This window comes from Rhinolophus sinicus, chromosome X (assembly GCF_036562045.2).
Source record: "Rhinolophus sinicus isolate RSC01 chromosome X, ASM3656204v1, whole genome shotgun sequence".
NCBI classification, from domain to species: Eukaryota; Metazoa; Chordata; class Mammalia; order Chiroptera; family Rhinolophidae; genus Rhinolophus; species Rhinolophus sinicus.
The window spans coordinates 43,180,852-43,469,209 of NC_133768.1; the positions used below are offsets into that span (position 1 = coordinate 43,180,852).

The 288,358-nt window shown below is 41.7% G+C and overlaps 6 protein-coding genes, 2 non-coding genes and 1 pseudogene across 26 annotated transcripts; 6 read left to right on the forward strand and 3 right to left on the reverse strand.

The window, feature by feature from the left end:
* Window positions 1–385: 385 nt before the first annotated feature.
* On the reverse strand, window positions 386–29,695 carry ITIH6 (inter-alpha-trypsin inhibitor heavy chain family member 6). Its single transcript, XM_074323792.1, has 13 exons — window positions 29,594–29,695; window positions 28,255–28,409; window positions 23,520–23,630; window positions 22,454–22,701; window positions 20,135–20,304; window positions 15,281–15,397; window positions 9,445–9,616; window positions 6,649–8,718; window positions 5,172–5,264; window positions 3,791–3,826; window positions 3,493–3,606; window positions 2,155–2,532; window positions 386–1,260 (listed from the first exon to the last, which is right to left on the reverse strand). The coding sequence occupies exons 1-13, from the start codon at window positions 29,693–29,695 to the stop codon at window positions 1,049–1,051; spliced, it is 3,978 nt and encodes a 1,325-aa protein (XP_074179893.1). The 3' UTR covers window positions 386–1,048.
* A 15,258-nt stretch (window positions 29,696–44,953) lies between these two features.
* On the forward strand, window positions 44,954–53,193 carry LOC109434125 (melanoma-associated antigen D2). Of its 5 annotated transcripts, none has more exons than XM_019710848.2 (13): window positions 44,954–45,109; window positions 46,606–46,679; window positions 47,053–47,553; window positions 48,159–48,467; window positions 48,588–48,651; window positions 48,909–48,988; window positions 49,513–49,607; window positions 50,282–50,361; window positions 50,451–50,493; window positions 50,819–50,881; window positions 51,972–52,086; window positions 52,476–52,876; window positions 53,064–53,193. In XM_019710848.2, exons 2-12 carry the CDS (start codon window positions 46,635–46,637, stop codon window positions 52,866–52,868), a joined length of 1,788 nt encoding a protein of 595 aa, XP_019566407.2. In that variant the 5' UTR covers window positions 44,954–45,109; window positions 46,606–46,634; the 3' UTR covers window positions 52,869–52,876; window positions 53,064–53,193. The 5 variants fall into 5 exon arrangements, with proteins under 5 accessions (XP_019566407.2, XP_019566410.2, XP_019566408.2 ...); XM_019710851.2 differs by having other exon boundaries at window positions 44,995–45,184; XM_019710849.2 differs by lacking the exon at window positions 44,954–45,109 and adding an exon at window positions 45,632–45,735.
* On the forward strand, window positions 51,669–51,798 carry LOC141569793 (small nucleolar RNA SNORA11). Its single transcript, XR_012493588.1, has one exon. It is a non-coding gene; the product is annotated as a small nucleolar RNA SNORA11 (small nucleolar RNA).
* A 25,746-nt stretch (window positions 53,194–78,939) lies between the features above and the next one.
* Window positions 78,940–79,373, forward strand: LOC109439967 (guided entry of tail-anchored proteins factor 1; annotated as a pseudogene).
* Window positions 79,374–97,855: 18,482 nt separating this feature from the next.
* Window positions 97,856–120,169, forward strand: LOC109438836 (trophinin). Its single transcript, XM_074323297.1, is given in 18 exon segments — window positions 97,856–97,889; window positions 105,358–105,473; window positions 106,892–106,967; window positions 106,970–107,002; window positions 107,005–107,263; window positions 107,265–108,075; window positions 108,742–108,846; window positions 108,953–109,016; window positions 109,277–109,356; window positions 109,885–109,976; window positions 110,230–110,345; window positions 110,579–110,642; window positions 111,204–111,315; window positions 112,112–112,632; window positions 112,688–113,759; window positions 113,761–114,026; window positions 114,200–114,259; window positions 120,062–120,169. Coding segments are annotated over 16 exon segments (3,810 nt in total). The 3' UTR covers window positions 114,016–114,026; window positions 114,200–114,259; window positions 120,062–120,169.
* LOC141569796 (small nucleolar RNA SNORA11) lies at window positions 110,844–110,972 on the forward strand. Its single transcript, XR_012493591.1, has one exon. It is a non-coding gene; the product is annotated as a small nucleolar RNA SNORA11 (small nucleolar RNA).
* On the reverse strand, window positions 115,674–181,405 carry PFKFB1 (6-phosphofructo-2-kinase/fructose-2,6-biphosphatase 1). Of its 11 annotated transcripts, XM_074324143.1 has the most exons (15): window positions 176,821–177,179; window positions 153,965–154,090; window positions 150,532–150,625; window positions 149,630–149,696; window positions 148,632–148,706; window positions 146,279–146,335; window positions 144,133–144,254; window positions 139,433–139,640; window positions 136,551–136,697; window positions 132,807–132,911; window positions 120,096–120,225; window positions 117,785–117,903; window positions 117,435–117,497; window positions 116,340–116,404; window positions 115,674–115,990 (listed from the first exon to the last, which is right to left on the reverse strand). In XM_074324143.1, exons 1-14 carry the CDS (start codon window positions 176,915–176,917, stop codon window positions 116,378–116,380), a joined length of 1,437 nt encoding a protein of 478 aa, XP_074180244.1. In that variant the 5' UTR covers window positions 176,918–177,179; the 3' UTR covers window positions 115,674–115,990; window positions 116,340–116,377. The 11 variants fall into 11 exon arrangements, with proteins under 11 accessions (XP_074180244.1, XP_074180249.1, XP_074180248.1 ...); XM_074324148.1 differs by lacking the exons at window positions 117,785–117,903; window positions 176,821–177,179 and adding an exon at window positions 181,251–181,405 and having other exon boundaries at window positions 116,340–116,438; XM_074324147.1 differs by lacking the exons at window positions 117,785–117,903; window positions 176,821–177,179 and adding an exon at window positions 181,251–181,404.
* A 158-nt stretch (window positions 181,406–181,563) lies between these two features.
* Window positions 181,564–190,602, forward strand: APEX2 (apurinic/apyrimidinic endodeoxyribonuclease 2). 3 transcript variants are annotated; one of them, XM_019718952.2, is made up of 7 exons: window positions 181,564–181,582; window positions 183,275–183,471; window positions 184,468–184,551; window positions 185,192–185,372; window positions 185,896–186,042; window positions 186,785–186,854; window positions 189,342–190,602. In XM_019718952.2, the coding sequence occupies exons 2-7, from the start codon at window positions 183,315–183,317 to the stop codon at window positions 190,236–190,238; spliced, it is 1,536 nt and encodes a 511-aa protein (XP_019574511.2). In that variant the 5' UTR covers window positions 181,564–181,582; window positions 183,275–183,314; the 3' UTR covers window positions 190,239–190,602. The 3 variants fall into 3 exon arrangements, with proteins under 3 accessions (XP_019574511.2, XP_019574510.2, XP_074180253.1); XM_019718951.2 differs by lacking the exon at window positions 181,564–181,582 and adding an exon at window positions 182,859–182,953; XM_074324152.1 differs by lacking the exons at window positions 181,564–181,582; window positions 184,468–184,551; window positions 185,192–185,372 and having other exon boundaries at window positions 183,057–183,471.
* Window positions 190,603–191,526: 924 nt separating this feature from the next.
* ALAS2 (5'-aminolevulinate synthase 2) lies at window positions 191,527–215,729 on the reverse strand. 3 transcript variants are annotated; one of them, XM_019718955.2, is made up of 12 exons: window positions 215,614–215,664; window positions 213,922–213,982; window positions 210,303–210,498; window positions 209,510–209,632; window positions 208,554–208,664; window positions 205,742–205,964; window positions 205,033–205,217; window positions 202,355–202,534; window positions 199,564–199,728; window positions 198,732–199,000; window positions 197,484–197,646; window positions 191,527–191,811 (listed from the first exon to the last, which is right to left on the reverse strand). In XM_019718955.2, exons 3-12 carry the CDS (start codon window positions 210,481–210,483, stop codon window positions 191,648–191,650), a joined length of 1,764 nt encoding a protein of 587 aa, XP_019574514.2. In that variant the 5' UTR covers window positions 210,484–210,498; window positions 213,922–213,982; window positions 215,614–215,664; the 3' UTR covers window positions 191,527–191,647. The 3 variants fall into 3 exon arrangements, with proteins under 3 accessions (XP_019574514.2, XP_019574513.2, XP_019574515.2); XM_019718954.2 differs by lacking the exon at window positions 213,922–213,982 and having other exon boundaries at window positions 215,614–215,729; XM_019718956.2 differs by lacking the exon at window positions 215,614–215,664 and having other exon boundaries at window positions 213,932–213,957.
* Between the last annotated feature and the right edge of the window lie 72,629 nt (window positions 215,730–288,358).

The window sequence follows — 288,358 nt, forward strand, 5'->3', positions numbered from 1 at the left end:
CCCTGCCTTTTTGTCTGTGACAGGGACAGATTTCAAAATGTACCTCAAAATTGGAATACAGAAGCCCAGCAAGTGAACATCTGTTTCTCTGGGTTTATGTCCCAAATGCTATCCTCGCCACCCTCTTTGTATGCCTATGTGTCCCTACATGCATTCTCTTTGTTTTCAGATGCCTGTGCCTCGTGTTTCTGAATGTCTCTATCACACTATTTCCTCATCCACGTCTGTGTCCTTGTTGCTGTCTTTCTGTGTGTGATCCTGTGTCTTTGGTTGTATGTATATGTGTATGTCTACTGCTGTGTTATAGGTTCCTTTTTTATTCATTCATTTAGCAAATATTTACTAAGCACCTATTAAGTGCCAAGCACTGGGGATACATAGATAGTTCAGAAAAGTTCCTTGCCCTCAAAGAGCTCACAGTCTGTCAGGGATCCAGACAAGTAAACAGATAATCACTAGTATGATAAATGCTGTGAGCTTGGATGGGGTGGGGTGGGCTACGAGGACACAGAAGGGAACTGAACTCAATCTAGGGAGAAGGATCAGGGAAGGCCTTCTAGAGGAGATGACAACTAAGACTTGAAGGATGGGTAAAATTTACCTACATGAAGCTAAAGAAGGGAGTCATGCAGAAGGAAAAGCACATGCAAAGGCCCAGCAGTGGGAGACAGTATAGCTTGTTAGGGGAACTCCAAGAGCCTTAAATACGCTCTGGGAGCCAGAGAAGGTTGTGAGCAGGACTGGTGACTCAGGTTTTGGTTTTAAGAAAGTCACCTCTAAAGCTGGTGTGGAATATGGATTGAAGAGAGTAGAGACTGGAGATAGGAAGGACTGTGAGGAGGTAGGAGTCCCTAAGTCTCTAGGTCTCTAGGTCTGCATGTCTATGTATGTTTGTGTGTCCTTATATATGTGTCACTTCATGCATGTGGGAGTGTGTTTTTCCCTGTGTGTGTCTTCATGTCGCTAGGTCTTTGTTCCTGGCTCACCCCATGCCCTGGCTTCTGAGTCTCCTAAACTCAGGTCTCCAGGCTCTGGGGTTCAGGTGCCATCACAGGACATAGGCAAGGTAGGGGTGGCCCAGCAGCTGCTGTACATGAGAACGTTTCACTAGCCAGCAGGAAGCCCAGCGGGGCAGCAGCCTTGGCGAGTACTTCAGCAGCTTCTTGCCTAGAACCACAGGCACATCTGGGCCTTTTTGCCTCCGTAAGCATGGCCCCGTAGACCCTGCCACCAGTCGGATGTCTGCGTACTGGAACTGTCCTGAGGGAGAAAGATGCAGCACCAGTCAGGGCAATGAGAGCTCTGAGAGGAGCCTAAGTTGGGAAATCTAGAAGTAGAAGTGAGAGGGATGAGGGGCAGCAAAGGCCTGGAGAAGGGAAGAGGCTGGGCACTGTGGGAAATGTGGAAGAGCCAGATGGCACAGAAGTGTAGCAAGGAAGTAGGGAACCAAGGTGGATGAGATGGCAAGAGGAGGGGGAAAGTCAGGCTTGGAGGCAATGACAGGGAACATTGGTGGGAAGGGCAGGAGAGGAGTGAGGAGGCCCAGAGAAAGTACAAATATCTGTCCAACCCACCATCACTGCCATCACTTGTGTAGGCCTCTGTCTCAGGCTTTGCCAGTGTCTCCTGAGGTACCGTCTGACTTTCTGTAATGCCCATTCACGGAAGCCTCCAAAAGGATCTTTGTTATACCCAGATCTAACTGTGTCTTTCCCCTGCTTATCACCTTTCATGGCTCCCCAGTGTCTTCAAGATAATGCCAAATTCTTCGTCCTGGCATTCGACTTTGACCACTCCAGCTCCATCTCCTCTCACCTCTATTCCTTTATCACTTTTGCTCAGACTTTCAGACTGTGAATTTCTCTCCTCCAGGAGATCTTTCTTGAGCTCCAAGGCTGGGCGACGTTCCCCACCCAGGGTACCTCCAGTGCCCTGGTCTGCTTTCTATCCAGCATTAATAACTCCTGTGATCACTATCCATTTCTGAGTCTGTCTTCTCCCTAGACTAGGAGCTTCCCAAGGGCAGAGCTTGGCTGTGATTCCTCTTTGTGGTTTGGGGTGACAGGGTGCTGGGGGCTCACTGGCCTCTCACCCTGGCAGGGTGTCTCTTGGGACTGGTGCTCCCTGGCCCCTCTTAGCCTCAGCAGAACTTACCCAGCAGGCCACGGGCCATGGGGCTGAGGCCTGAGCCATTGACCACATAGAATCCCAGGTGGGGTAGTTGCAGGGTGCTGGGGTGCCTGTAGCAGTGCCGGAGGACTAGGAACTCGAGGTGGGGCCCAAGGTGGAGGGTGAGGCGGGCTGTAGGAGCCATATGGAGCTCCAGCTGAGGCCTCCTCAGCAGAGCAGGCTGGTCCCAGGACAGAAGCAAGGTACCCTCGCCTCGTACAGATATGGAAGTGCGGGTGATGTTGATCGTGTAGGCCTGGGGTTTGTCTATGGTGACTGTGATGAACTGGAAGTAGGTGCGGATCTGGTCCTCATGGCCTGGCCTTGGTGGTGCACCAAGCAGCTGTCCACGCACATGCAGCCCTGGAGGGAGGAGAGTGTGTGCCTGGAGCATAGGCTTCACATGGTCATTTACATAGTCACTCACAACACAGAAAGGGGTGAGGGCTCAGGGCCCAGGGTGCAGATTTGTGGTTAGAGAGCGAGTTCCTGGGGAAAGTACTTCTGCCACAGCCCATCTAGCTGCCCCTTCTTATGCAGTGTGTAGGCATATATGTATGTGTGTGCATACTCACTCCAGTGGGGCTGTTTGCATGTGTTTGCCTCTGAGTGTGTAAATGTGTGTGTTGGTTATGTTCACATGAGCATCTCTGAGCCTATCAGTGTAGCTGCATATATACAGAAGGTGCTGTGTTGGAGTGTGTATTTTTTTGGTTGTGTTTCTGTGTATTTCTGGATATGTTGTGTTATATGTCTTGGTTGAATAGTTTATGTCGTGTGTGTCTGGTGGTATGTTGGCAGATACTGATGTGTATCTGGGGGTGACATGGTGAGTATTGTGTGCACTGGTGTGTTTCGTATGTTTAGAGTAGCAGAATATATGTGCCTGTGTGTGTGTTGAATTCCTGGGTATTGGGATGAATCTGGAGTATTAGTGCATGTATGTCTGAGTGTGTTGATGTATGTGCCATTGTGTATATCTGGGCATGTATTGTGTGTCACTGTGTGTCTGGATGCATATTTGTACGTCACTTTGTGTGGGTGTGGATAGTGTCAAAATGTGTGTGTCTAGGTATATATTTGTGTGAGTTTACTGTATGCCCGGGTGTGTGTGTGTGTGTGTGTGTGTGTGTGTGTGTGTGTATCTGTGAGTGTCTTGGTGTTTGAGTATATTCATGTGTGTTTTCATTTGTCTAGGTGTTTACTTGTATATTAGTGATGTGCACTGTTGTGTGTTTGTATTAGTCCACAAATGTCTGGGGGTGTTGACATGAGTATATCTGGCTGTGGTGCTATATGACGTGGAGTTCTTGGGGCTCTCACCTGCCTTTGGGTCATCTATGAGCTGTAGCAGGTCCCCTGGGCGCCCATCCAGTGTGAAGCAGATTCTCTCTTCTGAGCGTGGGATGCGGACCACAAAGTGGGGGTCCCCATCTACTGCAAGGCAGGAGATGAAATTCTGAAGTTATGGCCCTAGAATGAATGGGAGGAGAGGAGAGGGCAGGCGAGAGGAGAGGAAGGTAGGAAGCCATGTCTGTTTCTCCCCAGAGAGAGCACAGCCCTAGTCCCAGTGCACAAGCTGTCCTATACTCAAACAGTACAGTGAGAGTGGCTGGCTTACCTGAGGATGAGAAGGTGAAGATGCTTGGCAACATGCCTGCGAAGGAAAGGGGACTGTGTTGGTCAGGAGACTGATCTATCACATTCCCAGGACTGTGGGACACCCTGGCTTTTAAGTCACCTCCTCCCAGATAAGGGCCAAATTTCTGAGCTCAGCATTTAAGTCTTTTTTGGAATTTAGCCCCTGCCTAGCTCTCCAGTCTTCTCTTTATGCTTCAGCACAACTGAACTGACTTTGAGTGCCCTGCCTTCTCTTGCTAGTGGCCCTTTGCTTCTGCTTCCCCGCTACCTGGAATGTTTTCCTTTTCCTTATCTACCAAGGATCAATTTCTAGTTACCCTTCAAGGCCAACTCAAATTCTATTTTCTCATACTCTCTGCCTGATGTAAGTAGAATTCTAAGATGGCCCCCAAGATCCCCTGGTGTACACACCCTGTAAAATCCCCAAGACTGTGATAGGATGAGACATCACTCCCATAAATAGGTTATGTTATGTGGTGCAGTTGACCTTAAAATAGGAATATTATCCAGTTGGGCCTGAGCTAATCACACAAGTCCATTAAATCTGGGTCAGAGTAGTCAGAGAAATTTGAAGTGTGAGAAAAGATTTGACATGAGGGAGATTCTCCATGGCTGTCCTTGAACATGGAAGGGGTCATGTGGCAAGGAATGCTGAAGACCTCTGGGGCCTGAAAGTGCCCCAGGAGGTCTCCAGAAGTGGAAAGTGACTGCCAGTCAACAGCCAGCAAGCAGAAAGGGATCTCAGTCCTATAAACTCAAAGAACTGAAATTTGCCAATAACCTGAAAGAGCATGGAAGAGGACGAGAACTCAGTCTGACAGACACCTTGATTCCAGTCTTGCGTGACCCTAAGCAGAGAATCCAACTAACATGTGTCCAGACTTCTGACCTACAGAACCATGAGATAGATAATTAATAGGTGTTGCTTTAAGCTACTAAGTTTTGTGGTAATTTCCTTGTTTCCCCGAAAATAAGACCTAGCTAGACAATCAGCTCTAATGCATCTTTTGGAGCAAAAAGCAATATAAGACCTGGTAGTTATATTATATTATATTATATTATATTATATTATATTATATTATATTATATTATATTATATTATTATATTATACTATGTTAAAGACCCAGTCTTATATTATAGTAAAATAAGACTGGGCCTTGTATTAATTTTTGCTCCCAAAGATGCATTAGAGCTGATTATCTGGCTTGATATTATTTTTTGGGAAACACGGTTGTTATTCAGTAATAGAAAATTAACACATTGCCTGGTCTCTCCTTTAGGCTCACACAACACCTGTGAGAATTCTAATCAACTAGAAATGAAACCTTAGGGGTCTTAGTCAGGGGAGCTCCTTGTTCACCTTTTACTATCTCCACAGAACTTCCCTGAGAGTCCATGCTGCCTCCAGCTCTTCCCAAGGTCTCTTCAGAATTGCCTTTCCAATGTGGATTTCCTGCCAAGCACAAAAAAAATTAGAGAAATCTTTCATACTCCCAGGAAAAAGATGCCCTGGGCCAACCAAAGGGCGTACCTTCCTTATGACCAGGAGAGTCCCCATTAGAGACCCAATCTGACCTGCATATTGCCAAGACTGGGACCTTATGCTCTCCACAGCATCTTAGTATTTCAAGCTTAGTTATATTAAAAATTCTTCCTCATCCTTATAGCATTTATTCATTCATTCATCCATCCATCAATTCATTCATTCAGGCACTGTTTAGGCATCAGGGATATAGTGGTGAAAAAGGCAATCATGACTGTTGACCTGATGGAGCTCATATTTTACTCTGAGAGGCAGACATGAATGAAATCTTAACTACCAAAGATGATAAATGCTATAAGAAAAAATAACAGAGTGATTGGGGGAGTTACAGATACTTGACGTAATCTGGGGTGGTGGGGGTGGATGGGAAGGATATCTGGACTGAGATCTAAGTCATGAGCTAGAGTATGAATGGTAATGGAAGAGCTGAGGGTAACGGGAAAGTGACAGGGCAAGGCAGGTCAGATAGGCTACCAAGCAGGGGAACAGCTTGAAAGCAGTCCCTGGGTGGAGGCAGGAGTGGGGGCAGGGCCCACTGGTGGATCAGAGAGACCAGTGAGGCTAGAGTTCAGAGAGTGAGTGGGAGATGGTGAGATCAGAGAGGTATGAGATAGAGGGCAGATCATGAAGGGCCTTGTAGACCATAAAGAGGACTTTGAACTTCATTCTAAGTGTGAAGGAAGGGAAACCCTTAGGGGGTTAAGTAGGGAAGGGACATGAAGTAATCTGTGTTTTTAAAAGATCCCTTTAGTTCCTGGAGGAGAATGGCCAAGAGATTCTCTCAAGAGAGGAAACAGGGGCAGGAACAATTTTCTAGGTGAGACACAAAGGTAGTTTGACCTGTGATAGTGACAGTTGGGGTGGTGAGAGTGGGTGCATTTGGCAAATATATTAGAGGCAACATTGTCAGGAGTTGAACATGGAAGGGATATCGGGGTGGTGGTGAGGGAGAGGGGCATGTTGAGGATATCATACCCAAATTTGTATCCCTGTGATTTACCGCCACGCTCAACTGGTTCTAATCCTGCCCTATAATGTCACTCAGGAAATGTCACTCCTCTCAGGAAAGCAGAATAGTGGAATGGTGAAGCACATTAAGTCTGGGACTGGATTATACAGGTTAAACTTTCTCACTAGCTGTGTGACATGGAGCAAATTACTTCACTTCTCTTTGTGCTTCAGTTTCCCCATGTGTAAAATGCACATATTGCATAAGCCTTGTACACTCCCAGTTTCTGATGCTCTCAATTTATACCTCCCCCTCGTGTCTTTACCTCTTGTCCATGGTACTCACCATCTTCATCAGGAGTGAGGAAGGTATAGAAAGCCGGTGGGTTCAAGGACTCCACAAACTTGGACTCCACCATTGACTCAGACAGAAGCTCTAGCTCCTCAGGGAGAAGGAGCAGGCTGACTGTCTCAGGGAGGGTGCTAGAAGGCAGCAAGACTGGCAGGTTCGGGGGGCTTCCTTCTGGCATAGGCTTAGAGCTATTGGGTAGACCCATTCTTGGGACTGCTGACACGGATGGTCCCAGAATTTGCCTGGTTCTTTGGGGCCCTGGCAGCAGGTCATGCTGATGCTGGAGCTTTCCAGGGGACAGCAGAGAGGGCAGGGTGGGATGAAAGGGAGTAGGGGGTGGTTCTCCAAGGACAGAGGTGGTCATGTTACTTCTGGGAGTTATGGGATTTGAGATTGTGCTTGGGAATGTGCTTAGGCTCTGAGGAGGTGGGGGCCTGGGTTTGGCAGGTCTGGAGAGTAATGGAGTATTGCGTTTATTGGGGGTTGGAGTCCTAGGTTTGGAAAGTGATAAACTTGAGGAAGTTTGGTGAGGTGGAACACTAGATTTAAGAGGTGATGGGACTTTAAGGGTCTTGGGTAAGAGGATCCCAGGTCTAGGAGGTGACAGGTTGTTTGGGTACTTTGGAATAGGAACTTTTGGTCTGTTCTGTGGTGGGTATTTGGGGATCTGAAGTGTGGAGACTCCAGGCCTGGGCCATGGCAGATTTTTGGGTGACTGTGATGTGAATACCCCAGGTTGGGGGTATGATGGGGCACCCAGTTTTGGTTGTGATGATGGAGCACCAGATTTGGAATGCAGTGGAGTGACATGTTTCATAGTGCCAGCTTTGGGCTGGGATGGGGTGTCAAGATTCAGAGGTGGGACTTGTAACTTGGAATTCATGGGTAATAGGGTACCACGATTCTGGTGTGATAGAGTGCTGGACTTCAGAAGTAATAGGGTACTGGAATTTGAGGGCACAAGGGCAGCAGATTTTGTCCTGAGAGTTGGCTGAGCCAAGGTGCCAGAATCATGTTGTGCTGGAATTTTGGGCCTTGGGTATACTAAGGTGGGTAGGGTACTAGGGCTCTGACCCAGTGGTTCCAATTCCTTGGAACTGGTCATCTTCTTTGTAGCAGGAGAAGTTGAGGATAAGTAGAACTTTGGTTTCACAAGCCTTGATTTGGGAGAGACCTTGGACACAAAGGCTGGCTGGGCTGTGCCTGCCCCTGGGCCGTGCCTGCTGGTGGCTGAGGGCATGATGGTGCCTGGTACAGTTGTGGAAGAAGTCTGTCTCCTAGCCTCTTCACTGGCCTCCTTGGGCTGCACCATGACCAGTGAAGTCAGAGGTGTAACAAAGTTGTATTCAAGAGACAGGTTGAGGATTTTGGCAGCTAACAGGTGGCGAGTGGTGGTGTCACGGGCTCGGAAGCGTGACTCCAGCAGTTCTCCAATGGTGACATAGGCCCAGAGGCGGCGTATGAAGTGGGCTACACTGGGGGCTGGTTCACCTGGGCAACCAAAGGCCTTCTGGCTGCTGTTGGTGGCCACCTCACTGTGGTGGGTCACAAGAAGCTGATCTTTGGGGCCACGGGCTGCCAGGTGGATGCCCAGTTCCTGTTCACCTGGCTGCACCAGGCCTGCCACCACCAGCTCTGAGCCACCAAAGTAGTTGGGGAAAAGGGCCCAAGGGGAGGCACCAACCAAACCACCCAGGTAGTCCAGACGCACGTCTGCCAGCACAGGCATGGAAATCTCTTCATAGAGGCCCTCTAGCTGTAGGGCTGCATCGGTGTCCTCGTATATGCGCCGGGCTGCTCCCCGGTTCTCCAGGGACAGGCAACGTAGCAGTGGGAAGTCAGCATCATCCCCAAAGGCCAAACTGAAAAGGGACACCCTGTTGCTCAGCGCCTGACGGACGTTGGATAGGATCACACTGGGGGTTGTCACGCCGGCCGTGGGCTCCCCATCTGTCAGGAAGATGATGAGAGGAATCCTCCACACACTGGAGCCCTTCTCAGGCTCCTGGTTGCTATGGTTCAGCACTGAAGCAGCTGCCAGCAGAGCTGCATTGATGTCAGTCCCTAATTGGGGAGCAGACTGTGAGACCATCTTTTCTAGTTACTTCTACCCCCGTTGCAGACACACTGGATGCCTCACCAACCTCCCAGGATCAGTCATATCTCCTCATCTTTGCTTAGACTGTCTCTGCTGCTTATCCTTCCCAAGCCCCGCACCCCCACACAGGCTCTCTGAGATCTGAGAGTGGGGCCCATATGTCCTTGGCTTTTATAACTCCCTAGATCAGACTGTGCTTTGCCTGTTTCCTTGGGGGATGTCTCATTCACTAGTCAAATTGGCAGCGCCCCAGTGATAGCACCCCCACCTCCACGCTACAGGGAAAGAAAAAGCTGCGTTGATAGGAGGTGGTGGTGGTGATGGTGGGAAGACTTCAGTAATTGAGAGGAGATTGATCAAAAGCCAGAATCAGGGCAGCAACTTGTTCAAATGCTTGGAAATAAATATCTAGATTATTGATTTTAAAAAGCCTTACCAAATTCTTCTACATATGTACTTTAAAGAGGAGGAAACTCTGGTCCAAAGAGGAATGTGTCATAAAATACATGGAGAATCAGCTGTGCTCTTTCCACCAGGAAAAGGGACATGGAAGACACGTATTTGTGTAAAATATAATGGTGATATTCCAGGCATTGTGAGAGGTGAAGTGGATGGGGGAATGAAGGGAGCCTTTCAAGAATTTCCCATATCACCTCAGCCTGCCCATCTGTGTAGGTAGCTCTAACACTTACAACCATCAGCTTCCAGGTGTCCCAGGTAGTCCTTGGCACTGTGGATGTTCTGGATGGTGGCCTGGATGGAGCCTCCAGCTTTCCAGACACTAACTGTGTCAGAAAAGGAAATGATGTTGAAGTAGTCATTGGCCTGCAGGTCACCAAGGATCACATCCATGGCTTTTTTAGTCTGTGGGATATGGATAAAGTGAAGGAGATGGATCAAGACTTGAGGTCTTGCTCAAGACTGAAACACTCTTTCTATACAAGGTATTAAGGTCTAAGTGTTGTATAGTTTTAAGACTCTCTGACTCCAGCACTCTGTCAGTCTAGGATTCTCATGTCAAAATGCTCTGTAAGCTCTATGGCCCAAAACCCAGACCTGCACTGCCCAATGGTAGCTTCTAGCTGCATGGAGCTGTTTAAATATAAATGTAAGTTAGTTAAAATCAAAGGATTTTTTTTCTTTATTTGTAGTAGCCACATTTCAAGTGTTCAATAACCATATGTGGCCAGTGGCTGCTGTATTGGAAACCTCAGAATTTTAGAGCATTTCCATTATCAAGTTATGTTGGACAGTGGTGATCTGGAAGATTCAAGCTCTATGCTTTCAGAGTGCTAGGATTCATATGTTCTATGGTTCTTGGAACCATACCCAGTATTCCATAACAATGACCCAGGATTCAATGATTCCAGGACCCTAAAATTTAAGAGCTTTATGATTCCAGGTCTTTATGTCTATCTTTCAATGACTTTGCATGCTTTAGTTCTGTTCCATCTATTCTGTTCCTCTACCTCACCATCTGTTTCTTCCAGGCTGGTCTTTTCACCAGCCCCCAGATAACCCAGATTCCATTTTGTCTCCACGACTGTACTCTTGTTTTGTCCTTTAGATAGCAGATCTTCTCACTTCTCCTTTACTAATTCATATCTTCACTGCTCCTTCAGTTGCTCCTTCTCTGGGAAGTCCTTCTTTTATTGCCTATTCTGACCCATGCCATTCTCACCCAGACATTCCCTGTCTCAGACTTTTCACCGACTGTCTTATGTATAGTATTTTCATTCTCCATCCAGATATTTAGCCCTCTTTGAACAGGGTTTAGAACGCTTCTTCTTGGCTCCCTTCTCTATGATAGTATTTAGCATAGGGCTAGGCACATAGGAGTTTCAGGTATGTAGGTTCTAGTATTAGGGACCATTTATAGGACACTTGCTATGTTACAGGCACTGTACTACTTTAGATGCATCAACTCATTGAATCCTCACAGCAAAACAATGAGGAAGATGCTAATATTATCCCCCATTTACAGGTGATGACACTGAGGCCGAGAGGGGTGGAGTGACTTGCTCAAGGTCACACAGCTAATCATTGATGGACCAGGAACTCAAATCTATATTTTGGAGGTATTAAATCCAGTGACTTTAAGCATAATATTATACCTTCCACTCTTTATATCGTTATGGGTTCCAGGAACCCCAGGTAGGACACTTGTGGCCCACCTTTTTCTACATCTTGAACTGATAGAAGATGACTTGAATGCTTCTAAGTGGACCAGAGTCCTTCCTGCCATAGAATGAACTCAGGGGAGAGGTCACACAGTCTGGGATAGGGAGTGAACACCATATTCTTGTTTCTATTGAGAGGGCTAAGACATAGAGGATGGCCTTTTCTGAGACCCTTGTTAACCAGGGACAGATTGTGTTTTTAGAAGTATGTTGTTTAATCTCCTATTATTTTGAGATTTTTTTCCACTATCTTTCTGTTATTTATTTCTAGTTTAATTTCATTTGGTTTGCGAGCATACTTTGTATGATTTATATTCTTTTAAATTTTTTAAGGTGTGTTTTATGGCTCACAATATACATAGTCTGTTTTGGCAAATGTTCCATGTAAACTTGAGAGGAATGTGCATTATGCTATCATTGGATGAAGTATTGTGTAAATGCCAATTAGATCCAGTTAACTGATGGTGCTGTTCAGTTCAACTATGTCCTTAATGATTTTCTGCCTGCTGGATCTGTCCATTTCTGATAGAGGGGAGTTCGTCTCCATTACAGTGGATTCATCTATTTCTCCTTGATGTTCGATCAGTTTTTGCCTCATGTATTTTGACGCTCTATTATTAGGTGCATACACATTAAGGATTGCTATGTTTGCTTGGAGAATTGACTCTTTCATTATTACACAATGCACCTCTTTATCCCTGATAATTCATTTGCTCTGAAGTCTATTTTGTTTGAAATTAAAGAAAGCTGCTCCAGCTTTCTTTTGATTATTGCTAGCATGGTACATCTTTTATCCATTCTATTACTTAAAAAAAATTTGTTTTTGTATTAGTTTCAGGTGTACAAAGCTATGTAATGGTTAGACATTTACACCCCTCACAAAGTAATAATCCCCCCCAGTCTACTACCCCTCTGACATCGTATATAGCTGTTACAATACTATTGACTATATTCCCTATGCTGTATTATACATCCCATGACTATATTACTTTTAATTTATCTGTGTTTCTATATTTAAAAATGGGTTTCTTGTATATAATATATAGTTGGGTCTTTTTTGTTTATTTGTTTGTTTTTAAATCAACACTGACAGTCTCTGTCTTTTAATTTGTGTATTTAGGCCATTTATGGTTAAAGTGATTACTGATATAGATTAATATTTGCCATATTTGAATTGTTTTGTATTCATTGCCCTTGTTCTCTTTTTTTGTCTTCCACTCTTTTTCTGCCTTCACTGCTTTCAATTGAGTGTTTTACATGATCCTGTTTTCTCTTATCTCTTAGCATATCTATTATATTAAAAAAAAAGTTTCTTAGTTGTTGTCCTACAGTTTACAATATGCCTTTACAACTAACACAAGTTCACTTTCAAATCACAGTATGCAACTTCATGTGTAGTGCAACTACAGCCAGTCCCTGACTTACGATGGTTGACTTAAGATTTTTTGACTTTATGATGGTGCAAAAACAATATTCATTCAGGTGAAACCATACTTTGAAGTTTGAATTTTGATCTTTTCCTGGATTAGTGATATGAGGACCAATAGTTTCTCACGATGCTAGGCAGTGGCAGTGAGCTGCAGCTCCCACTCAGCTACGCAACCATGATGGTAAATAACAGATATTCCACAGTGTACTGTATCGCCAGCGTTTTTTGGATATTGTGTTTTGTAATTTCACATCCCATCATGTCACAAGACATCCATCTATGTCTCCTGTTTCTGATGAGAAGAAGATGAGGAAGGCAATTACTCTTGAGATGAAACTCAAGATAATTGCCCAACTGTAGGCTAATGTAAGTGTTCTGAGCATGTTTAAGGTAGGCTAGGTTAAGCTATAATGTTTGGTACATTAGGTATATTAAATGCATTTTTGACTTACAATATTTTAAATTATGTTGGGTTTACCAGGTACATAACTCCATCATAAGTCAAGGAACATCTGCACCTTCTAACAGTATTCCCAATTCTTCTCTTCTGTCCCTTATGCCATTGCTGTCATTAATTTCACTTATCAATAAGCTGATTCACTGAATACATTGTTGCTATTATTATTTTGAACTAACTGTTATCTGTTAGATCAATTAATTTAAAAATATTTTATTTTACCTTCATTTATTCCTTCTCCAACACACTTCCTTTCTTTATGTAGATTCAAGTATCTGAGCTATACCATTTTCCTTCTCTCTGAAGAACTTCTAACATTTACCTGTGAGAGACACGTCTACTGGAGATAATTCCCTCAATTTTTCTTTGGCTAATAGGTCTTTATTTCTCTTTCACTTTGTTGAAAGAGACAATGTTGCTGTATACAGAATTATAGGCTAGTGCTTTTTTCTTTCAACACTTTAAATATTTCATTCCACTCTTTTTGCTTGCATCGTTTCTCAAGAGCAGTCGGATGTAATTCTTATCCCTGTTCCTCTATAAGTAAAGTGTTATTTTCTTTTTTTTATAATTTATTTTTTAAATTTATTGGGGTGACAATTGTTAGTAAAATTACATAGATTTCAGGTGTACAATTCTATATTACATCATCTATAAATCCCATTGTGTGTTCACCACCCAGAGTCAGTTCTCCTTCCATCACCATATATTCGATCCCCCTTACCCTCATCTCCCACCCCCCGCCCCCCGCCCCCCTTACCCTCTGGTAACCACTAAACTATTGTCTGTGTCTAGGAGTTTTTGTTTCTCATTTGTTTGTCTTGTTTTTTTTTTTTTTTTTTTGGTTTATATACCACATATCAGTGAAATCACATGGTTCTCTGCTTTTTCTGTCTGACAAAGACCCCGAATAGCCAAAGCAATCTTAAGAAAAAAGAACAATACTGGAGGTATCACACTTCCTGACTTTGCTTGTACTACAGGGCTACAATAATCAAAACAGCATGGTATTGGCAGAAAAACAGACAAGACACATACACCAATGGAATAGAATTGAGAACCCAGAAATAAAACCACATAAATATGGACAGACAATTTTTGACAAAGAAGCTAAAAACATACAATGGAGGAAAGACAGCCTCTTCAATAAATGGTGTTGGGAGAATTGGATAGCCACGTGCAAAAGAATGAAACTGGACTGCTATTTGTCACCATGTACCAAAATTAATTCAAAATGGATCAAAGACTTAAGCATAAGACCTGACACAATAAACTGCATAGAAGAAAACATAGGTACTAAACTTATGGACTTTGGGTTCAAAGAGCATTTTATGAATTTGACTCCAAAGGCAATGGAAGTAAAAGCTAAAATAATCGAATGGGACTATATGAAACTTAAAAGATTCTTTCTTAATAGAGTGTAGGTTTCCAGTTCTTTCAGCTGAAACCTTTCCTTGTTATATAGGAGCATAGTTGATGTGGTAGTAATGTGTGGAGGAGGGGAAGCATTCCATAGTTCTATCATTAGGTCTCATCTTTTAGGGTATCTGTGCCCCTGGAATATGACCTTCACAATTGCTCCTCAGTTTTTTGCCATTTTAGATGAGATGGGAAGGCTAAAAAGGTTTGGAGTTGGGTATATAGCTTCTTCTACACCAAAGGCTAGAGGGAGATAGTTTTAAATTCTTCCCTTCTTCAGATTTAATTGCACTGTGGTAAAACACAAGTCAGTTAGCCTTAGGTCCAATGGCTTTGTAGTTCATAATTACAAGGTACAAAGGCTATACTGCCCCAGGACACTTGAACCTTACAATTCTAGAACCCCAGAGAACTATGGTTTGATATACTGCTACAAAACATTAAGGATTCAAGCTCAAAGTCAAAATCTCTTTGGTCTATAACTCCAATATCCTGTTTCAAGGGTGCTCTGATAGAAGAGCTATAACATTTAAATCTAGATGGACTCAGGATTCTATGCTTTCTAAGCACCATGGTGCCAGTAAGTTGTATTTTTCTGGCTTTCAAGTAAAAACAAACAACCAACCAAACAAAAACCAAAAACCAAAAACCTGTGGCAAGAGAAATGTTCAGAGTCTAAAATACCTGAGGTTTTTTCCTTTCTTCTTTTTTTCTTTAACTCATATTTAATGATACCAGAGTACTCTATCTCAAAAGCTCTACCATTCTGGGAACTTGTGAGCCCAGGAGTTTTGTGGTTGAAGGTCTCAAAGCTTTGAGGCCCCATAGTCCAATGTTTCAATGTTCCTCAAATTCTGAGGCGCCAGGTCTACACGGCTCCTGATAGATAAGGTACCTGGACCCTAAGGTAGGCCCCGGCCTATACGATTCAAGGGTGACGCGATGGTACGGTCTCTGGCCCCAGGGAACCAATGTTCCAGAACTCTCTGTTTGCTGAGCCTTATAAAAGAAGAGCTATGAAAGGTCCCCAAGGTCCTTGTTACCTGCTTCATCTTGGTACCAAACATGGAGCCGCTCACGTCAATCACGAACACCACGTTTTTCTCAACAGGTGGGAGGCCTCTGGGGGCAAAGTAATGAATAAAATAGCCGTCGTAAATCTGGACAAAAAAAAGTGAAACCAACACAAACTGTAAAAGCCAGTCTAAATCGGGCCCCTCTTATTCTCCTACATAACAAACAGCTCTTTTCCTTCCTAGGCCTTATCACTGTTTCTAGTTAAATAGGCATTTGTGTGCTTGTTTGTTCAATGTCCATCTCCTCCCCCAGAACTGTGTCTCTGCCGTTCAGATTGTCAATCCAGGACGTGCCCCAGAGCTGTGGAGTGATCTAGACTGGCTTGTGGCCCAAGGCTCCAAGAAGCAGGATCTCTGTAATATATGAGTTCCTGTCCATGAGAGCTGGGCTTGCACAGTCTTGAGAGCCCCTAGGGACATTTTGCCTGGGCTCCAGGAACTGTAAGTATTGTTTTAACCTCCCTCTATAGAGTGAGCCTGGGGCCCAGCTCCGTTGCTGCCAGGGGCTGGGAGTTTGCAGGGCCTCCCTCTCCTCCTTAAACCTCCTTTCTGCTGTTGCTGGGCAGAGCAGGGAGGGGAGGAGAGAGCAGAGGCTGAGCGAGTTGTTTGTTCAGAGGGGATTGGTTAGACCAGGTGCAGATGCCTAAGGCTGTAGGGGATGTGATTGGCTGCTGACCCCTTCCCCCACTCCATCTCTCCCTCCGCAGAGCCTGTGGGCTGGGACAGCTGAAGGAACGGGCGGGAGAGCAGGAAGGGCCCCCAGGACCAGTGTCAGCTCAGCCTAGGGAAGTATGAGCTTGCTGAGGGTCTGTGCTGCTCAGTATCCTGAAGCAAGCCCTGCCCTAGGATAACCAGTTTATTCTCCTCTCTGCCATTCAGGCACTCTCTGATCACAAGGCTGGACACTCTATCTCCTCCTCCGTCAGGGGATCTCGGAGGACATGGGAAGACATCTTGCTCTTCCCCTCCACCTCAGCCTTTGAATTAATTCACAAGTGCATGTCTCCACTTTCTCCTGGCACTCTACAGCAGTTCCCAAAGGCCTGGGTCAACCAGCCTGCAGCTGCCCAACCTAAAAGCAGAGGCCAGCTGTCACCTCTATTGCTCGCAGACATGGGTAGTTGAGAGCTTCTGGGGAAATCACATGCCCACCTCTCCACCGTCCCAGGCTCACCGGTGGCCCCACACCTCACACATCCTATAAGCCAGAGGCATGCATGAGCCAGCTCACCAACCACTCACTCTCCTATGGGTGGTTGTCATGCCCTTCTACTCTCAAGACATGTCTCCCTTCCTTCCTCATGAACAAAATTAATGACACCAGGCCATGTCCCTTGGACTACCTACCCACTCCACCCTGACACAGGGTCCACATCCCCATGCACCTCTTCTCTCTACTGAAGGACAAAACAATCCTGCCTTGCACCTAACGTACTACTAGCCGCTAGCACCTCCTCCACCCGTCAGGACCCTGCTTTCCTACCCACCCCATACACCCTACAGGATCTTCCTGAGAATATAAAGTTTTTGCGTCTTTTTCCATCCACTAAGACAACCCCCATTGATCCCAATCCCACCTAAACTTCAAACCAGCTTCTCTCCTCCCTGCAACACGCCACGGTCATGAAATCGGCACCTGCGAGGGTCTGGTCTTCTCCATGTCACTCCTCCACCCAGCACAGACTGGCTCCCACCTCCACCACACACTGACCCTTCTCTCACTAATGGCAACAATGTCCAAACTCAGTGGGTGTATTTCAGTTCTCATCGGACTGCACCTCCCCAGTGAGTTTCACAATTGATGGTTATTTCTGCTTTCTTCGAGAATCTTTTCCCCCGAGATTCTGAGATGGCGAACTCTCCTTGTTTGACCACTAGCTCTCTGGCCCATCTCATTCAGTCTCATTCTTGGGCTGCATGTTCTCCCCTGGTCCCTTAAGAAGCGTGTCCCAATAATTTTCAGTCATGGCATGCAAGAAAATGATTCTGTTTAGGTAGCACAATGGAGGGAAGTGGTGGGAATTTACAGCTCTGAACAGGCTGTTGGCAGTTGGTGTGGCCGGACACCCTGAGGGACGAAGAGAGCAACAGCTCCTTGAATGGGAATCTCTGCCTTAGCAACTGCCATCGTGGATCTGCTCTTGTGCTCCACACATTCTCCCTGGGGCATCTGGCTAGCTCTCTTGGATTCAATGGCTGAATGTCCACTGATGACCCCACGTCTCTTTCTCCAGTCCAGTGCTCTGCGCTCTTCCCCCTCCACAACCGCATACCCACTCACCGTCAGACATGTGCCCTTAGATGTCTGAAGATGCCTCCGATGCATCCTGCCAAACAATAAACTCATTATTCCCCAGCCCCCATCCTGCCCTTGTGTGCCTTTGTCATTTAGAGGTGCCATCATCTACATGGTCACTCCAGATACAAACCCGAGTGTCACCCCTGAGTCCTCCTGTGCCCCTCCCTCGCTCGCACATTCAACCAGCCACCAACTCCTGCTGGTTTCACCTGCTGGATCTCTCAGGTCCACGCTTCCCTTCAATGCCAAAACTACAAAGTCCAAATTCAGGACTTCTTTCTCAGGTTTCCCTGCTTCTCTTATGGCCCCTCCCATCCATACATCTTTATGACACCTGCTCGATCAAGTCTTTCTAAACACAAAGCTCGTAATGTCATGCCTCTCGTGGCTCCCTGGTCGCCTGAAGACAAATTGCATGTTCCTTATCATGCCCCCGCATCACTCGCGGCCTTCAGGCTCACCTCCTACCATTTCTTGTGCCTAAAACCACTGCTCCAGGAACTCCAACCCACTTGTCATTCCCTATACACCCTTGGATATTTCCAGCCTCCCTTCTTTGTACCATGCGGCCCTCAGTTTGCGAGAATACCTTTGCTCTCTCACAGCTCTCCTCCAAACTTGGCTCTCTTCTCACATTCTTTAAGACCCAGCTCATTCTTCACTTCCTCCAGGGAGCCTTCCCTGAGCACTTTCTCCCTGATGTGACTTCCATCATACCTTGGGTTATCATTGAAAGGGCCCTTCTCGTCTTATGACAGTATTGCCTCTCTCTGTTTCACCCAGAGACAGTGAACAGGTGTGATTCACCTCAGGTTCCCAACATCAGCCAGCAGTGGGTGTGACACATATTAGGGAGTCCGGACTGACTGAATAAAGGGGTGAATGTGCTGGGCTTGGGAAGATGGGCATACTCGAGTAGGAAAGGGAGGTAAACTGAGGGTTCTTGTTGGGGGGGCACAGGAGTCAGGACACACGACAGATGGGAGTATGGGTCACATTATGTATTGCCTTACTCCACCTATTCTACCTGTGTTTCTACTCCAGACAATGGTGGAAACAGTAAAGAATAAACACGCAGATAAATACCTTAATTCTCTCCCTCCCCCAATATCAGATTAAGAGCCTGCTGCCACCTACTGGCAGGGTGCCCTCAGCTCCTAATCTGAGAAGGCGAATTACTTTTATTCTCCTCACACAGCAGGCTGTGCCATATCCCTGTGCCTCTGCACATGCTGTTCCACCTCTCTCTGCATGCCATTCCCATCACCCTATCGGCCCAGGGAAAGATGGACGCTATTCATTCTTCCCATGTTAATTAGAAGCCAATTCTTTTAGGAAGGTTTTCTTAAAAACCTCTTCAGCGATACATATCTGCACATCGCCTATTATAGATTTATACACATGCTTAGCACATTTTATGATTGTCATGGTTCTATGTATCTGGCTCCTTCAAGACCGGGACATTCCGGAGGGAGATTAGGGGCTGTGTCCACCTCATTTCTGAGTTCTCAGAGTCAATGAGTACAGGACTGGGCTAGAGTAGCTCTGCTCAATGGAGATGTGCCCACATATGGATGGATGGATGGATGGATGGGTGGATGGATGGATGGATGGATGGATGAATGAATGAATGAGTGCACAAAGACAAGTGTAACCAAAGCACTATATTAGCCCAGAGCAGAGAGAGGACTTGCGAGTGGGGTGTGGTCATCAGGGAGGCGGCATTTGAGCAAGGTCTTTAAGGACAAGGAGGACACTGACCAGTGGGGAACAGAGGGAGAAGATATTCCCAGCACAAGAGATCGTATGAGCAAATGCTCAGACATAGACGAATGGCAGGTTCAGGTGCTTTGGGGGAACAGGGGTGTGGTGTGGTGTGTGGGGGGGACAGCTGGAGGGTGGTTGTGTGCTGGAGGCAGTGAGAGGTGTGGTGGGGAAGGCAGGCTGGGACCATACATCTCAGGCTGCTGTGCAATCGTTGGCGTAAAGCCACAGGGCTAGGATCAGTGCTCTACCCCTCTGGTAAGGCAGGAGAACTCTGCTTGTTCTTCATGAGTGTGGGAGCTCAGAATTTAAGTGGTCCCCGTTTAGGCAGATGGCTCTAGTGAGGCAAAGAGAATTTTTAAAAGTTAGAGAGCGCAAGAAGGTCCAAGAGAACATCAGAGTATCAGAGCTGCAGAGAAAAACGTGACAGCCCATGAGTGTGAGACACCAATTACTGGCCAATAATTCACTTTCCAAAAGGACTGGATAAGAGTGGACTATGACTGGATTCAATTAGGGACAGATTCATTTGGAATTCGACTCAATGTATACGGTTCCAGGTCTCCCACCCTTTGGGGGGAGCACATGTGCCCCCCAAGGTGTGAAGTCATGTGTCACTGCACATCTTCTTGTTCATGTTCACTAGTCTTCCCTGATCCCTGGGGAGAACCAAATGAGCAACTTGTGGAGGCCAGACTGTTGCCCAGGCCTGTGTGACTCCAGAGCCCATGCTCTTCCCATTCCCCTGGCCCCCTCACCTGCACATCGCCAATGATGTCCTCCATGACTACATCGTACTGGACCACGAAGTCGGCCATGATGCCTGAGCTGGAGAAGGCAGACTGGTCTTGCAGTGTGGGACAGAAGGTGATTCGGACACAGGTCTCTCCCCTCTCAATTCTGGTAGATGGAGGCAAGTCAGCCTCACCTGCATAGGTGGGAGGCTGGGTTGGGATGGCATGTAGGGCTCACTAGGCTGAAAGCCAGGCAAAGGGGCATCAAAAGCAGCAATACCTGGGGAGGGTGGCAAGTAACCCCTGCACCTCCTGCTGCTCCTTCTGCCTAAAACACTTTCCTCCTGCCCAAATGCCACACTCCTTCCTCCCCAAATCCTGCAAGGAGCTCCCCCTGCTTTGCCTCTTCCAGCAAGCCCAGCCTGAAAGACCCAGGCCTCCTCTCAGCTCCCGGGCTCTGGCAGTCTGATCCTCACACACAACTTTGCCCTGGCTCACTTGCCATCCATCCCGGGGTCCAGAGTCAGAAAGCGTGTCATGCCCCCAGGTAGTCCAGGGGCCCGGGTCTTCTCCCAGAGAAGCCATGTACTCAGTGTTGTGGAGAGAGGCAGACACACAGACAGGGCTTCGCTTTCCTCCTAGGCCCCTTAACTGCTGTAGGGAATTGCAGTGTACCAAGGGTCTCCTCTCGGATAGAATTTCATGTATTTTCTTCTCCCTCTGCCTTCTGACTCTCAGAATCACGTGTGTGAATAACCCTTTTAGCGCCTCATGAAGTCACAGATGGATTTCTGGTCCCGGATGTTTGCTGAGCTGGCCACAAGATCAACTGCTCTGGAATTTCAGTCCAAGACAAATGTCCATTTAGACATGTCTCTGTGCCTCCCTTTTCCCCCAGAAAATGGAAACTTGGGAATTCTGTGCCCCCTCCCACAGCCCCCATTCCCCCGCCTTCTTGCTACAGCTGTCAGGAAGCTTAGGGGCAAACTGAGCCCCTATACTCTCTGAGGCGCCTGCTTACATACATTCCCTTGGCTTCCTTCCTTTCAGAGGCCTTTGTTCTGTTTTATCCCCACAGGATTGGCTCTACCCTGTGTTTTAACCTTTAAGGAGCAGTGGGAGGGAGCTGCCATTTTTAGCTTAGGGTTAAGAATGCAGGAGGACTCAGATGCCGCCTGTGGGGCCCTGGAAAGTTATTCACACTCCCTAAGCCTCAGTCTCCCCATCTGTAGCACGGGAATGACAATGGCTCCAATTTCATAGACAGTGTCGGCGGGGATTAAATGAGACCCTTTATATAAAGCATTTAACACCACGCTTGGATCTAATAAGTGCTCAATAATGCAGCAGTTACTGTTATCATCAAATCTTCATTACTCTGCAACAGTGATTTGCAGGGAAGAATTTTCTCAAATTCTCGTCATGGTCCTGGGCCACAGATGGCATCTCCTCATTGTACAGATGGAAAAAGTGAAGCAGAGCATTTCAGTGATGTGCCGTCCGTCCCACCTTAGGTGAAAGCCAAAGCTGGGACTAGAACCCAGGTCTGTGTGTCTGTCTCTCTCCTTTGCATGCACCATACTGTGTCTCTGGGTTTGCGTGGTCAAATGAGCCAGGACCTCCCAGCTAAACAGCTTGGTGAGGGTGGCCACACGACATGGGCGATTTCTCTCTGCCTGTGCACTCATCCCAGAGGAGGTTGGTAGGCCTGCTTGGTGGTTCTCTGATCTGGCCGGATACCAAGTTCACCTGCAAACTGGTTACAAACAGATTCTTGGGCCCCTCCGTAACCTACTGAAGTGGACTCCAGAAAGTGGCGTCCAGGAATCTGTGTTTCTAACGTAGTGATTCTGATGCTGCCAGTCTGGCCTTCAAACACCTCTCAATGAAATTTGAAGCAAGGCTGGCAGCCAGGACATCTCTCTGACCTACAGGCTTCAGACGGTATCATCAAGGACAGCCTGCACTTTATATTAGCCTCACACTGTCCTTCCTTTCTGAGTGGTGATTCCAGAGGGAAGCAAGATTTGGCCAGTGTGGCTTCCACAACACTTAGCATTGTCAACACATGACTTCATGGAGCCCACCCAGCAACCCCTCCCCAATCTGTATTTTTTCTTGAGGGAAATTATGACTCTGTGAGGTTATTGAACTTGCTATTTCACACAGCTTGGAAAGATCAGACCAAGTTTGTAACCCAAATATCTTTAACTCCAAATATGATCTCTCCTCATTTTTTTGAATGTGGAGGTATGTTGGCAGTGAACACAGAGCAGAAGTGGTACTAGAAGAAAGCTCGGTGTAAAGAGCAGTTTCCCATTCAGGGTAGTTTTGCCGACATACTTGTATGGATGTTTGTGCGCAGGCGGCTGGTCCTCAAAGGTGGTACTTGAACATATTCAATGCCCGTTCTTTCTGACACTGTGACCTCTACACTCAGCCTTGTCACCAGCTGGCCAGGCCTCAGGCTCACCACCAGCTGATACTGGCCCTGGTGACGCTGTAACAGCTCCTCGTAGGCCAGGGAAAAAGTCACCTCAGTGCCTGCTGCCAGGGTGGTGGAGATGCGGAACTTCTCTGATTCCCGGTCCCTGGGCATGAAAAGGAGGAGGGTGGGAAGGGGATGGGATCTCATAAGGGGGAGGGAAGCTGTTAGTGACCTAGTTCTGCCCACCCCCACGCTTTGCCCAGTAGACTTGATCAGGCTTCTAGTTCAACTAAGTCTCTTGTCCACAGTTAGTCATCCACTCATCCACTCATTAATCTGTCCTTCTCCCTCATTCATCCTCCTAAATATTCTGCCTGAGAGATTCTACTACAGGCCGTTTAGTCATAAGGAAATTGTCGGTGAAAATCTGAATCTGGAATAGCACAATAAGGGGCTAATGATTTCTTTTACAAAAAGAGTTTTCAATTAACGCAGTATGCCTCTTCCCCTTTAAATAGCCCCTCATACCCCCCCCCCATGCTTTAGACTAAGCTTGTCTCAGTATGCAGTAGTAAAACCTAACATTTACGTGCTTGTCGAAACTCTTCTGGAAGCTGGGAGGAAACACTGAAGGAAGACAATACATTCCTGCCAGCAGAATGGAACTCAGGAAACAGGATTCAATTTGGAAAAATCTCATTTGAACATAACCTTACCGGAAGATGCCAATTCTTAAGCAAGCCACATCCTGCTGGCAGGAGGAAAGTAGAAATGGGGAAGTAAACTCCCGTTTGTTGAACACCTGCTCCTTACAGGCTTTGATATTCATTAAATCACATCATCTTCTTGTAATTCTATGAAGTAGAGATTATTGTCCCCACTTTGCAGAAGTAGAGACTGAGGCCTAGAGAGAACATGTATAAGCCCCTGATCACACAGCTAAAATGAACTTGTCACGCTTCAGATTGGATGGAGCCTTACCTGATGCCTACATGAGCAGCTGTCTTTCCCTGCTGATGGGCTTCCTCATAGATTTTCTTTGCCTGGTGCTTCTCTTTGACTTCTGCTACGTAGACTTTATTGTTGATGGTCCTGATGGAGCAGGAAAGAAGGACAAACAGAGAAAAAGACAGGATAAAATGAAATGGTGAGAGCCAGAGAGGGAAAGAGATATATAAAGAAGATGAAGGAGGAGAATGGGAGATGGAGAGAGAAAAAGAGCAAAATAGTACCATAAAACCAGAGTGAGAGCAGGAACAGGAAGAGAGAGGAGAGGAGACAGAAATAAAACCAGGTGAAACAGTTATCATTATTTCCTTTTGTCATGTGGGGAAATAGAGACCCCACAGTTGGTATGTGATCTGCTGTTAGAACTTTCTGTTTCCCAAAGTGTTGAATGAATTCCATGTTTTGGCACACAAAATGATTTGAGGTGGAACACAACTGAATATTTTAATTATAATTGTTATGTATTTACTGTAATGTGCATTAAACATATAAGTATCACATTGAACCCATGAGCTCACATATTATTTCTTAGGATAAGACTAACTTAGGTAATCTTAAAAAGTGTATTTAAAGAAAATGTATTAAGTAAATAATATGGTAGGTGGTACAGGCAGTAAAAATTATGAAAGCAGAATGCAAATTTCTGTAAAGGCATCTGACCCTGAGTAGGGAGGGCACTTTGACTTCAGGGAGCTCAGAGACTGATGGGATGCTAACTCAGACTTGCTTACCCCTGTTTTTCCCATTGCTCTAAGGAAGGTAATAAAGCATAAAGGAGTTCAAAGAAAGGAGAGAGCACTTTTGCCCATGTCTTCAAGAAAGGCTCCTAGAGGATGTGGCCTTGATTCTGGGCCTGAAAGACAGGGCAGATTTGGATAAATGGTCTTCACAGGCCATGCCTTCTCAATCTCCTTTGTTGGCTCCTTCTCTTCCTTGGTCTTGATCTTCCCTTCCCCTCCCGTCCTATTCCTTTCCCCTCCTCTGTTTTTTCTATAGTCACTTTCTAGGTAAGGTCATCTAGCCCCATGGCTTTAAATATCATTTATACACAGATTAATCCTAAATCTGTGTATCTCAAGAGTGGACTTGTCCCGTGAACTCCAAATCTATATATCCAATTGCTTACTTGATATCTCCAGTAGAATGTCCAATAGGCACCTAAAGCTTAACATATCCAAAACCGAGTTCCTGGCACCTCCCTCCCCCACCTCCCCAATCTGTCCTCCCTTGGACTCCCTTATCTCAGGAAATAGTTGTTCAGCTGAAATCTTAGAGTCATGCTTGACTCCCCTTTTTCTCTCACACGCTACATCTAATCCATCAGGGAATTTTGGCTCTATCTTTAGATACATTCAAAATCTGACTATTTCTCAGCACTCCCACAATTGCTACCCTGGTCCAAACTACCACCATCTTTTACTTAGATAAATGCAATATCTAACTGGGCCCACTCTTTAAAGCATTGCCTCCTTATTATCTGTTCTTTTCACAGCAGTCAGAGTGATCCTGTTAAATCCTAAGGCAGTGTCCCATCTTTGCTCAGAACTCTCTGTGGCTCCCATCTCAACTCAGAGTAAAAGTCAAAGTCCCTGGCCCTACACAGTCTGGCTCACTGTCACCTATTTAAGCCCTTCTCCTCCTACTCTTCCCCCATTCATTCTGCTCCAGCCACACTGGCCTCCCTAACTGTTTCTTGATTTGTTTATCACACACCTGTGTCAGAGTTTTTGCAATTACTGTTCCTTTTGCCCGGAACACTCTTCCTCCAGATCTTTGCAAGTCTTATACCCTCTCTTCCTTCAGGTATTTGTTCAAATGTCATTTCCTCAAGAGAGACATCCTTGATCACTCTAAAATAACACGTTCCCACTCACTCTCTAGCTCTTTTGCTCTACTTCCTATTTCTTTGTAGCACTTCTCATCTACAAACTGACATATACTTCCTTGTTTATTTTTTCCTTGTCTGTCTTCTCCATTGGACTGTGAGCTCCTTGAGGGCGGGGATTTTGTCTGTCTTGCTGGCTGCTGTATCCTCAGTGCTTGGAATATGGCTTAGCACACAGCAGGCACGCAACAATTATTTGTGGAATGGACATTTTGGACAGAAAGCAGGAAAACACAGAATGTGTTTCAGGGAACAACAAGTAGTTAGTCAGGTTTGGCTGTAGCAGAGGAGCAGGGAAAGGAGGTATGGAGGAAAGTTTGGAGTGGTTGGGTAGGCCTAGATAACAAAGGGCATTGAACACCAGACTCAATGAACTCATATGGCAGTGAAGACTTTTGCTATGGAGAATGGGAGTCATGGATAAATCTTGAAAAGTGGAGGGATGTTTCAGGGCTGGCCTTTGAGGAATAATAGATAGTGCGCTGTCCTAGAGAATATTAGTGCAACTCTGTAAGAGGCGGGAACAACAGTCTGTATTTTGCAAATGGAGAAACTGAGGTACGGATATTGGGGTAGTGGTGGTGGGGAGAAAATTACTTGACCAAAGCAGCAGCTTCCAGGAACACTTGAGGAGGATATGCAGACTGCAGAAGAGACCACTCAGGCGGTAAGAGTTTCTAGGCAGCTGAAACAGAATAGTGGCTGGGCTAGTGTGGGGGTAGCCTGAACTGGCATCACCCCAAGGTCTCCTGGAGGGTGTGGGGGTGTAGGGTGGAGCTGGTCTGGCAGTAACACACTGGGGCCTCTGTGTGTGCTGCCTCTAGCCAACATACTTTCCACAGAGTCTGCCCAAGAACATTTCCTCCAGCCTGCTTTGCTTAATGTTTTCTAAAAATTTCTTTTGGTTTTTTTTCTATTGAAGCAAAAATCCAAATTCTGTCTGACTGCTTGGCCCTTGCATCATTTGACCAACAACCTCTCTAGTTAGCACCCTGTACTCCAAACCTATGTCTGCTTGTTTGCCTTTGGTCCCCCTGAGTCCCTCACTTGCAGTGATCCTGGTCCCTTTAGATCCTACCCATATGGAAATCCCACTCCCAGGAAGTCCTCCTTGACTACCTCACACCTCTCCCCTGAACTCCCTGGCCAGCAGCACACCTCTCACCTCCTCCAAACTTTCCTCTCTCCAGGAGAGTGCCAACTGCTCATCAAGGCCAGGAGGTTCCTGATGAGAAAGCGCAGACTCCAGGCCTGCTGTTGAGGCTTACAGGCTGTTTATAGTACAAGGCCCCCCTCCAGTAAGGGAGTCTGAGCAAGGGCTGAAAGTCTGCTTGTGCCAGCCTCACTCATCTGCCAAATCTGAGTCCCTCTCCCCAAAGGCTTTTTCTAACTCACAGTAAGGTGCTATATGGGCTAATGAGGCCCCATTAAGCTTCCTTTATCTGCTCCTCCTCCCACATTCACTCTCTCAAGGAAGGCACTGTCATTTACCAGGTCAGAAAAACTGAAATCAGTTACTTGCTCCCATATACATCAGGTTGTTTCTTCCCTGTTATGATCTCTCAAATCCCACCCCCACCACACTGCTTCTGCCCTCGGCATCCCTTGTGGTCATCGCCACAGGTTCCTTACTGAGCTTCCTGCTTCCCAGCTGGCCCCTTCAGCCCACCCTCACTTCATTATTGGCACTCCTTGCTTAAGACCTTGCCAAGTCTCCTCATTATGAGCCATAGTTATTTCTAAAATGGGGTGCTCATGCTCCAGGGGGTGCTGGGGACAAATCATGAGGGAGTAGGAAAAGAATAACACTCTACTTATAGGTTTTTTGCCCTCATTCCTTACATTTTTGCATTTGCTTTATAATGTACCTAATATATTTGCTCAATAGTATATTGATATAATTTATAAATTAATAAGTATACATATCTGGAGAGTACATGATCAATTTTTCCTGATGGGTGTGCAAACACAAGATGGTTTGGAGACCATCAAGTAAAGGCTAGGTACTTTGTCTGGCATTGGCAGCCCTCTACCACCTCATCTCTCCTTACCTCTCCAGTTTCATTTCTGACCCCTCTCTATCCCTGCTTGTGCCCTACACTCCAGTGACACTGAAGTACCTGCAGTTCCCTTGATGAGGGGATATTTCCTCCTGTCCTCCTTTTGCCCATATTCCGCAGCCCTGTCCTCACCCTGCTTGCCTAGTGAACATCTCATATTTCAAGCCTCAGTTTAGGTGTCATCTTTGTGAGGCTTTCTATGATTGCCTGGGGTTGGGGAACTGGCCACTATCTCCTGGTAGGCCTCAACATTCCCACTATCCCACATTCACACTTCTCTTTCCCCCCAGCATACTTCATTAAAATTATCTGCTTCCTTTTTCATGTCTCCCATTTGACTATGTACTCTTTGGGAGTAGGGACCATGTGCAATTCATCTTCCTCTTCCCATAGTATCCAGTACAGTGTAAGTCACACAGTCAGCATAAGTAAATGTTTGTTAAAAAAGTATCAGCTAATATTATCAAGGACTTACTATGTGCTCAGAGCTGATGTTAATATATATTTTCACATATATTAACTCATTTAATCCTTGAGGATGGGCTCTAATTTTGTCCCTATTTTACAGATATGTAAAATGGGACTCTGAGAAGTGAAGTAACTTGTCCTCAGTCCCATAGCTGGCAAAACCAGGATTCAAACCCAAGAAGCCTGATCTCAGAGCGCATGCTCTTCATCACTATGCTCTGCTAAAAGAACAAACAAAAGAATGAGTGAATATATGCACGAATGAATGAAACAGTGAGTTTGGAAGCAGACTTACATAGTGAAATTGGAGATAAAGGCGAGGTGAGGCAGATCCAAATCAAAGATGGCTTCATGGGCCTCAGCATGTGGATTGAACAGGACAGAGGTGACCAAGGTGTGGGCATAGCGGGAGACCACAGTAGCACGCATGGAATAACTCGTCATCAACAACTGGGAGAGAAGGCAGGCAGGTAAGTTAGGTAGACTCTATCCTTGGTCTAGATGGGCTAGTACTTGGGAACCCAGGACTCTTGAACAGGCTTTTGGGTACAGGTGGAGAAACTGAGGTCTAGAGAGGAGAAAGTGTCACTGTTTTCCATTTCGTGGATCTGTCTAACATTTCAGTGAGCTTTACCAAGTCTAAGAACCAAAGACTCACAGAAGATTATAAATCAAGGGACCTCTGGACAAGGGCTTCTCCAACTTTAATGTGCACATGAATCTCCGAGAGATCTGGTTAATATGCAGATTCTGATTCAGCAAGTCTGGGGTGGGGCCTGAGATCCTGCCTTTCTAACAAGCTCCCAGGTGAGGCTAATGCTGCTAGTCCATGGATTTTATTTGAGCAGCAAGTCTTTAGCATATGACAAAGCAACTGTCATTCATTGAGCCATACTCTGTGCAAGGCACTGAATATATATATATATATATATATATATATATATATATATATATCTATATCTCTATCTCTATCTCTATCTCTATCTCTATCTCTATATCTATATCTATATCTATATCTATATCCACTTTAGGGTCTCAGGTGTGAAGAATTGCACCTGATAAGTGCAATCATACACTAAAGGCACGATAAGCATTTGGCATCCATGATCTTATTTCATCCTCACATTGGCTCTAAGAGCTAGATGCTATTATTGTCCACATTTTATGAATGTGTTAAGTAGGCCCAAAGACTGAGGTGACACAGCAAGATATTGATCTTCTTCCTCACCTTTCCTGAAGCCAAGATCCCTCCATTTACCTACACATAATGTACATCTAGCTCATTCTCAGTGTGGGGAGTGGGAAATGAGGGCTTTTGGGATCAGATGGACCTAGGTTCAAATTTGGGTTCTGCCACCTCCTGTGCCTTAACCTATGAGCCTCTGTTTCCTCCTCTGTGGTGGGGATAATTGAGCCTACCTCACAGGGATTATGTGAGGATTAAATGAAATCATAACTCTAAAATTCCTGGTGCAGCACCTGACATGTGCTCAGCAAATAGTAATTCTTTTCTCTGGCCCAAGCTTATCAGTCGTGGGACTGAGGAAACAGGCTGAATAACCTTCCCCTATTCTCCCCAAGGAGCTAATTTTCTCACAAATCCCAGAGCTTTGTTCCCTCATCCCACAACTGACCTTTGTGCTTGATGATGTGGGGGCAGGAGGTCCCTGGTATGTCAGTTCAAGGAGAATGGTCAGCAAAAAGCTGACACAGTTGAGGCACCTCCACCCAGACATGATGCCACTTCTGGCCCAGGTCTGCTGTTCACGTCCAGAAGATCTGAGCCTGATCTCCAAACTCTTGCTCTTTTAAACCTCCAGGTATCCCTTCTCTTGAGAGGGAGGGACTATTCTGAAGGGTGGAGAAGGCTCTGAATGTAGCATTGAGGCCCACACAAGCCAGGATTGTCCAAGAGCTGGGGCTGGCATCTTGCCTGGAGAGGGGCCAGTTTCACGCCTCCCTTTTTCCCCCCATCCAGCTGTAAGATGAATGGAAACTAAACATACTAGAGTGCTGGGTTTGTCTGTTTGCTATGTTGGCTTAGGGTGGAGTTTTTCTTTCCTATAAACATCCACAGGAGCCCAGTAACTGAGGCCAGAGAAAGGTCACTTAGCACTGGTCATCTTAAAAAGGTAGCAGATATGAGAGAGGAGTGGGGCAAAGCCCCAGTCCTGTTCTTTCTGGCACTGACTTTAACCTTGAGACAGGAGGGACTTACACAGGGTTCCATAAAAAATAGGGTTCCCACAGGCATGAGACTTACAATCTCTAGAATAATCAGAGGCCAACACAGGCTAGGGTAGGACTGAGAATATAACAGTGGTTCTCAGTTCTGTCACTTACTGACAGTGTGATATTGAGCAAGACCATTAACTGCTCTGTAGCCTCAGTTTCCTCATCTATAAAATGAGGATAACAATAGCACATACTTCGTGAAGTTGTTATGAAGATTGAGGCTGTAATTTTGGAATGCTTGGCTCATTGTACGTGTTCAGTAAATATCAGCTGCTAGGTCTAGAGTGGGATGACGCCCGCTTGAGATCAAAAGTATGGGAAACTCTATGTTCCTCCAGAGTCCTGGATGGGGGAGGGATGGGGGGATGCCAAGTTGATGGACATCAGTCTGTCTGTGGGAACCCGGAGATGCTCTGGACTGTGTCTGCAGGTACTGTGGAGGGAAAGAGTTAGGAGTGGGGCCGAGAAAAAGTAAATTACTTAGGAGACGTCATCAAATCGCAGCGTGAGGCAAGCCTCTGTAAATCTACCCTGGAATTTACAACAAATCGAACAACTATAACTCCACAAAGGACTCCATGCACAACAGACCGGCAAGACGAAAAGGCCCACTACTGAATTCACCTAAAGATGGGCGAATCGTGCGAGCGGGGAAGGAGGGAAGGGAGAAGTGCAGAGATGGAGCCACGCGGGCACAGGACGCAGACCTAGCTTAGTGCTCCGAGCTCACTGCATCCCGGAACTACCGCAGCTGCGGGAGAGGGAAGAGCTTGGACTGCTAGGGCTCCGCTTATGGCCCACAGAGCTGAGGGGGTAGCATATAACACAGATGAAACCAACGCTCACAGCAGAGACCTCGGAGAAAAGACTGAGGGAAGAGGGCTGAAAATGGTGGTTTAAGCCCTCATTGCTGAGCAGAGAATGGAAGCCTTAGGCACTGAGACTAGCCGCCCCCTCCCTACCCTCACAGAGCTCGCCCCGCCCCCACCTGCCTAGTGCTAGAAGCAGAACACTAGCGGTGTCAGATCAAAAGAACAGAATATTTGCTGTTCTGAGAACTGTGGTCCGCAGACACAGATTCGCAGAAAACTAGTTCCGGCAAAGGGGAAGGAGCTGTGGAAGCAGGACTGGCTGTGGCGGTGGTCGCCGCCATTGCTCTGGGCCATCTCTCGCAACTCACCCCGCCTCCGTCCCCACCTGTCTGGGGGGATCCCTGCAGGAGTAAACTGAGCTGCTGAAACAGACGGACTCTGAATCTGGTGCAGGAAGAGCTTTGGAACTTCAAAAGCTCTCCGCATACCTACATGGACACTGCGCCCTGTGACCCAGGCTAAATGTCAACAGAGGAGAAGCCCGTCTCCCAAGGAATCCCCCCATTGTGTGAGAAGCTGGAATAGTGCAGAGAAAACATAGCACTACTGTGTGAGAGAGAGAAAAAAGGCTGCAGTCGGAGAGAAAATAAAACATTCTACCAACAAGTACTGGAAAACAAAAGAAAGACCTCTTCCTACCAACCTGTTGCAGAAGCCACTCCTGTAGCAGTCTAGGAAGAGAAATAATAAATCAGTAATTGCCATGAATAACCAAGGCAACAAGACAGCTCAGAAAGAAAGTGAAAAGTCTCCAGAAAAGGAACTTAAAGATATGGAAATATGTGACTTAAATGACAGAGAATTCAAGATTGCAGTTCTGAAAAACACTCAACGAGATGCAAGAAAACACAGAAAGGCAGTTTAATGAACTCAGAAACACAATCAAAGAACAACATGAGCATTTTACAAAAGAGATTGAAATTTTAAAAAGAACCAAATAGAATTTCTGGAGATTAAGAACTCAATAGAAGAAATTAAGAATGAAATAACCAGCTTAGGTAGTAGAGTTGACCAGATGGAGGAAAGAATCAGTGACATCGAAGATAGAAACCTGGAAATGACACAGATGGAAGAAGAAAGAGACTTGAGACTTAAAAGAAATGAAAGAACTCTACAAGAACTTTCTGACTCCATCAGAAAGAGCAATATAAGAATAATGGGCATACAAGAAGGAGAAGAAAGAGAGAAGGGAACAGAGAATATATTCAAACAAATTGTCGATGAGAACTTCCCAAACTTGTGGACAGAACTGGATCCTCGAATCCAAGAAGCAAATAGAACACCTAATTACCTCAATCCCAACAGGCCTTCTCCAAGGCACATTGTATTGAAGCTGTCTAAAATCAACGACAAAGAAAGAATCCTCAAGGAAGCCAGAGAAAAGAAGATGGTAACCTACAAAGGAAAGCCCATTAGATTATCATCAGATTTTTCAGCAGAAACTCTACAAACCAGGAGGGAGTGGAACCAAATATTCAAACTATTGAAAGAGAAATTATGAGCCAAGAATAATATATCCAGCAAAGATATCCTTTAGATATGAAGGAGGAATAAAGACCTTTCCAGACATACAGAAGCTGAGGGAACTTTCTAATACACGACCTGCACTACAAGAAATACTAAAGGAGGCAATTCGACCACCATCAACAGGGACAATTTATGGCAACCAAAACATAAAAATGGGAAGAGTAAATGCCTGAACCGGAATATGGGAATGGAGAAATTAAGCATGCTGAAGAAAAAGGAATACTCTAAATATCAAACTTTCTTTTACATAAACTTAAGGGTAACCACTCAAAAAAAAATCCAGAACTGAAATATATACTGTAATAAAAGAAGAAACAGAGGGAAACATCATAGAATACCACCACACAGAAATAATAGACAACAACAAAAAGGCAAAGAAACAATGGAGACACAGCCTTACCAGAAAACTAAAGATAGAATGACAGGAAATCCTCACATATCAATAATCACCCTAAATGTAAATGGACTGAACTCACCAATAAAAAGGCACAGAGTAGCAGATTGGATCAAAAAACTAAACCCAACCATATGCTGTCTCCAAGAGACACATCTCAGCTACAAGGACAAGCATAGACTCAAAGTGAAAGGGTGGAAATTGACACTCCAAGCAAATGGTACCCAGAGAAAATCAGGTGTAGCCATAATGATATCAGATGAAACAGACTTCAGGGTGAAAAAGATAACAAGAGACAAAGATGGACATTTCATAATGGTAAAGGGGACTATACAACAAGAAGACATAACAGTCATCAATATTTATGCCCCCAATCAGGGAGCACCAAAATATACCAAGAAATTACTAACAGAACTAAAGGGAGAAATTGACCAAAATACAATTATACGAGGGTAGTTAAATACATCATTGACAGCTGTGGATAGATCATCCAAACAAAAATAAATAACGAAATAGCAGCCCTAAATGACACATTAGATGAAATGGACATAATTGACATATATAGATCATTTCATCCTAAAACATCAGACTATACATTTTTTTCTAGTGTACATGGAACGTTCTCAAGGATAGACCATATATTGGGACATAAAATCAGCCTCAGCAAATTTAAGAAGATTGAAATCATACCAACCATATTTTCTGATCACAAGACTTTGAAATTGGATATCAACTGCAAAAAGAAAGCAGGAAAACACACAAATACATGGAAATTAAGCAACATAGTTTTAAACAACGACCGGTTCAAAGAAGAAATTGGAGGAGAGGTCAAAAGATACATAGAAACGAATGGCAATGAAAATACATCCTACCAAAATTTTTGGGATGCAGCGAAAGCAGTTTTAATAGGGAAATTTATGTCATTACAGGCCTATCTCAAGAAACAAGAACAATCCCAAATAAATAACCTCATGTTACACCTTAAAGAACTAGAAAAAGAAGAACAAATGAAACCCAGGACAGCAGAAGAAAGGAAATAACAAAAATCAGAGCAGAACTAAATGAAATAGAGAACAAAAGGACAATAGAAAAACTTTATGTGACAAAATTCTGGTTCTTTGAAAAGATTAACAAAATTGACAAACCCTTGGCTAGACTCACTAAGATAAAAAGAGAGAAGACACTAATTAACAAAATCAGAAATGAAAAGGGGAAGTAATCACAGACACCACAGAAATACAAAGGATCATCCAAGAATACTATGAAGGACTATATGCCACCAAATTCAATAACCTAGAAGAAATGGACAAGTTCTTAGAAACATATAGCCTTCCAAGGCTGAACCATGAAGAACTGGAAAATCTAAACAGACCGATCACCAGTAACGAAATTGAATCAGTCATCCAAAACCTTCCCAAAAGCAAAAGTCCGGGACCAGATGGCTTCACTAGTGAATTCTACCAAACCTTCAAAGAGGATCTAATGCCAATCCTGCTCAAACTCTTCCAAAAGTTGAAGAGACAGTACTCCCTAACTCATTTTATGAGGCCAACATTACCCTGATACCAAAACCTGGTAAGGACAACACAAAAAAAAATAAAACTACAGACCAATATCTCTGATGAATACAGATGCAAAAATCATAAACAAAATTCTAGCAAATCGAATACAACAATGCATTAAAAAGATTATTCATCACGACCAAGTGGGGTTCATCCCCAGGGCACAAGGATGGTTCAACATCCGCAAATCCATCAATGTGATACATCACATAAACAAAATAAAGGACAAAATCATATGATTATATCAATTGATGCAGAAAAAGCATTTGACAAGATACAACATCCATTTATGATTAAAACACTTAATAAAATAGGTATAGAAGGAAAATACCTTAACATAATAAAGGCCATATATGACAAGCCCTCAGCTAATCTCATAATTAATGGTGAAAAACTGAAGCCCTTTGCTCTACGTTCAGGAACACGACAGGGCTGTCCCCTATCACCTCTGCTTTTCAACATAGTGTTGGAAGTCCTTGCCAGAGCAATCAGGCAAGAGAAAGAAATAAAAGGCATCAAATTGGGAATGAAGAAGTTAAATTGTCACTCTTTGCAGATGACATGATGCTATATATAGAAAACCCTAAAGACTCCACCAAAAAGCTATTAGAAACAATCAACGAATACAGTAAAGTTGCTGGCTACAAAATCAACGTACAAAAGTCCATTGCATTCCTATATACTAACAATGAAATCTCAGAAAAAGAAATACAAAAACAATTCCTTTTGCAATTGCAGCAAAAAGAATAAAATACCTAGGAATAAACTTAACCAAGGATGTGAAAGACCTATATGCTGAAAACTATAAGACATTTTTAAAGAAATTGAAGAAGACACAAAGAAATGGAAAGACATTCCGTGCTCATGGATTGGAAGAATCAACATAGTTAAAATGGCCATATTACCCAAAGCAATATACAGATTTAATGCAATCCCCATCAAAATCCCAATGGCATTTTTTAAAGAAATAGAACAAAAAATCATCAGATTTGTTTGGAACCACAAAAGACCCCGAATAGCCAAAGCAATCTTAAGAAAAAAGAACAATAATGGAGGTATCACACTCCCTGACTTTAGCTTGTACTACAGGGCTACAATAATCAAAACAGCATGGTATTGGCAGAAAAACAGACACATAGACCAATGGAATAGAATTGAGAACCCAGAAATAAAACCACATAAATATGGACAGATAATTTTTGACAAAGAAGCTAAAAACATACAATGGAGAAAGACAGCCTCTTCAATAAATGGTGCTGACAGAATTGGATAGCCACGTGCAAAAGAATGAAACTGGATAGCTATCTGTCACCATGTACCAAAATTAATTCAAAATGGATCAAAGACTTAAGCATAAGACCTGACACAATAAACTGTATAGAAGAAAACATAGGTACTAAACTTATGGACCTTGGGTTCAAAGAGCATTTTATGATTTTGACTTCAAAGGCAGGGGAAGTAAAAGCTAAAATAAATGAATGGAACTATATGAAACTTTAAAGCTTCTGCACAGCAAAAGAAACCATCAACAAAATAAAGAGGCAACCAACTGAATGGGAGAAGATTTTTGCAAACAGTGCCTCTGATAAGGGGCTAATATCCAAAATATACAAGGAACTCATGCAACTCAACAATAAAAAAACAAACAACCCAATTGAAAAATGGGCAGAGGACCTGAAGAGACATTTCTCCAAAGAGGACATACAAATGGCAAATAGACATATGAAAAAATGCTCAACATCACTAATCATCAGAGAAATGCAAATCAAAACCACAATGAGATATCACCTCACCCCAGTCAGAATGGCTATCATCAACAAGACAAATAGTAACAAGTGTTGGAGAGGCTGTGGAGAAAAAGGAACCCTCATACACTGTTGGTGGGAATGCAGACTGGTGCAGCCGTTATGGAAGGCAGTGTGGAGGTTCCTCAAAAAATTACGAATAGAATTGCCATATGACCCAGCAATCCCTCTCCTGGGTATCTACCCAAAAAATCTGAAAACATTTATAGATAAAGACACGTGTGCTCCAATGTTCATTGCAGCTTTGTTTACAGTGGCCAAGACATGGAAACAACCAAAATGTCCTTCGATAGATGAATGGATAAAGAAGTTGTGGTATATATACACAATGGAATACTATTCGGCGGTAAGAAAAGATGATATAGGACCATTTGTGACAACATGGATGGATCTTGAGAGTATAATGCTAAGTGAAATAAGTCAGACAGAAAAAGCAGAGAACCATATGATTTCACTGATATGTGGTATATAAACCAAAAACAACAAAAGAACAAGACAAACAAATGAGAAACAAAAACTCATAGACACAGACAATAGTTTAGTGGTTACCAGAGGGTAAGGGGGGAGGGGGGTGGGAGACGAGGGTAAGGGGGATCAAATATATGGTGTTGGAAGGAGAACTGACTCTGGGTGGTGAACGCACAATGGAATTTATAGATGATGTAATACAGAATTGTACACCAGAAATCTATGTAATTTTTCTAACAATTGTCACCCCAATAAACTTAAAAAAAATCTAATAAAAGATTAAAACCTTAATAAAAAATGTAAATTACTTGAAGGTCCACACAAAGGACACCAGCATCCATTGGGACCCCTAATTCTTTGCCTTTTCCACCTGCAAAGAACACATGCAGCTCAGGCACTTACCTTCAGGCAAAATCTCTAAGGACATTTTACAAACTGCAGGGAACAATCACACTTGTCATATGGCATTTGGCACCGCGGAACAAAGCCTTCTCATTCTGGTAATTGCGTATCCCATAGCCTGTCAGTTGCCACCTCCCCCAATTCCACATGAAGTTTCCTGTCAGAATTTTCTCATGGGAGAGAGCCCTAGCTAGAAAGCAGCCCTGTCTTGACAACAGAGAAATCCACATCAGCTACCAGTCCTTTTCGTTTAACTGGGAATGGGTAACCAAGGGTCCCCAGGCAAATTAAGAGAACCTGCAGCATGACTAAAATAAACAAATAGAACAACTAACCCCAGAGCAATTTGGGAATTTTGGAAACAAAAGAGAATTCAGGAAAAAAACGATAATATTCTCAACAAAATCAAGAAGATGAAACATGAATAAAACAAGAACTAGATGCCACAAAATAGGAAAAATCAGAGTAAAGAAAGACTCTTTAGAAATGGGAAAGAAGTTGCTGAAATTTTAAAAACCAACAGAATGTCTGGGAAATGAAATTGAGAAAATTTCCCAGAATGTAGGGTAAACAACGAAAGAAATGCAAAGAATGAGAGAAAATTCAAGAGATAGAGATTAATCTAGCCGGTTCAACATCTGTATAACAGGAGTCCTAGACAGAGAGAAGAGAAAGAAAATTTGTCAAAAACATATTAGAAGTTAATTTTCCGAAGCCGAAGAAGGATCTCCAGAACAGGGGCCCAGAACAGCAAACCCAGGAAATAGTGTTTCCAACCGAAGCAAATACTACTGCAGCAGCCTCCTTGCTGGTCCACTTGTTTCTCCCTTTCTCATTCCCCCCCACCCCTCACCAATATATTTTCACAATGGCCAGAGGGATCCTTTTAAAACCCAAGTCAGAGCCTCTCCTACCTTTACTCAAAATCCTCCTGTGGATCCCACTGTGGATTACAGGGCCCTATAAGATTAGGCCCCCATTACCTATCTGACCTCATTTCCTATTACTTCCTTCCCTGCCTTCCTCCACCACTCTAGCAATGGTGACCTTTATGTTCCTCAAAAACAGCAGGCATGAGAGAGAGAAAACAAACAAACAAACAAAACAAACAAAACAAAACAAAAAACATGCCAGGCACAGTCCTGATCCAGGGCCTTTGCACTGACAATTCTTTCTGTTTGGAATGTTATTTCCCCAGGATAGCTCTCCCACCTTTTCAGAGAGTCTTTCTCTGACTGACCTATTTAAAACTGGCATAACTTCCCACCTTTTCTGGCATTCCCCATTCTTTTTACACTGATTTATTTTTCGCCATAACACTTATCACATTTTAACTTGTTATATACTTTACATATTTACCTGATTATTTTTTCTCTCTCCACTAAAATATCAGCTCCATGGGGGCAAGGATGTCTGTATGCTTCACTGCTGTATCCTCAGCTTCTAGAACACTGCTTGGCCACTTGCAGATGTTCAATAAATATTTGTTAAATGAATAAATACAATACAGGCAAATAATTCAAGAAAAAACAGACTATTAGAATCTCTCTCTACCTCTATCTCTATGTCTCTGTAACTGCTCAAGAAAATAACTGTCCAAATATAATGAAAAATAAAATATAACATGATTATAAGCAGCTGATGAAATATAATTGAGATTCCCTTTGACCTTGATGATGGAAACATTCTCCTTTGAGAGGATCAAAGATTGTGATGTTGGACTTGAGGAGAAGGAAGTGTATTCCTGGCTTACAAATTGGCTGGGCTTTGAAAAATATTTACATAGTCATGATAATGTATATGCTGTTTATTGATTTTCAGGTTTTAGAGTCAACCCGAGGACAAAGCAAGGAGGACCTGATTGTGGCTACAGAACAGAAAGTAAATGTTAATCATCTGGACAATATAAAGAAAAGATGAAACTGACAATGTTGGTCATTGAATGAGCAGGGGGAGGGTAGTGGCCTGATATCCTTGTCCTAAAAAGTGAGCAGTCGAAGTTATCTGTCAAAAATGGATGGAATAAAGAATGGAGGTCTGAATATATTTTTTTTCAAGTTACAAAATGAACCAGGAACAAAAAAGAAATATCAATGTTAAACATAGCAGGGGAGTAAAGGAAAAAGTAAGGTGGTGTACATAAACAAAACTCTCATTGACATACTGGGGAGTCAATAGGATATAGTCTAAATTTTATAAACCAAGAAACAGAGCATATACATGTTATTTAGAGTTGTGAAGAGAACAACCAGCACAGCTAAAACAAAAAACTGTTAAAAGGTTGCTTTGAGCGAGTGGGAGGGAGAAGCAGAGGGTCAAGGCAGGGGACTACTGGTTTTTATCATAGGCTTTTCTACCCTGTTTGATTTGTTGCCATGTACATGCATTACTTTAATAAAGATAAAATTCTAAAAAATTATGTTTATCTCACAACAAAATAATTATATATCTTATGACACTTTATGACAGTATCAAAATGGGTGTCTGGGTATCCAGTTAGACTTGCCTCCACAGAATAAATTCATACTGTAATGCATCTTATATATGTTTATGAAGAGGGTTGGAAAGGATATTCTGGGACTGAAAACATTAGAGGTAGTAAAGCATAGTGGTGAAGGCTCTGTTATACGGCATCACACTGACCAGGGTTCAAGTCTTCTCTCTGCCATTCACTAGTAGCTTTGCTATGGGCAAGTTACCTCCCTCACCCCCAATTCTGTCCTCTGTAAAGTGAGGCTAATGTTCATACAGTAGGAATGTAAGCCCCTCAAGAGCAAGGACCACCTTTGTAGAGGTTCCCGATACATAGTTGGTGTTCAATGTCCATTGAGTGGCCTGAACCTGCCTCATATGTGTGTGCTGAAGAAGAACTCAATGTCCAAAGAACAGGGTAGAAGGAGTATTAGTCCAAAAGTGGGTAGCCAGTCTCCTGATCTATGGGAAACTGGCCTTTGGTTTAACAAAATGTAGTCATTTTTGTTGTGGAAAGATAGCGCTCAGGGCTTAGAGTGATACAAAATGAATTAAGTTGTCCTGCACACAAAAGGAAGAAAAAAAAATGAGATTCTACCAGCAGCTCAAAGAGAGGACAGAGGATCCTGGAAATGGATGGAAAGGAAGGGGGATTGGACCCTCTGTATGTTGGGGAGTAGAAAGGACCCAACAGTGATGGAGAATGGGGCCCAGGAGAAGGGATGGTTAGTAGGCCTTTCCCAATGGTAGGAATGGCTGAGGAAATGTGAGCCACAGGAACGTCTGATGTCCCACTTTAAGTTGATTGCTATGTGGTACTGTATGATTTAGATGATGAAAGAAGTGGTAGGTAACCTTGGAAGGAAACCTTTGCCATCTGTTCCCAGCCTTACCTCTTTTCCAAAATTCAGAGATATTGATTTTGTATAATTTAGGGATGGTGAGGATATTCTGGGCTTCCCATTTAAGCGTCAGGGGTCTGAAATCTTGAGTGCACCAGTATTAGGCAGTTTCACCCCCTGACACCCTGCACTCAGCAATCTTCAGCCTGTCTCTCCTTATCTGTTGAACAGAACTTCCTGGTGATAATTCAGCTTTTCATCTCTTCCCTTAGTGGATATGTAGGATCTACATGACCTCAGATATTTGCCTGCTGATCCATGGACACTGAAAACCAGTCTGGGACTCAGTGACTTAGGTTCTTCAGAGTTTATGAGTAGATGCTGAAGATCAAAGGATTCTTCCCACCCAGGAGAAGGTGGGAAGAAATTTCTCTGGTCAAAGGGTGAAGATTGTGAACGAAGTTGTCTTTTCTCTCCTGATAAGGTTTCTTCCTGTCCTGTGATCCCCAGGTCATACGATAAGCATGGTTATCCTCTTGTGTTATGAAGGTAGTGGCATTGAGAGGGAACTAGGGAAGACAGGCTTTGAAAATCTTTGGGAATGTCTCTCTAATGGACTTGGACTGAGATTTTGCCCGAGTCCCTTGAATCCAGTATTTCCTAATGTTCTGACTCTGTATTCCTTTAAAGTTACCCCAGGGTCCCAAAGGCCACAACCAGGACTTAAATGGTTGTGGAATTAAAAATGTTGGAGGTTGAAACAGAGGTTAGATGTAACAGAGGATGTTCCATGTGGAAGAAATCATATGAGCAAAGGCTCCTAAGCAAGAGAAGGCAGGGCACATCTGATAATAGTGAAGTTTTTTTGATTGATTAGAATATAGGCAGTGGTCAGAAAAATAGCAAGTGGTCAGAGGTAGATTTTGGGAGAGCCTTGAAATCAGGCTCAGGCATTTCTTAAAAGAGTAGTCTATACACATTGTCATGATACCTCACCTCACATCTGAACCCGCTGCAACCAGGAAACTATTGCGTAGCATAGACTCCAAAATAACAGTGGCTTAAATAAGACATACATGTATTTACCTCATCTAAAAGAAATCCAGACGTAGGCAGTCCAAAGGTGGTAAGGCGGCACTATGAAATTGTTAGATATCCAGTTTCTTTTTAGTTTACTGCTCCACTATTCTTAGGGTGTTACCCTTGTCCTTATGGCCTTTATTCCAGGAGGCTATGTGTCCCCCTAAAAATCAGATGTTCTATTACTAAGGAAGAAGAGGAGAATGGATATTGGGGTAAGCAATGAGCAATCTGCTACAAATCTCTGTACTGAAATTATTCCCTCCTAGGTCACCAGAGACCAGACTACCATTTGATTGTTAAAATGCCTAGACATTTTTTCCAGACCTTTTCTTGACCTATTGGTAGCATTCAACACTATTCACCCCTCCCTCCTTTTGAAACATTCTCTTCCCTTAGTTTTGTGACACTACGTTCTCCTGCTTTTCTCCCTTCCTCTCCGGTCACTATTTATCCATTTCTTTCATGGGCTCCTTTTCCTTCACCTATGCTGTAGTTGCTGCTGGTCACCAGGGCTCTTCCCTGGGTGCCATCTCTTCTTTTTTTATTTATTTATTGGGGTGACAATTGTTAGTAAAGTTACATAGATTTCAGGTGTACAATTCTGTATTACATCATCTATAAATCCCATTGTGTGTTCACCACCCAGAGTCAGTTCTCCTTCCATCACCATATATTTGATCCCCTTTACCCTCATCTCCCATCCCCCTTCCCCCTTACCTTCTGGTAACCATTAAATTGTTGTCTGTGTCTATGAGTTTTTGTTTCTCATTTGTTTGTCTTGTTCTTTTGTTGTTTTTGGTTTATATACCACATATTAGTGAAATCATATGGTTCTCTGCTTTTTCTGATTTATTTCCCTTAGCATTGTACTCTCAAGATCCATCCATGTTGAACATATCACCTTTTCTTACCGCCGAATAGTATTCCATTGTGTATATATACCACAACTTCTTTATCCATTCATCTATCGAAGGACATTTTGGTTGTTTCCATGTCTTGGCCACCGTAAACAAAGCTGCATTGAACATTGGAGCACACGTGTCTTTATGGATAAATGTTTTCAGATTTTTTGGGTAGATACCCAGGAGAGGGATTGCTGGGTTATATGGCAATTCTATTCGTAATTTTTTGAGGATCCTCCACACTGCCTTCCACAACGGCTGGGGTGCCATCTCTTCTAAGGCTACACATTCTTCCCAGGTACCCTTGCCCTTTCATATAGACTAAAACCATTCATATACTGATGACTCCTAGATGTATAACCTCAACCCAGACCTCTTTACTGAACTTCAGGCATATATAGTCAACTGCCTGTGAGACATTTCCACTTGAATTTCCCACAGATACCTCAAAATCAATGGCCAGTTCCCCAACATTAGTATTCCATATATCAGTAAAAGGGGTTACCATACACACATTTGATCTCTCAAATCAGATCCCCCAGAGTTTCCTTTGACACTTTCCTCACCCGTTTCTCCACATTCAATTATTCATTAAGTCTTGTTGCTTTTTTTTTCTACAATATCTTCTGAATTCCATCACTTGTCACCACCCCCACTGCTACCACTCTAGGCCAAACCACAATTATTGCTTATCTGGATGACAACTCTCCATCTTTCCAGTGAGACATCTAATCCATACTACTTATGGATTAGGCAGCTAGGGTGCTCTTTCTAAAATATAATTTATGTCGTATTCAAGCCTAGAACCCTTCAATACCTCTCAGTGTTCTCAGGATCAAGATCAAAGTCCTTATCTTGGCATTCAAGGCTTGCCATGATTTGGAAGGAATGGAAAATTTGGGGCACTAGAACTGGAAGAAAAGGAGGGACTGTGTCTACTGTGAAATAAAGCCATGCAGATTGGGAGAGAACCTAAAAGGTAAGAAAGTGGTGAGCCGGTATCACAAACTTGGAGGAAGCAACAATTCAGAGAAAGAGAGGAGTCAGGAGAATAGAAGCCCATTTTGAATATCTGGGAAGAGTTGTATGTATGTTGAATTATCCACAGAACATAGGGATTCACGATATTTTATTTGCTTTGTAAAGGAAAAGGTGACCACATAAAGCAGACTTATGACCATTTGGGTTACTTTTGGATGTAGGAAAAGTATTGAATATTATTTCTGTAACTGACCACTGTGCTAAATTTTATTATGGTTTCAAATAACTTTTTAGTTGATGCTCTTGGGTTGCATTCATATGTTCTGTAATTAATGATAATTTTGTCTACTTTTCATTATTTATGCATCGTATTTTGTTCTCTTGAATAGACACAATTACTTATGTGGATTTATTATATGGTGAAGGTGCCATTTCAAATCAGTGGGGGGAAGATGGATTAATTTGCACATGGTGTAGGGATAAGAGACTATGATTTTGGAAAATAATTATGCTGAGTCCTTATGCAAAACAAATTTTGGAATGATCAAACATTTAAATGTAAATAATAAAGCCATAAAAGTGCTTGGAAAAAAACTGGAATTGTTATAATATAGGATTGTGGAAAGCATCTCTAAGCATGAAGCAGAATCCAGTTGTGATAAAGCAAAACATGATACATTTCACTACATAATAATTAAAACCTTTTGTACAGCAAAAGTTATCTTAATTAACATAAAAAAAGTTTGTCACATATGTGACACAAACATATGAGAACCGTTGTTAGTGGGAATGTTATTCCATGTACCTTCTGACAGTAAGCTGACAAATTTTGTATCAAAATGGAAGACTTTTTTGTAGCATTTGAGTCAGCAAAGAATACCATCAATAACAACAACAACCCAATAGAGATACTGCAAGGATGTTCCTTGTAACATTGTTTGTAATAGTAAAAAAAAAAAAGGAAATAATCTAAATGTCCATGTATCCTGGACTGGTGAAATAAATTATGGGAAATCTATACAGGAAAAGATTATGCAGATATCAAGAAAAATGTGCACTATGGAAAGCTGCTTAGAATATATGACTGGAAAAAAAAACAGGTTACAGAACAGTAAGTATAGTGTACCATTTGTGGGCAGAAAACTCAAATAATAGGTATATGAATATAAAAAAAATCTGGAGGAATGTATATCAAAATGTTAATAGTGGTTATATCTGGGGGATGAGATAAGGGTGGCCTTTCATTGGTATGTTACATATTTCTGCATTATTTGAATTTCCACAACTACAACACATTATCTTTGTAATAAGAATAAAGATATGAAAATAAATAAATTGAATGAATGAATAGCTTTGAGGGTCTAGTTTTGGTTGGAAGGGCTTCAGACCGAGCCTGGTACAGTGGCATAAACATGGGCTTTGGCGTCAGACAGCCCGGAGCGGGGCCTCATTGCCCCACCCCCGAGGAAGGAGAAGGGGGGGTGGCAGGGGGCTGCGGAAAGGGGCTGGGCTGGGCTGGGCTGGCTGCAGCTTTAGTGCTGGAAGCTTTGACTTCGAGAGGGACTGAGAGGGGAGAGACGCATCCCAGAGTCGCTCGCGGACAAGGTGAGGAACGCTGAGATTGGGGTTTCCTGGCAGTCAGACAGTGGTTCCAGCTCCCTCGAACCTGCAGCCAGGCAGGTGGGCAATTCTTACTGCACCACTGCATCTGGGGGTGGGGTGACCTGGCGTGGGATGTAGGCAATCAGGAGGACAGAGAGTAGTAGGCTGTACGGACTGGGAAGCAGAGACTAGTGGAAGAGAAGGGGGAGAAAAACGGGAAACCGGGGATGTTGGGTGGTGGATGGGGAATATAAGGGGGAAGGGGAATACTGAGGAGAAGTGAAAATCCAGAGAAGAAAATATGGGATGCAGAGAAGGGTTAAGGAATACTGGGGGAAGGGTGCATAGGTAACACGGAGGAGGATGCAAGGAGGGGGAACAGGGAATTCTTTGGGGTAAATAGGAAATGCGATGGGGAAATAGGAGCAGGAAGCAAGGCAGAGAGAATACGGAGGGGGGTATAAGGAATGAAGAAAAGGGAGCGGGGGGAAGGGCAGACTGGCTGAGACGGAGGCCCCCTAGGGAGGCGGAAAGGGGCGGGACCACTTCCGGCCTGGAGAGGGGAGGGCAGTCTCCGAGTTTCGGAGGGGCTCGGAGAGAGTGGTCGCACTCGGGAATTGTAGGACGAGGTGAGCAGCAGCTGGGCCCAGCTCTGGATTAGAGCCCGGTAGGGGTCGGCCCCACCCTCTGGGATCTAGAGAAAACCTGCCCTAAGGACCGGATCTTACCGGATCCATCCGGCTGGGAAGGGTGGGGATTGGACCCAGTTTGGCTGGACCCAAGATGGAATCACTAACTCAGTACTGATTTGAGGAGGGGGTGTATTAGGGATGGGGCAGAACCAAGATGCGCTTTGCCCCTGTTTGGAGGGGGGCGTGTTATGAAAAAGGGCGGGATCGGGTGGTACTGTGGACTTGGGGTGGGTGTGAGAAGGGGAGGGGCCGCGACCACCGGACACTAACAATTTGAAAGGGAGGCTTGCTGGGGAGGGGGCGGGACCTAATGCTACTGCGGACCTGAAGAGGGGCGTGTGCTGGCTAGAGGGTGCAGGACTAAGCCCGTGACTATTGCGCATGCGTACTATGGATCGCTAGAAAAGCGTGTAGTGAAGGGCCCGCTCTGAGACGGGCCAGCTGCCGAATGCGCATGTGCACGGTGGACATCAAAGAAAAGGCTTGTGCTGGGAAAGCGGGCGGGGTTGAGATGGGGCCTGCAGCGAACGCGCATGCGCACTGTCGATCTGTGGCCGGGTGGGGGGGTGCACTGGGAAAAGGGGCGGGGTCCTCAGAGCTGCCGCGCTGGCACATCTTCCTGGAGAAGGGGAGGGTGGGGCTGCAGAGAATTGAGACCTGGACGTTGTGGATTTCTACTGAATCTGAGAACGGAGTCTCTGGGGTGGGGATTACAGCCCTAGGAAAGGTGAGGATCAGCCTCCAGGCAGAACAGGAGATAGGACGTTTAGTGGGCTCTCCCCTTGACCCAGGACTTCTCTCCTTCAGACTCAGCTCTTGCCAGGCCAACTTGAGACATGTCTGACACAAGTGAGAGTGGTACAGGTCCAACCCACTTTCAGGTAAGGCCTCCTTCTGCCCTCTCCCTACCTGCTTTTCCTCTCCAGCCCCTGTTGTCCTAAGCCCTTTGGCAACACCCTCCTGTCCTTGTCCTTCTCCACCCACTTCCTTGCCTGGGTGCCTTCCACCCCAGTAGAGGGAGGGAGGAAGGAACTAAAGAGGGAGGGAGGAGGAGGGAGGGCGGGCAGGCCCACCCCTCTTCTGCCATCAGTTCCTGCTCAGAGGAAGGGAAAGCCTTGTTGGGCTGAGGTGGTCAGAGCACGCTGCAAGTAGGAGTTAGTATAGATCAGAGAAGTGAAGGCCTGGAATTTTGGAGCCATTTGCCTAGTTGGGGATGGGGAGAAGTTCCACAAGCTTCCCTGCTTTGTCTTTCAGACTGAAGCTTCAGAAAAAGACAGTGACTTGAAGATGCAAACCCTATTGACAGTGACCCAGAACTTGGAGGTCTCAGAGACACCAAAGGCTTCAAAGACACCAGAGGTCTCAGAGGCTGTGAAGGTCTCCAATGCTGCAGGGGTCTCAAAGGCCACAGAGGTCTCAAAGTCCCCAGAGGCTCAGGAGGCAGCTGCCACTCAGGTCTCATCTACTACTAAGCTGACAGATACCCAGGTTCTGGCAGCTGAAAAGAAGAGTCCAGCAGCTGACACCAAGATGCAGAATGCTGACCCTCAGGCTGTGACAATGCCTGCCACCAAGACCAAAAAGGTCAGCTGTGTGGCTGATACAAAGGTCAATACAAAGGCCCTGGAGACTGAGGCTGCTGCCTCTCAGGCTCCAGAAGATGAACCGGAGCCTGAGGGTGCAACTGCGCAGGCTCAGGAGGCTCAGGAGAATCAGGATACTCGGCCCAAGGTCAAGGCCAAGAAAGCCCGAAAGGTAAGACTGTTGCAGTCACTGCCCTAGTCTTTCCATTCTTCTTTCAGTTGGTTTATTTGTTCTGCAAACATTTAGAAAGTTCCCCAAGGCTATGGGGGACACTAAAAGGAGTGTGATGCAATTCCTGTCTTCAGAGAGTTCTCGGATTGGTGGGGAGATGAGACAGGAATACACATAGCTGCAATCTGAATGTAACACAATTTATTTTTACATAGTAGCTACCTTGTGTTGGGCTTTGAGCTAAGCACATTCACACAGGTTTATCTCTTAAATCCTGAAAGTAATCCAGTTTTATAGAGAAGGAAGCTGAGTCCCAGAGAGGTAGAATGACTTATCCATGGTGGTTCAAACAGAGCAAGTAGTGGACATAGGAAGAGGAGATGCCTCAGACCCCACCTTTGGCCTGGTTGCTCCTGGCCTGGTTCACAGATGAAACTCCTGATTGGGTGCCAGTGAAAGACAAACCCAAGATTCAGCATGGCCAATGTCTAGTGAGTCAGGTTACTACAGGAGTGGGATTAGAGGGGGCTTTTGGAAGATACAGGATGAGGAAAAAGGACCATCTACTTTGTCTGACAATGTTGTAATCCTCTCTTTCGATGTAGGTGAAGCATCTGAATGGGGAAGAGGATGGCAGCAGTGATCAGAGTCAGGCTTCTGGAACAACAGGTGGCCGAAGGGTCTCAAAGGCCTTAATGGCCTCAATGGCCCGCAGGGCTTCAAGGGGCCCCATAGCCTTTTGGGCCCGCAGGGCATCAAGGACTCGGTTGGCTGCTTGGGCCCGTAGAGCTTTGCTCTCCCTGAGGTCACCTAAGGCCCGTAGGGGCAAGGCTCGCCGCAGAGCTGCCAAGCTCCAGTCATCCCAAGAGCCCGAAGCATCACCACCTCGAGATGTGGCTCTTTTGCAAGGGAGGGTAAGAACCCTGTCCTCTACACTATGCCTTATCCACTGCCTTGTTTGCCCTCTTCTCCACCATCCTTTCAAATCTTCTGCAAACATATTTTGATCTTTCCATCTTTTCCTCCGGTTTCAGGCAAATGATTTGGTGAAGTACTTGTTGGTTAAAGACCAGACGAAGATTCCCATCAAGCGCTCAGGTAGTCTCCTGTTAACCCTCCCTCCCCCCAGCTCTGCCCTCCAGCACCCTCTTCCCCGCATGCTGGGGGCATTCGTTGCTCTCGTGCTCCTACCTCTGTTTTCCCAAAGTTCTAATTTGGCAGTGCTAGCATCTCTTCATTAGGTTAGAACCTGTTTATGTCACCCACAACAGGGTTGGCAAAGGGCCTATAGTTTGGGTATGGGGGTCACCTGGCTTCATTTCAGCCCAGGTGCTCGCAATACTCTCCCCTTGCAGACATGCTGAAGGACATCATCAAAGAATACACTGATGTGTACCCTGAAATCATTGAACGAGCAGGCTACTCCTTGGAGAAGGTGAAGGGGCAGCCCTGGGGGATGGACAAAATGGGGAAGCCTTGAATCACACAAAGGTGCACATGGCCCTTCTCGGGGAGGGGGATCACAGAGACTCGCTAACCCAGACCCATCACTGTGCTGATGGGCAGACAGTGGCCTAGGGAGGTATATACACTAGCCTGGGGTCACACAGCAAGTCAGTGGTAACAGCACAGCTAGGACTCAAGCCACCCAACTTAGTCCCAGCTTCTGTTTGCTGCTGGATATGTCCTATAATGTATTTCAGATGCTCACCTGTCCCTTCCATTCCCCATTCTGTCTCCGTAGATTCCGACTAATCAGAAGGATGATGTTGATAATAATAGCACATTTGTTGCCTGTTTGCTGTGTGTTGGTCACTTAGCTAAGTGCTTTATTTGCATTATCTCACTGATTTCACACACACGCACACACACAAACACACACACTAGGTACACAGGAAGCTGTGGGATACTCAGTGGGCTGAATTTTGTGATCTTGCAAGCTTTTTTTCCTATCCACAGGTATTTGGGATCCAACTGAAGGAAATTGATAAGAATGACCACTTGTACATTCTTCTCAGCACCTTGGAACCCACTGATGCAGGCATACTGGGAACGTAAGCTGGTAAAGGGCTGGGGTGGGAGGGAGGCTTCTGCTTTTGTTCCCACATCTCCTTAGAGAGTCAGGAAAGGTGGCCTAAAAAGACCCTGTTTCAGCTCCCGCATGTTGTTGGAGCTCTGCACACAATAGTGGTGCCTGATTATGATTGAAGGGTGTGGAAGCCTGGGGCAGGGCATTCCTACTGTCAGGTCGTCTGTTTCTCTGGAAGCTTCACAGGAAAGCAGACCTGTCATTGCTTGTCTCTTCCTACTGGCCTTGGTAGAGTGGTTCTCACAGGAGGGCTTCCTGGTGTGGCTGGATCATGATACTTGAAGGGCAGGAGCATCCATGGGGCTGTACCTAAGATTCTCTTAGGGTTGAGGGGCCCGGGAGAGAAAGAAGGGACTCACATTGACTGAGTGCTTGGGTCCTACCAGGTTGACAGGATTTCTTCCATCCTCTCAGTAACCTGGGGAGGGGAGGATGTGGTTTTCCCATTTTATTGAATATGAAAGGAGGCTCAAGAGTCTATAAGTGCCTTGCCCAGGGTCACATAGAGGTTGAAGCATAGACTGGGCAGAACTCTCCCATATCTGAGGAATCTGGGAGAGGCTAGCCTGGTGAGCTGGATGGTGTGATTTTTGCAGATGGCTGCTGGACATGAACCTCTCTGTCCTATTATTCCCCTAGGACCAAGGACTCTCCAAAGTTGGGTCTCCTCATGGTGCTTCTCAGCATCATCTTCATGAATGGAAATCGGTCCAGTGAGGGTGAGTGGCTGTGCGTGCAGCTGAATGGGTGGCCACAGTCGGAATTCCATGTGTTCATTTTCTGCCCTGTCTCTTGCCTCCCCTTGCAGCTGTCATCTGGGAGGTGCTGCGCAAGTTGGGTTTGCGCCCTGGGTATGATTGGTCTATCTCAGCACTTGCTGTCCATGTTGTCCTTTGGCAAGAGAGGATGGTCCCAGGATTGTATCAGCCTGGTGGTCTGGTGGAGTGGGCGGGGATGCTGGACTGGGTAGAGGGCCTAGGGCTCTGACCTGGGTGGATGGGGAAATGGTCCTCAACTCTCTCTGCTCCCTGTTTCACTGTCTCTTGGGCTTCTATGGAGCTTCCCTTTTGTACCTCTTTTCCATGTTGGAAATGCCTCTGTACACATCTGGGAAGTGTCACAACCCTGATTGCCTGTACGTATGTATGTATGTATTTCTTTTTTCTCTGCTATCAGGATCCATCACTCACTTTTTGGGGATGTGAAGAAGCTCATTACTGATGAGTTTGTGAAGCAGAAGTAAGTATCTGTGTGGTGTTAGTATGATCCATGCATTTTGCGTTTTAGAACTGAGTGATAAAGTTATACGCATGCATGTGTGCTTATGTGTGTATATGCAGGTGGTAGCTTATTTTTGAGATGGTGACAGGGAACAAGAGCACACATTTCCTGACCTATTACATGTACTCTTAGATATACCTTCAGTACAATTCTACAGGGGAGGGATTATCATCACCAGCATTGTACATGTGAGGAAAACTGAGGCTCATAGCCATTTGCTTATGGTTATACAGGAAACAAATAGAAGATTTGTTTTTAGATTCAGGCCCAGTGCCTTGCTGCTTTTTACTATGCCAACCAGGGCTTCGTAGAAATTAATTTCAAATAAAAAATGCCATCGAATGGTAGCTTTAGGCAGTCAGGTACCATGCTAGGGACTTGACATGTACATCTCATTTCATTTTCATAAGTACCCTGAAGTATAGGTGCTGTCATTCCATCTCCATTTTCAGTCGCTAGACCTGGGGCTCAGAGAGTGGAAGTCTGAGCATGGCCCCGGCTACTAAGGGGCGCATTTGGGCCTGAAGCCCAGCCCTCCTGACTTTCTGGCCAGGGCGCACCCTGTTCTCGGTCCTCGGAGAACATGTGCGCACTCAAGCAGGTGCACTAGCACCTGTGAGCACACACACGGTCAGGAGTGTACACGGAGCACGCTGCTGCTCTTGGGCTGTTTCTTCCCTTCACAGTCGTTTTCTATGGTGGACTGTCCCAGGGCTCAGCCTGACCACGGACGAGACCCTGTGGTGGGGTGTGCTCAGAGCAGGGGGCCTGAAGAAATGGCTCCTCTGTTTACAACACACCCGACAGGAATCCGGGGTCATTGTGACAAGGGGCACAAAACTTGTGGCCTTCCTATGAACAAACACCCTACATGTGTCCCCCCTGCACATCTACATGACTGCTGGCAGGACCAATGGGACAGGGCTCAATATTAGAAGACAAGCTGCAGTATTTGTTGGGGAAGGTTGCCACCAAGAGCCTATGCAGTCCATGCATGAGTGGGCCATGGGTGGTCTTAGACGTAAAGTCTTTTAACTCTCTTTTCAAGGTACCTGGACTATGCCAGAGTCCCTAATAGCAATCCCCCGGAGTATGAGTTCTTCTGGGGTCTGCGCTCCTACTATGAGACCAGCAAGATGAAAGTCCTCAAGTTTGCCTGCAAGGTAATTGGAGATCTGTCCAAGCTTGGCATATCAAGAGCATGGGGTGACCCTGGCTGGGGCAGGCTGTGTGCAGAGCTGCCTGCAACTCATATATGAACATTCTGAAGTCTCTATTAATGTGCCAAACACTTCAGCTGAATCATTTAATCCTTACAACCAACATGTTGCCCTACTGAAAATAAGAAAACCCGGGCTCAAAGGTTGTTAGGTGACATGTCTAAGGTAATGGAGCTAGTAAATGTCAGCTCAGGGATGGAATATTGGTGCATAATTACTAGAAGTATTTATTGTATTCCTGTTGTATACAGCATGTAGCATGTCACCTAGAATATATGAGGTGCTCAATTCTCAGATTCTGATCCTTCTGATGGTTGTTACTTCTGCTTCAGGTACAAAAGAAGGATCCCAAGGAATGGGCAGCTCAGTACCGAGAGGCGATGGAAGCAGATATGAAGGCTGCAGCTGAGGCTGCAGCTGAAGCCAAGGCGAGGGCTGAGATTAGAGCTCGAATGGGCATTGGGCTTGGCTCTGAGAATGCTGCTGGGCCCTGTAACTGGGACGAAGCTGATATTGGACCCTGGGCCAAAGCCCGGATCCAGGCAGGAGCTGAAGCCAAAGCCAAAGCCCAAGAGAGTGGCGGTGCCAGTACTGGTGCCAGTGCTGGCTTCGGTGCCAGTGCCAGCCTGACCGCTTCTCTCACATTTGGGCTCTTCGCTGGCCTCAGTGGAGCTGGTGCCAGCAACAGTGGCAACTCTGGTGCCTGTGGTTTCTCCTACAAGTGAGATTTCAGGTATCTACTTAGATTTGGTGGGGCAGGTGGGACTCCTTGGGATGGGATGAGAAGCTGGGTAATTATAGGAAGGCCAAGATTGGAGGACCATACAGAGAGCGTGGGAAAACACAGCTTTTGACAATTTATTCCTTCCTGTTTGGTGGATGTCAATTGACTTTTTAATTTCCATTACTTGTGTTTTCAGATACTGCTAATCTCAGCAGTCTTTCTCTTCAAGCCAGGGTGCATCCTCAGAAACCTACTCAACACATCACTCTAGGCAGCCACTATCAATCAATTGAAGTTGACACCCTACATTAAATCTATTTGCCATTTCTGAGTTTATTACTTTGTGTGTGTGTGTGTGTGTGTGTGTGTGTGTGTGTGTGCTGTCACATTTTGGTATTACAATTAAAAATGAATTGGGAAAGTTTCCATCTTTATCTCTGCTTAGTTTGAGGTGACATTTGTTGGAAGGAGATTAACATGCCTCTCTGGGATAGGTTGGGCCTCATCTTTAGCCTACAGGTCAGGCAGGATTGTAGTGAGGTGGGGAGTCATTGGGTTTGTACGCACAGAAGACACTTTGAAGAAGAGACCTGAGGTGGGCAAGTCTGGAGCAGAAAGCAGAGGTAGAAGAGACTGGACATCAAATATAGACTCTTGAGAAACTTGGATGACACGTGAAGGAGACACAGGTAGGTAGCTGAAAGGAGATAGAGGAACAAGTGAGGATTTTCTTGGGAAAGGGGAGAGAGACTTGAGCAGGCAGGAGCCAATAGAGAGGGACATGTTGAAGATGAACTCAACATAGCTTAGTCCTTGAGGAGGTGGGAGGGGAAGGCCCGGAAGAAAGAACTGCCCAGAAAGGACTTGGAGAGGGGACTGGAAGGATGTCGGGCAGTGAGAAGGCTGCTAGAGAATGGAACCCATGATTGTTGGGAGACCCCCTCCCCCATGGCAAGGTGCTCACTGGTCTTGTAGGAATTGAGATAAGTATTAGTTTATTCCAAGGTTTTGCTTCTGGAATAAAGACAAGACCGAGGGCAATGAGTGTGAGAGAGGTATAACTTCATTACTGTGTCCACAGTACTTGATACATAGCAGGTATACAGAGTAGTGGAATACATCGAACATGGGACCCAGGCAGGCTTGGGGAGGAAGATGAGATTGTATGACAGACTGCGATACAGTACAGGGGTCTCAGTGAAGGGCGTGAATAGGGTAAAATGTTAAGTGAACATACCAAGTGCCTGATACATGTCTGGCAGTGTTCTAGGTGTCTGGCAAGGGGTAATGAGAATGAAAAGGATGAACTGGGGGACTAGTCAGTGGAATGATTGTATTTAAGAAGACAGCAGAGTGGGCTCTCAGTGATGGTAACCTGTAAAGAGTGGACAGAGAAGGTGATGGTTCCTGGAGATGGGTCAGTGGCCTGGGAAGCCAGGATGTTGGTTGGGTTAGCCACATGGACTGCAAAATCACCTGGGTTGGTGGCAGGAGTTGGGGTAGAGGAGTGCTATGAGCAAGGCTATGAGTCATTCATATGTGGTTGAAGGTGTCCCCCCAGCTACATGGTCTACTGAGGCACAGGGCCCTCAGGCAATCAGATCCACCTTTGCCCTGTTTGGGGACTATTTCTCTTGACTTTTCAGACAGCCCTTACCAACTAATTCCTGCATTACCAGACCCCTAATCATAGAGACTGTTCTGTGGACAATGAGACCCTAGTAATGGCTGCCTCTTCCCTCCTGTAGACTACAAGAGATAATGGAACAATGTTTATTGCTAAGGGAACAGGCTTTAAAACAACAAAACCCGGCTCCACCCAGAGCAAAGCAGCTCCTTGGTTGTAGCCATGAATTGAGACCTGCTTTTGCTGTTGAGGTGTTCTTCACTGGATGCAGAGGCTCTTGCATTGATTCTATAGGCCATGATTTCAGGCTGGGTGGTACCTGGGAGAGGTAGACAAGGTAAGAGGCAGCTTAGGCCTAGGAAGGACTCTAGTGGGTGGATACCATGTCCAGGGCCCTTTCAGATTCCGAAGTGATGCCCATCTGAAAATGGAACAGATGGAGGATGATGCGGAGTGTGGCAAGGAACTTAGGGACTGTGATTCCAATAAAAATTGCATTCAAAGTGAATGGTAGAGATAAGGGTGAGTCATAGTCACAGACTACTGTGTGTGCAGGGCTCCTCACCTTTTCTCCCTTCTTATAAGGCCTAGAATTTGACAGGACAAGGGATTTGCTTTTCCTTACTTCCCAAGTGTAAGGACTGAGGGAGGGTGTGTGAGGTAGGGAGTAAGAGATCAAGTCTGGTTCCAGGCAAGTTGGGAGTGGCCAGAGCCAGGGAGAGGAAGTGGCAGGGGAAATGGGAACTGATTCCAGTTCATGATTTGCTGCCTTTATCACCTTGTAGGACCATTACTGAAATGAATGAACCCCACAATTTTCAGTATTTCCTTCAATGTATCATTAATTAAATTCCAAGTAATTCTAGAAGGTATTATGTATCTTCCTCTTGGCTAGGAGTGGGAAGAGCCCCTAGAGCAGTTTCTCCACATATTTTTCCTTAGCACCCACTAAGCCTTTTCAGAGATTTTTTTTTCCTAATTGCTGACTCCCCATGAAATTTCAATACCACAGATATACTGTACAGTATATCTATTTAATAACTACATTTGTGCTTTACACATAAAAACATTTTAAAATTCAATAAGGGTTAATAATGAATAAATAAAATGTTTAAGTTAAAAATTAGAAAATTAAAAACGCTGCTGGCAGTTAACTTTATAACTATTTGCTGAGCAACATTTAATTTATTTACATTGTAATGTATCAAATTACATGATTTTTATATAACTGACAATTTATATAACTGGATAATAATAGCAGTGTAATCAATTTTAAAAAATCGAAAACTTATTTTTCCAGAAAAAGTGAGATAATTGAAAATTTAAATTACTTTCATAAAAATTATTTTAGTGAACTGAACTTTTAAGTGTTGCGTGATATGAGAAAATAACTTTTAACTAGCTGCTAGATATTTATTTGTGTACTGTCAACATTTTTTCTTCTCAGTACTTGACATAACTAATGATGGAATGAATAACTTCTGTAGAATTAAATAGAAGCCATTTTTATTTACTTCAAAAGCCCAAATAACACGCAAAGGCACTGAGGATCAAACATAAACGCAGTCAATGGCAACCAACAGGCACATGCAGACCACTTCTGAATGACCGTGACAATGAGTGATGGATTGAAAGTCCTTCAATCACAGCCACCTATTCACCATGGTTTTGTAGCTCTGATCTTGCTTACGTTTTCTGTATATTCCATGACCTCAGCATCATTATTGTTCATGTGATACCCAAGAAAACCCAGAAGACAAATTAGGTACAAAGAAATAAGATTTTGTCAGGTAGAAGTTAGATTTAGAGGTCCACAAACTATCATAATAGCTGATATTTTTTTGCCTCTCTGAGGACAAATCTTCACCTCCTTGGTGGTGATTACTCATCACCTTATCTGCCCCTCACCTCCATGTTGAGAATGTAAGCATTATAGTAACGTTTCACTTGGACTGAATAAAGCAAGGTAGAATGAATGCGAGAGAGAGAGAGAGAGAGGGAGAGAGGGAGAGAGGGAGAGGGGAGAGTAATGGAAGGGAAAAAGAAAGAAAAATATCTACTAAAGACCAACCATTTGTAAGAACAAAATGGATAACAAACTTTTGCCCAAACTTACACTTTCAAAAATGCCTTGGTCCAACATAATTCTATGAATCCATATATAATCATCATCACCCCTCTCCAAAAGATCACCACAAATCATCACCTGGTATCTCCAGCTCCAAAACCAGGAATTTTTTGGTGATATCTTTTCCTCTTCCAGTTACCTCGCCGTCCCTTCCAGATATGCTACAAGCTATAAACTAAATTGTACATTGAACCACCACTCACACACTATATTCTCCAGTGGGGTGAAGGTGAAGAAAGAGAATGGAAATAGAGAGAGAGAGAGAGAGAGCGAGAGAGAGAGAGAGAGAGAGAGAGGAAATAAGGAGAATGGTTACAGTTCTTTTAATTGAAACTAGTCCAGAGGCCATAGCTGATGTTTCTGACTCCCCTTTCTCTCTTCTGAATTCATGTGTGCCCCTTGCCTTAACAAGCACCTTAGCTGCTCATGGTTATTTGCTTGGAAGTGTGAGGCGAGGCCCTTGGTGGTCCTGAGTATGTATGGCTACTGTATTCTTTGGCTAATCTGGACATGATGTGGATGAAAGCACCAAGGGGATTTTCTGGGACCCATATATAGGAGGTACATGTAGAATAAGACATGTTCCAGTGGGTCCAGCAATCCTGAATGTGCCTTGGAGGAGCAAATTGTGCATTATGCTCCTAAGGGACTTTAGAAGTTGTTTCTACAGCAATGGTGTGGAATCTGAGCTCTTGGAGGTCCCTCCTTTACTGGATTACTATAATCTGCCTTGAACTTTTGCCACTGGACATGGCAGTGCTAGAGTCACGCAGTGAATCTCCTGAGTTCCAGACATGATCTTCCCTACCCCATTGTGTAGCAGACTCCCTATTTCCACTTAAAAATTAGGATCACTCATCCTAGCCACATAGTAAACACCCCCTTTTTGCCTATTGGTTCAATGTCATGAGAAGTTTGAAATGGACAGACGAAAGTCATAACTTCCTGTGAATCAAATTTTTGCAAGAGTTTTACTAAGAGAAGTGATGAGAGATGTCACCCCCATTTCCACCCTTTGTTTCCTAGACTTACGTATTCTGTTTATGGGAGAAAGAACATCACATATTGGTTGTTGAGTCGAAGAATACACTGAATTCTTTAGGAGGGCCCTCAGACCTCACAAAGCTTCTTCCTATCGCCATAACGAAATCTTCTATAGGTCATACCCACCCAGGGAGGGGATACTGAGGGGCTCTTAGGAAGGCCTGGTTTTGGTTCCGGCTCTGGCTGTGTGACCTGGGGCTGCTCTCTGCTGTAACGGCAGATGGTTATGGGTGAAGTTGTATGTGATATGAAAAGGGAAGCCCATGGTCATTAGACCATTGTCTTACCTCTTTGACTGCAAAATGTATTCCTTGACCAGAAAAAATATTGTAGGGGATATTTCAATAATGTATGAACTGTATTGTAGGGGATATTTAAATGGTGTATAAAAGGTATAAAGTAATCAGAAAATCCAAGGATGATGGTACTGGTAAAAGCACTGCAGGCAGGGAAGGCAAATCCATTGCAGAATATGTGATTATTTTGGTAAGGACAAATTGACATCCACTCCGTGACAGAAAGGGTCCAGTGCAATCCCTCTGTCATCCAAGAACTTGCTGGTCTCTCCAGGGAATGGAGACATATTGGGGTTTCTGCTGTTGAGAAACTGGGCACTCAACAGTGTTGGTAGCCAAGTCAACCTAAGTGAAGGTAAACCCATGTTGAACCCTTGCATAACACCCATCCCTTCTACAGCAATTTTGTTCACTGGCTCTTCAAACAAGCACTGGGATATCTGGAGAAAGGTTGACATATTTCCACAGGGTGGGCCATCATGCTCCTTTTGGTAAGCATTCACATAGGACACAAATATTCTGACACTCAGCCCATTCTGAGAGATCCGTTCATTTACTCCTCATATGTATGTAGGCAAAGCAATTAGATGGTGCCTTGCTCGTAGTTAGTGCTCTTTAAGCATTTTGTTGCATTATTGTTATTGCTATCAGTTCTCTAATCTTGAGCCTTCCCAGGCTCTGACGATCTGACCAGACTGTTGACTGGTATTGATCAGTGCCCCTGGCCAGCTCACTTTCTGGATAAAAGATCAACCAGATGCACGGTTCCGAGTTTTGCCTCCCAGGAAGATTTTCCTTCCTGACGTCCCATCAGAGTCACACCTGAGTGGGGCTGTAACACCACAGCTGTGAACTTCCAGCTAGTTCCTGCATACCTCACAGCATCACCTGCAAAGCATGCTCCTGAGGTTCTTTTCTTCTTTAGTGAGCTGGTTATTGGGAACTCGGCACAAGGACCTAAGTGTGCGCTGAGGGAGAACAAGCAATGCGGCAGGACTAGGTGCTAGGGGAGTGTGAGTCTCCTGTAACTCACTTGTGCTTTCAGGACCTGCTCCAGACTGATCTTTTTTTATACCACCGCACTTTGGTGATGGGGTGTTGTTATTGTCTGCGCAACTTTATGGTTTGGTGGATCAGTGGCACCAAGGCCCAGGATGGGCAGATCAGGTTGCACAGTCACTTGTGGGGGGGGGGGGCACATGGTTAGGCATTCAAACTCTACTAGGGCCAGTAATTTAACTTTATTAATCATCAGGTGCCAAGAGCTCTTTCTCAAAAGGAGAGTAGTTATTTGACAAAGGGCATGGCTTTTGCTGCAAAACTCTAGAGGCTGTGCTTTGATTCTCCAGTTGGCTCCGTACAGCACTCCAATCTGTCACAGACACTCACTCAACTCATTAAGACATTTACTGGTTCAGTCAACAAACATGTATTAGTGAGTACAGTTTTCATGGTCCTGTTCTTAGCACTGGCGTGTCTTGTTCTCAAGACACGGCCAGTCCACTGGGGGCAACAATGACAGCACTAAGAGGAACCACAAAGGGCTGTGGGAGCCCACATGAGCAAGTGATTCGCTCTTCTTCTGCATATGGGCATGTTAATAGTCACAGATGGTGTGTGAGGAACATCTGCACAGATGCACAGATACAGGCACACATTTATATGTATAGATATGGGCATTGTGTACACACAATCTAATTAAGGATTGTGAGTCAGCAGTCAGCGTGCTCTGGTGGAAGGAGCCCTTCCTAGAAGGTAGGTGACAGGAAGTAAACTGCTCTGTGTGCCCTGGGACGCGTCCCGGCCCCACTCGGGCCTTGTAGCTCCTGCCTGTAAGATGTGAACAGCATTAGCTCACCCAGCCTGGTCACTGAGTGGCAGGTTACACAGTGGATGGGCAGCACCTGGAGCACTCCTGGCACACAGTAGGTGAGAGCTACTGTGACTGATGTGGTGACAGTCAATGGAAAGCGCTTTGTAAACCCTTCACAGTGCACTGTGCCCATGAGCTTGAAGGTTGGGGCCAGGTGGACGCGAGTCCATGCTCACGTTTGTGTGGAGGGAGGCACACCGTGTGGAGATGGCCACCTGTCCTAACTGGGTGCTGAGCTGTGTGGGCAGGGCCGTGGCCATCCCCAACCAAGACAGCCCTGGCTGCAGGTGGTGCCATGGTGCAGGGATGATGCCTCTGGTGGCCTCTGACTGCTCTGAGGAGTGGGGGAGGTGGGAGTCAGAGGTCAGAGTCCACCTCAGCGGGAGGCTGCCTGTCTGAAGGCAACAGAAAACAGGCATGAGGAAGGGCTTTCCGGTGAAGTATCTTGCCTGGGACACACCGCCTCTACAAGGAGGGGAAGCTGAGGGGCTGGTAGGAAGGCCTGGTTTTCAGTCCTGGCTCTGGCTGTGTGACCTGGGGCCGCTCTGTGCTCCTGTCTGGGCCTCAGCTTCCTCATCCATAAACTGGTGGTGGTGATGCCCACCCCACAGAGCTGCTGTGAAGGTTAAATGAGGACAAGCGGAAGCAGATGGCACCATGCCTGCGTACAGGTGTCCAAAAAATGAGCACGCTCCCTCCCTCCTGCGTCACACTTCCCACTTGTCCCATCCTCAAGCGATTCCCCAGCAAGAACCTGTGCTAACAAGCCCAGGCACAGGGCCGAACCCTGGGTAAAATGTGTCTGTTTATAGAGCCAACACCCATACTGTGCAGGTCACTATGCTCGGCTGGAGAGAAGGGACTCATGCCATAGAGTCAGAGATGGGCCACAACTGGGAGAAACGGAGGCCAGGGCACGTGACCTGCCCGGGGAGGAGAGGACAGGGAGGGCTTCCTGGATCAGATCACTGAGCAGCAGCTGGACCCTGGATGAGGGTGGGGAAGGAGGGCAGGAAAGAAGCAGTAACCAGTGGGGGACAAGTGCTGACACTGTGATGACCTGCACGATGGTGGTGGCGGAATGTAGCATCAGCCCTGAGTAAAGGAGGAGTCAATGGATTCAAGGGTGGGTCACTTCAGGGCACCTGTCTGTGCAAGTGATGGTCACCAGCTGACAGAGGATGGCAGCCTAGGTGGGGACACTGCACAAGCGAAGGTACAGAGTTGTGAGAAAGATGAGGGGACCAGGAAGGCAGGAGTGTAGGGTGCTCATTATAATGAGGCTGAAGAAGCAGCCAGATCCGAGCAGGCGTGGAACACCAGGACCAAGCTCTCAGACTTGCAGATGCTGTGGGCACATGGGAGCCATTCAAGGACGGGTCAAGACTGAGTAGCTGACAGGGTGAAAGTATGGGAGTGACCAGAACCTGCTTCTACCTTGTCACTGAGCCCCTTCCCCCCATTCTCAAGGCCCAGGTAGTAGTCGACCCACCCATCCGTGGCCCAGATGGCTCAGCTTGGCCAATGCTTCTGGGTATATGGGGCCCTCCCTACCTGCTTGCCCCGAGCTGAGAGGCCGGAGTCACCTCCGATGTGGCCTCTGAGGTTGAGTTCACTCTCACCGTGCCGGCATAGGTAGATAGAGCGGGGCGTGACATGGATGTTCATGAGATAGTAGACTGTGCAGCTCTGGATGTGGTCCTGCACTCGGTTCACCGTGTAACGCGTGCCCACGTCGAAGATCTTGATGTAGGACAGGTGGCTGGGCCAGCCCAAGCAAGAGCAAGGGCAGCTCAGAGACTGAAGGTGCGGTCTCTCTGTGTTATCCCACATTTCTTCCTCTAAACCCACTCTCCATCTGTGCCCCAAGAGATTGATTTGTGTTGATTGCATCCTCTAGGCTCCCTTGTTCTGCCAACCAGAGACATTGGCACGGGATGGAGGGTGGTCAGCACAAGAGTTTGTGTATTTAATCCCATGCCTCCCTATCTACTGTGTGGTGCTTTCACTGTGTCTAAGTTCCCCTGACCATGGCCATAGGCTCCTGTGGGCAGCCCCTCTTCCATGGTTATAAGTCTTGCCACTTTCTTGTAACTGCTCCCTCTCCCGACCCTTCCATCCTTGGGGTGGAAATAGCTTTCAGTTCATGCAGTCCTTACGTATCTAACCATCCGTTGTGGATCCCCTTAACCCTGTTCACACCTCTGAAAATTATGTCTTACTAATTTATCTTCACATCACCCACTGAGTATGCCATTTATTTTTTAGAGCATTCTGATTGACACAGAGAGTCAATGTGAGTGATAAAGGAAATGAATGAGTAAAGAAAAGAGTGGGTTAGGGGACAGCCAGTTAGCTCAGTTGGTTGAAGTGTGGTGCTCCTAACAATAAGGTTGCCAGTTCGATACCCACATAGGCCACTGTGAGCTGTGCCCTCCACAACTAGATTGAAACAGATACTTGACTTGGAGCTGATGGGTCCTGGAAAAACACACTTAAAATAAAGAAAAGTTTAAAAAAGGAAAGAAAGAAAAAAGAGTGGGTGAATGTAATGTGAGTAAATGCAAGGATGAATAAGTGTGAATAAAGTGTGAATGAGGGAATGATGGAATGGGTTGATCTGTGAAACTTTCCCTATTTATTCTGCTAAGTGTAGTGGAAGCCACACTGGCCAAATCTTGCTTCCCTCTGGAATCACCACTCAGAAAGGAAGGACAGTGTGAGGCTAATATAAAGTGCAGGCTGTCCTTGATGATACCGTCTGAAGCCTGTAGGTCAGAGAGATGTCCTGGCTGCCAGCCTTGCTTCAAATTTCATTGAGAGGTGTTTGAAGGCCAGACTGGCAGCATCAGAATCACTACGTTAGAAACACAGATTCCTGGACGCCACTTTCTGGAGTCCACTTCAGTAGGTTACGGAGGGGCCCAAGAATCTGTTTGTAACCAGTTTGCAGGTGAACTTGGTATCCGGCCAGATCAGAGAACCACCAAGCAGGCCTACCAACCTCCTCTGGGATGAGTGCACAGGCAGAGAGAAATCGCCCATGTCGTGTGGCCACCCTCACCAAGCTGTTTAGCTGGGAGGTCCTGGCTCATTTGACCACGCAAACCCAGAGACACAGTATGGTGCATGCAAAGGAGAGAGACAGACACACAGACCTGGGTTCTAGTCCCAGCTTTGGCTTTCACCTAAGGTGGGACGGACGGCACATCACTGAAATGCTCTGCTTCACTTTTTCCATCTGTACAATGAGGAGATGCCATCTGTGGCCCAGGACCATGACGAGAATTTGAGAAAATTCTTCCCTGCAAATCACTGTTGCAGAGTAATGAAGATTTGATGATAACAGTAACTGCTGCATTATTGAGCACTTATTAGATCCAAGCGTGGTGTTAAATGCTTTATATAAAGGGTCTCATTTAATCCCCGCCGTCACTGTCTATGAAATTGGAGCCATTGTCATTCCCGTGCTACAGATGGGGAGACTGAGGCTTAGGGAGTGTGAATAACTTTCCAGGTCCCCACAGGCGGCATCTGAGTCCTCCTGCATTCTTAACCCTAAGCTAAAAATGGCAGCTCCCTCCCACTGCTCCTTAAAGGTTAAAACACAGGGTAGAGCCAATCCTGTGGGGATAAAACAGAACAAAGGCCTCTGAAAGGAAGGAAGCCAAGGGAATGTATGTAAGCAGGCGCCTCAGAGAGTATAGGGGCTCAGTTTGCCCCTAAGCTTCCTGACAGCTGTAGCAAGAAGGCGGGGGAATGGGGGCTGTGGGAGGGGGCACAGAATTCCCAAGTTTCCATTTTCTGGGGGAAAAGGGAGGCACAGAGACATGTCTAAATGGACATTTGTCTTGGACTGAAATTCCAGAGCAGTTGATCTTGTGGCCAGCTCAGCAAACATCCGGGACCAGAAATCCATCTGTGACTTCATGAGGCGCTAAAAGGGTTATTCACACACGTGATTCTGAGAGTCAGAAGGCAGAGGGAGAAGAAAATACATGAAATTCTATCCGAGAGGAGACCCTTGGTACACTGCAATTCCCTACAGCAGTTAAGGGGCCTAGGAGGAAAGCGAAGCCCTGTCTGTGTGTCTGCCTCTCTCCACAACACTGAGTACATGGCTTCTCTGGGAGAAGACCCGGGCCCCTGGACTACCTGGGGGCATGACACGCTTTCTGACTCTGGGCCCCGGGATGGATGGCAAGTGAGCCAGGGCAAAGTTGTGTGTGAGGATCAGACTGCCAGAGCCCGGGAGCTGAGAGGAGGCCTGGGTCTTTCAGGCTGGGCTTGCTGGAAGAGGCAAAGCAGGGGGAGCTCCTTGCAGGATTTGGGGAGGAAGGAGTGTGGCATTTGGGCAGGAGGAAAGTGTTTTAGGCAGAAGGAGCAGCAGGAGGTGCAGGGGTTACTTGCCACCCTCCCCAGGTATTGCTGCTTTTGATGCCCCTTTGCCTGGCTTTCAGCCTAGTGAGCCCTACATGCCATCCCAACCCAGCCTCCCACCTATGCAGGTGAGGCTGACTTGCCTCCATCTACCAGAATTGAGAGGGGAGAGACCTGTGTCCGAATCACCTTCTGCCCCACACTGCAAGACCAGTCTGCCTTCTCCAGCTCAGGCATCATGGCCGACTTCGTGGTCCAGTACGATGTAGTCATGGAGGACATCATTGGCGATGTGCAGGTGAGGGGGCCAGGGGAATGGGAAGAGCATGGGCTCTGGAGTCACACAGGCCTGGGCAACAGTCTGGCCTCCACAAGTTGCTCATTTGGTTCTCCCCAGGGATCAGGGAAGACTAGTGAACACGAACAAGAAGATGTGCAGTGACACATGACTTCACACCTTGGGGGGCACATGTGCTCCCCCCAAAGGGTGGGAGACCTGGAACCGTATACATTGAGTCGAATTCCAAATGAATCTGTCCCTAATTGAATCCAGTCATAGTCCACTCTTATCCAGTCCTTTTGGAAAGTGAATTATTGGCCAGTAATTGGTGTCTCACACTCATGGGCTGTCACGTTTTCTCTGCAGCTCTGATACTCTGATGTTCTCTTGGACCTTCTTGCGCTCTCTAACTTTTAAAATTCTCTTTGCCTCACTAGAGCCATCTGCCTAAACGGGGACCACTTAAATTCTGAGCTCCCACACTCATGAAGAACAAGCAGAGTTCTCCTGCCTTACCAGAGGGGTAGAGCACTGATCCTAGCCCTGTGGCTTTACGCCAACGATTGCACAGCAGCCTGAGATGTATGGTCCCAGCCTGCCTTCCCCACCACACCTCTCACTGCCTCCAGCACACAACCACCCTCCAGCTGTCCCCCACACACCACACCACACCCCTGTTCCCCCAAAGCACCTGAACCTGCCATTCGTCTATGTCTGAGCATTTGCTCATACGATCTCTTGTGCTGGGAATATCTTCTCCCTCTGTTCCCCACTGGTCAGTGTCCTCCTTGTCCTTAAAGACCTTGCTCAAATGCCGCCTCCCTGATGACCACACCCCACTCGCAAGTCCTCTCTCTGCTCTGGGCTAATATAGTGCTTTGGTTACACTTGTCTTTGTGCACTCATTCATTCATTCATTCATTCATCCATCCATCCATCCATCCATCCATCCATCCATCCATCCATCCATCCATCCATATGTGGGCACATCTCCATTGAGCAGAGCTACTCTAGCCCAGTCCTGTACTCATTGACTCTGAGAACTCAGAAATGAGGTGGACACAGCCCCTAATCTCCCTCCGGAATGTCCCGGTCTTGAAGGAGCCAGATACATAGAACCATGACAATCATAAAATGTGCTAAGCATGTGTATAAATCTATAATAGGCGATGTGCAGATATGTATCGCTGAAGAGGTTTTTAAGAAAACCTTCCTAAAAGAATTGGCTTCTAATTAACATGGGAAGAATGAATAGCGTCCATCTTTCCCTGGGCCGATAGGGTGATGGGAATGGCATGCAGAGAGAGGTGGAACAGCATGTGCAGAGGCACAGGGATATGGCACAGCCTGCTGTGTGAGGAGAATAAAAGTAATTCGCCTTCTCAGATTAGGAGCTGAGGGCACCCTGCCAGTAGGTGGCAGCAGGCTCTTAATCTGATATTGGGGGAGGGAGAGAATTAAGGTATTTATCTGCTTGTTTATTCTTTACTGTTTCCACCATTGTCTGGAGTAGAAACACAGGTAGAATAGGTGGAGTAAGGCAATACATAATGTGACCCATACTCCCATCTGTCGTGTGTCCTGACTCCTGTGCCCCCCCAACAAGAACCCTCAGTTTACCTCCCTTTCCTACTCGAGTATGCCCATCTTCCCAAGCCCAGCACATTCACCCCTTTATTCAGTCAGTCCGGACTCCCTAATATGTGTCACACCCACTGCTGGCTGATGTTGGGAACCTGAGGTGAATCACACCTGTTCACTGTCTCTGGGTGAAACAGAGAGAGGCAATACTGTCATAAGACGAGAAGGGCCCTTTCAATGATAACCCAAGGTATGATGGAAGCCATCATGAGGGGAGAAAGTGCTCAGGGAAGGCTCCCTGGAGGAAGTGAAGAATGAGCTGGGTCTTAAAGAATGTGAGAAGAGAGCCAAGTTTGGAGGAGAGCTGTGAGAGAGCAAAGGTATTCTCGCAAACTGAGGGCCGCATGGTACAAAGAAGGGAGGCTGGAAATATCCAAGGGTGTATAGAGAATGACAAGTGGGTTGGAGTTCCTGGAGCATTGGTTTTAGGCACAAGAAATGGTAGGAGGTGAGCCTGAAGGCCGCGAGTGATGCGGGGGCATGATAAGGAACATGCAATTTGTCTTCAGGCGACCAGGGAGCCACGAGAGGCATGACATTATGAGCTGTGTGTTTAGAAAGACTTGATCGAGCAGGTGTCATAAAGATGTATGGATGGGAGGGGCCATAAGAGAAGCAGGGAAACCTGAGAAAGAAGTCCTGAATTTGGACTTTGTAGTTTTGGCATTGAAGGGAAGCGTGGACCTGAGAGATCCAGCAGGTGAAACCAGCAGGAGTTGGTGGCTGGTTGAATGTGCGAGCGAGGGAGGGGCACAGGAGGACTCAGGGGTGACACTCGGGTTTGTATCTGGAGTGACCATGTAGATGATGGCACCTCTAAATGACAAAGGCACACAAGGGCAGGATGGGGGCTGGGGAATAATGAGTTTATTGTTTGGCAGGATGCATCGGAGGCATCTTCAGACATCTAAGGGCACATGTCTGACGGTGAGTGGGTATCGGTTGTGGAGGGGGAAGAGCGCAGAGCACTGGACTGGAGAAAGAGACGTGGGGTCATCAGTGGACATTCAGCCATTGAATCCAAGAGAGCTAGCCAGATGCCCCAGGGAGAATGTGTGGAGCACAAGAGCAGATCCACGATGGCAGTTGCTAAGGCAGAGATTCCCATTCAAGGAGCTGTTGCTCTCTTCGTCCCTCAGGGTGTCCGGCCACACCAACTGCCAACAGCCTGTTCAGAGCTGTAAATTCCCACCACTTCCCTCCATTGTGCTACCTAAACAGAATCATTTTCTTGCATGCCATGACTGAAAATTATTGGGACACGCTTCTTAAGGGACCAGGGGAGAACATGCAGCCCAAGAATGAGACTGAATGAGATGGGCCAGAGAGCTAGTGGTCAAACAAGGAGAGTTCGCCATCTCAGAATCTCGGGGGAAAAGATTCTCGAAGAAAGCAGAAATAACCATCAATTGTGAAACTCACTGGGGAGGTGCAGTCCGATGAGAACTGAAATACACCCACTGAGTTTGGACATTGTTGCCATTAGTGAGAGAAGGGTCAGTGTGTGGTGGAGGTGGGAGCCAGTCTGTGCTGGGTGGAGGAGTGACATGGAGAAGACCAGACCCTCGCAGGTGCCGATTTCATGACCGTGGCGTGTTGCAGGGAGGAGAGAAGCTGGTTTGAAGTTTAGGTGGGATTGGGATCAATGGGGGTTGTCTTAGTGGATGGAAAAAGACGCAAAACTTTATATTCTCAGGAAGATCCTGTAGGGTGTATGGGGTGGGTAGGAAAGCAGGGTCCTGACGGGTGGAGGAGGTGCTAGCGGCTAGTAGTACGTTAGGTGCAAGGCAGGATTGTTTTGTCCTTCAGTAGAGAGAAGAGGTGCATGGGGATGTGGACCCTGTGTCAGGGTGGAGTGGGTAGGTAGTCCAAGGGACATGGCCTGGTGTCATTAATTTTGTTCATGAGGAAGGAAGGGAGACATGTCTTGAGAGTAGAAGGGCATGACAACCACCCATAGGAGAGTGAGTGGTTGGTGAGCTGGCTCATGCATGCCTCTGGCTTATAGGATGTGTGAGGTGTGGGGCCACCGGTGAGCCTGGGACGGTGGAGAGGTGGGCATGTGATTTCCCCAGAAGCTCTCAACTACCCATGTCTGCGAGCAATAGAGGTGACAGCTGGCCTCTGCTTTTAGGTTGGGCAGCTGCAGGCTGGTTGACCCAGGCCTTTGGGAACTGCTGTAGAGTGCCAGGAGAAAGTGGAGACATGCACTTGTGAATTAATTCAAAGGCTGAGGTGGAGGGGAAGAGCAAGATGTCTTCCCATGTCCTCCGAGATCCCCTGACGGAGGAGGAGATAGAGTGTCCAGCCTTGTGATCAGAGAGTGCCTGAATGGCAGAGAGGAGAATAAACTGGTTATCCTAGGGCAGGGCTTGCTTCAGGATACTGAGCAGCACAGACCCTCAGCAAGCTCATACTTCCCTAGGCTGAGCTGACACTGGTCCTGGGGGCCCTTCCTGCTCTCCCGCCCGTTCCTTCAGCTGTCCCAGCCCACAGGCTCTGCGGAGGGAGAGATGGAGTGGGGGAAGGGGTCAGCAGCCAATCACATCCCCTACAGCCTTAGGCATCTGCACCTGGTCTAACCAATCCCCTCTGAACAAACAACTCGCTCAGCCTCTGCTCTCTCCTCCCCTCCCTGCTCTGCCCAGCAACAGCAGAAAGGAGGTTTAAGGAGGAGAGGGAGGCCCTGCAAACTCCCAGCCCCTGGCAGCAACGGAGCTGGGCCCCAGGCTCACTCTATAGAGGGAGGTTAAAACAATACTTACAGTTCCTGGAGCCCAGGCAAAATGTCCCTAGGGGCTCTCAAGACTGTGCAAGCCCAGCTCTCATGGACAGGAACTCATATATTACAGAGATCCTGCTTCTTGGAGCCTTGGGCCACAAGCCAGTCTAGATCACTCCACAGCTCTGGGGCACGTCCTGGATTGACAATCTGAACGGCAGAGACACAGTTCTGGGGGAGGAGATGGACATTGAACAAACAAGCACACAAATGCCTATTTAACTAGAAACAGTGATAAGGCCTAGGAAGGAAAAGAGCTGTTTGTTATGTAGGAGAATAAGAGGGGCCCGATTTAGACTGGCTTTTACAGTTTGTGTTGGTTTCACTTTTTTTTGTCCAGATTTACGACGGCTATTTTATTCATTACTTTGCCCCCAGAGGCCTCCCACCTGTTGAGAAAAACGTGGTGTTCGTGATTGACGTGAGCGGCTCCATGTTTGGTACCAAGATGAAGCAGGTAACAAGGACCTTGGGGACCTTTCATAGCTCTTCTTTTATAAGGCTCAGCAAACAGAGAGTTCTGGAACATTGGTTCCCTGGGGCCAGAGACCGTACCATCGCGTCACCCTTGAATCGTATAGGCCGGGGCCTACCTTAGGGTCCAGGTACCTTATCTATCAGGAGCCGTGTAGACCTGGCACCTCAGAATTTGAGGAACATTGAAACATTGGACTATGGGGCCTCAAAGCTTTGAGACCTTCAACCACAAAACTCCTGGGCTCACAAGTTCCCAGAATGGTAGAGCTTTTGAGATAGAGTACTCTGGTATCATTAAATATGAGTAAAAAAAACAAAAAGAAAAAGCTCACATAGTGTTAAGATGGCAAAGTAGGTAAACACTGTGCTTATTTCCTCTTACCATCATATTGAAATTATAACTAAACTAAACAACAACAGTCTTTAAAAAATCACCTGAAGTCTAGCTGAACTGAATCCCTACAACTAAGGACAAACAGAAGAAGCCACCATGACACTGGTGGGAGGGGCAGAGACATGGAACAGGCTGATCCTACACTGGGGTGTGAACAATAAAATTCTTGATGATTAACTTAGCTGCTGAGATCCCCACCCCCGAAAGAGTGAGGGGTCCCAGTGCCATGTTAGGATCCCCAACCCAGTGTCTCAGTGGTGGCGAGAAAAGTCCCCATAAATTCTGGCTGTGAAAATCAGCAGAGATTGTGGCTGAGTGACCCAAGGGCAGTTGCAGTCCTTAGTGCTTCTCTTAAAGGGCCCACGGATGGACTTACTCAGTGATGGACTTACTCAGTGATGGACTCACTCGTTCTGAGCGTCAATGCTGGAGCAGCAGTTTAAAAGGTGCCAGGGACATATGGAGAAGAACTGAATTGTCTGGATTCAGGGCAAGGCCTGGAGGCACAGCTTTCTCCTGTCACTAGTGCCCGGCTGGCAGAATCCATTGTTTCTTTTGGGGCCCTACCTGCTCCCGGGGTGCAGACACAGGCAAGCACCATATGTGAGTCTCCATTAACCTACAAAACCATTCATTCACCTTGATTCCCTGAGAGCCCCCCCCCAACTTTTGGGCCCACCCAAGCCTCTTTGAGTGGCTTTTCCATATAAACAGCTTGTCTTGCCTCATGCCGAGGACTTTCCTAAAATATCTCAAAGTTTCACAAAACCCAAATCAGTGGCATCTGGCTTTGGCATGTCCTGTACCTCTCGCTGAGCACACTTAAGTCTGGCACTAGCAACAGCTGGCTTCAATTCATGGCTTGTCCTCTTGAGGCACCTCCAAGCCCATTGCAGTCAGCAGCCATCTGCAGATTGCTTTATGGCTCATGCTGGGTCACCCTAGACAGGGTACAGGCTGTGGTTGAACTTGGCCTTTGGTGGGGCCCCTCCTATGAGGCCCCAGGGCTAATGCACCCACTAGCCAGGCTTGCAAAAATCTTCTCCCATTCAGTTGTTTGCCTCTTTATTTTGGTGATGGTTTATTTTGCTGTGCAGAAGCTTTGAAGTTTGATATAGTCCCATTCATTTATTTTAGCTTTTGCTTCCCTTGCCTTTGGAGTCAAATTCATAAATGCTCTTTGAACGCAAGGTCCATAAGTTTAGTACCTATGTTTTCTTCTATGCAGTTTATTGTGTCAGGTCTTATGTTTTAGTGTTTGATCCATTTTGAATTAATTTTGGTCTTATGTTTAGTGTTTGATCCATTTTGAATTAATTTTGGCAGATAGTAGTCCAGTTTCATTCTTTTGCACATGGCTTTCCAATTCTGCCAGCACCATTTATTGAAGAGGCTTAGACTTAAATCTTGTAACCCTTCTATCAAACCACCCTTGAAACAGAATATTCGAGCCATAGGCCAAATAATTTTTCACCTTAGAGCTTGAATCCTTAATGCTCTGGAAGCAGTATTTCAAACCATGGTTCTCTGGGGCTCTAGAATTGTAAGGTTCAAGTGTCCTGGGCAGTATCGCCTTTGTACCTTAAAGCTTTGAACTACAGTGCTTTGCGAGGTCAGGTGTAGGATGCAGGATCTAATGAATTTTAACATCATGGGTGCCTGGATGCTTAAGACCTCAGGAAGTCTTTGGACATTAAAGCTCTGTAAAGTTAGCATTCCTTGACCTCATAAAGACCCATATCTTTAAGCCTAGGTAACTTAGTCTCAGTGTGATTTTTCAGTCCCTGAACCATTTTATCATCAAATAACTCTGTCTTCTGCTGTGTCCAATTTACTGTTAAATTTATACAGTGAGTACTTAATTTAAGATATTATATTTTTTTAATTTTAGAAAGCAGTATGAGTGATTTCAAAGACATGTCACTAGAAAGTATCCTGAGGCAAAGAGACCCAAAATAATGAAAATATTCTAGTGGAGTGTTAGAAACATGTTGAAAAAAGACAAATGATGAAATATGTTAACCTATACATTGTTATAGCTGTGAGAATACCAATTAGCGAAAACCACATTTAAGTACACCACAGTTAAACTGTTGAAAAATAATGGAAATGAAATATATATCAAGAGCATCAAGAGAGAAATATTATCTTTGAGGGATCAACAATACATCTTATAAATGAAGTTTGAACTGAAGCTATGGAAGCTAGTAGGCAGTGGAATGATTTTTTAAGGTGTTAGAAAAAAAAAATAACCCAAGGTAGTTTTGTGTACTCAGACAAAAATTTCTTCAAAAATGAAGGTAAAACAATGACGTTTTCAGATAAGTGTTGATAGAATTTATTTTCAGCAAGCTCAAACTACATGAAGTAATAAAGGATGTTGTTTAAGCTAAGGTAAAACGAATTTATATGTATGAAAAGAATTGTAGGAGGAGTGAAGATTTCTTGGAAAAGATAAATATAAAAGAATACTGACTCTGGAAATAATATTTTTATAGCATATAAAAACAAACGATATTAAAACAATAGTGTAAAGTGCATAAAGGAGGTAAATGCAATTAAGTGGTATTATGGTGCCTTTCATTCTTTGGAAAGTGGTTAAACTATTAAGTTAAGGTGGACCATAATAAGGCAGGAATGCATACTGTGACATTTAGGGTAAACCCAACCACAATAATACAAAATTACATTACTAAAAATTCTATTAAGTGAGATAAAATGGAACAATACAATATTAAATAATCTAAAATAAGTCAGGGAAGGAGGATTTAAAGTAAACCATGTCTTTATTACATTAAATATAAATAGACTTCAGACTTAAGTGAAAATATTTAAAAAGATAGAATTTAATTATATGGTTTTATAAAAAAAAATATCTTAAATATAAGGACATAGGCTGAAACTATAATGATAACTGGTGTGCTTATATTAATGTCAGACAAAATAGAAATATTACCAAATATAAAGAAGTATATCTTATACTAGTGAAGGGATCCATTCAATCTGAAATATTAACAAATTTGTGTGCACCCATTTTCATAGATTTGAAATGTGTAAACAAAAATTGATAGAGATAAATTTATAATCATAAGTAGAGATTTTAACTTACTTCTCTCAGTAACTAATAACACAATCAGTTAAATATGTAAGGATATGGGAGATTTGAACAACAATATTAAGCAGTTTGACATAAACTACATCTACAGAACATTACCCCAAATGATAGAAGAATATACATTGTTTTTAAGTGTACATAGAACAATTACCAAAAGAGACCACATTCTGGGATCCATAATTTTTTATTTTAGAAATGCACACACATTAAAACCACAATATAGTACACACATAGTAGAGAATCCTAAAAGCAGCAAGAGAAAGACAGAGGGTTACATACAAGGGAACTCCCATAAGACTATCAAATGACTTTTCTACACAAACATTGAAGGCCAGGAGGGAGTGGCAGGAGATACTCAAAGTGATGGAAAACAAAGGCCTACAACCTAGATTGCTTTATCCAGCAAAGCTATCATTTAAAGTTGATTGAGAGATAAAGAGCTTCCTAGAAAAGAATAAGCTAAAGGAATTTATTACCACCAAGCCAGCATTGCAAGAAATACTAAAAGGACTTCTGTAAATAGAAGAAAGATGAAAACAATCTAACTACAAATTTAAAAATGGCAATAACTATGTACCTATCAATAATCACTTTAAATGTAAATGGATTAAATGCTCCAATTAAGAGACATAGGGTGGCTGAGTGGATAAGAAAGCAAGACCCTTGTATATGCTGTATACAAGAGACTCACCTCAGATCAAAAGACACACACAGGCTGAAAGTGAAGGGTTGGAGTAAGACATTTCATGCAAGTGGAAATGAGAAAAAAGCTGGAGTTCCAAATACTTATTTCTGACAAAATAGACTTTAAAATGAAGCGAATATTAAAAGACAAAGATGGGCACTATATAATAATAAAGAGATTGATCTGACAAGAGGACATAACCCTAGTAAACATCTATGCACCCAACAGAGGAGCACCTAAATATATAAAACAGATATTGACTGACATAAAGACAGAGATCAACAGTAACACTATCATAGTAGGGGACTTCAACACACCTCTGACAACAAGGGACAGGTCTTCCAGACAGAAAATCAATATGGAAACAACAGCCTTAAATGACACATTGGACCACTTGGATTTAATCGATATTTTCAGAGCATTTCACCCCAATGCTGGAGAATACAAGTTCTTCTCAAGCGCACATGGAACATTTTCCAAGATAGACCATATGTTAGGCCACAAAACAAGTCTTGATAAATTTTAGAAAATTGAAATCATACCAGTTGTCTTCTCTGACCACAGTGCTATGAAATTAGAAATGAACTACAGGAAAAAAACTGGAAGGCACACAAATTCATGGAGGCTGAATAACATGTTACTAAATAATGAATGGGTCAAGCAGGAGATCAAGGAAGAAATCAAAAGATATCTCAAGACAAACGAAAATGAAAACACGACGACCCAAAATCTATGGGATGCCACGAAAGCAGTCCTAAGAAGTTCATAGCATTGCAGGCCTACCTAAAGAAACAAGAAGCATCACTAATCAACAGTTTATCTTCACACTTAAGTGATCTGGAAAAAGAACAACAAAATAAGCCCAAAAGGAGTACAAGGAAGGAGATAATAAAGATCAGAGCAGAAATAAATGAAATAGAAACCAGAAAAACAATACAAAAGATCAATGAATCCAAGAGTTGGTTCTTAGAGAAGATAAACAAAATTGACAAACCTTTAGCCAGACTCATTAAAAAAGAGAGAGAGAGGACCCAAATTAATAAAATCAGAAATGAAAGAGGAGAAGTGACAACAGAAATACAAAAAATTTTAAGAAATTACTATGAGCAACTATATGCCAACAAATTTGACAATCTGGAAGAAATGGACAATTTTCTAGAGGCGTACAACCTTCCAAGGCTAACTCAAGAAGAAACAGAAAACCTGAATAGACTGATTACCACCAGGGAAATTGAATCAGTAATCAACAATCTCCCAACAAACAAAAGCCCTGGACCAGATGGCTTTACAGGTGAATTTTACAAAACGTTCAAAAAAGAATTATCACCTATTCTCCTCAAGCTCTTCCAAAAAATCCAGAAGGAGGGAAGACTCCCAAACACTTTTTACAAAGCCACTATCACCCAGATCCCAAAATCAGACAAAGACACCACAAAAAAGAAAAAACTACAGGCCGACATCTCTAATGAACATAGATGCAAAAATCCTTAACAAAATATTAGCGAACAGAATTCAGCAATACATTAAAAAGATCATACACCATGATCAAGTGGGATTCATCCCTGGTATGCAAGGGTGGTTCAACACCCGCAAATCAATTAATGTGATACACCATATTAATAAAATGAAAAACAAAAATCACATGATCATATCAATAGATGCAGAAAAAGCATTTGATAAAATCCAGCAGCCATTTATGATAAAAACCCTTAAGAAAGTGGGAATAGAGGGATCATATCTCAACATAATAAAGGCCATATATGATAAACCCACAGCTAACATCATACTCAATGGGGAAAAGCTAAAACCATTCCCCTTAAGATCAGGAACAAGGCAAGGTTGCCCACTTTCTCCACTTCTATTCAACATAGTGCTGGAAGTTCTAGCCACAGCAATCAGACAAGAAAAAGAAATAAAAGGCATCCAAATCGGTAAGGAGGAAGTAAAATTGTCATTATATGCAGATGATATGATACTATATAGAGAACCCTAAAGACTCCACCAAGAAACTATCAGAGCTGATAGATGAATTTAGTAAAGTAGCAGGATACAAAATTAATATTCAGGAATCAGTTGCATTTGTATATACAAATAATAAAACATCAGAAGGAGAAATTTAAAAAGCAATCCCATTTGCCATTGTTTCAAAGACTATAAGATACCTGGGAATAAATTTAACCAAACATGTAAAAGATCTGTACTCAGAAAATTAGAAGACACTGAAGAAAGAAATCAAAGAAGATACAAATAGATGGAAACACATACCATGTTCATGGATAGAAAGAATTAATATAGTTAAAATGTCCATATTGCCTAAGGCAATGTACATATTTAACGCAATTCCTATCAAACTACCAACGAAGTTTTTCACAGAAATAGAACATATAATCCTAAAATTTATATGGGACCATAAAAGACCCCACATAGCCTCAGCAATCTTGAGAAATAAGAACAAAGTGGGAGGTATAGCAATACCTGACATCAAATTATACTACAAGGCTACCGTAATGAAACAGCATGGTACTGGCATATAAACAGACACATAGATCAATGGAACAGAATAGAGAGTCCAGAAATAAATCCATGCCTATATGGCCATTTAATCTATGAGAATGGAAGGAATAATGTACGGTGAGGTAAAGACAGTCTTTTCAATAAATGGTGCTGGGAAACCTGGACAGATACATGCAAAAAAATGAAGCTGGACCACCTCTTTGCACCATATACAAAAATAAATTCAAAATGGCTTAAAGACTTAATGTAAGACCTGCAACCATAAAATTCCTAGAAGAAAATATAGGAAGAAACTTCACAGACATTACCCGGAGTAAGATTTTTACTGATATGTCCCCTCGCGGGAGGGATGTAAGAGAAAAAATAAACATGGGGATTACATCAAACTAAAAAGTTTTTTCACAGCAAAGAAAACCATCAATAAAACAAAAAGGGATCCTACTGAATGGGAAAAGATATTTGCCAATGATATATCGGATAAGGGGTTAATATAAAAAATTTATAAAAAACTCACTCAACTCCAAAAAAACAAACAACCCAATTGAAAAATGGGCAGAGGACATGAAGAGACATTTTTTAAAAAAGGACATACAGATGGCAAACAGACATATGAAGAAATGCTCAACCTCACTAGCCATCAGAGAAATGCAAATAAAAACCACAATGAGATACCACCTCACCCCAGTCAAAATGGCTGTCATCAATAAATCAACAAACAACAAGTGCTGGCACGGATGTGGAGAAAAGGGAACGCTTTTGCACTGTTGGTGGGAATGCAGATTGGTGCAGCCACTATGGAAAACAGTATGGAGTTATCTCAAAAATCTGAAAATGGAACTACCTTATGATCCAGCAATCCCACTCCTAGGTATCTATCCGGAGAAATCCAAAACTCCAATTCAAAAATCTTTATGCACTCCTATGTTTATTGCAGCACTACACACAACAGCAAGACATGGAAACAACCGAAATGCCCATCGGTAGATGACTGGATTAAGAAACTGTGGTACATTTATACAATGGAGTATTACACAGCCATAAAGAAGAAAAGAAATCTTACCATTTGCAACAACATGGATGGACCTAGAGAACATTACGTTAAGTGAAATAAGTCAGACAGAGAAAGACAAATACCATATGATCTCACTTATATGCGGAATCTAAAGAAAAGAATAAGTTAATGAACTAATCAGAAACAGTTTTGGAGACATAGAGGAAAAACTGAGGGTTGCTAGATGGGCGGGGGGGTGGGGATACGGGGGAAGGTGAGGGGTTTTTTTAGTTGGTAACCACAAGATGGCCACGGGGTTTTGAAAATTAATTTGGGGAATGTAATCAATAATGTAAAGATTTTGTAGTGTATCTGATTGACATGTGTCCCATTTGGGAGACCACCTCAGGGTGATGTAGATGCCTGATCTCTGCACTGTACACCTGAAGCTGAACAATAATGAATGCAAACTGTAATTTTATATATATGTGTATATATATATATATATATATATATATATATATATATATGTATGTATATATATTTACAAGAAGCAGAGTACAGCATTAGGAATAGAGACAGTGGAAATGCAATGGCTGTGTGCGATGTCAGAGGGATAGTGGATGGGGGGCGGGGGGATCACACAGTGTGCGGGATATAAATGATAAACGTCTAAATGTTGCTTTGTCTTGTGAACCTGAAACTAATAAAAAAAAAAAAAGGAAATAACTCAAATGTCCTTCAACTGGTGAATGCTAAACAGTAGTACATCCCTAAAATGGAATGTCAGGTATTTACTCTAGAGAAATAAAAACTCATGTTCACATGAAAACCTATATACAGATATATCAGGCTTATTTACAATTGCCAAAAACTGGATACATCACTCATGTCCTTCAATTTCAAATAAACAAGTTGTGATGCATCCATACAATAGAATACTACCCAGCAACAAAAAGAAACAAACCACTGATACATGCAGCAACATGGATGAATCTCCAATGTGTCATGCTAAAAGAAAAAAATTTACATATTCAAAGGATACATACTGTGTTATTCCAAGCATATGACTGTGGAAAAGGCAGTGTTTTTGAAAAACAGATCTGTGGTTGTTAGGACCTGGGAAGAATAGAATAGTTGACTACAAAGGGACAATACAAGAGAGTTTTCTGAGGTGATAGAATTCTTCTGTAACTTTGTTTTTGGTTACATGAGTATAGGTATTTACCAAAGTCATAAAATTGTAGACCCAAAATAGTAACTTTTACCCAATTCAGATAAAGTAAGTGAATAAAAAGTATTTATTATGAGTAACTTTATGCTCATAGAACTGGCAACTTTAATGAAATCATCAAATTTCTTTAAAAAATACAACTTACCAAAAAACAGACACAAGATTAAATTAAAAGTGTGAATAATTCTTTATATATTAAACAAATTGAATGTGTAACTGAATCCTTTTCTACTAAGAAAACTCTGATGTAGGTGGATGCACTGGTATATTCTCTGAAACATTTAAGAAAGAATTATTTACCTGTGTTGCATACACTCTTTCAGAGAATACAATAAAGATGAAATATTTTGCAAATTGTTTTATGAGACCCGATTTACCCTGATACCAAAACATGACAAAGACGCTACAGGTAAAGAAAAATATGTTATTAACTTTCTTGAACATTCAAAAATTGTAAATAGAACGCCAGCATGGTCCTTATGGAGCTGCCTTAGCAGAGCTTGCGCTGTCGGGAGCTGCAGGGACGAGCGTGGCGGGAGGCCGACCACCGGGCATGGCTGCTGGTATTCAGCTTTGTGTTTGGGTGCAATGTCCTCAGGATTCTTCTTCCGTCCTTCTCCTAATTTATGACCAGGATGCTGCAGAAAGATGCAGAGCAGGAGTATCAGATGAGAGCCGAGATTCAGGATATGAAACAAGAGCTCTCCACTGTCAATGTGATGGACGAGTTCGCCAGATACGCCAGGCTGGAAAGATAAACAAGCTCAAAACGCATGTGAAAGTACGGACAGCTCAGTTGGTCAAGATAAAATGGGTTATAAGTGTTGCTTTCTACGTTTTGCTAGCTGCCTTGATGGTCTCGTTCATTTGGAAGTCCCTGTGGCTGTCATGCCAAGTAAATGGATAACTCCACTAGACCGCCTGGTAGCATTTCCTACTAAAGTAGCAGGTGGTGTTGGAATTACCTGTTGGATTTTAGTCTGTAACAAAGTTGTGGCTATTATGCTTCACCCTTTCAGCTGAAAAAGAAGATGAATACAGCTATGACCCTTTTTAAAATGGATTTTCACTTAGGTAACAAATCTGATTTATACTCTCATTTTTTTCAGAGGCAAAAGCGCACAGGTTAGTTCTTTGTTGAACCTGTTTGTTCTTGGACTCTATGTGACATTCTTTTTTTTATTTATTTTATTTTATTTTATTAAATTTATTGGGGTGACAATTGTTAGTAAAATTACATAGATTTCAGGTGTACAATCTGTATTACATCATCTATAAATCCCATTGTGTGTTCATCACCCAGAGTCAGTTCTCCTTCCATCACCATATATTCCATCTCCCTTACCCTCATCTCCCACCCCCCACCCCCCACCCCCCTTACCCTCTGGCAACCACTAAACTATTATCTGTGTCTATAAGTTTCTGTTTCTTATTTGTTTGTCTTGTTCTTTTGTTGTTTTTGGTTTATATACCACATATCAGTGAAATCACATGGTTCTCTGCTTTTTCTGTCTGACTTATTTCGCTTAGCATTACTCTGTCAAGATCCATCCATGTTGTCACAAATGTTCCTATATCATCTTTTCTTACCGCCAAATAGTATTCCATTGTGTATATATACCACAACTTCTTTATCCATTCATCTATTGAAGGACATTTTGGTTGTTTCCATGTCTTGGCCACCGTAAACAAAGCTGCAATGAACATTGGAGCACACGTGTCTTTATCTCTAAATGTTTTCAGATTTTTTGGGTAGATACCCAGAAGAGGGATTGCTGGGTCATATGGCAATTCTATTCGTAATTTTTTGAGGAACCTCCACACTGCCTTCCATAACGGCTGCACCAGTCTGCATTCCCACCAACAGTGTATGAAGGTTCCTTTTTCTCCACAGCCTCTCCAACACTTGTTACTATTTGTCTTGTTGATGATAGCCATTCTGACTGGGGTGAGGTGATATCTCATTGTGGTTTTGATTTGCATTTCTCTGATGATTAGTGATGTTGAGCATTTTTTCATATGTCTATTTGCCATTTGTATGTCCTCTTTGGAGAAATGTCTCTTCAAGTCCTCTGCCCATTTTTCAATTGGGTTGTTTGTTTTTTCGTTGCTGAGTTGCATGAGTTCCTTTTATATTCTGGATACTGGCCCCTTATCGGACGCACTGTTTGCAAAAATCTTCTCCCATTCAGTTGGTGGCCTCTTTATTTTGTCAATGGTTTCTTTTGCTGTGCAGAAGCTTTTAAGTTTCATATAGTCCCATTCGTTTATTTTAGCTTTTACTTCCATTGCCTTTGGAGTCAAGTTCATAAAATGCTCTTTGAACCCAAGGTCCATAAGTTTAGTACCTATGTTTTCTTCTATGCAGTTTATTGTGTCAGGTCTTATGCTTAAGTCTTTGATCCATTTTGAATTAACTTTGGTACATGGTGACAAATAGCAGTCCAGTTTCATTCTTTTGCACGTGGCTATCCAATTCTCCCAGCACCATTTATTGAAGAGGCTGTCTTTGCTCCATTGTATGTTTTTAGCTTCTTTGTCAAAAATTATCTGTCCATATTTATGTGGTTTTATTTCTGGGTTCTCAATTCTATTCCATTGGTCTATGTGTCTGTTTTTCTGCCAATACCATGCTGTTTTGATTATTGTAGCCCTGTAGTACAAGCCAAAGTCAGGAAGTGTGATACCTCCATTATTGTTCTTTTTCTTAAGATTGCTTTGGCTATTCGGGGTCTTTTGTGGTTCCAAACAAATCTGATGATTTTTGTTCTATTTCTTTAAAATATGCCATTGGGATTTTGATGGGGATTGCATTGAATCTGTATATTGCTTTGGGTAATATGGCCATTTTAACTATGTTGATTCTTCCAATCCATGAGCACGGAATGTCTTTCCATTTCTTTGTGTCTTCTTCAATTTCTTTCAAAAATGTCTTATAGTTTTCAGCATATAGGTCTTTCACATCCTTGGTTAAGTTTATTCCTAGGTATTTTATTCTTTTGCTGCAATTGCAAAAGGAATTGTTTTTGTATTTCTTTTCTGAGATTTCATTGTTAGTATATAGGAAGGCAATGGACTTTTGTGCGTTGATTTTGTAGCCGCAACTTTACTGTATTCGTTGATTGTTTCTAATAGCTTTTTGGTGGAGTCTTTAGGGTTTTCTATATATAGCATCATGTCATCTGCAAAGAGTGATAATTTAACTTCTTCATTCCCAATTTGGATGCCTTTTATTTCTTTCTCTTGCCTGATTGCTCTGGCAAGGACTTCCAACACTATGTTGAAAAGCAGAGGTGATAGGGGACATCCCTGTCGTGTTCCTGAACGTAGAGCAAAGGGCTTCAGTTTTTCTCCATTAATTATGAGATTAGCAGAGGGCTTGTCATATATGGCCTTTATTATGTTAAGGTATTTTCCTTCTATACCCATTTTATTAAGTGTTTTAATCATAAATGGATGTTGTATCTTGTCAAATGCTTTTTCTGCATCAATTGATATAATCATATGATTTTTGTCCTTTATTTTGTTTATGTGATGTATCACATTGATGGATTTATGATGTTGAACCATCCTTGTGCCCCGGGATGAACCCCACTTGGTCGTGATGAATAATCTTTTTAATGCATTGTTGTATTCGATTTGCTAGAATTTTATTTAGGATTTTTGCATCGGTATTCATTAGAGATATTGGTCTGTAGTTTTCTTTTTTGTGCTGTCCTTACCAGGTTTTGGTATCAGGGTAATGTTGGCCTCATAAAATGAGTTAGGGAGTACTGTCTCTTCTTCAATTTTTGGAAGAGTTTGTGCAGAATTGGTATTAGATCCTCTTTGAAGGTTTGGTAGAATTCACTAGTGAAGCCATCTGGTCCCGGACTTTTGCTTTTGGGAAGGTTTTGGATGACTGATTCAATTTAGTTACTGGTGATCGGTCTGTTTAGATTTTCCAGTTCTTCATGGTTCAGCCTTGAAGGCTATATGTTTCTAAGAACTTGTCCATTTCTTCTAGGTTGTTGAATTTGGTGGCATATAGTCCTTCATAGTATTCTTGGATGATCCTTTGTATTTCTGTGGTGTCCGTGATAACTTCCCTTTTCGTTTCTGATTTTGTTAATCAGTGTCTTCTCTCTTTTTATCTTAGTAAGTCTAGCCAAGGGTTTGTCAATTTTGTTAATCTTTTCAAAGAACCAGCTCTTTGTCACATTAATTTTTTCTATTGTCTTTTTGTTCTCTATTTCATTTAGTTCTGCTCTAATTTTTGTTATTTCCTTTCTTCTGCTGACCTTGGGTTTACTTGTTCTTCTTTTTCTAGTTCTTTAAGGTGTAACATGAGGTTATTTATTTGGGAGTTTTCTTGTTTCTTGAGATAGGCCTGTAATGAGATAAATTTCCTCTTAAAACTGCTTTCACTGCATCCCAAAATTTTGGTAGGATGTATTTTCATTGTCATTTGTTTCTATGTATCTTTTGATCTCTCCTCTAATTTCTTCTTTGACCCAGTCCTTCTTTAAAAGTATGTTGTTTAATCTCCATGTATTTGTGTTTTTCCTGCTTTCTTTTTGCAGTTGATATCCAATTTCAAAGCCTTGTGATCAGAGAATATGCTTGGTATGATTTCAATCTTCTTAAATTTGTTGAGACTGATTTTATGTCCCAATATATGGTCTATCCTTGAGAATGTTCCATGTACACTAGAAAAGAATGTATAGTCTGATGTTTTAGGATGAAGTGCTCTATAAATGTCAATTATGTCCATTTCATCTAATGTGTCATTTAGGGCTACTATTTCGTTATTTATTTTCTGTTTGGATGATCTATCCATAGCTGTCAATGATGTATTTAAGTCCCCTAGTATAATTGTGTTTTGGTCAATTTCTCCCTTTAGCTCTGTTAGTAGTTGCTTGGTATATTTTGGTGCTCCCTGATTGGGGGATAAATATTGATGACTGTTATGTCTTCTTGTTGTACAGAGCCCTTCAACATTATGAAATGCCTATCTTTGTCTCTTGTTATCTTTTCACCTTGAAGTCTGTTTCATCTGATATCATTATGGCTACACCTGATTTCTCTGGGTACCATTTGCTTGGAGTGTCAATTTCCACCCTTTCACTTTGAGTCTATGCTTGTCCTTGTAGCTGAGATGTGTCTCTTGGAGACAGCATATGGTTGGGTTTAGTTTTTTGATCCAATCTGCTACTCTGTGCCTTTTTATTGGTGAGTTCAGTCCATTTACATTTAGGGTGATTATTGATATGTGAGGATTTCCTGTCATTCTATCTTTAGTTTTCTGGTAAGGCTGTGTCTCCATTGTTTCTTTGCCTTTTTGTTGTTGTCTATTATTTCTGTGTGGTGGTATTCTATGATGTTTCCCTCTGTTTCTTCTTTTATTTCAGTATATATTTCAGTTCTGGATTTTTTTGAGTGGTTACCCTTAAGTTTATGTAAAAGAAAGTTTGATATTTAGAGTATTCCATTTTCTTCAGCACGCTTACTTTCTCCATTCCCATATTCTGGTTCAGGCCTTTGCTGTTCCCCTTTTTATGTTTTGGTTGCCACAAATTGTCCCTGTTGATGGTGGTCGAATAGCCTCCTTTAGTATTTCTTGTAGTGCAGGTCGTGTATTAGAAAATTCCCTCAGCTTCTGTATGTCTGGAAAGGTCTTTATTCCTCCTTCATATCTAAAGGATATCTTTGCTGGATATATTATTCTTGGCTCATGATTTCTCTCTTTCAATAGTTTGAATATTTGGTTCCACTCCCTCCTGGCTTGTAGAGTTTCTGCTGAAAAATCTGATGATAATCTAATGGGCTTTCCTTTGTAAGTTACCGTCTTCTTTTCCCTGGCTGCCTTGAGGATTCTTTCTTTGTCGTTGATTTTAGACAGCTTCAATACAATGTGCCTTGGAGAAGGCCTGTTGGGATTGAGGTAACTAGGTGTTCTATTTGCTTCTTGGATTTGAGGATCCAGTTCTGTCCACAAGTTTGGGAAGTTCTCATCGACAATTTGTTTGAATATATTCTCTGTTCCCTTCTCTCTTTCTTCTCCTTCTGGTATGCCCATTATTCTTATATTGCTCTTTCTGATGGAGTCAGAAAGTTCTTGTAGAGTTCTTTCATTTCTTTCAAGTCTCAAGTCTCTTTCTTCTTCCATCTGTGTTATTTCCAGATTTCTATCTTTGATGTCACTGATTCTTTCCTCCATCTGGTCAACTCTACTACCTAAGCTGGTTATTTTGTTCTTATTTTCTTCTATTGAGTTCTTCATCTCCAGAAATTCTATTTGGTTCTTTTTTAAAATTTCAATCTCTTTCGTAAAATGCTCATTTTGTTCTTTGACTGTGTTTCTGAGTTCATGAAACTGGTTTTCTGTGTTTTCTTGCATCTCATTGAGTTTTTTCAGAACTGCTATCTTGAATTCTCTGTCATTTAAGTCACATATTTCCATATCTTTAAGTTCCTTTTCTGGAGACTTTTCACTTTCTTTCTGAGCTGTCTTGTTGCCTTGGTTATTCATGGCAATTACTGATTTACTGTTTCTCTCCCTAGACATCTACAGGAGTGGTTTCTGCAACAGGTTGATAGGAAGAGGTCTTTCTTTTGTTTTCCAGTACTTGTTGGTAGAATGTTTTATCTTTTCTCTGACTGCAGCCTTTTTATCTTTTCTCTCACACGGTAGGACTATGTTTTCTCTGCCCTATTCCAGCTCTCACACAATGGGGGGATTCCCTGGGAGATGGGCTTCTCCTCTGTTAATAGTTCGTCTAGGTCACAGGGCGCAGTGTCTGTGTGGGTATGCGGGGAGCTTTTGAAGTTCCAAAGCTCTTCCTACACCAGATTCAGAGCCTGTGTGTTTCAGCAGTTCTGTTTACTCCTGCAGGTATCCGCCCAGATAGGTGGGGCCCGGGGCGGGGTAAGTTGTGAGAGGTGGCCCAGAGCAATGGCAGCCACCTCCACCACAGCGGGTCCTGCTTCCACAGCTCCCTCCCCTTTGCCAGAATTAGCTGAGCTGCGAATTTGTGTCTGCAGTCCACAATTCTCAGAACAGCAAATATTCTGTTCTTTTGATCTGACGCTGTTACTGTTCAATTTCTAGCACAGGGAAGGCGTGGGCGGGGCGATCTCTGGGAGGGAAGGGAGGTGGCGGCTAGTCTCAGTGCCTAAGGCTTCCATTCTCTTCTCATCAGTGAGGGCTTAAACCACCAGCACCGTTTTCAGCCTTCTTCCCTCAGTCCTTTCTCCGACTACTCTGCTGTGAATGATGGGTTCAGCCGTGTTATATGCTGCCCCCTCAGCCCTGTGGGCCATAAGTGGAGCCCTAGCAGTCCGAGTTCTTCCCTCTTCTGCAGCTGTGGAAGTTCCGGGTTGCAGCGAGCTCGGAGCACTCAGCTAGGTCTGCGCCCTGCGTCCGCGCGGCTCTGTCTCCGCACTTCTCCCTTCCCTTCTCCCTTGCTCGCATGATTTGTAGGTGAATTCAGTAGTGCGCCTCTTTGTCTTGCCTGTCTGCTGTGCAGGGAGTGCTTTGTGGAATTATTGTTTTTCGATTAGTTGTAAATTCCAGGGGAGCTTTACAGAGGCTCACCTCACGCTGATTTTTTGATGACGTCTCAGGCTTAATATTTGAATAAATCCTTCACAAAGTAATGTGTACCAATGTTCAGCAAGCATGTAAAAATGTTTAACATCCCCACTTATCAGGTAAATGCAGATTAAAACAACACTAATAGACCACTACACAACCACTGGATGAATAAAATTAAAAGATTGAAAATTCCAAGTGCTGGTGAGGATGTAGTGAAACTCTCATACATTGATTGTGGGCATGCAAAATGTTATAACTACATTGACAAAGAGTTTGGAAATATCCTGAAGTTAAACATACACTTACCATGTGAACCAACCTCATTCTTAGGTATTCATTTACGAGAAATAAACACATATCCAAAAATGACATGCACATGAATGCTTATAGAAGCTTTATTCATAGTAGCCCCCAAATTAGAAACAAGCCTAATACTGGACAGATGAATGGATAAAAATGTTAATGTATATTTATATAATGTACTACTACTAGGCAATAAGCAGAATAAACTTATGTGTGCAAAATCATGGAGAAATTTCAAATACATTATGATGAGTTAAAAAAAACTCTCAAAGGAATATATAGTGTATGATTGTATTTATATGAAATTCTAGGAAAGACAAAATTTTTTTTGAAAGAAAACTGATAAGTTGTTGCCTAGGGCTTGGAGCTGGGGGATTGCCTGCACAGATGCACAAGGAAACTTTTTTGGTTGTTGGAAATATTATATATCTTGATGGTGAGGGCAGTTTCATGAGTACATACATTGTCAAAACTTATTTTTTGAAATATTTTTATTAAAATATAGCTAATGTACAGAATTACATTAGTTTTGGGTGTACACCATAGTTATGAAACATTTATGTACCTAAAGAAGTGATCATAATGATACGTCCAGCAACCATCTGACACCATACCACACTATCACAATATTATTGACTATCAGTATATTCCCTATGCTGTGCATTGCATCCTCATAACTTATTTGTTTTATACTTGGAAATTTGAACCTCTTATTCCTCTTCACCTTCCCCCCTTTTTAAATTTTTCAATTACAGTTGACATTTAATACTATTTTATATTAATTTGAGGTGTACAGAATAGTGGTTAGACATTTATATAATTTAAAAATTGATCTCCCTGACTAGTCTAGTACCTACCTGGCACTATACATAGTTAATGCTGTATTACTGACTATATTCCCTATGCTTTACTTTACACCCCCATTTTTTTTTTGAAATTACCAATTTGTACTTCCTCTTTTTTTTTTTTTTTAATTGGGGAAGAGGAACAGGACTTTACTGGGAACAGTGTGTTTTTCCCAGGACCCATCAGCTCCAAATCAAGTTGTTTTCCTTTCAATCTTAGTTGTGGAGTGTGCAACTCAGCTCCAAGTCCGGTCACCATTGTTCAGTCTTAGTTGCAAGGGGCGCAGCCCACCATCCCTTGCAGGAGTTGAACAGGCAACTTTGTGGTTGAGAGCCCGTGCTCCAACCAACTGAGCCATCCGGCCGCCTAGGAGGTCAGTGGCAGCTCATTGTCTTCATTTTAGTTGTGGAGGGCACAGCTCTCCCCAGCAATTTGTACTTCTTAATCCCTTCACTATTTTTACCCTACCCCTAACCCCCTCCTATCTATCACCCCAATAATTCTAGTACCCATCTGGCACCATATATAGTTATTACAATATTGTTGACTATATTCCTTATGCTATACCCTCCATCCCCATGTCTAATTTGTAACAACCATTTTACACTTCTTAATCCCTTCTCCTGTTTCGCCGACACCTCCAATGTCCCCTCCTATCTGCTAAGCTGCCCCAGGCCTGATGGTAGCGGCAGCCAGCCTTGGTTCACAGGGAGGCCACTCTCACATGACTCCAAGTCCAACACAGGCAGCAATCAATTGCATATAGCTTTATATCTATTACCAGGTAGACCCAAGATGGTCACAGGCAAGGCTGAAATTGGCCTCACAGGAGCCCCTCCCATGAGGCACCAGAAACAACAAACCCAGAGGCTGGGCTCAGAACACACAAAGCACTACATGATTAATCCCACAAGTGGCACACTTAAAGGGTGGTCTCAATAAGCACAAGAGGGGTGAATACCCCTATGAGTGGTTAACCCCCACACAGCAACTAATATACTGTGGGCATAGGCAGTCTTCACATCTAGTCAGCCTGAGAGTCAATCCCACCCACTGATGTGCCAAAATCAATTATGGTTCAACTACAACAGAGAATACACAGAACACACACAAGGGACACTCCTGGAACACACACACACACACACACACACAGAGACACACACACAGGTGATCAGGGAGACTGTGCCACTGGACCACACAGGGCACATACAACATAAGGCAATCTGGCAAAGACTGAGAGACATAGGAGATCTACTTAATGCATAGAAGCAAACACTGAGAGGCAACCAGAATGAGGACAAAAAGAAACATGTTCCAAAAAAAAAAAATAACAAGAGAAAACTCCACAAAAGGTACTAAATGAAGTGGTAGCAACCAACCTACCAGAGACAGACTTTAAAACACTGGTTATAAGAATGCTTAAGTAACTTAGTGAGAACTTCAACAAAGAGATAGGAAACATAAAAATGGAGATAGAAAACAATAAAAAAAACCCAGTCAGAAATGAAGAATGCAATAACTGAAATGAAGAATACAATACACTAGAAGAAATCAACAGTAGATTAGATGAAGCAGTGAATCAAAACAGTGAATTGGAAGGAAAGGCATCAGAAAACACCCACTCAGAAAAGCAAAAAGAAAAAAATGTAATTAAAAAAATGAGCATATTCTAAGGGACCTCTGTGACAATATTCATATCATATAGGTACTGAAAGGAAAAGAGTGAGAGCAAAGGATTGATAATCTGTTTGAAAAAATAATGACTGAAAATTTCCCTAACCTGATGAAGGAAACAGACATACAAATCCAGGAGGCTCAGCGAATCCCAATCAAGGTGAACACAAAGAGGCTCACACCAACACACATTATAATTAAAATGGCAAAGGTTAAAGACAAAGAGAGAATCCTAAAAGCAGCAAGAGAAAAGCAGTTACCTCTGAGGGAGCTCCCTTAAGACTGTTGTCTGATTTATCAACAGAAACTTTGCAGGCCAGAAGGGTTTGAGGGTTGGGAATGAAATATTCAAAGTGATGAAAAGCAAGAACCTAACACCAAGATTACTCTACACAGCAATGTTATCATCATATAGAATTGAAGGGCTGATAAAGAGCTTTCCAGACAAGAAAAAGCTAAGGGTGTTAATAACCAAACCAGTATTACAAGAAATGTTAAGGAAACTTCTTTAAGTAGAAGAAAAAAAGGATAAAAAATGTGAATAATAAAATGGCAGTAAGTATAATGTTGTAAGTGGATTAAATGCTCCAAAGAAAATACATAGAGTGGCTGAATGGATAAGAAAACAAAACCCTTACATATGTTGCCTACAAGAGACTCAGTTCATTTCAGATTAAAAGACACACACAGACTGAAAATAAAGGGATGGAAAAATGCTATTTTATGAAAATGGAAACAAACAAAACAAAAATCTGGGGTAGCAATACTTATATTAGACAAAATAGACTTCAAAACAAAGGCTATAACAAGAGACAAAAAAAGATGAAGTAATCCCACTTCTGGGTATTTATCTGAAGAAACCTAAAACACTACTTTGAAGCAACACATGCATCCATATGTTCATTGCAACATTATTTACAATAGCCAAGGTATGGATGCAACCTGGCTGTCCATCAATTGGATGAATGGATAAAGAAGAGGTGGTACACATGTACAATGGAATATTAGCCAGCCATAAAAAGATGAAATTGTGCCATCTGTAACAACATGGATGGACCTAGGGTATTGTGGTGAGTGGAGTAAGTCAGACAGAGAAAGACAAATGACATATGAATTCACTTATATGTGGAATCTAAAGAACAAAATAAACAAACAAAACAGAAACAGACTCATAGGTACAGAGAAAAATTTGATAGTTGCCAGATGGGAAGGTGGTGAGGGGATGGTTGAAAAAGATGACGGGATTAAGAAGTGCAAATTGGTAGTTACAAAATTGTAATGGAGACGTAATATGTATAAGGAACATAGTCAATAACATTGTAATAACTGTGCATGCTATCAGACGGGTACTAGATTTATCAGGGTAATCACTTCATAAGTTATATAAATGTCTAATCACTATGTTGTACACCTGAAACTAATTTAATATTGTATATCAACTTTAATTGAAAAATAAAAAAATATTAAAAACTAAACAATTATTACTTCTTATGATACTAACCATCTTGTTGCAAATATACCAACTATATCTTTCTATAACGTTCATTGCATTGGTTAAATAAAAGCTTTGTGTTCTAAAAAAAATAGTGTTGTTTAATCTTCAAATATTTTGGTATTTTACTGCTGACTTTCTGTCATTTATTTGTAGTTTTAGTCCACTGTGGCTTGAGAACAGACATTGTATTTATTATTCCTCTTCTTTTAAATATATTTAGGTATGTTTTTGGCACTAGGACTATGGCCCAGAATATGACCAGAAATACATCTGTGGTTTAATGAGGCACTAAAAGGCTCATTCAAACATGTGATTCTGAGAATCAAAAGGCAAAGGGGAGAAAAAACAAAACAAAACACATGACATTCTATCCCAGAGGAGAACTTTGATAGACTGCAATGTCCCCCAGCAGTAAGGGGCCTAGGAAGAAACCTAGGCCTTCTTTGTGTCTGCCTCTCGCCACAACACATAGCACGTGGCCTCTCTGGGAGGAGATTCAGGCTCCTAGACTACCTAGGGACATGACACTCCTTCAGAGACAGGACCACAGGAAAGATGGAAAGTGAGGCAAGGCAAAGTTTTGTGGGAAGGTCAGACTGACAGTGCCTGGGAGCTGAGGGAAGGCCTGGTTCTGTCAGGCTGGGCTTTCTGGAAGAGGCAGAGCAGAAGAAACTGGCTGTAGGATTTGGATGAGTGTATCACTGGGGCAGGTGGAACAGCAGGTGGTGCTTCTCACCCTCCCCACATATTGCCCATTTTGATGTCATTTTACCTGGCTTACTGTCTGGTAAGTCCTGTCTTAGTCCATTGGGGCTTCTGTAATAAAATAAGACAGACTGTATAGCTTATAAACAATAGAGATTTATTTATCACAATTGTGCATGTTGGAAGCCCAAGATCAAGGCACCAACATGGTCACCGTCTGTTGAGGGCTCTCTTCCTTGTTTGTAGCCTGTACCTTCTCATTGTGTCCTCACATTATGGAACAGGCTAGTGAGCTCTGTGAGGTCTTTTTTATAAGTTACTATTCCCATTATCTGGGTTCTTCCCTCATGACTTAAGCACCTGCCACAATCCTCATTTCTTGGTACCATCATCTTTGGGGGTTAAGAGTTCAATACATGAATTTTGGAGAGACACAAACATTCAGACTATAGTACTCTCCATGCTTCCCCACCCCACCCCTACAGGTAAGGCTCTATCCCCATTCACCAGGATAGAGAATGGAGAAGCCTATATCTGTATCATCTTCTACACGTCACTGTAAGGCCAATTTGCCTTCTCCAGCTTAGGCATAGTAGTCCAGTATAATGTAGCTATGGAGGACATCATTAGACATGTGTAGATGAGGGGGCCCAAGGAAATAGAAAGAACACAGGCTTTGGAATTGATGATTGTTCTGCTTCTTAGCAGTGTAAGAGTAGCTAAGTTCCCTTATCCCTTTAAGGTTCAACTTATTCTGACACTTGACATCTTATTAAGTTTTTGAGGGAGCTGATGTGGGAAACCCTCTCTTGTCTCCCCTCACTTACTTCTTTGAGAAACTCTGGGTATTTTTCTGCTTTTAATCTCACAAAAGAGTGGAGCACATAATATAAAAAGAAATAGCTATATTAGTATCCAACAAAGTGAAATTTAACCTTAAATTTACTAAGTAGGATAAAGAGGGTCATCAGTAATAACACAAGTCATATTTTTTGATGGAGTCATAGCAACAGAGGATTTAAATACCCATCACCAAAACTAGTAGAGTGGGAAGTGGAAACATACATTTATAACAGAGATTTCAATTCTCTTATTCCAAAAAAAGGAACATGTCTAGTAGGAAAAAAACTTGAAAGATGTCATAGAAATGGTGGTGTGAGGTGAACCTTTTGAAATATCCCCTGGAATTTACAACAAATTGAACAGCTGTAATTCCACAAGGGACTCTCTGCCCAGCAGACAGGCAAGACTAAGAAATGCACAATTAAAATCATCTAAAGGTGGGCAAATTGGGCTAGTGGGGGAGGAGGGATGAGGGAAGTGCAGAGGGGAGGGCTGAGAGGGCTGCAGAACACAGACCAAAGCTCAGAGTTCTGAGCTCCCTGCATTCCAGAGCTACAGCAGTGGTGGGAGAGGGAACAACACGGACTGCTAGTGCTCCCCTTGTGGCCCACAGTGCCACCTGAGGAATCAGCATATAACACGGCAGAACCCAACACTCATGGCAGAGACCTCGGAACAAAGACTGAGGGAAGAAGGGCAAGAACAGTGGTTTAAGCCCTCACTGCCAAGCTGAGGACAGAAGACATAGGCACAGAGCCTAGCTGACCTCTTCCCACCCTCCCAGAGCTCGCCCAATCCCCACATTCCCAGTGCTAGGAGCAGAACAATAGCAGTGTCAGATCAAAAGAACAGAATGTTTGCAGTTCTGATAACTGCAGCCCCGCAGACATGGGCTGGTGGCCAAACTAGTTCCAGCGAAGGGAAGGGAGCCTTGGGTGCAGGAGTGGCTGTGCTGGTGGTCACTGCCATTGTTCAGAGCCACCTGTCACAACCCACCCCACCCCTGCTCACAGTTATCTGGGCAGATCCCTGCAGCCACTGAAACATACAGGCTCTGAAACTGGTGCGGGAAGAGCTTGAGAACTTCAGAAGCTCTCTGCATCCCCCCATGAAGGCAGTGCCCTAAGACCCAGGTGACCTGCCCACAGAGGAGAAGGCCACCTTCTAGGGAAGCTCCCATTGAGTGAGAAGCCAGAACAGTTCAGAGAAAATATAACACTACAGCCTGAGCGAGAATAAAAGGCTGCAGTAAGAGAGAAAATAAAACACTCACTCAACACCCACTGGAAAGCAAAAGTATTTTCCTAACAACCTGCTGCAGAAGCCACTCCTGTAGATACCTAGGAAGAGAAATAATAATTCATTAATTGCCATGAATAACCAAGGTAACAAGGAAGCTCAATAAGAAAATGAAAAGTCTCCAGAAAATGAACTTAAAGAAATGGAAATATGTGACTTAAATAAAAGAGAATTCAAGATTGCAGTTCTGAAAAAAACTCAACGAGATGCAAGAAAACACAGACAGGCAGTTTAGTGAACTCAGAAACACAATAAATAAACAAAATGAACATTTTACCAAAGAGAGTGAAATTTTAAAAAAGAAATTTTAAAAAAGTAGAATTTCTGGAGATGAAGAACTCAATAAAAGAAATGAAGACTGAAATAATACATCTGGCCAGGTAGCAGAAAGACTCAGTGATATCGAAGACAGAAATCTGGAAGTGCACAGATCAAAGAAGAGAGAGACTTGAGACTTAAAAGAAATGAAAGAACTCTGCAAGAACTTTCTTACTCCATCAGAAAGGGCAATATAAGAATAATGTGCATACCAGGAGAAGAAAGGGAGAAGGGAATAGAGACTATATTCAAACAAATAGTTGATAAGAACTTCCCAAACATGTGGAAAGAGCTGGATCCTTGAATATAAGAAGCAAATAGAATACCTAATTACCTCAATCCCAACAGGCCTTCTCCAAGGCACATTGTACTGAAGTTGTCAAAAATTAACGACAAGGAAAGAATCCTCAAGGCAGCCAGGGAAAAGAAGACGGTAATCTACAAAGGAAAGTCCATTAGATTATTATCACATTTTTCAGCAGAAACTCTACAAGCCAGGAGGGAGTGGAATCAAATATTCAAACTATTAAAAGAGAGAAATTATGAGCCAAGAATATATCCAGCAAAGATATCCTTTAGATATGAAGGAGGAATAAAGACCTTTCCAGACACAGAGAAGCTGAGGGAATTTTCTAACACAAGACCTGCGCAACAAGAAATACTGCAGGATTAGATCAAATATATGGTGGTGGAAAGAGAACTGACTCTGGGTGGTGAACACACAATGTGCTCTATATGGATGATCTATTACAGAATTCTACACATGAAATCTGTGTAACTTTACTAACAATTGCTACCCAAATAAACTTTAATTAAAAAAAAGAAAAGACATACTGAAGAAAGATATTTGACCTGAAACAAAAGAGCAAAAAGATACAAAACCATGAGTAGTATTATAAACAGACAGACAGAAGCAGGAAATGGCAACCCCTACACCAAATAGGACACTATACACCTAAAAATAACATACAGGGTAAGGAAGAGAAAAAAAACACTTAAAAAAAGAGGAAAATGACAACTTGCTACTACAGAGTAAAAATCAACTCACAACATAAGTAGGGATAATTGTGAGAACAAAAACATAAAACATGAGAAAATAAAGGTCTGAACTGGTAAAAGGAAATGGAGAAAGAAAGCATGTTAAAGAAAATGGAATACTCTATGAAACTTTGTTTTATATAAACTTAATGGTAACCACTAAAAAAAAACACAGAACTCAAATATATAACACAAAAAAGAAAGAAACAGAGGGAAAAATTATAGAATACCACCACACTGAAATAATAGACAGCAACAAAAAGGAAAAAAAACAGTGGAGAAAACGTCCTACCAGAAATCCAAAGATAGAATGATAGGAGATCCTCATATATCAATCATCATCACACTAAATGTAAAAGGACTGAACTCACCAATAAAAAGACACAGAGTAGCAGATTGGATCAAAACACTAAAACCAACCATAGGTTGCCTCCAAGAGATACATCTCAGGTACAAGGACACATTTATAGACAAAAAGTGAAAGGGTGGAAATTGACACTCCAAGCAAATGATATTCAGACAAAAGCAGGTGTAGTTATGCTGATATGAGATGAAACAGACTACAGGAAAAAACAGGTAACAAGAGACAAATGTGGACATTTCATAATGATAAAGAGGACTATACAACAAGAAGACAAAACAATCATCAATATTTATGCCACCAATCAGGGAGCACCAAAATATACCAAGCAACTACTACCAACTAAAGGGAGAAATTGACTGAAACACAATTATAGTAGGGGACGTAACTACATCATTGACAGCTATGGATAGATCATCCAAACAGAAAATAAATAACGAAATAGCAGCCCTAAATGACACATTAGATGAAGTGGACATAATTGACATATATAGAGCACTTCATCCTAAAACATCAGAACATACATTCTTTTCTAGTGTACATGGAACATTCTTAAGATAGACCACATATTGGGACATAAAACTAGCCTCAGCGAATTTAAGAAGATTGAAATCATACCAAGCATTTTCTCTGATCACAAGGCTTTGAAATTGGATATCAACTGAAAAAAGAAAGTGGGAAAAAACACAAATACATGGAGATTAAACAACATACTTTTAAAGAACGACTGGGTCAAAGAAGAAGTTAGAGGAGAGATCAAAAGATACATAGAAACAAATGACAGTGAAAATACATCTTACCAAAATTTTTGGGATGCAGCAAAAGCAGTTTTAAGAGGAAAATTTATCTCATTACAGGCCTATCTCAAGAAACAAGAAAACTCCCAAATAAGTAACCTCATGTTACAACTTAAAGAACTAGAAAAAGAAGAACAAGTAAAACCCAAGGTTAGCAGAAGAAAGGAAATAACAAAAACTAGAGCAGAACTAAATGAAATAGAAAACAAAAAGACAATAGAAAAAATTAATGTGACAAAGAACTGGTTCTTTGAAAAGATTAACAAAATTGACAAACCCTTGGCTAGACTCACTAAGATAAAAAGAGAGAAGACACTAATTAACAAAATCAGAAACGCAAAAGGGGAAGTTATCACGGACACCACAGAAATACAAAGGATCATCCAAGAATACTATGAAGGACTATATGCCACCAAATTCAATAACCTAGAAGAAATGGACAAGTTCTTAGAAACATATAGCCTTCCAAGGCTGAACCATGAAGAACTGGAAAATCTAAACAGACTGATTACCAGTAACGGATCTTCAATAAATGGTGCTGGGAGAATTGGATAGCCACATGCAAAAGAATGAAACTGGACTGCTATCTGTCACCATGTACCAAAGTTAATTCAAAATGGATCAAAGACTTAAGCATAAGACCTTACACAATAAACTGCATAGAAGAAAACATAGGTACTAAACTTATGGACCTTGGGTTCAAAGAGCATTTTATGAATTTGACTCCAAAGGCAATGGAAGTAAAAGCTAAAATAAACGAATGAGAGTATATGAAACTTAAAAGCTTCTGCACAGCAAAAGAAACCATCGACAAAATAAAGAGGCCACCAACTGAATGGGAGAAGATTTTTGCAAACAGTGCCTCCGATAAGGGGCTAATATCCAGAATATACAAGGAACTCATGCAACTCAACAACAGAAAAACATACAACCCAATTAAGAAATGGGCAGAGGACTTGAAGAGACATTTCTCCAAAGAGGACATACAAATGGCAAAAAAGACATATGAAAAAATGCTCAACATCACTGATCATTAGAGAAATGAAAATCAAAACCACAATGAGATATCACCTCACCCCAGTCAGAATGGCTATCGTCAACAAGACAAATAGTGACAAGTGTTGGAGAGGCTGTGGAGTAAAAGGAACCCTCAGACACTGTTGGTGGCAATGCAGACTGGTGCAGCCGTTATGGAAGGCAGTGTGGAGGTTCCTCAAAAAATTACACATAGAATTACCATATGACCCAGCAATCCCTGTCCTGGGTATCTACCCAAAAAGTGTGAAAACATTTAGAGATAAAGACACGTGTGCTCCAATGTTCATTGCAGCTTTGTTTACGGTGGCCAAGATATGGAAACAACCAAAATGTTATTCGATAGATGAATGGATAAAGAAGTTGTGGTATATATACACAATGGAATAATATTCGGCGGTAAGAAAAGATGATATAGGAACATTTGTGACAACATGGATGGATCTTGAGAGTATAATGCTGAGCGAAATAAGTCAGACAGAAAAAGCAGAGAACCATGTGATTTAACTGATATGTGGTATATAAACCAAAAACAACAAAAGAACAAGAGAACCAAATGAGAAACAAAAACTCATACACACAGACAATAGTTTAGTGGTTACCAGAGGGTAAGGGGGGTGGGGGGTGGGAGATGAGGGTAAGGGGGATCGAATATATGGTGATGGAAGGAGAACTGACTCTGGGTGGTGAACACACAATGGGATTTATAGATGATGTAATACAGAATTGTACACCTGAAATCTATGTAATTTTACTAACAATTGTCACCCCAATAAATTTAAAAAATAAATGAAAAAAAGACATAAGGGAATATTCAAGAACTGTGGGACAGTTACAAGAGGTGTAACATATGTTAATGGGAATACAAGAAGGAGAAGAAAGAGAGGAACGAACAGGAAATATTTGAAGTAATAGTGACTGAGAATTTTTCAAAATTAATGACAGACACTAAATAATCCAGGAAGTCCAGAGAACACTAAGCGGGATAAATACCCCCCAAATCTGCACCTAGGCATATCATTTTCAAACTGCAGGAAACCAAAGACAGAGAAAAATCTTAAATCAGGTAGGTAAAGACTTCAACTTTGTTTACCTTAAAATAATAGTTTTAGGTGACATCATAAAAATGGCACCAGTGAGGTGGGCTTCTTGAGTTCTTCCCTGGAAGTTACCACAAATTGAACGTCTGTAGCTCATCAAAGGATTCTCTGCTCATTACACAGAACAGCTAAGAGACATGCACGAGGATTACCTGAAGGTGGGCAAACCTGGTGAGCGGGGGAAGAGGGAAGGGAGAGGTGTGGATAGGGGGTCCTAGGATGCAGACCGGAAATTTCAGCAGCCAGGGTGTGGCCTCCTTCCCTGCACCCCACAGTCCTGTCAAAGGATCAGCACATAGGACAGTGGTGCCCAGTGTCCCAGGCAGAGTCCTCAGCTGAGAACTGCAGCTGGGCTCTCTAAGTCAGACAGAAAGCAAAGAAAACAACATACGTGGATCCCTCTCCTCATTGTCCCACAGTTCTCCCTACCCCTACCCTTCCAGAGTTTTAAACTAGTCCCAGAATGGGAAGGAGTAGTGTCAGATTACAGAGAAGGTGTAACCCTCAAGAACTGGAAAGAGCTGGTTTGCAGCTGTGACCTAGGGAAGAGGCTGTGACTAGTGTGACACTGGTGGGCTTGCCAGGGAGACAAAGGTGACTGCCTACCCTGGGTAGCTCCCAGCAGGGCAATTACATCTGCTGAGACACACGCAGGAGTCTGCAGGGGGTGACAGAGGCAGCCCTGGGCTTTCAGAAACTCAGAAATCTCACACCCTCCCCTCCACACCCCCTGGTGGAAAAAGTGCCCTAAGACCCAGGAGACCTCCACACAGGAAAGAAGCTCACCTCCCAGTGGCTGGATGTGGTGCTCTCAGCCTGCGTTTGTGCAGGCAAGAGCAGAAACTACACTGACTTTGTAAAAACTACCAACCACATACCATAGCACCACCCATCTAGAACTGCGTTGCCAAGGTCACTCTGGGTGCCAGGTGGACGGCTCTGCCTCCATAAGATGCAGAGGAGTTTTTGTACAGCAGAGGACAACGTGGAGATAGCTTGGTGGACTTAAGCCAAGACTGGTGCTGTTTTTTAATATATATATAATTTTATCCCCTTTCTCTCTCTCTTCTTTTTTCTTTTCCTTGCTCTACTTTTCCTCCTTCTTTCCATTTTTCTGTTTTGATTTTTTTTTGGTGTTGCTATTTTTTGTTTTGTGTTTTTGTATGTTGCTTTTGTATTTTTGATATTTTGGTGTGTGTTGAGTGTTGGTTGTTGGTTGTTTTCATATGTGACTGTATTTATTATTTGTTATCATTGTTGTTGTTGTTGTGCTTGTTGGTTTGTTTTGTTGTGAAATTGCCCTACCAGGGCCCAGCCCAAGAGTCACAAGAATCAACACACCCAGAAGCCAACTCCAGACCAAACCAGAGTACTACCAGGTTTGACCTACAAGTGACACACCCAGAGGGAATTCTCTACAGGCACAAGAGCGCATAGAGGCCAAGCCTCATCTGAAGGGTCAACTCTCACATAGCAGCACATACACTGTGAGCATAGACAACTCTCACAGCCAGTCAGCCTGGGAGTCAATACCACCCACTGACAAGCCAAAAGCAATTAAAGCTCAACTTCAACCGCAGAATACACACAACACAAGGGACACCTCTGGAACACATGCACAGGAGAATAGGGAGACTGTGTACTCCCAATATAAAGGACACATACTACAATAGTCCACCCACCTCTAGAGATCTAGGGGATCTACCTAGTACATTGAAGCAAACACAGTCAGGCAGAATGAGGAAACAAAGAAACATGTCCCAAATAAAAGAACAGAAGAAACCTCCAGAACTGGAATTAAATTAAATAGAGGTAACCAACCTATCAGAGACAAGAGTTTAGAAAACTGATTATAAGAATGTTTAAGGAACTTAGTGAGAACATAAAGAAGGATAAAGAAATCATAAAAAACAACCAGTTAGAAATAAAAAATACAATAACTGAAATAAAAAACACACTTGAAGGAGTTACCAGCAGGTTAGATGAAGCAGAGGATCGAATCAGCGATTTAGAAGACAAGTTAGTAGAGATCACCCAATCAGAACAACAAAAAGAAAAAAGAATAGACAACAATGAAAATAGTTTAAGAGGGGGATAACATCAAGCGCAACAACATGTGCATCATAGAAATACCAGAAGGAGCAGAGAGGGAGCAAGAGCTGGAGAATGTATTTGAAGTAATGATGACTGAAAACTTCCCTAACCTGGTGAAAGAAATCGACATACAAGCCCAGGAGGTGCAGAGTTCCAACCAAGATGAACCCAAACAGGCCCACACCAAGACACATTATAGTTAAAATGACAAAGGTTAAAGACAAAGAGAGAATCTTAAAAGCAGCAAGAGATGGACAGTGGGTTACTTATGAGGATGCTCCCCTTAGACTATCAGCTGACTTTTTATTACAGAAACATTGGAGGCCAGGAGAGAGTGGCAGGAGATACTCAAAGTGACGAAAAACAAAGGCCTACAACCTAGGTTGTTTATCCAGCAAGGCTATCATTTAAAATTGAAGGAGAGATAAAGAGCTTCCTAGAAAAGAATAAGCTAAAGGATTTCATTACCACCAAGGCAGCATTGCAGGAAATGTTAAAAGGGTTTCTTTAAGCAGAAGAAAGACAAGAACAATCTCACTAATGAAGAGCGGAAATACAAACACCAAAATGGCAATAACTGTTGACCTATCAATAATAATTTAAAATGTAAATGGATTAAATGCTCTAATCAAAAGACATAGGGGTGCTGAGTGGATAAGAAAACAAGACCCTTGCATATGCTGTATGCAAGAGACTCACCTCAGATCAAAAGACACACACAGGCTGAAAGTAAAGAGATGGAATAAGATATTTCATGCAAACAGAAATGAGAAAAAATCTGGAGTAGCAATACTTATATCTGACAAAATAGACTTTAAAATGAAGAATATAATAAAAGACAAAGAAGGGCACTACATAATAATAAAGGGATCGATCCAACAAGAAGACACAACCCTAGTAACCATCTATGTACCCAATGTAGGAGCACAAAAATATATAAAACAGATATTGACTGACATAAAGACAGAGATCAACAGCAACACTATCATAGTAGGGGACTTCAACACACCACTGACAACAAGGGACAGATCCTCCAGAGAGAAAATCAATACGGAAACTGCGGCCTTAAATAATAGATTAGACCAGTTGGATTTAATCGATATTTTTGGAGCATTTCACCCCAAAGTTGCAGAATATACACTCTTCTTGTGTATACATGGAACTTTTCCCAAGAAGAACCACATGTTAGACCACAAAAGAAGTCTCGATAAATCTAAGAAAACTGAAATCATTTTGAGCATCTTATTTGACCCTAGTGCTATGAAATTAGAAATCAATTACAGGGGAAAAAAAACACTGGAAAACACACAAATACATGGAGGCTGAATAACATGTTACTAAATAATGAATAGGTCAACAAAGGAAGAAATCAAAAGATACCTCGAGACAAATGAAAATGAGAACACAATGACACAAAATCTATGGGATGCAGAGAAAGCAGTTTTAAGAGGGAAATTCATAGCAAAGGAGGCCTACCTAAAGAAACAAGAAAAATCTCAAATCAACAGTGTATCCTTACCGCTAAGGGAACTGGAAAAAGAACAGCAAAATAAGCCCAAAGGGAGTACAAGGAAGGAAATAACAAAGATCAGAGAGGAAATAAATGAAATAGAGACCAAAAAACAATACGAAGATCAATGAAACCAAGAGCTGTTTTTTTGAGAAGATAAACAAAATTGAAAAACCCTTAGCCAGACTCATGAAAAAAAAAAAAAAAAAAAAAAAAAAAGAGAGACAGAGCGAGAGAGAGGACCCAACTTAATAAAAATCATAAATGAAAGAGGAGAAGTGACAACAGACACTGCAGAAACACCCACACACAAAAAAAATAAGAAAATTCTATGAGCAACTACATGCCAAAAATTAGACAATGTGGAAGAAATGGATAATTTTCGAGAAGTATATAACCTTACAAGGCTAACTCAAGAAGAAATGGAAAATCTGAATAGACTAATTACTACTTAGGAAATTGAATTGGTAGTCAACAAGCTTCCAAAAAACAAAAGCCCTGGACAAGATGGCTTCACAGCTGAATTTTACCAAATATTCAAAAAAGAATTATCACCTATTCTCCTCAAACTGTTGCAAAAAATCCAGAAGGAAGGATGGATTTCAAACTCTTTTTATGAGGCCACTATCACCCTGAACCCCAAATCAGACAAAGACATTACATGAAAAGAAAAACTACAGGTCAATACTATATATGTATGTATACATAAGTAATGTGTAGTGTGGTATGTTTTCAAACTTCACATAAATAGTATCATATTAAAAGATCAGTAGGTAAATATCCATTTTGATATATATTTTAACTGTTGCAAAGTAGCCCACTGAACTAACAAGCCACAGTTTACTTATAAAATTGCCTGTTTCTTTTTAATTTGTGGCAGCCTTCTAATTCTGTTGTATTACAAATGATTCTGCAATAAACGTTCATGTTCATGGATCCTTAGAAACATGTTTCTCTTGGATACTACCTAGTAGTGGAATTTCGGGTTATAGGTCATACTTATCTTTAATTTTACCAGATAATGTAGTTGGACAAATGTATACCTGTACAAATACTGAATGAGATACTCCTATTCTCCTTAACACTGTGTATTATCAATCTTTCTCTTTTTTTTAGATTTTTAGTTTTTACTAATTAGTAGACAAAAGTGGTGTCTTACTTTATGGTAATTTGCATTTCTATAATTACATGCTTAATTGGTTTTCATTCTGGCCAGTCTCAGATGCAGCTTATTTTATTTATTTATTTGTTTGTTTGTTTATTAATTTTGGTATTAGGTTGGTGCAAAAATAATTGCGGTTTTTGCAATTTTTAACCATTTAAACCACAATTATTTTTGCACCAACCTAATAGTAACTTTTATGAGGATCACTAGATTTAGCCAACATACTCTCATACTCTGTACTTCTGCTGAAGTCTCTACTGGTAACAATTTGATGACAGTTTCTGTGTAAGTATGATTTTGGCTGCCAGTAAGATAAAATCCAACCCCAAACTGACTTAAAATGAGTGGTGGTTGTATCATTTATTAGGGAAGTTGAGGGATAGCACTGGCTTTTGGAGTGGCTTAATGAAAAATTCAAAAATAACAATGGGAGGAAGGAGGAAGTAAAGGGAGGAGAGGGGATAAATAGCACAGGAAGAAGTAAAGATGAAGAGGTAACATAATATACTCTGATGTCCATTGTGCGAAGCAGGACATGAGTTCTGAGGTCTCAGAGATGAACCAAACCTATGTGATGGGGCCATAAAAGAGCTCAGAATCCAGCAGGTAGGACAGAGAATAAACCGGTAAACAGAGAGCACTCACCCAGTTTAAGTGTTCTGACGGAGCCATGCAAAAGACTAAGGGGGAAATTATCTTCGGGTGATCTGAGAAGGTTTCTTGGAGAAAGCAGCCTTCAAACCAGTCCTTTCAGGAGGGCAGGCCTTTTATAGGCAGGCATGGGGGTGGGGTTGGAGTGGGGAACAAAGACATTCCAGGAGGAGGACCAGCTTGAGCAAAGGTATGGCACTGGTAGAAAGCAGAAGTGTTTGGGGGATGGAGAGTCATTCACTGTGACTGAGGCCTGAGAGCTGGCAGGGGCCTATCGTGGAGGGCCTTGAATGACAGGCTAAGGAGCTTGGATTTAAGCCTGCAGGCCAAGAGGACCCTTGGAGGCTGTAGGTATGGCTAGCTTTGTGCTTTGAAATATGGTTGTGAGGGCCTCCGTGAGAATGGAGTGGAGTGAAGCAGATGGGAAGCAGGCACATTAGGGCACAGACCCATCCGCCAATGGGCCATGTGCCCCTACTCTCAAGAGGAGCCCCTCAGAGCCCAAAGTCCTCCAGGAGAACTCTTTCTTTTCCCCTTCTTTTCTGCAAATGTCCTCCTCCTCCCACAGGACCCAGATCAAATATACCCTTTCTGGAAGTTTCCAGTGCCTTCCTGTTGGTGGTTTCCTCTGTGAGCTCCCTCAGTACCCTGCTCTGGGATTCCTAGGTGACATGAAGTATTCTTATGCATGCCAGTTAAATGAAGACCTCTTCAAGCACAGGGTTTGAATCTCATCCATTTTTGCATCTCCAATGCTTAGCATGGGTTTGGGCACATTTGAAACCATTGGGAAACTTTTCACCAGTGCATTAGAGAAAGACAAAGTACATGAATGGAAAGAAGAAATAGAGAGAGAGAGAAGACTTGGACAGAGGGAGGCAAGGGGGCAGATAGATAAGGGTGTTAGGACGGGCAAGAGAAAGGAGAGGAAGAGAGAGGAGAAAAGAAAAGTACAGGGCCAATATGGGATTCTTTTCTCTTCCCTTCAGTAGACCAAATAGCAGCCCTAGCACAGTGAGTGTCAGGCTTTGGAATCAACCAGACGTGGGTTCATATCCTGCTTCTGTCACTTACTGGCCATGTGCCTTTAGACAAGGCACTTCAACTTCCCGGACATTAATTTCATCAACGGTGAAATGATGATAGTATTAGTTCTTCCTTCACGATTGTTTTAGAACTTAAGAATAAATATGAGTTCTTTGAGGACAGGCATCCTCTCTTACTTGTCTTTGCCCAGCGTCCAACAAGAGCCTTGGCACAGCTGTGTGCTCACAAATATTTAATGATTGAGTGAATAAATGAGCGCCCAAAGAGACCTGTTTTCTGTACTGGGGAGCAGTGCTCCATTGAGAGAGAGGGAGGAAGAGAGAGAAAGAGAGAGACAGAGACACAGAGAGAGAGAGGCTAAGTACTTGCTTAGTGCACAACTAAAGGAGGAACACGTCAGCAATAAAAATTTTCAGCTATGTTGATGTTCTTTAAAAGCATCAATATAATCATCAGGGAATAAACAAAAACCTTTGGTAGACTTTCTTACATTTACTGTTTTTATTCTGACTTGCATATGATGTGGGGGCACCCTATCTTTTAGTGCTTAGCTTTCATCTTGTCATACTTGTGAGACAGAAATCAATATGACCTAGGTCCCTGCCTCCCTGAGCCACTCCTGGGGAGACAGACACCCCCACACGCTACAGCAACTCACTATGTAATTAGTGTTGGTATAGAGGGGGATGTAGCAAGCGTTAGTGCGGGGGCTCAGAGCAGCGTTTCTCTGAGCGGGAACAGAGGAATCAAATAGGAATGGGGATACAGGGCAAGGGATAGAGAAATCAGCTGAGAATAGGAGAGAGTGATTGCTGAATAAGGGGTAGTAAACAGAAAGGAGACCACGTTGAGGAGCATGGAAAGATGGAAGTGGGGGTGGGGAGGTTGACAGGCAGGGAAGGAGACCTCTCCAGAGGTGGAAAGGGGCAGGACCACTTCCAGCTGGGGAGGGGTTAGCTGACAGGCGCAGACCTAAGGAGAGGCTTGGAGAGAGCTGACGCCTTCTGGACTCAAAAGGACAAGGTGAGCTAAGGTGTCCAGGTTTAGTGAAGACTCTTTGGGGGCCTCTGGGCTGCAGCTTCAACAGGCTTGATTTCACATGCTCCAAAGGTTTGAAGAAAACCTGCTAGGCGTTCAGGAGCTAACTGCATCAAAGTGTTTGGGTTTTATAGGTGCCTGGACCCGAATCGTACGGGAGGAAAGAGGGGACAGAATCTCCTTTGGGCCACAGAAAGGAGAGATGTGGACCCTGTTTGGGCCACAGAAACGAGGGATGCAGACTCGTTTGGTAATGCAGAAAGGAGAGATCAATAAATCATTCAGAAGACAGGAAGACATGAGCAGAACCCAGTTTGGGAGGGCGATAGGTGATTTCAGGACTCCCTTAGGCTGGAGAAAGGGGTCAGTATCTGGTTTGGTGCACAGAAAGTAAGGATCGGGACCTAGGGAAAGGATGGGGCAGAATCCCATTTGAACAGCTGTAATGACCTGGCTCAGACGGGAGAAGAGAGGGGTGGTACCCAGTTGATTCTGGTTTGAAAAAGGAAGGGACAGAACCCGGTAGGTTCCGGGAACAAGGAATACACAAAAGCATAGTACCGTTGGATTTGTGGGTGGGGTATCCATGCTGCAGAAAAGGCGGGATCTGTCACTTGCAGACATGGATGTGGGGGAGTGGTGTTGGGGTAGGGGCGGTGCAGGGACTTACTGCAGATAGATAGGAGGGGGCGTATTAAAGGAAGGGGAGGTAACGGAGAAATACTGCAGAGTGGAGGGAGGGGGCTTATCTGGAAGGGGCGGTGAGTGGCTGTACAGCTAAGGAAAGGTAGGCGGTGTTGGGGAAGTGGCGGTGCAAAGAGGAGCTGCAGAGTGGAGGACGGGGTCCGTATTGGGGGAAGGGTTGGACTGAGATGTGATACAGTTTAGAAAGAGTGTGTCACGGGTGGGCCGAGGTGTTCTTTTGCTCTGAGAGCAGGGAGTGTACGTCAGATTGAGGTGGTCAGATTGTTCGGTCCACCAAAGCTGAGCGCTGAGGGCCTTAGATCGGGGTGCCGCTACTCCACCCCTCCCCACCCCGCATCTGATCGGTGCGCACGCGCACTATTAAGTTGCGGTAGGGGACGTGTATAGGGTGAAGGGGAGAGATGGTAGAACTGACTTATGGTTTCTTGTAGGCAAAAGGATCTAGGGTTTGGAAACCCGGTCTAGGTTTGTAGGTCTGAGAACCCAGTAGTTGAGGGTTTGGGGCCCAAGGTTAGATGAAATTCTCCACTCTTTCAGGATAGGCAGGAGGTCTGATGAATTTCCACCTCCCTCTTATTCTTCCCTAACTCAGACCCCTTCCCATCAGGCTCAACTGTTACCTGGCATTCCAGAAAAATGGATAGGAAAAATGACTACAGTTATAGGATATCCCCATTGCAGGTGAGGCCTCTCTGCATTCTCACCAGCCCATCTGCCCCATCCTATATTCACTTCCTGCTCTTGAGCCCCCTACCACTCTTTAGTTACATAATTTCCTGCCTGGCCTGTCTTAGTCATCCCCTGCATGGTGGAGGAGGACAAAAACACCTGCCTGTCTCTTTCTTTTGCCCCCTTCCTCTTCCCTTACCCTCCCCTTCTCACTGATCAGAGGGAGGTCTTCATGAAAATGGTGGGCTGTAGGGAGGTCAGATGGATAAGCTGATCATAATTCTAAGTGTGTAGGGCCCTCTGCTTCCCCCTGGGAGTTTGGAGCTTCACTTCCCTCCAGATGTACAGGTTGAGACCACTGAAGAGGACAGTGTTTGATGCACACTCTCTTGGCGGCAACAAAGGACCCCTGGCCATGGATGCACCAGTTGCCAACCGGCCTAAGAAAAGCAAAACCTACATGGCTGCTATTAAGACTACTATTAATACCATACCTGCTGCCCCTCCAGTCCCATCTGCCAGTGTGATTACCACCACCAAGCCTACAATACCTTTACAGGCTTTAAAACTGCCAATCATCCCCCAGATCAACTAGGCTTCAGCTACCATCGAGGCAGCCAGTACTCAGGCTTCTTCAGTTACCACTCAGCCTAAGAAAGCCAGCAAGACAAAGAGTCATTGCTAAGGCAGCCCAAGGCTCCCAATCTCCAGCTGGCAGTGAGAATTTCACTACACAGATCAAGTCACCTTTGCAGGCCCTAAACCTACCAGTCACCCCACAGAGTACCCAGGCTCCACTTGCCGGTAAGTCAGCCAATTTCCAGTCCTTGATAGCCTCCACCAAGCCTAAGAAAGCTCCCAAGGCTAAGAAGGCTGCCAATAAGGCCATAGTTAGTGCCACTGAGCTCTCACGGGCTTTAGCTACCACCTACACAACTACCACTCAAGGTCAAATTACCAATGAGACAACCAATACCAAGGCCACAGCAGCCTCCATTCAAACTAAAAAAGCCTCCAAAGACAAGAAGGCAACTGTTAAAGGAACAAATACTGACACAGAGCTCCCAGAGGCCCCAAATGCCACTGAAAGAGGTATCAGGCAGTTTGAGGCCTCAGCAGCAGCTCTCCGGCCCCAAAAATCCAAAGGCAGAAAAGCTACCAATAAGGGTGAAAATTCTGCCTATGAGATCTCTGAGGCCCTACTTGTTACTCAAATGGTTACAAACCAAGCCCTAACAGCCAACTTCCAGGTTAAGAGAGGGTCCAGGGCCCGGAAGACTGCTACTAAGTCCAGGGCAGCTGACAACCAAATTCAAATTGTTGACCAAGGATCCCAGGCCAAGATGCCCAGCTCTCAGACCAACATACATGCCCTTGAGACTCAGGTTGCTGCTACTGTCCAGGCCCTGGCAGATGACTACCTGGCTCAGTTGAGTCTGGAGCCCACAACCAAGACCCTGGGCAAGAGGAACCGAAAGGTGAGATCTCTGATACACCATCCTTAACTTTGCCTTTTGTTTCCATTCTTATCCTCGTAGTTTATTCATTTATTCTACAAAATTTTACTGAGCCTTTTTACTCTGAGCTAGTCCCTGTGCTCACATAGGCTGTGAGAGGTGCTGAGAAGAATGTGATGTAGTTCCTGCTCCCTGGCAGCTCAGATTGGTGGGGAAATAAGACATTCATACACTTAGCTACAACCTGTATATAATTCAACTTGTATTTACATAGTAGTTACCATGTGGCAGGCTTTGTGTTGGGTATAGTCACACAGGTTATGTTCTTATGTTTTGAAAGTAACTCTTACCAGCTAGGGATCATAGGTCCCAGTTTTACAGATAAGAAAACTGAGTCCCAGAGAGGTGAAGTGACTTGTCCAAGGGGTAGAGATAGCAGAATCAGTGGTGGCCAAAAGAAGTGGAACCCCAGGCTCGGCCCTTTGGTTGCTCCTGTCCTGGCAGGAAAATGAAATGCCTTCCTGGAAGAAAGGTGAAAGACAAGTCTAGGATGCAGGGTGGCCAATGGTTAGGTCAGGTTCCACTACAGGGAGGATTTAGGGGACTTTCAGGAGGAGGCAGCGTAAGGAGACAGAGCCGTCTCTTTCACCTGGTGACTCTGGACTTTCCTTCTTTCTGGTGATGCAGTCCAAGTATCTGAATGGGGAAGAGAGAGGTGGCAGTAATTACAAGTGGATCCCATGGGGCTGGAGGCCTCTGCCACCCCGAGATGTGGCCATTTTGCAAGAAAGGGTAAGAATCCTATGTTGCCCAGTCTCTTCTTCACCCTCTTCTCTGTTGTCCTTCCGAGTTTTATGAAAACATACTGAGATTTCCCAATGTATTCCTCTTCCTCCAGGAAAATAAGTTGGTGAAATACCTGTTGGTTAAGGACCAGACAAAGATCCCCATCAAACGCTCAGGTAGAGTCATACCAACCCTCCTCCCTGAGCTCTCCTCTTCACTCCCCTCTCTCCCATGCCATGGATCTAACCATTTACCCTTATGGCCTCCTCATTCTCTCATATGTCCTCCCCTACCCTCCTCACATTCTGCCATGGCTGGTATCTTGCTTTAACACAGTTTAGGACTCAGATTGCACTGACCCCACAGGGCTGGCAAAAGGGCTGCAGCTTTGTGGCCCCTGCTCAGCTCAGTTCCTCCCACCTCTCCATTCCTGCAGATATGCTGAAGGATGTCATCCAAGAATATGGTGAATATTTCCCAGACATTATTGAACGAGCAAGCTACGCTTTGGAGAAAGCGAAGGGGCAGCCTTGGGGGATGGACGCAATGGGGAAGCCTTGAATTGAACAAAGGCATACATGTCCTTTCTGGGGGTACCACAGAGACTCGCTAACCCAGCCCATCACTGTGCTGATGGGCAGACAGTGGCCTAGGGAGGTATATACACTAGCCTGGGGTCACACAGCAAGTCAGTAGTAACAGCACAGCTAGGACTCAAGCCACCCAACTTAGTCCCAGCTTCTGTTTGCTGCTGGATATGTCCTATAATGTATTTCAGATGCTCACCTATCCCTTCCATTCCCCATTCTGTCTCCGTAGATTCCCACTAATCAGAAAGATGATGTTGATAACAATGGCACATTTGTTGCCTGTTTGCTGTGTTCTGGCCACTTAGCTAAGTGCTTTATTTACATTATCTCACTGATCTCTCTCTCTCTCTCTCTCTCTCTCTCTCTCTCTCTCTCTCTCTCTCTCTCTCTCTCAGGTCACTGATGCCTAGGCTGAAAATTTTGTGATCTGACAGGTTATTCTTTTACTTGGCAGATGTTTCGAGTCAATCTGAAGGAAATTGATAAGGAGAGTAGCTTGTATATTCTCATCAGCACTCAGGAATCCTCTGCAGGCATACTGGGAATGTAAGCTGGTAAAGGGCTGGGGTGGGAGGGAGGCTTCTGCTTTTGTTGCCACATCTCCTTAGAGAGTCAGGAAAGGTGGCCTAAAAAGCCCCTGTTTCAGCTCCCGCATGTTGTTGGAGCTCTGCACACAATAGTGGTGCCTGATTATGATTGAAGGGTGTGGAAGCCTGGGGCAGGGCATTCCTACTGTCAGGTCGTCTGTTTCTCTGGTCGTCTGCTGGACATAAACCTTCTCTCTGTCCTATTCCTCTAGGACCAAGGATACACCCAAACTAGGTCTTCTCATGGTGCTTCTCAGCATCATCTTCATGAATGGAAATCGGTCCAGTGAGTGTGAGTGGCTGTGCGTGCAGCTGAATGGGCGGCCAGTCGGAATTCCATGTATTCATTTTCTGTCCCTGTCTCTTGCCTCCCCTTGCAGCTGTCATCTAGGACAAAGAACCATTTGGCCTTCTTCTAGTGACCATGTATGTGTTCACTACTTTCCTCGCTTCATTGAAATGGCCTCATGTGCTGGAGAGTTCTCTTCCATTTTGGGAAATGCCTCTACTCTCATCTGGGAAGTTCTGACCTCTGTTCATGGATTATTTTTCCTATTGTCAGGGTGAGGCACTCGCTTTTTGGGAAAGTGAGGAAACTCATCACAGACGAGTTCGTGAAGCAGAAGTAAGTGGTGTTTTAGCACTTTGTCAGGCCCTGAAGTGTTCTGGGTGTGCTGGTCTGGTTCAGGAAGTACTTGTGCAGTCCTTTTCTTACACTAGCTTTAAAGGTATGGGCATCCTGTGTCCTAAAACTGAGTGCTGTCCACAGTTCCCATCAGTGGACCATTCGAAGGCTGGGCCAGATCAAACACAAGTCCCATGTTATGGGGTGTGCTCAGAGCAGGGTGCCTGAAGAATGGCTCCTCTGTTTACAACACACCCAACAGGAACTTGGGTTTACTCCTCACAGGTGGAAGGATACTTTAGCTTTCCTGTGACATCATGCTCTATACACGCTTCCCCTGCAGCACCAAGTGACTACTTTGCACAGAGCCAAAGAGAAATGGCTCAATACTGGAGGCCAAGACCATGAACTGTTTGGGAGTGAGTCTGGGGAAGGAAGGTCTTGGAAATCCTTCTCTAGGAACTGAGTTTATATTTGTTTAATGGAAATTGCCAACTGGTGTCCAGTGGTTAGTTGACAGATTTGCTTGGTTAGAAGACAGTTTCATTTCCTTTCTCCAAGGTACCTGGAATACCAGAGGGTTCCCAACAGCAAACCACCTGAATATGAATTCTGGGGCTTGCGCTTCTACCATGAGACTAGCAAGATGAAAGTCCTCAAGTTTGCATGCAAGGTAATGGGAATCCTGCCCTGACTTGGCATATTGAAGGTATGGGTTGCCCCTCATTGGGGCAGGCTATGGGCAGAGTTGGGCAGGTACAAGGAAGCCCGCAGTTCATATACAAACATATAGAATTTCATTAATGTGGCAGAGTGCTGCTCAACATAATTTACATTGTTTCATTCATTCTTCATACTTTGTATTAGTCTGCTCAGGCTGCCATAACAAAATACCATAGCATGGGTGGCTTAAATGACAAATTTATTTTCTCATGGTCCTAGAGGCTAGAAGTCTCACATTAAGGTTCAGCAGAGTCAGTCCCTGTTGAAGCCTCTCTTCCTGGCTTGCAGACAGATGCGTTCTTCACATGGTGGGGAGAGAGCCTCTTCTTATAAGGACAGTAATTCTATTGGATCAGTGCCCCACTGTTCTGACTTCATTTAACATTACCTCCATAAAGGTCCTATCTCTATACAATCACATTGGGGCCTGGTGCTTTATCATATGAAATTTAGTGGGGGGGAGGACGCAAACATTCAATCCATAATATATTTACTCTTTTATCATTTCCCATATTACAGATGAAGACACTTATGCTCAGCAAGGTTAAGTAACTTATCCAAGGTCACACAACACCTAAGTTTTCAGAGCTAAAATTTGATCTCAAGACTGACCCATGCTAGAGCCCCAGTAACTAAGAACTTAAAAAAAATACTGCTATTAGTTTTATATAAAGCCCATTAAGTAGGTACATAATATGTAATTATAAATGTTATTTTACTTATAATGATTATTATTCCCATTTCAGGTACAGAAGAAAGACCCCAAGGACTGGGCTGCTCAGTACCGGGAGGCAGTGGAGATGGAAGTTCAGGCTGCAGCTGTAGCTGTGGTTGAGGCTGAGGCCAGGGCTGAGGCAAGAGCCCAAATGGGAATTGGAGAGGAAGCTGTGGCTGGGCCTTAGAATTGGGATGACATGGATATCGACTGCCTAACAAGGTAGCAATTAGGCAATGATTGTCAGGCCTGGAGCAGAATTTCACTTGAAATTGAGGCTCAATCCCAAGAAAATGCAGATGCCAGCACCAACATCAACTTCAGCAGAGGAACTAGTGCAGGAGCTAGCTTCCGTGATGCTGCTAGTATTAGCATCAGTGGTGCAACCAGTGGTGGCTTTGGTGGCAGAGCTGGCATTAGCTTCAGTGGCACACTCAGCACCAGTGCCAGCTTCAGCAGCACAGCCAGCCTTAGTTTTGGTGGCACACCAAGCACCAGCTCTAGTTTCAACAGTGAAGCCAGGATTAGCTTTGGTGGCACTCCCTTGTACCAGTGCCAGCTTCAGTGGTGGGGTCAGCTCCAGTCTCAGTGGTCCACTCATCACCAGTATCAGTTTCAGCAGTGAAACCAGCGTTAGCTTTGATGGCACCCCTTGTACCAGCATCAGTGGTGAGGTCAGCTATAGTCCCAGTGGTCCACTCATCACCAGTACCAGTTTAAGTAGTGGAGCCAGCTCTGGCTTTGGAGGCACACTCAACACCACTGCTGGCTTCAGTAGTGCACTCGTTACCAGTACCAGCTTTGGCAGTGCACCTAGCACCAGTGTGGTATTTAGTGGTGCACTTAGCACAACCTCTGGCTTTGGTGGCACACTCAGCACTAGTGTCTGCTTTGGTAGCTCTCCTAGCTCTGGTGCCAGCTGTGGTGGCACACTCAATACTAGTATCTGCTTCGGTAGCTCTCCTACCACCAGGGCTGGTTTTGACAGCATACTCAGCACCAGTGTCTCCTTTGTTGGCTCTTTCAGCACCATTGCTGATTTTGGTGGTATGCTAAGCACCAATGTCTGCTTCGGTGGCTCTCCTGGCACTAGTGCCAACATTAGTGGTGCACTCAACACCAGTGCTAGTTTTAGCAGTGCTGTCAGCACGAGTACCGGTTTCAGTGGTGCACCTACCACCAACTCTGTCTTTGGCGGTGTGTTCAGCACCAGTGCTGACTTCAGTGGGGCACTTAGCACTGCTACTGACTTTGGCAGTGCTCCCAGCACCAGCATTGGGTTTGGTGGCACTCCCAGTACCAGCCTCTGCTTTGTCAGTGTGTCTAGCACCAACCTATGCTTTAGTGGCCCTCTTAGCACCAGCACCTGCTTTAGTGGAACTACCAGTGCCAGTTTTGGTGATGGACCCAGCACCAGTGTGGGTTTTAGCTTTGGCAATGGGTTAAGTACCAGTACTGGATTTGGTGGTGGACTCAGCACCAGTGCTGGCTTCAGTGGTGGACTGAGCACCAGTGCTGGCTTTGGTGGCAGACTGATCTCCAGCGATGGCTTTGGTGGTGGACTGGTCACCAATGCTGGTTTTCGCAGCACATTTGGCACCAGTGCTGGCTTTAGTGGTAGCCTCAGCATCAGTGATGGCTTTGGCAGTGGGCCTAATTCCAACTTCGACGGAAGACTGAGTACCAATGAGTACCATCATTGGCTTTGGCAGTGGTTCCAACACCAGCATTGGCTTTATTGGCGAACTCAGCACCAGCACTGGCTTCAATAGTGGACCCAGTTCTATTGTTGGCTTCAGCGGTGGACTGTGCACCAGTGCTGGCTTCAGCGGTGGACCGAGCCGTGGTGCTGGCTTTGGCGGTGGACTGAGCAACAGTGCTGGCTTTGGTGGTGGAGCCACCAGTCTTGGTGCCTGTAGCTTCTCCTATGGCTAGTGAGGTTACAGGTAATTACAGCATTTCCACAGCCAAGGCCCACGGGGATGGATATAAGAGCTGGGAGATGTTATAAGAAACCCCAAAGTGGGAGGGCAGCGTGGGGAAATGAGGACAATGAAGGAAGCATGAGAAAACAGTATATTTGGTGCTAAAATATGTTCCTGTTTGGTTTTGTTTTCAGGTTATTTCCCATGTTTACAGATACCGCTAGAATTGCAGCAGTCCTTCCCATGGAGCCAAGGTACCTCCTTGGAATGTTTGTCCACACAGCAGTCTAAGCAGATACTACCAATCAGCTGCAGGGGGCATGCTATGAAAAATCTGGTTGCTAATCCTGCGTTATTGTTTGCTTTTTTTTAATGTGCTGTCATATTTTAGTATCAAAGTTACATTACATTTACAAAATTAATCGGGGTATTTTTCTTTTATTGTGTGTAGGTTGTTGTGAGTGACGGTTTGGGTTCATGGAAGAGCTAGAGATCAGCATAGCTCTTTCGGGAATGTGGGCTCCAGCTTTAGGCTACAAGGCAAGTGTGACTTCAGTAGGATAGAGACCTGGGGAAGCATGGCAGTCAAGCAGATAATAGCGTGAACAAAGATAAGGAAAGGGAAAGCCTGGAACAGAAGGCAGAAAGAGGGTTCTGGACAGTATGTATAGAATCATTTTGAGATGTTTGTGTAAGAATGGAAGGATAAGGAGGTAAGTAGAGGTGGACACAGGAACAAGGGAGGGTTTTATTGGGATAGGAGAGAGGCCTGAGCATGTTGCATAGACTGGGGGCAAAAGCCAATAGAAAAGGACAGAACATAGATAAGGAATAGTCAGGAATTGACTGAAGTAGCTCATCGCTGAGAAAGTGGGATGGGATAGAGTAACAGAAAAAAGAGCGTGCGCCTGACTTTGAACAGGATTTAAGGGTGGCTATGGAAGCAGATAAATGTAGATTTCCTTCAAGCAGTGGTCAGAAACCCTGTAGTAGATTCCAACAAAAAAAGGCAATGTGGATTATTCAAGGTTTGGGTCTTGCTGGTGGTTGTGATAGAAGGACAAAGGAACAAAGGCAGAGAGTGTATGAGTCTGTCTTTTCAGCACTGGGTTGCTGGTAACTGCCCAGAAATACTACATGCATGCATACTGTGTGGGAGGCACACTGCTAGGGCTCCTGTGGACGACACAGAAAGTTGTAAGGAGAACGTGTCAGCGGTAAGATAGTGGGATGCTTGTATTTAAGAAGTCACAGTAGGGAGAAGTCTAAATGATGCCAACATCCATGGAGCGGGTGATCAGTGAAATTGATGGGGCCAGGAGACTTGGAGGCCAAGGTATTATTTGGATTATTTATATGGACAGTGATATCACTCAGGATGGCAGCAAGAGATGGTGAAGAAAGGAGCGCTGTGGTCCAAGTACAGCTTCTTCTCGGAGTATAGGGATGATGGTGTCATGCCCCCAGCCACACTGCCCACTAAAGAACAAGGCCCATAGGCAGTCACAGAGAACTATCTCCTCCCTCACTTTTTGAGGTACTACCCCAAAACCCTCCCTTTCAGAAAACGCTCACCCAAGCCACACCCCACAGCAACAGAGCCACTTCACAGGGTCGGGATCTTGATCCTGTGGGAGAAGCCTCACAATGACCTACTCTCCCCCTTGATAGGCAATAAAATAAGTTTTTATTGATAAGTGAATAAAAATTAAGAAAAATAGTTTCATCCAGAGCTAGACAGCTCCTTAGTTGTAGCTAGAAGTCAAGACCTGCTTTGGAGCTGCTGAGGACTTCTTCACTGGAAGCAGAGCTTTCCCAGTGAGGCCAAGTCCAAAGTTTTCTTAGGGTAGGAGAAGAGCAAGGATAGCTGTTCTTAAAGGTGGAAGACAGTGAGGAAACAGGCAGTTTGACCTTCTGGGAAGGACTCAGTAGTGGGCAGGGACGGTGTCCAGGGCTTCCTCAGGTTCTCGGGTGATGTCCACATTCTGAGAGGAGATAGCCCAGGATTAATATAAAGAAGACAGCAGTGTGGAGCCCCAGCCCCTCCCCTGTCTGTTGTCCTCACTGCCAGGCTCCCCTCCTTCAGCCAGGCCTGGATCCTGACCTTTTCTCAGACAAGCCTGGGGGAATCTCAGCCAGAGGCCTTTTGGCAGGGGTTGCTCTAGCCCCACATCTCTTGTGGTGCCTCCAACACTGTGGTTCCAGTATTCCTGGGTGCTGGTTATTCTACGTGATGGTGTGAAACACCCAAGGTCTGAGACACTGGTGTGGCTTTTCTGTGGAAACAGGTGCTTTCGCCATGTGCCTGCTTAGGCCATGGAGTCCCTCACCTACCTCAGGCTTCTCCCGGTGTGTGTTCACGGCCTCCACGTTCAGGTAGATGGACTCCACTTTGCAGCCTCAAAAAGAACAACCCGTCCATCCATAAACCCCCTAGGAAAGCACAGGTCTTCCCTAAGATGTCATTCCCTTCCCCACCCATCACCACCCACATCCCCAGCGCCACGCTGTGTGCAGTTGTGACTGCCCTGTACTGAGGGGAATTTACACCAGCTCTGATATGTGTGGAGGAAAACAGGCCTAAGAAGCAGCCAATGGGATGACCTCCCAGCTCTTCCTCTAATAGTCTCAGCATTCTCTGAGCCTCAGTTGTTCAACTGTCAATGGGAAGGAGATAAAAGGAGCTGATCTCTGTGTCCTCCCTCAACTCTTGTGGACAGCAATCTAATCTATATAATAATGATGGAGCTCTGCAGATCCTCAGAGCTGTGTCAGATGGTGAAATGCTGGAAGAGTCCTGGGCCACTGCCTTGGGGCCATCAGTCCCAGGTAAAGTTTATTTAGAGGACAATGGTTATGGGTGTGGAAGGTCACAAGGGAGTTCTGGGGAGCCTGAAGAAGGAGGGGGATGGTATCACTGGGGCCTGGGGCTGGCAGAGGAAGCCCAATGCCTGTGAAAACTCCCTTAGTTCCATCCCTGTGGATGGCACTCGACTCCGTGCTTCAGTACACCATCCGCCATGTTCACACCCCAGAAGAGATTTGAGTCTGTCTCTTCCCTGCTCATAAACCTTTCACAGCTGACTAATGCCGCAAGAGTCTAAACTGCCCAGGCTGGTCTTTGACATTTTTCTTTAATCTGGCCCCTACGTATACTTATTCTGGTCCCCTTTGTGGACCCTCCCCTCCTTCTATAGCTTGGTGCTCTACGCACAGTGCTTTGGTAGAGACAGAGAAAGTTGGGGCCAGGCCCTAGTTTAGAGTCCATCCTAGTCCTTGCCCTTCTCATCACCAGTCCTGCTTCCACCACTACATCTAACTACCTATCCAAGGAACCTCTCCCAGGACTCTGCTGGGCAAATGGTAGACACTAGAGGCATGCTCATGGCCTTTGTGTGCCTTTCCCCAGATGAAGGTGGGGGCTCTCACCGTAAGCCACAGGTGTGAGTTTGAGCACAGTGTGCAAAGGGCACTTGAGATATGGCAGCTCATCTGGAAAGGAGGAAAAAACAGCCATCAGAGACAGGGTGCTGGGGAGGTCACCAAGTCCCCAGGCCTGCAGGTTTAGAGCACTCTCCCCTGTCCACACCCCTTCCCCAGGGAGGGCCTCCCCAGGATCCCACTCCCCCGACCCTGCAGGGTGCAGTGCTGAGAGCAGGGTGGTCAGAGAGGAAGGGGGCAGAGAGGAGGCAGGAGGGCCCTAGGGAATGCAGACAGACTGTGGGTCCCCCAGGAGGGTCGGGCTGACCACCTTGGAGGTGGCCTAGCTCCTCACTCACAGTGCAACCATGACGCCAAGGCAGGCCTTCCTCCCGCCGCAGCCTCGGTCGGGCCTTCCACAGGCTCCCCCACCACACAGGCCCACGGTACACCTGAGCAAGTGTTTTCTGACACCCTGCTGAGCGCCAGGGCCCTTGGTTGAGGTGTGCACGCACCCGGGCAGCCCCCACAGCTTTCTCCCCACCCGGGCCTGCACCTTCTGACTCCTCTCAGTCTTGTTGATGGATGAGCGTTCCTCGATTCACTTGTTTCCAGTTATTGACTACTACGCATTACGTTTTCTGAATATTCACTTACCATGTTTTGTATGGGCCTAGGTTTTATTTACCAGACAGCCCTGAGGGGCGGGGATGATCAGGTACATTCCAGGGATGAGGAAAGTGAGGCTCTGAGAGGGAAGACACTCGCCCTAAGGCACACAGCTAGGAAGTGACAGCACTGGGCTTTGAACCCAGAACCCTCTGAGTTCGAATGTGTGCTCTGCCCACTGCAGTCTGCTGCCACCGCCTTCAAGGGGCTCGCAGGGTCCTGGGGGCAACACCCCCACTTCTCACCACTCTTTGATGACACCCACCCAGGCTGCCCTTACTGCTCCCAGAACCCCACCCCTCATCGCTTCCCACCCCTGAGGTTCATCCTGGGCTTTAAGGTGCCTGCCAGCGCCCTCCCATCCCCCTGAGACATCCGGTTTGGCGATTTCCTGTTTGCCCATCCCCTTCGTCCTTGTATCTTTGTCACCATCACAACCAACCAGGCCCCGGCCCGGCCCCAGCACTTTGGTGCACTATCTCCTTCCAACCTCACTGATACTCTGCAGGGGTTACTGTTCCTCATGGAACACACAACAGCTCAGACTCAGAGACGGGAAGCTACCTGCCTGAGGTCTCTGACCCAGCTCTGCCACCGCCTCCACAAATGATCTTGGCCCCACTTTTCCTCTCTCTGGCCCTCAGAGTTCCCATCTCTCAGGCACAGGATTGGACTAGGTTGTACTCTGAGGGTGCCCCAGCTCTGAGATCTGCATTCTTAGTCGCATCATCTCTCTGGGCCTCAGTTTCCTCACCTGAGTAATGGGGGTAGGAGCCTGTCCCCAGCCCTGCCTGCCATAGCTCCCAGCTGTGAGCAGCTGGTGTGGTCTGTGCACGAAAGCAGGTAGGAAGTAGGAAAAGCAGGGTGCAAACAGGACGTGCACGTGCTGCCCACACACTCCATGTGTGTCTGAGAGGGCAGGGCACCTGGAATGCATCTGGGATCGACATCCCTCCCTGACCCCCTGAGCCCCGTGACCTTGGGCCAGTCAGTTCACCTCTCAGAGCCTCCATTTCCTCACCTGCACAGTTGGGTCACAGTGCCCGCCTTACAGCACTGAGCAGCGGAGATGTGGACGGTGTCAGAAATCTAGCAACACAAGGACCCCCATTCCAACCCTTGTCACCTTTTTCCAGAGAGGCGATTGAGGACCCGGCAGAGGAAATGACTTGTCCAATGTCAAGTTCTCAAGTGCCCCGGGTTTCAATTCTGCATGACTCCATCTTACAAGTGCATTTGATTTTGAAACTAGCAAGGTAGAAATGATACAAATCCGCAGGACATTGCACACTTCAAATACAACTTTGCACTCACTGTCCTCACACACCCTCACAGTATTCCGGAGATGCCAGCACTTCAGCATCCACATCAGAAATGGACTCTCACACCTGAAGGTGACACAACTGTCCCTTGCCAGGCCACCTGCCCTAGTTTGCAATTAAGTATATGAAGTCAGTGTATAAATATAATTACAATGTCTGGATATTTTTAAAAGAAATAATCATTTAAAACATTTAAAATGAAAACATCACTATCTTGAGGAAATCATCTCTACAGCAAAGACAGAAACCTGTAATAAGGACCATAAGGCCACAAAAGGTCCATTACCACCTGATGATAGCATGCTTCAGAGAAATACTGGCTCAGCATTTCCAGGTTGAGGCAGACTGTTAAGGTTGGCTTTGAAAATGTTAGCTCAGAATGATAGTAATACTAATAACAGAAGCTAACACATATATAGCCCATGTTATGTGAAATATGTTGATTTCTTTAAACTTCATTATTCTCCCCACATTACAGATGAGGAAACTAAAACCAAAGAGGTTAAAGTAATTTGCCAAAGCTAGCACATGACAGAGCAAGAACCTGAGATCAGGCTCTTTGTTCTAGATACTGTACTCTTAACTACTAAGATGTAAACCACCAATTGCTGGTGTCAGGTTCTCAAACATGTGATTTTTTTCCAGCTGCCCTTGCCAGGAACAGAGAGGAGAGTGGTACCTGAGCTCTTATCCAGGAAGTAGGCCAGGAGGCACCGCATGACAGCCTGGTGGCAGATCACCAGTACATTTTCCTGCCGTTCTAGCTCCATTATAACTGGCTCCAGACGCTGAACCAGATCCTCATAGGACTGAAAATAAGAGAAATACTTCAGTAAGAAAGGGAGATGAGGTACATTTGCCCAGAGCAGAGGAACTCTAGACTAGGAATCAGGAAAACTTGGTTGTGGTGTCAGTTAATTGTTGACCCAGCATCATGACCTTAGGCAACTCACTTTCTTCTTAGGGTCTTAGTTTCTCATCTATGAAATGGGAAGGCAATCAATATATTTGATTAGATATTAATAATAAAAAAACTTCCCACTACAAAAATTCCTAGAAACGTGAGATAAAAGGAATGCCTGCACTGCTGATCTTTCAAGAAAATAAAGGACACATTTTTAATACAGGGATCCAAAATGAAGAAAACCTTGGAAAAAAGAGTGATAAGTGAATGTAGAAGCCACAACTACCCTGGGGGAATTTGCCTTTCATGTTATCCAAGAGGCTTGAGTTTTTAAAACCTTGTAGATACAGGAGACAAAGGCTTAGGTGTGCACAAGGTAGGGAGTTGGGACTGAAATTCTCAAATAAACCTGAGACCCTCAAAGGGCTACATCCTCAGTAAAGTGTATACTAGAAAAAAATGTGTATATAGGCAAAGGGAAACAATAAGAACATGTATCTATCTTTGCTTGACTCTTAGTAGAGAAAAATTAGGAAATGCCTCCTATAAGAATGTATAAACACAAGTCTACACTCAGGTGGGTTAATTGTTCAGAATTACACTATCCATGTGTTTCAGAAAATGCTAAGCTGAGAGTTTAATAAAAAGTGATTTTAAATTGTTAACTCCTAGGAGTATCTGGAAGAAGCAAATGGAAGTTTTCTCTGGATTCCCTCAACTCAGACTGCATGGGATTCCCACAGATAAATTTTTGCTAAACTAAAGCTCATATAACACATGAGGGAAATAAGGTATCATGGGTGAAAATAAGCAGAAACAACAAAAGGAGAGACTTAAAAACTATGATAAAGTATCCAAAATATAAAACAAATATACTTGACATTTTAAAAGAAATAAACGATGGAATAAAAAAAGCAAAGAAGAAACAAGATGCTAACAAATATATGATGTAGATTTGAAAAATATCTAAATAGAATTTCTAGAAACAAAACGTATATTCATTACAGCTGTTACAATTCCATCGACTTTATTCCCTATGCTGTACTCCACATCCTGTGACTATATATATATCAAATTATAGTTGACATTCAATATTATTCAGCTTCAGCTTCAGGTGTACAGCACAGTGGTCAGGTAGAGGGGTAGTAGATTCGGGGAGGGTGAAGGGTGTAAATGTCTAACTATTAGATTATGTTGTATACCTGAAACTAATAAAATAAGTATATTCATTAAAATTGAAAACTCAATGGCTGAAGTAAACAGCAGTTTAGATAAAACTTAAGAAATAGGGATTTGGAATATAGAACTGAAGAAATTACTCAAAATGCAGCAAAGAAATTCAAAACAAGAAGGATAAGTTAGGAGACATAAAGGCTAGAGACAAAATTAACACAAATCTAATTGTATTTACGTAAGAAGATAATAGAGAGAATGTGAGAAAGGAATAGTTAAAGATATAATGTCTAACAGTTTTCTAAAATTGATGAAGAATACCAATCCTCAAATTCAGGAGTCCAACTAACCCCAAGCAAGATAAAAGAAAAGAAATTAATATTTAGACATATCATAGGGGAACTTAAAAGCAATAATATACAAAGATCTTAAAAACAGCCAGCAAGAAAAGAAATCTCAATTAGACTTATGGGAGATTTCTTAGCCACACTAGAACTCAGAAGACAGTGGGGGGTAATCTCTTCAAAACGCTGACAGAAAACAACCATCAACTTAGAGTTTTATACCCAAAGTATCATCTAGGACTGAGTCCCCCCACCCCAAGATATTTTTAAACAAAAAAAAAGGTGAGCTTACTATCAACAGATCCTCCCTAAAGAAATTTCTAAAGGAAGATGGAAATTGAACCCAGAAGGAAAACATGACATGCGAGGAGAAAAATTGATCAAAGGAATTGGTAAACATGTGGTTACATCTAAATAAACACTGACTAAACAATAAGTTTAATAATAACAATAAGAATTAATTTAGGGATTAAGACACAAGGTTGGACTAAAATACGAAGCAATAATAAACATGTAAGATGGAGAGGCAGTGGCCAAAATTTTTAAAGTTCTTATTTTGATTTACAAGGAAGGTGGAAATGTAGGTTTTAGATTTTGTTAATCATGCATATTAAAATGTTAAGAAAAACCTAAAAGAATAGAAACAGATTATATAACTCAAATATAGATGTAAAAACTACCAATTCTGAAGAAGGGAGGAAAAAGAGGAAAACATAAACTAAACATAGAGAGCTCAAAACAAGAGAATAGAAATAAGCTGAAACAAATCAGTAATTACAATAAAAGTTAATGTACCAAACCCATTTGAAAAACATATTTTCAGTTTGTATTAAAAATAACAAAAGCCAACTATATACTGTTTATAATAGACACAAAATAAAAATACAAAGAAAAGTTGAAAGTAAATGAGTATATAAATATGAACTGGGCAAATACTAACCAGTAGAAATCTTTTTTTTTTTTTTTTTTTTTTTTTTTTTTGAGAAGAGAATTCCTTTTTAATTACTTTTGGCTTTGAAAACATGATTCCTGAACAAGATGTGGCTTCCACACTGAGCCATATGGGACACTGGTTTTTTCTTTTTTTAAAAATTAGTTTCAGGTGCACAAGACAAAGTAATACTTAGACGTTTATCATTTATGTTCCTCACACTGTGTGAACCCCCTCCCCCCATCCACTATCCCTCTGACATCGCACAGAGCCATTACATTTCCACTGTCTCCCAAATGGGACACGTGTCCATCGGATACCCTACAAAATCTTTACAACATTATTGATTACATTCCCCAAATTAATTTTCAAAACCCCATAGCCATCTTGTGGTTACCGAATGTTTTCTAATCCCCTCACCTTCTCCCTTATCCCCAACACCCCACCCATCTATCAATCCTCAGTTTTTCCTCTATGTCTCCAAAACTGTTTCTGATTAGTTTGTTCAATTATTCTTTTCTTTAGATTCTGCATATAAGTGAGCTCATATGGTATTTGTCTTTCTCTGTCTGACTTATTTCACTTAACATAATGACAGATGAGCTGTGGGACGCCGGGAAAGAGCCCACCTCCTGGCTTTTGTGTTCTCTGTTCCGTCCTGGGATCCCCTGCATCTCTGCAGCTGCGGATGCTGGCCGCATTTCCACCGCCACAGATGTGGGCCGTGTCCCCACAGGTGCAGATGCGTACCCCGTTTCCACAGCCACAGATGTGGGCTGCGTTTCCACTGCCCCAGATGCGGGCTGCATCTCCACTCCACGCCCTTCCCTCTTCCCCTGCTCGCCCGATTTGCCCACCTTCAAGTAATCCTTGCGCGAGTCTCTTAGCTGTTCTGCGTGATGAGCAGAACAGTCCTTTGATGGCTTATATGTCCCGTTTGTGATAAGATCCAGAGGAGAACTCAAAAAGTGCGCCCTGCTGCCGCCATTCCTATGACATCACTACCAGAAGAAATCTTATATAGCTATATTAATATTAAATAAAATACACTTTGGGGCAAAATGCATTATTAAGGAAAAAAGGCTTTGCTCACTATGTAATAATAAAATGTACAATTCACTAAGAAGAAATAATTGCTTTAAATTTCTATGCCTCTAATAACATAGACTCAAAATATATAAAGGAAAATGAGGGCAAACTCAGACTGACTTTATAACATCATTTCTGAGGATGAAGATAAAAATGTGAAAATGCTTTGTAACACAGGATATCTGTTGTTTTATCTTCCTTGATGTCCAGCTTTTTTTATAACTGTTTCCAGGAATTTGTATCAGAAGTGTAGTATCACTAATAAATACTCTAAAATGTAGAACTAGCTAAATGGAGGCTGGCTTGAAAGCAATGAGGATTCACCTCCCATGGGAATAGGGAACTGATGATCTGATTCATATGGTTCAAAGGAAGTTGGTTAAACTATTAGCCACTGTCCTTCAGACTCCAACCCCTTGACCAGACAGGCTGGCGCTATAGACAATTTGAAAATGAAACGTCATAAAATTAGAGTATGGAGATAAAAATCAAAATGGTGGCGTGACGGGAGCCTCGGTAAAGCTCCCCTGGAATTTACAATTAATTGAACAAAAATAACTCCACAAAGGACTCCCTGAACAGCAGACAGGCAAGAAGAAGAGGCCCACTACTGAATTCACCTACAGGTGGGTGAATCGCGCGAGCGGGGGAGGATGGAAGGGACAAGTGTGGAGACGGAGCCATGCGGGCACAGGACGCAGACATAGCTCAGTGCTCTGAGTTCACTGCATCCCTGAACTACCACAGCTGCAGGAGAGGGAAGAACTCAGACTGCTAGGGCACCGCTTATGGCCCACAGGGCTGAGGGGGCAGCACATAACACGGCTGAACCCAATGCTCACAACAAAGACCTCAGAAAAAAGACTGACGGAAGAAGGCTGAAAATGGTGGTTTAAGCCGTCACTGCTGAGCAGAGAACGGAAGCCTTAGGCACTGAGACTAGCCGCACCCTCCCTACCCTCCCAGAGTTCACCCTGCCCCCACCTGCCTGGTGCTAGAAACAGAAGAGTAGCAGTGTCAGATCAAAAGAACAGAATATTTGCTGTTCTGAGAACTGTGGAGCACAGACACAGATTTGCAGCCCAACTAGTTCCGGCAAAGGGGAGGGAACTGTGGAAGCAGGACCCGCTGTGGTGGTGGTCACCGCCATTGCTCTGGGCCACCTCTCACAACTCACCGCGCCCCTGGACCCACCTATCTGGGTGGATCCCTGCAGGAGTAAACAGAACTGCTGAAATATACGGGCTCTGAATCTGGTACAGGAAGAGCTTTGGAACTTCAAAAGCTCTCCGCATACCCACCAGGACACTGCGCCCTATGACCTAGGTGAACTATTAACAGAGGAGAAGCCCGTCTCCCAGGGAATGCCCCCATTGTGTGAGAAGCTGGAATAGTGCAGAGAAAACATAGCACTACCGTGTGAGAGAGAAAAAAAGGCTGCAGTCGGAGAAAAAATAAAACATTCTACCAACAAGTACTGGAAAACAAAAGAAAGACCTCTTCCTATCAACCTGTGCAGAAGCCACTCCTGTAGATGTCTAGGAAGAGAAATAGTAAACCAGTAATCGCCATGAATAACCAAGGCAACAAGATAGCTAAGAAAGAAAGTGAAAAGTCTCCAGAAAAGGCACTAAAAGATACAGAAATATGTGACTTAAATGACAGAGAATTCAAGATTGCAGTTCTGAAAAAACTCAACGAGATGCAAGAAAACACAGATAGGCAGCTTAATGAACTCAGAAACACAATCAAAGAACAACATGAGCATTTTACGAAAGAGATTGAAATTTTGAAAAAGAACCAAATAGAATTTCTGGAGATTAAGAACTCAATAGAAGAAATTAAGAATGAAATAACCAGCTTAGGTAGTAGAGTTGACCAGATGGAGGAAAGAATCAGTGACATCGAAGATAGAAACCTGGAAATGACACAGATGGAAGAAGAAAGAGACTTGAGACTTAAAAGAAATGAAAGAACTCTACAAGAACTTTCTGACTCCATCAGAAAGAGCAATATAAGAATAATGGGCATAGCAGAAGGAGAAGAAAGAGAAAGGAACAGAGAATATATTCAAACAAATTGTCAATGAGAACTTCCCAAACTTGTGGACAGAACTGGACCCTCGAATCCAAGAAGCAAATAGAACACCTAATTACCTCAATCCCAACAGGCCTTCTCCAAGGCACATTGTATTGAAGCTGTCTAAAATCAACGACAAAGAAAGAATCCTCCAAGCAGCCAGGGAAAAGAAGACGGTTACAAAGGAAAGCCCATTAGATTATCATCAGATTTTTCAGCAGAAACTCTACAAGCCAGGAGGGAGTGGAACCAAATATTCAAACTATTGAAAGAGAGAAATCATGTGCCAAGAATAATATATCCAGCAAAGATATCCTTTAGATATGAAGGAGGAATAAAGACCTTTCGCGACATACAGAAGCTGAGGGAATTTTCTAATACACGACCTGCACTACAAGAAATGCTAAAGGAGGCTATTCGACCGCCATCAACAAGGACAATTTGTGGCAACCAAAACATAAAACGGGGGAGAGTAAAAGCCTGAACCAGAATATGGGAATGGAGAAAGTAAGCATACTGACGGAAATGGAATACTCTAAATATCAAACTTTCTTTTACATAAACTTAAGGGTAACCACTCAAAAAAAATCCAGACCTGAAATATATACTGTAATAAAAGAAGAAACAGAGGGATACATCATAGAATACCACCACACAGAAATAGCAGACAACAACAAAAAGGCAAAGGAACAATGGACAACTAGCCTTACCAGAAAACTAAAGATAGAATGACAGGTAATCCTCACATATCAATAATCACCCTAAATGCAAATGGACTGAACTCACCAATAAAAAGGCACAGAGTAGCAGATTGCATCAAAAAACTAAACCCAACCATATGCTGTCTCCAAGAGACACATCTCAGCTACAAGGACAAGCATAGACTCAAAGTGACAGGGTGGAAATTGACACTCCAAGCAAATGGAACCCAGAGAAAATCAGGTGTAGCCATAAAGATATCAGATGAAACAGACTTCAGGGTGAAAAACATAACAGGAGACAAAGATGGACATTTCGTAAAGATAAAGGGGACTATAAAACAAGAAGACATAATAGTCATCAATATTTATGCCCCCAATCAAGGAGCACCAAGCAACTACTAACAGAACTAAAGGGAGAAATTGACCAAAACACAATTATACTAGGGGACTTAAATACATCATTGACAGCTATGGATAGATCATCCAAACAGAAAATAAATAACGAAATAGCAGCCCTAAATGACACATTAGATGAAATGGACATAATTGACATTTATAGAGCACTTCATCCTAAAACATCAGACTATACATTCTTTTCTAGTGTACATGGAACATTCTCAAGGATAGACCATATATTGGGACATAAAATCAGTCTCAGCAAATTTAAGAAGATTGAAATCATACCAAGCATATTCTCTGATCACAAGGCTTTGAAATTGGATATCAACTGAGAAAAGAAAGCAGGAACAAACACAAATACTTGGAGATTAAGCAACATACTTTTAAATAACAATTGTGTCAAAGAAGAAATTAGAGGAGAGATCAAAAGATACATAGAAACAAATGACAATGAAAATACATCCTACCAAAATTTTTGCGATGCAGCGAAAGCAGTTTGAAGAGGGAAATTTATCTCATTACAGGCCTATCTCTAGAAACAAGAACAATCCCAAATAAACAACCTCATGTTACACCTTAAAGAACTAGAAAAAGAAGAACAAGTGAAACCCAAGGTCAGCAGAAGGAAAGAAATAACAAAAATTAGAGCAGAACTAAATGAAATAGAGAACAAAAAGACACTAGAAAAAATTAATGTGACAAAGAACTGGTTCTTTGAAAAGATTAACAAAATTGACAAACCCTTGGCTAGACTCACTAAGATAAAAAGAGAGAAGACACTAATTAACAAAATCAGAAACGAAAAAGGGAAGTTATCACGGACAGCACAGAAATACAAAGGATCATCCAAGAATACTATGAAGGACTATATGCCAAAAAATTCAATAACCTAGAAGAAATGGACAAGTTCTTAGAAACATAGAGCCTTCAAAGCCTGAACCATGAAGAACTGGAAAATCTAAACAGACCGATCACCAGTAACGAAATTGAATCAGTCATCCAAAACCTTCCCAAAAGCAAAAGTCCGGGACCAGATGGCTTCACTAGTGAATTCTACTAAACCTTCAAAGAGGATCTAATACCAATCCTGCTCAAACCTTCCCAAAAATTGAAGAAGAGACAGTACTCCCTAACTCATTTTATGAGGCCAACATTACCCTGATACCAAAACCTGGTAAGGACAGCACAAAGGAAGAAAACTACAGACCAATATCTCTGATGAATAGCAATGCAAAAATCCTAAATAAAATTCTAGCAAATCGAATACAACAATGCATTAAAAGATTATTCATCACGACCAAGTGGGGTTCATCCCGGGGCACAAGGATGGTTCAACATCCAAATCCATCAATGTGATACATCACATAAACAAAATAAAGGACAAAAATCATATGATTATATCAATTGATGCAGAAAAGCATTTGACAAGATACAACATCCATTTATGATTAAAACACTTAATAAAATAGGTATAGAAGGAAAATACCTTAACATAATAAAGGCCATATATGACAAGCCCTCAGCTAATCTCATAATTAATGGTGAAAAACTGAAGCCCTTTGCTCTACATTCAGGAACACGACAGGGCTGTCCCCTATCACCTCTGCTTTTCAACATAGTGTTGGAAGTCCTTGCCAGAGCAATCAGGCAAGAGAAAGAAATAAAAGGCATCCAAATTGGGAATGAAGAAGTTAAATTATCACTCTTTGCAGATGACATGATGCTATATATAGAAAACCCTAAAGACTCCACCAAAAAGCTATTAGAAACAATCAACGAATACAGTAAAGTTGCTGGCTACAAAATCAACATACAAAAGTCCATTGCTTTCCTATATATTAACAATGAAATCTCAGAAAAAGAAATACAAAAAACAATTCCTTTTGCAATTGCAGCAAAAAGAATAAAATACCTAGGAATAAACTTAACCAAGGATGTGAAAGACCTATATGCTGAAAACTATAAGACATTTTTGAAAGAAATTGAAGAAGACACAAAGAAATGGAAAGACATTCCATGCTCATGGATTGGAAGAATCAACATAGTTAAAATGGCCATATTACCCAAAGCAATATACAGATTCAATGCAATCCCCATCAAAATCCCAATGGCATATTTTAAAGAAATAGAACAAAAAATCATCAGATTTGTTTGGAACCACAAAAGACCCCGAATAGCCAAAGCAATCTTATAGAAAAAGAACAATAATGGAGGTATCACAATCCCTGACTTTAGCTTGTACTACAGGGCTACAATAATCAAAACAGCATGGTATTGGCAGAAAAACAGACACATAGAACAATGGAATAGAATTGAGAACCCAGAAATAAAACCACATAAATATGGACAGATAATTTTTGACAAAGAAGCTAAAAACATACAATGGAGGAAAGACAGCCTCTTCAATAAATGGTGCTGGGAGAATTGGATAGCCACGTGCAAAAGAATGAAACTGGACTATTTGTCACCATGTACCAAAGTTAATATAAAATGGATCAAAGACTTAAGCATAAGACCTGACACAATAAACTGCATAGAAGAAAACATAGGTACTAAACTTATGGACCTTGGGTTCAAAGACCATTTTATGAATTTGACTCCAAAGGCAATGGAAGTAAAAGCTAAAATAAACAAATGGGACTATATGAAACTTAAAAGCTTCTGCACAGCAAAAGAAACCATCGACAAAATAAAGAGGCCACCAACTGAATGGGAGAAGATTTTTGCAAACAGTGCCTCCGATAAGGGCCTAATATCCAGAATATACAAGGAACTCATGCAACTCAACAACAAAAAAACAAACAACCCAATTGGAAAAGGGCAGACGACCTGAAGAGACATTTCTCCAAAGAGGACATACAAATGGCAAATAGACATATGAAAAAATGCTCAACATCACTAATCATCAGAGAAATGCAAATCAAAACCACAATGAGATATCACCTCACCCCAGTCAGAATGGCTATCATCAACAAGACAAATAGTAACAAGTGTTGGAGAGGCTGTGGAGAAAAAGGAACCCTCATACACTGTTGGTGGGAATGCAGACTGGTGCAGCCGTTATGGAAGGCAGTGTGGAGGTTCCTCAAAAATTTACGAACAGAATTGCCATATGACCCAGCAATCCCTCTCCTGGGTATCTACCCAAAAAATCTGAAAACATTTATACATAAAGACACATGTGCTCCAATGTTCATTGCAGCTTTGTTTACGGTGGCCAAGACATGGAAACAACCAAAATGTCCTTCGATAGATGAATGGATAAAGAAGTTGTGGTATATATACACAATGGAATACTATTCGGTAAGAAAAGATGATATAGGAACATTTGTGACAACATGGATGGATCTTGAGAGTGTAATGCTGAGCGAAATAAGTCAGACAGAAAAAGCAGAGAACCATGTGATTTCACTGATATGTGGTATATAAACCAAAAACAACAAAAGAACAAGACAAACAAATGAGAAACAGAAACTCATAGACACAGACAATAGTTTAGTGGTTACCAGAGGGTAAGGGGGTGGGGGTGGGAGATGAGGGTAAGGGGGATCAAATATGGTGATTGAAGGAGAACTGACTCTGGGTGGTGAACACACAATGGGATTTTTAGATGATGTAATACAGAATTGTACACCTGAAATCTATGTAATTTTACTAACAATTGTCACCCCAATAAATTATTTAAAGAAAAAGAAAAAGAAAAAAAAAGAATTACCATATGACCCAGCAATCCCTCTCCTGGCTATCTACCCAAAAAATCTGAAAACATTTATCCGTAAAGCTATACTATGTGCTCCAATGTTCAGTGCAGCATTATTTATGGTGGCCAAGACGTGGAAACAACCAAAGTCTCCTTCAATAAACGACTGGATAAAGAAGACGTGGTACATATATACTATGCAACACTACTCAGCCATAAGAAAAAATGAAATAGTACCATTTGTGACAACATGAATGGATCTTGACATTATCATGCTAAGCAAAATAAGTCAGACAGAAGAAGCCAAGAACCATATGACTTCATTCATATGTGGGATATAAAACTGAAAGCAACAAAGGAACAAGACAAACAAAGAAACAAAAACTCATAGACAACAGTTTAGTGTGTACCAGAAAGTAAGGAGAAAGGGGGTAATAGAAAAGAAAAAAGGGGCTCAAATATATGGTGATGAAAAGAGAACAGATTCTGGGTGGTGAACACATAATGCAATATATAGATGATGTATTACAGAAATGTACACTTGAAACATATAATTTTACTAACCAATGTCATCCTAATCAATTTAATAAAAATTAAAAAAATAAATAACAAAATTGCAATAACTACATATGTATCAATAAATACTTTTAATGTAAATGGATTAAATGCTCCAATCAAAACTTTAACCCATTTTCATTTAAAGTAATTGTTGATAGACTAATTGGGGAGATCACTGCATAAATTATACAAATGTCTAACCAGTATGCTGTATACCTGAATCTAATATAACATAATATTGAATGTCACCTGTAATTGAAAAAATATATATAAAAAGATAAATAAAGTAAGGATCCATTTGGCCTATAGAAAAAAAAAAGATAAGGTGTCTGAATGTATAAGAAAACAAGACCCTTACATATGCTTCTTATAAAAGACTCACTTCAGATCGAAAGACACACACATACTAAAAGTAAAGGGATGGAAAAGATCTTTCTTGAAAATGGAAACGAAAACAAAAAGCTGGCGTAGCAATACTTATACGTGACAAATAGACTTTAAATCAAAGGCTATAACAACAGACAAAGAAGGATCCAGTAATACCACTTCTGGATGTTTATTGGAAGAAACGCAAAACACTACTTTAAAGGGACATGTGCATCCATATGTTCATTGGAGAATTTTTTACAATGGCCAAGATACGGAGACAATCTGGGTGTCCATCAATGGGTGAATGGATAAAGAAGAGGTGGTGCATATATAATAGAATATTAGTCAGCCATAAAAAATGAAATATTGCCATCTGCAACAACATAGATAGACCCAGAGAGTATTTTGCTGAGTGGAGTATGTTAGACCAAGAAAGACAGATGCAATATTGTTTTGCTTGTATGTGGAATCTAAAGAACAATATAAACAAACAAAGAAAATGGAAACAAACTCATAGATACAGAGAACATTTTGATGGTTGCCATCTGGGGGTGGGTTGGGGAGGTTGAAAAAGGGGAAAGTTTTTTTTTGTTTTTTTTTAATTAAATTTATTGGGGTGACAATTGTTAGTAAACTTACATAGATTTCAGGTGTACAATTCTGTATTACATCATCTATAAATCCCATTGTGTGTTCTAAGAAGTATAAATTGATTGTTACAAAATAGTCATGGGGGTGTAAAGTATAGCATAAGGAATATAGTCAATAATATTGTAATAACTATGTATGGTGTCCGGGGGGTACTAGATTTATCAGGGTGATCACTTCATAATTATATAAATTTATAATCACTATGTGGTACACCTAAAACTAATATAATATTGTATTGAAACTAATACAATATGTATTGAAAAATATAATACTGTAATTTAAAAATAAAACAATTATTTTAAAAAAGAAATCTGTTGCCTATAGCCAAAAATCTGGGACAGCCAAGTTAATCATGTGCCTTGTGGGATAGCAGTTGCTGCAAAATGTGCTTTATCCTGTTTCTAAAGCTATCTAGGAAACTATGGGATCCTGGCAGTTTGAATGGAGATACTGGAAAGGAGTTCTAGGAATCAGTCCGCACTTCAAACCTACCTCTCCCTTGGGATATCGGTAGCGATATTTATCTTGGTCACGTAGTGCAAATTCTTCAGGGTAGTGCTCCTGGATTTCTTCATAGGTCATCTCCTCACAGACACCCTGAGGAAAGTTTTTTGGTGACAAAAGTATGCACAAGGGAAATCCACACAGCCTTTACCATAGTTTTGAGACCAATTGTAGAACAGTAGCATCTGCATTTCTGTGAACACAGCTCTAGGTTTGTGCCTGTTGTCTGAGTGTGTGTGTGTGTGTTTGTGTACAAGGTGTGTGGCTGTACAGATGTGAGAGTGAGTGCATGCGTATAAGTGTGTTCAGGATGAGTGCATAATGGATATCTGTGGTGTCTCTATGATTATCCCGAGAGGTTTGTAGGTATACATTGTATTAATACTTATATATGTATTTTTATAAATATATGGGCTGAAGGATTTTGTGATTGTGTTTGCGTGTGTGTGCAGCATGTTTACGATGTGTATCTGTGGTACGTTTAGGGATTTATGTTTTGTGTTTGTGTGTTTGTCTTATAATATGTAGCGTGCTTGTGTGGGTATGTGTGTGTACAGGGTGTCTCAGCATCTGAGAATGTGCCTCTGTGGGTGTTTCTGTGGTCTGTCTTTCCACGTGTGTCTCAGTGTGTCTGTGGCATGTGTGTCTGTGAGTGTTTATGTCCCTGATTATGTCTCTGGTGTATGTGTGTGAATATCTGTGTGCCTGTTTTGGGTCTGTATGAATTTGTGGTAATCTGCTTGAGGCTATGTGTCTGTAATGTGTATGTGTCCATGGTATGCCTCTGTGTCCATGTGATATAGGTATATGCAAAGACTGCTTGTGTGTCTATGGTGATTGTGATTGTGTCCATATGTAGTTTTAGGTGTATCTGTAAGTGTGTATGTATATGTGTGTATAGTGTGGATGTGATCGGTAGATGTGTCTGAGAGGGAGCCTGTATCTGACTAGTGGTTCCACGTGTCTATGAACTGCATAGATTGTGGTGGGTGTCTGTGACTGTGTATATAAGTGCACATGTGTGTGCACATCCACAGCAGGGTTATCTCGTTTCTCATCCCTCCTGCCTCTACCTCAGCTCCAGGACCTCTGGTAGATAAAGAAACAGGCATCCACCGACATTTCAGAAGACAAGAATTAGTGAATTCTAATGGTTTCAGAGTGGGTCTGGGGGAGATACACTCTTGTCACCCAAAGAAGGAATTGGGAGCTCAGAGACTGTTCCTCAGGAGTACACGAGAGCTCCAAATCCACTGAGAAATCCGCAGAAGTGAAGTGGCTGCTGGTGAGGGAAGGAAGTGAAGTTAGGTTTATAAGGTTTCCTTCTGGTTGTGTGGATTCCAATTAGATCTTCCTGTAGGGGAAGCAGCTGGCTCTGGTTCTTGTTTTTGAGCCATCTACCAGGCTTGCCTTACAGGTGAGGTTCACCTCTGCCCCAGCCCACAAATAGCTCTGCATTGTCAAACTTCTCTAACTGACTCTGCCCATGGGAGAAAGTGCACAGTACTGGATACACAAGGTCCTTCCAGACTGGCTTCGACTTTCCATTCTGAGGCATGCTGGGAACCTGTCCCCTGTGGAAATGGTCACTGACTCCTTATTGATTTAAGGAAAATTGCCTAATCTCTCTGAATTTTATTTTCCTCATCTGCAAAATGAGGAGAATTACAACTACCCCACAAATGTGTTTTGAATATTAGAGATAATACCTTGTTTCTCGGAAAATAAGACCTAGACGGGCAAACAGCTGTAATGTGTCTTTTGGAGCAAAAATTAATATTATATTATATTATATAAGACCTGGTCTTATAGTAAAACAAGACTGGGTCTTATATTAATTTTTGCTCCAAAAGATGCATTAGAGCTGATTGTCCAGCTAGGTCTTATTTTTGAGGAAACATGGTATATGTCAAAAAAAGTCTAGTACAGGATGCACAAGTCACATTTTAAAGACTCAGTCAATGGAACTAATTATTAATATATTATTGACCATGGAAAACAAACCAAAAACAGGCACCATTTTAAATTCTTGTTTCTTTCTCACCTATCCTCTCATAATCGATTGCTGAGATTTTACCTCCTAAATTTCTCTCAACTTCATTCCTTTTTCCTCCCTTAGTCCCCACTGCTACAACCTTAGCAGTTCCTCATATGCAATACCCTCTTTACTTATGCTGCACTCTTTGCCTGACATAGTACCATTCCTGATCTTCTCTACCTTGCTCACTAACACTCCAGGTTAACACTGGCATCCCTTTCTTCCTCCAGGCAGATCCAGGCTGGGTCAGATACCCTGCCCTGACATCTGTGCACCCACAGTCTAGCCTATCACACATGCTGTTTTGTATTCCTTGTTTATTCCTTTGTCTACCCTGTTTAGCCTGAAAACTCAGTGAAGACAGGAACCAATTTCCATCTCCAGCACCATCCCAGTGGTGAAACTAAGTAAGTATCCAATAAATGTTTATATCATGTATGTGCCAGATATAAACCATAACTGAACTCTGATGATGAAGAGTTTGCATATTTACTTGGATGTATTTTATAGCAAATATATATGATGTGTGGAACAATGCTGTATGTCCCTTTTCTAAGTATGTGTGTCTCTGTACATCTATAGTTAAGTACATATATATGTATGTATACACACACATACTTGTCTGTATTTATAGACGTATATCTAGTAGGCAAGCACATTAACTTACCTGCATGTAAGTTATCTACACCTGTGATGAAGCTTTTATTTTGAGATCTAACAATCATAACCTGTGTGCTGCTACCTGATGTCAGTGTATCTGTAGTGCAGGTGAGACAATGGAGAGGAAACAATGTCTCCTCAAATAGCTCATGGGAAAACTTGACCCTGAAGAGAGATTGCCATGTCACGAGTGTCAGAGGAAATATTCCCCAAGTCCTTCTTCATTCCATTTCCAATGCCACTATTGTGGTCTATCATATCCTCATCTCTTGCCTGGACTAATGCAGCCATCTCCATACTGGTCTATATGCTCATTCTGACCCTCCTCTTACCTAGTCTTCAAACATGGCCAGAGTGGTCTTTTGTTAAAAAAAAAAAGTGAATCACATTCAAGCCACTCCTCCTTGACTTAGACCACATCAATGGCTTCCCATTTTTAGGGCAGAATCCAAATTCCTCAACATGATATAAAGTCCTATGAGCTGCCTTCCTTTCCAACCTAATCTCCAGACCTCACAATCACTGTTCCAGCCTCTCTGCTATTCTTTCCGTAGTTCTCTGAACACGCCATTCCCCTTTTTCACCTCTAGGCCTTCACATAAGCTGCTCCCTGTACCTGAAATTAAATTTACTCCCTCACTCCCAGTCCATCTTGCCTGCTTCTTGTCTCATCTCTAGCTTTGTCTAGGAAGCTTTTCTTGCAAATCTCCCACCACCAAGTCTTGTCAGAAGCACCTTCACCTTCTGAGCCTCCATTGGCCCCTGTACTTCCCCTCTCACAATCCTTTGTCATATAAGATGCAGTGTCTTATTTAATGTCTGCTTTTGGGCTCCATGAGGGCAGAGAACTTATCTGTTCTGGCCTTCACTGTGTCCCCAACACACAGAATAGTATGTGGCACATGGCTGGTTGTTGAGAAATATTTGTTGAATTAATTAGATTACAGGCAGGAGCCAGAGCAGAGGCAATCCAGGGTTTAAGCCCAGAGTCAAGTCCCACCACCCATCAGGAACTCCACCCCCTTACATCTCACCGCATCAATCTCGTTCAGGGCCTTCCACTGCTCATAGGGGACACCCAGGGCCTCAGCTGTCTGGATAGTCCTCTTCATGTGGCTGGTCCACACCTTCAGGGAGCTGATGCCCTGGGACTGAATGAAGTTGGCCAGGGCATAAGCATACTGGAAAGTGTGTGGGGGTGTGCAGAAGAGGAGAGCAGGGGAGAAAGAGAGACATGAAAGAAGACAGGGTAGCCATGAGAACAAGCTCAGATCTGTCACAAACAGTGGAATGATGATGAACAAGCAAGAGTACAGAGTTCAAATATTTCCAATTTATAAAAAAAGGCATACTCTGGCCCATGTGTCTAAGGATCAAGGGAATAGCAAAGAGTACACTTGTTTATGGGTGCATATGTATGCATGTTCGTTCATTGATGTTTGCTCACTGAACTCCCTACTTGGTTATTCATTCATTCAAACAGCCATTTGTGGAGACTGGGACAAGAGTACATATGGAGGCACTCCACCCACAGTCTATCTCCCTTCTATTCCTGCCTCCATCTTGTACTTGTAGATGCTTTGAATACATACTTGTGGTAATTCAGTCACATGTCCAGGTTCTGTCCACACCATAGCTTCACTGATCCCCATGATCCACAAAAAGTGAACCTTTGGCCACCCCTTCATCCAGGTGTGAACACTCCTGTGATGTGGCCCACTCTCAGGCAGACAGACTCTGAGATAAGGTCATGCAGGCACTGCAAACAGACTCTGTACCACAAAGGCAGGCATTTCTAGGGTTCTGGGTACTCAGAGTGTGGTCTAGAGGTGATGCGTAGGATTTTGGGGACATTTCTCTTTGACCCTTTGAAATGTCATTGCTTGAGCAGAGGTCCTAGTACCCAGGTTCTAAGGTCATTCAAACATGTACGTGTGTGTGGTCCTGGGTAATGGGGTGTCCTGCTCTCAAGACACGGCCAGTCCACTGGGGGCAACAATGACAGCACTAAGAGGAACCACAAAGGGCTGTGGGAGCCCACATGAGCAAGTGATTCGCTCTTCTTCTGCATATGGGCATGTTAATAGTCACAGCTGGTGTGTGAGGAACATCTGCACAGATGCACAGATACAGGCACACATTTATATGTATAGATATGGGCATTGTGTACACACAATCTAATTAAGGATTGTGAGTCAGCAGTCAGCGTGCTCTGGTGGAAGGAGCCCTTCCTAGAAGGTAGGTGACAGGAAGTAAACTGCTCTGTGTGCCCTGGGACGCGTCCCGGCCCCACTCGGGCCTTGTAGCTCCTGCCTGTAAGATGTGAACAGCATTAGCTCACCCAGCCTGGTCACTGAGTGGCAGGTTACACAGTGGATGGGCAGCACCTGGAGCACTCCTGGCACACAGTAGGTGAGAGCTACTGTGACTGATGTGGTGACAGTCAATGGAAAGCGCTTTGTAAACCCTTCACAGTGCACTGTGCCCATGAGCTTGAAGGTTGGGGCCAGGTGGACGCGAGTCCATGCTCACGTTTGTGTGGAGGGAGGCACACCGTGTGGAGATGGCCACCTGTCCTAACTGGGTGCTGAGCTGTGTGGGCAGGGCCGTGGCCATCCCCAACCAAGACAGCCCTGGCTGCAGGTGGTGCCATGGTGCAGGGATGATGCCTCTGGTGGCCTCTGACTGCTCTGAGGAGTGGGGGAGGTGGGAGTCAGAGGTCAGAGTCCACCTCAGCGGGAGGCTGCCTGTCTGAAGGCAACAGAAAACAGGCATGAGGAAGGGCTTTCCGGTGAAGTATCTTGCCTGGGACACACCGCCTCTACAAGGAGGGGAAGCTGAGGGGCTGGTAGGAAGGCCTGGTTTTCAGTCCTGGCTCTGGCTGTGTGACCTGGGGCCGCTCTGTGCTCCTGTCTGGGCCTCAGCTTCCTCATCCATAAACTGGTGGTGGTGATGCCCACCCCACAGAGCTGCTGTGAAGGTTAAATGAGGACACGCGGAAGCAGATGGCACCATGCCTGCGTACAGGTGTCCAAAAAATGAGCACGCTCCCTCCCTCCTGCGTCACACTTCCCACTTGTCCCATCCTCAAGCGATTCCCCCCAGCAAGAACCTGTGCTAACAAGCCCAGGCACAGGGCCGAACCCTGGGTAAAATGTGTCTGTTTATAGAGCCAACACCCATACTGTGCAGGTCACTATGCTCAGCTGGAGAGAAGGGACTCATGCCATAGAGTCAGAGATGGGCCACAACTGGGAGAAACAGAGGCCAGGGCACGGTGACCTGCCCGGGGGAGGAGAGGACAGGGGAGGGCTTCCTGGATCAGATCACTGAGCAGCAGCTGGACCCTGGATGAGGGTGGGGGAAGGAGGGCAGGAAAGAAGCAGTAACTGGTGGGGGACAAGTGCTGACACTGTGATGACCTGCACGATGGTGGTGGCGGAATGTAGCATCAGCCCTGAGTAAAGGAGGAGTCAATGGATTCAAGGGTGGGTCACTTCAGGGCACCTGTCTGTGCAAGTGATGGTCACCAGCTGACAGAGGATGGCAGCCTAGGTGGGGACACTGCACAGGCGAAGGTACAGAGTTGTGAGAACGATGAGGGGACCAGGAAGGCAGGAGTGTAGGGTGCTCATTATAATGAGGCTGAAGAAGCAGCCAGATCCGAGCAGGCGTGGAACACCAGGACCAAGCTCTCAGACTTGCAGATGCTGTGGGCACATGGGAGCCATTCAAGGACGGGTCAAGACTGAGTAGCTGACAGGGTGAAAGTATGGGAGTGACCAGAACCTGCTTCTACCTTGTCACTGAGCCCCTTCCCCCCATTCTCAAGGCCCAGGCAGTAGTCGACCCACCCATCCGTGGCCCAGCTGGCTCAGCTTGGCCAGTGCTTCTGGGTATATGGGGCCCTCCCTACCTGCTTGCCCCGAGCTGAGAGGCCGGAGTCACCTCCGATGCGGCCTCTGAGGTTGAGTTCACTCTCACCGTGCCGGCATAGGTAGATAGAGCGGGGTGTGACATGGATGTTCATGAGATAGTAGACTGTGCGGCTCTGGATGTGGTCCTGCACTCGGTTCACCATGTAACGCGTGCCCACGTCGAAGATCTTGATGTAGGACAGGTGGCTGGGCCAGCCCAAGCAAGAGCAAGGGCAGCTTAGGGTCTGATGGTAGAAAGGCTAATCCCAAGAGAAAGCCCCAACCATACCCTGCCATCAAGCCCTCCTCCAGAACACAGTTCTCACATACCTTTTCTCTAACAAGATGCCATGCCCTACCCTGTATTGGGTACCTGTTCTAGAGACTTGGTTCCTGGTCATCTTCAGGAGCTCACTAACCACTACCCTCTCCTTCTGTTAATCCATCTCAGCTTGAGCCAAGTTGTCTTTTCACCTTCACTTATCACATTCCAGGCATCTTGGATTCTCTCGTCTGTGGTTCACACTCCTGACATACTCAGAGAGAAGCAATAATCCTCTGTGGCCCTGGATGACTCCAACATGTCACTGGCAGCTCCTGACTTGTCCATTCCCTCACCCTTTAAGTCATGAGCTGAGCTCTGCCTCTCTGTTCTTTGAACCTCTGCTATGATATATTGTACTTGACACTCTACAGGCTGCTGCCAGACTGTGTCTGTGTGTACTTGTATCTCTCTGTGTGTACATGCGTTTTCCTTTCCTCACTCAGAAAGGGGAATGGTTTGGGTTCCTTCCCTATCTTCTATGCAGTAAAAAAACATACCCTTGTCTGTTCTAAGCATTATGCTTGGGGTGGAACTCAGCATTTGCCCTTTGAGAGCTATTAGGCCAGTCAGTAATATATACTTAGAAATGCCTGATCTATGCTCAATACCTACTCCACAAATAGTAACTCACTCTAAGATGTGCCAAGTACTGGGCTGGGGGGATACAGATGTTGTTCATAACATCAGTGGAGAACTTCTGGTCCTTGCTTCAAGGCCCTTTTTCATTCTCTCAATTCTGTGCTCTGTCATGAACTAATAACTATACACAGAGTGATAATCAAATTATTCAACAACCTGTCTGCAGAGGAGCTCAAAATGGGGGACACAGACGTATCAGAAGACTAGAACCATGGAGCAAGACTGCTGAGGCACCTGCTGTGCCAAGCATTCATTCTTTAATTGTTTGATTGTCGGGAGTTTAGGATGATCACTGGAAAGAGGTGGGGGAGGCTGGGGCAATGGGGTGACACATCAGCAACCCTATGTGCACAGTAACAAAACCAAGTGAATGGACATAGCTGCACTAACCTAAGGCAGGTAAGGCAGTGGCTATTCTATCTGCATCATGTTTATCATGCCCATCCCTATCACTCATGTCCAATGGTTCTCATAGGGCACTCATTTGCTGAACATTTTGGGGGTTTCTGGCAGACAGTAGGGACTTAAAAGTGCATAAATTGTCATAACCTGTTGTCATGCAGCAGCCTAACCATCTGCCCCCTCGTACCTACCCCTAAAGAAAGGAGAGTCTGTGAGACTGCTCCTTTCAGGGACTTTGCTTCACCTTTGTGCTTACACCTTATGTCTCCCTGTTTGGCCCCAAAGGATGGCTGGTTAGTCAATGACGGGTAAGATTCTTCAAGGAAGGAACAACCTAAGACAGGCACAGTCACATAGGGGCCATTAGGAGAACTCACAGGGTTGATAGAGGTGGGCATAGACCCCCAACTTCCCCCGGCTAAGGAGAGCTTCTGCCTCTGTGGCTACATTCCTTCCCACATCCTGCTTGGGAAGAGATTCAATGATGTGGTAACATCAGTTCTCCATCTATTCATATCAGTAAGTTTCAGCATAAAGGTTTTGATCCCTTGGGGAGGTACATACATCCTGAGACTTTCGGTTCCAGATGCTTGCAGGCAAGGATAATTGGTTTGAATCAGTTTCCTAGTATAATGTATGAAATTCACAGACCATGGAGAAAACAATGCTACTTCCTTGTGTGTACATCAATAAAATCCACAAGGTGGCCCAATTTGAGGGTCTCAGTCCTTTGAGGCTGTGAGACCCTTCGCCCCTACTGCATAAATCTCTTGACTTCTGTTTCTTTCTTAACGCTTCACCGCCCTTTCTTGTTCTCTCACTGCCCGTGTTGCTTGATGCGACAATAACCATTCTAGGAAGCAGACATTATATTTCTGTTTTATAGGCGAGGAAACTGAAACAGAGAGAGGAAGTGATTTGTCTAAGGTCAACCTGTCCAAGGACTCTCAGAGCTTAGGGGTAGAAAATATCTGATGTAGCTTTGTTGCCTGGTTACTATCTGTTTTTGACACTAGGTTCTTGGTGTCTCTACGAGAACTTCCAAATTCCTCAGCTTAGTCTGACAGTCTAGGTGCCTTCTTACACTGGCCCCACTTGGCCTCACGTCACTGTCCCATGCCCATGCTCGTAACTTCTGTTTCACTTTAGCCTTCATGCTTTTGCTGGAATATTCTTTGCACTCTTCTACTCTTATTCAAATTTAACTGGTCCATTACAGAATATTGTTCTCGTTGCTTGAAAAGGTGTTCCTTGCCTGATTTCCAAAGTCGAGCTTCTATGCATCCATTCTTCAACAGTGAGTACATTCACTCTCTCTAGGAAGACTTCTTTGAGTCCAGGATCATGTGAAGGCATTTAGAAGTGCTTTACACTAAAAGTATTATAGTAGCTAATGCCCTCTCCCACCATGTATAGTTAAAAATAAAAAATTCCAAACTATATTATAGTAATAGGAGGAGGTTCTAACAAGTTCCGGTTTTATTATTTTTTTTTCTATTTTGACTAACTTGATGCTGGAAATGTAAAATATTAAAAGCTTTCAAGATTATTTTCTTCTTGTTTTTGGTAGCTTCTGCTTTGCTGTTGCCCTAAACACATGCCTAGTCTACCTACTTGGTAAACCTGCTTTTCTAGACCTTTTCCTCCAAGCTGGGCTGGGTCCCCTCCTCTGTGTTCCTCCAGCCCACTCGTTTTCCCATCCCTTCAATTATGATCAACTGGTCATTGTCTTCCCCAACCAAGTGGTCATTCTATCAGAGTAGGGACAGCCCTTCCCTCTATGGGTTCCTAGGGTACAGCTTAGGGCTGGGCCCTGATGCATGGACTGTAAATATCTGCTGATGGAAAAATGATTTAATAAACCCAACCTTCAGAATCAGTCATTGTCAGGCCCAAACTGATTCATAGAACACTAGCTGAACACCTGCAGGTGTCAAGGTCAAAGGCTAGGGGCTTTCTAAATGCCATTATTTCACCTCAGCTCCCCTCCTTCAAATTTCTTTCATCATATGCTGCTAGTCCCTACGGTGCTTTTGTGGAAATTTGAAAAAAGTTACACTTTCCTCAGGGAAGAAACAGTCCCACTCCAGCACACATGCCTTGGCGAGAAAAGCAAGTGTACTCTTGACCTGAATGTCCTTATATAGTGAACAATCTTCACAATTGTACATGAGGTCCTGCCCCTTGCACTGTCTAAGCCTCATGTGACACTTTTTATGATATAGAGCTGTGGGAGGGGAAGAACCAGGCTGGAAATTTGAAGATAAGGGTTTGAGTATATATTCTGCTACTGATTCAGTGTGTGGCCTTAAGTAAGCCCTTGACCTGCTCTGGGTCTCAGTTTCCCTATCTGAGGAGTAAGGCAGTAATGATGCTTATCTCTTAGCACTTCAGTTGGACAAAGTAGGAAGGACGTTCTTTAAACTTCTTAGGGCGGTAATGACTGTTTGAAACCTCCTTACCCTTCTCACCTGGGTTCCAAAGAGTCTGAGTGACTTTGAGATTCTTTTCTCAGCACAACCCATTTTGAGAGAGAGTAGGATGCTGGGAATACCTTATATTTAAAACTTACATCTTTCCTGTACTGACGGCTAGCAACTCTCCTGTCTTTAATTAGTATTATGAATGAAAGTTTCAAATTTTTCATGTGTCTTTCCATACTTCAAGGCACTATGAAAGTTACCTGAGTGTAGAACCCACCTCTCTTGCCCTTATTTACACCCCTATGTACACCACAGCCCAAAGGGTCCAAATACTTATTGATTGAAGAGGTATATGGACATTGTGAGAAGTGACATGACTAGGAGACAGAATATGTGGTTAGAATCTTAGCTCTATCATTGACTTATGGTGGGAGCTTTGTCAAGTGGTTTTAGCTCCCTAAGACTCAATTTCCTCTTCTTGGAAATTTATGATCATAAAACCTATTTCAGCCTCATTTACAGGGATGCTGAGAGGATTCAAGGAAACAAAGAAGGTTAACATATTTGGAAACTGAAGTATCATCCATGAGTGAAGAATACTTTTGAAAAAAATAATAGCAACAACGACATGAGAGAGACATTTGTTTTCCCAGAGATCAGGTCCCTGATTGGTCCATATCGCTCAGGAAAGCACTACTTCAATCCTCGTGTGAACACCTTACACATCAAGGAATCATGACCTCATTGATAATTAGTGCTAGGAGGGCCCTTGAAGACAGATTATCGAGTTCAGCTAGCTCTCTTATGTTATAGATAGAGAAGCTGAGGTCCAAAGAGGGAGGACATTTCCCCAGGACATCAAAACAGAGCTAAGGTTCTAGACCTGGACTTTGGGGTTGTGGGCCCTTACCTGTCCAGTTCATCATCCAAGGGTTGGTAGTTGACCTCATAGCATTCAATTCTTTTTAGAAAATCTTCCAGAACCTTTTCCCGGTCACAGTCTATGTAATCAGGGCTGCCGAGTTTCACTTGCTGGGAGAAGGGAGAAGGACAGAGAAACCATGGGAGACAGAGACTCTGACAGTGCCCTTGGAAAGGGCCTTTAGAGATTATTTAGTACAGCATCCCTCAAAGTAAAGATGGCAAAACTAAGACCTGAAGAAAGGGTCTTGCCCAAGTTTATAAAATGAGTCAATTGAAGAAAATCTGGACGGTGTGATTCCTTATTATTTATCTCTGTCTGGCCAAACAAGGTAGTTACATTACATTCAGTTCTAGAGCACACACTGTTTAAGAAGAACACTTATAAGAGGTCTAGAAATTGTAATGTGATAAATAGTTGAAGAAGAATAGGAGAGCTTGACCAGGGTCATAATGGCTTACATGTATCAAGTATTTACTGGGAGATATGGAATGCTGGCTTTAGATTTCTGGAGGTCTGGCATCTCCAATTCCCCAAATACCTACCTTCTTCACCCATATTCCCCATCTCAGTGAATGGCACTATCATCCACTCAGTTAGCTGAGCATAAAAGGAATCTGGGGGTCATACTAGTCCCTTTCTATCATTCCCCACCTCTCAGCAGACACCAAAATTTTCTCCACTGTATCTTCCAAATATCTCTCCAATCAGCCTTCATTTTCCCATGCCTGGATGCTCACTATAGCTTTGTGACTGATTGCTCTGTCTAGAATCTCGATGGTTCTGATATATTCCCCATACTAGTAGCCATAAGGATATTTCTAACATGCACATCTGACCATGGAATTCCCTTGCTTAAAGCCTTTAACAATTTTCTCATATCTTTTAGGACAAGGTATGAAATATTTTAGCGGGTGACTCATGGCTTGTCATGATTGGGCCCCAAATAATTTCTTCATTCTAATCTCCCATTGCTCCCCTATTTTTCCACCCACTTTGCTTTAGCCAACTTAAGCTACTTATAGATCTCCGGAGATGCCATACTTAGTATATGCTATTCCCTTATTTTCTATTGTTCACCTGCCAAATTCCTATGCATTCTCCAAGATTCAGGCCAGCTATTACCTTCACTGAGAAGCCTTTCCTGATACACCCTATCCTTCCCATGCCATATTACATCCTCAACACTGTGTTCCCATAGCCTCCTTTGTTCCTTCATCTTAGCACTGATCTCACAGAGCTGTGTCTATAAACTAGTAAGTTTCTCTCTCTAGACTGTGTGCTCAAGGGCAAGACTCTCCTCTATCCATTTCTATGTCTCTAATACCCAAAATTGTCCATCACAGGTGTATGGATTCATTTGCTGTCGAATCAATAAATGAATGGATATATTATGGATGGATGAAGAGGAAAGAGAGGTATTGGACATGTTCTGTGGCCCAAGAGGCAAAAATGGGACCAAATGAGTGGAAATTACAAGGAGGAAGCGTTCACCTTGATTGGGCTGCATTTAATGAAGGCAATGAGCCTCCTGTTGCTGCAGGTATGAAGAGAAAATCTAGACAAACATTTAGCTGAGATTTCAGTATCTGATGGAGGGTTAAAGGAGATTAATTTTAAGGTTTCTTCTGTACCTGAGCTCCAGTAATTTGATTAAATAAGGAACAATAAAATGTGGTAAGTGATCTAGACCACATACTTAAAACCTAAGAACAGTGATAGCTCTGATAATGAATTGTGAGACATAATACAGAGCTTTTGAGGCAGATGCCAAGGCTGAGATCCATTCCCAATTCTACCTCTTCCTGGCTTTATATCCTCTTGACAAGTCACTTCTCCTCTTGGGACCTCAATTTCCTCTCTCCAACACTGAAATAATTCCTAACATGCAGGTCTGTTCTGAATAATCAATGAGAGTCAAGCTTCATGCCTGGTGCATGATAGGGACTCTATATATGTTGGCTTCATTTAAATTCATAGGATCACTGTAGGCCACAATAGTCAGTGAATGCTTCCTATAGGAAGTGGGAGGAGAATCTTGGGGAAGAATACCTCTTTTAATCTCATAGAGGTATTTTCAGGCATAATCTAAGCCTCGGCAAAGTAAGGAGGAAAGGTAACTGGTGCTCCTTACCCTGATGTTTTCTGCAATGATGCCAGGGTCATTACAGATGGACTCAATGAAAAACACCTATAAGAGAAATAGAAGAGAGATTTCCAGCAGAGAATTATGTTTTATAGGAGCCAAACGTAGCTCTGAGTCATCCCTAGAGGCACCTCTGACAACATAATTTCATACATAATTTCTGACAACAATGCTTTCAGGATTTTGAGTTTTATGAGGCAGATTGGCTCTAAATTAATGGCTCCAGATTGTTGTTTTGTGTTTTCACTTCTTTTAAAGTGAGACACTATAAGTATGGTCTACAAAATGAATTAGGTTCTTAGAAGGACGTAATGCACCAAGAGAGATGGACAACCTTTTGCAAGTGGCATGCTAAAGTGATGATGGGGATTTAGCTCACCTTATACCTTTTCATCTGAAGTCAATTCTCCTGATGCCAATTTACCTGATTAATTTAGCTAAAAGTATTGTCTAGAGCAGTGGTGCTTTTTTTTCTTTTTGCAAATGAAACTTTTTCTAATTCCCTATCACCTTTTACACCCATCGCCCCATTCTCCTCCTTCCCCTCTGGCAATCATCACTTTATTCTCTGTATCTATGGTTCTGTTTCTGTTTTGTTTTATTTACTCTTTTTTTTTTTTAGATTCCACAAATAACTGAAATCATACAGTATTTGGCATTTTCTATCTGACTTATTTCACTTAGCATAATACCCTCTAAGTCCATTCATGTTGTCTCAAATGGCAAGATTTTTTTTTTCATCTGAATTTGTTTTTCTTATTATTTTTTATTAGTTTCAGGTGTACAAAACAACACTGTGATTAGATATTTATACACCTCACAAAGTGATAATTGCAATAAGTCTATTACCCATTTGACACTGTAAATAGTTAATACAATATTATTGACTATATTCCCTATGCTGTACTTTACATTGTCATGTCTATTTTTAAATTATAGTTGATATTCAATATTATTTTATGTTAGTTTCAGGTTTACAGCATAGTGCTAGACGTTTATATAATTTATGAAGTGATCCCCCCAATAAGTCTTGTACCCCTCTGATACTATACATAGTTTTCACAATATTATTGGCTACATTTCCCCATGTGGTACTTTACATCCCTGTGACTATTTTGTAACAACCAATTTATACTTCTTAGTCCCCTCACCTTTCTCACCCAGCCCCCCAACTCCCCTCCCATATAGTAACCATCAGTTTATTCTCTGTATCTATGATTTTTCCTGTTTTGTTTGTTCATTTATTTTCTTCTTTAGATTTCACATATAAGTGAGAGCATATGATATTTGTCTTTCTATATCTGACTAATTTCACTTGGCATAATACTCTCTAGATCCATCCATGTTGTTGCAAATGGTAAGATTTCATTCTTTTTTATGGCAGAGTAATATTCCACTATATAAATGTAACACAATTTCTTTATACAGTCAACTATTGATGCACATTTTGATTGTTTCCATATCTTGGCTATTGTAAGTAAATAGCACTACAGTGAACATAGGGGTGCACGTATCTTTTTGAATTAGTGTTTTGGATTTCTTTGGATAAATACCCAGGAGTGGAACTGCCGGGTCATAGGTAATTGTACTTTTAATGTTTTGAGGAAACTCTATACTGTTTTCCATAGGGGCTGCAAAAATTTGCAGTCCCACCAACAGAGCACAAGGATTCTTTTTTCTCCACATCCTTGTCAACACCTGTTGTCTGTTAATTTACTGATGATAGCCATTCTGACAGGTGTGAGGTGATATCGTGTTGTGGTTTTTATTTACATTTCTCTAATGATTAGTGATGCTGAGCATTTTTTTATATGTCTATTGGCCATCTGTATGTCCTCTTTGAGGAAATGTCTATTCAGGTCCTCTGCCCATTTGTTAATTGGATTGTTTGTTTGGTTGTTTTTGGTGTTGAATTGTATGAAGTTTTTTTTTTAATAAGTTTTGGATATTAACCCCTTATCAGATGTATCATTGGCGAATATGTTTTCCAATTGAGTAGGATGCCTTTTCATTTTGTTGATGGCTTCCTTTGTTGTGTTTACTGTTTTTCAGTTCTTACATATGCTTTTTGTAGTGATTCTCTCTTCTATTTCCTCATCCCTACCCCACCCCCACAGTGTCAGACTTAGCAATCATCTTGTGGCACCTTATGTGGCACCTCTCCTTTCCTGTTCTGTTCTGTTTTGCTGCTTTTAACCATGATCTGGAAAGCAATTTCAACCAAATTAAAATGTTGGGCCTGTGGTAGCTAATTTGGCATCTATGAGTCCTCTGGTTTGCCTTTCTCTGGGATTTGTGCTGGATAAGTAGGCTCTAAAGAAGAGTAGGAGTGTTACTGTACCTTGTAACCATGTTCTTTAGCAAACTGCAAAATCAGTGACCGTCGTTCTCTGGTAGTGTTGGTAGCATCAAAAACCTAGAGGAAGATGAGATTGGTATACTGTGAGTCTGGTGCTGACAGAACACCTACTCTTTGATCATCCCTGTGGTCAGCTAAGTGGAGTATTACCAGGGGATAGGAGGGGATAGGACTTGAACAGGGTGGTGAAGAATAGGAAGGATTTAGAATTGGCTTGTGTCAATGTCTCAAGCATTCATTGAGCCCTACTGTCTACCCCAAAATGCAGCGTACTCTGTAGGTATAATAATAACACAAGAGGAAAATTGTGAGTTTTTATTAGGGTCATTTTACAGGTGAAATAGTTGAGTCTTAGAGGAAGGATTGTCTTAACCAAGGTCACTGATAGTTGCTGACAGAGCAGAGCTAGAACCAATTTCTCAACTCCTTCCCTCCTTCCAAGGCTTCTTCCTTCCCTATCACTTTGGAGCTCTTTAAGAACAAGAAACAACTCCCTAACCTAAACACCTTAGATGGGACAATTGGTATATTTGAGGATCTTTTCCCCTTTTAGAATTTGCAAATCCTACCTCAAGGGTCTATGAGATTAAATTGACTAAAATGATTAGGTAAATCTTAGAACTAAAAAATGTTTGTACTGCAGTTTTAAATTCCAGTGTAGTTCTACTGAATTCTTGGGGATGGAGTGGTATGTATAGTGGTTAAGAGTGTAGATTCTGGAGTTACACAGCCTAGATTTCAGCTGTAGCTTGCCACATACATATTGTACCATTTGGGGGAATTATTTAATCTCTCTGTGTACCATTCTTCTGGGATATAAATTGGGGTATAATAACAATATCTATCTCGTGGGGGAAGGTGAAATTAAATTAATATGTGTGAAGTACTTAGAATAATGTGTGGAACATAATAAATGCTCAATACATATCACCTGTCCCCACACCAGCAGAAACCTTAGGGAAAAATGCAAATTTCTTTACCGCAACATGACCTTCCTCACGGCTGAGATAGTCATGAACATCCTTCAGGGCTGCCAGGGCACACTGCCTGAAAAAGATGGAGAAAGAAACAGAGACAAGACCTATCCCCAAGATGGGTTCCTCTCTATTTTTCTTTATTATCTTTTGCACCATCTCTCAGATGTCCTATTGAAGATCTACATGGGGTGTCCTATGTTCTAGGTACATGACAAGCACAGAGAGGTCACACAGCTGAAAATGGTTTTGTGTACATTTTAGGGGCAAGTATAAAGTGGCATACCCAGGAAAACCTGAATAATGACAGAAGCCATAATATTAAAGGCTCCAACTCTTGAGCTAATAAAGCCAAAGCTGAACTGGCTTTTGAACTCAGTTAGAGCCTGAGTATATGGTTTATGAAGTAGAAGGCATTCCTGTGATGGGTAACAGTGCAAGCACAGGTAAGACGTTGGCAACGTATTTATGATTTCGGCAGAAATCTATTTAGTTTTTACTCTTTGCAGAGCTTTATTATGAGGGCATGGATCAATAAATGAGACACAGGCTCTGTTCTGGAAGTGCTCAGAGTCTTGTAGAGAAGAGAGACCTCGAGGTTGAACAGATGAGACTGCAGAGACTGGAGTGGGCCAAGCTATTGCGACTCTTTTCTCAAATACTAGACTGAGAAGTTTCCATTCTTTCCTGTCAGGTGTAGGAGACTGTTTAAAGTTCTTAAAGCAAGGAATTACTATGACCAGAAATAGGCTTTGAGTAAAATGGCAGAAGGACTGTCCAGACCACCCTTTGAGAGTGAAGAGGGCCTCCTTGCTAACCCAAGTGGCTCTGTCCCACTCCTCCATCACCTGAACAAAGCCCTCCCTTAGGCAGTGGGCAGTACAGGTCCAAAAATATCACGTACTTACTTCCTTATAAGTAGGGCCTCCATGTTGTCTGGAAGAAAGAATTCATAGTTCTTGTAGCTAACTGCCTCTCGTCGATACTGGCCTAAATTAAACACTGAAAGCACGGAACACTGGTGAAGAGGTTGGGAAGGTTGCAGTGGCAAAAAAAAAAGTCTTTGGTGGGAGGGATTTTAGAGGTAAAAGGTATAATTTTTAACTATATGGTATTTCTTATAAAGTTTCAAATTATGGTTATCAGCTCATTTATTATTCACAACCCTATAAAGTAGGAATCACAATTCCCGTTTTACAAATGAGGAAACTGGAGTTCAGAGTTAATAACTTTCAGTTAATTAGTGGGGAGCTGGGATTCAAACCCAGGTCTGTTTGGCTCCAAAGCCAGTGATCTTTCCACTATTCTATTTTGTCATAAACTCTAATAGTTTTCATGCCCTACTCCATTGAAAAGATAAAGAAATTGAGATCCAGGGAGTAAAATCAATCACCGAAAGTCAAACACTGAGTCAGAACTAGACTGGGTTTCCTGAATCTTAGTCCAATATTATTACATCTTTCTGTATTATGACAGAAAATCTAAATTTATGTCCTCTCTAGGCCGCACTTTCTCATTTGTAATGGTGAAAAACCAGAGAGGAGGGAAGGAAAGGAAAGAGGATAATGGGCAAAGAGGTAATATAATATTTTATTCATTCATCCAATAAATACTTTCTGATGGTTACTCTATGAAGCAGGACATGAGTTCTGAGGTCACAGAGATGAACCAAACCTATGTGATGGGGGCATCAAAGAGCTCAGAATCCAGCAGGTAGGACAGAGAATAAACCAGCAAACAGAGAGCACTCACCCAGTTTAAGTGTTCTGACGGAGCCATGCAAAAGACTAAGGGGGAAATAAAAGACTAATTATCTTCGGGTGATCTGAGAAGGTTTCTTGGAGAAAGCAGCCTTCAAACCAGTCCTTTCAGGAGGGCAGGCCTTTTATAGGCAGGCATGGGGGGGGGGTTTGGAGTGGGGAACAAAGACATTCCAGGAGGAGGAACAGCTTGAGCAAAGGTACGGCATTGGTAGAAAGCAGAAGTGTTTGGGGGATGGAGAGTCATTCACTGTGACTGAGGCCTGAGAGCTGGCAGGGGCCTATCGTGGAGGGCCTTGAATGACAGGCTAAGGAGCTTGGATTTAAGCCTGCAGGCCAAGAGGACCCTTGGAGGCTGTAGGTATGGCTAGCTTTGTGCTTTGAAATATGGTTGTGAGGGCCTCCGTGAGAATGGAGTGGAGTGAAGCAGATGGGAAGCAGGCACATTAGGGCACAGACCCATCCGCCAATGGGCCATGTGCCCCTACTCTCAAGAGGAGCCCCTCAGAGCCCAAAGTCCTCCAGGAGAACTCTTTCTTTTCCCCTTCTTTTCTGCAAATGTCCTCCTCCTCCCACAGGACCCAGATCAAATATACCCTTTCTGGAAGTTTCCAGTGCCTTCCTGTTGGTGGTTTCCTCTGTGAGCTCCCTCAGTACCCTGCTCTGGGATTCCTAGGTGACATGAAGTATTCTTATGCATGCCAGTTAAATGAAGACCTCTTCAAGCACAGGGTTTGAATCTCATCCATTTTTGCATCTCCAATGCTTAGCATGGGTTTGGGCACATTTGAAACCATTGGGAAACTTTTCACCAGTGCATTAGAGAAAGACAAAGTACATGAATGGAAAGAAGAAATAGAGAGAGAGAGAAGACTTGGACAGAGGGAGGCAAGGGGGCAGATAGATAAGGGTGTTAGGACGGGCAAGAGAAAGGAGAGGAAGAGAGAGGAGAAAAGAAAAGTACAGGGCCAATATGGGATTCTTTTCTCTTCCCTTCAGTAGACCAAGTACCAGCCCTAGCACAGTGAGTGTCAGGCTTTGGAATCAACCAGACGTGGGTTCATATCCTGCTTCTGTCACTTACTGGCCATGTGCCTTTAGACAAGGCACTTCAACTTCCCGGACATTAATTTCATCAACGGTGAAATGATGATAGTATTAGTTCTTCCTTCACGATTGTTTTAGAACTTAAGAATAAATATGAATTCTTTGAGGACAGGCATCCTCTCTTACTTGTCTTTGCCCAGCGTCCAACAAGAGCCTTGGCACAGCTGTGTGCTCACAAATATTTAATGATTGAGTGAATAAATGAGCGCCCAAAGAGACCTGTTTTCTGTACTGGGGAGCAGTGCTCCATTGAGAGAGAGGGAGGGAGAGAGAGAAAGAGAGAGAGACAGACACAGAGAGAGAGGGGCTAAGTACTTGCTTAGTGCACAACTAAAGGAGGAACACGTCAGCAATAAAAATTTTCAGCTATGTTGATGTTCTTTAAAAGCATCAATATAATCATCAGGGAATAAACAAAAACCTTTGGTAGACTTTCTTACATTTACTGTTTTTATTCTGACTTGCATATGATGTGGGGGCACCCTATCTTTTAGTGCTTAGCTTTCATCTTGTCATACTTGTGAGACAGAAATCAATATGACCTAGGTCCCTGCCTCCCTGAGCCACTCCTGGGGAGACAGACACCCCCACACGCTACAGCAACTCACTATGTAATTAGTGTTGGTATAGAGGGGGATGTAGCAAGCGTTAGTGCGGGGGCTCAGAGCAGCGTGTTTCTCTGAGCGGGAACAGAGGAATCAAATAGGAATGGGGATACAGGGCAAGGGATAGAGAAATCAACTGAGAATAGGAGAGAGTGATTGCTGAATAAGGGGTAGTAAACAGAAAGGAGACCACGTTGAGGAGCATGGAAAGATGGAAGTGGGGGTGGGGAGGTTGACAGGCAGGGAAGGAGACCTCTCCAGAGGTGGAAAGGGGCAGGACCACCTCCAGCTGGGGAGGGGTTAGCTGACAGGCGCAGACCTAAGGAGAGGCTTGGAGAGAGCTGACGCCTTCTGGACTCAAAAGGACAAGGTGAGCTAAGGTGTCCAGGTTTAGTGAAGACTCTTTGGGGGCCTCAGGGCTGCAGCTTCAACACGCTTGATTCCACATGCTCCAAAGGTTTGAAGAAAACCTTAAGGTTGTGAAGAAATGGTAAGGCTAATAAAAGTAGTAATATTGTTGTGATAATAATATAAACAGTAATAAAAATAATGTTACTCATAGGGCTGTTGTGAAGTATTGCAAAAATGGAATTTCTTGAGGAAAGAGATTTAATGTTAGTAGTTTTTCTGCCTAGCACCTAGCATGGGATTGCGCAGAGTATGTGCTCAGGAAATTTTAAAATTTGTAAGAGTGTAGTGGTAGTGGTAATAACAGTAGCAGTAATAGTAGTAATTATAGTCCTAATACCGGTAATAATTGCGATATTCCTGGTACTGAGGGCTTTGTCCCTTCTGAGGCCTGCTACCTTATTCTGTTTTCAGCCAGTGGCCTGTAGGGGGCTGTAGAACAAAAGGTTTCAGAGACATACCTTTAGTTGGTGTTCCTATCCAGTTGAGATACCGGGTGAGCTTCGTAGAGATGTAAGTCTTTCCTCGAGCTGGTAAACCCACCATAATCACCATTGTGGGGGAGTTCGTAAACTGGGGTATGGATGCTGGAAAACAAACAGAGCCTCAAAAGTTTATCTCTATGATCACATGATCTTCTGGTACCAGCTGAGGGATGCAGAATTGGAAGGATCATCTCTACCACCATTATAACAAGAAAAAACCCTGTAAAATTGCAAATTGACTTTTTTTTTAATTCACCAGAAAACTGAGATTGCAGGGCAAACAGCTAACCCAAAATCTGTACAGCCATCTACAGGGAGCAACAGGGCCCAGATATTTATCTTTTGCAGATAGTACTGAACAATATATAAACTCCTAAGAAAATTCAGCTAAAAATGGTTAATGTATTGTTAAGGGTTGGTTGTGGGCTAGTGTGAGAATGTGAAGACCCTGGGGGCTGCAGACGTATGTAGTTTTATATCCTCTTGCATACTTTTCCTCTAGGAATTTTATCAAGTACTGAGAGGAAAGACTGAAAAGAATCCTGAGAAAGATATCCTGAGGTTATCCTGGGAAAGGAAACATAACAGCAGCCATTGCTGAAAGTGTTCCCATACCATTCTTCCTATATACCCTGTGGAACAAAAGCCTTAGTCATCATGGGGAAAGACAATACAATTGTAGCTTGAGAGCACTGGTGGAAATTCACTAAAGCTGGCAGAGAGGAGTAGCCAACACCACTGAAACTGCCCACACCAAACTTCTCTATCTCCTTTCAGGAAAATAAGCCTTAATCTGCAGAAAGAAGGGAAACAGGAACTGAGGGCACTGGTGGAAATTCAATACAGCTGGAGAAGAAAAATGGAAAAAATGCTCTAATCCAAGAGGAGCAGGAATATGTGCTAGGCTCATCGTTATATTTAGAGGAGGGGCAGGAACACTTGGGAAGGTTACACCTCTAAGACTCACGGTAAGCCTTCCTAAGACTGATGCTTAATTAAAATAGCATAAACTGCCCTTTGTCTCCTACACCCCACTACCAGGCTAAAAAAAGAAAAAAGAAAAAAAAACTGAGTAAAACATAATGGACTATATCTTTAAAGGATGCAAGAAATAAACTGTCTCCAGAGAGAAGCACAAAGGGAAGAATCAAGGCAAGAAGAAAACACAGTCTGAAGAGACACACAAATCACCAGGACCAGACTCAGTTATGAGACACACTTTGGAATTATCAGACAGGGAATTTAAAATATCTATGATTACTATGTTAAAGGCTTTATTGGAAAAGGTAGGCAACATGCAAGATCAGATAGGTAATTTCAGCAGGGGGATGGAACATATAAGAAAGAATCAAATGTAAATACAAAGAAAAAAACACAGTAACATATGAAGAATGCCTTTAATGTGTTTATCAGAGAACTTGACACAGCTGGGGAATTGGCAAACTTGAAGATAGATCAATAGAAATTATACAAACTGAAATGCAGAGAGAAAAAAGAGTAAAAAAACAGAACAAAACATTCAAGAACTCGGGGATACTCTTAAACAGTGTAACATATGTGTAATTAGAATATCACAAGGTGTTTTCCATAGTGGCTGCACCAATCTGCAATCCCACCAACAGTGCACAAGGTTTCCCTTTTCTCCACATCCTCGCCAGCACTTGTTGTTTGTTGATTTATTGATGATAGCCATTTTGACTGGGGTGAGGTGGTATCTCATTGTGGTTTTTATTTGCATTTCTGTTTTTATTTTTTGCATTGTGTTTTTATTTGCATTTCTCTAATGATTAGTGAGGTTCAGCATTTTTTTCATATGTCTGTTTGCCATCTGTATGTCCTCTTTAGAAAAACGACTCTTCATGTCCCCTGCCCATTTTTTAATTGGGTTGTTTGTTTTTCTGGAGTTGAGTTGAGTGAGTTGTGTGTTTTGGTTTTTTTTTGTTTTTTTTTATTTATAAATTTTGGATATTAACCCCTTTAATAGTATGGAGGTATCTCAAAAAACTGAAAGTGGAACTACTTTATGACCCAGCAATTCCATTGCTAGGTATCTATCTGGAGAAATCCAAAACTCTAATTCAAAAAAATTTATGCACCCCTATGTTTATTGCAACAAACAACCGAAATGCCCACCGGTAGAGTACTGGATTAAGAAATTGTGGTATATTTATACAATGGAGTATTATGCAGCCATAAAGAAGAATGAAATCTTACCATTTGCAACAACATGGATGGACCTAGAGAACATTGTGCTAAGTGAAATAAGTCAGACAGAGAAAGACAAATACCATAGGATCTCACTTGTATGTGGAATCTAAAGAAAAGAATAAATGAACAAACTAATCAGAAACAGTTTCAGAGACATAGAAGAAAAACTGAGGGTTGCTAGATGGGACGGGGGGTGGGCATAAGGGGGGAGGTGAGGGGATTAGAAAGCACAATCTGTAACCACAAAATTGCCACAGGGATACGAAAGTCAATTTGGGGAATGTAATCAATAATGTTGTAAAGATTTTGTAGGGTATCCGATGGACACTTGTCTCAATTAGGGAGACCACCTCAGGGATGATGTAGATGCCTGATCACTGCACTGTACACCTGAAGCTGAAGTTGAACAATAATGAATGTCAACTATAATTATATATATATATATATATATATATATATATATATATATATATATTTTTTTTTTTTTTTTTTTTTTTTTTTACAAGAAGTGGAGTACAGCATAAGGACTAGAGAGTGGAAATGTAGTGGCTGTATGTGATGTCAGAGGGATAGTAGATTGGGGGCGGGGGGGTTATCACTGTGTGAGGAATATAAATGATAAATGTCTAACTATTACATGGTTTTGTACATCTGAAACTAATTTTTAAAAGAAGAACATAACAAGGCAAATGTGGAAGAAGAAATATTTGAAGAAATAATTGCCAAAATCTTCCAAAATTAGTAATTGATACCAAACCAGAGATTGAAGTATCTCAGAGAAAACCAAGCAGGGTAACTAAAATTTTAAAAAGAACCACATCACACTCAGGCATATCAAATTCAAACTGCAGAAAATCAGGCAGAAAAAATATATTTAGGCCAGCCAGGAAAAAGGAGTGGGGTGGGGGAACATCTTACCTGCAGAGGAATAATAAGAAGAATTACACTAGACTTCTTGTCAGAAGCCACATAAGCAAAAATACATTGGAATGAAACCTTTAAAGTATTGAAAGAAAAAATAAATAAAAAATAAAACAAAGAACCCCTGCCAATCCAGAATTCAAAATTCAGCAATAATGCCTTGCAAAAATGAAGTCAAAATAAAGACTTTTTTCTGACCCCCCAAAAAAAGAAAGAAAGAAAAACAAACAAACAAACAAACAAACAAAACAACCGACCAAACAACAACAACAAAAAAACACAGGAAATTCATCACCAGCAGACCTGCCTTATAAGAAATATTAAAGGACATTATTGAGGCACAAGGGACAGAGGACATTATTGAGGCATGGGTCAGAAAATTGTATCTACATAATTAAAGGAAGAGCCCTGGAAAAGGAATAAAAGCAAATATATATTTTTATTTTTCATATTCTTGGTTGTTCTAAAAGATAACTGACTGTTTAAAGCAACAATAATAACTGTATTGGGTGCTTATAGCATATGTAAAAATGAAATGAATACAACAATGACACAAGGAAATGGAGGAAGAAATTGGGAATATTCTAAGGTACCTGCACTACCTGTGAAGCAATATCATGTTATTTGAAGGTAAACCCAAATGATTTTAAAATGTATATTTAAAGCCTTGGGGAACCATTGAAAACTTGAAAAAAGACATATAAATGATAAGTAAACATCGCAGATAAAATGGGATCAAACAAAATGAGAAAAGGCAAAAAAAAAAAAAAGGAGAGAGAGAGAGAAAAAAAGGAAACAAAGAACAAATGCAATGAATAGAAAACAGCAGGATGGTAGATTTTAATCCAATTATGTCAATAATCACTTTAAATGTGAGTTGTTCTAAACACACCAACTAAAAGACAGAGATTGTCAGATTGGATAAAGAAAAAAGCAACACCCAACTATATGCTGTCTACAACACACACACAGCTGGGTCCAGTTCTGGGACCTTCTTTTATTTCTCATTAACTCAAATATATAACTTTGATAGGATGCATAGATACTTTTTTTGAAAACTGAAAAGTAAATATAGGCGGGTGAATCAGGGAAGAACACCAGAGTTTGAAATACCACCTAAAGAGTTGTGAGTTCAACATATTTTCCCTCCAGCATCCTGAGCCTGAATTGAACATGACACAGAACCCAGCAGTGAGCACTGTTTAGCAGAGTGAAACACAGGAGAAGCCTTGATGTTCTGGCCTGAGGAGTAGAAAAGAGAACTTCTGAAGTTCAGAAACAATATGGGAAATCTCTCAGGTTTTTATTTACTCTACTTCTTCTTTGGTCCCATAATGGATGTAGTGACAGCAAAGGCAGCCCAGAAACAAGAGTGAATCTTTATTATTATATTATATTATATTATATTATATTATATTATATTATATTATATTATATTACATTACATTATGCTATATTATATTATGTTATATTATATTATATTATGTTGTTATGTTATGTTATATTATGTTATATTTATTATATTATATTAATTTTATATTGTGAAACTTTAGAAATAAAAACTCTAAGGAATGAGGTCCTTTCTGTGGTGGAGCCATGGCCTCAAGGAGGCAAAACTAAACTTCATATTATTTTTTCCTCTCTCTCTCCTCCTGTAACTTTTTCATGGAAATGGTACAACCAAGACAGTGGGTAGTTTCTAAACAGAGGACAGAAAATGGGAACCCAGGGAACAGGAAAGTACGGAAAAAATAAGAGGGAACAGTTTAGAAAAGCAACTGCATGAAATTATTTTGAGCCTCTGGGTTCACTTCTGACCTGTGAGTGCTTTGATCTGATTCTACTTAATATGCCAAAGATTTGGAAATTTTGTGAGTAAACTTCCACCCAAATCCCAGACTTAACCACTAGGTGGTGCACACACAGGACTGATCTAAATAGCACCACAAAAGTTTTGAAAACTGAACCGATGTTGGAACCACAATACAGAACAATATCAAACTCCATAGGATATAAACAAGATTTTGGGTCTCAAACAATATTCACAATGTCCAAGATACAAACCAAAATCAGCCAACATACAAATAACTATGAAACCTCAACTCACATAGAAAAAGACCATCAACAGATCTGAATGATGAAATGACACAGATGTTGGAATGTTCTTAAATTATCTATTATAAAAATGCTGAATGAGCAATCACAAACAATCTTAAAAAAGATATTAAAATGGAATAATTCAACAAACAAATAAAAGATACAAGCAAGAATCAAGTAAAAATTTTAAAACTGAAAACTATAATAGCTACAACAAAAATCCCTCACTAAATGGCAGAATAGAAATGATAGAGAAAAGAGTCAATAAACTCAAAAATCCATCAATAGAAATCATCCAATATAAACAACAGAGAAACAAAATATTGAAAAGAACAGAGAAACTAAGAATATATGGGACCTGTGTATCCAAAAAAATGTTATTAGAGTTCCAGATGGAGACAAGAAAGAGGAGGGCCTAAAAAAGTATTTGAGAAAATTATGACTGAAAGTTTCCCAAGTTGATTATAATCATAAACCCAGTGATTCAAGAGGCTGAGCAAATCCTAAATAGGATAAAACCATGAAATCCCATCTAGACACAAAATAATCAAATTGCTAAAAATGAAGGAAAAGGAAAAACTTTGAAGGTAATTTGGAGAAAAATGACACATTACCTATAAGGGAACAATAATGATTCAAATGACTGCAGATTTTTTAGCACAAACCGTAGAGGCCCTAGTAAAGTGGCACAACATTTTTAAAGTAGTGAAAGAAAAGAGTTGCTAACTTAGAATTCTATATCCAGCTAAAATACCCATTATTCAAGAAGTTGAAATAAAAACCTTTCTCAGTGAAGGAAAACTAAGAATCCATAGCTAGCAAACCTTCACTAAATAATGCTGAAAGCATTTCTTTAGATAGAAAAGAAATTATACCAGAGGAAGCTAAGAACATGGGGAAATGAAGGAAGTGCAACAGAAATGGTAAATAGCTGGATAAATATAACAGGTTTTTTTTGCATTTTTTAGTCCTTTAAAACATGTTGGATGCTAGAAAGCAAACAATATATAACATTATATGACACTGTACAATGGGATCCTCAATGCACACAGATGTAATAAACAAGATATATATATATATATATATATATATATATATATATATATATATATATATGGCATGAAGGGAGAAGTATAAAGTGACATATATGGTAGTAAAGTTTATACATTCATATTGAAGTAGTAACAGATTTATTCTATACAGACTGAAAAGTTAAGTGTATGTTTTGCAATCCCTAGAGAAACTACTAAAAATTATGCCATGACAAACAGTAGAAATCACAATAGATAAAGTACAATGAAATACTAAAAACTATTCAAATAAACCAAAAGAAGGCAGGAAAAAGGGGGAAATGAATAAAAAAGGGAGACAATAGAAAACACATAAGAAAACAGTACATCTAAATCTAAACACACCAATAATTACACTAAAGGTAAATAATGTAAACACATCAATTAATAGACAGTCAAATATATTTTGAATTAAAAATCTCATTGCACAAATATAGACTGTAAATTCTATATATTCAGGAAACTAGAAAACAGAAAAAAAACACAACTTATTTTTGAGGCGTGCATTACCTTGACACCAAAACTAGTTTTAAAAGTACAAAAAAAGAGAGAAATATATAAACCAATGTCTCTCATGAACATAGACATGAAAATCCTCAAAAAATTGGCAAATAAAATTTGGCCATATATAAAAATCAATATAGTAGTCCCTGTTATCCATGGGGATACATTCCAAGACCCCCCATTGGATGTCTGGAACCACAGATAGTACCAAATCCTATATATACTGTTTTTTCCCTATACATGCATACATATGATAAAGTTTAATTTATAAATTAGGCACAGTAACAGATTAACAAAAATAACCAATAATAAATTAGGATAATTGTAACAATGTACTGTAATAAAAGTTATGTGAATGTGGTCTCTCTCTCTGTCTCTGTCTGTCTCTGTCTCTCTGTCTCTCTCTTTCCTGAGTATGTTTTATATATTTCAGGGCAAACCTATTCCTGAATTTGTGTAATCATCCCCTACTTGCAGTAAATGCCTTGGTTTCACTCATTTCAGGAGATCCCTTTCTGAAGTCTTCATATAAGCTCAATACTTTCTGGCAGAACATATTGCCATCAATCAGAGCACATTTTCTGTCCATGTCTCCCACTTAAAAATTTACTGCCTTTTCAATCTTAACTAAGCACTTGTCACACACTGTGGCTGTAACTTTTGCAGTTTGAGGTGAGGCAGAAAAAGTAGGACACATTTCTTTTTCCTCCTTCACAATTTCATGGATAGAAGATTTGTTCTTACCATCGATCTCATCAACCTCAGTATGCATTTTTCTTTCCTTATTAGGTTGAAGACTTTCACCTTTTCACCAAAAGGGAACAGTTTACAGCTTCACTGTGGCATATCCAAATTGCCAGTATCACTACTCTTGCAATTTGGGGCCATTATTAAGTAAAATAAGGGTTACTTGAACACAAGCACTGTAATATCACATAAGTTGATCTGATAACTGAGACACCTACTAAATGACTAACAGGTGGGTAGTGTACATAGCATGGATACACTGGAAAAATGGATGATTCATGTGTCAGGTGGGATGGAGTGGGATGGTGTGAGATTTCATCACGTTACTCAGAACAACATACATTTTAAACTTATAAATTGTTTATTTCTGGATTTTCCATTTAATACTTTCAATTGGGTAACTGAAACCACAGAAAGTGAAACTGCAGATGATGGGGGAGAGGGGTACTGTAATAATACACCACAACCAAGCATGTTTTTTTTTTAAGTGCTATATATTTATTATGGAAAATTTGGAGAAGTCAGAAAAGAGCAAAGAACAAAATTAAAGTTAAAATCAATCCACGATATAACCATTGTTAATATTTTGTTATACTTCCTTCCCTGCTAACATTTTAAAGATAGTTTATATCATACTGAAAAAAATATTGATGATATAGTTCTTTATAAATGTAAGTTATATCGTGAACATTTTCTATTGCATGTTTTAACCCAGAAATGCAAAGCTGGGTCAATATATGAAAATTAATCAGTGTAAAAAAAGTATCAAAAAAGTGAAAAAAAACTTTCAACAAAATACAACATCCATTTCTGATGAAAACTCTCAGCAAACTAAGAATATAAGGGAACTTCTTCAACCAGATAAAGGATATCTACAAAAAGAAAAAACTCCTACAGCTAACATTGTACTTTATGTTGATAGACTGAACGCTTTCCTAATATCAGGAACAAGGCAAGAATGTCCACTCTCACCACTCCTATTCAACATAGTACTGGAACTCCTAATCAATACTATAAGGCAAAACAACAACAACAACAAAAAAAAAAAAAAAAAGAAAGAAAGAAAAATGAAATACAAGGCATACAGATTGTAAGGAAATAAATGAAACGGTTTCTGTTCACAGACAACATGATTGTCTATGTACAAAATCCCAGGAAATCTACAAAAATCCTTCTATAACTAGTAAATGAGTTTATCAAGCTCACAGGATACAATATCAACACAAAAGACAATCATTACTGTCAACAAGTAATGAACAATTCAAAACCAAAATAAAAAGTAAATATTTAAAATAGCTCTAATAAGATAGAATACTTAGGTATAATACTAACAAAACCTGTATAGGATGTATATGCTGAAACTACAAAATGCTGCTTAAAGAAATCAAAGAACTAAGTAAAAAGAAAGACATACTGTGTTTATGGATTGGAAGACTCAACATAGCCAATATGCTCATTCTCTGCAAATTGATCTACAATTGTAACACAGTACCAATCAAAAATCTCACCAGGATTCCTTGAAGATATAGACAACCTGATTCTAAAATTAATATGGAAGGGCAAAGGAACTAGAATGGCTAAAATAATTTGCAACATAAGAACAATTTTGAAGGAAACTCCCTACCTGATTTTAAGACTTACAATAAAGCTACAGTATAGTAGTCCTCCCTTACTTGTGGTTTTGCTTTCCATGGTTTCAGTTACCATGGTCAATTGTGGTCCAAAGTATTAAGTGGAAAATTCCAGAAATAAACAATTTAAGTTTTAAATTTCATGCAGTTCTGAGTAGGGAGATGAAATCTTGCACTGTCCCACTGTGTCCCTCTTGGGACATATATCATCCCTTTTTCCAGTGTATTCATGCTGTATATGCTACCCATGACCATGTTTGTTATCAGACAGACAATGTAGTATTGCACTGCTTATGTTTGAGTAACACTTATTTTACTTAATAGTGACTCCAAAGTGCAAGAGTAGTGATTCTGGAAATTCAGATATGCCAAAGACAAGGCGTAAAAGGCTTCCTTTAAGAAAGAGATGACAACTTCCAATTACAATGTTTATCCAAAAGGCTTTGGCCAAGCAACGTTCAACTATTAAGGATCCCTAACCATTGATGTCATCTGCTTTTGACATCCAACCATCAACATAATCATGACACAATAGTCTAGGATCACCCAAAACAGTTGATTTTCCTTCTGACATGTGGTCAGAAGGTCAATAGTAGCATAATGACACATCACAATGCCTATGTCATTCACGTCACTTCATCTCATCACATAGGCATTGTGTCATCTCATTTCACATCAACACAAGCAAAAGAAGGGTGAGCATAGTACAATAAGATATTCTGGAGTCTCACTTAGACGTCATCAAAATGGCGGCGTGAGGTGAGCCTCTGTAAATCTCCCCTGGAATTTACAACTAATCAAACAACTATAACTCCACAAAGGACTCCCTGTACAGCAGACAGGCAAGACAAAGAGGCCCACTACTGAATTCACCTAAAGGTGGGCAAAACGTATGAGTGGGGGAGGAGGGAAGGGAGAAGTGTGGAGACGGAGCCGCGAGGGCACAGGACGCAGACCTAGCTCAGTGCGCCGAGCTTGGTGCATTCCGGAACTACCGCAGCTGCAGGACAGGGAAGAACTCGGACTGCTAGGTCTCCGTTTATGGCCCACAGGGCTGAGGGGACAAAATATAAAATGGCTGAACCCAACGCTCATGGCAGAGACCTCGGAAAAAAGACTGACGGAAGAAGGCTGAAAACAGTGGTTTAAGCCCTCACTGCTGAGCAGAGAATGGAAGCCTTAGTCACTGAGAATAGCCGTCCATCCCTACCCTCCAACAGCTTGCCCCACGCCCACCTGCCCAGTGCTAGAAGCGGAACACTAGCAGTGTCACATCAAAAGAACAGAATATTTGCTGTTCTGCGAACTGTGGACCGCAGACACAGATTTGCAGCCCAACTAGTTCTGGCAAAGGGGAGGGAGCTGTGAAAGCAGGACCGGCTATGGTGGTGGTCGCCACCATTGCTCTGGGACACCTCTCACAACTCACCCCACCCCTGGCCCCACCTATCTGGGCGGATCCCTGCAGGACTAAACACAAATGCTGAAATAAACAGGCTGAGAATCTGATGCAGGAAGAGCTTTGGAACTTCAAAACTCTCCGCATACCCACACGGACACTGCACACTGTGACCCAGGCGAAATATTAACAGAGGAGAAGCCTGTCTCCCAGAGAATCCCCCCATTGTGTGAGAAGCTGGAATAGTGCAGAGAAAACATAGCACTACCATGTGAGAGAGAAAAAGCTGCAGTCGGAGAGAAAATAAAACATTCTACCAACAAGTACTGGAAAACAAAAGAAAGACCTGTTCCTATCAACCTGTTGCAGAAGCCACTCCTGTAGATGTCTAGGAAGAGAAATAATAAATCAGTAATTGCCATGAATAACCAAGGCAACAAGACAGCTCAGAAAGAAAGTGAAAAGTCTCCAGAAAAGGAACTTAAAGATATGGAAATATGTGACTTAAATGACAGAGAATTCAAGATTGCAGTTCTGAAAAATCTCAACGAGATGTAAGAAAACACAGAAAGGCAGTTTAATGAACTCAGAAACACAATCAAAGAACAACGTGAGCATTTTACGAAAGAGATTGAAATTTGAAAAAAGAACCAAATAGAATTTCTGGAGATTAAGAACTCAATAGAAGAAATTAAGAATGAAATAACCAGCTTAGGTAGTAGAGTTGACCAGATGGAGGAAAGAATCAGTGACATTAAAGATAGAAACCTGGAAATGACACAGATGGAAGAAGAAAGAGACTTGAGACTTAAAAGAAATGAAAGAACTACAAGAACTTTCTGACTCCATCAGAAAGAGCAATATAAGAATAATGGGCATACCAAGGAAAGAAGAAAGAGGGAAGGGAACAGAGAATATCTTCAAATAAATTGTCGATAAGAACTTCCCAAACTTTTGGACAGAACTGGATCCTCAAATCCAAGAAGCAAATAGAACACCTAATGACCTCAATCCCAACAGGCCTTCTCCAAGGCACATTGTATTGAAGCTGTCTCAAATCAACGACAAAGAAAGAATCCTGAAGACAGCCAGGGAAAAGAAGACGGTAACCTACAAAGAAAAGCCCATTAGATTATCATCAGATTTTTCAGCAGAAACGCTACAAGCCAGGAGAGAGTGGAACTAAGTATTCAAACAACAGAAAGAGAGAAAATATGAGCCAAGAATAATATATCCAGCAAAGATATCCTTTAGATATGAAAGAGGAATAAAGACCTTTCCAGACATACAGAAGTTGAGGGAATCTTCTAATACACGACCTGCCCTACAAGAAACACTCAAGGAGGCTATTCAACCACCATCAACAGGGACAATTTGTGGCAACCAAAACATAAAAATGGGGAGTGTAAAGGCCTGAACTGGAATATGGGAATGGAAAAAGTAAGCGTGCTGAGGAAAATGGAATACTACAAATATCAAACTTTCTTTTACATAAACTTAAGGCTAACCACTCAAAAAAAATCCAGAACTGAAATATATACTGTAATAAAAGAAGAAACAGAGGGAAACATCATAGAATACCACCACACAGAAATAATAGACAACAACAAAAAGGCAAAGAAACAATGGAGACACAGCCTTACCAGAAAACTAAAGATAGAATGACAGGAAATCCTCACATATCAATAATCACCCTAAATGTAAATGGACTGAACTCACCAATAAAAAGGCACAGAGTAGCAGATTGGATCAAAAAACTAAACCCAACCATATGCTGTCTCCAAGAGACACATCTCAGCTACAAGGACAAGCATAGACTCAAAGTGAAAGGGTGGAAATTGACACTCCAAGCAAATGGTATCCAGAGAAAATCAGGTGTAGCCATAATGATATCAGATGAAACAGACTTCAGGGTGAAAAAGATAACAAGAGACAAAGATGGACATTTCATAATGGTAAAGGGGACTATACAACAAGAAGACATAACAGTCATCAATATTTATGCCCCCAATCAGGGAGCACCAAAAATATACCAAGCAACTACTAACAGAACTAAAGGGAGAAATTGACCAAAACACAATTATACTAGGGGACTTAAATACATCATTGACGGCTATGGATAGATCATCCAAACAGAAAATAAATAATGAAATAGCAGCCCTAAATGACACATTAGATGAAATGGACATAATCGACATATATAGAGCACTTCATCCTAAAACAACAGACTATACATTCTTTCCAGTGTGCATGGAACATTCTCAAGGATATTCCATATATTGGACCATGAAATCACCCTCAGAAAATTTAAGAAGACTGAAATCATACCAAGCATATTCTCTGATCACAAGGCTTTTTGATATTGGATATCAACTGCAAAAAGAAAGCAGGAAAAAACACAAATACATGGAGATTAAACAACGTACATTTAAAGAACGACTGGGTCAAAGAAGAAATTAGAGGAGAGATCAAAGATATATAGAAACAAATGACAATGAAAATATATCCTACCAAAACTTTTGGGATGCAGCGAAAGCAGTTTAGGATGGAAATTTACATCAATACAGGCCTATCTCAAGAAAAAAGAAAAATCCCAAATAAGTAACCTCATGTTAAACCTTAAAGAACTAGAAAAAGAAGAACAAATGAAACCCAAGGTCAGCCAAAGAAAGGAAATAACAAAAATCAAAGCAGAGCTAAATGAAATACAGAAAAAAAAAGACAATAGAAAAAATTAATGTGACCCAAAGAGCTGGTTCTTTGAAAAGATTAACAAAATTGACAAACCGTTGGCTAGACTCACTAAGATAAAAAGAGAGAGACACTAATTAACAAAATCAGAAATGAAAAAGGGAAGTTATCACGGACACCACAGAAATACAAAGGATCATCCAAGAATACTATGAAGGACTATATGCCACCAAATTCAATAACCTAGAAGAAATGGACAAGTTCTTAGAAACATATAGCCTTCCAAGGCTGAACCATGAAGAACTGGAAAATCTAAACAGACCGATCACCAGTAACGAAATTGAATCAGTCATCCAAAACCTTCCCAAAAGCAAAAGTCCTGGACCAGATGGCTTCACTAGTGAATTCTACCAAACCTTCAAAGAGGATCTAATATCAATCCTGATCAAACACTTCTAAAAAATTGAACAAGAGACAGTACTCCCTAACTCATTTCATGAGGCCAACATTACCCTGATACCAAAACCTGGTAAGGACAACACAAAAAAAGAAAACTACGGACAAATATCTCTGATGAATACAGATGCAAAAATCCTAAACAAAATTCTAGCAAATCGAATACAACAATGCATTTAAAAGATTATTCATGGATAGCCACGTGCAAAAGAATGAAACTGGACTGCTATTTGTCACCATGTACCAAAGTTAATTCAAAATGGATCAAAGACTTAAGCATAAGACCTGACACAATAAACTGCATAGAAGAAAACATAGGTACTAAACTTATGGACCTTGGGTTCAAAGAGCATTTTATGAATTTGACTCCAAAGGCAATGGAAGTAAAAGCTAAAATAAACGAATGGGACTATATGAAACTCAAAAGCTTCTGCACAGCAAAAGAAACCATTGACAAAATAAAGAGGCCACCAACTGAATGGGAGAAGATTTTTGCAAACAGTGCCTCCGATAAGGGGCTAGTATCCAGAATATACAAGGAACTCATGCAACTCAACAACAAAAAAAGAAACAACCCAATTGAAAAATGGGCAGAGGACTTGAAGAGACATTTCTCCAAAGAGGACATACAAATGGCAAATAGACATATGAAAAAATGCTCAACATCACTAATCATCAGAGAAATGCAAATCAAAACCACAATGAGATATCACCTCACCCCAGTCAGAATGGCTATCATCAACAAGACAAATAGTAACAAATGTTGGAGAGGCTGTGGAGAAAAAGGAACCCTCATACACTGTTGGTGGGAATGCAGACTGGTGCAGCCGTTATGGAAGGCAGTGTGGAGGTTCCTCAAAAAATTACGAATAGTATTGCCATATGACCCAGCAATCGTACTCCTAGGTATCTACCCAAAAAATCTGAAAACATGTATACATAAAGACACGTGTGCTCCAATGTTCATTGCAGCTTTGTTTACAGTGGTCAAGACATGGAAACAACCAAAATGTCCTTCGATAGATGAATGGATAAAGAAGTGGTGGTATATATACACAATGGAATACTATTTGATGGTAAGAAAAGATGATATAGGAACATTTGTGACAACATGGATGGATCTTGTGAGTGTAATGCTGAGCGAAATAAGTCTGACAGTAAAAGCAGAGAACCATGTGATTTCACTGATATGTGGTATATACACCAAAAACAACAAAAGAACAACACAAACAAATGAGAAACAGAAACTCATAGACACAGACAATAGTTTAGTGGTTACCAGAGGGTAAGGGGGTTGGGGGGTGGGAGATGAGGGTAAGGGCGATCAAATATATGGTGATGGAAGGAGAACTGACTCTGGGTGGTGAACACACAATGGGATTTATAGATGATGTAATACAGAATTGTACACCTGAAATCTATGTAATTTTACTAACAATTGTCACCCCAATAAATTAATAAAAAGATATTCTGAAATAGAGAGACTAAATTCACATAACTTTTATCACAGGATATTGTTATATTCTATTTTATTATTAGTTATTGTTGTTACTCTATTACTGTGCCTAATTTGTAAATTAAACTTTATCGTAGATATGTATGTATAGGAAAATAAAACATAGTATATATAGGGATTGGTATTAGCTGCAGTTTCAGGCACCCACTAGGAGTCTTGGAATGTATCCTCCACTAATAAAGGGGGGTCTACTCTTCTCAAGATGGTGTGGTATTGGCAAAAGGATAGGCAAATACATCAATGAAATAGAATAGAAAGCCCAGAAATTGTCCAAAATTAGTTGAATATATTTGTGTGAGTCATGCAATCCAATGGAGAAAATAGAGTCTTTTCAACAAATGGTGCTAGAATAACTGGAAGTCCATATGCAAAAGTAAGCATCAACACATACCTTTCATCTTATGGAAAATGTAACTCAAAATGGACCACTGGCCTAAATATAAAATATAAAGCTATAAAACTTCTGAAAGAAAACATAGGAGAAACACACTGAGGCCTAGTGCTGGTTGCTGGCTTCCTTAAGACGCAAACACTGAAAAAGCCTCATGCACTACAAATTGGGTGTGTGCGGGGCCTCAGTGAATCACCAGGGTGAAGGAAGTGGAGCTCACCAAACCAATTCAGATTCAGATTTGGCCATGGTGGTCTGGGAGGGCTCAACTCAGGAAAGATGGCAACTGTCTGCCAGCTGCATGAAAGAAGGACCCCATTCAGGAAAAATGGCGACTATCTTCCAGCCCTCACCACGAAGCCACACACCTCAGTCTGCTCCCCCATACGTCTCTGATGCTGCTCGAGTCACTGTCCCTCCTCCATAGCCCAGGGTGTGTGCCTGTGGGTGAGGCTGTGTGGTCCCTTTAAGAGGACGTCTGGGTTTTCCACAGGCTTCTGTCCCACCCAGACTGTCGGAGTCTCCACTGTTTCTCACAGACAGATATTGTGGGGGCTCCTCTTCCTGGCACCAGTACTCTGGGCTGGGGTGCCTGCTGTGGGGCTGGAGTCTCTTTCTCCTCCGTGGGAAACCTCTGTGGCTGAGATATCCCTCCCAAGTTTCATCCACCAGACAGAGGTTTGGGGACCGCCCGTTTCACATCTCCGCCTCTCCTAGCAGTCTCTTCTTTATATCCTTAGTTATAAAACTTCTATTCAGCTAGACTTCAGATGATTCTCCAGTTTGATTGTTCTATAATTTCATTGTAATTTTGATGTGTTCACGGGATGAAGCCAGCACAGCATTTATCTACTGTGCCATCTTGGATCGCCGAAGTTGTACACTTTAAAATGATGAATTTTATGGTATGTGAATTAGATCTCTATTAAAAAATTTTTTTTCTAAAGTATAGGAAAATATATACAGGCTAATATGTTAAATAAAACTAATTATATATATTATTTATATATATAATATGTATTTAATAACTATATATATAATATGTATATAATAACTATATATATATAACTATATATATATAACTATATATATATATATATATATATATATATATATATATATATATATATATGTATGTATATGAAAAAATGGATTACAGGGCAAATTGCCAACATACAAGATTACCAGAAATAATCTCCTTGAACATCAATAAAATATTCAAGTCACCAGGAAGATATAGCAATTCTAAATTTGTTTGTAACAATTTACAAAGCTCCAAAATTGATTTAGTTACAAGGAAACATTAACAAATTTTGCATATCAATAAGCAGACAAAACCCCAGAAGACTATAGAGCATTTGAGCCAGTAAACAAACATGACTTAAGAATATACTAAACTGAACCCAACTGTGAAATGTACATTTTTTTTCAAGTCCTCATGGAACATTCACCAAAACTTTCACATGTTGGTCCGTAAAGCAAATCTCAGTAGATATCAACAAATTGAAATCATAGAAAGTTTGTTCTCTGAAGAGAATGGAATATAACTGGAAATGGCAAGGGCACTTGTCGGTTAAAACAGAAGCTAGCCCTGGCCCAAGGGCTGACACCAATTACAGAAAGCCTCCTGCTGTGCCAGGCATTAACACTTTAGTTGCTAGATGATAACTGGAAAAGGGACTGAGGTGGTCAGGGCGTAAGTGATGGAGAAACTAAGAAATCCCAGAGCTGTGACTACTTACTATATTTTCTGGAAATGTTTTACAAATTCATATGTCCAAACAATTGTGCATCTGTAGGGTATCATCCCTGTTTAATGGTCCAATTATAACATAGGATGCTTATATTTAAAAAGAAGAAAGTCTGATGACTAATGAGATGAGCATCCAACTCCAGAGACTAAAAAAAAAACACTACAGAATAAATCCAAAGACAGTGAAAGACATAGGATAATGATGAGAAAAATAGTTCAATAGAAAACAAAGACAACAGAATGAATCAAAAAACCAAAAGTTGATTACTTTAAAAAACTTATAAAAGTGATAAACTTCTGGTAAGATTGATCAAGAGAAAAAAAGAGAAGGTACAAATAAACAATATTAGAACAAAAGAGGATATAACTGCAAATGCAACAAAGATTTTTAAAAATACAAATATAAGAAATGTATGCAAATAAATTTGAAAAGTGATGCCAAATAGAAAAATTTCTAGATAACCATAACTTAAAAGTGACAAGTAGAAATAGCAAACTGGAGTGATTAAATAATTATCGTATCAGTTAAAATATTTCTTATGAAGAAGACGCCAGGCCCCAATGTTTTTACATGAAAGTTGTGCCAAATATTTAAAGAACAGGTAGTTCCTTGGACAACATTTGTCAGAAAATAGAATGAAAGAAAATAGTTCTCACTTTATTTTATGGCATCAAAATCAAACATATGAATGGAAAAGTACAGGCCAATCTCATTCATGAACAAAATGCCAAATTCCTAAACAAAATATTAATGAATTAAATCCAAGCAGTTTTTATCCTAGGACTGAAAGATTAGTTCAACATAATAAAAAATCTCTAATGTAATTCACATTAACAGATTAAAATATACAATCAACATGTCATCTCAGTGGATATAGAAAGCACCTTTAATAAAATTCAGCATCTACTCATTTAAAAATAATCCAATTGGCAAATTAAGAATAAACTGAACTTCCTTAATCTGTTAAATGGCATCTACAAAAAAATGCAGCAAACTTACTCAATGGTGAAACTTTAAAAGCATTCCCTTTAAAATTAGGATGAACATAAGAATGCATACTATTAACATTTCTACTCAACATTGTACTGAAAATGGTGAGTGTATTAGAGGTAGGAGGTCATAGCAGTGCAGTGATATATGAAAAAGCAGCTACAAAAAAAACGATTGGAGGGGGAAAATGATAACTGTCATTTATATACAAATTATCAAAACTGATAAGTTGATCAGGTTTGCTAGTTACATATACAATATACAAAACCCAATTATATTTGTATACATTAGCAATAAACTGCTATAAAATGTAATTTTCAAAAAAGTTATCATTTACAATAGCAACATAAAATAAGCAACAACATTTCTTACAATGATGTGCAAGCCCTTTTAAATTACAAAACGTCCCTGAAATAACATGAAAAACTCTAAATAGATGGAGGGAAAAAGATGTTAACGCTCCTTAAATTGATCTGTAGGCTGAATGTAATTCCAATTAAAATCTCAAAAGTTGTGTGTGTGTGTGTGTGTGTGTGTGTGTGTGTAATTTGTGTAACATGATAAGCTGATTCCAAAATTTATAGGGACAAAATTTTCTTTTCATTTCATTACATTTAATAACTAACAGCTAGAAACTACTTAATAGCTCATAAACAGTAAGATGGATAAATTGTGCTGCATTAACAAAATGCAACATTACACAGCAAGGAATTAAACAAGCTACAATTGCGTGCAATAATATAGATGGCAAGCAAGACATACAGGTGAGTAAGAAAAACAAGTCAAAGATGAATATACTCAGCTATTTAAGTATTTTACATGTTAATACGAGGTCAGATTATTAAGTTTGCGAACTCATCCTAGAAACAGTGTTACATACCTCATTGCTGAATATCACTATAGTCACCTTCGAAGTACTCCCCTTGGGAAGCTATGCACTGACGCCAACACCTAGTCCAGCCTTCAAAGCAATTTTGGAACTCTTTTTCTGGAATGGCCATCACAGCTGTCATCGTATTTCCCTTGATATCCTAAATGTCATCAAAATGTCTTCCTTTAAATATTTCCTTTATCTTTGGGTAAAGAAAGAAGTAATTGGGGGCTAGATCCGGTGAGTCAGGGAGGGTGTTCCAATACCGTTATTTGTTTACTGGCTAAAAACTCCCTCACAGACAGTGCTGTGTGAGCTGGTGCACTGTCGTGATGCAAGAGCCATGAATTGTTGGCCAAAAGTTCAGGTCGTTTTTGTATAACCTTTTCATGCAGCCATTTCAGCACTTCCAAATAGTAAACTTGGTTAACTATTTGTCCAGTTGATACAAATTCATAATGAATAATCCCTCTGATATCAAAAAAAGATTAGCAACGCTGTTTTGACTCTTGACTTGGACTGACAGAAGAACTTTTTTTGTTGTGGAGAACTGGCTGACTTCCATGGTGCACTTTGACACTTTGTTTCAGGGTCATATTGGTACACTCATGTTTCATCACCAACGATAACATGGCCCCAAACATCGTTTGCCTCTCCAAAAGGTCTTGGTAAACTTTTATTCTCCTTTGCTTTTGTTCATCAGTGAGCTCCTTTAGGACTATTTTTTGCACACAGCTTTCTCATGCCAAGGTTTTCAGTTAAGATTTTCCTAACTGTTTCTCTATCGATGTTTACTTGGTCTGCTATGCTTCTTACAGTCAGCCGACGATTTTGATGCACAATTTGACAAATTTTTGCAATGTTTTCATCAGTTCTGCTTTTTACTGGCTGCCCTCACTCCTCTTCATCAGTGACGCATTCTCTCCCCTCAGAAAAACGTTTAATCCATTTGTACACTGCTGTTTTCTTCATGGCATTATCCCCATAACCTTGGATTAACATGTGCCTGATTTCACTCCCACTCTTGCCAAGTTTAACAAGAAATTTAATGTTTGTTCATTGCTCTAATTCAAGCTCAGACATTCTCGCAACGGCACACAAAAACATGTAACATCAATAATGAATGCCTCTCAGCAAGACACAACCACACGTCGACACGAACTCAGCTGTGAGACACTGATATACCAGGGTTATGAAACCTTACTGAGCTGTTTGTATAGCACTGCCAATGTAAGTGCACCGTGGTGAGTTTGTGAACATAATTGTCAGACCTCATATATTTAATCCTCAGAACAACTTTATTAAGTGGTTGTTTGTCTCCTCTCCCCCACCACTGCCTTTGGGGCCAGGCAGATCTTCTAGAGAATGCTCCAAGCAAAAGATGATTCAGATATTTCTGGGGTAAATAGCCTGGCCTCCCCAGCAAGAAAAGGTGAGGCAGACATTGCCCAGGGCAGGACATGGCAACCACTATCTAGGTTTATTGCATCGGTGCTCTGACATAATTCAATCAACAACTAATGAGTCTCATACACACAGAGTCCCATGCTTAGCTATGGTGAGTGGTAGAGTAGAAATCACACAGAGTGACCATTTACCGAGCATCTTCTATGTGCCATGCTCTAGGCTTGATGCTGAAGATGTGATGGGCAAAAAGACCACACACCTACCTTCTTGTTTAAATAATCATAACTAACATTTATTAAATGCTTGCTAAGAACTGGACACTATTATAAGCATTCTACATGCTTCAGCTCTTTAATCTTCACAGCACTATTACTGACTTCTTTTTACAGTTCAGGAAACGGCAGCACAAAGAAGTTAAGAGACTTGTCCAAGGTCACAGAGCCAGGAGCTGGGACTCAAGCCTAGGCAGTCTGAATCCAGAACCTCTGAATCACTGAATCACTCCAACAACGTGGAGAGGTGGATATTAAGCCTGTTTTACAGCTGAGGAAAGAGAGACTCAGAACTGAAGTGAACACATATTTATTTTGCACCCTTTATGTGACAGAAACTATATTAGGTGATTTATGTATAGTTTTCCTCCAACCTGAAAGACATAGTTCCCAGGAATATAAGGGTCCAAACTCTGGAGGAGTAAGGTATGCAGAGAGTGGTTTGCCTGCTTGCCAGCTAAACTCAATAGCCCCTTAGAATGGATCAAGAGTGGCTGGGTGGGTGAAGGTGGCGTGTAATTCTGTCTCATCCAGGTTCCTAGATCTCTAGATGAGTGAGTAAAACTGCTGGTGGAAAGGAGAAGGGAGGAGAACAGGAGGCTGGGTTTTCTCCCCCTCTTCCTCTTCTTCTTCCATCCACACTCTCTACATCCTATACACAACATTTAACATCCACAAATTGGTAGTTACAAAATAGTCATGGGGATGTAAAGTACAGCATGGGGAATATAGTCAATAATATTGTAATAACTATGTATAGTGCCAGATGGGTACTAGACTTATTGGGGGATCACTTCATAAATTATGTAAATGTCAAACCACTATGCTGTACACCTGAAACTAATATAAAATAATAGTGAATGTCAATTATAATTGGAAAATTTAAAAAGTACATAAAATAAAATGAGAATAATTACAGCCAAAAACCACAACAAAACCATCCTACATCTTCCTGGATCTTCTAATCAACTATCTCTCCTCCAGCTAGCTCTGACCCTAGACCTCCTCCAGCATTAGCTTAGTGGAAGCTTGGTCAGCTGGACCCTGAGATGTCTGGGTCCTACAATCCACCGCTGTCTTATCTCCACCCACCTTATGGCTCCTCAGGCCATAATCCTTGGGCTGAAATCATCTTGGTCCACAACTGTTCCATTATCTATGGGAAATATATATATACAGGTTTTGTTTGCTTTTCCTTTGCCTCTGCTCTTTCTTAAATTTTCATGGTGAACACTACACCAACAGGCTGTCACTAAGAAGACTGAGTATCTTCTCCTTCTCTCTGAGTAGAACAACAAGTGTTCATATGTCCCAAGAAGGCAATTCAGGAGACAGGACACACAGACCTTTACCAACCCAGTCAGGTATAGATTTATTAGAAGAGGCTTGAGAAAGGGGACGGGCAAAACTCACCAATGACATGGCACTGTTGTGTACCCAGCACCTGTCCCCTGAGAAACGATTCCAGGAATCATCACCTTATTTCACCCAAGCACTATCACACAGGAAAAAATTTAAGACACTTCACTGAAGTCACCAAAATGCAACATTTTAGGCTAAGCACTGAACAATTCCAAACTAGAAATGTCAAATTTCAAACAAGAAGCATTCCAAATAAGCTCTGGATGAGAAAAAGTTCCCTGTCAAAAATCTCTCTGATTAAATGGTCTTTACCCAATCCTCATTCTTTCTCTGTCTTCATCTCTCTTTTTGTCTGTCTTTCTCTCATTCTTTTTCTACCTTTTCTGACACTAGCCTCTTGTTATCCTATAGCTACTTCATCCAGCCACTCATTTATTTCAGCTTTCAGGTTGGGGTGGGGATGGATGGGGGCATGTCCTTTGCTCTCCTTCTATACCCACTTTATCACCACCACCTTTAAGCCCATGAGAGCAAACCCCACTTACAGCCCCTCCTCCGTTGCAGCCCGCTGCTGCCACTGCTGTGTGGAATCCAGATCTTCTGCAACCTCGTTTGGGTGAGCTCTCCCATCTGTCGAGACATCTTACGTGTCACAGCTAATGACACTACTGTCCAAAAGGTACCGGACCTCACTTCCCGTCTTGCTGTCTCTTTTGTTGCTGTGGCCACAGCCGCAGGTGGACAGAGTTGGGACAATGAGGTGTACTGGGCTTCTGTGCCCTCTGGCAGCTTGTCTCCAGCCTCCTCTCCTCTTTCCTAGCCCTTGCCTGCCTCTGCTCCTGTATGTACCAGTGGGGGCTTGGGTGCAGAGAGGGAGAGGTTGGACAGAGGTCAGTAGAGGCCTCTGAACTCCAAGAGCTGTGTACATAGGAGATAAGTTCCTTCCAGCAAGGAAGGCAGCCAGCAAGACAGCCCAGGTCTGGCCAGTCACTTCCCTCCAATGAAGACAGGACTAGTAGAGTATGCAAATAAAAGAACAAAGATCATGTGCTTATATCCTGTGTGGGATAGGGAGGCAAAGGTGATGAAGGCAGGTCCCAGCAACTTTCACAGCTTTGAAATAAAATAACGGGCCCAAGTAGAATGTCAAATTTCAACAGGGAAACGGAGATCCACATCAGAAATGCAAGGTCCCCAAGTACGAACACACAAAGTCCCTATTGAAAAATGCAATGTTTTGATCCAGCAATCAAAGGCCCAAACTGGAAGCAGAAGGCTCACTGCCTCATTGCCCCATACTCCCCCCCCAAATGGCATTGCAACCCTTGTCTTTCCGTGAATTCTGCTGCTGTTCCTATTGCAGGCCCTCTCCCTCCTAAAATGTGCTGCCGGGGCACTCTTGGAGAGATGGGCACTAACTGATCATCTTTATGCTCTCTCCAGCCAAGGCTAAATAAATCAGAGTAAACCTGATACCTCTGGGAAGAGAAATGAATACAGCCATTGCTGCAGGAGAGATGGTAAGCACTGCCCACATGGCTACCAGCTGCAATCAAGTGCCCTAGGGAGAAAGGCATCGTGATTTGATCCAGAACCTGGCTAAAGACCCTCATGCCAAACCAAGGGGATGGAGGTTTAGAGTGGAGACTGTGGCAGGTGGAGTGTGGGAAGCAGGGAGCAATGGCCTCAAAATAGGACATCAGACCCAGTTGTCTCCACTTTACCCTCCCTCGCCCCCTGGTTGTGTTGAGGCTTTCATGTGTAGAACTCATCTAACGGCACAGCTCAGCTGGAAGATATCCAAGTGTGCTCTTACTTCATTCTTTTGCAACTTTCCCACCCCCTGATGAACCTCCAGTGATTGGCTATGAGGAAGCTCAACTTTCTTCCACTGAGCTGGGCTGCATACGGGCAATCTCTTATGGATAGAAATCTCCACTCCCTGCCCACCAATGCTTTCAGCTCCACTTGGCCTTTTTAGAAGTTCCCTAAAATGCATTCTCAGTGGCCTAGTCTACACAAGGGTTAGATTCCTTCCAGTTGTTGTTTATACCCATCTTTCAATCTTTCAATACATTTCAGAGACTGCCCATGTAAATGAATCTAGTGAGGCTGTGGATCACAGTGGTTAAGAACAATGGGCTCTTGGAGCCATACTACCCAGGTGGAATCCCAACTCTGCCCCTTGTTATGAGACCCTGTGCAGAAGACCTAACTTCTTAGAGCCTCAGTTTTTTCATCTGTTAAGAGCACCTACCACCTTAGTGTTGTTGAAGATTCAACATGTTAATATATATAAAGCAACCTGGGAAATGCTCGACATATATCACCTAACACTGTGATTCCCTCTGTGAAGTAAATGATCAGTCAACTTTTTGGCTAATCTGCAACTTCTAATGTAATGTTGAGCACACAGGAAATATTCAGTAAAGGAAACTTACAACATTATTACAAAAGGTTGACATTTATAATAAATAAAGAGCTCTTGCCAATCAACTAGAAAGATGAAATCATTTTTGCATTTTGGGTGTGGTGAAACAGAAGTACCCTAGAAATCATTTCATCCAATCTTCTCAGGTGAGAAAATGTAGGCCTACGGAGGGGAAGTATTTTCCTAAGGTCCTGCAGCAAATAAGTCACCAAGTCATCAGTAGATATTGGGGACCTGATTTCTCCCAGTCCATGGTTTGTCTTTGGTTAATTGATCAATCTAGTTTGATTTAAGAATGTTGTCTTCCAGATTAGCTCAGAATCTTTAGAGTCTCAGAACTAGACTTTGAAAGATATATAACTATCTTAATCCTAGTAAGTCTCTTAATAAGTATCACTGTGCTAATGCTAATAGTCTTAATAACTCTTTACTGTATGTTTCCTATGGCCCACAGAGCAACAACATATTTCTTATCTTTACAAACATTCTCACAAGCCTCACAGGGAAACTGAGGTCTAGGGAGGGGAAGTGGCTTATCCAAGGTAATTGAGCCAGTCACATGAACCCTCTTCTATGTTTACAATTTTGTCCTCATGATCCTGCCAAGAGGCGGAAAGATAATTTTAGCAGCAGGAAATCTGAGATAGGAGGTTAGCGGGCTTTTGGCAAGGTCTGAAAGGGTAAACCTAGGGTCCAGGCTTGAAAACTCAACTTAAGACTTCCTGGAACTAGCTTTTTTTTTTTACTGTTACCAATTCTGGTCCCAGAAGCAGGAGAACTAAACAAGCTTTATGGAAATGCCTCAGCCTGGTTCTTGTCAATCAACCTCCAGCATGCCTCTCCAGCCGTATCTCTCTTTAGACCCCAGTGCTTTGACTGCACCAGCTGACTCACAGGGCCCCAAAACATGCCATGTACTTTTTTCCCCCTGGGCCTTTGCTCAGCCTAGAATGACTTATCTTCACTTTCATTCTCAACGAAATACGACTCACTCTTCAATGTCTGGTTCAATGTTCACCTCCTCTGGGAAGCCTTCCCTGTATTCTTGGGACAGGCTTTGTCTTTGGTTCTCATATTACCTATATGCTTCCGTCTATCTGAGCAAGTATCCATCCATGTTTTACTGATCTATATCCCTACTGTGAGCTCCTTGAGAATGGGGACTGGATGTCAGTTATCTGTGGTCTGTTTGCAGTTTCTAGCAAAGGCCCTGGCACAGAGGAGACACTTGAGTGTTTGTACAATCTGTATCTCATTGCCCTAGATGAGGTGAACATGTGGACAAATAATCCCCATTCAACAAGGTAAATGTTATACAGAGAGCTACGCAGGGCACTGGGTATGGAAACTAACTTGGTCTGAAGATAGAGGTGTTATCTAGAAAGTTTCTCAACCTCGATGGGGCAGAACAGAATAAACAAAAGAATAAAGTCTTCCCTGAAAAGGTCCAACTAACTGGTTAAAGGAAAAGGGTTCACTCATTATCAGAGACTCACTTAAGACCAAGAGTTAAGCCACAAATTATACAATGGGTTTAAGTCTGGGAAAGAAAAGCATATAGTGTGACTTCCTGAGGCCCACATGTCCTGACCACCCTCCCAAAGTACGGGGTATATGAGAGAATCCCATTAAAAGCAGTATCAAGACAGGAATGATGAGTAAGAAATCACCAATGGGGTCTCCCTATCAGTAATTCTTGGAGTGTGTGGTGTGAATGCATTTGTAGGGGGTTAGGGTGCAGAGGAGAGATTGGCCACATGCTTACAGGTCAAGTGCTTGTATATAAGTATCAGGTCTCTTGTGGCAGCAGCCTATGATCCACTTCCTTCTTAGCTATTGCCTTGGCCCACCATCCCCTCACTATTTTCAGCTTCATGCCTGGGGCCCAAGGCTCAGTGCATCCTAGTCCTAGGTGTGGCTCTTCACAAACCATAGTCACTCAGGGAGAATAGCAGCTGGAGGTTTGTGGGTGGTATTGGAGGCTACAGAAAAAGCAGGATCACTAATCTCAGACAGAGCATAGAAGTCCTGAAATATCTCCACAGAGCTTTGGTTCCTGTCCTCCCACTTCTCTTCACCTTGAGACAACCCTATGAGGGAAGTAGGCTCAAGACTTCAATTTCCATTTTAGTGAGGAGGCTATTGAAGCCCATTGTATATTGAAGAAGCTAAACAGCTTGTTCAATGTGCCATAGCAAATCAGCTCTATCCTATACACCAGGGGAGGTAAGAGATATATCTATCATCCAGTTCATTCAAACTGAAGCAGACCAAGTTAGAGACTTCTAAAGGTACTAGGGAACTGCCCTTTAGGCCAGTGTCTGATAAAGACAGGACAGAATGGATGATAGATAGGTAGATAATTAAATACAGATATCATCTTTTCCCCAAACTGTCCCATACCCTTTAATGCACACTTCAAGTGACTACCTATGCCAAAAAAACACAATAAAATAAACAAACAGACAAACAAACCTTTCCAGACAGCCTAAAGAATGGATTTGGATTTGTGTAACTATCTATTTTTCCTTCTGTCTCACCTACCTGCTCTCCTAGAGGTTTTTTCTTCCATTGCTAAGTATCCGACACAGGGCTCTCTTGCATTTAGACTCCCAAAGCAGGTCCAGTGGGTGGCGTCAAAGAGGAAGCCTGGAGCAGTTAGTTGGTTCCCTGGGAAGGCTGGGGAAGTACCCTTGGTAAGGGGGGGTGTGTGTGCTCTGTTGAAATATCAGCTGTTATAGTTGCCAAAGAAGTTCCTGAGCCACTCGGAGCCTTTTCTCTTCAGGCCAACCATGTGTTCACCTTGCCCCAAAGGTCAGAACTAATATTAACAAGCCACTGCGGAGTGGGGAAATTAAAACCAGCAATTGAGATAGGTAAGATCGGTATTTGGGGTGGGCGGTGGGGTGCTGAGTTTCAGACTGGTCTTCAGTGTAAGTGGGCACAATCCCTAACTGGAAAGCAATTTGGCAATATGAAGCAAGAGGAATGAAAATGTTTATTTCCTTTGCCCTAGTTATCACACTCCTGGAACTCAATCCTGAACCAATAACCACCAAAACATGAAAAAGCTCAAAACACCAAATTTTTTATTTTAATTGCAGAGGTATTTTCTTATGGCAACAACTGAAAGGTAATTTTAAGTCCTCCAGGAGGAAAAGCAGCTCATTGGGTCTTTACTGCAGACATTGAGGATCATGAATCGAAGGCTATGGAATTTGGGGGGGGGGGGAATAATCATGCTGCAATTCTGGGTGAGAAACCTAAGAGCGCAAAGTTATGCCTTTCCCTGTACAGTGGACATGTCTATTATTTCTATTTCTGTATTCTCAAACACAAGTCACTAACCTGTTGATGCTCTTGCTATTTATTGTCCTTAGTTTGTTCATCAACAAATATTTATCGACTCCTCTAATATACATTTTCTCCTATATTAGGGGATAGGGCTAACAAGATGAATCAGGCATAGTCATTGTTCTCAAGTTGCTGGCAGTGTAGTGACAGAAATAGAAATCAATGATAGCTGTGCAATGTGGTAAGTGCTGTGACAGAATGGACCACGGGATGCAGAAGGGGCCCAGAGGAAAATATCTACCTGGGAAGGTGCGTGATTAGAAAAAAACTTACTCCAGAAACTATTCCCTGAGCTGATTAAGAGTTTGAATTCTGGCTCTACCATTTCTGTGAGACTGGGTTGAAGTCACTGAACTTCTCTTACTTAGCCTTAATACCCCTTACAGGGTTGTCCTGAGAATGAAATGAGATAATGTATATGAAAGAGCCACAGGCTACATTGGGAAAGTGCTGTCTTGGAGCTTGGGAAGCCCACTTAAATTCTCTGGGCTTTGATTTTACTCACCTGAGAAATGGAGCCAAGAGAAAGTATGTGTCAGGCCATTTCCTTTAGGATGTTATAAGGCCCAAGACGAATATTGGCTACAGGGCGGGCTTGAGACAGTCTCCATTAGTCCCACCACCCCACCCAATAAAGCCCAAAGACCTCTCTTAAGTCTTATTCTCCTAGTCTTATTTTACTAGAGCACTTGCTACTGCTCCCTCCTCTAGCCGTGAAGTTCCCTTCGCGCGCCCCCTGTCGCAATCAAGCAGTTACGTCAGCTACTCCCCAGGGCGCAAGCGCCGCAGCCATCTGCGCACTGCGCGGCGGTCTGTCGCGATGGGGGCGGAGCTTCAGTAGCTGCGCGGTTCCACTCCAGGTTTCTTTACTTAAAAGTGGCGAAATTCCATTTGTAAGTAATCGGATGCACCAAAGGGACTTTTGTGCAGAGCAGAAACGCAGTCAGACTAAGATGCGTGGGCCAGTGAACGGCGAGAGCACCAGCAGCCCAACGGACGGACCCCCCCCCCCCGCCCCAGCATTCATTCCTCTTAGGCGTCTGCACTGCCCCCTTCAGCTTCCGCTACTTTCGCCAATGGGAACTGAGGAGCTCGAAGCCCCGCCCCACGTGCGTCCGACTCTGTCGTGGCACGCACGAGAACGCCTGCACAAAAGCGCGCGGATGGCAGGGCCTAGCCGAGTTGGGAGTGTCCGGCAGTTTTGTTGTCCCTAGGTTCGGCGCGGGCTGGGAGGCATTGCGGTGTGCTGTCAAGATGTTGCGCGTGGTGAGCTGGAACATTAATGGGATCCGAAGCCCCCTGCAAGGGGTGGTATACGAGGAGCCCAACAACCGTACCACCATGGCCATGGGGCGCATTTTGGACAACCTGGATGCTGACATCGTCTGTTTTCAAGAGACCAAAGTGACCAGTGAGCGCTCAAGAATCCAGGACTCCTACTATACTTTCCCTGACTTTTTCCTCCTGCTCCATCTCATCTCACTTTCCGATCTTTAGAGTCTTCCCCTTAGGCGCGGTTCAGAATCCTGATCCTCTCCCCTTTAAACCCCTATTTCTCATTTTGGCTAGACCTCCTGATACCCACTTCATCTCCTGTTCTCAGCAGAACCTTAAGTCCCTCTCCCTTGCAACTTCAATCCTCACTGTGATCCTCTAATTCCAACTCATTCTCCGCCCCTGATCAGTCCCCCTCATTTCCTCCCTCCACACACGGTCCATCTCCCAATCCCAAGTCAGACTCCCCAGTTCCTCCTTCCTTCCCCCGGCTCAGATCCTTTAATTCCCACCCCATATTTGCTCCTAGGTCAGAGTCTCTAACTTCCTTTTACATCCTCAAATCAGATCCCTGGTTCCCCCTATCTCTCTACCCCAATCTCTTCTCCCCAGCTCAGAGCCTCTCATCATTCCTACCTCATGTCCTGCTACAAGCTTAGACCTTCTAATTACCTCTCCTTCCCACCCATCTCCCACCCCTACCACACTCCCCCTATTCCTTCTCCCCCCCCACGCATCCCCCTTCTCAGATCCCCTTATTACTTTTCCTTCCATCTCCATCCAGTTCAGATCCTCTATTTCACTCTCCTACCTCCTATCTCCAGCTCAGATTCCCAGTTCCCCCTCTCCCATATCCCCATTTCCCACCCCCAGCTCCCTCCTGTCATCTAGTCTCCTCCCACTTAATTCGCCATCTCCTGTTCCATAGATTCTCCCTCCTTCTGATTCTGATATCAATTCCCTCTCTAGTCCCTACCTTTCTAGCTCCTCCTCTAATCATAGATACTTCATTTTCATTCCCACCTCTGACTCTGATGTGTACAAGGAAATAGTCTACAACTGTAATTCCAGGCCTTTGTGTGTCCTGGGTCTTAGTTTTATCTCTGACATAATCTCGCATCTTTTTCTCCAGGGGATGCGCTGACAGAACCCTTGGCTATCATTGAGGGCTATAACGCCTATTTCAGCTTTAGCCGCAACCGTAGTGGCTATTCTGGTAAATGGGGCTTTCTGGGGACCCAGAAAATTAGTGATGGAGGCAGGTAGGGGGAAAGGGTTTCCAGTATTTGATGAGACGGTAATAAGAAATTTAAGCTTTTAGTCCACAGAGCTAAAGCCATGTAAAATTATATGAAGGATAAAATTATCCTATTGGACCTCAGAAGCACAATAGTGTAGTAGTTTATTGTATGAGCTCTGGAGCCAGACTGCCTAGGTTTGAATCCTAGCTCACTTCCTAGCTGTGTGCCCTCTGGCAAGTTACTAACCTCTTTATGCCTTGGGTTCCTCAGCTGGAAAATGGGAATACATAATGCCTACCTCCTATGGCTGTTACAAGGGTTATATGAATTAGTCCAGGTGGGAATGATAATAGCTAACACCTTTTGAACACATCATGTATCCATGTACAACACTTAGAATTTTAGCTGTTATAACTCTGTGGTTTTGGTAAATGAAGGAATTGAGACTCCAGGGTTTGAGTACAGTTGTCCCAGGCTCTAGGGAGCCATCAATAGCCTTTGAGTTGGGAGAGTTGTCAATACAGCCACACTTGATGAAGATAACTCAGGTGAACTGTGTGGGGGCAACAAGCTGTTGGCTGCCAGGCCTCCTCAAAGTACCCTGTCTGTCTCCAGGTGTAGCCACCTTCTGTAAAGACAGCGCTACCCCAGTGGCTGCTGAAGAAGGCCTGAGTGGCCTGCTTGCCACTCAGAATGGGGACGTGGGTTGCTATGGAAACATGGATGAGTTCACCCAAGAGGAGCTTCGGGCTCTGGATAGTGAGGGTCGGGCCCTCCTCACACAGCACAAGATCCGGTAATAGCCCACCTCCCCTTATCACTGAGCACTGCTGGTTCTACTCTGTGAGTGTGGGGATTCTGAGGCTAGCCATGCTTTCACCATGGAAAACTTCCCAAACGTGACTTTCCTGAACTCTAGTCCTAGCTGGGCTACTCACTACGTGACCCTGGGCAAATCATGTCCCCTTTGAGCCTTGATTTTCCTATTTCTACAGTGGGGGGATGACCGGGAAGTCCAGCTCTTATTACCCCAGGCATCCCAAAAGCACCTTAGCCAATGCTGAACTTATTACCCCAAGTTGCTCCCTTTCTGCTGTCTTGTCTTTGTGAACGACAGTACCATCATGTGGTTTACCTGGGTGTCATCCTACATCCATAGTTAGTCCCCAAGTCTTGTGTATGCCAGGTCATTCAAGTCTCTCTTCCCTTCCTTTGCGCTCATTCCACAGACAACCATTGAGTAGAAGCCATGCGGTGTGGTGAGGGGAGGCTTGAAAATGACTCCTTTTTTGGGGGGCGGGGGGTTCTCTTTTCCTCAGCACATGGGAAGGAAAGGAGAAGACCTTGACCGTAATCAACGTGTACTGCCCCCACGCGGACCCTGGGAAGCCTGAGCGGCTGGCCTTTAAGATGCGCTTCTATCGCTTGTTGCAGATCCGAGCAGAAGCCCTCCTGGCGGCTGGCAGGTACTGCAAGCCTGGGCTGCAAGTCTTCCTTCAGTTTGTCCTGGGTGCCCAGCCCTATGTCGAGCTCCATTTGGAAGGGATATTGGATATTTGTCTTTTGAGTTTCTTCACAGCCTAGTTGCAGACACCAGTATGCCTACCTGAATAGGCCCTGCTCTCTAAGAGCTGTTAGGAACAGGTAAAGTGACACAAATACGGGTTTTATACTCAGGTACCTCTGAGCACCTATCCTGGCTCCTCTTACTGAGAGCCCTGAGGCTAGTCCTCCCTAGTTTTCTGTTTTGTCAAATGAATGTTTGAATCCCTACCTGACAGAATAGTTTTAAGGTTGAAACTAAATGAGATGAGGAAGATAAAGTGCCTGGGAGCAAATATAAAGTGTTATCACAGGGAGGGACAGGTTTAGAGTAATCAAGGGATACTTCCTAGAGGAAGTGGTACCTGAACTCAACTTTGAAGGACCAGAAAGATGCCATTAGGTAGAGATCAGTGAGACAGTCATGTCAAACTGGGAACGATGTCACCTTTGGAGGTCAGAATTGGGTTGGTCAGGCATAAAACACAGCAAGGTTATAGTAAGATTGGTGAGGTAGGCTGCTATGAGTTGCTCTTGGCTCTCACTGTGGCCTCAGTGTGGGAGGTGGCCTCTCTGAGCTTATGGCCCAGGAGAAAGTAGATGGGCTAGGACTCCTGCTTCCCTCCCTTGACTATCCAGTTGACAATCCCATTTTGTGTTTTTCAGCCATGTGATCATTCTGGGTGACCTGAACACAGCGCACCGCCCCATTGACCACTGGGATGCAGTCAACCTGGTAAGGCTCCCTCAAGGCCCCTGGCCTCACTCCTAACTGTGGTTCTGTCCAGCCAGCAAACCAGTCTTGTTTTTTTGGCCTAGGGGCAGCGTCTTTCATGGAAAAGCAGAAATACTTATACTATTCTCAAAGCACTGAGGATTGTTTGTTCATTATGTAGACATTACTGACCCTACCCTTGGCTTGGCCCTGAACCACATGATGGGGACTAAGTTACCGGTTAGTTCCAGCTCTTGGCCCCTCAGAGCTCTCAGCATGGTTGTAGGCTGTGGACACATGACCTGTCAGTTATAGAATGGTGTCTTCAGGGCTGAGGCAGAGATGGCAACCCAGGATGCTAGGGAGCCCAGATGGGATTCCTGGGCAGCCTGGACATCAGGGGAGGCATCTGAAAATGTTCGCATCTTAAAAGATGATGGAACAGAGCTTTGGGGTGAGGGAAGCAAAGCATTCTAGCACAAGAAAAAGCTGCAAGGTGAGAATTTGCCTGGTGTGCATGGGAATTTGCAAGTTCCATTCTTGTTAGGGGGTGACATGGGAAGGGAGGTGAGTGGCAGGATATGGGGCTCCTTTGGAGGTGAGATTTCAAGGGCCTTGAACTCCACATTGCCTTGATTATTTCCCTAATACATTATCTGTCCTGCTCATGAACCTTCAGTACCTCCCTGTTACCTGTGATGCATAGAAAACATCTAGGCCTGGCATTCAAGGCTCTTGCTTGTCTGTGCCCAGTTTCCATTTTCATCTTCAGTACCCCTGCACACACTGTCCACTAAAGCCAGGTCATTTTCTCTCTGTCTATTGAAAAGTTATTCTGATTTTGGCTTTTCTCACTATACCCCGAATTGGTGGGCATTCCCTCCCTTCTGTCTTTTTCTGAGTCCCTCTAGGCCAATGGTTCTCAGCTCCTGACAGTACATTAGAACAAGGAGCTTTGACAAAAATATCAATACCTTGACCAATTAAATCAGATAGTGCTGGGTATGGGGGCTGGATAGCAGTATGTTTTTAAAGCTCCCAGGCTGATTTTATTGTATTGTCAGGTTTGAAAGCCGCTGTCCTAGAATGTACAAGCCAGTTCTCATCTTGCCTTGCCTCATGAGTGGGAGTGATCAGTAACTTATGTTGGCATAGTTCAACTCAACACTGGGCTTGGCTCAAAGAAGGGGCAGTAGGAAGATTCCTTGATTAATTTGCAGAAGAGCCATGTAAATATACACGTGGCTCCCAGTGGGGAAAATGAACAGAAATATTGGTGGTGGTAGTGTTGTGGTGCGGTAGGGGGTATACACTACAAAGTAATAAGCCTTCAGTCCCTCCCTACCTTACTTCTCATCAGGCATTTACTCAGTCTGTTCTTTCTGCTTCGTGTGATAGTGTCATATACTTTTATGCCTTCTCGCCTTCGTTTAGAAGTATCCTAGATCTAAATGCACCTCCTATCTTCTTTCTTCCAGGATAAAAGAACTAATAGTACCAGGTCACATGACAAACACAGTCTTTCCAAAACAGCAGAATATGTCCACTTCCCAGAAAACTGGATCTTCCAGTCATGTCAGCTCCCAAAATGGCACCATCATCCCCTTGGTTGCTCTGATCAGAAGCCTGGGCAATGTGTTAGTATTGTCCTCTTCCCACATTCAGTTGGTCAGCAAGTACTGTAGAGTCTAGCTCCAAATCATCTCTTTATTTTTCTCTGTCTCCTCTGGCACTACCCTAGTGTAAGTGACCATCATCTCTTACTTGCATGAACTAAAATAGCTATCTCCTGCTGTTATTTTGGCTCCCAGCCTTAGTCTCCCCTCAAGTTTTGGGGTATGCTGTCCCCTCCCTCAACAGGCCCATGACAGAGAATTTGTAACACCCTCTGCCTGGGTTACTCCTGCTCAGCCTTTACTTCTTAGCTCCATATCACTTTCTGAAAGGAAGCCTCATTGGTAGCCAGAACGAGATCAGGTTCCCACTTTGTCCTTAGCATCATACCTGGCACATAATCAGTGTTCTTCGAACATTTGTTGCATTGAATGAGTGGGTGGATGGATTGGATGGATAGATGAACTGGGGAGCAGAGCCAGAGGAAGTATTCAGACATGGATCCATGGAGCCCCTCAGCTCAGGAGTGAGGCATGGTCAGGGAGGGCCTTGATATAAGATAAGCCCAATAATGCCAGAAGGTTTAAATGAAAAAGCAGCAGTCTTCTTAACTTCTGGCCCCAGCCCTATTTTCTAGAGGCAACCATTTTAAACTTTCTATTTTCCATTCTTTTGGTGAGCGGTGCTGCGAATTGCTTTGATTAAGCAAACAACAAATCAGTAAGGATGGAAATTGAATCCCAGCTCTACCAGTTTTGGGCTGTGTGACCTTGAGCAGTAGTCTTTGGAACACCAACATTATCTTGTCTGTAAAATGAAGCAGTTAGTTTAAGTCCCTTACAGTTCTAGGCATCTAGTTCAGTCTCTTTCTTCATTCCCTTCTTCCTTCCCCAGGAATACTTTGAAGAGGACCCAGGACGCAAATGGATGGATGGCTTGCTCAGTAACCTGGGTTGCCAGGCTGGGTCCCATGTAAGGCCCTTCATTGATAGCTACCGCTACTTCCAGCCAAAGCAGGAGGGGGCCTTCACCTGCTGGTCGACAGTCACTGGCGCCCGCCATCTGAACTATGGCTCCCGGCTTGACTATGTGCTGGGGGACAGGACCCTGGTCATAGACACCTTTCAGGACTCCTTCCTGCTGCCTGAGATGATGGGCTCTGACCACTGCCCTGTGGGTGCAGTCTTGAACGTGTCCTCTGTGCCTGCAAAACAGTGCCCACCTCTTTGCACCCGCTTCCTCCCCGAGTTTGCAGGAACACAGCTCAAGATCCTTCACTTCCTAGTTCATCTCAAACAAGATCCTGTATTCAAGCAGTCAGCACTGCCACTCAGCAATCAAACCCAGGTGAAAATGCGCCCAAACAAAGCCCGTGTGCACTCAAGCAGGCCTCGGCCAAGTTCCACCAGAGGCCAAAAACAGCTGATGAGCTACTTCCAGTCATCCAGCCGTCTCCAAGCTTCTGCTAACTTGGAGCTTCCTAGCCTGGGCACCCTTGTGACCCCAAAGACCCCAGAAGACAAGGTGACGGCCAAAGTGGTAGAGGGGCAGTCCAAGGCTTCAGAGGCCAAGAATGAGAAGGAGGTACGGATCTCGTTCTGGAAGTCTGTGCTGGGGGGGCCCTTGCCCATGCCCCTCTGCAGGGGCCACAAGGAGCCATGTGTGATGCGAACTGTGAAGAAGCCAGGACCCAACCTAGGCCGCCACTTTTACATGTGTGCTAGGCCCCAGGGTCCTCCCACTGATCCCTCTGCTCGCTGCAACTTCTTCCTCTGGAGCAGGCCCAGCTGAACCAACCCACATCTAGGGATGTCTGGCATGGTCAACCCTGTACGTGATCTGAGACCGGCAGTCCTAAACTGCCACCTCCTCCCCCAAGTCTTCTTTCCCCTCCTTCCCCTCTTCCACCTTCCTCAAGGACCCTTCTGTTTCCTCTTTCTCTTTTGAGGCCTCTCTTCCTCTCTCTTCTTTCTGCCAAGCCCCTCCTCATTGGTAAGCTTCTTGTACCTTAATGCTGTGACGCAGTCCACCACCCCACTTCCCACCTTCCTGTAAGAAGAACAGAGGAACCAGTTGCTCCAGAAAGATTTAAATCCTTTCCTTTCTTGCTGGGAAATGTACCTGTGCCTAAATAAAGTCTGTCTTTGTTTTTGTGTACTGTGTCATGTGGACATTTTAGTATGATCCATAAAGTTGAGTCAGAGACGTGACCTTAATATTGGGTCTGCCAACTGCCTGTAGCCTGGTAATATAGCTCTCAGGGAGAGTGGAGGGAGGAGGAGTGGTGCTCACTATAAAGGGCTCTGCTGAGCTGGAGGGGTTCCCTGCACTGCTGAGGTTGGATCAGCAAGGGGGGCTGGGTGTGGTATGTCACAAAGCTCAGGTGGCCTGTGTAGTCCTAAGCCAACACTTCCCAACTGGTGTGTCCAACTGCTGCCACAAATGGGTTCTAGGGTGGGAAGAAATGAGTGTCAGCCCTAGAGTTTTCAGACGGTCAAAAATTGCACGTGTCAGGAAAGAATGCCTCCTAGGCAAGTATTATTTCACCCAAGTGTGCCATGCAGATGTTTCCAGTGTGCTGTGACCTGGAAAAGTTGGGAGCATTGCCTTGAACAAGCTGCTTGCTATAGTTACCTTGAAAAATGGGGCTGGTAAGTCATGTTCTGTAAGGCATGGGAAGGAAAGAGGATAATGGATTGAGGAAGACATTCATTCATTCCCTCTGCGGGAAAATACCTCCAAAGTTTTGGGGAACTACTCTCCTCCAGGCAGTTTGGTTAGGGCTGACTCTATCTCTTGGCTTCAGGGGCTACCTGAGGCCCAGGTTTCCAGGCCTACCAGTGAGTCAATCCCTGGATTTTTACTGAAAACATTGGGAAAGAGCCATTTCAAATAAACCTGCCAAGTGTCTCAGCTCTGTGCAGCTTACTGTAGTTTTTACGCATCTTTCTGGATTTCAGTTTATCAGTAAAATGGATAGACCAACAAGTGATCTGTGGTTTCCTGGTTGCTCTGCCACTTGTCTCAGGGAGTCAGGTATAGTGTAGTTGTCCTCTGTCCAACAGAGGGCTACAAATGCTGCAGTTTGCTCTTTATTTTCAGACTCAAGTCAGCTAGAGGCATACAACAAAGCAGAGGACAGGAGGGGCGCAGACCCAAGTCAAGTGCATGTGGGGTGGGGATATGAAGCAGCTGGCTTCTCAGGCATAGGTGGTGACATACTGGGGCCCCATGTTCCCAAAATAAGAGCGTTCCCACTCACTCATGAGCTCGAAGTGCACAGGACGGCGACAGAAATTGCAGGCAGCCAGAGACACATCCTGGATGGGCAGCCCCACCTCAGTCCAGGCTGCCAGCAGCTTCTCTGAAGGTGGTGGGGGCAGAGGAGGGAAATAATTGGTTAGACTAGGTCTTCTTAATCCCTGTGTCACAGTACAGATGTCCTACGATAATTGATCCTCTCAACCCTTCAAGATGTCTTGCAACCAGTTTACTCCATTGTGTGCTATGAATGTTGCCATTTGTGTATGGTTGCTGTGATGTATAAGAAATTGGGAAGCACTTATTTGACAGAATTTGTAGCTGTATTAGCCTGGTCTGGACTACTCCCTAAGTACAGGACATATTGTGGCCCAAGAAGTGAATCCATCTGCTTGGAAACGCCTAGCCTGGTAAGGAAGATGACACTGACAATAACTACACAGTGCCATTACCGTGACCTGAAAGCCTGGGGTGGGGGTTGTCCCTAGCAGGTGAGAACCCAGAGGAGAGAACCTGATCCCACTATCAGAAATGCATCAGGTATGTGCCAGAGCTCCATCTCTGCCTTTATTTTAAAATGCTCACTTCTTGGGTGATCTCGTCCAATCTCATGGCTTTAAACATCATCTTTATGTTGATGTTTCTGGAATTTTCATCTCCAGCCCAAACCTCTCTCCTGAATTCTAGACTTGTAGGTCCAGTTGCTGTTCTATATCTCTACCCAGATGTCTAATAGGTATCTCTAACTTAACGTGAGCACAGCTGAGCTACTGATCCCCTTACCCTCCACCAAGCTGACTCTGCTTTCAGCCTTATGCATCTCAGTTGATGGCAATTCCAATTGCTCAATCCATAAATTTTAGAGCTATCCTTTATTTTTCTCTTCCTCTCCTACCACACATGCAATCTATCAGCAAATACCACTGGCTCCACCTTCAAAATCTGACCACTTCTCATTATCTCCAATGCTATCATCAGGTCTGAGCCACCATCGTCTTTTACCTGAAATATTATAGTAGCCCCTTAATGGATTTCCCTGCTTTCACTCTTTCTCCCTTTTAGTCTATTCTCAACATAGAAATTGGAGCAATTCTGTTAAAACCTGAGTCAAATATGTCACTCCTCTGCTCAAATCATTCAAAACGCTCTTCATTTCAGAGTTAAATCCAAAATCCTTCCAATGGCCTGCAATATCCTATATAGTCTGGGCCCACATTGCCCCTTTGTCCTCAATTTTCTATCTCCCTCTTGCTTACACCACTCCACTTACATTTTCTTATTGTTTCTCAAATAGTACAAAAGGGATACTCCTGTGTTAGTATACTTTTTCCCTGCCTTAGGCCATTCCCTCTGCCTGGGATGCCCTTCCCTTAGTTCTGTGTCCATCTAACTCCTTCACCTCCTTCATATCTTTGCTCAAGTGTCATCTCAATGATCTCTACCCTTAACACTGTGTTTAATGCTACAACCCTCCTCCAATATAGCCCCTGCCCACCCCGAGCACTTCCTATCACCCTTATCCTACTCAATTTTTTTCATAATACTTAGAACTACCAGGCTATATTCACTTGACCCTTGTACAACATGAGGGTTAGTGGTACTGACCCCCACACAGTCAAAAATCCTCATATGACTTAACTCCCCCCAAACTTAATTATAGTCCCTCCTTATCTACAGGGGATTGGGTCCAGGACCCCGCCCCCCAATGGATACCAAAATTTACGGATGCTCAAGTCCCTTACATAAAATGGCATAGAATAATGCATACAGTCAGCCTTCCACATCTGCGGATTCCCAGCCACTAATCAAAAATACTGTTTTTGATCCACGGTTGATTGAATCCACTGATGCAAAACCTGGAGATATGGAGGGCTGACTGTATATTTATTGAAAAAAAATCCACGTATATGTGGGCTTGCACAATTTTAACCTGTGTTGTTTAAGGGTCAAGTGTGATTTACTTATGTTTAAAGTGTTTTTTTTCCCACTATCTCCTTCCACTAGAATGTGAGCTCCAGAAGGATAGGGATTTTGTGTCTGTTTTGTTTACTACTGAATTCCCTAGTACCTAGAACAGTGTCTAGCACACAGTATGCACTCAATAAATATTTGTTCATAGAATGAATTAATGAATGGATGGCTAATTAAGTGAAGAGGAGGAAAGAAAAGAAAGTAAACCAGAGGAAAGTTTGAGGGAGGGCATTCCAATTAGAAGGGAGCATTATTAGCAAAGTCTCAGTGGTAAGAGAATAGAACAAAATGAGGAAACTGAAAGTCATTCAGTGTATCTGGAGAAATAAAATGAATGTGGGGGAAGAGGTGAGGGCATAGAGATCACCATGTTGAGGCATTGAATGCCATGCCAAGAAGTTCCGACTGTTCTACAGATCAGTGGTCTCTGATTTTTGGACTATACATTCTATCAGTACAAATGTTTTAACATGTACTTCCAATCTATGTATGTATAGTTATATATTCTAAACATGTATCATAGTCAGTCTATATATTAAAGATCAAAAAACATTCAACTCAACACCAAAAACAATCCAATTAACAAATGGGCAGAGGACCTGAACAGTCATTTCTCCAAAGAGGACATACAGATGGCCAATAGACATATAAAAAGATGTTCAATATCACTAATCATCAGAGGAATGCAAATAAAAACTACAATGAGATATTACCTCACACCTGTCAGAATGGCCATCATCAATAAATCAAGAAACAAGTGTTAACAAGGATGTGGAGAAAAGGGAATCCTTGTGCACTGTTGGTGGGATTGCAGATTGGTGCAGCCACTATAGGAAACAATATGGAGGTTCTTAAAAAAATTAATAACAGAACTACCTTATGACCCAGCAATTCTACTCCTGGTAGAATTCTACTCCTGGGTATTTATCCGAAGAAATCCAAAACACTAATTCAAAAGACATATGTACCCCTAAGTTCACTTCAATGCTGTTTACAATAGCCAAGATACAGAAACAACCAAAATGCCCATCAATAGATAACTGGATAAAGAAGAGGTGATACATATATACAATGGAATATTACTCTGCTATAAAAAATAATGAAATATTACCATTTGAAACAACATGGATGAAACTAGAGGTTATTTATGCTAAGTGAAATAAGTCAGACAGAGAAAGACAAATATCATGTGATCTCACTTATATGTGGAATCTAAAGAACAAAATAAATGGGCAAACAGAAATAAACTCGTAGATACAGAGAACAAACTGATGGTTACTAGATGGGAGGGGTGTTGGGGGGTGGGTGAGAAAGGTGAAGGAATTAAGTACAAATTGGTAGTTATAAAAGAGTCATTGAAGATGTAAATTATAGTATATGGAATATAGTCAATAATATTGTAAAAATTAGTGTCAGATGGGTACTACACTTATCGGGGGGGATCATTTCATAATTTATATAAATGTCTAACCAATATGCTATACCCCTGAAACTAATATAAAATAATATTGAATGTCAACTGTAATTTAAAAAATAGTCACAGGGGTTTGATGGGCTGGGTGAAAAAGGTGTAGGAATTATGAAGTACAAATTGGTAGTTACAAAATAGTCACAGGGATGTAAAATACATTATGAGGACTATAGTCAATAATATTGTAAAAACTATGGTGTCAGATGGGTACTAGACTTATTGGGGGATCACTTCATAAATGATATAAATGTCTAAGCACTATGCTGTACACTTGAAGCTAATATAAAATAATAATGAATGTCATCTATATTTTAAAGAAATAGTCAGGGGGATGTAAAGTACAGCATAGGGAATATAGTCAATAATATTGTAATAACTATGTACAGTGTCAGATGTGTCTTATTGGGGTTGTCACTTTGTGAGGTATATAAATGTTTAATCACTGTGTTGTTTTGTACACCTCAAACTAATTTTTAAAAAGATCATTTTCAGTACCGTTTAATTTCCTATTTTTAAGATAAAAAGTAAACATAAAATTCTAGTAAATTCCCTCATCGTATGGATCATCTGTCATACCTCACTTTGGAGACCACTGCTCTAGTCTAGACAGTAAGGAAACATGAAGAGGTTTAAGCAAGGGAGCTATATGATCAGATTTTTTTTTTAATCCCTCAGGTAGTCGGTATGGAGAAGGGATTAGAAGGAAGAAAGACAAAAGCAGAAAAATTAGGAAGAAATCACACTGATGTGGATTGAAAAAGTCTCAGTGGAGAAAACAAATTTGAGAGATTGTAGAGAATATTTGCAAGATTTCAGGATGGGTTGGCTGTAGGTTTGAAGGACTGGTAGAGTCACTGTGAATACCTCTCATATTTCTTTCCTGCAAAAACTCAGCATAAATGGACACTCAGTGAACTGAGGGTGCTGAGAGCTCTATAATTGAAGCCCAGAGCAACTGAGAGGATTGAGCTAAAGTTACAGAAGTCTGGATCATCAGCTGAGAGAGGTAGTAGACCAAGTGGTTTTGACCAAGGAGGTAGAGACAGCCTCCCCAGTTCAAATCTAGTAGCTGTGTGAACTTGGACCAGTTATTATATATTTTATGCATCATTTTCCACATATGTAAATTGGAAATGCTAAAAATAACATCTCTACCTTATGAGAATTAGATGAGTTAATACATGAAAGTTTTTAGAATGGTGTGTGGCACATAAGTGCTTAATAAATGTTGACTAGCATTATTTGATTTTTTTTCAATGAATAAATGAATGAATGGTACCTATCTATCTTGTTTTCCCTGAAGTCTTATACCGTCTATGGTCCAGACAAGCAGTGATTGTTGCCAATGTATGCCCTCGGTTTTCCTATCTCCAGGTCCTTGCTGATGGAATTCCCTTATTTTGGAATGTCCTGACACCATACCAAATGCACTTCAAGGTGCTTCACAAGGACTTCCTCACCCATAAAGCCTCCCTAATTTCACTCTTCCTACCCTCTCTAGCCATAAATGACTAGAGCAATGGAGCTCATCACACTGGACCAGTACCATCAATGTCTATGTGTGTCTCCTCTGCTAGACCATCAACTGCCTACATATCTTTCACCCAACAGACCTGGAATGAGCACCTGCTCTATGCTAGGCCCTGTGCTAAAAATTGCACCCAAGAGGAATCCAGTAAACTTTAGGTGAATTGACTATACTGCCATCTTTTAGGATAAAACCCAAGCTAGTCAGTTAGCTCTACAAGTCTCCCAATCCAGTCCCTGTTTTGTGTTGTCTTTGTACTCATAGGTTGACACTCCCCTGCCCCACTCCTTTGTTACTATCTTACATTCCTGTAACACCTGCTATTGTTCTTGCCATATCCCAGGCTGCTACGCATCCTCCTCCTTGCCTTTCTTCATGTTCTTCCCTCTACTAGGATACCCCGTTCACACGCTCTTTCTTCTTAGTCCAATATCATTCACTTTGAAAGACTCAGCTCTCAGCTCAGGTGTTACTTCCACTAGGAAGCCTGTCTTGAATCCCATAGGCTGGGTCAGGCCCCTCTTCTCTGCTCCCACAACTCCCTGATGCACTGTCTTTGTTGAACATTGATCACCCCTTGAATTCATTGTTTGTGTTTTCTATGGCCTCCTCAACCAAATAGAGCCCTACAAGTCTAGGGACTGTTTCTCATTCATTTATGATCCTAGTATAGGGTCTGGCACACAACAGATGTTCCAGAAATTTATTGTATTTTTAAGCTAAATGGCATCCATTCTCTCAACTAATTCAGATCCTGGGGCCGAAAGGAGGAAGTGTGCTGTAGGCAACCAAGTTGAGGACTTACCCACAAAATCTTCCATCATCTGTGGGCTGTGGTGGGGGGAGGGTGCCAGGCGCAGTAGCTCCTCACCCCGGGGGACAGTTGGATAGTTGATGGCCTGCACATAGATGCTATGCTTGGAAAGCAGGAGATCACAGAGCTTGCTGTTCAGTGCTGCATCACCAACCTGGGCTCAGGAGAAAAGCTTGTCAGTATCTGCTACCCTGGCCCCATTATCACTAGCTTCATTAAGCAGGTGGAGGAAACCAGATTAGGGACCACTGAATTTTGGAACATGTTTTTTTCCATAAGGGGCTTAGTCAGTGGCAGCTCCAGAATATCTATAAAGGAGTTGCTCAGAGGCAGTAATCAAATTTTAAGGGGGTGGGGTAGGGGTGGTGTTAGGGACCATGTCTTGAAGCTGTTTGCAGAGCAAGCATGCTGCTTCTACTTAACTAGTATGTTAATTTGCGGGTGGTTCTGGATAAGAAGATAAATCCATCAAGCTACCTCTGGGGTGCTGTCACAGAGTTAATTAAAAAAAATAGATTATTTACAAAATCAGTCTTTCAAGGGAATGTTGGGTTAGCCCAAGGAGCAGTGACTATTTCTTTCTCATCCATAAAACAGTCACAGAAAAGTATCCTCCCCACACCCTGAGTTACTGACACACACAAATAGATGTTATTTAAGAAAGAATTAGCAGTTCATTTTTAAAGGCAGTAAACACTCAAACATAGTTGGGAGTCCAAAATAGCAGCTAGTCTTATGGTTTTTGATTTTGTATTTTCTGACTTCAGTTCTCAGTAAGAAATATGTTTCACACCATGATCATACTATATTCGTATATACATACATATGCATGTAATCATATACAAAACTGAAATAGATTTCTCATAAAATGAAACCCTTACTATGTGTGATGTACTCCAACATTTTCTATTCTATTTCTTCTGTTTGTTAATGCGAGTCATGACCTACTAAAGTGATGTTATAGCCCACTAGTTGTCTTGATGTACAGTTTGAAAAACACTGAATTATAGGTCATGGATACTCAATATTGTGAGGGTCAGGACCATCTAATAAGCATGAGATAATAGCTAATGCAAAAGAACAAAAACACTGGTTAATGCAGAATGGCTGATAATATTTCAAAAAGGGTTAACAGGAAAGCAAAGAGTTGATGACAGGAGCAGGTGTCAGTTTGCTGGGTGTGGGAAGGCTCTCAGAAGAGATAGCAGGGGAGGGCAATGGGAAGGGTGGGGCTCTCACCCGGATGGGAATGATGTGGCTGGGGCAGGGGATAACAGGAAGGCCCCTGTCCATTAGTAGCTGGCGCATGTGCTTGACATTGCGCTGGTGGGCCCGCCTCAGGGCTTGGCCCTCCTCTCCCTTGAGCAGCTGCACAGATTCCAGGGCCCCAGAGAGCACCATGGGAGGCAGTGAAGTGGTGAAGATGAAGCCAGCAGCATAGGAGCGCACCATGTCCACCAAGTCGCGGGTGCTGGCGATGTAGCCGCCCACACAGCCAAAGGCCTTGCCTGGAAACAGGGAGGAAGAAGATATGCACAGACCCTTATTATCAGTCCCCAGAGGAACAGGATCATGCCCCAGGTAACACAATGATGTGCACCAGAAGCTAGAGCTCCAGACTCACTTTCCAGGCCTCTCTGCTCATTTCTCCTGTCCATGACAAGGCAGACAGAGCTGATAATTCTGCTGCTTTGAGATAGGAATTTCAAGGCCTGCCATATGCAGTGACTAGATAGGCAGGAACTGAGAGGGGATCTTCAGCTGGTTAGGCCCAAAAGTGGAGCTAAAATGAAGATTAGGGCTGGAGTAGGAAAGGAGTTTAGGACTACAGCTCTCCACTTACTGGCTATTTGGCTCAGCTCAGGGGTCTTCTAAAAAAAAAACCACCCAGGTTTTTTCAGCAACTCTGCAGTGGGGAGGGAGTGGAAGGAGGGAATCCAGGAATTCCACAGCCTTGGGCTGTGAATTCTACCCAAATAGTTCCTGCAGCTTGGGGGAGGGGGAAGAAAAGGGTCTTGCAGGGGCTTTCTTTCTGGATTATACGTAAGGACAGTCCAAAGCACTCACTTACCAAGAGTTCCAGAGATGATGTCAATCTTGTGCATAATTCCATCACGCTCCCCAATCCCAGCGCCCCGGGAACCATACAGTCCTACAGCATGAACCTCATCTACAAAGGTCAGAGCCCCATACTGGTGGGCTACATCACACAATTCCTCAAGGGGACAGATGGCACCTGAGCAAAACCAAGGAATAGAGGTAGGAGATCATAACCCTTCCCCAGCTCCATCTCCAGGATGGAATTTGTGACCCACAACTACTTTGGGACTATTCTAAACCTCTTTATATGTACTGACTGCCTTCACCTGGCTCCCACCCAAGTGTGTTCTCTCTCTCTCTCTCTCTCTCTCTCTCTCTCTCTCTCTCTCTCTCTCTCTCCTGTGATCAAGGCTTGCCTCTCTGTCTTTTTATTTTTACTTCATTCTGACAATGTATGTTCTCTTGTTTATGCCATTTTCTGGCCTCTCTCTGCTTCCGTTGTTGTTTGTTTTTGTTGTTGTTTTCCTACAAGTCTATGTATTTCCATTTAGGGTTGGCACTAGTGTATGTGATACCTTTGTTTAAATAAATTGAAAAAAGTCACTTTTTGCTACAGGTTAATGCAGTCCTGATTTCAGATCCCACTCATTCCCTGAGTCAAGTGCTGTTGGCAGCCCTGTCAATGTGTTCATTCTTCACTGGTCCTCCGTTTCTATCTTTTTGGCTTTCTGTCAGAACTATCTCTCTTTTTGTGGCCATTCCCGTCTTTGTTTCTATATCTCTATTTTTCTGTCTCTACCTTTGTTTTGCTTTCTTTCCTCCCCTTCCTTCCTCTCTGTCTCTCTATCTCTCTCCCTCCCCTCTTTCTCACTGTTTGTGTCCCTTTCTGACTACCTCTCTGACTATCTCTCTATTTCACACTTTCTTTCTCTGTTCCTTTGTGTCTCTGAGTTTCTTTGTACCTCTGTCTCTGTCTTTTCTATGTCTCTGTGGGAGTGTATTTCTCATTTCTGTCAATGTTGTGACATGAGGGCACCTCCCCTCCCACAGGCTTAGTCTCAATGTGATATATCAATAATGTATTACAGAATTGTACACTTGAAACCTATGTAATTTTGCTAACCATTGTCACCCCAATAGATTATAATTTTTTAAAAAAGAAAGTGAGTTAGAAGTGATCTGTATGTTCCTCCCAATTTTCCATACAGATTTACTATTTTCCATGTTATTCTAGACATCAGCTATGTTGATAATTGTTTATAAGGCCTTTAAATGGCGGTGAATCTCATACGTAGACTTTTTGGCCATTCTCCATATACAAGAACTCATACCTTCTCCATCCCTGGAAACTGCTGATATGCAAAGAGTTGGAATACAGACGAAACGTCTTCAGTTGGAAACGAACTCCAGGCCAGGATTAAAGAATATGAGCAACATGAGGGGAGAGAGCCAGAGGACATGGAGCCCGAGACAAAGGGGACAATTTGATGGCTTAAGCATCATTCCAATGGGAGAAATTCCAGCCTAGGATTGACAGTTTAGGCAGAGTTTCCATGGAAAAATAAGAAACTATTCATTTGCAAATGTAAGGAAGTAGAATGGTCCTAATATGGTTTCCACTAGAAAAATAATGAATTACAGTACTCTAGCTAGTAGAAATATAATCATGGGATATTTTTAATTTATTGTTAGTTATAGAAATGTGGGAGGGGCCATGACAATAAGTTCTTCACATATATTAACTCATTTAATTCTCTCAGCTACTCTATTACTATCACTTCCATTTTTTAATTAAGGTAACTGAGACACAGAACAATTAAGAAACTTGCCCAAGCTAGTAAGTTGTCATGCTGGGATTTGAACATTGATAGTCTGGTTCCACAGCCATCACCATTACATGATGCTGATGGCATTTATGTTGGCTAAATCAGGGAATACCATGGACTCTCCTTTGTTTCATTTGGAAAAATGACAAATTGAAATGAGGTGGGGACCTGTTCCCTTTAATAAATCCAAAACGTGATGCCTAAAACACATGATTTCTGCTCGAGAGGGGCAGCAATAGAATGATTTGGGCATTGTTTCAGTTTGGGGAAAAAAGTGGTAGGAGGGTAAAGGTCATTTATTTCTACTTAGATCATAATAAATGGAATGGCTTCTATCATCTCTAATTCTTACAACCAGATGTTTTACTTTGGGGAAAACAGGCTCAGAGAGTTAAAGAGTTACCCAAGGTCATAGAGCCAGTAAGTGTCAGAGGTAGGATTTGAACCCAGGTCTGTCTGACTTAACCTGTTTTGATTCCACTGCTTCATACTGGACCTTGAAAAAACTCTCAGGCAATGGTTTGTGAAATTTTCCATTGCAGAAAGCAGACACTGGGTCATTGATTTACACATCATTTCACATGGAGGAGTGTTTTGTGAAGAAATTGGAATCATATGTCCCAGAGTGAAAAAACACTCATGTTGGCACGAATTTACTGAGTCACCCAAGATAAATTGGGTGCTATTTCTGAACTTTAATTTCTTAACCTGTAAGATCAGTATAATACCTGCCTCCATCCTTTGGCATTTGCTGGCTGTGTGATCTTGGGCAAGTTACTGCACTGTTTATGTATCACTTTCCTCATGTAAATGACAACAAAAAATAACACTACCTACCTCATTGAATTGTGAAGATTCCATAAATTAATATACATAAAATACTAATATTTTTTTCTTGGCACATAATAAGTACTCTGTAAATGTTCACTGTTATCATTGTCATCATGGTTTTTGTGAGACCAAAGTTGGTAAACATACACTCACACATATACATACCATCCATGGAGTGAACAGTCTCAAAGGCCACAATTTTGGGTGTCTCAGGGTTGGACTTTTTTAGAAGTTTCTTTAGGTGGTCAGGGTCATTGTGCCTGAAGACAAACTTGGCTGCTCCACTGTTGCGGATACCTTGGATCATTGAAGCATGGTTGCCCGCATCTGAGTAAATCTCACACCCTGAGGAATCAGATGCATAATTCTTAAGCTTCTGTCCCAGTATTCCCACTTCAGCCTCAGGAGTGATCTGGCAGGAGCAGAGGGCCAACCTTTTCCTCCCTTTGAAGACCCTGCTCTGCTCCCCCTTCCTCTGGAAGCCTTTGTAACGCCTCTTCCTCCCTTGGATGAACTCCCCTGTCCTAAAATTCTGACCCCAACACCTTTCCCTCTAGTCATTTCTAACCCTGGTCTGGCCTCTAATTGTTTTGGGGTGGAGGAAATTTTAATTTCCCAAGAAGCTCTAGAGTTTCCTGAAGACAGGGCCTAGGTTTCTTCTCCTAGACACATAAGACCAAGCCTTGGAAAGGAGTTTATCCCAGAGAATGCTTGTTGATTTGGACTGATGCTAGATTCTTCCTGGTGCAGATGAAATCCCACCCCTTCCAGGTAGCATCCCTCTGCTTATATTTATAGGGCGGATACTTATCAGACTTTCACTGTTTGAATCATAAGCTCATGGCATGTCAGAGCTGGAAGGGCCATTAATGACCATGAAATCCAGCCCCTTTAAAGTATAAGTGAGGAAGCTAAGGTCCAGAGAAGGTGAGATCTTTCTTTAGGACCTGAGAAATGCAGGGCTTTTAACCAGGCAATGCAGGGAGGACAGGTGGAGGTGGAAACTTGGTGGAGGGAGTTGATTCCTGGTCTCCCAAACTGCACTGACATCAAGTAACTGTGGCCTTTCGTTAAAGTAAGGGATAACTTCTACCTGGAGAAATCAGGCATGACTTGGTGGTGGACCTGCCATGAACGACAAGTAGACAGGGAGTTTCTTGAGAGCGGGAACCACGTCTTTTTATCTTTCTGTCTCTGTCTCTGATACCCAGTATAAGGCTAACTACACAGTGGATGCTAAGTAAACATTTCTTGAATGAATGGATGAAGAAACATAACTGATTTATATGTGAGTGAATGAATATATTACCAAATAAAAGAATGAGAAGACGGGTGTCAAAAAATGAGGCTGATAAGGTAGGTAGAGGCCAGATTATTTAGGACTTTAGAAGCCATGATAAAATTTTTGGATTTGGTCCTAAGGGTAATGGGGATATATTAAAGGGTTTTGGGCAGGGGAGTAACAAATATAGGTTTGCTTTTTAAAAATATCATTCTGCTCGATGGGAAGAATAGATTGCAAGAGGGTAAAGGTGAAATCAAGAAAATTATATTTGTTTGGGCTAGGATGGTGGTAGTGAAAATGGAAAGAAGTTGAATTATAATGGTTGAGGAAGGGGTACACCGAAGACATTTTCAAAAATGTTGGATTTAGTCAGGGTTATGTGTGAACTCAAGAAAAAGCTTCTGAGAAGCAATGGGGATATTTACAGTGTGCTGAAGAATCAGCAGGAAGTGAGGAAGTAGAGAGCAAGTGTGGAGACTTCTCTCAAGCAGTTTTCTAGTTTAAGGAGGAAAGAGGGCAGTAACTAGAGGGTGATGAGGGAATTTTTTTTTACATGCAAGAGACTTAAACATGTTTAGAGAGAGAGAGGCTGAAGATACAGGAGGGAGAGAGGGAACTGATAGATCAAAGTTCCTGAGGAGGTAGAGGGGAATGGGACACAGAGCACCAGCAGCAGGATTAGTCAACAAGAAAAAGGACAGCTCTTCCACTCTGACAGGAGAGCAGGAATGAGGAGAGGACTTGTGGGGATGTTCATGGGGTGAGGGTGAGGTAGAAGTGTAGAGGGCGGACAGTGGGCATTGGCAAAGCTGCCCTGGAGACTTGAAGACTTAACCATGAAATCAGGATTGCCAGAGAGCATAGAGGACCTGGTAGAGATGGGGAACCATACATTTTTAAGCAGTTATATAAGCCCAGGATTGACAGAGAAGGTGGAGAGTTATATTCATCCAGGGTTGGGGCTGTGATGGAAGGACGACAGGCATATGAGTTGAGGACATTATTGGCTAAAGAGTGGGAGAGTGGGAAGGTAGGATCCAGTGTACAAGGGAAGGGATTAGCTTTAGACGGAAGGAGAGGTGCACCTTCAAATTGCAAAATGAGAGAATAAAAGCAATCAAATAAGTTTATAGGTTTGGTGGCTATAAGTTAAAGGAGTCTCTGGTGACTTCTGTTTTCTTTGTGATGTAACATGTGAGGTTATTTGCTAAGAGAGGTTTTAGAAGGGGGAAGAAAGTTTTAAAAAGCAGACATGTGGACATAAAGTGACTGTTTATGAGTGTTAAGAGCCCAGTTGAGTTGGGAGATGACAAATTTATGGTGTTACTCTTCTGTGAGGTTGGGCAATGTTCCTCAGTAGTGGGGCTTAAGCCTATGTGTAGAAGGGGAAAAAAGAAGGATATAGTCATCCAGTGTTGAGGATATGCAAGGTGGGTAAGAAGGAAGGACAATGGGAGCAACTGAACTCAGAATAGAGGAAAGGAGTGATGGAGAAAGTGAGACTGGATGCTGTAGTGCAGGAGACCAGCCCTGAACAAAGCTCAGTCCCCAGGCTTACCTGGCAAGATCTTGGCCAAGGTGAAGAGAGTAGAGTCATTGGCCACAAAGCAGGAAGAGAAGAGCAGGGCTGAGTCCTTCTGGTGTAGCTCAGCCAGCTCCTGCTCCAGCTCCACATGAAACTTACTGGTACCTGAGATGTTGCGGGTGCCACCAGCTCCAGCTCCATGATGCTGCAGGGTCTCCCTAGCCAGGAAAAAAACAGAGGGGAGACAGAAGAAGAAACCCTTGTCAGACACTGAGGAATTTGGTAGGTTTCTCTTCCTTGATGGGGGTCAATGCTGACTTAGTGATCCTGTGTGAGCTGTGTCCTATATGACCAAGGAGAGGGCAGGATGGGGATGGTGGAGAGCAATGGGCCCTCCTTCTCAGGCTGAGGCACTCAGGGGTGGAGGGAGAAGCCAGGTTGAGCTTGAGCACCTTGGAAGACCTTCTAGAGGAGGTTACATACCATCTCTGGCAATACTTATTCTGCAGCCAAAGTAGGAGCTCATGGAGAGTGGGCTTGCTTGGTTTCCCATCCTCTCCTCCATAGCACTGGACACCCAACAAACATGGTTTGTTGACTGACTTAGTTCATATCTGCAGATTAATTATGCTGGAGGACCTTGTATAAAAGAGGTGGTGGGTAGAACCCAGGTTTCCACTAACAGCTCTGCCTTTTCCTTCCATGTGTCCCCACAGCTCATGGCCCAGACCCTACTACTCACTGTATAGCTTGCAAGACCCGAGGGTGCCGGCTCATGCCCAGGTAGTCATTACTGCACCAGACAGACACATCCTTTGAGGCTACAGATTCCTCAGAGAAGTGTTGGGCAAAGGGGAACGCATCAGCCCAGCGGTTCACAGTCTTGAACACACGGTAGGTGTGGTCCTGTTTCTTCTCCATGATCTTGTCCCAGAAAAACTTGTCATAACCAAAGACATGTTTTCCTGCAGGAGTAGTAATGAGGATGAAAATAATTCATTTTAAATCACTTCCTGGCTAGTCTCTATTTTATTCATGCTGTTAATTTTGCATTCTCCAATTCTCTTTCCACTTATTTATATTTGATCACTCATTAACTTGCTGGGCCACATTAACTCTCCACTACATTCCACCATCCCTTTGCTTACTTACTCACTCATTCACTCAGTTATTTATTCACACATGCACTCAGGTTTTCCACCCCGGCATGGCCTCATCTCTTTTCCTGAGGTTAGTATGGAAGTCTTCTTACTGGAATCACTACTTCTTGTTTCAGTGGCAAGAGTATCTAGTAACCATTCCTAGTTATGTGACCTTGAGCAAGTCATGAATCCTCTCTCTTAGTTTTAATTTCCTCATCTGTCAAATGAGGCTAATAATATCTTCCTTGCAGAATTATGAGTATCTAAGGACATTCAGAATGTTATACACCCAAACTAATATCTGACGCATAGTAGTATGATTACAACTATAGTAATAGTAGTAGTGGTAATAATAACAACTATTATTTAATTATATTATTACTTCAACATTTAATGGGTGCCAATTACATGTAATGCTCTCTCTTGTGAAATCTATAGGTATTATTTTATTTTCACAAACACTCTATATGGAAAGTTCTGTCGTTATCTTCATTCTACAGACAAAGAAATTGAGGCATAGTGAGGTTAGGTAACTTGACTAAGGTCATGAAGCAAGTAAGTGGCCTTAAAGTAAGTGGCCTAGAGTCCACCTCTTTGACCACTGCCACTACAAAATGGAGCAACCCTATTTTCAGGATAAATTGGAAAAACATATGCCAAAAGGCTTGTTAAACTCTGGAACTCGAGACAGAAATCATGATTGTTGCAGATTGCAACTTATGAGGTAGGGGTGTAAATTAATAACATCTTTGCTACAGGGATATTTGGAAATACGTATCAACAGTTTTTAAAATACACATACAGAAATACCTAGAGAAATTCCACAGCATATTTAACAGAAAAATTATTGGTATCCAGAATTTATTTTTATAAACTGAAAAATTACTACGAAAAAATTTCAACCCAGTAGAAAAGTGGGCAAAGGATATAAACAGAGAATTTAATAAATGTAGAAAAAGATGCTTAATCAGGGAAAATCAAAATGTAAAAACAAATTTTCACCCATCAAATTGATAAAAATTTAAGTTTGATAATATCAAGTGCTGGAGAGGTTATGAGAATATGGGTACTCTCTTTGATAACTGATACATCACTTTGGAGGGCTAACTGGCAATATTTATTAATATTGAAAATGTACACACCCTTACACCCTGAGAATTTCCATCTCTTAGTGTCTATACTAGAGAAATATTTACCTATGTGCATGAGGAGGTACATTCAATGATTTTTGTTGCACCACTGTTTGTAATAGGAAAAATTGGATGTAACCCAACAGAGGAATAGACAAATAATCCCAAGTATATTCACACTAAGTCTAAGATAATACTACATATTATATTTGGGTATATTTATATGTATGTAAAACCAACATACAAATAAACTGGAAGAACACACACACAAAATTGGAAACAATAACCTGAAATATAGGTGCTTTATTAACTGAATGATATTGCATCCATGTTACAGAACACACTTCAACCGTTAATAATTATTATGCAGCTCTATGTTTAGAGACATGAAATGATGCCCATGGCATATTGTTAAGTGAAAAAGCAAAATAACAAACTCTGGGTACAATAAGATCACATTCCTAATAAAAACATGTGTGGAGGAGTGCGTAGGGTGTGTGTGTGTGTGTGTGTGTGTGTGTGTGTGTGTGTGTGTGTTTGTGTGTGTTTAATCATAAGGAAATATCTGGAAGAAAATATAATAAAAAGTTAATGGTGGACGGTGGAAATCTGATTGATTTAAATTTATCTCTATACTTTCCTATATCTGTTGGAAATTTTACAATGAATCATATTCATTTTATACTAGGAAAATAACAGAGGGTAAGGGGGTTGGGGGGTGGTAGATGAGGGTAAAGGGGATCAAATATATAGTGATGGAAGGAGAACTGACTCTGGGTGGTGAACACACAATGTGATATATAGATGATGTATTACAGAAGTGTACACCTGAAATCTATGTAACTTCACTAACAATTGTCATCCCAATAAACTTTAATTAAAAGAAAAAAAGAAAAGAAAACAAATTCCGTTATGAAAATGAATATAAACAGACACAAAAGAGGGAAAAGACTCTCTAGCTCTCTATGAAGGATGAGAGTTTCTGAGGGAAGCATGGAGAAAACATAATAGGAATAAACCTAATATTAAATAAGTCCTCATAACAAGCTAGAAACACATTTATAAATTAATTTTATTTCCTCCCATTAAGGCAGGTATTAAAATCCCGATGAAGGGAAGTGATTTATTTGCGAAAGCACACAGATCCAGCAAGTGCCAGCATTAAAATTCAAACTCAAACTCCATTTGGTTTCAAAGTGCCACTTCCTCTACTTTGTCAGAAGCCCTTTCAGCACAACTTCCATATTCTCAACACCCTTTATTTCCACCTCAGCAAACTCACCAGTCATGTTGTGCTGAATCAGGTGTGTGACCTTCTCTGAAATTTGCTCTGGCTCCTGGGGACTGGAGAATGGCTTCCTCAGGCTGGTTGAGGCCAGGGAGCTGGGCAGGTCTGAGAGGGAGTATGGGATTCATTGGCCATGAAGGGGTTAGGGGGAGAAAGCATGTGTAGTCATCTTTAAACTCAATGCAACACATGATAATTCACCTTTATGGAATAGGGATGCCTTCTGCGGAGAGAAAAAAGTGTTCTGCAAAGTGAGCCCCTATTCATCTCCCCAAGTGGAGACTCCTATGTCAGGAAACCTTCCACAAAGTGAATAACATTTCTCTCCACTAGAACTTTCCTTTGGGTGAGGAAACTAGGGCATCCATCCTGGTCTTGCACTTAGGTGGTAGATGTAGGGCAGTGTACCTACCTTATTCTTCTTTCCTGAATGTTATTAAAATTCAATTTTGAAAATTTTACCCTTAATCATATCCCAAAAGGGCCTATGAAAGATGTAAACCATGTGGCCATCTGTCAAGTGTGATTATCTTGAGTGGTCTGCATCATTTGAGTTGACCTGGACTCTATACCCTTGTATAGGATGTACCTGCTTCCAACAATTATTCTTTCATGCAAATTTAGATTGTCATAGGATGGTATGCTTAAGTGTGAGAGCCTAGCCTTTTGGGATCCATTTAACCCCTTGGGAGAGAAGAGGCAGAACCCTAGAGGGATCATTTTAGACTAATGGCTAAAAGTTACAGGAGCCTGTGCATATATGTGTGTTGGGGAGGATGCATTTCACTGCACAGTCTAAGCTATTGCATACCATGGTCCCCCTGAGAAGACTCGACTTCCCATAATGGGATGTGTACTAGGTGCCTTTGGATTAGCTTAGCTCAGGACTGTAGTGAAGTGAATTCAAGCATTAAGAGCAGAGGTTGTATGAGCTGGAACTTGACTCCAACCTGTCTTGAAAACCTTCACATCCTCCTGGACTTCTGGGGCCGCCTTCTGCACAATCTTGCTTGTCCCATCCTGGAGTTCTGACAGCATGAAGGGACAGTGGCTCTTGGCCCAAGATGGAGAGTCTATGCAAAGGTAAGAGAGTAAGTAACAGTGCATTTCTAACCATAAGTTCAGTTTAATAATTATCACTGAGACCTACTGTATCCCAAAGCTCCATCTCAGGCTATGGTAGAAACACAGAGGTAGATGAGTCCCTGTGTTAGCAGAGCTCCTAAACTGGTGGGAAGGGCACACATTGAAGACACATTATAAACAGTGCTGGGATGGGAGGGAGAACATAAACTATGAAAATCTAGAAGAGGGAGGGCACGTGACCCAGAATTGGAATTGGACAGGCTTGAGGTCTAGGCAGGCTTCACAGAAGAGATGATGCCCAAGTTAAGTGTCTCATGAGAAATATGAGATACTCTGGCAAAGGGTATGAGAAAGGGTCATTTGAAAGGAGCAAAAGCACAGGCTCTTGAGACAATAGAGTTGATCCAGGCAGTTTTAAGTAGTTTCATAATGGCTGGAATATATATAGTGTGAGGCACATGAGAGTGAGGCTATTTTTAGAGATACTGGCAGAATCCCAGGTGTATTTTTAGGCCAGTTCATTCTGCCTTGACACTTTTCACATGAACCCCCCCCACACACACACACACAATTATTAGGCAATGATGACCAGTATGACTTGGAAACTTGTCCCCAGGACTCAGACATTCTCACCATTTGCTAGTAGTTGCATCTTACCTCCTCCAGCCTTGGTTGCCTTAAGGTGGATTTGAGAACAGGTTGGTCCTTGGGTGGCCAGGATGGGACAGCGTCCAATACCAAACAGGAACTGGTGAGTCTTAATCACCTTGCTCAGGGGGCCTATGGGGCCTCGGGCAAGCACTGGGCAGCACTGTAGCAACATGGCTGCTGCCACCATCTTGAGCCCAAAGTCCTGTAGAAGATGTGGAAGATGAGATTCCATCATGAAAGCCTAGCCAAAAGGCAAGTGTCATTTCTGTGTTTGATCCTTTGCCTTTAGCTTCCCACCCAATACTTGCTGCCCTCCCGAGAGATGCTCTGATTGTCCTTCCAGGTTAAGAACTTACCTAATGTTAAAATGTACCAATAGGACATCAGAGAGGAAGGAATAGGAAACTATTAGATGAAAGGGTGAAAGAGTTTCAACTGGATCTCAGAAAGCCTGAATTCTGATTCAGACTGCCACTGACCTCCTCTATGATAGTGAAGATCATTGAAGTATGATTATGTGTGCCAAAATGGGAGTTGACAACCCACCAACCCTTTAATCAATACTTAAGAATAACAATTTTTTAAAGACTATTGGCCTCAGCCAAGTGAAAATTCAGCCTGATAATGCAGACAGATGCCACTGATCAGGGATCCTGAGGTTCAGGCCAGAGTTTTTCCTGAGCAGGCCCAGACAGAGAGGGAGAAGGTGTTTGAGGCCACAGGCACCAGCTTAAGTAGATTAAGGAAAAAGGTGAAAGGGCAAGCCCTAGACCCTACAGACCATGTGCCACCAGACTGGTACTTTGGATTTGCTCCTGACTTACGGAAAACTATAGGAAGGAGGTGAAAGCAAGACCCAAAGGGTCTAGGAAACAAGTCTATGGGTGAATGAAAGAGGTGGAGATTAACAGAGAATAGAAAGGTAACAGTGAGAAGATCATAAAAAGAAACCAAACATGCATAAATATTTGTTGAATTTGGGAGTAAATTAATGAATGAACAGGGACTCAAATGGAGGAAAGAGAAGAAGAGTAGGGGAGGAGTCAGAAGAAAAGAAAAATTAGGAAAGATAAAATAAAGGAAGTGAGAGACAACAAAGGTACAGTGGTAGCAATGGAGTTAGAAGTACAGAGGGAAATGGGACAGTGCAGGGATAAGAACAAGGAGAAGAGGACTGATCCAGAAAAACAGAGGACAAAAAGATCGTGGGAAATATAGAAGGGTACGGAAAGAGACTGAGATGAGAGAAAGAGAGAATAGAGGGAGAGAGTATGTGGGAGGGAGGGTGAGGGGAGGGGATGAAGAGAGAGAGAGAGAGAGAGAGAGAGAGAGAGAGAGAGAGAGAGAGAGAGAGCAGCAATAGAGACAGAGACAGACAGGACACAAAAAGAACATAAGGAGAGCTCAAGAGGCATAGAAGAATATATAAAGACTCAGAAAACTGAGAGCAGGAGAAGAGAGAATCTAGCAGGGGCAGAGAGGCAGAGAGTCAGTCAGTCACAAAGATAAAGGAGAAATGCTGCCAGATATAGTGGGGGTGGGAAAGAGCAACAAAGAAAAGTTAGGTAAAGAGGAGCTGGACCTTGTCGAGGGAGATGAGAGAGAGACTGAGTGACAGAGAGAGGGAGTGAGACAAAATCATAGGCTAGAGACAGAGAAGTGGCTAAGGTGGTTTGGGGTTGCAATGAGGGAGGGCTGAGAGATACACAGAGAATGACAACTAGAAAGAGCAAGAGGGAGAAACAGATTAAAAGAAAAAGGGGAAACTGGATATCCAGCATTAGAGGATCAAGAGACAAGATATGGGACAGGACAATGTGAGAGATACGAAGGAATGTGGGAAGACTAAGGCCCTGGCATCGCCAGGAGAGCTACTGAGTAGAATCTAAGCACCTCTAGTGCTATTAGATATAGGGTCTTATGTTGCGAGGGACAGATGAACAGGAGGATCTCGTGACCCCTTCTTCATATGGCAACTTCCTTCACCTCTTACAGAGCAACACCCCTCCCTTCCAGACCTCACAGAGCAAGCATCCTCCCCCTAACTCACAAAGCAATCTCTTCTCCTTTTTCTATCCTACAGCATCCTCCTTCCAACTCTCCCAGACTATCATAAGAGCAAAGGTTAGTATATGGGGCAGGGTGTGTGGGCCCTAAAATTGGGAAAGGCCAAGGAGTGTTTAAAGGACTAAATGAAACTCATCATGTTAAGCCTTTAGGACAGTCCCTAGCACATAGTAAGTTTTCAATAAATGCTAGCTTTTTAAATTACAGTTCCAGCTCCCCAACTCCCTGTTGGACATTCTTGAAAAGTCACTTCCCCTCTCTGGATATCAGCTTTCATCATCTGTCAAATGTAAGGTATTTATGCCTACCTCATACGGTGGGTAATGAATTGGATCCAATGCCTACCTTGTATCTGGAAATATCAGTTTCCCTTCCCCTGCCTGCCTGGGGCTGAGCCTGCAGACCACAGATAAAGCTCCCAGAGTTTATCTCCGTTGGGGTTTGACCACTCCCCAGATGAGACCAGGGTGTGGGAGAGAAGAGTAGCTCCTTTCTAGAATCACGTCTGAGCATCTGGCTGTGGCTGACGCCGGCTATTGGTGGTAAGGAGGAGTGGATAGCCCAGGGAGATGTAGGCGAGGCAGATGGCCAGGTTCCAGGCTCCTGTAAACTCCTTTTCCCAATATCAACAACGACAGTAATAACAACAACATTGGGGTATGTAATGGTAAGGAAAGTCCCCAAGATTAGGAGCAAAGTCCAGTCCTACTTTGGAATGATGGTGAATTAAGGCCTACTTCCGCCCCCTCATATAAAAATGGAAGAAGTACAATACACTCATCTTCTCTAAGGGGCTTTGACCATGATATTCTCAGGGACCTAGAAAACTATAGACTACTTCTTGGAATTTGTTGAACTATCAAGTACTTTCAAGCTTCAGTTCCACTTTCTCTGTTCTGATACTCTTTTCCTGGAATTTGCCCTGCCTCACTATGCCTGTCTATCTTTATGACCCATAATCTTATAGTCTAGTTACCTTGGGCTCTGTTTACATTCCATCCCACTACCTATTATGGAATTGGAGTAAGATTGGATAAAATAAATATTTTAGGCAATTTAATGTATTAAGAGCACAGTCTCTGGAGCCAGACCACTTGGGTTTGAATCCTGGCTCTACCACCTACTAGCTCTGAGACCTTAGAAAAGTCATGCCTCTGCTCTATGTCTTATATCTGTAAAATGTAGATAATAATGAAGGTAATCTATTTCACAGGGGTGTTGTGAAGATTCAGTAAGATAATCTACATAAAGTATATACAAGAGTGCCTATCCCATAGCAAATACTGAAAAAGTGTTAGCTATTTTTTTTCTACATTTTCAATGTAGGAAAAGTGAAGGTACATCCAAGGGAGGTTATATCATGAATATACCAGATCAGGTATCAAAAATTGATTCTTGTCTCAATCCTGATTCTTGTCCTTAACCTGTTACAATTTACTATGTGAATTTGGGCTCTGTACTTTCTCTCCCTGAGCCTCAGTTTCTCCATAGACACTGGAGTAGATTACTGCATAAATTCCATCAGATTCTAGTATTCAGACATTCACAGAATACTCACTGTTCCAGACCTTGTTGAAAATGCTTCACATGTTTTGACTTATTTAAGCCTCGTGACAACCCTGTAAGGTAGACACTAATATCAACTTTATTTTAAAGATGAAGAAACTGGGGCCCCAAAAGATTAAGTAATCTGTCCAGGTCACAGGGCTAGTAAGTAGGAGAACCAGGATTTGAACCTAGGGAATCTGGTTTCAGAGCCTATGAATTTAACCACTGTGGATCTATGATTCAAATATTACTACATATTTTCTTGACTGAGAGCCTGACTTCAGAGGTTAATCCCCTCTACTACAGTGACAGGCCCCTTTCTAGGGCATTTGATTTTCAACTGTGACCAATGCCTTTACCAAAGGAAAAGATTTCTAACTGAGGTAGAATTTCAGGCACTGGTGAACATTCATTCTTTCTTTCTTTCTTTCTTTCTTTATTTATTTATTTATTTATTTATTTATTCGTTCATTAATTCATTCATTCATTCCACCACGTAACAACTTATGTACCCACTGTGTGGAAATCCTTGCCATGGTCTTCTTAAAACAATGCTTTCACTCCAAGAGATCATGGCAAAGTTTTGGGCCAAATGATAGATCATTAGTAGAAGGTTTTCCCTGCGCCTTAAAATCCTTTCATGTCAGCAGCCAATCTGTAGTCCTAGAGATCAGAAGGGCCAACCACAATGCTATCCCAAAAGAGAGACAGAAACCACTCTGCAGCATTCCTTGCCCCCAATCTCCCCTTTGTGGCCTGCTTTGTAAAAATCATTTAGGTCTGGAAGGGAAGTGGTCACCTCATTTCAGGAGTTTGAAGCATCAGGCTTTATTTCCCTTCCTAGCACCCTCTCTCCATCACAGAAAAATCATAGAGAATTTTAGATACCTGAAAGCAGAGAATCAGAAATTCTCAGAAACCAAAAATTTTAGAAGACCACAAAATCAAAATTAGAAGAGGCTGTGGAAATCATATCAAGACCCTTTTTCAGAGAGTGAATGACTTGCCTATGGTCTCACAATGAATTAGGGTGAGGACACAAATCTATTGACTTTCAGCATAGGGCCCTTTCAGTGACACAACATTCCTCTTTCACCTTTTCCCCTTACTTCTGCTAATTATTCATCTCAATTCCTTCAAATCTCTCCCTACCCAATTCATCATGCCCATGATTTCCACAATCCCTGTTTTCTCTCCCTACATCTGGCCCCCTAGGCTCTGACTTATTGAGCTCTGCTGTCAGCTGAGAGAGAGAGTCAAAGTAAGCAAGGAATGGAGAATTGCTGGAAGAAATATCAAGACATCTTCCTGGGAAACAGAGGAAGAGAGGAAGAGAAAGAGAGAAAGACAGAGGCTGCGAGATACAGAGTAGAAAAAAGAGACAGAAAGGAAGAGAGAGAGAGATTTAGAGAAAGGATACAGACAGAACTCAGATGAAGGAAAAATAAGAGAAAGCTAGAGTGTCAGAGATGAAGTGAAGTGAGTGATCTTGAAAACTAACAAAGGAGAGGAAACAGGAAAAAACAAAGGAAAGCTGAAAACAGGGAAAGGCAAGAAAAGACATGGGGGGAAATAAAGAAAACGACAGAGACAGATTCTAAGAAACAAAGTCAGATGTAGCCAGACCAGAGAGTCAGCATGTGCAGCCTTGAGGTGGACCAGCAGACCACAAAGAGGGCACCAGGCTGAAAGAGATTCTTACCTGTTGCCCTGCACTGAGGACGAACGAAGGACGGGTGAGTGCTGTGGATCAGGACCTGGCATTTATCCCTTCATCCTTGGCTCAGCTCCACCCACCCCGCCTTCTGCTGGCCTGACTGCACTGGCCCCAAAGGTATCTTAGGCTAGAGATAAAACCCAGTGTAGTCCCCTCTTACCTCCCCCCTCACCGAGCACTGGCTCTCTCCTCTCTATTTTCTTTCTCTTCTCCCTTAGGAGTAGTAAAATTAACTTGCTGGGCTTTGGAATCAGACCATCCATATATACCTAGGGCACCTTGAACAAAACCACCTCTCTGGCCCTCAGTTTCCTCAACTATAAAAGGAGGGCAATAAAACTCAGAAGCAACTGTAGCACAAATGGGAAGGGCTCTCTAACAGTCAGCTTCCATAGGTGATATCTAGGTCGTTGTAATGATTTAATAGCATCATGCACAGAAAACACTAGGCATAGTGCCTGGTCCAAAGAAATAATAGCTAATGTTGATTGAGGGCTCACTATGTACCAGACTCTCGGTTAAGTGCTTTACATGGATTAATTTAGCCTATCCTAATAAGGACCTTATGAGATAGGTACTATTATCCTCATGTTACAGATGAAGAAACTGAGGCCCAGGGAAGTGAAGTAATTAACTGATAATTACCCAGGTAATACCGTGTTTCCCCGAAAATAAGACTTAGCTGGACAATCAGCTCTAATGTGTCTTTTGGAACAAAAATCAATATAAGACCTGGTCTTATTTTACTATAATATAAGACCAGGTCTTATATCATATCATATCATATCATATCATATCATATCATATCATATCATACCATATCATACTGGGTCTTATATTAATTTTTGCTCCAAAAGATGCATTAGAGCTGATTGTCTGGCTAGGTCTTATTTTCGGGGAAACATGGTAAGTACAGAGTCTAACTATGAATGCAGGCAGTCTGGTTCCAAATCCACTCTTTAAGCACTACTCTCCCTTTTACAATATACAGCTTAAAATTTTGAAGTTTTTTTCTATTACCCTCTACTTATCTCTATCTAATTTTTCCTCTCCTCTTCTCACTGTCTTCTTCCCTTCTCAATCCTACCACAACAGGTTTATGTCATAACTAGGCCATTTTATCTGTGGAGCAGATTATCATCATTAACATTATATTTACATAAATGGGATCATTCTCTACATATTGATTTTCAATTCCATTTTTTCCATTTGACCATGTGCCACATAGGTCTTTCCATATAAATTCTTTCTGTTTAGTGGAGTTATAATATTCCAGAATCTGAATGTTACCATAATTTATTTAAACACTCTCTTACTGATGAAAATTTAGATTACTTCCAGGGATTTCTCCCCTCCATTATGAATAATATTGCAATAAACATCTTTGGAAATACATGAAAATATATTTTATAAGGTAGAATCCTAAAAAAAAAATAGAATCCTTGTGTGTTTTCAAATGGTCTGTAGACATTTAAAATCTTGATACTGTCAATTTGCCCTATACATATGTTATACATCCCCACCAATGGTGTGTAAGAGTGTGTGTATGCCTGTTCTATCATCAACTCGCCAACACCATTTGTTTTTATTAATTTTTAAAATCTTTGTTAATCTGATAGGCACTAGAAGTGGTATCTCAGTGTTGCTTTGATTTGCTTTTCTTTGATTATGAACAAGATTGCTCAATTTTTTCATGTTTCTTAGTCTTTTGCCTATTTCTTCTTGTTAATTGCCCAATCTAGTTCTTTCCCCGTTTGGGGGAAGTGTTGCCAGTAAAGAGTAGTGGGCTAAAAGTATGAGATCTGGAGTCAGATTCACCCAAGTTATCTTACTCAGTAGCTGTTGTGGTTTATTAAGCTTAAGATTCTTCCCTGTAAAATGGGCAGTCATAGAACCTACCTCCTAGGATTGCTGTGAGGGTGAGATGTAACTATTATTATTTTTTTTTGTTATTATTAGTTTCAGGTGTACAAAACAATGCAATAGTTAGACATTTCACCCCTCACAAAGTGATAAGCCCCTCCCCCAATCTATTGCCCCTCTGACATTGTATATATCTATTATAATTCCATTGACTCTATTCCCTATGCTACCTTGTTTCCCCGAAAATAAGACCTAGCCAGACAATCAGCTCTAATGCATCTTTTGGAGCAAAAATTAATATAAGATCCGATCTTATTTTACTATAAGACCTGGTATTATATTATATTATATTATATTATATTATATTATATTATATTATACCTGGTCTTATATTAATTTTTGCTCCAAAAGACACATTAGACCTGATTGTCTGGCTAGGTCTTGTTTTCGAGGAAACAGGGTATACTCCATATCCCGTGACTATATATGTATTAAATTATAGTTGACATACAGTATCATTCAACTTCAGCTTCAGGTGTATAGTGCAGTGGTCAAGCATCTACACCGTCCATGAAGTGGTCTCCCTAATAAGACATGTGCCCATCTGACACCTTACAAAATCTTTATAACATTATTGATTATATTCCCCAAACTGTCTTTCATATCCCCATGGCAATATTGTAGTTACCAATTTATGCTGCGTAATCCCTTCCCCTTCTCCCTGATCCCCACCTCCCTCCTTTCTGGCAACCATCAGTTTATCTTCCATATCTCTGAGACTATTTCTGTTTACTTTGCTTGTTTATTCAGTTCTTTAGATTCCACATATAAGTGAAATCATATAGTATTTGTCTTTCTCTGACTGACTTATTTCACTTAGCATAATGTTCTCTAGGTCGAGATGTAACTATTATTACCTTTAAATAGTATAAATATTAACCCTTCTTCTGTGATATTTGTTGCTCCACCTGGAATCATTAATTCATTCAACAAATATTTATTGAGTGCCTACAGTGTGTCTACACCTAGCACTGTGCTAGTTGTTTGGGATACAGCTGCATACATTTGGAGAATATGAATATAGCATGGTGTATTTAACTTTTTTTTTTTAAATTAAAGATTTTCTCTACGTACAAAAGTCCATTGCTTTCCTATATACTAACAATGAAATCTCAGAAAAAGAAATACAAAAAACAATTCCTTTTGCAACTGCAGCAAAAAGAATAAAATACCTAGGAATAAACTTAACCAAGGATGTGAAAGACCTATATGCTGAAAACTATAAGACTTTTTTGAAAGAAATTGAAGAAGACACAAAGAAATGGAAAGACATTCCGTGCTCATGGATTGGAAGAATCAACATGGTTAAAATGGCCATATTACCCAAAGCAATATACAGATTCAATGAAATCCCCATCAAAATCCCAATGGCATATTTTAAGGAAATAGAACAAAAAATCATCAGATTTGTTTGTAACCACAAAAGACCCCGAATAGCCAAAGCAATCTTAAGGAAAAAGAACAATAATGGAGGTATCACACTTCCTGAGTTTGGCTTGTACTACAGAGCTACAATAATCAAAACAGCATGGTATTGGTGGAAAAACAGACACATAGACCAATGGAATAGAATTGAGAACCCAAAAATAAAACCACATAAATATGGACAGATAATTTTTGACAAAGAAGCTAAAAACATACAATGGAGCAAAGACAGCCTCTTCAATAAATGGTGCTGGGAGAATTGGATAGCCACGTGCAAAAGAATGAAACTGGACTGCTATCTGTCACCATGTACCAAAGTTAATTCAAAATGGATCAAAGACTTAAGCATAAGACCTGAGACAATAAACTGCATAGAATAAAACATAGGTACTAAACTTATGGACCTTGGGTTCAAAGAGCATTTTATGAATTTGACTCCAAAGGCAATGGAAGTTAAAGCTAAAATAAACGAATGGGACTATATGAAACTTAAAAGTTTCTGCACAGCAAAAGAAACCATCGACAAAATAAAGAGGCCACCAACTGAATGGGAGAAGAATTTTTGCAAATAGTGCCTCCAATAAGGGGCTAATATCCAGAATATACAAGGAACTCATGCAACTCAACAACAAAAAAACAAACAACCCAATTGAAAAATGGGCAGAGGACTTGAAGAGACATTTCTCCAAAGAGGACATACAAATGGCAAATAGACATATGAAAAAATGCTCAACATCACTAATCATCAGAGAAATGCGAATCAAAACCACAATGAGATATCACCTCACCCCAGTCAGAATGGCTATCATCAACAAGACAAATAGTAACAAGTGTTGGAGAGGCTGTGGAGAAAAAGGAACCCTCACACACTGTTGGTGAGAATGCAGACTGGTGCAGCCGTTATGGAAGACAGTGTGGAGGTGCCTCAAAAAATTACGAATAGAATTGCCATATGACCCAGCAATCCCTCTCCTGGGTATCTACCCAAAAAATCTGAAAACATTTAGAGATAAAGACACGTGTGCTCCAATGTTCATTGCAGCTTTGTTTACGGTGGCCAAGACATGGAAACAACCAAAATGTCCTTCGATAGATGAATGGATAAAGAAGTGGTGGTATATATACACAATGGAATACTATTCAGCGGTAAGAAAAGATGATATAGGAACATTTGTGACAACATGGATGGATCTTGAGAGTACAATGCTGAGCGAAATAAGTCAGACAGAAAAAGCAGAGAACCATGTGATTTCACTGATATGTGGTATATAAACCAAAAACAACAAAAGAACAAGACAAACAAATGAGAAACAGAAACTCATAGACACAGACAATAGTTTAGTGGTTACCAGAGGGTAAGTGGGTGTGGGTTGGGGGGTGGGAGATGAAGGTAAGGGGGATCAAATATATGGTGATGGAAGGAGAACTAACTCTGGGTGATGAACACACAATGGGATTTATAGATGATGTAATACAGAATTGTACACCTGAAATCTATGTAATTTTACTAACAATTGTCACCCCAATAAATTTAATAAAATTAAAAAAAAAAGAAAAAAAAGATTATCTTTGGTAAGTTTACCTTACTTGCTCAGCTTTAAATCAAAATTTTATTCACTTTAAGCCTCACACTGGACCCATACTGTCAGACCCAGTCCAACTCTGGCCAGTTTCTGGACCCAGTCTGGAAAAACAAATGGTCAGATAAAGTCTGAAAGCTCATAACATAAAACCTGCCAAGCTGGAACCTGAGAGGGACTTACCCAAGACCTACAGAGGCAACAAGGAAGCAGTGAGCTCAAGGAGCTCAGCAGGTACTTACACCTGTTTGCTCATTGCTCCTGGGGCCATTGGGGTTCTTCTTCAGTTCCCTCTTCTGACATTAGAACTATCAAAAAATAAACTGAGGTATACTAAAAATGTTAAGAGTTTATTTGAGCAAAATTTGATTAGAATAGGGCAGCTCCAAGCTAGACATGTTTAGAAGTGCTCCACTGACAGGTGCCAGGGAGAAGACATATATAGAGAAAGTGTGGAAGCAAAGGAAGAAAATCACTTGATTGGCTGCAGCAGAAAACCTAGTTTTCTGGGATTGACTGTCCTTAGCGTTTTGGTTTCATAACCTTGAGGCATTTACAGGATTAGATTTTGGTTTGCTGATATAGGCCTCCATGGCATTATAGCTTCATCAATCTAATGTCCTCCTTGTTTAATTAATTTAATGTACTTATCCTCAGATGCTTAGGACTTATATATGGCCTACTCCACCAAGTATTTTTTTTAAGTTGATTCTTTTTTTTTGAAGGGGAACAGGATTTTATTGTTATTGGAGAACAGTGTGTACTTCCAGAACTTTTTTCCAAGACAAGTTGTTGTCCTTTCAATCTTAGTTGTGGAGGGTGCCATTCAGCTTCAAGATGTTGTCCTTTCAGTCTTAGTTGTGGAGGGCGCAGCTCAGCTCCAGGTCCAGTTGCCGTTGCTAATTGCAGGGGGTTTAGCACACTGTTCCTTGCGGGAGTTGACCCGGCAACCTTGAGGTTGAGAGGGCATGCTCCAACCAACTGAGCCATCGGGGAGCTCAGCAGCAGCTCAGCTCAAGGTGCCGTGTTCAATCTTAGTTGCAGGGTCACTGCCCACCACCCCTTGCGGGACTCGAGGAATTGAACTGGCAACCTTGTGGTTAAGAGCCCACTGGCCCATGTGGGAATCGAACTGGCAGCCTTCGGAGTTAGGAGCATGGAGCTCTAACCGCCTGAGCCACCAGGCTGGCCCCCACCAAGTATTTTTGATTTTGCCTTTCCTTGGTTTGTGAGAAATTTTGAGAGTTTTATATATGGGTAAGCTAAATACAATTAACTAAGTAAATTTAAATCTCAAAAGTAAGGTGATACAAAATAAAAGTTATGTTTTCTCTCTCTACTAAAATAAAGTTTGTTAAACTATTGGTCTGCTACTGATATGAAAAAGTTTTCTACCTAAAAAAGCAAAGATTATATATGTCATCAAAATAATATTCTATGTTTTATATTTTCTCAATCAGGTCCTTGGTTACTCAAAAATTAAATCTAAAAATTAAGTTTTGCTAATAGTTAAGTAAACTTCTGCATCGTAGAACTGCTAGAGTTCACGTGCCTTCCTCAGTATCAGCTGTAGGCCAATATAAGGAAGCTTAGCCTGATATTTTCTCCTAACTGGTAGGGAATTCTAACGGTTCCGGCCCACTGTTACATGCCTGATCAAGAGGCTCAGATCCTAGAGAAGGCCAGGAATTTGTTTAAATGTCTTTAACAGCCAAGACAGAAAAATGGGGAATAGAGGAACAGTGAGACCAGAGGATAAGACCAGAGCCAGGCCAGACTTTTGGCAACAGTTATAGACAACCCAGGGCTGAAGCCACCTCAAGGCACCCCTAAAGCCCCAGAGAGAAAATACCAGATAAAGGAGCTTGCTTTGGATGTGGAAGCCCAGACCACTAGACCTCCAAAACAACTGTGCCCCCTGTACAGACTAAAGGGCACTAGAGGAGGGCGTACCCCGTAATAGTCTCTGACTCACTGATAGTCACCTCCTGCAGTATCAGGCCCTCTTATTAGAAAGTCCTGTAATATACCCCTTGTTCTGAAGGGAGCAAGGACCAACTCCCTCCCCCAAACTGTCCATCATCACTGTTGTGCCTGAAGTTCCCAGTGACTCCCAAGCTATTCTCATCACAGGGGCTAAAACTGCAGGTGACCCTGACGTGACAGGTAAGCCTATTAATTTCCTAGTTGATATAGAAGCCATTTATTCTGTCTCAACCACTCACTCTGGACCTTTTTCCTCTGAAAACTGCTTTGGTTGTAAAGATAAAAACAGCCCCCAGATTTGGGCTCATTTTACTCAGCCTGTTTCTTATTATTGGTCTATACTTTTAAAAATGTAAAATAAACAAATTAAACTTAAAAAGGACTCTGGAACTATTTAAGTAAGGAACTAGACCTCATAGCACTGCTGGCCAGCTTGCCTATGAGCCATAGCTACAGCTGCCCTCCTGGTTCCTGAAGCCACCAAGCTCACAATGGGACAAAGTTTAACTGATGGGACAAGACTTAACTGTCTTTGCCCCTCATTACACACATTCAAGGGCTTTTAAATGCTAATAATAGTCACTGGCTCACTGATAGTCACCTCCTGCAGTATCAGGCCCTCTTATTAGAAAATCCTGTAATCTAAATACAGACCTGCTTCTCCCTTAATAATCCTGCCACCTTCCTCCCAGAGACGGAATAATTAACTCATGACTGCCAATAAGTTTTAATACAAACCTATACTGCTAGAACAGATTTACAAGAAATACCCCTAGACAACCCAGATTGGACACTCTTTATTGATGAGAGCTCTTTTATAGAAAATAATGTACAAAAGGCTAGATATGCTGTAGTTACTCTACATAATATCTTAGAAAAAAACAAACCTTCCCGCTGGGGCCAGCACACAACTAGCTGAGCTAATAGCTCTCCCCCAAATACTAGAACTGAGTAAAGAAAAAAGAGCCGTAACTCCGGCTAATCAATGTGTTAGTTTCACTGGCTGCTCCAACCAGTACTTTAACTCACAGGCTATCAATGCCATAAGACAAGGGTTATGACAGGTCAGAAAAACAGTTCTTAAACACAGCTGCCATAGATTATCTACTTCTCAAACACAATCAAAGATATAAAAGTTTAAAGGGTTATGCTGTTTCAATCTCTCTGATAATTCATAGTTAATTAAAGATAAAATTCAACTAATTCATAATGTAGTTTCCAATATTAAACTGAAAATAAGATTCTTTGCCTTCCTTACTTCCTGGCCTCCCAGTTTAGCAAGACTTAAGGAAACTTTTGTCATTTTTCTTTTATCCATTGTTATAGGTATTATCTCATGCTGTTGCCTACAATGCATCTCAGTTTACAGACTACCCACTGGTTGGCTCTAATGGCCTACAAGAAAACATCCTCACCTGGACTTGTTCATCTACTGGGGTCCCTTAAATAGGCCTCTGGACATGATGGAGAAACTGACCTTAAAATGGTTCCCTGTCACGTGGAACTGAGCTAAAATGGTGGCCTGAGCAGAGAGAGAAGTCCCCAGCCTAAGCCCCAGCCCACTTCCGCATAACCCCCTCCAAGCCACACCTTGAGCCAATCACCAGATGACATCTACTCCTTCCCTGACACAAGGAAGTCCCCAACCCATAAAAACCTGCTCAAAACCTTACTAGGGGCTCAGTCTTTTGGGAAGGATCCCGCTGAGCCTGCTGGCATTGAGACAGGATAGTTAGTATCGTTGCTAGGTAGACAGGGGGGTCCCTGGTGGAATAAATAAACAAACAAAAAAAAACAGCCATATCCTGAAACTCCAGGTCCTGGAATGTCTTCTTCACTCCAGGACAGAGACATGAGATTATGCCTTGCGGTTAATAGATAATCTCAAATCCCTTCTGGCCGGACAAAGGAACAGATCTGATAGATAAGGATGGGTTATTTTGTCAATCCCTTCAGGATGAGCAAACAGGACAAACCTAATAGATGAATTCTGTTAGAAGGCTTCAGTCCCCTTCCCCAAGCAGGCAAAGGGAGGTATAAAAGTAAGAGCTTTTGCACTGGGCACCCCCATTCGGGACCCCCGACTGCTCGGGAGCTGCAACCTCTTCTCCTGCCTCTAATAAACTATCCTCTATTTATTTATTTTGCTTGTTTGTTTGTAACTGGACTTTTATTGGGGAACAGTGTGTACTTCCAGGACGTTTTCCAAGTCAAGTTGTTGTCCTTTCAGTCTTAGTTGTGGATGGCGCAGCTCAGCTCCAGATCCAGTTGCCATTGTTAGTTGCAGGGGGCGCAGCCCACCGTCCCTTGCGGCAGTTAAGGAATCGAACCAGCAACCTTGTGGTTGAGAGCCCACTGGCCCATTTGGGAATCGAACCGTCAGCCTTCGGCGTTTGGAGCTTGTAGCTCCAACCGCCTGAACCACTGGGCCAGCCCAACTCTCCTCTTTTTAAAACTTTTTGCCTCTCCCTGATCCATCTGTCCATTCTTCGGCTTCATGAGACAGGATCCCAGCCAATCCCGAGAAACTGCCAGCAGATGCAACATCATTTACATCACGAGTAAAGCAAAAAAAATTAAAGTATCAGAATGTACTTCTTATAGTCTTTCCTATAGGATTTGAGCTTGTGTTAGGTGATTTGAAGAAAGGTTCAATAAATGGGGCTGTTCTATAACTGGACAGTGTCAGAAAGTGGGGGACAATTTTATGGTTAAGTATTACATAACTTTTATTTAGAAGGTGAGAAGATAGAACCAAGGTCAAAGCTTTGGTAAACAAAAGATTGTTCCTACTATTTTTAATTAATTTTTGTATAAACCTAATTATTCCTATTGTCATTCCTTTTCTAGGGAAAAGGAACAAATTGTTGTGTTTCCTATCGCCATTTTGGGAAAGCACAAAATATTTTAAGCCTGAAAGTCAAGGAAAATCAAACCTACAACTTTCCCAGTCCCTCTTAGTTTGTCTCTTTTCACTCATTCAGAAATAACCTCTTTAGGACAAACTTGTTTTCTTTCAGTACCTTCAAAAATGTATTTTCCATACCTTATACCTTCCTTGAAAACACACCATTTTCTTCCATGTTAGAATCCATAACCTTCAGAACCTTAATTTTTACTGACAACCAAAAGCAAGCAATTAGCACTTCCACTGGCAAATCCAGGAATATATTTGACAACCTTTAAAAGCATAGGCTTTTGTAACAAAATATAAGATATATTTATTAACAGATCTTAATTTCTCGCTTAACATTCCTGTGACAAGCTAGAAATAGATGATCTTAGACCTACCTAATTATTAACACCTCAGCATTTTATTTTGAAATACCTAGATATTTAGTAATTTTTATCGTTGAACACAACCTAGTAAAACTGAAATTTTAAGTTACCAACATATAGTGAGAAACATTGTCCAAATATTCATACTATGTTATTACTGAAAAGTTTTATCTGTTAACATTTTATTAGTTCCTAACTCTATGTGTAAATAATCTAAGCTATTTTCTTGACAAATTCTGTAACAGAGATAACATGACTTTAAAAGTAGGCTTATTAAGAATGTTAGTACTCTGGGATCCCATCTAAAGGCGATTTCCCTTATAATGAATCCCACTGTGAGTGGTCTCTGCAGGACTTTGAATTAGAGCAGTGGAGTGGGGTGGGGTCTGGCTTGAGAATTAGCTGCTTGGTTTTTAAAAGTGCCACTTTTTTCCTTTAGTTACCTCAGCCTCAGGCATTCTTGTTTATAGGTGGATTAGGAGTATGGGTGTTTGTTGAAGGGTCCTCCTCAGGAGAGGAGGATCCCACTGGGGGTTCTTTTGGAGGAGTCTCTTTAGGAGGGGTCTCCCTAGGGAGAGTCCTTAGAAGGAGTCTCCCTAGGAGGAGTCCCCTTAGGAGGAGACCCCCATAAAGGGTCTCCTTAGAAGGAGGGAAGCAAGATATCACAGCCAAAAGAGGTGGGTCAACTCTACATTTTTTACAGAGATCTGGGTTGTCCCTCACGGTGAAAAAAGCCTGAATATATGGAACTTCTGTCCATTTGCCCTCCTTTCTGCAAAACAGGTCTAGCTGTATGATAGTATTGTAATTAATACTTCCCTCAGAAGGCCAAGTCTCCCCATCTTCCAACGTGTATTTGGCCAAACCTCTGAACAAAAGAAAACTAGACGCTGCTTCTTTAAAGTCTGAGGGTCAAATTTGTCCCAATGATTTAAGATGCATTTCAGGGGAGTGTAGGCCTATGAGGGCTGATTGCTCATCTGAAAGGGAGGGAGAAAGTTGTTCTTTTGAAATTCATCTCCCACAGCCTGCTGTAGGGCGTCCCCTAGACGTGTGGGCCATGGACATCTCACGACAGATTCCAGGGTGAGTGGGGAGACACTGCACGCCAGGATTAGTCGTGCTTACATGGGCAGCCCGGCCCGTGCCTCCAGGTGGGTGCCTACCCTGTCCCTGCCTGAATGTCTGGCTCTGGCCTACAGGCCGATAAAGGCTGTGGCTGATAATGAGGTGCCTTAAGGTAGAGGGGTGTATACCCCAACTCTGGGCATCACAAAAATTGATGGCACAACTAATATAATAGTGGCCTTCTAAATCAAGATATTTAAGGAGGGAGTATATACTCAAGTCTTGTAAAGAAGGCATATGGCCTAGGCGAGAGGGAGTAGAAGGAGGCCCTGAAGCCCAATATGTGAAGGGGGACAAAAAGAGATATCTGAAGCTCCAAAAGTCTTCGGAAAAGTCTGTTTCCTTAAGGAAAAGTGAATCCGGAATATGTTGGTCCTCCTTAAAAACTTTGCCTGAGGTGGCTGAGGTGGCCTGGTGGGCGGAGCTGGCGCTCTTTCGGCCCCTCCCTCTCGCCTGTCCCTGCGGCGGAGCCGAGCTGGGGGTGGAGCCAGGCAGCAGGCAAGCTGTGCGGTCCCCAGAGGAGTACAGCGATAGAACGGAAGAGATGAAAACTCAAGTCTCCAGAGAGATGTTATGCCGTACAAACACAGACCTCACTGGTGCTCGGATTTGTCTTGAGCACGGCAGGTCCTAAATGACCTGTTCCAAGACCGGGTTATCCTGTCATGAGAGTTTTCAAGCGGCGGATGCCCTAATGGCCATTTAACTGTCCAACCCGTCCCCGCAAAGGATGGCAAACAAAAGAGGTATAGGAAAGTGAGTGAGAGGTTTTGGGGTCCCCTAAAAGGGGTTTACCTCGTGGCTGGCTTGTTAGAATATGTTACTGGAGAGTGTTGAGGAGGTCTCACAGGGAAGGGATCCCGGACCAATGTCTCAAGAGCTAGAGAGAGATAGTGACAGGATGAAAGAACAACATGGTTGGAGGAGACATCCCATTGGTACCCTTATGGGCAGTCGGGCTGGGGGAAGGCCTATGGAGCCTTTGGGCCACATTGCAGAGTAGCTACAGAGTCCTGCAATTGCTGCCAAGGGCTATTTACCTCAACCGCACCTATCTTTGGGCTTTACTCCACCCAAGAGAGAAAGCAAGAGAAAAGACAGTTGGACTGTGACCTACATTCCTCCAGCTCAGTGCCAGAAGGGATCAATCAGAGCCCTTCTGCAAGACCTGCCCTCTGAGTCTTGAGAGTAGCAGCCACGCTTTTCACATTTAAATGGCTGATGGGGGCCTACTATTTGTATGATAGAAACAGGAGACAAAAATGGTGAAGGCCCATAGGGTGGGCAAGTAGAAAGGCACAGATAATATTTACCTCTCCTTAAATCCCAGACAAGAGTCCCAAATGATGTAAATGATGTTGGATCTGCCTGCAGTTTCTGGGTGTGGGCCAGGATCGTGTCTCCTGAAGCTGAAGAATGGAAACATGGACCAGGGAGAGGCCAAAAGTTGTAAAGGAAGATAGTTTATTAGAGGCAGGAGAAGAGGTTGCAGCTCCTGAGTGGGAGGGGATCCCGAATGGGGGTGCTCAGTGACTGAGGCAAAAGTTCTTTTATACCTTCCCTTGCCTGCTTAGGGAAGGAGGCTGGAGCCTTCTAATGGAATTCATCTATTAGTTCTGCCCTGTTTGCTCATCCTGAAGGGATTAACGAACCAACCCATTCCTAGCTATCAGATCTGTTCCTTTGTCCGGCCAGAAGGGATTGAGATTATCTATTAACCTTACAGCATATTCTTATGTCTCTGTCCTGGAGTGAAGGAGACATTCCAGGACCTGGAGTTTCAGGATATGGCTGTTTTTTTTGTTTGTTTTGTTTATTCCAACAGGGATCCCCCATCTACCTAGCAACTATACTAACTATCCTGTGTCACTGGGATATAATTGAAATACAAAAATGTGCATATGCTTGATGTATACATCTTGATGAGTTTGGACATAAGCATAAACCCTTGATACCATCACCACAATCAAGGTACTACTCATATCCATAATAATTGGTGTACTTAATCTCTGGGCTCTTATCAGGCCTTGTTCTTACATTTCCCAAGTTTTAATGATAACTGTTGCAATTCCCAGAGCTTTCACTCTGATCCAATATATAGATGATTTATTTTTGTGCTCCAGGGCATTATTAGAATCCCAAAAGGACACAATTTATCTATTATAGCAGCTAACCATAAAGAGGCATATATTGGATCAAAGTGGAATCTCTGGGAAATTCAATATCATTTAAATCAGCCTTTAGTATTTGAGAGAAATAGGTAGGAATCTCCACATATGTGATGAGAGCATTGGGTATAGGGGCAGGATTTGTGCCATTTCTATAATTCTACTTCTTTTTTATTTTTAATCTGCATATGCTTTCATTTTTAGGTGTGCTGTGCTCAGAGGAATTAAAATGATAGACTGCCAGTGAATGAAGGTATTCACTGGTCCCTCACAAGTGTGTCTACAATCTATTGTGCTAGCCATGGCATGCCATGAGCTATTGGAAAAATTGGCACCATTCCCTCCATGGGTTTGTGGAACCATCTGAGGGTGCCAATAGGATGGGTGAGGCGTATTCAGGGGTTCTGAGAAGGACCCCAAAAGCCAGTAGGTAGCTGATTCCTGCTTTCTTAGTAACTCAGAATGAACAGAAAACAAGCCCTGGCACAGGGAGAATTCTCAGATGAGCCACTTTCCTTTACCAAAACAGAACATCTTGACTAAATTGGTTTAACCCGTGATGACAAATTATTATTATCTCATATAACAAAGTGTCTATGAATAGGTGTTTCTAACGTTTAATGCACACCAAAAGAAACCATCAGCAATGTGGAAAGGCAACCTACAGAATGGGAGCAAATATTTGCAAATCATATATGTGATCAGGGGTTAATATCCAAAATATATAAAGAACTCATAGAACTCAAGAACAAAAACCCAAACAATCTAATCTAAAATGGGCAGAGGATCTGAACAGATATTTCTCCACAGAACAAATAAAGATAGCCAACAGTTATATTAAAAGGTTCTCAACATCACTAATCATCAGGAAAATGCAAATCAAAATGACAATGAGATGTCAGCTCACACCTGTTAGAATGGCTATTATCAAGAAGACAAGATATAACAATTGTTGGAAAAGATGTGGAGAAAAAGAAACCCATGTGCACTGTTGGTGGGAATATAAATTGGTGCAGCCACTATAAAAAATAGTATGGAGATTCTTCAAAATATTAAAAACAGAACTACCGTATGATCCAATAATTCATCTTCTGGCTCTTTATCCAAAGGAAATATACATACTCAAAAGGATATCTGCACCCCCATGTTCATTGTAGCATTATTCACAATAGCCAAGACATGGAAACAACCTAAGTGTCCATACATGGATGAATGAATAAAGTAAAAGTAATATAATATACATTAAAATATATTCAGCTATAAAAAGAAGGAAATCTTGGCATTTGCAACAATGTGGATGGACATTCAGGGCAATATACTAAGAGAAATAAGTCAGACAGAGAAAGGAAAAACAACATATGATCTCATTGACATGTGAAATCTAAGAAAAGAAAAACAAAAGAAAAAGAAACAAAAACGAACTCGGACACTAAGAATAGATTGGTGGTTGCCAGAGGCAGGGGTTGGGATGAGGTGGGGTCCAAATGGGTGAAGGTGGTCAAAAGGTACAAACTTCCAGTTATAAAATAAGTGATTCCTGGGTGTAATAATAATAATAAAAACTATTTAAGCCACTGTCCCAATGACATCATATGGGGACTTTGTTATTTCCATATTGGTGCTCTTTCTTCTTCATTGCACAATTCCAGGATACATTCTCAACAATAGTAATGTGCAGTGGAAAATGTGGAGCTGATTCTTCCCAAATGTTTCCTAGTAAGACCAAGGAACTTTCTCCTAGAAACCACCTGTTCTCTCAGATTGTTTCCACTGAGAGTATTCTGAATAATATGTTAGTCAGGGGGACTGGGGATATTTAAAGAGTTTCCATCATATTCCATGCAGTAAAAGTTTCACATCCTTCCCCTTTGCCTTTTCATCCATATATAACCTTCATTGGAAGCTAGGAAATTGATGTTTGTTTTTATATCTGCCCACTATCCCCATCCTAACATCTGACCTTCAACTTTCCTACAATTTTTTCAAAACAGAGTGCCAGATAATGTGCAAGTCTCTTGGAATTCAGCACTCCTGCATTTATAGAGCTCAGACTGTTGGAGTCTCTGTCAATAAAACAAGCAATGACACAATCTGAAAAGAGGTGTCTCTATCACAGGGGCATTCAGTGGGCTCTGAGATAGCGTTTAGCCAGGAAAACTCACCTAAAGTCAGCAGAAGTTAGGCAAGTGAAGAGAGAGGGTAAAATGGGGTAAAGTTTTATTGGCAGGTCCTGGTGATTGATTGGATGGATGTGTTAGAGGTGGTGAGAGCAGTGCAGGAGTCTGAGATGGCTTGAGTAGCTGGATAGATGATGGTGCCTTTCACAGAGTTACTGACATCAGAGAAGGCACACGTTTGCCAGTGGTGGGAAGAAGGATGAATTCAGGTGAATGCACGCTGAGTGTCAGGTGTCTGAGGAACCATCAGATAGCGATGTCTAGGAGGCCACTGGACACTCAACACTATCACCAGACAGAGAGACGGAGCTGAAGATGTGGCTCTGGGACACATCAATGGATGGTAGCACAGCATAGTGGTTAGGATACAGAATGATCTTGACTCTAGGCTCCAACACTTACTACATCTGTTACTTTGTGTAGCATACTTAAGCCCTCTTAAATATCTTAAGTACCTGAAATTTATAATCTAAACAACAAGGATAATAATAATTTGCAATAATCACATCTGCTGTGACCATTTAGTATAAAATAATGCTCCATTTTAAAACTTGAAATGGCTATTCAATTGTTAGTTATCCCCTTGGCAAAAGGGAAATGAATCCCTGTTTATCCGCTTGAGTATGCATACAAGATACACTGAATGCTTGAACATGTGTGTGTGTTCCCATTAGAAACAGGTGTAAATAAATGAATACAAATTTGATTGCTTGATGTGCATGCTAAAAGAAACAACATCACCAGTCACTCAGAGATACCCACTTCCTTTCAATCCCTCTACCCCTCACCTCCTCCTGCCTGGACCCACTCTTCTCGCCCCACAGCCCCACCCCCAGCCCCACCATGAGAGAGATGGTATTTATGACCTGTTTCTCTGTCACTCCACTGTTACATCACCTCTAGTGCCTTGGAAACTCTTATTTTGTCATCAGCAGTCCCCGTATATAACCAAAACCAGGGGGTGGGACCCTCCAGGGCTGCCACTGTCCAGTAAAGGGTAGGGGATGGGGACTATGTTAGTGTCAGGGGTCTCAATCAGGGATTAGTGCTTTATTTCACATGAGAAGGAGAAAAAAAAGCCTAGTCAGCTTGTCACGCCAAGAAGCTGATCAGCATTCAGCCCCGTAAACTTCCTCCTCTAATCATCCCAGACCAAAGGGAGGGAATTTAGGACCCTGCATATGTAATCTGTACCATCCTTGTAAGGAAAGCCCCACTGTTCCAGAGAGTCCTGCTTTTTCTCAAAAATCACTTGTTACATCCAATCACCACTCCCTGAGGAATGGCTGCTGGAGGATACAGCTTCTCTGGGATCTCAGGAGGACTTCTTTTCTGGACAGTCTAAGCCCTATTTTCTTTGAGGACAGCACTTCACTTTGTGACCAGAAGATTTGAGGCACCACCTGGCATTGAGACACTGTGAAGCTGATCCAGAAAGAGAGAGAGAGAGAGAATCTCCTGAAAACAGGCCAGGTGGGAGTCAGTGTTTCTATACTACCGTATGTGCATGTAATCTTTATTGCTAACCATAAGTGGGGCTTTCTAAGTGAACAATTGTATTCCTCAGGTGCTCTGTCTCCAATCTAACACTTGTCACTTAAAACTCTGTGTGTGGAATAGTTTGTCTTTTTCTGGTTGTAGAAACAGGATTGTTAGGCTTTCTATGGCACTCAGGAATTAATTGGGTTTGAATCAGTGTCAGAGATCAATCCTTGGCATGGTGCCGCACAATTCACCACCATCCATCAAAAAAAGATAAAATTAATTTAAGTAAATAAATAATATATGTGTGGTAGGCAGAATTCTAAAGATATTCTGCCAAAATTTCCATCCCCTGGTTATTCAACTGAACACATCTACAGTAGGCACTGCTGTGAAGGTATTTTGCAGCTGTAATTCAGTTAACCTAAAATTAGGGAGATTATCCTGGATTATCTGAGTGGGTTCAATTAATTACATGAGCCCTTAAAAGCAGAAGAGGAAGGCTAGAAGAGTCAGTCAGAGAAATGAGGCAGAAGGGGAAGGTGGGGAGATTCAAAGTGTGTTAGAAGGACTCGAGTGCTGTTGCTGGAGAAAGCCACACGGAAAGCATGGGAAGGAATGCAGACAGCTTCTTGGAGAAAAGAGCGGCCCTCAGCTGACAGCCAGCAAGGAGATTTTGGGACCTCACTTCTATAGCTACAGAGAACTTATATCTGCCGACAACCTGAATGAGCTGGAAGCCGTTTCTTCCTCAGAGCCTCCAGTAAGGAGCACAACCCTGCAGACATCTCGATTTTTGGCCTTGTAATACCCTAAGCAGAGGACCCAGCTAACCCTGCCTGGACTTCTGACCCACAAAAACTATAAGATAGTAACTTAGTGTTGTTTGAAGCCATGGAGCATGGGTAAATAGGTCAGACAGTGATGGAAAATAAATTCAATATGGAAACCTACATCTCCCATATCGATATCATTGGAAAACCTCACTCTGGAATATGTAAGTTATCGTTCCTTAGACATGTCTTTTTTTTTAATGATGTATTTTGTGTCCTGCATTTATTTATACTTATTTAAACAAGTTTGTCGAGGCTGGTCCAAGGTAGCATCATAGGTAGATGCTGAGCTTGTCCCCCCCCCCATGAACACATAGAATGTACACCTTTATTAAGAGCAATTCCTCCTGAGAGACAGCTGTGAGCCAAATGAACAGCTTCTGCACAAGAAGGAGAGAAAGAGTGCACTGAGAAGGTTGAGGAAACACAAGAGCTCTGTGGGATATGAGGGAACAACTCAGGACCAGAGGAATTGGTGAGAGTCATTGCTGATGTCTCCCCTGAACGTGGATAGCTGGAAGGAGCTCCATTCAGATTCTCTGGACATCCTGGAGGGTGCTGTAGCAAGCCCTCAGCCACCCCTCCTGGAGCTAGATCCAGCAGAAACATGAGAGCACCATAGCATGCATACAAGGGGCTCCTCCACCTGGAGATTGATTCAACCGGCATAGCAGGGTGCTTCTTTGTGCACCCATTGGATTGTGTACACATGCAGGGCTGCCCCTCTTGGAAAGAGTGTGGAGCTAGCAAAATGCTGCAGTACCTTTACATAAGACTGCCCCCACCCAGAGAAAGTGCAGATATAGCAGGGCACTGCTGATGCAAACATTGGTCTGCCCTACACAAAGAATGCAGAGCTAGGAAAACTTTGAAGTACCTACAGACAAGGCTGCCCTGTGTGGGGTGAGTTGGGTGTTGCTATGTGTATGCACAGGGCCACCCCAGCTAGAGGATGCAGAACTAGGAAAGTGGTACCACGAATACATATAAGGCTGCACCTCCCAGATAAAGGGCAAAGCTAGTAGGGTGTTGAGACACAGCACAGAGTGCAGTCTCAGTCAGTCTCTGCTCTGACAGCAGACAATTAAAGCAACATGGCATGCTGAGAGCACTGAGTGGCCCTACCCAGTCCCTGTTCCAGCAACAGACAATTGAAGCAATAGGGCACACAGGCAGGGCTGCCCTTGTGGAGTGAGTGGGGCGGCGGAGCTTGGGAGGAGTTGCACCACCCAGAGAGAGTACAGAACTAGCAAAGCGTGGCTGTGTGCACACATAAGACAGCCCCACTTAGAGAATGGGCAGAGCTATTAGGGCATTAAGATGCAAGTATGCAGATCAGTCCAGCCCAAACCCTGCTAGACAACAGACAATTAAAGCAACAGGGCATGCCAAGCGTGTACTGAGCAGTGTCACAAAAATCAGGCAGCCCCACCCAGATTTGAAGTCAAAGAAGAAGGCACACGCGAGGTTATCCTACCTGGAACCCATTCCTTCAGACCAGGCAACACACCAGGCACTGCCCACACCTGCCGTGTCTACCAGGCCTGCCAAAATAGTTTGACACACATTCTACACGGAGACCAATTTTTTAAGGTGGGGAGAGAGAGCTATTCCATCTAAATCGTAGGAACAAACACAGAAAGTCAAACAAAAAGGGGAGAGAGAAGAAACTGCTCCAAATGAAGGAACAAGAAAAAGTCCAGAGAAAAATATGAATGAAACGGAGCTACATAATTTGCTTGATAAAGAATTCAAATAAATGATCATAACTTGAGAGTAGGATAGAGGAACTCAGAACACTTCAACAAAGAGATAGAAAATGTAATTAAGAACCAATTAGAGATGAAGAACACAATAACTGAAATGAAGAATACATTAGAAACCTCTGCTCTGGTCCCACAGTGCAGCTACTTCTCACCCTCCAGTTCCTCGGAGCATAGCTAACATGGAACGCACCTTCATCACTATCAAGCCAGACAGTGCGCAGTGGTGTCTGGTGTGCAACGTCATCAAGTGCTTTGAGCAGAAGGGGGTTCCACCTCATGGCCATAAATTTCCTTCGGGCCTCTGAGGAACTCCTGACACAGCACTACATTGACCTCAAAGACTGGCAATTCTACCTGGGGCTGGTGAAGTACATGAACTCAGGAGCAAAAATTAATATAAGACCCGGTCTCATTTTACTATAATATAAAACTGGGTCTTATACAATACAACACAACACAACACAACACAACACAATACAATACTGGGTCTTATATTAATATTTGCTCCAAAAGACTCATTAAAGCTGATTGTCAGGCTAGGTCTTATTTTTGGGGAAACAGGGTAAGAGGTGTCCACAAAGCATCAGTCCCTTTCACCACCGCCTGGATGTGTCCCTGGACACAGCTGTTCATTCCATTGACTTGGAAGCAGTAGTATCGATCTTTCTTTTCTAAAGCATATTTACCAATAAAGCCTTTGGAAACTGGAAAAAAAAGAGTACATTAGAATGAATTGCCAACAGAATCGTTAATATAGAAGAATGGATTAGTGACCTGGAAGATAGAATTGCGGAAATCACCCAATCAGAACAGAAAAGTAAAAAACAGAATTTTAAAAAATGAGGATAGTATAAGAGATCTGTGGGATACCATCAAGTGACCTAACACATTATACAGATTCCAGAAGGTGAAAAGAGAGATAGAAAGGGGCAGAAAAAATATTTGAAGAAATAATGGCTGAAAACTTTCTTAATCTGGGGAAGAAAACAGACATCCAAGTCCAGAAAGCACAGACCCACGCCAAGATATATTGTAATTAAAATGGCAAAAGTTAAGGAATAAAGATACACTCTTAAAGGCAGCAAGAATGAAACAACAAGTCATATACAAGGGAAACCTCACAAGACTTTCAGCTGCTTTCTCAGAAGCAAATTTACAGGCCAGAAAAGAATGGCAGGAAATACTTAAAGTGCTGAAAGAAAGGAATCTACAATCTAGAATACTATATCCAGCCAGGTTATCATTCAGAATTGAGGTGGGTACTAGACTAACTGGGAGATCACTGCATAAATTATACAAATGTCTAACTACTATGCTGTACACCTGAAATTAACATAAAATAATATTGACTGTAACTGAAAAAAAGATAATTTAAAAACATTTCCCAGACAAGCAAAAACTCAACGAGTTTTCAACCACTAAATTGACCTTACAAGAAATGTTGGAGGGTCTTCCATATGCAGAAAAAAGAAGGCCACAACCAGAAACAGGAAAATACAGGAAACAGAAAATAAAATCCCAGTGGTACAGAGGGTGCCAAAAAAATGTGTACACATTTTAAGAAAGGAAAAAAACCCTGTATTAATTGTAATACTCAATATACACTGATAACAAAAGATGAATACAAGTCACGTTTGACTTCTGCAATTACAAAAGGTGCTCAAAGTGGTTACTATCAGAGTCCAGATACTTCTGATTATGGCAAACTAGTGCTTGAACATAGATAACATCTCTTAAAATGAGCATACATATTTTGGCACCCCAAGTATACAATAATCACAGTGAATCAACCAATTGAAAAGCTAATATGAAGGTTAAAAAACAATAGCAGCAAAATTAACTATAACTATGATAAATAATCAGGAGATACAGAAAACAAAAAGATATAAAACATGATGTCAAAACCATAAAGAATGGAGGGAGGAGTAAAACTGTAGTGCATTTAGAATGCAATTGAACTTTATTGCCTATAGATTAAAATAGGCTGCTAAAGATGTGGATGGATATATAGGAACCTCTTGGTAACCATAAACAAAAACCATACAAAAATACACAAAAAATGAAGAGGGATCCAATCAAAACATTAAGGAAAACAACAAAAACAACAACAAAATCGAAAGGAAAAAGATCAAGAGAAGAAGAAAGGAAAATAGAACAATATAAACAACCAAAAACAATTAACAAAATGACAATAAGCACATACTTATCAATAATTACTTTAAGTGTAAATGGAATGAATGCTCCAATCAAAAAACATAGTGTGGAAGAATGGATTAAAAAAAGGGACCCATCTATATGCTGCTTATAAAAGACTCACTTTTGATTGAAAGACACACACAGACTGAACGCAAAGGGATGGATAGAAAAGCATATTGCATGCAAATAGAAATAAAAAGAAAGCTGGGGTAGCAATACTGAGACAAAATACTCATATCAGACTTTAAAACAAAGAATTTAAAAAAAAAGACACAGAAGGACATTATGTAATTTTAAAGGTGTCAGTCTAAGACGAGGATATAACAATTGCAAATATCTACACACCCAATGTAGGAGCACCCAAGTACATGAAGCAAATATTAATGGACATAAAGGCAGAAGTTAACAGTAATATTATAATAGTTGGGGACTTTAATACTCCACTTACCTCAATCCAGACAGACAGAAAATTAATAAGGAAATACTGGCCTTAATTGCCACATTGGACCAGGTTGACTTAATAGACATTTGTAGAGCAATTCCTCCAAAAACTGCAGACTATACATTTTTATCAAGAGCACATGGAACGTTTTCCAGGATAGATCATATATTAGGACACAAAACAAGACTCAAAAAATTCAAGAAGATTGAAATTATATCTAGCATGTTTTTCTGACCACAATGGCATGAAACAATTAATCAAATACAGAAAGAAAGCTGGAAAAAAAACCACAAATACATGGAGATTAAACAACATGCTTCCAAACAACTAATAGATCAAAGGGGAAATCAAACAGGAAATAAAAAACTACCTTGAGACGAATGAAAATGAAAACACAACCTTACAAAATTTATGGGATGCACCAAAAGCAGTCCTAAGGGAAAGTTTATAGTTTTACAGGCCTATCTCAAGAAGTAGGAAAAATCCCAAATAAACAATCTAAATTTACACCTAAAGGGACTAGAGAAAGAGGAATAAGCAAAGTACAAAGTAAGTAGAAAGAAGGAAATAATAAAACTCAGAGTGGAAATAAATAAAAGTATAGATCAATGAAACTAAGAGCTGGTTCTCTGAAAGGATAAATTGACAAGCCTCCAGCAAGACTCATTAAGCAACACACAATGGGATTTATAGATGATGTAATACAGAATTGTACACCTGAAATCTATGTAATTTTACTAACAATTGTCACCCCAATAAATTTAATAAAATAAAATTGAAAGAAAAAAGACTCATTAAGCAAAAAAAGAGAGGGAACACAAATAAATAAAGATACATATGAAAGAAGAGAGATTACAACCGACACCACAGAAATACAAAGGATCATTAAATAATACTACAAACAATTATATGCCAACAAATTGGACACTCTAGAAGAAATTAATAATGCTCTAGAAACATACATCCTTCCAAGACTAAACCAGGAAGAAACAGAGAATCTGAACAGACCAACTAACAGCAATGAAATTGAAGCAGTAATAAAAAAACTCCCAAAAAGCTCTGGACCACATGGCTTCACTGGTGAATTTTACCAAATCTGTAAGGAAGAATTAAAACCTATGCTTCTCAAACTATTCCCCCCCTAAAAATGAAGAGGAAAGAACATTTCCAAACTCATTCCACTAGGCCAGTATTACCCTCACACCAAAACCAGATAAGGACAAGAAAAAGAGAGAGAGGAAATTAAAGGCCAACATCCCTGAGAAACATTGATGCCAAAATCCTCAACAAAATACCAGCAAACTGAATTCAATAGTACATTAAAAGGATTATACACCACAATCAAGTGGGAGTTGTACCTGGGATGCAAAGGTGGTTCAGCATCTGCAAAACAGTTAATATGGTTCATCACATCGACAAAACCAAGGATAAAAATCATATGATTATCTCAATAAATGCAGTAAAAGCATTTGACAAAATTCAACATTCATTTATGATAAAAAAAAAACTCTCAACAAGGTGGCTATGGAAAGTATTTACCTCAACTGGATAAAGGCTATATGTGACAAGCCCACAGCTGACATCATACTCAATGGTGAAAAGCTGACAGCTTTTCCTCTAAGATCAGGAACACAAGAATGCCCACTATCATCACTACTATTCAATATAATATTGGAAGTTCTAGCCACAGCAATTAGACAAGAAAAAGAAATAAAAGGCATCTAAATTGGAAAGGAAGATTTAAAACTGTCACTCTTTGCAGATGACATGATATCATATATATAAAACCCTAAATAATACACCAAAAATTAATGGAATCAATAAAGAATTCAGTAAAGTAGCAGAATACAAAATTAATATATAGAAATCCATCACATACCTATATAGTAATAATGACCAATCAGAAGGAGAAATTGAGAAAACAATCCCATTTACAATTGCATCAAAAAGAATAAAATACATAGGAATAAATTTAACCAAAGAGGTGAAAGATCTGTACTTCTGGAAACTATAAGACATTAAAGAAAAAAATTGAAGAAGACACAAACAAACAGAAGGATTTACCGTGCTCGTGGATTGGAAGGATTAATATAATTAAAATAACCATATTACTCAAAGAAATTTACAGATTCCATTCAATTCCTATCAAAATACTAATGACATTATTCTCAGAACTAGAACAAGTCATCCTAAAATTCATATGGAACTACAAAAGACCCCGACTAGACTAAACAATGTCTTCTTTAGAAAGAAGAACAAAGCTCGAGGTACCACGCTACCTAATGTCAAACTATTATACAAGGCTATAGTAATTGAAACAGCATGGTACTAGCATAAAAACAGACACATAGATCAATGGAACAGAGATCCTTGAAATACACTCGTGCCCATATTGTCAACTAATGTATGACAAAGGAGGCAAGAATATACAATACAGAAACAACAGTCTCGTCAATAAGTGGTGTTGGGAAAACTGGACAGATACATGAAACAAAAAATAAAAGTCTTATATCATATACAAAAATAAACTCAAAATGGGTTAAAGACTTAAATGCAAGGCCTGAAACTATAAAACTCCTAAATTAAAGCATAGGTAGTAAATAATTTGACAGTCTTAGTGATATCTTTCAGGATATGTCCCCTCGAGCAGAGGGAAACAAAAGCAAAAGTAAACAAATGGGACTTCATCAAACTAAAAAGCTTCTGCACAGTGAAGGAAACCATCAACAGAACAAAAAGAAAATCTACTGAATGGGAGAAAATATTTGCAAATGATATATCTGATAAGAGGTTGAGATCCAAAATATATAAGGTACTCGTATAATTCAATAACAAAAAATAATAATACAAAATCTGAAAAAAATGGTCAGAAGACACGAAGAGACATTTCTCTAAAGAGGACATACAGATGGACAACAGATATATGAAAAGATGCTCAACATCCCTAATCATCAGAGAATTACATATCAAAACCACAATGAGATACCACCTCACACCAGTCATAATGCCTATTATCAAATTCAACAAATACCCTGTTTCCCCTAAAATAAGACCTACCTGGACAATCAGCTCTAATGCATCTTTTAGAGCAAAAATTAATATAAGACCCGGTCTTATATTATACTATGTAAGACCGGGTCTTATAGTAAAATGAAAACACTGATTCAAAAAGATATATGCATCCTTATGTTCATTGCAGCATTATTTACAATAGCCAAGATATGGAAACTACCTAGGTGTCCTTTGATAGCTGAATGGATAAAGAAGATGTGTTTTATATAGATGATGGATGATAGATAGATCGATAGATAGATAGATATAGGTGATACTGATATACAGATATAGATAGATATATATTGATAGATATATTGATATATACACACACAAAACACACAATGGAATATTATGCAACAATAAAAAGGAATGATATTTTGCCATTTGCGACAACATGGATGGACCTAGAGTGTATTATGCTAAGTGAAATAAGTCAGACAGAGAAAGACAAAGTACTGTGTGATTTCACTTATAGATGTGAGGATGGGTGAAAAAGTTGAAGGGGAACGTAATCAATAATATTGTGACAAGTTTGCACAGTGGCAGATGCTTACTAGAATTAGCAGAGTGATCACACTGTATGGTATAATAATGTTTCATCACTATGTTGCACACCTAAAACTAATACAGTGAATATAATATTGTACACTGACTACGTATATTTAAGTGATCAGTTAACAAACAAACAAACATATATACAAGCTTGTCAAGAATATCTAGAGCAAACGACTTGTTGGATAACAGGTTTGCTGGAATGGAGCAGATCATGGGCATTAGACTTTCACCGTTATTAGATATATGGTCATATGACCAAAATGTCAAAATACTCAAGTGTCCATGGCTTTGCCTGGATCAAGCACCCAGAGTTATCAGTGACAGAACAAGGGAAAATAAGAAAGGATTTCCATATGGTAATGAGCAAGCATTTTTAGCAACGTCCAATAATTGGTGTGCATGAATTTGGAAAATCAAAGAGGTATTATCTCCTGCATGGGAACTCCCAGCATTTGATAAAATCCACAATTGTAGGATGATATGAATGGCTTTAGAGAGGAGCAGTGATTTTACAGTTGATAACAGCATGTGGATAGTTTTTAAGTTATGTTTGATACTAAGTGTAACAGGCCAGTTAACACTTTGACAGCAGTTATCCATTTTGTCATTAACCCATTAAAGCTTAATGTTCAGTTTTAGGTTGTGCCAAGTTGTAACAATCCACTCTGTTAAAGAATATAGGCCTGATAGAACCACAAGGTGTCTTTATTATACTTAGCAGGATAAAAAGGAAGTATGGATGGTGAATGTGAATAAAAACAGATGACCATATCATGATGGGCAGATTAGTAAAATTCACAGTGTAAAAGGTCTTTGCATTTCAACAGACATAGGTTGAAAAAGGGCTCCACCACTTCAGTGGGTTTCTTATCCTCTCTGATCCTCAGTTAACTCATCTGCAAAAGAGGACAATAATATTATATTATACCACCCCCAGGAGAAGCTGTTCCTAAACATCTGGGCTTACAGGTCTCTCCTCTGTGTTCGGAGCATCCCCTTACTCATGCCTGACGTGGTCTCACAATGTTTGTTTTGTCATTGTGTTCAGTACAGCTCCCTGCCAACCAGACTCTGAGCTGTTTGAGGATTATCCTGCCTGAAACATCCCTGTGCTCACAAAGTCTACCAAAGCACAGGTCCTGGAGCCTGGTGCCTGGCAGGTTCTCAGAACATGTTTATCTTGTGAGTGATGATGACACAAGGTACACCCACCAAGCAGTGTAGCTCTTGTTATATCGTCAATTTGTTTATTGGAAACAAAATATCATGAATGAGTGGCTAGAGCAAATCTCTCGGTTCAATTTCCTGTTGATCCAGGGGTGTTTGTGTCCATTATCACCACGCTGTCCAGAACCTTCTTCTATCAGTGTAACGCCACATTTCCCCCTTCATAATGTATCTTGGTCGATGCAGGTTGAGGCTGCATTGAGGAATTCCCTGAAGTCTTCCCACATACAATGGACAGATGTAGCAGAGCAAGCCTTCAATAAACACTGATTGAAAGAATGCAACCCTAAAAGTTGCCTTAAATAACCCTAAAAGTAGGTTATTTTACTTCCTAAATGGGAGGCATAGGTGCTATTTAGGCTTACCTCAGCTGGTTCAAGAATGTGAACCCAGTGATCAGTGGACTTGGCAAGTCCAGGTGACCTTTTTCACTTCCACAGCAAGGCCACTGTCCTTGTTTTCTTCCTGCTTCTTTGGTCACTTCCTCTCAGTCTTTTTCACAGAGTCCCTTCTCCCTGCCCTTAGGTATATGTGGGCAGATAATACAATACTGTCTAGGGGCCTTACCATCCAATGTGTCAGTTGGGTCCTCCCCCTGACAAATCACTGGTGATACCAACAATATGTAAGTGCAACACATCCCCTTGAACAATGGTTTTCAGATATTTCCTGTCTTCATTCCACCTGGATATGGGATCCAGATGGCAGCCTGAGAAGAAGCCCCAGCCTGTTGCTCCAGGCATAAGTCTCAGATCATGCCAGAACAGAGAGTTATCTTTTATTTATAATTGCACTGGAAAGTGCGAAGAAAGAGGAGGCTGGCTTTATGTCTGAAAAATTACAGGAAATCCCTGAAATACAGTGGCCAGAAAGAATCAGATTGACTGAGAAAATCCCAAGCAAACACTAACCAGGTGTAGGAGGGAAGCGCTGCGAATGTACAGAGTACCTCAAGCGAGAGTTATAAGCATGAGCTGGGTTCACAGGCAGGTCAGAAGTTGGGGTACTGAAGTAAGAACAGCATTCAGGCCAGCTAGGCAGTGCAGCCCCACTCCCCACTGTGGGAACACCTTCATGCTAGTGCTGTTGTCCTTTGCTTAGGTGTGCCATGTTCCATTCTTTGGTCTCTGGTGCCCACTCTTGACAAATATAAACAGGGGCCCAGAACATCATTATGCTATTCAAAATGATGTCAAGGTTAAGATGTGTGTTTGATTTTCATGACACATAAAGTATTCTATCTTTTTTCCCCATAGAGCCCTTTGACAAGTACCAAACTGTCCACCACGAGTCTCCAAATGAGAAAATAAGTACTATACTGGGAAAATCTGTTTTTGATGACACATCCAGAGCCGTGTTGCAGAAGAAAAACCATCAACTTCTTGTGTGCCAGGAAGGGTTTTTGAACATGTAAGTTCATGTGAACTCGATTCCTCCATTGGGATCTCAACAGGGAGCTTGGAAATTAAAATGACCTGGCACGGTCCTTCCCTTAACTCAGGGAGAGAGGGGGAAAGATAATGGTATTTGTCCTCATAACTGATAGGCCTAAATTTGAGCAAAGGTCTCAGACTGTATGTATGCTGTGAGGAGATGTTATTGATCATAATAAAATGCCATAAGCTGAGATATACTGATTGTGTCCTATGAGCAGGCACACTGTAGAGTATTTCACAGGTTTCACTTTGCTTAATCATCTCCAATAACTCTATAAAGAATGCAATCGTTATTCCCCATTGACAAATGAGATAATGAGGTCCAGAGAAGTTACACATTCTGACCAAAGACATACAACCTGTGACTTGGGGAGCTGGGATACAAACCCAGGCTGTGTGGCTCCAGAGCTGGTATTCCTGATGGCTTTCATCCACTTCCCCTTTAAGGATTGGACATCAAGTGCTAAAAGAGGGTCCTGAGAGTACAAACATTTATATTCCTCACTCCATATAGCCATCAATACAGCACAAGAAGTGTGAGCATATAATTATGCTCACTTTTCAGGGAGCTCTCAAGACAGTAACGTGGGGCAGCTGAGACTTAGGCTCTGGACTGTATGGGTATTCCCACCCCCCCAACATCAGGTACATCTGTAGGGATCTACTGTGTCATTCTAGAAACCACACTTTGTCAGCCAGTCAGCCATGTTTTACCTACTCTTCTTTGAACTCAAATGCTTTGTACCTATTCTACCAGATACTTGTTGGGGCAAAGTCAGAACCAGAAAACAACATAATCCCTGTCTTTTGGGTGTAGACATTCTATTCAGGGGCAGAAAATTAACACACATAAATGAATTAGGAAACACTTAACTGATCCTTTGTAGGATCGCATTTCCGCAGGTCAGAAAAGATACATAAAGCACTCATAATAGTTCAAACCCTTAGATGTGCTATTAATTCTGCAGTGACATTTTATGCCAACTGTTGCTTAGAAATAATTTTCCTTGGCGTCATTCTCCCCATATCACTCTGCCACCTTCCTTTCCTTTCCCCATCAAAAAAATAATAATTGAAGTACTTATTTAAACTCATGTCTCTACAATTGGTACCATCAGAACATCTTTATTTTTCTTAGTGTGTGTGTGTCTGTGTGTGTGTGTGTGTATGTGTCTGTGTGTGTGTGAGAGAGAGAGCCCATTGCCATTAGATCCAGTTTTATTATTTTCTGTTTTCTGCATTACCATGGACTCATTTAGATAGTTTTGTTAAAATAAGTTTAAAAAAAAAGCAGCAGTGTATATAATATTTAGAAAATGGGTGTATCGTTGGGTGACAGATTTCTGGAGTTGAGTACATCCCAGTAGTGGAACTCTCAGTGATTGTAAATTTGGCCATATTATCAATCACTGATTCCTTCTCACATTTCAGATACTACTTGCCTATACATACCAAACTCTATGTTGGGTAAGTTTTTTTGTTTTTGTTTTTTTAATGCACTTGCTTGTGACCTTGCTTACCTGTACCTCTCAAGATACCAGCAATTGATAAGTAAGACGTCCCATCCTAGATGTACCCAGTTCTATTTTGCCAGATACTTGAAGAGGCAGAACTCAGTGCAGTCCTTGTATTTGACGGTACAAAGCTTCCATCAAAGAACAGAAATTTTAATGAATGAGAGAGCACGTAGGAGCTCCATTTTTAGATAGAGATTTCAGGGCCACATAAGAAAGAAAGTCAGGAGGAGTTCAGGGCTGGATGGAGAAAATAACCTGAAAGGGATTAGCTGCAGGAGGAGGCAATTTGAAATTTTGTTAGGAATTGGTCTGATCATGGTTTGGGTAGAAAGACTGTGTATGTTGGGGAATGACTCTCAAATTGTCTACTGGATGGTGGATCTCATACTTACGTGCTCTGGCTAGCGCCCTCAATCCTCCTCAATCCATACTCCATTTGCATTACAGCCAATGCCTCAGAGGGCCTTTTTTCTTTGATTGGCTATCTGGCCCAATTCTGCTTTCAGTAGTTACTTGAATGCTGCATGTTCTTCCTCCTTTGTGCCAGATTATGTCTCCATAAAATTTCATTCTTAGCCATAGAACTGTGAGAATTAGCCCTTGGGTATCTATGTCTGGGTCATCTTTATATCCTCTAATTTTCCAACACAGAGCCTACCACATACCATGTTTTCCCAAAAATAAGACCTAACCAGAAAATAAGCCCTAGCATGATTTTTCAGGGTGACATCCACTGAACATAAGCCCTAATGTGTCTTTTGGAGCAAAAATTAATATAAGACCCAGTCTTATTTTCGAGGAAACATGGTAGTAGGTGTCAATAGTTTGCTGGCAAAAGCTGAATCAAGTCTTACGCTGTTTCTCTGTGATACTGTGACAAATAAACGAGACAAACTGCTTTACTCAGGACTATGCACATATATTAGATGCTTTAATATCTTCCTCTCCTTTTGATCCCAGAAAGTCTTAAATGTCAATCTCTTTGAGCAGAACTTCTACTATGAAACCAACTGTCTTTCCCTTCTCTTCCTTTCTCTTTTTGAAACTGGAAGGATGGTGGTTGGTGTTCAAAATGGCTCGTGAACAATTGTTATTCGATATGTTTATGTCTAACTTAAACATATGTCTAACATCCAGATGGTAGAAACTATGCCCTTGAAAGTTGTTTTATTCTTATTTTAAAAATAACCAACCAAACAAACAAAAACGAAAGCAAACGTGGTTCACTGTTCTTCCCAGGGCACTTTGAAACATGAATATTGTGGTCATTTTTTGCAAGTTCTGAAAATAAAAATCAACTGACATTTTGATTCAATTGTATCAAATGTGAAAATTATGGATGTTCTGGTTCAGAAACTGGTTTTAAGTCTACCATTATACTGGGGGACTGACCTAAAATATAATCTCCCCTCATGTGCTGTAATACCATAAACTGCTCACCTCCCCCCGTCCTACCCCAACTCCCTTGCTGAGGCCCTTAGTTAGGTCTGAGTGGCATAATCTGTCCTGGTACTGGTGAGCCACTGCATGTAGTGGCACACCTAATGGGATTAAGAGATCACTGCACTGTAATTGTGAGTTAGACCAGTGATGTTACTGGCATCTGGGGGATTTTATGGGGATGTCTTTCTACTCACCGCAGCTACCTAATCCATCATCCTCTACCTAGACTCAAATTCTCTCCATTCATTAAAATCTTCTAATACAGTGCTCAAAAGAATTGTACCATTTTCTTATTCTAAGCCTTTCAGAATTTCCATTCAGGTCCCTCAGTATGTTATTTAAAAAAATCCTTCCATGGATTATTTGCCTTTCCTAGGTAAATAATCATATTGATTAAAATTAATGGCTGGATTTGTCAGTCAGTAACACAATGTTCATTTCTAGTACTTTTCATGGTATGTTTTTATATTTGCTCAGTGTTCACTCCATTACTTATACTGTCTTCCGAACAATCCTTGTTTTGTCTGGTTTTGTTGTTGTTTATTTTATGTTCTAAATAATTAGATTTATGGTTAGGAAAAGAGCAGTAAATAATTATGTAATGTGCCAGACATACAACTATATGGAGGGCATAACCACCGCAGTATAAATGATACATAAACCCACAGCCACACATAGAAACAAAAAAAGTTTGAAAGAAATATGTTTACTTAGGGGTCATTTCTTTTTCTCTCTTTACAGGTTAATGACTCTTTAAATATTCTAATTTATAAGCACTTACAATCTTTTGGATATTTTGTGACACTCCAAATAGTTTACTTTCACAATAACCGTTACATTCAACCAAAATAAAATATTTTACAAACATGCATTCTAGCAGACAGAAATATCAAGTATAAAAAACAGAGTCTGCTTTACTTTTATTTTATTTTACTTTATTTTATTTAAATTTTTTTTATTAGTTTCAGGTGCACAAGACAAAGTAATACTTATATGTTTATCTTTTATATCCCTCACACTGTGTGAACCCCCTCGCCTCATCGACTATCTCTCTGACATCGCACAGAGCCATCACATTTCCACTGTCTCTATTCCTAATGCTGTACTCCGCTTCTTGTAAATACACACACACACACATACACACACACACACACACACACACACACACATATACATATACATACAAACTTGTAGTTGACATTCATTATTGTTCAGCTTCAGCTTCAGGTGCACAATGCAGTGATCAGGCATCTACGTCATCCCTGAGGTGGTCTCCCTAATAAGACAAGTGTCATTCAGATACCCTACAAAATCTTTACAACATTATTGATTACATTCCCCAAATTAATTTTCAAAACCCTGTGGCCATCTTGTGGTTACTGACTGTTTTCCAATCCCCTCACCTTCGCCCTTATCCCAAACCCCCTCCCATCTAGCAACCCTCAGTTTTTCCTCTATGTCTCCAAAACTGTTTCTGATTAGTTCATTCACTTATTCTTTTCTTTAGATTCCACACACAAGTGAGATCATATGGTATTTGTCTTTCTCTGTCTGACTTATTTCACTTAACATAATGTTCTCTAGGTCCATCCATGTTGTTGCAAATGGTAAGATTTTTTCTTCTTTATGGCTGCGTAATACTCCATTGTATAAATGTACCACAGTTTCTTAATCCAGTCATCTACCGATGGGCATTTTGGTTGTTTCCATGTCTTGGCTATTGTGTATAGTGCTGCAATAAACATAGGAGTGCATAAAGTTTTTTGAATTAGAGTTTTGGATTTCTCAGGATAGATACCTAGGAGTGGAATTGCTGGATCATAAGGTAGTTCCATTTTCAGATTTTTGAGATACCTCCATACTGTTTTCCATAGTGTCTGCACCAATCTGCAATCCCACCAACAGTGCACAAGGGTTCCCTTTTCTCCACATCAGCGCTAACACTTGTTGTTTGTTGATTTATTGATGATAGCCATTTTGACTGGGGTGAGGTGGTATCTCATTGTGGTTTTATTTGCATTTCTCTGATGGTTAGTGAGGTTGAGCATTTTTCATATGTCTGTTTGCCATCTGTATGTCCTTTTAGAAAAATGTCTCTTCATGTCCTCTGCCCATTTTTAATTGGGTTGTTTGTTTTTTGGAGTTGAGTTTTTTATAAATTTGTGATATTAACCCTTATCAGATATATCATTGGCAAATATCTTTTCCCATTCAGTAGGATCCTTTTTGTTTTATTGATGGTTTCCTTTGCTGTGAAAAAACTTTTTAGTTTGATGTAATCCCACATGTTTATTTTTCTCTTACTTCCCTTGAGGATATATCAGTAAAAATCTTACTCCAGGTAATGTCTGTGAAGTTTCTTCCTATATTTTCTTCTAGGAATTTTATGGTTTCAGATCTTACATTTAAGTCTTTAAGCCATTTTGAATTTATTTTTGTATATGGTGTAAGGAGGTGGTCCAGCTTCATTTTTTGCATGTGTCTGTCCAGGTTTCCCAGCACCATTTATTGAATAGACTGTCTTTACCCCACCATACATTCTTGCTTCCATTGTCATAGATTAAATGGCCATATAGGCATGGATTTATTTCTGGACTCTCTATTCTGTTCCATTGATCTATGTGTCTGTTTCTATGCCAGTACCATGCTGTTTTGATTACTGTAGCCTTGTAGTATAATTTGATGTCAGGTATTGTTATACCTCCCACTTTGTTCTTATTTCTCAAGATTGCTGAGGCTATCCGGGGTCTTTTATGGTCCCATATAAATTTTAGGATTATATGTTCTATTTCTGTGAAAAACATCATTGGTAGTTTGTTGGGAGATTGTTGATTACTGATTCAATTTCCCTGGTGGTAATCAGTCTATTCAGGTTTTCTATTTCTTCTTCAGTTAGCGTTGGAAGGTTGTATGCCTCTAGAAAATTGTCCATTTCTTCCAGATTGTCAAATTTGTTGGCGTATAGTTGCTCATAGTAGTTTCTTAAATTCTTTTGTATTTCTGCGGTGTCTGTTGTCACTTCTCCTCTTTCATTTCTGATTTTATTAATTTGGGTCCTCTCTCTCTCTCTTTTTTAATGAGTCTGGCTAAAGGTTTGTTGATTTTGTTTATCTTCTCTAAAACCAACTCTTGGATTCATTGATCTTTTGTATTGTTTTTCTGGTGTCTATTTCATTAATTTCTGCTCTGATCTTTATTATCTCCTTCCTTGTACTCCCTTTGGGCTTATTTTGTGGTTCTTTTTCCAGATCCCTTAAGTGTGAAGATAAACTGTTGATTAGTGATTTTTCTTGTGTCTTTAGGTAGGCCTGCAATGCTATGAATTTCCCTCTTAGGACTGATTTCGTGGCATCCCATAGATTTTGGGTCATTTTGTTTTCATTTTCGTTTGTCTTGAGATATCTTTTGGTTTCTTCCTTGATCTCATGGTTGACCCATTCATTATTTAGTAACATGTTATTCAGCCTCCATGAATTGGTGTGTCTTCCAGTTTTTTTCCTGTAGTTCATTTCTAATTTCATAGCACTGTGGTCAGAGAAGACAATTGGTATGATTTCAATTTTCTTAAATTTATCAAGACTTGTTTTGTGGCCTAACATATGGTCTATCTTGGAAAATGTTCCATGTGTGCTTGAGAAGAACGTGTATTCTGCAGCTTTGGGGTGAAATGCTCTGAAAATATCGATTAAATCCAAGTGGTCCAATGTGTCATTTAAGGCCATTGTTTCCATATTGATTTTCTGTCTGGAAGACCTGTCCCTTGTTGTCAGAGGTGTGTTGAAGTCCCCTACTATGATAGTGTTACTGTTGATCTCTGTCTTTATGTCAGTCAATATCTGTTTTATATATTTAGGTGCTCCTATGTTGGGTGCATAGATGTTTACTAGGGTTATGTCCTCTTGTCGGATCGATCCCTTTATTATTATATAGTGCCCATCTTTGTCTTTTAATATGTTCTTCATTTTAAAGTCTATTTTGTCAGATATAAGTATTGCAACTCCAGCGTTTTTCTCATTTCCATTTGCATGAAATATCTTACTCCAACCCTTCACTTTCAGCCTGTGTGTGTCTTTTGATCTGAGGTGAGTCTCTTGTATACAGCATATACAAGGGTCTTGCTTTCTTATCCACTCAGCCACCCTATGTCTCTTGATTGGAGCATTTAATCCATTTACATTTAAAGTGATTATTGATAGGTACATAGTTATTGCCATTTTTAAATTTGTAGTTAGATTGTTTTCATCTTTCTTCTATTTACAGAAGTCCTTTTAGTATTTCTTGCAATGCTGGCTTGGTGGTAATAAATTCCTTTAGCTTATTCTTTTCTGGGAAGCTCTTTATCTCTCCATCAACTTTAAATGATAGCCTTGCTGGATAAAGCAATCTAGGTTGTAGGCCTTTGTTTTCCATCACTTTGAGTATCTCCTGCCACTCCCTCCTGGCCTTCAATGTTTCTGTAGAAAAGTCATTTGATAGTCTTATGGGAGTTCCCTTGTATGTAACCATCTGTCTTTCTCTTGCTGCTTTTAGGATTCTCTCTTTGTCTTTAACTTTTGCCATTTTAACTACAATGTGTCTTAGTGTGGACCTGTTTGGGTTTATCCTGGTTGGAACTCTCTGCAATTCCTGGGCTTGTATGTTGGTTTCCTTCATCGGGTTAGGGAACTTTTCAGACATTATTACTTCACATATGTTCTCAATCCCTTGCTCCCTCTCTTCACCTTCTGGTATTCCTATGATATACATGTTGTTGTGCTTGATTTTATCCCAGAGGTCTCTTAAACCATCTTCATTGTTTTTTATTCTTTTTCTTTCTGTTGTTCTGTTTGAGTGATCTCTGCTAACTTGTCTTCTAAGTCGCTGATTCGATCCTCTGCTTCATCTAGTCTGCTGTTAATTCCTTCAAGTGAGTTCTTTATTTCAGTAATTGTGTTCTTTAGTTCTAACTGGTTTTTCATTATGATTTTTCTATCCTTCTTTATGTCATCTCTAAGCTCCTTAAACATTCTTATTGTCAGTGTTCTGAACTCTGTCTCTGATAGGGTGGTTACCTCTGTTTCATTTGGTTCCATTTCTGGGGGTTTCTTCTGTTCTTTTATTTGGGATATGTTTCTTTGTTTCCCCATTCTGGCTGACTCTCTGTGTTTGCTTCGATGTATTAGGTAGGTCCCTTAGAGTTCTTAGTTCTTGCTGGGTTATCTTATGTAGTATGTGTCCTTTATATTTGACTTGCACTACTTGGTTCTTCTCCTCTGTGTGTGCTCCAAAGGTGACTCTTGTGTTGTGTATATTGTCCTGTTAAAGAAGATCTTTAATTGCTTTTCGCTTGTGAGTAGGTGGGGTTAACTCCTAGGCTGACTAGTTGTGAGACTTGGCTCTGCCCACTGCAGGGTGTTCTGCTGTGTGAGGGTTGACCGCTTAAATGTGGTTTGGCCTCTATGGGCTCTTGTGCCTGTAGAGAATTCCCTCTGGGTGTGTCACTTGTAGGTCAAACCCGGTAGTACTCTGGTTTGGTCTGGAGTTGGCCTCTGGGTGTGTTGAATCTTGTGCCTCTTAAGCTGGGCCCTGGTAGGGCAATTTCAGAACAAAGCAAATCACCAAGCACAACAACAACAACAACAAAGAAAAAATCAAATACCTTCACATGTAAAAACAACCGACAACCCCCACTCAACACAGGCAAAGATATCAAAGATATAAAGACAAAACAAAACAAAACAAAACAAAAAACGCAGCGCCAGTCTTGGCTTAAGCCCACCAAGTAATCTCCAGGTTGTCCTCTGCTGTACCAAAGAGTCCTCTGTGTATTGTGCAGGCAGAGCCAGTCACCTGGTGCCCAGAGTGACCCTGGGACCGCAGATTTAGATGCGTGGGGCTGAGGGCTCTGGATGGTAGTTTCTACAAAGTCAGTGCAGTTTCTGCCCTTGCCTGCACATATGCACACTGAGAGTAGCACCACCAGCTCTGTGTCCAGTTCTCCTGAGTCTTAGGGCACTTCTTCCGTGTGTGTGTGTGTGTGTGTTTGTGTGTGTGTGTGTGTGTGTGTGTGTGTGTGTGTGTGGCGGGAGGGAGATTTCTGAGCTGCTGAAAGCCCAGAGTTGCATCTGCCACCTACTGCTGATCCCTGGGTGTGCCTCCGCAGTTGTAATTGCTCTGCCCTAAGCAGGCCAGAAAGGGTGGGGGCTGGGGATGGAGGCGTCTTCTCTCTCCCAGCCCAGCCGTGTCACACTCTTCCCGCAGGCCAGAAAAGGTGATGGCTGGGGGGTGGAGGAGTCTCTTCTCTCCTAGCCCAGCAAAAATGACACTCTTCACATCCTCTTCCCTGGGTCAGAGCTGCATGCCAGTCTTCTCAGAGCCTGAGCACTAAGGCTCCTCTGTAATCTGACACGACTCCTCAGTTCAGGGGCCAGTTTCAGTCTCTGGAAGGGTGGGGGTAGGATTGGAAGAGCAGTGGTAGGGGCCCAGGTATGGAGTTTGTGTCCTTTGTCCGACCTAGAGCCCAACAGGCTGCCCCCTCCGCGAGAGAGATCAGCTGTGGGACGCAGGGAAAGTGCCCACCTCCTGGCTTTTGTGTTCTCTGTTCCATCCTGGGATCCCCTGCATCTCTGCAGCTCTGGATGCAGGCATGGGTGCAGGCCGCATCACCACTCCTCCCTCCCTCTCTTCCCCCTGCTCGCCCAGTTTGCCCACCTTCAAGTAATCCTTGCATGAGTCTCTGAGCTGTTCTGCGTGATGAGCAGAGAGTCCTTTGATGTGTTATAGATGTCCCGTTTGTGATAAGATCCGGAGGAGAACTTAAAAAGTGCACCCTGCTGCCGCCATTCCTATAATATCACTCTCCTGCTTTATTTTTCTTTTGAAAATGTTTTTATTAAAATACAGCTAACATACAATAGTGTATTAGTTTCAGGTGTACACCCTAGTTATTCAACATTTATATTGACTATATTCCCTATGCTGTACATTTCATCCCCATTATTTATTTATTTTATAAATGGAAATTTGAACTTTTTATTCTTTCACCTTCCCCCCTTTTAAATTTTCAATTACAGTTGATATTCAATATTATTTTATGTTAGTTTCAGGTGTACAGCATAGTGGTTAGACATCAGACATTTATATAATTTAGAAAGTGATATCTCAACCCCCCAATTCATCGAGTACCCACCTGGCACTGTAGACCATTATTACAATATTATTGACTACAAATTAAATATGTCATTGTCCTTAACACCTTACCTCCTAGGATCAAGAGGAAATTTATTCATGGGGCCTGAGAACCTCAAGGTCTCCAGCGAGACAGGAATATCTCATATTACATTATATAAAATTGATGAAGGGAATAAGAGTTTAAAATAATAGGTAAAGAGAAGACTTTTTGTGAAGTGGTGCTTGAAAAGATATCAGTATCTGTACATTAAAAATCTGTCTATAAAAAAATCTGTCTATAGATAACAATACTGTACTACATACTTTAAAATTTTCTAAGAGATTAGGTCTCATATTAAGTGTTCTTATCACAAAAAATTAATCAGTGTAAATCACTAAACTAATAGAATAGAGTAGAAACAAATGATCATTTCAAGAGGGGGGTGGAAAGAAAAAGAAAGAAACTGTGATCTGTACTCACCACTGGAAGAAACATGATCTTGGGTTTTTTTGTGTCGTATGTAATCTAGTAGGGAGCAAATTGATTTAAAAGCAATATTCCAAATTTTCAGACTAAATTGTTTGCTTACATTGGTGACCATCAAAAGAAATGACCAACTAAATTAGAAGTATAGATTTCAGTTACTGAAATTATCAGGGACTTTTTCTATAATGTGTGTAAGTAGGTGTTCCAGGAATGATATATAAGACATGTTTTAAATATACTCTGTGTTTTGAATATGAATATATATATATATATATATATATATATATATATATACACATATATGCATATATATGTATATGTATGTATGTATTCTTTCTTTTTTTCCTTTAAGAGGATGGAAGAACAGCAGTCGGAAAGTTCACAGGTACCTCAGAAGAAAAGAAAGTTAGAGGAACACACCAAACGAAGGTATGTCAAGTCCAAGGCACCTTATAAGGCTGGCAGAAAGCTGAAAACCTCTTCTTCACGTGATGTAGGTCAGAAGAGATTCAAATGTGAATGCTGCTACTGCCAGAGAGATACAGGACACACTTCTGGGATCTCAACAGAGAGAAAAGCAACATTTCATTCTTCCTCCTTGGATAAGATAATACAAGAATTTAATAACTTGATGCTGAATCCTGATACCATTCAACTCCCTCTTCTACAAGAAAGGTTTCAGGGAAAAGGAGAGGAGCCAAAAACAGAGGTAGCAAAAAAAGCAAAAGAATGTTTCAGAGGCTCCTAAAAGAATGAGCAGATTAAATCTGAGATTTTCACCCTCAGGCAAAGGAAGATCAGAATACACGGGGTCATAAGTGCCAACATTGCCAACCCCTTGGATGAAATCTCTTTTGGGAACATGGTCAAGAGGAATAATAGGATTCAGCTTTAGGGCAAACCATCTTATCAGCCAGTGATTCAATCCAGCTCTAGGAAATGCTATCTTTCTGCTAGTAAATTTAGGGCTACCTTGGGATATGCTGGGTAGAGTTTCTCTCTGGCAAGAGCAACTAGATAACAGTGGTTCTATACTCTCCATAATACTCTTCCCATGGTGCAAGACATCATTTTCTCTCCTTGGGTTTCGGCCTTTACTCCCTTACCTTGTAGCCAATGATGTATAAAGCATCTATGTAGTGTTTCTGGCTTGTTTTTGAAATACTTTCACTGCATCTTATTGATTGAATCCCAGAAGAAGCACTAGGTCTGATTGAGAGAGACAGCGAGAGAGAGAGAGCGAGAGCGAGAGAGAGAGAGAGAGAGAGAGAATGAGTATGTGTATTTTTCTTTGTTGTTTTTGTTTTTGTTTTTTACATTTTTGAAATCATTATAGTTGCACAGGATGTTGCAAAGATAGTGCAGGTAGGTTCTCACCCAGTCTCCCTCAAGATAGTTACAGCACATTTGTGACAACATGGATGGATCTTGAGAGTGTAATGCTGAGGTTTAGTTTTTTAAAGAAACTGTTGAACTAATTTCCAGAGCGGTTGTTCCATTTCATGTACCCACCATTAGTGTTTGAGACATCCAGTTTCTCCAAATCCTCTCAGTGTTTGTTTTATTTTTTAAATTATTTTTTAAAAAATTTAAGCTGCTGTAATAGTTGCATACCAATATAACATCTTGATCTTAATTTTCATTTCTTTGTTGTCCAAGAATGTTGAATATCTTTTCATGTATTTGTTATCCACCCATATGTCCTCTTCTGTGAAATATCTCTTTATGTCTTCTCATTTTCTAATGGGTATGTTTGTATTTTTACCGTTTTGAAAATCCTTTATATATTTTAAATGTGGGTCCGTTGTCAAATAGGTGCTTTATAAATGTTTTCTACCAGCATGTAGCTTGTCTTTTCATCCTCTCAACAAGGACTTTGCCAATTTTTTTTCTTTTGTGGACCATGCTTTTGTTGTCATGTCTTCCAAAAATTCACCAAGCCCGAAGTTCCAAATATTGTCTCCCATCTTATCTTCTAAGAGTGTCATAACTTTACATTTTGCATTTAAATCTATGAATCATTGTCAGTTAATTTTTGTATAACATGTGACATTTAGGGCAAGGGTTTTTTTGTTTGTTTATTTGTTTGTGTTTTTGTTTTTCAGTGTTTGTTTTTTGGTTTTGGTTTGTTTTGTTTATGGTTATCCAATTGTCCCAGCACCGCTTTTTTAAAGTACTGACTTTCTCCCATTGAATCACTTTTGCACATTTTCTAAATGGCAATTGTTTGAACGTGTCTGAGGGATATTTCTGGGTTCTCTAGCCTGTCCTATTAATCTATAGATCCATCATCCTGCCAATGCCACACAATCCTGATTATTATAGATGTATAATAAGTCTTGAAATCAGATAGACTGATATCTCCCACTTTATTATTCCTCATCAAAATTGTTTTAGCTATTCCAGTTCATTTGCATTTCCATATAAAATTTAGGGGGAAAAAACTATATATATGGTCTATACCAACAAAACGTCTTCCTGGGATTTTGAGAGGAATTACATTAAACCTATATATCTCAATTTGGGAAGAATTGACACCTTCATTATGTTGATTCTTCCAATTCACAAACACTGCATATTTGTCCATTTATTTAGACTTTCCTTGATTTTTTTCTTCATTAACATTTTGGTGTTTTCAGCTTACAAGGACCTTACATGTTTTGTTAGATATACACTTAAATGTTTTCTTTTTTCATTTTACCAAGTGATTATATATGGTAATATATTGTAAATTTTTGGTCTCCATGTGTTTATTGCCAGTGTGTGGAAATACCATAGATTTTTTTAATATGCTGTTCTTATATCCTGCAGTCTTGCTAAACTCATTTATTGGTTCTAGGATTTTTGGGGAGGAAGGGGAGTTTACTTGAGATTTTCTAGGTAGACAATCATATCATCTGCAAGCATGAACTGTTTTGTTTCTTCCTTTTTCAAACTCTCTGCCTTTTCTTTCCTTAGTGCACTGGCTGGAGCTTCCAATACTGTGCTGAACATCAGTGGTGAGAGCAGACATCCTTGTCTTGTTCCAAATCTTAGGGAAAAACTGTTCAGTTTTTCACTGCTAAGTGTTATGTTAGCTTTATGTTTTGTATAGATGGTCTTTATCAAGTCAAGGAAGATCCGCTCTATTCCTTTATTTCTAGTTTTCTGAGAGTTTATTTTTTAATCATTATGCATGGACCTTGAATTTTTTCTAATTTTCTGCAACAATTGATAAGATCACATGATTTTTCTCCCTTTAACTGGTTACACTGATTGTATTTTGAAAGTTGAAACAAACTTGCATCCGTGGAATACAACCATCTAGGTCATGTTGTATAATTCTAATTTATATTAAATACTATGGAGAAGGTTGGAACATTAAAGCGAGGCAAGAAAATTTGAGATTGTCAAGGAATGGGTTGAGATACACCTTACAATTAGCATGACCACCATAGTTTTTTTTTGTTTTGTTTTGTTTCTTTTTTCTTTTCTTTTTTATTAAAGTTTATTGGGGTGACAATTATTAGTAAAGTTACATAGATTTCAGGTGTACAATTCTGTAATACATCATCTATAAATCCCATTGTGTGTTCACCACTCAGTCAGTTCTCCTTCCATCACCATATATTTGTCAAGTTGAATTCTTAACATCATACACATCACTTCCAATGATGAGATTTTGGGGGTACCTCTCAAACTAAACCTATGTAAGCACTAAAGGAAATTCTCTTCCACAGAACTGGGGCAAATAGCGTATTTTGTATTAATATGCTTCTGAGGCCATTTAAGCCCATGGTATTTTATGTTCAGGTGCATGTATATTTATCAACATTGTAGTCTAGAGCAGGGGTGTATAAACTGCGGCCACTGTCCCACAATCCATTTTTTATTGGCCCGCAAATTCCAAAAGTATATTTAGTTTGCTTAAACAAACCAGGTGAGGCAATACGTACTTCACCTCGAGTGAGTGGCCTGGCTGTTTGTGTATTTTACCGCATGTGGCCCTTGGTGAAAAATGTTGAAAAAATTTGGACACCCCTGGTCTAGAGGAAGAGGAACAGAGTAAGGAGTAGTGTTAATAATAGTACAAATAGCTGCAAACATTTATTGAGTATTTACTGCACACCATATACTGTGGTCAGCACTTTTCATATATTATTGTTTTAATTCTCCCCCTAACATGTGATAGGTGCTACTACCATTTGTTACCCTCTACTTTTTCCAGGTTATGTAACTAAGGATTGGCTAAATTAACTTTTTGGTGCATCAGGTGCTTTTTGGAGTCCCATGCAAAGGAGGCATGAACCACCATAGTTTTTAATGCGGTAATATTTTGATGACGATCTGAAGAGCCTGGAGTTGTATGGGATTAATACTTTCCATACAGAGGGAACAGCTGGGGAAAAGTTTCAGAAGCAGAGGTTCAGAACAGAGTGCATACACTGCCAGGAGGCATGGGCCAGACGGGACAGGGAGTGAGAGCCAAATCTAAGGCAGGGAGAACAAAGATTGACAGAGTCTAGATCTTGCTGGGCTTGGTAAACTTCTATTCAGTCAAGTAGACAGAAGAAAGAAACTAAGGGTTATAGATGCTAGATAACAACCCTATGCCAGACTGCAAAATTAGGCATAAGAGGGACTTGGGGTAAAAGCAGTTCTCTTCCGTGTGGACTGTATGCCACATTTTCTATTACTGGCAGGGTTAAAATCTAATCAGTATTTATGCTGAGTATCTGTCTGAAAATTCTTTTTTTTTAAATTAAAGTTTATTGGGGTGACAATTGTTAGTAAAGTTACATAGATTTCAGGTGTACAATTCTGTATTACATCATCTATAAATCACATTGTGTGTTCACCACCCAGACTCAGTTCTCCTTCCATGACCATGTATTTGATCCCGTTACCCTCATCTACCACTCCCCTCCCCGCTTACACTCTGATAACCACTAAACTATTGTCTCTGTCTATGAGTGTCTGTTTCTCATTTGTTTGTCTTGTTCTTTTGTTGGTTTTGGTTTATATACCACATATCAATGAAGTCATATGGTTCTATACTTTTTCAGTCTGATTTATTTGGCTCAGCATTACACTCTCAAGATCCATCCACGTTGTCACAAATGGTCCTATTTCATCTTTTCTTACCACCGAATAGTATTCCATTATGTATATATATCACAACTTCTTTATCCATTCATCTACTGAAGGACATTTTGGTGGTTGCCATGTCTTGGCCACTATAAATAAAGCTGCAATGAACATAGGAGCACACTTGTCTTTATGTATAAATGTTTTCAGATTTTTTGGGTAGATACCCAGGAGAGGGATTGCTGGGTCATATGGTAATTCTATTCGTAATTTTTTGAGGAACCTCCACACTGCCTTCCATAGCGGCTGCACCAGTCTGCATTCACACCAACAGTGTATGAGGGTTCCTTTTTCTCCACAGCCTCTCCAACACTTGTTACTATTTGTCTTGTTGATAATAGCCATTCTGACTGGGGTGAGGTGATATCGCATTGTGGTTTTGATTTGCATTTCTCTGATGATTAGTGATGTTGAGCATTTTTTCATATGTATATTTGCCATTTGTATGTCCTCTTTGGAGAAATGTCTCTTCAGGTCCTCTGCCCATTGTTCAGTTGGGTTGTTTGTTTTTTTCTGTTATTGAGTTGTATGAGTTCCTTCTATATTTTGGATATTAGCCACTTATCAGAAGTACTGTTTGCAAAAATCTCCCATTCAGTTGGTTGCCTCTTTATTTTGTCGATAGTTTGTTTTGCTGTGCAGAAGCTTTTAGGTTTGATATAGTCCCATTCATTTATTTTAGTTTTCACTTCCCTTACCTTTGGAGTCAAATTCATAAAATGTTCTTTGAAACCAAGGTCCATAATTTAGTACCTATGTTTTCTTCTATGCAGTTTATTGTGTCAGGTCTTATGCTTAAGTCTTTGATCCATTTGGAATTAATTTTGGTACATGGTGACAGACAGCAGTCCAGTTTCATTCTCTTGCACGTGGCTTTCCAATTTTCCCAGCACCATTTATTGAAGAGGCTGTCTTTTCTCCATTGTATGTTTTTTACTTCTTTGTCAAAAATTGTCTGTCCATATTTCTGTGGTTTAATTTCTCGATTCTCAATTGTATTCCATTGGTCTATGTGTCTGTGTTTCTGCCAATACCATGCTGTTTTGATTATTGTTGGCCTGTGGTACAAGCTAAAGTCAGGGAGTATGATACGTCCAGCATTGTTCTTTTTTCCTTAAGATTGCTTTGGCTATTCAGGGTCTTTTGTAGTTCCACGCAAATCTGATGATTTTTTGTTCTATTTCTTTAAAAAATGCCATTAGGATTTTGATGGGGATTGCATTAAATCTGTATATTGCTTTGGGTAATATGGCCATTTTAACTATGTTGATTCTTCCAATCCATGAGCACGGAATGTCTTTCCATTTCTTTGTGTCTTCTTCAATTTCTTTCAAAAATGTCTTATAGTTTTCAGCATATAGGTCTTTCACATCCTTGGTTAAGTTTATTCCTAGGTATTTTATTCTTTTTGCTGCAATTGTAAAAGGGATTGTTTTTTTAATTTCTTTTTCTGAGATTTCATTGTTAGTATATAGGAAGCAATGGACTTTTGTACATTGATTTTGTAGACAGCAAATTTACTGTATTTGTTGATTGTTTCTAATAGCTTTTTGGTGGAGTCTTTAGGGTTTTCTATATATAGCATCATGTCACCTGCAAAGAATTTAACTTCTTCATTCCCTATTTGGATGCCTTTTATTTCTTTCTCTTGCCTGATTGCTCTGGCAACGATTTCCAACACTATGTCGAAAAGCAGAGGTGATAGTGAACAGCCCTCTCGTGTTCCTGAACGTAGAGCAAAGGGCTTCAGGTTTTCACCGTTAATTATGAGATTAGCTGAGGGTTTGTCATACATGGCCTTTATTATGTTCAGGTATTTTTCTTCTATATCTATTTTATTAAGTGTTTTAATCATAAATGGATGTTGTATCTTGTCAAATGCTTTTTCTGCATCAATTGATATAATCATATGATTTTTGTCCTTTATTTTGTTTATGTGATGTATCACATTGATGGATTTGTGTTGAACCATCCTTGTGCCCGGATGAACCCCACTTGGTCGTGATGAATAATCTTTTTAATGCATTGTTGTATTCGATTTGCTAGAATTTTGTTTAGGATTTTTGCATCTGTATTCATCAGAGATATTGGTCTGTAGTTTTCTTTTTTGTGCTGTCCTTACCAGGTTTTGGTATCAGGGTAATGTTGGCCTCATAAAATGAGTTAGGGAGTACTGTCTCTTCTTCAATTTTTGGAAGAGTTTGAGCAGGATTGGTATTAGATCCTCTTTGAAGGTTTGGTAGAATTCACTAGTGAAGCCATCTGGTCCCGGACTTTTGCTTTTGGGAAGGTTTTGGATGACTGATTCACTTTCGTTACTGGTGATCGGTCTGTTTAGATTTTCCAGTTCTTCATGGTTCAGCCTTGGAAGGCTATATGTTTCTAAGAACTTGTCCATTTCTTCTAGGTTATTGAATTTGGTGGCATATAGTCCTTCATAGTATTCTTGGATGATCCTTTGTATTTCTGTGGTGTCCGTGATAACTTCCCTTTTTCATTTCTGATTTTGTTAATTAGTGTCTTCTCTCTTTTTATCTTAGTGAGTCTAGCCAAGGGTTTGTCAATTTTGTTAATCTTTTCAAAGAACCAGCTCTTTGTCACATTAATTTTTTCTATTGTCTTTTTGTTCTCTATTTCATTTAGTTCTGCTCTGATTTTTGTTATTTCCTTTCTTCTGCTGACCTTCGGTTTCATTTGTTCTTCTTTTTCTAGTTCTTTAAGGTGTAACATGAGGATATTTATTTGGGATTTTTCTTGTTTCTTGAGATAGGCCTGTAATGATATAAATTTCCCTCTTAAAACTGCTTTCGCTGCATCCCAAAATTTTGGTAGGATGTATTTTCATTGTCATTTGTTTCTATGTATCTTTTGATCTCTCCTCTAATTTCTTCTTTGACCCAGTCATTCTTTAAAAGTATGTTGTTTAATCTCCATGTATTTGTGTTTTTTCCTGCTTTCTTTTTGCAGTTGATATCCAATTTCAAAGCCTTGTGATCAGAGAATATGCTTGGTATGATTTCAATCTTCTTAAATTTGCTGAGGCTGATTTTATGTCCCAATATATGGTCTATCCTTGAGAATGTTCCATGTACACTAGAAAAGAATGTATAGTCTGATGTTTTAGGATGAAGTGCTCTATAAATGTCAATTATGTCCATTTCATCTAATGTGTCATTTAGGGCTGCTATTTCGTTATTTATTTTCTGTTTGGATGATCTATCCATAGCTGTCAATGATGTATTTAAGTCCCCTAGTATAATTGTGTTTTGGTCAATTTCTCCCTTTAGTTCTGTTAGTAGTTGCTTGGTATATTTCGGTGCTCCCTGATTAGGGGCATAAATATTGATGACTGTTATGTCTTCTTGTTGTATAGTCCCCTTTACCATAATGAAATGTCCATCTTTGTCTCTTGTTATCTTTTTCACCCCGAAGTCTGTTTCATCTGACATCATTATGGCTACACCTGATTTTCTCTGGGTACCATTTGCTTGGAGTGTCAATTTCCACCCTTTCACTTTGAGTCTATGCTTGTCCTTGTAGCTGAGATGTGTCTCTTGGAGACAGCATATGGTTGGGTTTAGTTTTTTGATCCAATCTGCTACTCTGTGCCTTTTTATTGGTGAGTTCAGTCCATTTACATTTAGGGTGATTATTGATATGTGAGGATTTCCTGTCATTCTATCTTTAGTTTTCTGGTAAGGCTGTGTCTCCATTGTTTCTTTGCCTTTTTGTTGTTGTCTATTATTTCTGTGTGGTGGTATTCTATGATGTTTCCCTCTGTTTCTTCTTTTATTACAGTATATATTTCAGTTCTGGATTTTTTTTGAGTGGTTACCCTTAAGTTTATGTAAAAGAAAGTTTGATATTTAGAGTATTCCATTTTCTTCAGCATGCTTACTTTCTCCATTCCCATATTCCTGTTCAGGCCTTTACTCTCCCCCTTTTTATGGTTTGGTTGCCAAAATTTTCCCTGTTGATGGTGGTCGAATAGCCTCCTTTAGTATTTCTTATAGTGCAGGTCGCGTATTAGAAAATTCCCTCAGTTTCTGTATGTCTGGAAAGGTCTTTATTCCTCCTTTATGTCTAAAGGATATCTTTGCTGGATATATTATTCTTGGCTCATAATTTCTCTCTTTCAATAGTTTGAATATTTGGTTCCACTCCCTCCTGGCTTGTAGAGTTTCTGCTGAAAAATCTGATGACATTCTAATGGGCTTTCCCTTGTAGGTTACCGTCCTGTTTTCCCTGGCTGCCCTGAGGATTCTTTCTTTATTGTTAATTTTTGACAGTTTCAATACAATGTGCCTTGAAAAGTCCTGTTGGGATTGAGGTAATTAGGTGTTCTATTTGTTTCCTGGATTCGAGGATTCAGTTTTTTCCACAAATTTGGGAAGTTCTCCTGGACCGTTTGAATAACCTCTCTGTTTCCTTCTCCTTTTCTTCTCCTTCTGGTATGTCCATTATTCTTATGTTGATCTTTCTGATGGAGTCAGAAAGTTCTTGTAGAGTTCTTTCATTTCTTTTAACTCTCAAGTCTTTCTTCCTCCATCTGTGTCATTTCCAGATTTCTATCTTGGATGTCAGTGATTCTTTCCTCCGTCTGGTCAGCTCCATAGTGCTTAGGTAATACGTAGCTGGCTATTTCACTTTTTCATTTCCTTTATTGAGTTCTTAATCTCCAAAAATTCCATCTCTTTGGTAAAGTGTTCAACGCAGTTTTTTTTCACAATAGCAAAGACACGGAAACATCCTATGCATCTATCAGGAGATGAACAGATAAAGAAATGTGATAAATATATGTATACCAAATGGGATATTATTATGTCATAAAAACACATAAATCCTGCCTTTTGACAGCATGGGTGGACCTAGAGGGCTGTCGTGCCAGGTGTCATGTGGGGTCTCTGCTCTCGCTCCCTGCACAAGAACACAGGTATCGTGCTGGGCGTCCTGCGGGGTCTCTACTCCCGCTCCCCACATAAGAACGCAGGATGTGACTAGGCTCAAAAGGAACACCCACGGAGCCATCGGTAGGGAAGTCATACCACTGTGGTCTCACTGGAGGCTGGGTTCACAGGATGTGCGACCTGCTGTCCGCTTTGCTGCCAACCGACCGACTCTCCTCCACACTCCTTGACTCTGCTCTCCTTCCCTCCATAGCCGCAGCAGTTATATTAGTGGCCAATGGCTCAATGGTTACAGCTGACAGCCAACTAGCCACAGCTGACGGCCATCTACCACCCGAGCCAGCACCCCTCCATATGAGGCCGAGAGCCTGGAAACTGCTCTCTGGGGCTCTGTCCCCACAAGGACATTATGCTTAGTGAAATAATTTACAGAAATACTGTATGTTCTCACTTATACGCAGAAACTTAGAAAGCAGAACTCATAGAAATAGAGTAGAATGATGATTAACAGGGTCTGGAGAGTGGTGAAAATGGGGAGATGTTGTTCAAATGGTATCAGCTGCTAGCTATAAAATTAATAAGTTCTGGTGATCTGTTGTACAACATGGTGACTATAGTTATCAATATTGTTTATGTACTTGAAAGTTTTTAAGAGAGTAGTACTTAAGTGTTATCACCACCCTCACACAAATGGTAATTTGTTAGGGGATGGAGGTGTTAAGTAACCTCATTTTCATACATGTGTGTGTATCCAATCATTACCTTGTATACCTCAAACTTACATTATAAGTCAATAATATTTCAATAAACCTGAAAAAAATATTCAAAGGACCTGAATAGACATTTCTCCAAAAGACACACAAATGGTCAATGGGAATATGAAAATCTGCTCAACACTAGTCATCAGGGAAATGCAAATCAAAACCACAATGAGCTATCACATATCACCTGTTAGAATGGCTATTATCATAAAGACAAAAGATAAGTGTTGTCAATGATGTGGAGAATAGGGAACCCTTGTACACTGCTGGGGGGGATGTAATCTGATACAGCCATTACGGAAAACAGTATAGAGGTTCTAAAAAATTACAAATAGTACGACCATATTTCATCAATCCCACTTCTAAATATATATCCAGAAGAAATGAAATCAGTATCTTGAAGAGATATATGTACTCCTAGTTTCAATGAAACATTATTCACTATACTCAAAATATGGAAACAACCTAAGTGTCCACTGACAGATGAATAATTAAGTAAAATGTGGTATATACATACAATGAAATATTATTTAGTCATAAAAAGAAGGAAACCTTGCCATCTGCAACAACATGGGTGAAACTGGCAGCCATTATGCTAGGTGAAATAAGCCAGGCACTGAAGGTAAATACCATATGATCTCACTTATATGTGGAATCTGAAAAAGTCAAAGTCATGAAAGCAGAGAGTAGAAAGGTGTCTCCCAGGTGCTAGGAGGTAAATGAAATGTGGAGATGTTGTTCAAATTTCATTTGTGAAGGATGAATAAGTTCTGGAGATCTAATGTACAGCACAGTGGCTATAGATAACAATATTGTATTGTATACTTGAAATTTGATAAGAAAGTGGATTTTATATATTTTTACCAACAAAAAGTAAAATGCTTACTATGTGAAGTAAGGATTTATTAATTGGCTTGATTGTGGCAATTATTTCACAATGAATATGGATATCAAAACATGATGTACATTTTCAATATATATAGTTTTTATTTTTGATTATACCTCAGTAAATCTGGAAAGAAAACACTAGTATGTAGACATGATAGCTAAGCAACACAATTTTAAGACCTTAGATTCAATTTAGTTTATCGTATCTGTATTATTTCTAATCTTTCTGAAATTATAATTCACTTATCCTTTAGAAAGCAGTTCAAGTATCCCAAGCATTTGGAAGTTTCATCTCGGATGCCTGAATGAATATCAAACTTAAGGTTTTTGTCTGGGGTACAAGATATGTGATTTTTGTAATAATGACTCATTGCCATGTGGTGTCTTCTTTAAAAGTTCATCTCTTACTCGGGTTGATTTCACTGCCTGAATCTCCTGATTTAAATGTAGGATGCTATCTAATTCTTTTTTGCTTGTTTGTTTATTTAATAAATGAAGGACCACATTCCCCACTGTCCACCAGTAGTAGTGTCCTTATGAGAGTGATTAAGCCAAGATGCAGAACTCAACAAGCATCTGCTTTCAGTTCCCATTTTTGGCATACCTCCACAAATTAACTCTTTTACTTTTTAAAAAATATGTGTTTATTTTTGTTAGTTTCAGGTGTACAAAGCAACGTAATAGTTAGCATTTAAGCCCCTTATAAAGTGATAACCCACCCCCAAGCTACTACTCCTCTGACATCTTATGTAGCTGTTATAATACCATCGACTCTCTTCCCTATGTTGTACTCTGCATCCCATGACTATATATAGCTATATATTTAGTTATAGTTGACATTCAATGTTATTCTACTTCAGCTCTTCAGGTGTATAGTAGGTCAGGCATCTACACAGTCTATGACGTGATCCCCCGATAAGTCCAGTGCCCATCTGGCACCTTACATGATCTTTACAACATTGCTGATTATATTCCCCATACTGTATTAACTATCAATTTGTATTTCTTAATGCCTTCACCCTTTTCACCCTTCCCCCAAACCCATTCCCATCTATCACCCTGATAGATCTAGTACCTATCTGCCACCATACCTAGTTATTACAATATTGTTGACTATATTCCTTATGCTATACCATACATCCCCATGACTACTGTATAACAACAAATTTGTACTTTTTAATTCCTTCCTCTTTCACCCATCCTTCACCCCACTCCCATCTTAAAAAATCCCTTTAAGAGTCCTTGTATTCTGGTTTGGTGATGTTGAACTCCTTCAGCTTTTTCTTGTCTGGGAAGCTCCTTTACTGTCCTTCGATTCTAAATAACAGTCTTGCTGGGTAGAGTAATCTTGGTTGAGTGTCCTTGCTTTTCATCACTTGGAATATTTCCTTCAACTCCCTTCTTGCCTGCAAAGTTTCTGTTGAGAAATCAGCTGACAGTCTTATGGGGGCTCCCTTGTAAGTAACTAACTGGTTTTCTCTTGCTGCTTTTAAGATTCACCTCTTTGTATTGAACCTTTGGCATTTTAATTATGATGTGTCTTGGTGTTGGCCCCTTTGGGTTTATCTTGTTGGGGACTCTCTGTGCTTCCTGGGCTTTTATGTCCATTTCCTTCACCAGGTTATGGAAGTTTTCTGTCATTACTTCTTCAAATATGTTTTTAATTCCTTTCTCTCTTTCTTCTCCTTCTGGTACCCCTACAATGTGAATGTTGGTACACTTGATGTTGTCCTGGAGGCCCCATAAATTCGCCTCAATTTTTTGGATTCTTTTTTAATTTTGCTGTGCTTGTTGGGTGTTCTCTGCTACCTTATCTTCTACATCGCTGGTTGGATCTTCTGCTTCACCTAATCTACTGTTGATTCCCTGTAATACAGTCCTTGTTTCCATTATTGTATCATTTTTTACTGACTGATTCTGTTTCATGGTTTCCATCTCCATTTTTATGCTTCCTATCTCTCTGTTGAAGTTCTCCTTGAGATCATTGAGCATTCTTATAACCAGTGTTTGGAACTCTGCATCTGATAGATCGCTTGTCTCCATTTTGTTTATTTCTTTTTCTGGAGCTTTGTTCTGTTATTTTATTTGGGACATACTTCTTTGTCTCCCCATTTTGGCTGCCTCCCTGGGTTTGTTTCTATGTATTAGGTAGAGCTGCTATGTCTTCTGGTCTTACTAGAGTGGCCTTATATAGTAGGTGTGTTGTGGGGTTCAGTGGCGCAGTCTTTCTGGTCACCTGAGCCATGCACTCCAGGTATGTCCCTTGTGTGGTTTGTGTGTGGTCTCTTGTAGTTGAGCCTTGGTTGACAATTGCTCCTCATTGTGAGGGACTGACCCTTGGACTCACTTGTGAGGACTGGCCTTGACTACAGTGGAAGAGTTGTTGTGCAGGGGCTGATCCTACAATGCAGGGTCTGCCTCAGCAGGACTCTGGTGCCTGCCCAATCCACCCCTTGGGTGTGTTGTTCTTGGAGGCAGCTGGGTGATGCTGCAGCTCGTTTTGAAGCTGGCCACTGGGGTCACCAGCCTCAGGAAAACCTTGGAGGGGATCTGCTGTAGGTTTACCTCAGCCACAGCCTGTGCCCCACCCAGGGCTACCCAATGAGAGCCAGAAAGAAATCTGCATATGACTAGTGCCGGCTTAGGGCTGCTCAGCCAGAGGTACAGGACATGCTCAAACCAGATGCTGCTTGTCTGGATTATGCGAATCTTTGAGAGACCCTAGGAAAGTCTGTAGCTTGAGCCAAGGCAGGCAGTCTGTATGAAAACGCCACTGAAAGCAGCCTGGGTGTGTCTCAAAGTTGGGCGGGGTCAGGTCTCAAATCCCCAGAGCTTGGCTAACTACTAACAGCTGGAGACTCAGAAATGGTGGCTGCCTGTGTTCGCATCATGGGAAGGGGGAGGGCTCAACAAAGATACAATGGCCTCCGCCAGCTCCCCCATCCAGGAGAAAGCCGCCTTTCCAGTCCCGATCCCACGTGAGACAACTCAATTCTCCACCATATGTCCCTGCCACCTTTCCAGCTGCTGCCCCAGCGCTGGAGCTCAGAGCAAGATTTTGTTGGTGGGTAAGTCCACGTACAGTCGCTTTAAGAAGAGCGCCTGTGAGTGCAGCCACACTCAGTCACAATCTCCGCTGGTTTTCACAACCAAAAATTATGGGGACTTCTTCCCTGGCACTGGAACTTTGGGCTGAGGTGGGGCTGGTATCTCTCACTCCTTTAGGGGATGGAGGGACCCTACAGCCGAAATAGCCCTCCCAATATTTAATGGTCACATGTGGGTGTGGGACCAGCCCGTTCTGCATCTCTGACCTTCCTACCAGTCTGGAGGTGGCTTCTTCTGCAAGTCTTTGGTTGAAAGGCTTCAGTTCGGCTTGATTTTAGGTGATTCTCAATAATGGTTGTTTTGTAGATTAGTTGTAATTTTGATGTGGTTGTAAGAGAAGGTAAACACAGCTTTTACCTACTGCACCATTTTGGTTGTCTCCATGAATTCACTCTTAAAGTGCTAGGAAGAGGGGTAGGTACCTTGTCCATGCCATGCATTCACAGGCCACATGGAAGGCACAGTGGAGCACTGCATGCTTGGCTCAGACAATGACCTATAGTAAGAGCACACTCATCTTCTACAAAATGCACAGTGATAAAGTTCATGTTCAAATACATGGAGACAGGAATAAACACTGGTGAGGTGGTAGGGAGGGTAGCCACACCTGTAGCTCCAGAACTCAAGAAAGAACAGTTGGTGGATATATTCCAAATGTTAGTCTGCCCAAGCAATCCCCAGCCCACATAAGGCAATGGAGAGTCCTGTCTGATACTGAGGATAAGAACTTCCTACCCACTCCCTACGCTGAGGCACACTTAAATTTCCAGTTTATTATTATTATTATTATTAATTATTCAGGTGTACAATCTAATGATTCAATATTTGTATGTATTGTGAAATGATCACAATAAGTTTAGTTAACATCCATCACCATTCAGAGTTAAATTTTTTTGTGATAATAACTTAAAATCTACTTTCTTAGCAACTTTCAAATATGCAATACATTACTATTAACTATAGTCACTATGCTGAACATTACATTCCTATGACATTTATTTTACTGCTGGAAGTTTGTATCTTTAGACTGCTTTCACCCAACCCCTTCACTACCCCTACCTCTGGCAACCACCAGTCTGTTACCTATTTCTATGAGTTCAGGTGTTTTGTTGCTGTTGTTCCTCATATAAATGAGGTTATGTGGCATTTGTCTTTCTGTCTGACTTATTTCACTTAGCATAATGCCACTATCTAATTCTTTTGGAGATATTTCAACTACATCACCTGATTAAGTATATGAAATTCCCGTAACATCACCACACCCGCTATTAAATTCATTCCTGTTTGATTTTATTCTGAATTATTTTTATATAGTATCATTTTATAATTGTAGGAAAACTAAACATCCTTGTCTGTGCCATGGCTTCCAGGAGTATTATAATGACAAAAAAAAGGAAGAGGTTGTTTAAAAATGTATTCATACAATCCTAGAACAGTCTTCCCCCCAACTGAAAACTATGGAGGAAAAACATTTTGGACAAACCAAGAATTTAAGATCTAGGCAATATATATGGGATTAATTATTTATATCTTTTCTAAATTCAGACCTGTGCTAGAACAGGTTCAATCAAAGATTTCATATATAGGACAGGACATAATTTTGGGCCACATCCCAACTGTATTCCAAAAGCTCCTGTTTAGAATCCTTTATTCTATTTTAATTTATACTGTGGTTCTTGGTGCACAAAAGTTTCACGAAGTTCCCTTGAAGATCACCTTGGGAAGCAAGGCGAAAATTAAGCTGGTGAGGATCTAGAATTCATTTTGGGGGTTCCAAGTAATATTTTCGGAAAAAAAGGGTTCTGCTACCGAATTCTTCAATCAAAGTTTTATGTTTTGGGATTCAGGTCACATTTGAATAAAGGGTTCTGGTAATGAAAAATGTTTTTCAAACACTGTATGAACTTCCCCAGAGAATGATGCACTTAACTATGTATGTGGTTTATTTGGACAAAAATCCAATATGCTACGGAAACCTGACTACCTATGAATCTTAAATCAGACTTGGGTAGCTCTTGATAGAGCTTTCTGTGATTGGTACAAACAATAGCATCACCACCAACTTGAGTATCCAGTAAGAAACTGAAGAGGCTTTAGATATTGTACTTAGTTTACTGAACATACCAGTCTGATGCCTCCTCATATGTAAAATCTTCCACAAGACATATGTGACACAAGAGGTGATAAACTGAGGACATCATACATATACAGGACCTTTAGAGGATCTATGAGGAAATACATGGCATTAGGAATTAGCCAAGAATTCCAAGTATTGATACCCTACTTTTTCTGTAACATATGAATAGTCATTCAGATAGACTTGAGCCTCACTGCATTCTGCGAATCCTGGGACCACATTGAGGAGGCACTGATCAAAAGTAATCATGGTTGTTTGTATATATCTGATATCTATCTAGGCCCAGCAATCACAGTTATTTCCAAAAGAAATGTATCAGCCAGTTTTACTGTCCATAACAACTCCAAAGAAGGATGAATTCTGATAGTGATGTTCTCTACCATGTTTTATAATAGACAGTAATGTGAACACTACATATCAAACTGTAACCTTCTAGCTGTAATGTAAACAGTTCATATTAAACTGGAACTGTAAAAATGATGTTCATGTTATCTGATTTGTCTAAAATGCTAGAGGATAGAATGATTAGATCCTTGGTAAATGTGTATTTGGTCCCTCTAAAGTATTGTCCACAATTTGGAACTAGTATGTGCCATATCAAACATAGATATGGCACATACTAGTGCCATATCTATGGCACTAGAAGACAGAAGGAACAAAGATGCTACCCTATTCTGAGAAGCTCTTGTGAAAAAATGGCTCCTACCTTTGTTGTTGAAAGTGCTGGTTTGAGCATAGAGTAGGTGGGTTGGGTCAGGTTAGGGCAAAGCAGTGTAGTAAGGAACATTTTGAGTTACTCGTAGATCCTGGGTCCAGTTTTGTGATCAAACTCGTAGAATGCAAATAAGTGGGTTAAGGTGCATGAAATTACTGACAAAGTTCACGCAGATGATGCAGGTATCAAATAGGACAGAGGGAGGGGCCATAGCCTTATTCATATTCTCAGAAATTTATGTGACTTTAGGGAAGTATAAAAAGTATTTTGATTGGAAGAATCCCTTGTCTAAAAGCAGAAGACCTTTGTAGAAGTCTAGGATCTCCCATTGACTAACAGTGTGCCCTTGGACAAGTTGCTTAAATTCTCTAAAATCTTTTTCTTCCTATGACATGAGAATGATAATACCTGCTTTAGAGTTATTGTCAGAAACACATTATAAAGAAGCACATTGTTTATTCTAAAATGCTTTAAAATGCAAAGTGTTCAGGTGTATCACTGATTCCTTATTTAACTAAAGTGAATAGCTTTGCTTAAAAGAAAGAACGTAGAAAATTTTATTGTTGAGGAAAATAAATTTTAAAGATGTATTGGGGGAATCATTTTGTAAGTTATATAAATGTCTAACCACTGTGCTGTACACCTGAAATTAATGTAATATTGAATGTCAACTATGATTGAAAAAAAATTAAAAAGAAAAAAAGGATGTATTGGTACAGTTTCCATATATGACAATGACATTTTTAATTCTAAGTTTGTAAGAAATTACTTTTTGATATGCACTGATTGCTTGGATTATTTGTTTCATGTACAGTGGTGATAGAAACAACAATAATGATGATGATGCTTTGTATTTCCAAAGAACTCCTGATTTATTTACCAGACGTTCCCAATAGCTGTGCCTTTACTCTTGAATGTTAAATACATTGATGTTTGGGACCACAGTGTTCTGTTGCCACGGTTTCCCTGGATTTCATAAACTGTTGCCTAGCAATCCCACTCGTCATCCAGTTATTTTCTCTTTTTACTGTCTACACATTATGTCCCCAGTAAAATGTAGCTAAACCTCCTGGCAAGGGAATATACTAGTCTCTGAGCAAAGTTGAATCTTTCCACTTCTGGACGTTTTCTTTCCTTCTATTTTCTTCTTTATTAAAAATCAGATGCAAGATGTCAGAGAGCTTTATAGTTTAGTGTTAAAAATAAGATCTGTGGAGTCAAGTAGACCTGGGTTCACATCCTGGGTTTACTGATTTATTAGCTATTTGACCTGTAGTCTGTGTCTCATATTCCTCATTTGTAATATGTGATAATTATCCTCATCTCATAGGTATATTGTGAGGACTAAATTAGATAATATATCAAAAACGCGCCTGATGCTTCATAAGGACTCAGTAATTGTTATCTACATCAAGAGAGAAAGCAAATGGTAAAAATGCATCTTCCAAATGCACATCTGTAGCAAAATGCTCTAATTTATGGGTGAGTGTTTAAAAATATTACACCAACAACTAGAGTTGAACTACGTAGTTTTTTAAAAAGATTTTTATTAAAATATAGCTGAGATCTTTTTACTAACAATTGTCACCCCAATAAATTTAAAAAATAAATTAAAAAAATATATATATATATAGCTGAGATCAAATATATGGTGATGGAAGGAGAACTGACTCTGGGTGGTGAACACACAATGGGATTTATAGATGATGTAATACAGAATTGTACACCTGAAATCTATGTAATTTTACTAACAATTGTCACCCCAATAAATTTAAAAAATAAATTAAAAAAATATATAGCTGAGATAAATTATGTTCATTTCAGGTGCACACCAGTTATTCAACATTTATATACCTAAAGAAATGATCACCATGTAAGTCCAGCAACCATCTGACACCACACTATGCTGTCACAATATTATTGACTATATTCATTATACTGCATCCTCATGAGTTATTCATTTTATACCTGGAAATTTGAATGTCTTATTCCCCTCCACCTTTTCCCCCATTTAAAATTTTCAATTATAGCTGACATTCAATATTATTTGATAGGCAGTACAAAGATACAATGCAGTCTGTGTTTATAATCAGCTTGTAAGCACTGAAACATTGATAAATACATTCCCATTGGTCCAAATTCCAGTTTCCATTAGTCTAAGTGACCTTAATCCCTATGGGAGAGACATCATACTATATGTATTTTACGTTTTATTTATTTATATCTGCTCCTAAAATATATGTTATCTTAGTAGATACTTCTAATGAAATAATATAATACTCAGTGTGTCCATCGTACTGGACAATAATTAACATATTCATTTATATTGTATATGCATTTATAGGGAAAAAATGGTTACTTAAAACTTTCTACTGCCTTTTAAGGAGGGTAGGTCTTGCTAGATGGAGGAGATAGGAACTTCCCATCTGGACATATACCTGATGCTTGATCCATTTCAAAAAGGGCTCCCCATCAAGACAGACATATGTGTAAAACAAAAACTAGACTAAAATGGGTTTAATTATAACGTTATAAGTAGGCAGAACCTGGAAGTAGCAAGAAGCTAAACTGAGTCCAGGATTTAAAGTAGTGAATTAAGGGTAAATTGAGATATAAACCAATACAGAGTACTACAATTTGAAAGGAGCTTGGCACTGTGGGGAAAACAATAACAGAATGACTTAAAGAGGTGTAAGATACAGAATTTGGGAAAAGGTTTAGGCAGTCTTGATTCAATGACACCTCTATCTGCCCTCACGTCTCTCAAATTCGGGGTTCTGCTTCCTTCATTGTTCCTTACTTCCATTCTGGCAGGGCCTCGATATTACCATTTGCATTGTAGGGAGTCAGGGATATGTTTAACTTGGCTATCTACTAAAATACTCTGTTCTGTGCCCTTCCTACTACATTAGACCTGGAGCTGTCCTTTGTGGGATTAGGAACTTTCGTAAGTTTAAAACCATAGTACTGTACCTACTTCCCAAATACTGAGGCAGTCAAAAGAACCTATCCTGGTGCACTTTTGAGAAAAGGGCAGAGGAGGTGGTTGGCTTCCTCTGTTTCTGAAATCAAGGCAGTGCCAGGTGAACTCAATGAAGGGGGGTGCCCAATCTGCTCCCATACTTATGACTCACCTTATTGGCCCTAACTTTACGTGTCTTCCTTTAATTTAAAAGGTGAGGTGAGATGGAATATGTTCCAATGTCCCATGACTGAAGGAATAAATTCTTTTTTAAAAAAAACACATTTTATTGGGGAAGGGGAACAGGACTATATTGGGGAATAGTGTGTACTTCCAGGCCTTTTTTCCAAGTGAAATTGTTGTCCTTTCATTCTTAGTTGTGTCAGGCACAGCTCAGCTCCAGGTCCAGTTGCCGTTTTCTAGTTGCAGGGGGCACAGCCCACCATCCCTTGCGGGAGTCGAACCGGCAACCTTGTGGTTGAGAGGACACGCTCCAACCAACTGAGCCATCCGGGAGCTCAGCGGCAGCTCAGCTAAAGGTGCAGTGTTCAATCTTAGTTGCAGGGGGCGCTCCCCACCATCCCTTGTGGGACTCGAGGAATTGAACTGGCAACCTTGTGGTTGAGAGCCCACTGGCCCATGTGGGAATCGAACCGGCAGCCTTCGGAGTTAGGAGAATGGAGCTCTAACCTCCTGAGCCACCGGGCTGGCCCTGAAGGAATAAATTCTTAATCACCATCCTAATTTTTAAACTTTTTAAATTAAATAATTCTCCTACAGCTACAAATAATTATTAAATTAATTTTAAAGTGCAGCATACATAATTTCCCCAAAATGACTTAAAATTTAAAATTGAAATGTTGTTTAAAATTGGGAAAATGTTAATGCTGTCATAAAAAGTTATGAGAAATATTTTGAACTGGCTGCTTTTCCCAATACAGATGCAGGCTAAAATGTCAAGTGCCCAGAGTAAAGAAAAAAATGGACATATGTTTCCTAAGGTCAGGTTTATTCTGAGAAAGAAAAACAGAAGTGACCACAAGGAAATTCCACCAAAGAGAGGGAGTTCTCTCAGAAGAGGATGTCTTCTTACGGTACATGACAAAATCCCTCTATCTACTCAATGACCTGGATTTAGAAAGTAAGACTCAAAGTATATCTATTTGAAGTGTCCTATACTAGAATATATTTGCATTTTGGGAGATTTGGCATTATCTGAAAGGCTAAGAAAGTGAATCTGAATTAGGTTTGCCGAATAAAATATAAGAAACCTAGTTAAATTTGAATATTGCATAAATAATGAACAATTTTAGTATAAATATGTTGCACTATTTCTTGTATATGAGAAATCTAAATTTAACTGGGTATCCTATAGTTACTTGCTCTCTGACAAGCCTAATTTTGGTGTCCTGAGTAAATGAAGGTCAACAGAAAGATGCGAGGAGATCGGTCTTTGAAATCCATATTGAAAGAGGAAAACCTTCGGGACGTCATCAAAATGGTGGCGTGAGGTGAGCCTCTGTAAATCTCCCCTAGAATTTACAACTAACTGAACAACTATAATGCCACAAAGGACTTCCAGCACAGCACACAGGCAAGACGAAGAGGCCCACTACTGAATTCACCTAAAGGTGGGTGAACCACACGAGCAAGGGAGGAGGGATGGGAGAAGTGCGGAGACGGAGCAGCAGGCGCAAGACGCAGACCTAGCTCAGTGCTCAGAGCTCACTGCATCCCAGAACTACCACAGTTGCGGGAGAGGGAAGAACTCGGACTGCTAGGGCTCTGTTTATGGCCTACAGGGCTGAGGGGACAGCATATAACATGGCTGAACCCAACACTCATGGCAGAGACCTTGGAGAAAAGACTGAGGGAAGAAGGCTGAAAATGGTGGTTTAAGCCCTCACTGCTGAGCAGAGAACGGAAGCCTTAGGCACTGAGACTAGCCGCCCCACATACCCTCCCAGAGCTCGCCCCACCCCCACCTGCCCAGTGCTAGAAGTGGAACAGTAGCAGTGTCAGATCAAAATAACAGAATATTTGCTGTTCTGAGAACTGTGGACCCCAGACACAGATTCCCAGCCCAACTAGTTCCAGTAAAGGGGAGGGAGCTGTGGAAGCAGGACCAGCTGTGGTGGTGGTGCCGCCATTGCTCTGGGCCACCTCTCACAACTCACCCCGCCCTGGCCCCACCTATCTGGGCGGATCCTGCAGGAGTAAACAGAACTGCTGAAACATACAGGCTCTGAATCTGGTGCAGGAAGAGCTTTGGAACTTCAAAGCTCTCCATACCCACACGGGACACTGCGTCCTGTGACCCACGCGAACTATTAACAGAGGAGAAGCCCGTCTCCCAGGGAATCCCCCCATTGCGTGAGAAGATGGAATAGTGCAGAGAAAATATAGCACTACCATGTGAGAGAGAAAAAAAAGGCTGCAGTTGGAGAGAAAATAAAACATTCTACCAACAAGTACTGGAAAACAAAAGAAAGACCTCTTCCTATCAACCTGTTGCAGAAGCCACTCCTGTAGATGTCTAGGAAGAGAAATAATAAATCAGTAATTGCCATGAATAACCAAGGCAACAAGACAGCTCAGAAAGAAAGTGAAAAGTCTCCAGAAAAGGAACTTAAAGATATGGAAATATGTGACTTAAATGACAGAGAATTCAAGATTGCAGTTCTGAAAAAACTCAACGAGATGCAAGAAAACACAGAAAGGCAGTTTAATGAACTCAGAAACACAATCAAAGAACAACATGAGCATTTTACCAAAGAGGTTGAAATTTTAAAATGAACCAAGTAGAATTTCTGGAGATTCAGAACTCAATAGAAGAAATTAAGAATGAAATAACCAGCTTAGGTAGTAGAGTTGACCAGATGGAGGAAAGAATCAGTGACATCGAAGATAGAAACCTGGAAATGACACAGATGGAAGAAGAAAGAGACTTGAGACTTAAAAGAAATGAAAGAACTCTACAAGAACTTTCTGACTCCATCAGAAAGAGCAATATAAGAATAATGGGCATACCAGAAGGAGAAGAAAGAGAAGGGAACAGAGAATATATTCAAACAAATTGTCGATGAGAACTTCCCAAACTTGTGGACAGAACTGGATCCTCGAATCCAAGAAGCAAATAGAACACCTAGTTACCTCAATCCCAACAGGCCTTCTCCAAGGCACATTGTATTGAAGCTGTCTAAAATCAACGACAAAGAAAGAATCCTCAAGGCAGCCAGGGAAAAGAAGACGGTAACCTACAAAGGAAAGCCCATTAGATTATCATCAGATTTTTCAGCAGAAACTCTACAAGCCAGGAGGAGTGGAACCAAATATTCAAACTATTGAAAGAGAGAAATCATGAGCCAAGAATAATATATCCAGCAAAGATATCCTTTAGATATGAAGGAGGAATAAAGACCTTTCCAGACATACAGAAGCTGAGGAATTTTCTAATACACGACCTGCACTACAAGAAATACTAAAGGAGGCTATTCGACCACCATCAACAGGGACAATTTGTGGCAACCAAAACATAAAAAGGGGAGAGTAAAGGCCTGAACGGAATATGGGAATGGAGAAAGTAAGCGTGCTGAAGAAAATGGAATACTCTAAATATCAAACTTTCTTTTACATAAACTTAAGGGTAACCACTCAAAAAAATCCAGAACTGAAATATATACTGCAATAAAAGAAGAAACAGAGGGAAACATCATAGAATACCACCACACAGAAATAATAGACAACAACAAAAAGGCAAAAAAAAAAAAAAAAAAAAAAATGGAGACACAGCCTTACCAGAAAACTAAAGATAGAATGACAGGAAATTCTCACATATCAATAGTCAGCTTAAATGTAAATGGACTGAACTCACCAATAAAAAGGCACAGAGTAGCAGATTGCATCAAAAAGCTAAACCCAACCATATGCTGTCTCCAAGAGACACATCTCAGCTACAAGGACAACCATAGACTCAAAGTGAAAGGGTGGAAATTGACACTCCAAGCAAATGGTACCCAGAGAAAACCAGGTGTAGCCATAATGATATCAGGTGAAACAGACTTCAGGGTGAAAAAGATAACAAGAAACAAAGATGGACATTTCATAATGGTAAAGGGGACTATACAACAAGAAGACATAACAGTCATCAATATTTATGCCCCAATCAGGGAGCACCGAAATACCAAGCAACTACTAACAGAACTAAAGGGAGAAATTGACCAAAACACAATTATACTAGGGGACTTAAATACATCATTGACAGCTATGGATAGATCATCCAAACAGAAAATAAATAACGAAATAGCAGCCCTAAATGACACATTAGATGAAATGGACATAATTGACATTTATAGAGCATTTCATCCTAAAACATCAGACTATACATTCTTTTCTAGTGTACATGGAACATTCTCAAGGATAGACCATATATTGGGACATAAAATCAGTCTCAACAAATTTAAGAAGATTGAAATCATACCAAGCATATTCTCTGATCACAAGGCTTTGAAATTGGATATCAACTGAAAAAAGAAAGCAGGAAAAACACAAATACATGGAGATTAAACAACATACTTTTAAAGAAGGACTGGGTCAAAGAAGAAATTAGAGGAGAGATCAAAAGATACATAGAAACAAATGACAATGAAAATACATCCTACCAAAATTTTTGGGATGCAGCGAAAGCAGTTTTAAGAGGAAATTTATCTCATTACAGGCCTATCTCAAGAAACAAGAAAACTCCCAAATAAATAACCTCATGTTACACCTTAAAGAACTAGAAAAAGAAGAACAAGTAAACCCAAGGTCAGCAGAAGAAAGGAAATAACAAAAATCAGAGCAGAACTAAATGAAATAGAGAACAAAAAGACAATAGAAAAAATTAATGTGACAAAGAGCTGGTTCTTTGAAAAGATTAACAAAATTGACAAACCCTTGGCTAGACTCACTAAGATAAAAAGAGAAGACACTAATTAACAAAATCAGAAACGAAAAAGGGAAGTTATCACGGACACCACAGAAATACAAAGGATCATCCAAGAATACTATGAAGGACTATATGCCACCAAATTCAACAACCTAGAAGAAATGGACAAGTTCTTAGAAACATATAGCCTTCCAAGGCTGAACCATGAAGAACTGGAAAATCTAAACAGACCGATCACCAGTAATGAAATTGAATCAGTCATCCAAAACTTTCCCAAAAGCAAAAGTCCTGGACTAGATGGCTTCACTAGTGAATTCTACCAAACCTTCAAGAGGATCTAATACAATCCTGCTCAAACTCTTCCAAAAAATTGAAGAAGAGACAGTACTCCCTAACTCATTTTATGAGGCCAACATTACCCTGATACCAAAACCTGGCAAGGACAGCACAAAAAAGAAAACTACAGACCAATATCTCTGATGAATACCGATGCAAAAATCCTAAATGAAATTCTAGCAAATCGAATACAGCAATGCATTAAAAAGATTATTCATCATGACCAAGTAGGGTTCATCCCCGGGGCACAAGTATGGTTCAACATCCGCAAATCCATCAATGTGATACATCACATAAACAAAATAAAGGACAAAAATCATATGATTATATCAATTGATGCAGAAAAAGCATTTGACAAGATACAACATCCATTTATGATTAAAACACTTAATAAAATGGGTATAGAAGGAAAATACCTTAACATAATAAAGGCCATATATGACAAACCCTCTGCTAATCTCATAATTAATGGTGAAAAACTGAAGCCCTTTGCTCTACGTTCAGGAACACGACAGGGCTGTCCCCTATCACCTCTGCTTTTCAACATAGTGTTGGAAGTCCTTGCCAGAGCAATCAGGCAAGAGAAAGAAATAAAAGGCATCCAAATTGGGAATGAAGAAGTTAAATTATCACTCTTTGCAGATGACATGATGCTATATATAGAAAACCCTAAAGACTCCACCAAAAAGCTATTAGAAACAATCAGCGAATACAGTAAAGTTGCTGGCTACAAAATCAACGTACAAAAGTCCATTGCCTTCCTATATACTAACAATGAAATCTCAGAAAAAGAAATACAAAAAACAATTCCTTTTGCAATTGCAGCAGGGAGAGTGAAATACCTAGGAGTGAACTTAACCAAGGATGTGAAGGACCTATATGCTGAAAACTATAAGATATTTTGAAAGAAATTGAAGAAGACACAAAGAAATGGAAAGACATTCTGTGCTCATGGATTGAAAGAATCAACATAGTTAAAATGGCCGTATTACCCAAAGCAATATACAGATTCAATGCAATCCCCATCAAAATCCCAATGGCATTTTTTAAAGAAATAGAACAAAAAATCATCAGATTTGTTTGCAACCACAAAAGACCCTGAATAGCCAAAGCAATCTTAAGAAAAAAGAACAATAATGGAGGTATCACACTTCCTGACTTTGGCTTGTACTACAGGGCTACAATAATCAAAACAGCATGGTATTGGCAGAAAAACAGACACATAGACCAATGGAATAGAATTGAGAACCCAGAAATAAAACCACATAAATATGGACAGATAATTTTTGACAAAGAAGCTAAAAACATACAATGGAGCAAAGACAGCCTCTTCAATAAATGGTGCTGGGAGAATTGGATAGCCACGTGCAAAAGAATGAAACTGGACTGCTATTTGTCACCATGTACCAAAGTTAATTCAAAATGGATCAAAGACTTAGGCATAAGACCTGACACAATAAACTGCATAGAAGAAAACATAGGTACTAAACTTATGGACCTTGGGTTCAAAGAGCATTTTATGAACTTGACTCCAAAGGCAATGGAAGTAAAAGCTAAAATAAATGAGTGGGACTACATGAAACTTAAAAGCTTCTGCACAGCAAAAGAAACCATTGACAAAATAAAGAGGCAACCAACTGAATGGGAGAAGATTTTTGCAAACAGTGCCTCCGATAAGGGGCTAATATCCAGAATATACAAGGAACTCATGCAACTCAACAACAAAAAAACAAACAACCCAATTGAAAAATGGGCAGACGACCTGAAGAGACATTTCTTGAAAGAGGACATACAAATGGCAAATAGACATATGTAAAAATGCTCAACATCACTAATCATCAGAGAAATGCAAATAAAAACCACAATGAGATATCACCTCACCCCAGTCAGAATGGCTATCATCAACAAGACAAATAGTAACAAGTGTTGGAGAGGCTGTGGAGAAAAAGGAACCCTCATACACTGTTGGTGGGAATGCAGACTGGTGCAGACGTTATGGAAGGCAGTGTGGAGGTTCCTCAAAAAATTACGAATAGAATTGTCATATGAACCAGCAATCCCTCTCCTGGGTATCTACCCAGAAAATCTGAAAACATTTATACATAAAGACACTTGTGCTCCAATGTTCATTGCAGCTTTGTTTACGGTGGCCAAGACATGGAAACAACCAAAATGTCCTTCGATAGATGAATGGATAAAGAAGTTGTGGTATATATACACAATGGAATACTATTCGGCGGTAAGAAAAGATGATATAGGAACATTTGTGACAACATGGATGGATCTTGAGAGTGTAGTGCTGGCGAAATAAGTCAGACAGAAAAAGCAGAGAACCATGTGATTTCACTGATATGTGGTATATAAACCAAAAACAACAAAAGAACAAGACAAACAAATGAGAAACAGAAACTCATAGACACAGACAATAGTTTAGTGGTTGCCAGAGGGTAAGGGGGGGGGTGGGGGTGGGAGATGAAGGTAAGGGGATCAAATATATGGTGATGGAAGGAGAACTGACTCTGGGTGATGAACACACAATGGGATTTATAGATGATGTAATACAGAATTGTACACCTGAAATCTATGTAATTTTACTAACAATTGTCACCCCAATAAATTTAATAAAATAAAATTTAAAAAAAAAAGAAAAAAGAAAAGCAGAGAACCATGTGATTTCACTGATATGTGGTATATAAACCAAAGATAACAAAACAACAAGACAAAGAAATGAGAAAGAGAAACTCATAGACACAGACAATAGTTTAGTGGTTACCAGAAGGTAAGGGGGGTGGGGGGTGGGAGATGAGGGTAAGGGGGATCAAATATATGGTGATGGAAGGAGAACTGACTCTGGGTGGTGAACACACAATGGGATTTATAGATGATGTAATACAGAATTGTACCCCTGAAATCTATGTAATTTTGCTAACAATTGTCACCCCAATAAATTTAAAAAATAAATTAAAAAAAATAAAAGATATAAAAAATAAAAAATAAAATAAAGAAATTCACTGTAATTCAAGTATCTTCTCTATATGTTACATATTATTTATTTTGGCTTTCAAAATCATTTTATTGTTTTAATTTTCAGAAGTTTATTATGATGTAGCTTGTTATGGATTTCTTTGCATGTAACCTTTTAGAAAATTTATCAGCTTCTTGAATCTATGGTTATAACCTTTGTCAAATTTTTGAAATTTTTGTCCACTATTTTTTTCATATACTTTTTCAGACCAATACTGTTTCTTTTCTCCATCTAGGACTTCAATGATATAAATTATAGTACCGTTATAGAGTCCGGTCAAGATGGCAGAGTAGTTAAACCCTGTGTTCGCCTCATCTCACGACAACCTCAAAATTACAACTAAACTGCAGAACAATGTCATTGAGAGTATTTTGAAGACTACCTGAATAGAAGTCCTATAACTAAGGATATACGGAAAAAGCCACCTTGAGACTGGTAGGTGGGGCAGAGATGTGTAAGAGACTGTTGTGTTGTGGTTAAAAACGGGAGATATCTAGGCTGTGGAGGACCCCGGAGGAGTGAGGGGTTCCAGCCCCACATCAGGCTCCCCAGCCCATAGTTCGAGTGCCAGGAAGAGAAGTTCCCATAACTTCTGACTGTGGAAAGCAGTGGAGCTTGTTGCTAAGTGAGAAGGAGGGCTGCCAGAGTCCCAGGTGCCCCTCTTAAAGGGCCCACACACTGTCTTACAAGCTGATGGACTCACTTGCTGTGAGATCCCGTGCTGGGGCAGCAGCTGGAAAGGCACCAGGTACATATGGGTAGGAACTGAATTGACTGGCTGCAGGGCAAAGGCTGGAGAGGCAGCTTTCTCCAAGACAAAAGTGGAGGCAGAGGCCATTGTTTCTTTGTTGATACCTCCCACCACCAAGGCTGCACATGCAGGCAGGCACCATATATGAGTCTCCATCAACCTGGCTAACACCATTCACTTCACCCTGGTATTCTCTAAGACCCCACTCCACCCAACTTGCAGGCCCACTCAAGTCACTTCCAGTAGATTTCCCATAGAAATGGCCTATCCGGCTCATGCTGGGACATTTCCAAAATCTCAAAGGTTCACAAACCCCAAAAACAGCAGCATCTGGCCAGGGCACACCTCATACCTCTTGCTAAGCATTCCCTAGTCTGGCACTAGTGGCAGCAGCCTCAGTTTGCAGCTCAGTCTTTCCCAGGCACCTCCAAGCCCAACACAAGTTGCAACCATATGAAGATCATTTTAAAGCTCATACCAACTGGCCCTGGGCAGGGCATGGGCAGTGGCTGACCTTGGCCTGCACCCAAGCCCTTCCCAAGAGGCCCCAGAACTGACACACTCAGTTGCCAACTTCAGACCACACCAGAGCACCACTCAGCCACCTCCACAAACAACACACTCAACAAGCAGACACAGCAGGGACGAGAGTCCCACTAAAGTGAATCCTGTTCCATAGGTTCAGACCCTGCACCACAGCTCATCCACTGTGGTCATGGCCAGTCGTCACAACCAATTAGCCTGAGGGTCAGTCCTTCCCATTGATGTGCCAACAGCAATCAAGGCTGCACTACAATAGGAGGGCATACACAACTCACACAAGGGACACACCTGGAGCACCCAGCTCCAGTGACCAGGGAGACAGTGCCACTGAAAACTGTAGGACTCCAACTACATGAGGCAATTCTAGCAAGAACAGGAGATACAGCATCTCTACCTAATACATAGAAACACACACAGTGAGGCAGCCAACCTGAGGAGACAAAGAAACATGCCCCAAACGAAAGATCAGAACAAAGCTCAAAAAAAAAGAACATAAAAAATGGGAGACAAGCAACATACTAGATGTAGAGATCAAAACACTGGTTATAAGGACACTCAATAATCTCAGTGACAACTTCAACAAAGAGAAAGGAAACATTAAAATGGAGATAGAAAACATATAAAAGAGCTAGTCAGAAATGAAGACTACAATAACTGAAATGAAGAATACATTGGAGGGAATCAACAATAGATTAGATGAAGCAGCAGCTCAAATAAGTAATTTGGAAGATAAGGTAGTAGAAAATACCCATAAGAAGAGCAAAAATAAAAAAAGAATCCCCCAAAGTAAGGCTAGTTTAAGGGGTCTCTGGGACAACAAGCATACCAACATTCACATCATAGGTGTACCAGCGGAAAAGAGAGAGAACAAGGAATTGAAAACCTACAAGAAATAATGACATAAAACTTCCCTAACCTGGAGAAAGAAAGAGACATACAACGACAGGAAGCACAGGGAGTCCAAAATAAGATGAACCCAAATGTCACACACCAACATACATCATAATTCAAATGCCAAAGGTTAAAGTCGAAGAGAGAATCTTAAAAGCAGCAAGAGTAAAGCAGTTAGTTACCTACAAGGGAGTTCCCATAAGACTGTCAGCTGATTTCTCAAGAGAAACTTTGCAGGCTAGAAGGGATTGGCACAAAATATTCAAACTGATGAAAAGAAAGGACCTACAACCAAGATTACTCTACCCACCAAAACAATCATTTAGAATTAATGATAGTCTCACACACAAGAAAAAGCTAAAAGAGTTCATCAGCACCAAACCATTATTACAAGAAATGTTAGAGATTTTTTTAAGAAGAAAAAACAGATTAAAAATATGCATAATAAATCCTAAGAAAAAAGAACAAAGCTGGAGGTATCACACTTCCTGACTTCAGCTTGTAGTACAGAGCAACAATAATCAAAAGAGCAAAATATTAACAAAATACAGACACAGAGACCAATGGAATAGAACTGAAAACCCAGAAATAAATGCACATAAATATAGACAGATAATTTTCAACAAAGGAGCCAAAATCATACAATGGACTCAAGAAAGCCTCTTCAATAAATGGTGCTGGTAAAATTGGAAAGCCATGTACACAGGAATGAAACTAGACTGCTATCTGTCACCATGTACCAAAATTAACTCAAAATGGATCAAAGACCTACACATAAGACCTGAAACAATAAACTGCATAGAAGAAAACATAGATAGTAAACTTATGGATCTTGGGTTCAAAGAGGATATTATGAATTTGACCTCAAAGGCAAGGGAAGTAAAAGCTAAAATAAATGAATGGGACTATATCAAACTAAAAAGCTTCTGCACAGCAAAAGAAACCATCAAGAAAACAAAGAGGCAATCAACCAAATGGGAGAAGATATTTGCAAACAATGCCTCCTATAAGGGGTTAATACCCAAAATATATAAGGAGTTCATAGAACTCAACAACAAAAAGACAAATAATCCAATCAAAATGGGCAGAGGACATGAACAGATACTTCTCCCAAAAAGACACGCAAATGGCCAACAGATACACAAAAAAATGTTCAACTTCACCAGCTATTAGGGAAATGCAAAGCAAAACCACAATGAGATATCACCTCACACCTGTTAGAATGGCTATCATCAACAAGACAAATAATAAATGTTGGTAAGGCTGTGGAGAAAAAGGAACCCTCATACACTGGTTGGTGGGAATGTAAATTGATACAGCCGCTATGGAAAACAGTATGGAGGTTCCTCAAAAAATTGAGAATAGACTTACCATATGATCCAACAATTCCTCTCCTGGGTATCTACCCCAAAATTTTGAAAACATTTATCCGTAAAGATATATGTACTCTGATGTTCATTGCAGCATTATTTACTGTGGCCAAGACATGGAAACAACCAACGTGACCTTTGATAGATGATTGGATAAAGAAGGTGTGGTACATATACACAATGGAATACTACTCTGCCATAAGAAAAGATGAAATACTGCCATCTGCAACAACATGGATGGACCTTGAGATTATTATGCTGAGTGGAAAAAGTTGAGAACCACATGACTTCACCCATATGTGGGATATAAAACGGAAAGCAACAGAGGAACAAGACAAACAAAGAAACAAAAACTCATACACACAGACAACAGTTTAATGGTTAGCAGAGGGTAAGGGGATAGGGTGATGGTAGAAGAGGGTAAAGGGGTTCAAATATATGGTGATGGAAGGAGAACTGACTCTGGGCAGTGAACACACAATGTGATATATAGATGATGTATTATAGTATTGTACACTTGAAACCTATGTAATTTTACTAACCAGTGTCACCCCAATAAATTTAATTTAAACATATGCATAATAAAATGGCAATAAATACATATCTATCAACAATAGCTTTAAATGTAAATAGAGTAAATGCCCCAATCAAAAGACATAGTGTGCCTGAATGGATAAGAAAATAAGAACCTTACATGTGCTGCCTACAGGAGACTCACTTCTGATCAAAAGACAGACAGACTGAAGTAAAGGTATAGAACAAGATATTTCATGAAAATGGAAATGAAAGAAAGCTGGGATAACAATACTTATACCAGACAAAATGACTTTAAATCAAAGACTATAACAAAAGACAAAGAACTCAGTAATTACATTTCTCTATAATTAACTGACAAAACTTAAACTCTAATTAAAAAACACATACCACGGATGCCAAAAAGAAAAAATGAATACAAGTAGACACTTTGGTCGACATTGCTCAAGCAGTAGTTCACCGTAATGAGAAGTTTCTGGACACAAATGGTAACCA

Excerpts from the sequence above, each read along its gene's own strand:
- ITIH6 (XM_074323792.1), bottom strand. The coding sequence starts at position 29,695 with ATGTCTGGGTGGAGGTGCCTCAACTGTGTCAGCTTTTTGCTGACCATT. Across the intron at positions 23,631-28,254 it reads TTTATCTCCAATTTCACTAT|GACCATCAACAATAAAGTCT; the intron begins GTAAGTCTGCTT and ends CTGCTCCATCAG. Across the intron at positions 8,719-9,444 it reads ACACCTGGAAGCTGATGGTT|GGACTGACATCAATGCAGCT; the intron begins GTAAGTGTTAGA and ends CTCCCCAATTAG.
- LOC109434125 (XM_019710848.2), top strand. The coding sequence starts at position 46,635 with ATGTCTGACACAAGTGAGAGTGGTACAGGTCCAACCCACTTTCAG. Across the intron at positions 46,680-47,052 it reads CAGGTCCAACCCACTTTCAG|ACTGAAGCTTCAGAAAAAGA; the intron begins GTAAGGCCTCCT and ends TTTGTCTTTCAG. Across the intron at positions 49,608-50,281 it reads GATGCAGGCATACTGGGAAC|GACCAAGGACTCTCCAAAGT; the intron begins GTAAGCTGGTAA and ends TTATTCCCCTAG.
- PFKFB1 (XM_074324142.1), bottom strand. The coding sequence starts at position 176,917 with ATGTCTCGACAGATGGGAGAGCTCACCCAAACGAGGTTGCAGAAGATC. Across the intron at positions 149,697-150,531 it reads GAGGCCCTACTTATAAGGAA|GCAGTGTGCCCTGGCAGCCC; the intron begins GTAAGTACGTGA and ends CATCTTTTTCAG. Across the intron at positions 116,439-117,434 it reads ACTCACACCTGTGGCTTACG|GGGGTTTATGGATGGACGGG; the intron begins GTGAGAGCCCCC and ends GTGCTTTCCTAG.
- APEX2 (XM_019718952.2), top strand. The coding sequence starts at position 183,315 with ATGTTGCGCGTGGTGAGCTGGAACATTAATGGGATCCGAAGCCCCCTG. Across the intron at positions 183,472-184,467 it reads TCAAGAGACCAAAGTGACCA|GGGATGCGCTGACAGAACCC; the intron begins GTGAGCGCTCAA and ends CTTTTTCTCCAG. Across the intron at positions 186,043-186,784 it reads GCCCTCCTGGCGGCTGGCAG|CCATGTGATCATTCTGGGTG; the intron begins GTACTGCAAGCC and ends TGTGTTTTTCAG.
- ALAS2 (XM_019718954.2), bottom strand. The coding sequence starts at position 210,483 with ATGGTGGCAGCAGCCATGTTGCTACAGTGCTGCCCAGTGCTTGCCCGA. Across the intron at positions 202,535-205,032 it reads CTTGGCCAAGATCTTGCCAG|GGTGTGAGATTTACTCAGAT; the intron begins GTAAGCCTGGGG and ends CTGATTCCTCAG. Across the intron at positions 191,812-197,483 it reads GATGATGGAAGATTTTGTGG|AGAAGCTGCTGGCAGCCTGG; the intron begins GTAAGTCCTCAA and ends CACCACCTTCAG.